Here is a 288,358-nt window from a genome sequence, read left to right as displayed (position 1 = left end):
TTTAAAAAAAAAAAAAAGAAAATAAATACTTCACAAAATGATGAGTGTCTGGGACCCCCCTCTCCATTCTATTTGCTCCTCACCCCTGAAGAGGCCCAGCTCAGCTTGGTTCTCTTTGGTTTGCCTGGAGCTTTCATGGGACCAAGAAACATTGATATAAAATCCCTTCACCAATGGTCAGGAGACTAGGTACTACCCTGGTTCCTTGTCACCTGACAGTGTAACTCTGAGCAAGTCACTGAAAAGCCCTGAGCCTTGGCCTCCTCATCAGGAAAGGGAGATACTCAGACTAGACCACTCACAGTGGAAAACTAGAAAGGACTGAACCCAGTGACACACGATCAGGGACAAACCAGCCAATGGTACTAAAAGCAGGGAGGGGTGGCAGGGTGTCAGGGAAGAAACACAATTGTTTTTTCCGCTGCAGGAGGGAGAAACTCAGACCACAGGTGTAGAGAGGTGTCCTTCCAGAAACACTGGGAATGATCAACAGGAGATGGATCAAATGAATTACAATGCAGCCACCCCAAGTTCCTTTAGGTATCAACTTGAAAAGAGCTCCCAGATAGATGGTTGGGTGAATAATCGAGGTACGTAACAGGGGCATGGTGTGCTTCCACTGAGTGAAAATGTGAGAAGGGACTACGTAATATACATTTTATTCTTTTTCTTCTTAATTTTTTGGAGGGATGCACACACAATTTATAACTTTGTTCATTCATGGGAGAGAAATTTAATGGCAGGCAGAAAGGGATAGAAGGAGATTTACTTTTGTTAATAAAATGATTTGGTTATTTTGAATTTTGAACCATACAAATATGTTCTACCTCCAAAACACTGAATAATAAAGAACAGAGCTGGGAAGCCGGGATTATTAGCACAGTGATCCCCAGTCTGATTGTCTTGTCTGCTGGGGATGACATTCATTGAAGACCCAGCCTGCCTCCTCTCTGGCCCCCACCTCGGTCAGCTAAGAGCTTTAGACTGGATCTGACCCATCTCCTACCAAGTAACAAAGAACGATGGATGGCGGTAATGCATCTGGTACAGTGGCCTTTTGGTAATGACCTGGGTTCTGTCCTTTTGTTCACCGGGAAACCACAGGAGAATAACCACCTGAGATATTCAGCCTTTGTCTTGTTCGGGCAATTGGCGGCCTTTGCCAGGTGGAAATGGAAGAAATTCTTCACCAGTCAGGTTAAGCAGACTCAAGATTCCCTCCTGATACATCTACAGGACAGAGAACCCCAGGTTGCCAAGGTAAGTTTGTGACTCTCACCCAGTGTGGGAGAGCTCAGTGCCATTCCTAAAGTGAGCTGTGGTGCTGCCCTGTTGTGTTGCAGTGCTCAACCCTCTCTATTGCTGCTGGCTCTGCTATGGACACTCAGCAGTGTAGCCTCATGAATCCTTGGAGGTGCCTGCCCAGTGTGTCATCTCTCTCTCTGCAAGTGTGCAAATTTCCATTTGCTCCTGCCCCACCTGCCCCATCCAGCACCTGCTACTGGAGAGTGGGGGCCGAGAAGCATGGGGTTAAGCTGTGGGGCAGTAGCCCACATAACGAGAACATTAATTCATGCCCATTAGCTTCTGTCACTGTAGATTTCCCACTCTTGGCTTCTCAATCCTCTAGAGAGATTTTGCCTTATTCTTAGAGGAAATATGTCCTAACGGGGTTGGATCGACGTCAGGCCTGCTTTGGAGTGGGTGAATATTTTTCAAAACCACTGTGAAGGGATCCCTGGGTGGCGCAGCGGTTTAGCGCCTGCCTTTGGCCCAGGGCGCGATCCTGAAGACCCAGGATCGAATCCCACGTCGGGCTCCCGGTGCATGGAGCCTGCTTCTCCATCTGCCTGTGTCTCTGCCTCTCTCTCTGTCTCTCTGTGACTATCGTAAATAAATAAAAAAAAAATTTAAAAAAAAAAAAAAAAAACCACTGTGAACAAAAAGGTTTCACCAAACCACTTGTCTTCTTTAAGTTATTGCACACAACAGAGAGAGACAGGGAGAGAAAGAGAATTTAGGAATTAAAGAATCCAGAACCCCTTTGATGGGACAATAACCGGGTAAACTCTAAAGTGATGCTCTCCCCACCAGCCCCAAGTTAGAGATGTGGTGATTTCAGAAGCAACATCCTTTAAGGTTGACATCTTCAAGCTTTCTGGAAGTTACTTTCATACCCTCCGTGGCCCCCAGGCCACATACTGGATGCAGTGCCCTTGCTTGGATTATAGAACTCTCTAATGCCTTTGACAGTAGGATGGAAATATTATTTTTCTCAGTCTTGCAAAACAACATTTCGAGCCTGTTCTCTGTATCTGAAAGGAAGAAAGGAAAACAGATTTCAGAGTGAAGAAGAATAAAGGAACCCTAAACTCTGCTGGCAGCTGGTGAGTAAGAGGGCAGGAGAGAATGCTCCCAGAGGTCCCTGCCCTCCTGGTGTCAACCCAGAAGGTGGCCAGCCACACAAGCAAGTTACTCCCCATAAAATGACTCAGGCCAATTATGTTTCGATTGTAACTGACCCATCTTGCAATGTAAATGACAAAACGTCCAGAGGATTATGCACAAAATCTATTGGCACATCCAGTGTAGATCATTAGATCTACGCAGACCCTGATCTCCACCTCTGAGGATCTGAAGATCGATTGTCCTCACACTCTGCGTTTGATATCTATTCATTGTAGTCAAGGAGGTTTACTGAATCCTCCCCTCATGTGCACTTTTGCTGATGTCTTTCAGAGTCACTATCATCCAGAGCTCCAGCATTTCCTCTATGCAAATAAGATTCTGTAAACACAGAGCAGCAGGGAAATTGTTCTAGTGAGAGCACCTTGCTGGGGGGCTGATATTGCCCCTCTTTTAACTCTTCACATGCTTCTGTTTGCTTCTCATGATTGTAACAGAAAACGGGATGCTGGAAGAACAATTGATGGCAATTGCATGGAATTGTATAAGTCTATCCACAGTGAATTCTAAATTGTTTTCATGTATCTCATTTCCTCTCCAGACAAATTTGTCAGAAGTTACATGCTTTGTTTAAAACATTTAAACTATATGTAGATTCGGGGCTTATTTCTCAACCTTTTCCTTCATAAGTTCATCTCTGTCACCTATCTTTTATTTTTTATTTTATTTTTAATTTCTGAGGCTAAGGAAAATATTACCTTAAGTTTTTTTGTAATCTGCTATTGATACTTTCAATTTGTTATTAATACCTTTTATTGGCGAGATCTATTTAAAGTTGGCCAAGGAATGTCCACAATAACCAAACTGTGGAAGGAGCTTCGGTGTCCATTGAAAGACGAATGGATAAAGAAGATGTGGTTTATATATACAATAGAATATTACTCAGCCATTAGAAACGACAAATACCCACCATTTGCTTCTAGGTGGATGGAACTGGAGGGTATTATGCTGAGTGAAATAAGTCAATTGGAGAAGGACAAACATTATATGTTCTCATTCATTTGGGGAATATAGAAAATAGTGAAAGGGAATAAAGGGGAAAGGAGAAAAAATGAGTGGGAAATATCAGAAAGGGAGACAGAACATGAGAGACTCCTAAGACTGGGAAACGAACTAGGGGTGGTGGAAGAGGAGGTGGGCAGGGGGTGGGGGTGAATGGGTGACGGGTACTGCGGGAGGCACTTGATGGGATGAGCACTGGGTGTTATTCTATATGTTGGCAAATTGAATACCAATAAAAAATAAATTTATAAAAAAATAAAATAAAATAAATTTGGTCAAGGGACTGAGAAGGTGCTTTGGAGGGTATCTTTAGCTTCTTGTAACTCTCAACAGTCATTGCCTCCAAGATCATAATACAAATATTAAAAGAGAAAAAAGTCTGTAAAGCATGTGTTGAAAAATCTCAGGCTAATAGTAACATATGGATTAAGAAGTAACATTTGTGGAGAATATTTATTGGACCCTAAGTATTATTTAATATTTACAACAACCCTATAAGAAGTGCTTTGCAAGTATTACTTAGTACTTACAATAACCCTATGAGAAAGGTACTATTATTACCCTCATGTTCCAGGTGAGAAAACTCAGGCACAGGGAAATTAAGGAGCTTACCCAATGATCTGGTGAATGATTGGAGCCAGAAGTCAAGACTGGACAATCTGCCTTCTGGAGCCTATATTCAATCACCATGTGATTCTGCCTCAATGTGGAATAATTGACCAATGGCTAGCAATGTAAAAAACCCCCAAAACCCAAAAACTAAACAAATTTAAAAGCCCCCTCAGCTCCTGCTCTATTTAACCCAGTTAAGTTTTGCTTTTATATGTAGTAAGTACACACTTTTATTAATTTAAGTTGTGATCTAAGTATATATTTTTACTTGTCATCTCTTGGCTAATTATGTCAATTTTTTGGAGCTCAATTCTAGTTCCATGAGGGATCACATGGCTCTTGTAAAAAGTTTCAAGAAAAATCTCTTTGACCCTCCCCCCTTCTCTCCAACCAGTTTGCCTCCCAAGCTTCTCCTATAGATATTCTCATATTATCACCAAACTTGGCATTCAAGCTCTACTGGACCACTGTGTCCAGATTGGGAAATGGAAAACACGGAGGGTCATAAATGCTGCAGAGAGATCTTAATGTCGTTCTGAAAACCAGGAGCTCAGTCTTCTGGTCTAGTGCTCCAGAGATAGGACTGTGCAACATGGATGAGGACTCAGGTGTCTCCTAGGGGAGACGAGCATATGGCAGATGGCAGAAGGGGGAGCAGGAGCCAGGCATGAGTGGGTTTTCTTTCTTCCTATTTTTGAAGCTGGGGCACAATGATCTAGGGGCTCTTGGGAGTGACACAGGCTCTGGAGCAGGTGGGACGGTTCTGAGATGAGACCTCTTTCCCTTCCCAGTTGTTTGCCTGTTTGAAATTATGCTGCAAGGTCCATTTAGAATCTGATGCAGTGATCAGTGATCAGTGAGTGGCCTGAGAAAAAACTGCATTTTGCTAGCATTCAAAAAGGCAGAGGTAGAGTGAGGCAGGCAGAGTATGTACTCTAGAATAGAAACATCTATGTACTTATGCCGTTAGTTGATTAAAATTGTGGAAGATGCTGTTGAATGGACTTTAAGATTTGTGGTAGACTGTTACTTTGGTGGCCTCCAGTGAATCATGCCTCCCCTGACACACATGCCCCAAATAGACATCTCCACTTGAATCTGGGCTGGCTTTGTGATCCACTTTATCTGTTAGAATGTGCTGAAAATACCACTATGTCAATTTTAGGCTAAATTTTAAGAGCCCTGGCAGCTTCCTTTTTTATGCTCCAGGTGAAGCCAGCTGCCACGTAAGAAGTCAGATAACCAGGATATCACCGTTTGGGAGGGAAGACCAAGCTCACTGCATGGAATGCCATGTTTCCACAAAGCTGAGGAACCCAATCCACCATGAAGTCTGAGGTCCAGACCTGTGACACAAGTTGGCCGTTCCAGCCAGACCCCAGCTGTGCAAGCCACCCCAGCTGATACCAAGTGGAAAAGAGACCTGCTGTCTCCGTGAAGCCCATCCCAAATTGTAAAATTGTAAGCAATTTGATCAAATGACTATGGTTTTAAATCACTCCTTTTTGGGATAGTTTGTCACTCAGCAATAAGTAACCTAAAGATTCCTTATCATTAATTTTGTCATTTGGCCAGGTTTGTTTTGCTCTCACGAAGTCCTCTTTGAGTTTAAACTCTGTTTCTAGAAATGTATGTTATCACAGCATTCTGTGGTGAGAGTGACGGATGCCTTTCCTTTCTTTTGTACCATAAAATGCCTTGTTTTCCTTTTTGTATCTCACCTTGTGTATCATAGCACCCAGCACATAGCAGATGATCCAGAAACATTTGCTGAATGACTAAATAGTTGCAAATTGTAGCAAGAACAGAGTCCAAACTAGTCTGCTACTCTGGGCTCTCAGCCATGGGCTGACACTCTTCCTTTCCAGCTTTTTCTTCTGTTACTCTCTTTGCTTTAGCCAAGTTTGGCTCCTCTCTTCTTTCAACACTTCTTGGTCTCTTATGCTCCTCTGCCTTTGCTCAGACTGTTCCTTCTGCTTCGAATTACCTCCCCTGCCTAGCCATGCACATTTACAGGCACACACACATCTCCTGTGTATATCTTATCTGTACTCTAAGACTGAATTCCCAGAACATTCTAACAGCTTTATGCCATTTAACATGTTTTATATCATTTGAAAGTTTTTACGTACATGTCTTTTGTCCCCTCCCCCACTCTGGTTCCAGTGAAGCTGCTGGAGGAAGGATCCTATCTTGTATAGTTTTTATCTGTCATGTGACCTCAAAGGTACTCAGTAGGTGTTTAGTAAATAAATGTGGATTGGGAGAAAAAAAGGTCAGGAAATCATCTGAAGCTACTTCTCCTTGGGAGAAGCCCATTTTGTCAAATGAGGGCCATCATTTCTCTCCTTATAACCAATCTGCAGGTGACTTTTATGCTTGTGGACTTAAAGTATCCTTTTCTCCATAAGACACCTGTTAACTTACTAATCTTTAGGTAATGCTTTGACATTTCTTACTTTTAAACACTAGACATGCAACAGGTGAGTGAATTAAAGAACGAAAAAGGTATGTTCAGGTGCTACTATGCTAAGTGCTCAGGGTAGAGATCTGCATAAAAATCTTGGTCTCTGCTTTCCAGTTGCCCACAAGATGGGCCTTTTTTTAAATAAATTTATTTTTTATTGGTGTTCAATTAGCCAACATATAGAATAACACCCAGTACTCATCCCGTCAAGTGCCCCCCTCAGTGCCCATCACCTATTCACCCCCACCCCCTGCCCACCTCCCCTTCCGCCACCCCTAGTTCATTTCCCAGAGTTAGGAGACTTTCATGTTCTGTCTCCCTTTCTGATATTTCCCACTCATTTTTTTCTCCTTCCCCCTTTATTCCCTTTCACTATTTTCTATATTCCCCCAAATGAATGAGAACATACAATGTTTGTCCTTCTCTGATTGACTTACTTCACTCAGCATAATACCCTCCAGGTCCATCCACGTGGAAGCAAATGGTGGGTATTTGTCGTTTCTAATGGCTGAGGAATATTCCATTGTATACATAGACCACATCTGCTTTATCCATTCATCTTTCGATGGACACCGAGGCTCCTTCCACAGTTTGGCTATTGTGGACATTGCTGCTGTAAACATCGGGGTGCAGGTGTCCCGGCGTTTCATTGCATCTGTATCTTTGGGGTAAATCCCCAGCAGTGCCATCGCTGGGTCATAGAACAGATCTATTTTGAACTCTTTGAGGAACCTCCACACAGTTTTCCAGAGTGGCTGCACCAGTTCACATTCCCACCAACAGTGCAGAGGGCTCCCCTTTCTCCACATCCTCTCCAACATTTGTGGTTTCCTGCCTTGTTAATTTTGCCCATTCTCACTGGTGTGAGGTGGGATCTCATTGTGGTTTGGATTTGTATTTCCCTGATGGCAAGTGATGCAGAGCATTTCCTCATGTGCATGTTGGCCATGTCTATGTCTTCCTCTGTGAGATTTCTCTTCATGTCTTTTTGCCCATTTCATGATTGGATTGTTTGTTTCTTTGGTGTTGAATTTAATAAGTTCTTCATAGATCTTGGAAACTAGCCCTTTATCTGATACATCATTTGCAAATATCTTCTCCCATTCTGTAGGTTGTCTTTGAGTTTTGTTGACTATTTCTTTTGCTTTGCAAAAGCTTCTTATCTTGATGAAGTCCCAGTAGTTCATTTTTGCTTTTGTTTCTCTTGCCTTCATGGATGTATCTTGCAAGAAGTTACTGTGGCCGAGTTCAAAAAGGGTGTTGCCTGTGTTCTCCTCTAGGATTTTGATGGAATCTTGTCTCACATTTAGATCTTTCATCCATTTTGAGTTTATCTTTGTGTATGGTGCAAGAGAGTGGTCTAGTTTCATTCTTCTGCATGTGGATGTCCAATTTTCCCAGCACCATTTATTGAAGAGACTGTCTTTCTTCCAGTGGAGAGTCTTTCCTGCTTTGTCGAATATTAGTTGACCATAAAGCTGAGGGTCCACTTCTGGATTCTCTATTCTGTTCCATTGATCTATGTGTCTGTTTTTGTGCCAGTACCACACTGTCTTGATGACCACAGCTTTGTAGTACAACCTGAAATCTGGCATTGTGATGCCCCCAGCTATGGTTTTCTTTTCTAAAATTCCCCTGGCTATTCGGGGTCTTTTCTGATTCCACACAAATCTTAAAATAATTTGTTCCAACTCTCCGAAGAAAGTCCATGGTATTTTTTTAATTTTTTTTTTATTTTTATTTATGATAGTCACAGAGAGAGAAAGAGAGAGAGGCAGAGACATAGGCAGAGGGAGAAGCAGGCTCCATGCACCGGGAGCCCGATGTGGGATTCGATCCCGGGTCTCCAGCATCGCGCCCTGGGCCAAAGGCAGGCGCCAAACCGCTGCGCCACCCAGGGATCCCAAGTCCATGGTATTTTGATAGGGATTGTATTAAACATGTAAATTGCCCCGGGTAACATTGACATTTTCACAATATTAATTCTGCCAATCCATGAGGATGGAATATTTTTCCATCTCTTTGTGTCTTCCTCCATTTCTTTCAGAAGTGTTCTGTAGTTTTTAGAGTATAGATCCTTTCCCTCTTTGGTTAGGTTTATTCCTAGGTATCTTATGCTTTTGGGTGCAATTGTAAATGGTTTTTTTTTAAGATTTTGTTTATTTATTTCACAGAGAGAGCACAAGCAGAGACGAGGGGCAGAGTGAGAGGGAGAAACAGCCTCCCCACACTGAGCAGGGAACCCAACACAGGGCTCCATCCCAAGACCCTGAGATCATGACCTGAGCCAAAGGCAGATGCCCCACTGACTGAGTCACCCAGTCACCCAAGATGGGCTTTTCTTTCTTCCTTTCTTTTTTTTTTTTTAAGATTTATCTATCCATTCATGAGAGAGAGAGAGAGAGAGAAAGAGAGAGAGAGAGAGAAAGAGAGAGAGGCAGAAACACAGGCAGAGGGAGAAGCAGGCTCCCTGTGGGGAACCCGATGCAGGACTGGATCCCGGGACCATGGGGTCTCGCCCTGAGCCAAAGGCACACACTCAAGTGCTGAACCAGCCAGGCGCCCCTAAGATGGGCCTTTCTTAAAGGGAAGGAGAAAAGAGAGAATGACAAAGAAGGGAATTGAGAATCTAAGAGGTAATCAGTCCTGGTACTTACTGTCAACAGAATCCAGTGGAATTCCAGTTCTTAGAGCAACTAATTGAGGGAGTGCTTCACAAGTTACAAAAAGCATGAGTGTGTTTTACAGAGAAATAGCAGCTATGTAGGACAGCCAGCAGCAAATAGTGCTAGAATTAGGCAAATGCATATTTGTGATTTTCTGCCTTTTCCAAGTTTTCTGCAATAAGTATGTATTACTTTTGTGATCATAGAACACATGCAAATACGCTCTTTAAAATAAAAATGAGGGCAGCCTGGGTGGCTCAGCGGTTTAGCGCCACCTTCAGCCCAGGGTGTGATCCTGGAGACCCAGCATCGAGTTCCACATCGGACTCCCTGCATGGAGCCTGCTTCTCCCTCTGCCTGTTGTCTCTGCCTCTCTCTCTCTCTCTCTCTCTCTCTCTCTCATGAATAAATATACAAAATCTTTTTAAAAATAAATAAATAATAAAATAAAATAAAAATACTTATTGATATGTGAAATGATATGCTTTGGAAAGCAGAGTGAGTAAAGTTATTACTCACTCTCGGTAGAGTGTGTGCCTTTGTCTTTTTGTGACATTCTTGTTTTAGCCTATTGATGACAAATAAAATGACTTATGTTGATTATCAATGAATATAAGTCACTGAATTTACATTCTTTCCATATGACCATAGCAGATAAGTCTTTTATTCCTGTATTTACTTACATGCTAAATGCTTTTAGAAAACCTTGGGTTTTAGAGAAACTCAATGCATCCCAGTTTATTGAAGAGAGATGGTTTGATATTGTAAACACCCCTTTAAATTATCAAGTTAAGCAGACTCCCAAGCTGGACATATAAGATTCTTCCTAATAGTCACCAACTTATGATTTCCCTTGGCTCTTCCTAAATTTCTATTACCTGGAATGCTTCATCCTCCATTTGCTTGTTTCTATCCATCATTGTCTGGGGTGATTCCAAATGCTCCTCTTTTTCAGAGGTAGAGCAGAGCAATTGGGAGGATGGGGCCGACAGTTAGGCCCTCGTTATTGTGAATCTGGCTTTGCCACTTACTAGTATAACCTTGGGTAAGTCAGCCTACCAAGCCTCAATCTGCTGATCAGTAAAATGGACATAATAACCCCACTCATAGAGTTGCTGTGCTACAAAGATTCAATTATATAACATCGAATACTTTGCATAGTGCTTGGCACATAGAAGATACTCAGGAAATGTTAATTTTGCTCCTCATCCCAAATCAGCTATCCTGGTCCTGTTTCTCCTCTTCTTCATGCTGCCCAGGTCTTCAGCGAAGTCCATGATGGCTTTCAGTGTGGGATTTGAGTGTCATCTTGATCCTCCCAATGAATGATTATAGTTCTAGGGTCAGCTCTGCCTCTTGTTCATCACCAGGTCTCCAGAACCATAGCTTTGAGCCTTGCCTGCCATGGGTGTTCAATAAAGAATGATCAAATTTGGGGCACCTGAGTGGCTCAATTGGTAAGCATCTGCCTTCAGCTCGGATCATGATCCCGGGATCTTGGGATCGAGCCTCATGTTGGGCTCCCTGACTGGCAGAGAGCCTGCTTCTCCCTCTCCTCGCCACCTGTGCTCTCTGTCGTTATCTCTGTCTCTCTGTCTCTCAAATAAATAAATAAAATCTTTAAAAAAGTAAATTAAAAAAACCGAATTATTGAATCTATGGAGTCAAAAATACTGGTGCCCTGACCAAGCATGATATTGGCACCTCGTAGTAGGCTTTAGAATGGCCTGGTATATTTTAAGGAGAAAGAGAATGATAACTGAATGAGAATAGCAAATTGTTCTTTCCCAGTGGGCTCCTGTAGGGGTGGCTGAGTGCTCAGAGCAGGAGCAGTAGCTTTTTATGCTCCAGAGCTGGCTTACATGGGCTCTGCTCATTCCATCTGAACAGCCCCAGGGGCTCTGTTAGTAATTCTGTGTTGTATTGTTTGGGCGACCTCTTGTTAATAATTAACACCCTACCTTCTGTTTCTGAGTATGATTACTGTACTCATGTTCCTTTCAAGCTAATGAATTTCCTGCAGCACTTTGCACATGTTAACCAGGTAATGGCCCAAACGTCTCCCCGCAAGAAGAAAATGTTTTTCAGAAATGTACATCAGGGATCCCTGGGTGGCACAGCGGTTTAGCCCCTGCCCTTTGGCCCAGGGCGCGATCCTGGAGACCCGGGATCGAATCCCGCGTCGGGCTCCCGGTGCATGGAGCCTGCTTCTCCCTCTGCCTGTGTCTCTGCCTCTCTCTCTCTCTGTGACTATCATAAATAAATTTAAAAAAATTTAAAAAAAAAGAAATGTAGATCAAAGAGTTAAAATGTCATTTCCTAAGCCATGCTGCTACAGGCATATGCCTTTGCCAGGCAAAAAATGCAATCGGAAATCCAAAGCTTTTCGAGATGCTCGTGTGGACCGCGTTGGAAGGTACAACTTCCTTGGAGAAGGAGGGAAACTCAGTCCCAAATGTGACATCACGTGTGCTGGAAGGAAGTTATGAACTGGTGTCAGAAGACCTGGCTTTGTGCCAGTTATCTTCATCAAGTCACATAACCTTCTCAGAGCCTCAGGGTTTTCTTTCTTTCTTTTCTTTTTTTTTTTTTTTAATTTATGATAGTCACACACACAGAGAGAGAGAGAGGCAGAGACATAGACAGAGGGAGAAGCAGGCTCCATGCACGGGGAACCCGACATGGGACTCGATCCCGGCGTCTCCAGGATCACGCCCTGGGCCAAAGGCAGGCGCCAAGCCGCTGCGCCACCCAGGGATCCCCAGGGTTTTCATCAGTAAAATGGGAAGAGGAACCTACCACACAAGATACTGCGATGGTCAAATGAAACAAGACAGTGTGTGTGACTGCAGAGCGCTACCCCACGACTGAGGTGTGCTTACTGTAAGCGGGAGCACACTTGCTCATGGAGCCTGTTTACACAAGCGAACGGATGGGAAGAAGGAAATGGTGTTACCACAGTATGAACACAGACCCTAACCTAAAAGTAATAGACAATTGATATTAAAAATCTTAAAATTATAAAAACAGTAAAGTTAGGTATAACACATTATTCTATATCAGGATGCTTCTCCAGGTAACATGTAACCTTGTTACAATGTGAAGTAGGATCAGTGTGCAAGTTTGACATGTACCTATTTAGTATGATTTAGTTACATCTAAACCTTTTTGATAAGATATGATGAGTGACACTCAAAAATCGTGGAAAAATTGGCCTTTTCCTTTGGACTATTCTAATATTGGGATCAAATTTAACTCCAAATACTTATGACTCTCTTAGGGAAAAGTGAAATTTTTGATCTGTTTGGATTTAAAACTGCCAGAGTGACAATTTATTTACTAGCCCTTTACAAGCCTGAGGAGAGTAAACCCAGGGATCTGAGATGTTTCTGAGCAGCAAGAAAATCTACACAATGTGCAGAGTCCTGGATTAAATTAATTCAAAGCTAATGAGCTCATTTTATGATTTAAGTGAGCAGGTTCAATTCCATAAACAAAAATTGTATGACTTAAGAGAGCAAACACCATTTCCTGTTTTATTATTTTTTTAAAGATTTTTTTTTTTTTTTTTTTACCTATTCATTCATGAAAGACAGAGAGAGAGAGAGGCAGGTAGAGACGCAGGCAGAGGAAGAAGCAGGCTCCATGCCGGGAGCCGGATGTGGGACTCCCATCTCTGGTCCCTAGGATAACACCCCCGGCCAAAGGCAGGCACTAAACTGCTGAGCCACCCTGGGATCTCCCCATTTCCTGTTTTAAACAGGGGTTACTTGTTTAGATGGCTAACCTATTTTATTTGTAAGTGTTGTTTCTCGGTAACTATCAGTAAACAAAGAAAGGATTTTATCAGGAAGATAAAGGAATATGCACAGATAAATCTGTTTAATCCTAAGAGAACTTTGCCCTACCAGGATCTGTTTATACTTCAACATAACTCTTGGTTAACCTCCTTGCTCTTACCTTTCCCAAGAAAAGGCAAGGCAAGCCCAGCATCTTGGATTGCACCCGACTTTTTATTAAATCTGATTTAAACTTATTTGTCAGTAAATGAAGTCTGCCTGAGAATCAAAGCCTGGTCACTTCTGGTTTCCCCAGTGTTGACTCAGGACTGTCCCCACCAGGCTTCAGGGAAGGCACTTCTCAGAGTAGAATGAGTAAGAGTCGGTAGATGGGTTATGTTCTCTCTAAGGGGCATCTAAATCTTACCCTCTCTGCTTCTAAGTGTTTCTAGAGCTGGAGCCTGTGCCAGGCAGCCCATGGCAGAGGGCTCAGCTTTGGGGCTTGTTTCCCTCTCAGAGTTCTTTAGTAAGAGATCTTTAATGCAGATCTCAATTCATTAAAGCAACAGTCAGTAGATTTTTTTTCATGAATGGGCATAAAACAATCATTAAAAATAAGCCCCTCCCCCATGGACAACCCCCTTGCCTCATTTCCGGCTCACTCAGCCGCTCTCCTTCTGGCCCTTCCCTGGCCCCACCAAGTGGAATACATACATTGTATTGATATGTGATGTCTTGTAGAGAAACACGGTGGCCAAGACATCATATGTAGTCTGTGCAAGGCAGGGGTTGGCTAGAATGGGATTTCCCTGCTGAATGTGTGTGGCGGGGTGGCAGGGATTATTTCTGGCCTCAAAGCTGAACTCCTCCCTCCTTGTTAGGAACATAGCCACACCCAGGGGCCCACCAGGCACCATTCTTTGTTCTTTTAAATGCAGCCCTTTCACCTAAGGTAAGCTCTGTCAGGAATATTAATTATTCAGCTGAGCCTTCATATTTTCCTGCTCAGTTATTAGCTGTTAGCAATTAGCCCATCACCTCTTACAACGGTCTTGAAGGCTGCCTCAAGCACTCCTGGCACTTCATGCTGCCCTCCCTGCCCTTTCAAAAATTATCTAACAGTGTGAAGTGGATGAGCCTGGGCCCAGAATCTGCAAGAAAGGCCAGTGTGGTCAATTAGGATCCTGGTCCCCGTCTCCCTCATGCCATCAGACTGTCGTTTCTAACCAGATTTAAGCATATTGCTTTGCTTGAGTTCTTTGACACTTCAACACTGCCAAATGCCATTAATCCCAAGAACTCATGGAGCGTGTGTGTATATGTGTGTGTGTATACAAAGTATGTTTGGGTGACTGCAGATAATAAAACTTCCAAGTATATACCATTTATCAAGGAACCTGTATTTCAAAGAGTGCTAGAAAATTCAGAACTGTTTTTTGGTTTTTAGATTTTATTAATTTATTCATGAAAGACACAGAAAGAGAGAGATTGAGAGAGAGAGAGGCAGAGACACAGGCAGAGGGAGAAGCAGGCTCTATGCAGGGAGCCCGACGCGGAACTCGATCCCAGGTCTTCAGGATCACATCCTGGGCCAAAGGCAGCATTAAATCCACCTGGGCTGCCCAGCAGAACTGTTTTTAAGCTATCTCCATACCATTACAACAGCCCAATATAGCCACAGTTCTTTTTTTCCTTTTTTAAATTTTTTCCCTCCAGGCACTTGAGATTTGACAACTAATCTTTGGGCTCTAGGGATGAATCCCTTCTCTGATCATCATTACAGTCTTAAGAATCCAGGGCCCTTAAAGACCAACCAGGTCCTTTGCATTCTCTTGATCTCTTTAAGAAAGTGTTCTCTGCTAAGATCTGCTCTTTTCCTGGGACCTATGCTTGGAAGTGCTGCCTGACAGATTCCGCTTACGTGGCATAATAATGGCTGCTGTGGAACGTTCCTGGGAGGAGAGGTGCTCTGTGGGGATTATGGCAAACAGAGGTGTCAGCAGGTAGCCTCAGCTGAGTGGGGAGGAAGGTGAGTGTGAAGCACTCCTCACTTCTCTGCATGGCTCATTTTGCTGATTTTAAACCAGGGAAGGTGTTAATAATACAGGATGCCCTTGGATCCCACACCCATTATTCTCTCACCTGTCACAGGTGCCCCACCTTGGTGGTATCCCCTCCAGGCAGAGTGACGAATCACCCCAGTTTGCCAGGTCAGAGGACTTTCAGGGCTAACTTGGGACAGTCCAGGTCTCCTGCCCTCCAGGGGTTGAGCTGGGACTAGAAAGTAAATAGCTGTTAAATGGCCAGTGGGGGATGGGGGATGGGACAGCCAGGTTGGCTCAGTGATTGAGCGTAGGCCTTCAGCTCAGGTCATGATCCTGGGGTCCTGCATGGAGCCTGCTTCTTCCTCTGCCTTTGTCTCTGCCTCTCTGTGTGTATCTCTCAGGTATAGGTAAGTAAAATCTTTATTTAAAAAAAAAAAAAAGGCCAGTGTGGGGGAGGTCGGCAAGGGGGCTGTGCCTGTTCATGGAGGAGTCAGAGCACGAGACCACAACACCCTCTTTTCTTCCCTTAGCTTCCCCTGGAGCAGTGACTGTCCCTGGAAGGGGCACAGGATGGGGGAGAGGTTGGACGGGTCGGTGTTCCGGACAATGCATTTATTCCCACGCCTCTCTCAGCCCTTGGGCAGGCGGAGGTCCTCACCCAGGCTGCTCACATCTGTCCCAGGCTCCCGCTCTGAGGAGGTTACAAGGAACAGAATGGCTGCTCCTATAACCTCCCTCCCCAAATAGGATCATTTTAGAATCTAGTCTATCAGCTTTCTCTCTTTAAATAGCACATTTTTCCCATTCTGTTTCCATAGTCCCCAGGGGGGACAGTCTCCATGCATGTGGTCCCTACAGGTGGGGTCAGGCTGCATGCTGAGTTCCCAGAATCCCCGGCAAGGGTGTGAGGTGCTGCAGTGCTTCCCAGAGGCTTCTCAGGGCCACGATGGCCACTTGGGGTCACTCAGAGTGTTGGTCAAAACAGCATATTCTTGAAAACTGAATGAGTAGGTCAGAGATGGGACGTGAAAGTCTGGGAGCATCTCAGGTGAGTCTGATGTGGTTTGGAGCATACTCACCCTGACCAGACATTAGAATCACCTGGAGTGTCTTAAAAACCCAGGTGACCCACTGCACCACAGACCTATGAAATCAGATGTTCTAGGAGGAAGACCTGGGAATCAGTATTTTTAAGAAGCTCTTCTCATGCTTTTAAAGATATAAAAAAGTACAGATGAAGACATTACACAAAGTGACATAAACCAGAAACAAAACAGACAAATACTACCTAATTCCACTCATGGGAGGTACCCAGAGTAGTTGATGTCATGAGGCCTACAGGGTCCGTGGAGGGGAGGGACATGGGGAGCCAGTGTTTAATGGGGAGAGAACTTCAGTTGGGGAAGATGGAAAAGTCTTGGAGATGGGTGGTGGTGATGTTGCTCAACAATGTGAATGTATTTAATGCCACTGAACTTTATGCTTAAAATGGCAAGTTTTTTATTAAGTGCATTTTACCACAATTTAGAAAAAGGAGTGTCGAGGAAAATGTGCCTTTTTTTCCTTATACCCTTGTTCCCTTTCCCATAAAAATCATATCACCAGTTTATTGAGTATCCTTCCAGGCATATTCTATGCATTTATAAACACATATGAATATATATCTCTATATCTCTATATACTTCCGTTCAAATGGAAACACTCCACTGTATGACACATACCTTTGTTTTAAAGATTTTATTTATTTATTCATGAGATACACAGAGAGAGGGAGAGAGAGGCAAGACACAGGCAGAGGGAGAAGCAGGCTCTATGCAGGGAGCCCGATGTGGGACTCGATCCCGGGTCTCCAGGATCACGCCCTGGGCCGGAGGCAGGTACTAAAACACTGAGCCACCCAGGGATCCCCCCCCCCCTTTTTTTTTTACCTAACAATAAACCTTGAAGATATTTTCCCATTAGAACATAGTAAACAGCCTCATTACCAAAAGAAATTCATGGTGTTCCTTTGGTGGTTGTACTATGATTTATGTAACCAGTCTCCTAATTACGAATATTGGGGATTGCCCTCCTCTTCTGTTATTACAAGCTATGTTGCAATACACATCCTTGGCATTTCATCCATGTGCAAGTGTACCTATAGAATAAATATTTGGAAGTTGAATTGTTGAGTGAAAGCATCTGTGCATTTAAATTTTTGGCAGGCATTACTGAGTGGCTCTTTGTAGAGGCTGTACCAATTTGTGCAATGGGTATGGAAGTGTCTGTGTGTGTCCACTTGCTCACTGGCATGGCGAATTATCACACTTTTAGATCTCTGCCAGTCTCGTAGTAAAAAAATGATATCTCTGTGTAGCTTTATTTTGCATTTCTCTCAGTTGTGAGATGGAGCACCTTTCTGATGGTTTATGGGCACATTGAAGTGAAGTGGTCGGCTGGTCAGGGAAATATCTCTGGGTGGGCAAAGTATTAAAGATGTCTCCAGGCTCCCCAGGCCTCATTATTTACACAAAGGCCAGGCCAGCTCCAATCCAGGAGGGAGGGTGGATGTCCTGGTGAGCTGGATCGCACCTCCTTAGGTCTTCATGGATGAAATTAGAGCACCACAGACAGAGGGACACCTTTTTCCCAGCCTGATCTTTATCCCTGGCCTAAGGAGAGAAACGTTCCTGGTAAGGAGTCCATCTGGCCCTGGCACGATTGTAGGACAGGGTGTTGGAGAGTTCTCTCCTCAGAACTGAAAGCTGGGATAGAAGCTCAGTTTAGGGCTTGCAGAGGGAGGCTGGCACTACACATTGGGAGCACTGCACCTTTGCAGTTTCCCCAGGTTCTCTGTGGGGGTCAGCAATGCATGTGGAAAAGGTCATGGACATGTCTTTCAAGCAGTGAGCAGCGGGATGGGGGTGTCTGCGGAGACCCATGGGGCAGGCTGAGCCCCTGGAGCCTGCTGCGGGGGAGGATGGAGGCCACAGGCCCCCGAGGGCCAGCAAGGGGCGTGCTACCTTCGGGACCCCTGCAAGTTCAGCAAGCACAGCAAGGGGAGGCTGCTCTGGCCCCTGGGCTCCAGCCACCCATGGCAGGTTCTCGCCTTGGGCAGAGGGCGTAAACCAAAGCTGCTCAGTGACCAGAAGGGGGCGACAACGTCCTGCTCTTGACCCCCTAACAGCCAGTCTTTGGTCAGGGCAAAGAATGGCTTAGGATCTCCAGGCCACTGGCAAGGTTCTGTTCTTCTGCTGAAGTGGGTGGGATGGGGGTACGGGGGGGGGGGGGTGTTGCTCTCTACAGCACAAGCAGGAAATGTCATTTACATCTCCAGACTTTCAAGAAGAATTTGTTGAAACTGTTTGATATCTTACCTGGTAACTGTCTGCAGGTCACTCTGCCCTGTTACGTGGGAGGTGGGAGCCACAGGTGCACCTCTGGGCTGTTGCGGTGCCCCTGTCCTGTGGACCCCCCCCCCCCCGCGCGCGCCTGGGCTTTCCCATGGAAAGCACCTCTCCCCGTTTTCTGAGGCTGGCTCATTCCCCTCCCTCTGCAGAGCCCCTTTCCCTTTGTGGGGTTTTTAGTGGTAATGCTCATATAATAGGAGACGCCATTGAGATCATTTTAGGGTACAGTCTAGCAGCATTAAGCAGGTTATGTAGTCATCACCACTATCTAGCTCCAGAACTTTGATCCCTAGGACAGAAAGCTGTATACCCTTTAAGCAGTCACTCCCATTCCCAGCACCCCCCCCCCCACCATCCCCAGCATTCTCTAATCCATGTGCTCTACAAATTCACCTATTCTGGATATTTTATTTAAATAGAATCATATATATATATATATATATATATATATATATATATATATATATAGTCTTTTGTGTCTGGCTTCTTTTGCTTAGTGTAGTATTTCTGAGGTTCCTCAATGTCATAGCATCATTATGAATTTATGAAATAACATTTGTTAAGTAGAGCACAGGGACCCAATGGTGAGCCCTAGTCCAACTGACCATGGGAGAAATTGAAATAGAGCCATTTATTTTTCCTGGGTCCTGGAGGAAGTACACAGCATACTCCCAGGGTGAAGAGGTCAAGGCAGAATGCAGAGAAGGACATGACCTGACCAACAGTAGGGTCTGTGGATAAAGTGCTTTGGGGTTCCTGAGCTAAGGCTGATGGCTTAATTTAAACTCCCAAAGCATGGTTTTTATAAACCCCAAGGGAATCTCATCTAAGGGCTACATAAAGCATACAGACACGGGGAGGCAGGAGAGAATGCTGACCCCAAAGGCTGTTGCGGAAGTCCTATCAGGAACTTACATTTGGCTATGACTCTGTGGGCTTCCATCACCTGTGTGAGTTCGCATGAGGATGCTAATGTCGGTCTGAGTCCCCAAAGGATGCCTGGCCAAACAAAATGTATGCCAAGGCTGCAATACCATGGCATAGTTTAGCTAAACTCTTGACAAGTGTGCATGAGGATTTCATTCCTTTTTAGGGCTGGATAGTATTCCACTGCATGGGTGCACCATAATTGGTTTATTTGTACTTTTGATCCATTTTAAGTTAACTTTTGTATATGGTGTGAGACAAGGGTCCACATTTATTCTTTTGTATGTGGATATCAAGTTGTCACAACACCATCTGTTGAAGAGACCATTCTTTCCCCCATTGAATGGTTTGACATCTTTATTGAAAATCCGTTGACTCTTAATTCTATACCATTCTCTTTGTTTTTAAGCCTGCCGGACTATTTGAGAATAAGGTGCTTTTCTTCTATTCTCCAACCCCTTGGAACCTGGTACCTTCTTTTATTTTTTATTTTTTTAATAATAAATTTATTTTTTATTGTGGCACCTTCTTTTAATTCACCTTAATTATGTGATCTCCTCCATATCTTAGCCTGAAATTCTGCAATGACAATGTTGATGTAGACAATGCTCTTTCTCACTTGATCTCTCCGTTCTCAAGCCTCCTCTTCTGCGGCAATCTTCTCCCACCCTACCACAGCCACCTGCCTCTGCTGGTATTCCCTTGACCTTGTCCTCACCAATAACTCCACTCTCCATAACCATAGTTTCAGAAAGCCTAGGTTCCAACCACCACCTCATATTTATTAGAGAATTGTAAATTAAAATAGTGAGGCATCACTACACACCTATTACAGTGGTGAAAATCCCAGACACTGACAATACCAAATGCCAACGAGGCTGTGGAGCAACAGGAGCTTTCAATCATTGATGATGGAAAGCGTGAAATGGTACAACCCCTTTGGAAGACAGTTTGGCAGTTTCTTAAAAAACTAAACATAGTCTTATCATATGACCCAGTAATCACACTCTTAGGTATTTATCCAAATAAGTTGAAAACTATGTCCACCCAAAAACATGCACACATATGTTTATAGAAGTTTTACTCATGATTGCCAAAAATTGGAAGGAAGCAAGCTGTCCTTTAACAGGAGAATAAATAAATAAACTGTGTTGCCTTCAGACGGCAGACTGTTAATCAGCAGTAAAAAGAAACGAGCTATCAAGCCACAGAAAGAGAGGAATCTTAAATGCATATTACTAAATTAAAGCAGCCAGTCTGAAAAGCCACATACTGCATGATTCCAAATATATGATGTTCTGAAAAAGGCAAAACTTTGGGGGATGCCTGGGTGGCTCGGCGGTTTAGCGCCTGCCTTTGGCCCAGGGCACAATCCTGGAGTCCCGAGATCGGGTCCCACGTCGGGCTCCCGGCATGGAGCCTGCTTCTCCCTCTTCTCTGACTCTCTCTCTCTCTCTCTCTATGATTATCATATATAAGTAAATAAATAAATAAATCTTTAAAAAAAACATTTTGGATCAGTAACTTGAGGGGAGGATGGGAGAACATGGGGGATTTTTAGGGCAGTGGAGCAATTCTGTATGACACTGTAATGGTGGATACATGTCACCCATTGGTACAAACCCAGAGAGCTGTACAAAACAAAGAATGAATCTAATGTACATTATGGGTCTCAGTTAATAATAATGTATCAATATTGGTTTTCATCAACTTTAACAAATGTGCCACATCAATGTAAGATGTTAATAATAGGAGAGACCAAAGGGGACAAAAGGGAGTTTGTGGGAACCTCAGTTCTTCTGTAAACTTAAAAATGCTCTAAGAAATAGTTCATTAATTTAAAAATATTTAAAAATCTCAACAGCAGGGGCACCTGGGTGTCTCAGTCGGTTAAGTGACAGACTCAGCTCAGGTCTTGATCTCAAGGTTGTGAGTTCAAGGTCTGCATTGGGTTCCACACCAGCCTACTTAAAAACTTTAAAACAAAATCTCGGGGCACCTGCATGGCTGGTTGAGCATCTGCCTTTGGCTCAGGTCATGATCCCAGGGTCCTGGGATCGAGTCCCATATTGGACTCCCTGCATGGAGCCTGCTTCTCCCTCTGTCTATGTCTCTGCCTCTCTCTGTGTGTCTTTCATGAATAAATAAATAAAATAAAAAAAAAACTCTCAACAGAAGAAAATGTTTGTCTGATGTTGCTGAAAGATTAACCCTGAAAGATTAATCCTGAAACTGCCTTGTTTCCAGAATTCTTATTGTAAGAATATAAATTGTTTTTTATTACTTTTAATTGGTCTTTACTTTCCTGCAGTTGAGAACACCCTAATTCATGTATGAATGTAATTAGCCCATTTTATACATAGATAAAGTGAGGTTAGAAGAGATTCAACTACTTGTTCAAGAACACACAGTAGAAAGTGGTATGGCTGGGTTTCACACCTGGTTTTCCTGACTCCTAATGCTCCATAGTCTTTCAATCTAATGTGTACTTTCCTTGAGTGTGAGTAGGACATGTGATCTGCTCTTAACCAATAGAATGTGGCAAAGGTGTTAGAGAGACTCTCGTTGCTGGCTTGATGAAGTATGTGGCCTTGTAGGAGAGACATGGGATTGCAGAGGGCCTCTAGAATGTGAGGGTGGCCTCCAGCAGACAGCGAGCAAGAATCCGGGACCTCAGTCAAATAGCTCAACAGCAGAATAAGCGTGGACACGAATTCTTCCCCCATTAAGCCTCTATGAGAATGCAACCCAGCTAAAGCATTGATTACAGCTTTGTGACCCAAGCAGAGGATCTCACTAAGCTGTGTCTAGACTCCTGACCCACAGAAACTGGGAGGTAATAAATGGATGATGTTTTAAATTATTAAGTTTGTAGTGTATTGTTGTGCAGCTATAGAAAGCATTAACACTATGCCTTGTGTGAGCTGTATTTTTGATTCTCCACAATTATCCAAATTGTGTTTTACAAATCCTGACATTGATGCAAATATTAGACTTATGTTTCAGATGGGTAAACAATGATCCTGGAATAAAACTATTTGCTAGCCAGAACAAAAAGTTTTGAATTGCAGGAAAACACAAAAAGAAATGTGTGTCATTTGAACAGAGCATAATTCAATTGTCTTTCTTGAGACCTTGTGTCAATCTGATTAGCAAGCAAATTGTTTTTTCTTCTGGCTCCCTGGGCCGTAAATATTCTTTATCTTCTAACTCCTTTTTCCAGAAGGGATTTATTAAATGAACTAACAAAGTACTTTCGAATTCAAATTATGTGTTTCACAGTTTCTCTTTTAATGAAAAGCTTATTCCATTTTACCCATACGTCTGATTTTATATTCCTCTTTCTAAAATAGAGACTTATTTATGCTAATTCCATAGACTTCATATAGGCAACTCCTGTTAATGACCCTCCACCAAACAAAGGGCAAAGTCTCCTTTATCATGAAAATATAAGCTGAGATGCAATTTGAAGGGAAGAATTATAATTTCCTAGCCTGATTGCCCCAGCAAACAGGTTTGACTTACATAAATGGACTGCTTTTATTTTTATCAATATATTTGTTTGTTTGTATTGAAGTATAGTTGACACGCAATGTTAGACTTGTTTCTGGAAAGGTGGGTTTTCTTTAAACCTGGACTGAAGAGGTGAGCAGAACTCCCAGGCCAACTCAAGGCCCAATTCTAGATCATAGTAGTAAAACTAACCAAGAACTCTGGTTTCAAATTATAAGCATGAGAGATTGACTAGAAACGGGCCAGAGGCCTATTATATTTTAAGGAAGTTTTATTACCAAATACTCCCAAAGCTGGCAGACAGTTGCTAGGTCAGTTGTGAAGTTGCTCACAGATAATAGGCTGTTGAACCTGAGAATCCTCAGAAAGGACTTCTTTTCTTTCTTTCTTTTTTATTTTTTTTTTTTAAAAATTTAAGGACTTCTTTTCAATGCCCACCTGAGAAGTGGTCATAGAAGATAAGCTTCAAGAGAAATCTTCAGGAAGCAGAATCAAGGGCAGAACCAGTCCCTGCTACCTCTATCCCATGGCCCCCATGTGTGGCTTACCCTTCTTCCTTTTTCCAAATGGGAATTTGTATGGCAGTTATTCTGTTCTCATTCGTCACTGGGTTTTGGCCATGCTGGGGTAGGTTGCTTATTCTTTAGCCTTTGGTCACTGACCTGCTCCTCCAAGGTCTCCCAGAGGATTGTTTATCTCTCAGAGATCCTGGATTTGGAGGTGGATGAAGCAACTCGCTCATTCTTTTGGGGAAAGACTGGGCATACAGCTTATGACCTGAGCTTATTAGAAAGTGTGCATATGAGAAGAACGACATAATTGGAGATCAGGTTGCCCAGGAGTGACCTATACTGGAAACTTTCTGCTTTTCTCTCTAGCTTTTAGATCCTCTTTCACTCTCCCCACAGTCTCAATCTCCACCAAAGATCCAGATGGTTCTGGGCTAAGATTTTCTGAATGTTCCTTCCCACAGGCCAGAGAAATTGGGTTTGACTGGGTAAGTCACTCTAATCAGAATGCTTCTCAGGATTTTTGTGGAGGCTCTGGACTTACATGATCTTTTTTGCTTGCCACAATGTGGTAAACAGATATGAAGGCCAAAAGGGTGACTGCCATCTTATTTTCAAGAAAGAAGCCAGTCTGCAATGAAATTGACACATCAAAAGGAACATGGCTAAGAGAAAAACGGGTAACTAGAGCCTAATCCTGATCAAACCATGCCTGAAATCCCTTCTACCTTGAGGTGTTCGAGTTACAGAAGTCTATAAATGCACCTAGACTTTGAGAGAGTGTGCTTTGCATTTTTATTTATTTGCAGCAAAAAGCATCCTAATTGTCAGGAGATGTCTGGCTGCTACCACAGATCTGGGAGGAAAGTCCAGGATTTCAGAAAACCTGCAACCTGGAAAGGCAATGTGACTGGTTTCATAGGCAACAGGTAAGTCTAAGGAAGTTAGCTGAAGCAGGCAAGTGATTGGTCAGAACTCCACTACAGAGAAGATAGTAAAGGTGAAATTTGCTCTATCTAAAGACATAGGTTCTACTTTTCTTTGTTAAAGATTTGTTTATTTATTTTAGAGAGAGTGAGAGAGCATGAATGGGGGAAGGGGCAGAGGGAGAAGGAGAGAATTTCAAGCAGACTGCCTGCTAAGTACAGAGCTCAGGGCTCCATCCCATGATCCTGAGATCATGACCTGAGCCAAAACCAAGAGTCAGATGCTTAATGGGCTGAGCCAGCCAAGCACCCCTAGTCAGACTCTACTTTAAGTGAGAACAAGCTGGTGAGAGTCTTAGTCAGACCCTTGGCTGAGGGGATGGAGCTCTCATTTCGGTTGTTGCAGATAGGTGAGAACATTTGAAGTGCCACTCATCTCCAAATTTCTCACAACCTTGTTTTTACAGTGGTTCTTCCGAATTCTTTACAACCTAGTCTTCATAAGTGCCATGTCAAGGCACTACCCTCACTGTCCCCAATTCTTCTCTTACCTCATCCTCCCCCTTCGTCTAAGATAACCTCTTTGGACTGAGAGGTGAGTTAATGGGAATCAAGGAATCATCTTGCCTCATCCTTTAGTTATTTATTTTTTTAATAATAAATTTATTTTTTATTGGTGTCCAATTTGCCAACATACAGAATAACACCCAGTGCTCATCCCGTCAAGTGCCCCCTCAGTGCCTGTCACCCATTCACCCCCACCCCCTGCCCTCCTCCCCTTCCACCACCCCTAGTTCGTTTCCCAGAGTTAGGAGTCTTCATGTTCTGTCTCCCTTTCTGATATTTCCTACCCATTTCTGCATCATCTTTTAGAGACTAAAAGTGTTCATGATTATTACAGCTAGAACTTGGTCTCTTTCAGTAACAGATAATTTGGCATGGCTGTCCAGAAACTGGAACACATCACTGGGCTTATAGAACTGCTGCGTGTCCTTGAGTACTTAGTGCACTGCCACCTTAGGGCTTTTGTACTTGTTGTCCTATCGGCCTGGAATACTGTGCTCCATCTGCCCTCAGGACTGTGCCTTCTCTTCCTCAAGATGACCTGAGGTGGAAGACCATTTCAAATAAAATAACACCTCCCGTCTCTGGTTGCCAGCACTTTCCAGACTCACTGTCTTCATTTTTGTCTAATATTTGCCACCTTCTGTATATTACAGTGTTTATTGTCTATCTCCCCTCATTAGAATGGAGGGCAGAGATTTTGTTACCTGTTTTTATTGCTGTATCTTTTGTACCCAACTAGGGCCTGATGTTCAATAAATACTTGAACAATTTAATCTTCTGCTAGGAAAATTGGATTTTTTTAAAGTTTTCTTTACTTAAGTAATCTCTACAGTCAACATGAGGCTTGAAATCATGACCCTGAGATTGAGTCACATGCTCTTCTGATGGAGCCATGGAGACACCCGAGGAATACTGAATTTTTTCAAGACACACAAGGAAAGAAAAAGAATGTACATTTTAAAAAGTTGTTTTTTGTTCTTTTTTTCTTTTTTTAATATTGATTGACTGATTACCCTTTCTGTTCTCAATTAGGTAATCAGGAATTTTGGCTGAGTGGAGTTCTGGCTCCAATTCTCTTGAATGTGAACAGCCTAAAAGCCTGGAATAATGGGGCATAAAAGACATGAGAAAAGATGCTGGAACTTTGTCCTGATTGGGAAAAGAAGAGAGGGGGAAGCGTAACCAATACCCAGGCACCCAATTCCCCTGGAGCACAATGGGAACATGGAGTTGTTGTGAGGTGATACTCCAAGACACAGTGGAGGGCGAGGAGCCAGAAACAAAAGAGAGAGGCTAAGGAAAAGTCTGCATACAGAATGGCACAGAAGGCAACATTACAAGAAGAATCAGTTAAGGAAAATATCTTGTAAATAAAACAAAAAATATATCAAATGATGGTATGATGAAGTTGGAAAGTGTCCTAGAAAGTCCAGTGACAAAAAGAACAATGAGGATGTAAAGATAAAATAAACAATCTTTCTAGGAAGCTGACATCTAATAGCTGCTCTAGAAAGATGGGAGAGAACAGGAAGACGGGGCTTACCCAATAGTGTGACAATATTGACCAGAAGGGACGTGTCAGATTAAAAGTGCTCAGCAGGAGCCTGATGAAAAATGGGGGGGAATCCATAAGAAAGCATGCCACTGTGAAATACTATAACAGGAGGGATAGAAGAAAATCCTAAAAACTACCAGGCAAAGAGGTAGAGAAAAAAATCCAGTCACAAGAGGCCTGCTGTGGAGCGTCAGCTCACAATCTAGCCTGAGACTTCCCTGCAGCTGGAAGCTGCAGAATACATGAGAACTTTCTCCTCAAAATTCTGAGAGAAAGTTGTTTCCAATGTTGAGGTCTGTTCCCAGACACTATTAATTGAGTATAAAATTCAAGAAAGACATTTTGTGGCATGCAGTTTGTTTTTAAAATTTTATCTCCTGCAAAAAGTCATTAGTACTATTCAACAAGTATTTTTCTCCTTTTGGGAATTCCTCTTTCCTCTTTGAGTTACTCTGGCCGTGAAATATTGCACCTTCCGTAGGTGTCCCACGGTTCTGGCATAATCTGTTCTGTTTTTTCTTTTCTTTCAGTCTTTGTTTTCTTTGCTTTTCAGTTTTGGAAGTTTCTGTTGAGATGTCCTCAAGCTGAGAGATTCTTTCCCAGGTTGTATCCAGTCTACTAACAAGCCCATCAAAGGCATTCTTTATTTCTGTTGCAATATTTTTTATCCTCTAGTATTTCTTTTCGGGTTCTTTCTTAGGATTTCCATCTCTCTGCTTACAATGCCTACCTGTTCTTGCATGCTGTCTACTTCATCCACTAGAGCCCTTGGCACATTCATTATAGTTGTTTCAAACTGATAAATCCCACATCCCTGCTGGATCTGGGAATCCAACTCCAGAGATAGGAGAAGGGTGATGTGTGAGAATGAGAGCTGTAGGCAGGCCTAGAGAGTCAGGAATGTTGGCGCAGAGTGAAGGAGGCAAGTGGAGAGCTCTAGGAGACACCCCAAGGAGAAAATGGAACCAACAAATTAACTGATAAAACGGTTTAACGGTATAGGAATTTTGGATAAGAGATGTTTTACAGAGCGGTTAGAGTGTGTGGGAAAACGTAGCCAAAGGGTTAAGAAAATGATTGAATTTTAAAAAGTTACAATTATTAACCCCAAGAGAAACAAAATATAAGAAGGAAGTATTATTGTAGAATACCATTTAGCTCAGCAATAAACACTGTCAGAGTAATAAAGTCTAAATACAAAACTTAATTTAAAATCATAATTTCATTGGGATGGGAGGAGCAGAAAGGGATGTGGTATAAGGTCTCAATTTTTTTTTAAGACTTTACTTATTTATTTGAGAGAGAGAGTATGAGCAGGGGTAGAGGCAGAGGGTGAAGAGAAAGGGACAAGTAGATTCTCCAAAGAGCATGGAGCCTGATGCGGGGTTTGATCACCAGACCCTAAGATGATGACCTGAACCAGAGTCAGATGCTTAACAACTAAGCCATCCAGGTGCCCTTCAAATTTTTATATACTATAATAGGAAGTGAATAGATGATGTTTAAGTGCTAAACCCAAAGAAAGCAGTAAGGCTGTATTAGACATAGTCAACAGACCATAAATATTGACTATAATCATTAGTATTTATACTACTAATAGATGTCTTTATTATAGAAGGTAGTGAAGGTGTTATCAAGTGGCTATCAATCACTGGTGCCACGTGGCCTCCTTAGTGCTCATGCCTTCCTGCTCCTTGTCCTAATGGTTGCTCAGTGGTTAGTGGTGGTGCTATTGTGATTATCTTCCCATTCACTGAGCATGGTTCACAGGAAGGGACCCGGGGACCCAGATAGTTCAGAAAAGATGTGTGTGAGTTCCTCCACATTGTCTCCACGCCTGGGTGACTTTTGAGGTGTTTTCCAAGGTGAAGGGGATGAAAACCCATTCTCCTATTTCAGAAACTTGAGCAGAATGAGACGCTTTGGGGCATCACATTTGCTGTGCAGAATTGAAACCAAGGGTTGAACTGAATGTCACCTTCTAGCGCCCCCATCTGACACTTGAAGCCACATCAGGAATGTGCATGCTGTAACCTAGATAATAGAACAGAAGCAGCACAGTGAGACTCCTGTAAAGAAGGCATGATTATTTTTTTTTGTTTTTGTTTTTAAAGATTTTTTTTGGAGGAGGGGCAAGATGGCGGAGGAGTAGGGTCCCCAAATCACCTGTCCCCAACAAATTACCTAGATAACCTTCAAACCATCCTGAAAATCTACGAATTCGGCCTGAGATTTAAAGAGAGACCAGCTGGAATGCTACAGTGAGAGGAGTTCACGCTTCTATCAAGGTAGGAAGACGGGGGAAAAGAAATAAAGAAACAAAAGGCCTCCGAGGGGGAGGGGCCCCGGAGGAGCCGGGCTGAGGCCGGGGCGAGTGTCCCCAGGACAGGAGAGCCCCGTCCCGGAGGAGCAGGAGCTGCACCAACCTTCCCGGGCGGGCGGAAAGGGGCTCGCAGGGAGTTGGAGCAGGACCCAGGAGGGCGGGGATGCCCTCGGGCTCCCGGGGACACTAACAGGCACCTGCAAGCGCAGGAGAGTGCTCCGAGCTCCCTAAGGGCTGCAGCACGCACCGGAGCAGTTCGGAGGGGCTCGGGAGCGGCTCCAGGGAGGGAGCTGCGGGGCGGGAGCGCAAATCCAACAACACAGGCCCCGGAGCACAGGGCGCCGGGACACAGCCCAGGATCCGGCCTCCCCCCGGGACAGGCAGAGGCCGGGAGGGCCCAGGACAGCAAGGACGCTCCTGCCCCGAGCTGAGCAGATCAGCGGCCCCGCCCCGGAGCCTCCAGGCCCTGCGGACGGAGAGCCGAGAGCCCCAAGCCCCGTAGTTCCTGCGGAGACTGAATCCAGGCTTCCAGAGTTGCCATAGCAACTGCCGCTGATCCTCCTGAGACCTCACGGGGTAAACAACCCCCGCTGAGCCCTGCAGCAGGCAGGGGCAGAGCAGCTCCCCCAAGTGCTAACACCTGAAAATCAGCGCAACAGGCCCCTCCCCCAGAAGACCAGCTGGACGGACCAGTTCCAGGGGAAGTCAAGGGACTTAAACTCTACAGAAATACTCCCCCGTGTTTTTTTTTTCTTTTCTTTTTTCTTTTCTTTTTGATTTCTGATTGCTTCCCCCACCCTCTTTTTTTTCACCTTTCTTTCTTTTTCTTTCCCTTTTTCTTCTCTTCTTTCCTTTTTCTTTTCTTTTTCTTTTTTCTTTTTCTCTTTTCTTTCCTTCTCTCTCTTTCTCTCATTCTCCCAATACAACTTGTTTTTGGCCACTCCGCACTGAGCAAAATGACTAGAAGGAAAACCTCACCTCAAAAGAAAGAATCAGAAACAGCCCTCTCTCCCACAGAGCTACAAAATCTGGATTACAATTCAATGTCAGAAAGCCAATTCAGAAGCACTATTATACAGCTACTGGTGGCTCTAGAAAAAAGCATTAAGGACTCACGAGACTTCATGACTGCAGAATTTAGATCCAATCAGGCAGAAATTAAAAATCAACTGAATGAGATGCAATCCAAACTAGAAGTCCTAACGACGAGGGTTAACGAGGTGGAAGAACGAGTGAGTGACATAGAAGACAAGTTAATGGCAAAGAGGGAAACTGAGGAAAAAAGAGATAAACAACTAAAGAACCATGAAGACAGATTAAGGGAAATAAATGACACTCTAAGGAAGAAAAATCTACGTTTAATTGGGGTTCCCGAGGGCGCCGAAAGGGACAGAGGGCCAGAATATGTATTTGAACAAATCCTAGCTGAAAACTTTCCCAATCTGGGAAGGGAAACAGGCATTCAGATCCAGGAAATAGAGAGATCCCCCCCTAAAATCAATAAAAACCGTTCAACACCTCGACATCTAATAGTGAAGCTTGCAAATTCCAAAGATAAAGAGAAGATCCTTAAAGCAGCAAGAGACAAGAAGTCCCTGACTTTCATGGGGAGGAATATTAGGGTAACAGCAGACCTCTCCACAGAGACCTGGCAGGCCAGAAAGGGCTGGCAGGATATATTCAGGGTCCTAAATGAGAAGAACATGCAACCAAGAATACTTTATCCAGCAAGGCTCTCATTCAAAATGGAAGGAGAGATAAAGAGCTTCCAAGACAGGCAGGAACTGAAAGAATATGTGACCTCCAAACCAGCTCTGCAAGAAATTTTAAGGGGGACTCTTAAAATTCCCCTTTAAGAAGAACTTCAGTGGAACAATCCACAAAAACAAGGACTAAATAGATATCATGATGACACTAAACTCATATCTGTCAATAGTAACTCTGAACGTGAACGGGCTTAATGACCCCATCAAAAGGCGCAGGGTTTCAGACTGGATAAAAAAGCAGGACCCATCTATTTGCTGTCTACAAGAGACTCATTTTAGACAGAAGGACACCTACAACCTGAAAATAAAAGGTTGGAGAACCATTTACCATTCAAATGGTTCTCAAAAGAAAGCAGGGGTAGCCATCCTTATATCAGATAAACTAAAATTCACTCCGAAGACAGTAGTGAGAGACGAAGAGGGACACTATATCATACTTAAAGGATCTATCCAACAAGAGGACTTAACAATCCTCAATATATATGCCCCGAATGTGGGAGCTGCCAAATACTTAAACGAATTATTAACCAAAGTAAAGAAATACTTAGATAATAATACACTTATACTTGGTGACTTCAATCTAGCTCTCTCTACCCTTGATAGGTCTTCTAAACACAACATCTCCAAAGAAACGAGAGCTTTAAATGATACACTGGACCAGATAGATTTCACAGATATCTACAGAACTTTACATCCAAACTCAACTGAATACACATTCTTCTCAAGTGCACATGGAACTTTTTCCAGAATAGACCACATACTGGGTCACAAATCGGGTCTGAACCGATACCAAAAGATTGGGATCGTCCCCTGCATATTCTCAGACCATAACGCCTTGAAATTAGAACTCAATCACAAGAAGAAGTTTGGAAGGACCTCAAACACGTGGAGGTTAAGGACCATCCTGCTAAAAGATAAAAGGGTCAACCAGGAAATTAAGGAAGAATTAAAAAGATTCATGGAAACTAATGACAATGAAGATACAACTGTTCAAAATCTTTGGGATGCAGCAAAAGCAGTCCTGAGGGGGAAATACATCGCAATACAAGCATCCATTCAAAAACTGGAAAGAACTCAAATACAAAAGCTAACCTTACACATAAAGGAGCTAGAGAAGAAGCAGCAAATCGACCCGACGCCCAGCAGAAGAAGAGAGTTAATTAAAATTCGAGCAGAACTCAACGAAATTGAGACCAGAAGAACTGTGGAACAGATCAATAGAACCAGGAGTTGGTTCTTTGAAAGAATTAATAAGATAGATAAACCATTAGCCAACCTTATTAAAAAGAAGAGAGAGAAGACTCAAATTAATAAAATCATGAATGAGAAAGGAGAGATCACTACCAACACCAAGGAAATACAAACGATTTTAAAAACATATTATGAACAGCTCTACGCCAATAAATTAGGCAATCTAGAAGAAATGGACGCATTCCTGGAAAGCCACAAACTACCAAAACTGGAGCAGGAAGAAATAGAAAACCTGAACAGGCCAATAACCAGGGAGGAAATTGAAGCAGTCATCAAAAACCTCCCAAGACACAAGAGTCCAGGGCCAGATGGCTTCCCAGGGGAATTCTATCAAACGTTTAAAGAAGAAATCATACCTATTCTACTAAAGCTGTTTGGAAAGATAGAAAGAGATGGAGTACTTCCAAACTCATTCTATGAGGCCAGCATCACCTTAATTCCAAAACCAGACAAAGACCCCACCAAAAAGGAGAATTACAGACCAATATCCCTGATGAACATGGATGCAAAAATTCTCACAAGATACTAGCCAATAGGATCCAACAACACATTAAGAAAATTATTCACCATGACCAAGTAGGATTTATCCCCGGGATGCAAGGCTGGTTCAACACTCGTAAAACAATCAATGTGATTCATCATATCAGCAAGAGAAAAACCAAGAACCATATGATCCTCTCATTAGATGCAGAGAAAGCATTTGACAAAATACAGCATCCATTCCTGATTAAAACTCTTCAGAGTGTAGGGATAGAGGGAACTTTCCTCGATATCTTAAAAGCCATCTACGAAAAGCCCACAGCAAATATCATTCTCAATGGGGAAGCACTGGGAGCCTTTCCCCTAAGATCAGGAACCAGACAGGGATGTCCACTCTCACCACTGCTATTCAACATAGTATTGGAAGTCCTAGCCTCAGCAATCAGACAACAAAAAGACATTAAAGGCATTCAAATTGGCAAAGAAGAAGTCAAACTCTCCCTCTTCGCCGATGACATGATACTCTACATAGAAAACCCAAAAGCCTCCACCCCAAGATTGCTAGAACTCATACAGCAATTTGGTAGCGTGGCAGGATACAAAATCAATGCCCAGAAATCAATGGCATTCCTATACACTAACAATGAGACTGAAGAAAGAGAAATTAAGGAGTCAATCCCATTTACAATTGCACCCAAAAGCATAAGATACCTAGGAATAAACCTAACCAAAGAGGTAAAGGATCTATACCCTAAAAACTATAGAACACTTCTGAAAGAAATTGAGGAAGACACAAAGAGATGGAAAAATATTCCATGCTCATGGATTGGCAGAATTAATATTGTGAAAATGTCAATGCTACCCAGGGCAATTTACACGTTCAATGCAATCCCTATCAAAATACCATGGACTTTTTTCAGAGACTTAGAACAAATTATTTTAAGATTTGTGTGGAATCAGAAAAGACCCCGAATAGCCAGGGGAATTTTAAAAAAGAAAACCATAGCTGGGGGCATCACAATGCCAGATTTCAGGTTGTACTACAAAGCTGTGGTCATCAAGACAGTGTGGTACTGGCACAAAAACAGACACATAGACCAATGGAACAGAATAGAGAATCCAGAAATGGACCCTGAACTTTATGGTCAACTAATATTTGACAAAGGAGGAAAGACGATCCACTGGAAGAAAGACAGTCTCTTCAATAAATGGTGCTGGGAAAATTGGTCATCCACATGCAGAAGAATGAAACTAGACCACTCTCTTGCACCATACACAAAGATAAACTCAAAATGGATGAAAGATTTAAATGTGAGACAAGACTCCATCAAAATCCTAGAGGAGAACACAGGCAACACCCTTTTTGAACTTGGCCACAGTAACTTCTTGCAAGATACATCCACGAAAACAAAAGAAACAAAAGCAAAAATGAACTATTGGGACTTCATCAAGATAAGAAGCTTTTGCACAGCAAAGGATACAGTCAACAAAACTCAAAGACAACCTACAGAATGGGAGAAGATATTTGCAAATAACATATCAGATAAAGGGCTAGTTTCCAAAATCTATAAAGAACTTATTAAACTCAACACCAAAGAAACAAACAATCCAATCATGAAATGGGCAAAAGACATGAAGAGAAATCTCACAGAGGAAGACATAGACATGGCCAACATGCACATGAGAAAATGCTCTGCATCACTTGCCATCAGGGAAATACAAATCAAAACCACAATGAGATACCACCTCACACCAGTGAGAATGGGGAAAAATAACAAGGCAGGAAACAACAAATGTTGGAGAGGATGCGGAGAAAAGGGAACCCTCTTACACTGTTGGTGGGAATGTGAACTGGTGCAGCCACTCTGGAAAACTGTGTGGAGGTTCCTCAAAGAATTAAAAATAGACCTGCCCTACGACCCAGCAATTGCACTGTTAGGGATTTACCCCGAAGATTCAGATGCAATGAAACGCCGGGGCACCTGCACCCCGATGTTTCTAGCAGCCATGTCCACAATAGCCAAACTGTGGAAGGAGCCTCGGTGCCCATCGAAAGATGAATGGATAAAGAAGATGTGGTTTATGTATACAATGGAATATTACTCAGCCATTAGAAACAACAAATACCCACCATTTGCTTCAACGTGGATGGAACTGGAGGGTATTATGCTGAGTGAAGTAAGTCAATCGGAGAAGGACAAACAGTGTATGTTCTCACTTATTTGGGGAATATGAATAATAGTGAAGGGGAATATAAGGGAAGGGAGAAGAAATGTGTGGGAGATATCAGAAAGGGACACAGAACATAAAGACTTCTAACTCTGGGAAATGAACTAGGGGTGGTGGAAGGGGAGGAGGGAGGGGGGTGGGGGTGAATGGGTGACGGGCACGGAGGGGGACACTTGACGGGATGAGCACTGGGTGTTATTCTGTATGTTGGTAAATTGAACACCAATAAAAATTAATTTATAAAAAAAAAAAAAAAAAAAAAGATTTTTTTTATTGATTCATGAAAGACACACACAGAGAGGCAGAGATATAGGCGGAGGGAGAAGCAGGCTCCCTATGGGCAGCCCAATGCTGGACTCAATCCCAGGATCACAGGATCACGACCTGAGCCAAAGGCAGATAGATGCTCAGCCACTGAGCAACCTGGGTGCGCCCCAAAGCACTTATTTTAAATATATTCAAGCAACAAAAGAAAATCATACTTTAACAAATGTTTGATTACAATGCTTCAGCAAATAATAGAATCTCAATAAAGAAAGCAGTGGAATAACATATTCAATATGATGAAAGAAAATAACAGTTAACCAACAATCTAATATCCAGCAAAACTATTTTTCAGAACTGAAACAAAAAAAAATCCCAGATAAACAAAAGCTGATAGAATTTATTGCTAGCAGAACCATTTTATAAAAACGCCAAGAAAAGTTTTTCAGGCTGAAAACAAATGACAGATAGTAATCTGAATCCAAATGAAAAAAAGTACACTGGTAAAAGTAATTATGTACTAATTATGTAATTAATTATAAAAGGGTATATAACTATATATCTTTCTTCTCTTCATTCTTTTATTTATTTATTTATTTTTATTATTGGAGTTCAATTTGCCAACCTAGCGTAACACCCAGTGCTCATCCCATCAAGTGCCACTGCCCAGGGCCCATCACCCAGTCACCCCCACTCCCCCCCACCTCTCTTCCACCACCCCTGTTCGTTTTCCAGATTTAGGAGTCTCTCATGTTCTTTTTTATTAATTTATTTTTATTCTTTTTATTACATATTTTTTAAATGGAGTTCAATTTGCCAACATATAGCATAACACCCAATACTCATCCTATCAATTGCCCCCCTCAGTGCCCGTCACCCAGTCACCCCCACCCCCCGCCCACCTCCCTTTCTACGACCCCTTGTTAGTTTCCCAGAGTTAGGAGTTTCTCATGTTCTGTCTCCCTTTCTGATATTACCCACTCATTTTTTTCTCCTTTCCCCTTTATTCCCTTTAACTATTTTTTATATTCTCCAAATGAATGAGAGCATATAATTTTTGTCCTTCTCCGATTGACTTACTTCACAGAGAAGAATACCCTCCAGTTCCATCCACGTCGAAGCAAATGGTGGGTATTTGTAATTTCTAATGGCTGAGGAATATTCCATTGTATACATAGACCACATCTTCTTTATCCATCATCTTTCGATGGACACTGAGGCTCCTTCCACAGTTTGGCTATTGTGGACATTGCTGCTAGAAACATCGGGGTGCAGGTGTCCCGGTGTTTCACTGCATCTGTATCTTTAGGGTAAATCCCCAGCAGTGCTGGGTCGTAGGGCAGGTCTATTTTTAACTCTTTGAGAAACTTCCACACAGTTTTCCAGAGTGGCTGCAGCAGTTCACATTCCCACCAACAGTGCAGGAGGGTTCCCTTTTCTCCGCATCCTCTCCAACATTTGTGCTTTCCTGCCTTGTTAATTTTCCCCATTCTCACTGGTGTGAGGTGGGATCTCATTGTGGTTTTGATTTGTATTTCCCTGATGGCAAGTGATGCGGAGCATTTCCTCATGTGCGTGTTGGCCATGTCTATGTCTTCCTCTGTGAGATTTCTCTTCATGTCTTTTGCCCATTTCATGATTGGAATGTTTGTTTCTTTGCTGTTGAGTTTAATGAGTTCTTTATAGATCTTGGAAACTAGCCCTTTATCTGATAGGTCCTTTGCAAATATCTTCTCCCATTCTGTAGGTTGTCTTTGAGTTTTGTTGACTGTTTCTTTTGCTGTGCAAAAGCTTCTTATCTTGATGAAGTCCCAATAGTTCATTTTTGCTTTTGTTTCTCTTGCCTTCATGGATGTATCTTGCAAGAAGTTACTGTGGCCAAGTTCAAAAAGGGTGTTGCCTGTGTTCTCCTCTAGGATTTTGATGGAATCTTGTCTCACATTTAGATCTTTCATCCATTTTGAGTTTATCTTTGTATATGGTGTAAGAGAATGGTCCAGTTTCATTCTTCCACATGTGGATGTCCAGTTTTCCCAGCACTATTTGTTGAAGAGACTGTCTTTCTTCCAGTGGATAGTCTTTCCTCCTTTATCGAATATTAGTTGACCATATAGTTCAGGGGCTACTTCTGGGTTCTCTATTCTGTTCCATTGATCTATGTGTCTGTTTTTGTGCCAGGACCACACTGTCTTGATGACCACAGCTTTGTAGTATGACCTGAAATCTGGCATTGTGATGCCCCCGATATGGTTTTCTTTTTTAAAATTCCCCTGGCTGCTCGGGGTCTTTTCTGATTCCACACAAATCTTAAAATAATTTGTTCTAAGTCTCTGAAGAAAGTCCATGGTATTTTGATAGGGATTGCATTAAATGTGTACATTGCCCTGGGTAACATTGACATTTTCACAATATTAATTCTGCCAATCCATGAGCATGGAATATTTTTCCATCTCTTTGTGTTTTCCTCCATTTCTTTCAGAAGTGTTCTATAGTTTTTAGGGTATAGATCCTTTACCTCTTTGGTTAGGTTTATTCCTAGGTATCTTATGCTTTGGGGTACAATTGTAAATGGGATTGACTCCTTAATTTCTCTATCTTCAGTCTCATTGTTAGTGTATAGAAATGCCACTGACTTCTGGGCATTGATTTTGTATCCTGCCACGCTACCAAATTGCTGTATGAGTTCTAGCAACCTTGGGGTGGAGGCTTTTGGGTTTTCTATGTAAAGCATCATGTCATCGGCGAAGAGGGAGAGTTTGACTCCTTCTTTGCCAATTTGAATGCCTTTAATGTCTTTTTGTTGTCTGATTGCTGAGGCTAGGACTTCCAGTACTATGTTGAATAGCAGTGGTGAGAGTGGACATCCCTGTCTTGTTCCTAATCTTAGGGGAAAGGCTCCCAGTGTTTCACTACTGAGAATGCTATTTGCTGTGGGCTTTTCGTAGATGGCTTTTAAGATGTTGAGGAATGTTCCCTCTATCCCTACACTCTGAAGAGTTTTGATCAGGAATGGATGCTGTACTTTGTCAAATATTTTCTTTGCATCTACTGAGAGGATCATATGGTTCTTGTTTTTTCTCTTTTGATATGATCAATCACATTGTTTTACAAGTGTTGAACCAGCCTTGCATCCCAGGAATAAATCCCACTTGTCATGGTGAATAATCTTCTTAATGTGTTGTTGGATCCTATTGGCTAGTATCTTGTTGAGAATTTTTGCATCCATGTTCATCAGGGATATTGGTCTATAATTCTCTTTTTTGGTGGAGTCTTTGTCTGGTTTTGGAATTAAGGTGATGCTGGCCTCATAGAATGAGTTTGGAGGGGATCCCTGGGTGGCCCAGCGGTTTGGCCCCTGCCTTTGGCCTAGGGCGTTATCCTGGAGACCCAGGATAGAATCCCACGTCGGGCTCCTGGTGCATGGAGTCTGCTTCTCCCTCTGCCTGTGTCTCTGCCTCTGTGTGTGTGTGTGTGAGAGTAACATAAAAAAAAAAAAAAAGAACGAACTTGGAATTACTCCATCTCTTTCTATCTTTCCAAAAAGCTTTAGTAGAATAGGTATGGTTTCTTCTTTAAACGTTTGATAGAATTCCCCTGGGAAGCCATGTGGCCCTGGACTTTTGTGTCTTGGGAGGCTTTTGATGACTGCTTCAATTTCCTCCCTGGTTATTGGCCTGTTCAGGGTTTCTACTTCTTCCAGTTCCAGTTTCAGTAGTTTGTGGTTTTCCAGAAATGCATCCATTTCTTCTAGATTGCCTAATTTATTGGCGTATAGCTGCTCATATTATGTTTTTAAAATCATTTGTATTTCCATGGTGTTGGTAGTGATCTCTCCTTTCTGATTCAGGATTTTATTAATTTGAGTCTTTTCTTTCTTCTTTTTAATAAGGCTGGCTAATGGTTTATCTATCTTATTAATTCTTTCAAAGAACCAACTCCTTGTTTTGTTGATCTGTTCCACAGTTTTTCTGGTCTCGATTTCGTTGAGTTCTGCTCGAATTTTTATTAACTCTCTTCTTCTGCTAGGTGTAGGATCTATTTGCTGGTTTTTCTCCAGCTCCTTTAGATGCAATTGAGTTCTTTCCAGTTTTTGGATGGATGCTTGTATTGCAATGTATTTCCCCCTCAGGACTGCTTTTGCTGTATCCCAAAGATTTTGAACGGTTGTATCTTCATTCTCATTAGTTTCCATGAATCTTTTTAATTCTTCTCTAATTTCCTGGTTGACCCTTTCATCTTTGAGCAATGGTCCTTAACCTCCACGTGTTTGAAATCTTTCCAAACTTCTTGTGATTGAGTTCTAATTTCAAAGCATTAATGGTGAAAATACGCAGCGGATAATCTCAATCTTCTGGTATCGGTTAAGACCTGATTTATGACCCAGTATGTGGTCTATTCTGGAGAAAGTTCCATGTGCACTTGAGAAGAATGTGTATTCAGTTGCATTTGGATGTAAAGTTCTGTAAATACCTGAGAAATCCACTTAGTCCAATGCATCATTTAAAGCTCTGGTTTCTTTGGAGATGTCGTGCTGAGAAAATCTGTTGATTGTAGAAAGCGCTAGATTGAACTCACCAAGTATAAGTGTATTATTATCTAAGTATGTCTTAACTTTGGTTATTAATTGAGTGATATACTTGGCAGCTCCCACATTCGGGGCATATATATTGATGTTTGTTAAATCCTCTTGTCGGATAGATCCTTTAAGTATGATATAATGTCTCTCTTCATCTCTTAGTACAGTCTTCGGGATAAACTTTACTTTATTTGATATAAGGATGGCTACCCCTGCTTTCTTTTGAGGATCATTTGCGTGGTAAATGGTTCTCCAACCTTTTATTTTCAGGCTGTAGGTGTCCTTATGTCTAAAATGAGTCTCTTGTAGACAGCAAATAGATGGGTCCTGCTTTTTTATCCAGTCTAACCTGCGCCTTTTGATGGGGTCATTAAGCCCGTTCACGTTCAGAGTTACTAATGAAAGATATGAATTTAGTGTCATCATGATACCTATTCAGTCCCTGTTTTTGTGGATTGTTCCGTTGAACTTCCTCTTTCTTTTACAGAGTACCCCTTAATATTTCTTGGAGAACTGGTTTGGTGGTCACATATGCTTTCAGTTCCTGACTATCTTGGAAGCTCTTTATCTCTCCTTCCATTCTGAATGAAAGCCTTGCTAGATAAAGTATTCTTGCCTGAATGTTTTTGTCATTTAGGACCCTGAATATACCCTGCCAGCCCTTTCTGGCCTTGCCAGGTCTCTGTGGAGAGGTCTGCTGTTAATCTAATATTTCTCCCCATAAAAGTTAGAGATTTCTTGTCTCTTGCTGCTTTAAGGATCTTCTCTTTATCTTTGGAATTTGCAAGCTTCACTATTAAATGTCGAGGTGTTGAGTGGTTTTTATTGATTTTAGGGGGGCATCTATTTCCTGGTTCTGAATGCCTGTTTCTCTTCCCAGATTAGGAAAGTTTTCAGCTATGACTTGTTCAAATATATATTCTGGACCTCTGTCCCTTTCGGCGCCCTTGGGAACCCCAATTAAATGTAGATTTTTCTTCCTCAGGCTGTCATTTATTTCCCTTAATCTATCCTCATGATCTTTTGTTTTTCTCTTTTTTCCTCAGTTTCCCTCTTTGCCATCAACTTGTTTTCTATGTCACTCACTCGTTCTTCTACCTCATTAACCCTCGTTAGGTCCTCATTAGGACCTCTAGTTTGGATTGCATCTCATTTCATTGATTTTTAATTTCTGCCTAATTAGGTCTAAATTCTGCAGTCATGAAGTCTCTTGAGTCCTTTATGCTTTTTTCTAGAGCCACCAGTAGCTTTATAATTGTGCTTCTGAATTGGCTTTCTGACATTGAATTGTAATCCAGATTTTGTAACTCTGTGGGAGAGAAGACTGTTTCTGATTCTTTCTTTTGAGGTGAGTTTTTCCTTCTAGTCATTTTGCTCAGTGCAGAGTGGCCAAAAACAAGCTGTATTGGGAAATGAAGAAAAAGAGAGAAGAGAAAAAAGAAAAGAAAAAGAAAAAAGAGAGAGAGAAAAAAGAGGGGGGGGGCATGCAGAAACCAAAAAACAAGGGAGTATTCTCTGATTCTGTATATTGTAAGTCCCTTGACTTTCCCTGGAACTTTCCAGTGCTGCTTGGTCAATAACTTGCTTTTCCACTGTCCGTCTAGCTGGTCTTCTGGGTGAGGGGGCCTGTTGTGCTGATTCCCAGGTGTGAGCACCTGGGGGAGCTGCTCAGCCCCCTGCTTGGTGCACAGCTCAGTGGGAGTTGTTTATCCTGTGAGGCCCCAGGAGGAACAACAACAGTGGTAGTGGCCAGCTCTCCAGCCTTGGATTCAGCTCCTGCAGTCACTACCGGAGCTCTCAGTCTGCAGGGGCCTGGATGCTCCAGGGCGGGGCCCCTGATCTGCACAGCTCGCCCCCTGCCCCCAGCAGCAGGAGCGTCCTCACTGTCCCGTGTCCTCCCGGCCTCCGCCTGTCCTGGGGGGAGCACAGGATCCGGGGCTGTGTCCCCTGGCGCCCTGGGCTCCGGGGCCTGCGGGGCCTGCGCTGCTGGAATCGGGCTTTTGCCCATTTCATGATTGGATTGTTTCTTTGCTGTTGAGTTTAATAATTTCTTTATAGATATTGGATAATAGTCCTTTATCTGATATGTCATTAAAAGGCATGATGATTTGTAACTCCCACGGTGCCTGGCGAGTACTTGAATGAGTCTTCAAAGTGAATAATGCGTCAGCCTTGAACCCATGTCCAGCTGTTCACAGTAGTAGATCTGAAAGACCAGAGGGAATTGTTAGTTGTTCTGGAAGGTGCAGAATGAGGATGTGATGGGAAGGGATAACGACAGTTCTGTTGGGTTCGGGATTGCCACCAGGAGCAGGAAAGCTTGGGAGTAGGAGAACTTGGGTAGCCTGAGAGATGGGTTTCCCTCCTGGGAGGTAAATGGCCAGGAGGGCCTCCAGTTGTTTGGAGGATGAAACCCAAGTGTTCAGAGAAGCCTCCAGAATCAACCAAACTGCCAGGTGGTGTGTGTCAAACTCAACGTTGTGGTTCCCAATCCAAGCCTAGAGCCACAGGAACCTCCCAGTCCAGACTACCCCTGGACAGCCCTTGCAGTGGGGAGCCATGGGCTCCATGCACTGAAGGCAGGTTGGGGAAAAGTGAGGGAAATGACTATATCATGAGTAGCAAAACCTTCAAGAGAGACATTGGCTCCCAGCATGGGCTCCCCACAACCTCCCTGTGCTTTCTCCACCCGTATTTGTTTGTTCAGAGCCTAGTTCCAAAGAAATCAAGGTGAACTAGCCATCTTAAATATACCTATTCAGCTGTCACCTTTCCTGCCACGGGCATCTATTTCTGTGTGGCATAGCTGCAGGTGTCTTTGAAGTGCCCTATTACCCCTGCTTGACCTTTTGACTAGTTTAGATTCATGTCAGTAACTAAGAGGTGTTTTACTATTGAAGAATGAGACACAGGCTGGGGGCTTTCTCTGCTGGTCAGAGGGCTGGGGGGACAGTCAAAGTAATTCCTGCTAACATAGCACTCTTTGCATTGCTGAGCAGGAATCTAACACACAGCTTCTTTGCTCCATGGCTTCCAAAGACCAGAGAAGAGAGTCTTTTGTTTCAAAGTGCTGTAGAAGAAGGGAGCACTCTGAAGCTTTTCATATAATGTATTCTGATATAATTTAATATATATAAAACCCAAATATACAATGTTTGCCAAAATTGTCCTGATTTTCTTTAAGAGGTTTTAACTATTCACTGTAAGGATCATGCTTCTCGATTCATGACTTATTTTTTCAACTGGAAGTTACTTATGGCAACAGTGAAAGTGGGTGCTCATCCGATAATATTTCTTCAACAAGTCAACCTCGGGTGCCTGGATGGCTCAGTCAGTTAAGCGTCTGACTCTATTTCTGCTCAGGTTGTCATCTTAGGGTCGTGGGTTAGAACCCCACATTGGGCTCTGCACTCAACGGGGAGTCTGCTTCTCTCCTTCTGCCTCTCCCTCTGCCCCCTCTGCACTCTCTCTCTCTAAAATAAATAAATAAATCTTTTAAAAATCTTAAAAAAAAAGAAGTCAACCTCCTTCCTGTCATTTGTATGACCTTGGAGATTATGACTGGTAAGCTAGATAAAGTCAGAGAGATGTGCAGAATGCAACCAAATGTCATTTTTTATGGGTTCAAATAGATCCATGGATTATAGGGAGACTATGAAAAGAATTCATTTTTTTTAAAGATTTTATTTATTTATTCATGAGAGACACACAGAGAGAGGGGCAGAGACACAGGCAGAGGGAGAAGCAGGCTCCATGCAGGGAGCCTGATGTGGGACTTGATCCCAGATCTCCAGGATCAGGCCCTGGGCTGAAGGTGGCACTAAACTGCTGAGCCACCCAGGCTGCCCAAAAGAATTCATAATAGAATCAAGTAAATAGTCAGTTGAATCCCATCAAGCAGCTACCAGCCTAGCTGTGAGTTAGGTACACAGTCATTCAACTTAAGAATGAATTCAAGCAACTTTGTAAGATCATCCTGTCAAGTTGTGGTAAATGTTAATGTTAGAACCACTTTACAAATAAATGCATATTGCAAGCAAAATTATCCCATTAGCTATGTTCCTAATGTTAGGAAAACTGGTTCAATCCTTTTGAGTTAATTTACACCAGACAGGTAATGTCATAGTGTATTGATTTGTCACCAAGATTGTTGGGAAATAGCAACTTCTTGTGACAAATGTTGCTTAAACTCCAAGTGAACAAACACAATTTTCTATAATAAACATCCTCTCAAACACATTAGTCTTAAGACTGTAAGTCAAAAAAACAAAAACAAAAACAAAACAAACAAACAAAAAAGATTGTAAGTCAAATCCTTGAACTGTAAGAATAAAACTTTCAATATTATAGCACTTTTTAGCAAACTAGACAGGATTTTACTCTGATGACAAGACGCAGGAAATGGAGACAATTAGGTTACATTATTTATTCACAGGTGTGTAAATACTCACTATTATTTCTCCTACCTAATAAGATTTAATGGTTACTTCAAGACTTGTTCTTTCAGAACACCTGTATCAACAATCTGCAATTTTCCCAGGATTCTTCTTTAGCAACAGCTAACTGGGTCTTAGAGATTCTGCTTCTTCCCACAAATTTTTTTCTTCCCACATTTTCAAGCCAAAGTGGAATAAAAGAAATTGTAGTGTACAATCTGTTTCATGATCCCATTCAAAATGTATGGGCTCAGACTCACATCGGCACCATGATTATAGAAGACGGCTCTGTTTCTCCTTGTCCTGAAGAACTGCAGTTCCTGTTCTTATATCCTGCCACAATCTCTGGTCAACTTGCAAAATGGCTAGCTTAAAGAAAACCTCAAAGTTTACTTGGAAATCTTCTAATTTATTAGAATTTCCCTTAGTGGATGTTATAGATTTAATTGCAAACTCCAAATAAAGATCAATTCAAGGCCCAATTTCTAGTACCTCAGAATGGGGTCTTATTTGGGATAAGGCTCTTTGCAGATTTGTCCACGTGAAGAGGAGGTCATTATGGTGTGCCCTAATCCAATATAAGTTGTGACCTTATAATAAGGGGAAATTTGGACACACATACACACAGAAAGAAGATGATGTGGAGACACAGGGAGAAGGCCATGTGAAGGTGGAGGCAAAGATAGACAAAGGCAGCTGCAAACCAAAGAGCTCTAGGATTGCTGGCTATCACCAGAGTCTAAGAAGAGGCAAGGAAGGGTTCCACCCAGACTCTCAGAGGAATGACGGCCTGGCCAACACCTTGATTCTAGACTTCTAGCCTCCAGAAATCTAAGGGGATAAATTTCAATTGTTTTAAGCCACCCAGTTTGTGAGACTTCATTATGGCAGCTCTAGTCCATCCTTTAAACTTGGGGATGATGCAGAATTGAAAGCAGAGATTGTGAAGTAAACCTAACTATTACTATTGTGTGAAATCTGGGAATAACATGTGCAGGTGGATATTTGTCTTGGCTGGATTCCTCCTTAGAAAGCAGAGCTACAATGATGGCTTTGGGGCTAGTAATTTCTTTTGACAAGGAATCTCAGGGAATAGGAGTAAAATGATATAACTGAATGCATAATCAAACTGGTCATTGCTGCAAGTAACTGAGTCTCCATCCTGCTGGCACGTTTGAGGAACATTTTGGAATGTTCCATGGAACACCATGGAACTGTCTGCCCAAGGAATGCTAGAGGAGTGCATTGAAAGAGGCACTGGTGTCTTTCTCCCACTGGACAGCCTCTCCATGGTGTCCCATCTCTTGTGCTCTAGGGTCTGTGCATGTGTGAATGCAGAGTGGTTCCCAGAGTGCTTTGCTATGGGTCTGAAACAAGGGTAAAAAGCAAGAGAGGTGGAGGTGAGGGGGGACTGTCAGGTCTCACCTGAGCAGAGCTGGGGTGGGCTACAGCAGTAGCTAGAGCACAGGCTGAGAGGTTGTGACTAGGACATGAGAATTATCCAAAAATATTTGTAGAATTTGCCTTATTAGGGTACTTAGATCTTAAGTTGAAAAGTGCAAGAGAATTTTAGCCTATAAACAGCACTGGAACATTTAGAGGAACTTACTAATCATATTTATAAATTTAATTTATTAGATTTGTAAGAATTGTTTAAGTACTTGCAAAAACTGTTTGGTTTGCCAGACAATTGAGTTAGTTCAGAAAGAAGATTGAGTATATTGGATTTATCAATACAGTTAAAATATTTAAAGGAATTTAATTAAGTTATAAAAGTCTCCTTAAAAACTATTACTCTGAATATTTGTGAAATTTATAAATAAAACTTGTCTCTAAATTGAACTTAAAAACTTAGGAGAAAAAAAAAAACTTAGGAGAAACCAGGCCTTTGAATGATTTGAATATTAATTTTTATTTTTTTAAAGGGAAGTTTTTTTTTTAATTTTTATTTATTTATGATAGTCACACACACAGAGAGAGAGAGAGGCAGAGACACAGGCAGAGGGAGAAGCAGGCTCCATGCACCGGGAGCCCGACATGGGATTCGATCCCGGGTCTCCAGGATCGCGCCCTGGGCCAAAGGCAGGCGCTAAATCGCTGCGCCACCCAGGGATCCCTATTTTTTATTTTTTAAAAGATTTTATTTATTTATTCATGAGAGACAGAAAGAGAGAGAGAGGCAGAGACACAGGCAGAGGGAGAAGTAGGTTCCAAGCAGGGAGCCCAATGAGGAACCTGATTCCAGGACCCTGGGGTCACACCCTGGGCTGAAGGCAGGCGCTCAACTGCCGAGCCACCAGGCATCCCTAAATGTTAATCTTTAAATTCCAAAGTAGCTCCTGAGTATTCCTTTCTATACAAAAAAGCTATTCTTAAAAACTAAAAAAAAAAAAAATCATAACTATATCTTCCAATGCTATGGAAATCGTTTTTCTCCTATCCTGTTCATTGGAAAATATGAGTGTTTAAAAGTGGGATAAATACAAGATACCCATTTAATTTGCAAGTTAAATTTTGTATCATTTAGGGTTCTCTGGCTGCAGACAAGGAAAATCTATTTTCAGCAAAACAAAGGGAATTTACGGAAGGATCCTGGGTAGCTCAGAGAATTAAATTCATTTGCAGGTGTCAGAGGCCACTCTGGCTCTTATCATTATAATAATGTCCTTATTATTAAGAGGACATAATACTGGGAGTTGGGTGCTTGCCAAATTCATGAAAGGCTGGAAGAGTGGGCCATAGAGCAAAACCACAGGCTGACCACTTCAGGAAGCACTCACTTTGCCACTCCCAAGAGATCTGAGGGTCCTCTACGCTGTCCTTCCTCCCCCAGGAGCCTCACTTTCAAAATACCAAAGCGTCTAAGTCTCCCATGGGTCTCTTGCTGCTAGGATGACCAGAGGTCAAGCCACTTTCTCCTGACATACGCTGGGGAGTCTTTCTTGCCACCTGGGGCCAGCCCAGCATCCTCGACCCTGGCCCTGACTTTGTTTTGCTTGTTGCATTACTGTAGAACAACTGTCTGATAACTAGTGGTATAAAACAATGAGCATGTCATTATGTCATTGATTCTGTGGGTCAAGAATACAGATAGGGCACAGGGGACAGGACTGTCTCTGCTCCGTGGGGTCTGGGAATACTTCAGCAGCTCGACTCTGGAGTCCCCGGAACACTTCTTTGCTCACATTTCAGGTGCCTGTCTGAAGGACAGCCCGGGAGGGGCTGTGGACCAGAGCATGTGCATGTGGTCTCTCTGGGACACCATCTTGGGTGGTGGAATTTCTCACATGGAGGCTCAGTTCTTCAAATGCTCAGGTTCCAATGAAGGAGATGGAAACAACTTGGCCTTTAATGACCCTGCCTTGGAAGTCATACAGCATAATTTCTGCTCTGGTCAAAATGATCACAAGCCTGCTTGTATTCAAGGGGAAGGATGCAGACCCTGCCTCTTCACTTGGAGGAGTGTCAAGAATTGGCAGCACTGCACTCTTCTGAGGCTACATTCATGGTCCTCCATAAAGTTCAACTCCCCACTTGCTATAGTCCTATAACTGGAGGTCCTAGCCAGTGTGCTACTGCACATGGGTTACTGTGACATTAATCCTCACAGCTTGGGGAGGGTGGAGAGAGGTTCTGGGTCAGCCAGAGAACCTGTAGCCAAAGCAACCTCATCACTCACCTCTATGTGCAATAAACATGTTATAATTTCCTATGGATACACGAGGTAGAAAAAGTTGAGGTGTACTGCACTACACATGAGCCCCTTGCAAGCAAGAGCTTTGTTTGCTTTCTTCATCACTGTATCCCCCATGGTGCTTGGCACATAGCAAGTGCTCAATAAATAGTTGTTGAATGAATTAATGCATGAATGAATGAATGAATGAATGAATGAATTTGCTCCAATGCTCAAAACATGAAAGCACCATTGCGGCTCAGCCAGACTTAGTTAGGGAAAGGCTATTCATAAGAGAATTACCAGGAATGTTCTTAGGTAATGGGGCCTCTCTCCCCTACCCGAGGGCTTTGATTCCAGGGGCAGGTCACCATTACCCCTTTCTCCAAGGGCTCTGCATTCTCCTTGTTGCTCCTTACTAGTAATTGGTGCCTCCTTAGGTCCCAATTAACTGAGAAAGCAGAAAAAAGCAAGTCTGAGGAGGAAGAGAGGCGAAGCAGAAGCACATCAGCCACAAAGGCATCTCGTCAGTTCTCCTCTTTCCTTCTGAGCCCTCCCTCACCAGGATAGCCCTTGACAGGCCCTTCACGACAACATAGGCTCTTCCTGGCAGGAACTCAAAGCCTTTCCAGCTTCTACCCAGCACTCAGATCCAAAGATGCTTCCACATTTCCGGGTATCAGTTGTAGCAGCACCACACTTCCTGGACCAATTTCTGTCCAGGCTGCTCTAATAGAAATCATAGACAAGGTGACTTATAAACAACAAATATTTATTTCTCACAGTTGTGGAGGCTACAAAGTCCAAGATCCAAGATCAGGGGCCAGAAGATTCAGTGTCTGGTAAGAACCTGCTTCCTTATAGACAGCTGTCTTCTCATTGTGTCCTCACATGGCAGAAGGTGTGAGGGAGCTCTGTGGGATCTCTCTCTAAGAGCACGGAGTCCCTGCACCCCCCCAGAACAGCACTGATCCCATGCCTGAGGATTCCAGCTTCATGACCTAATCACTTTACAAAGGCCTTATGTCCCAACACCATCACCTTGGGAGTTAGGATTTCAGTGTATGAATTTAGGGGGGGCACAAATATCTAGTCTATAGTACTCACCACCCCCCACCTCCCCATAGGCTACCCCTAAAGCTCTGGGCATCTGACCCTAAGGCCCAATTCCACAGCCCAGCCCAGCCATAGACCAGGTGTGAGGTCACGGACAGGGCATTGAAGCTCCCCTCCCTTGGTGTTCCCATCTGGAAACTTCCTGCTTTCCTCTGGGGTGGATTGAGGTCGTAAACAGATGCTTTCTGCAAGTTCTGAAGTCTTCTTATGGGGAGGGAGTGCATGTGTTTTTGGTCATTCAAGGGCTGTGGTATTTATCTGTTTTTCCAGCCCTTGCCCCAGTCCTTGGGATATAATAGATCCTCACCCCATATATGTTCATTGATGGAATAATTGAAATATTTATTTATTTTTCTTATTTATTTTTTCATTCATTCATGCATTTATTCATGCATTTATTTGAGAGAGAGAGCTCGAGTGAGGGAGCAAGAGTAGGAGAATGAGGAAGGGGAGGAGCAGAGGGAGAGGGAAATGCAGACTCCCCCCAGAGCAGGGAGCCTGACTCCACTGGGGGCTCAGTGCCAGGATCCCAGGATCATGACCCAAGTCAAAGGCGGATGCTTAGCAGACTGAGCCACCCAGATGCCCCCGAAGTAATTTTTAATTGTCTTGGTTTTGCAGGTCAAGAAACAGAGGCTCAGAGGATGACCTGAGCTCTGAGTGACAGGAAAACTTTCAGACTGACACTTGCCGAATTGCCAATTATCTCTCAGCCTCCACATGTCCTCATTTCCTAGTGCCCGTGTCTGTTGAAAGAACAAGGCCCAGGAATCAAATCCGAACCATGGCTGCAACAGAGCACAACCTTTATAAACTCAGTCTCTCTCTCTCTCTCTCTCTCCTAAACTCAATCAGTTCATGCTCATTTGATTTTTTCTCCGATTCTGATGGAGGTCTGGCTCCAGGTGCTGGGTCTGCAAGTCAGGGTCTAGGAGGCAGGGTGGCCATTTCGGGCCTAATTGTGCAGGGAAGAGCAGAGCCCGGCCTGCTGGAAGCGAGAGGATCAGGGCAGACTTCTCCCGCCTAGGCCCAGTTCCAACAGCATGAAGGGCCCAGGGCTTGCTCCTCATCTTGCCCGTATCTTCCCCGTCTTCCCACTCCATGGTGTTGAGCACCGGGCCAGATAGATCTATGTGGGCTCCTGGCCTCCGAGGGGCAGGTTGTGAGGTGGGGAGCTGGCAGGGAGTGCACTATAGACATTCCTTAGGACAAATAACTCATGGGGGTAAATACACAAAAACCAAACTGAGTAACATTCTAATTCATAGGAAAACAAGCCCCTGGGCAGCTTGTGCCTGATGAGGTAAGTGGAAAAACATGATGTCACTGTTAGACGGAGTCTCCCCAGCACCTCTCTTCCTCCCTCCCTCCCCTTCTCTGTGTCTCCTCCTTCAGTCATCCCTTACTGCCTCTCTCCCTCCCCCCTCCTTTCATCTCAAGATCAGCTTCCCTCCTTGCTCTCTTGGGGGCATCCTCTCTCCTTCCCCAGAGCCCTCTGACAGTAGGCTACTCCAGTTCTTTAAGAGAAACTCAACAACAGTGAGGGGCAAACCACTGAGAAGTCACCAAATCCCTTGGTTTCCAAGGGCACAATATTGGCCTTTTGGCAAGTGATAAGCATCTGAAAGCTCCTCCCCAAGATGCCTGGGGGGCTCAGGCGTTGGGCGTCTGCCTTCAGCTCAGGTCTTGATCCCGGAGTCCTGGGATCGAGTCCCACATCCTGCTCCCCACATGGAGCCTGCTTCTCTTTCTGCTTTTCTCTCTCTCTGTCTCTTATGAGTAAACAAATAAAATCTTAAAAACTTATTAAACTCAACAGCAAAGAAACAATCCAATCATGAAATGGGCAAAAGACATGAAGAGAAATCTCACAGAGGAAGACACAGACATGGCCAACATGCACATGAGAAAATGCTCTACATCACTTGCCGTCAGGGAAATACAAATCAAAACCACAATGAGATCCCACCTCACCCCAGTGAGAATGGGGAAAATTAACAAGGCAGGAAACCACAAATGTTGGAGAGGATGCGGAGAAAAGGGAACCCTCTTACACTGTTGGTGGGAATGTGAACTGGTGCAGCCACTCTGGAAAACTGTGTGGAGGTTCCTCAAAGAGTTAAAAATAGACCTGCCCTATGACCCAGCAATTGCACTGTTGGGGATTTACCCGAAAGATTCAGATGCAATGAAATGCCGGGACACCTGCACCCCGATGTTTCTAGCAGCCATGTCCACAATAGCCAAAGTGTGGAAGGAGCCTCGGTGTCCATCGAAAGATGAATGGATAAAGAAGATGTGGTCTATGTATACAATGGAATATTCCTCAGCCATTAGAAACGACAAATACCCACCATTTGCTTCAATGTGGATGGAACTGGAGGGTATTATGCTGAGTGAAGTAAGTCATCGGAGAAGGACAAACAGTGTATGTTCTCATTCATTTGGGGAATATAAATAATAGTGAAAGGGAATATAAGGGAAGGGAGAAGAAATGTGTGGGAAATATCAGAAAGGGAGACAGAACATAAAGACTCCTAACTCTGGGAAATGAACTAGGGGTGGTGGAGGGGGAGGAGGGCGGGGGGTGGGGATGAGTGGGTGACGGGCACTGAGGGGGACACTTGACGGGATGAGTACTGGGTGTTATTCTGTATGTTGGTAAATTGAACACCAATAAAAAATTAATTTATTAAAAAAAAAGCCTCCTCCCCAAGGGAGAAGGGCTCTCTAATAATGGTAGGACTCCCTTCTCCACCTTAAGAATGAGTGTGGTGTTTGGGGGCCCTATTCTGTTTTTTTTTAATTTTTTTTTTTTTTTGCCCACAAAATATACTAAAATTTATTCCGACCCCTGACTCCTGTTTTTTTTTAATTTATTTATGATAGTCACACACACAGAGAGAGAGAGAGAGAGAGAGAGAGAGAGAGAGAGGCAGAGACATAGGCAGAGGGAGAAGCAGGCTCCATGCACGGGGAGCCCGACGTGGGATTCAATCCCGGGTCTCCAGGATCGCGCCCTGGGCCAAGGGCAGGCGCCAAACCTCTGTGCCACCCAGGGATCCCTGGGGGCCCTATTCTGGTGTCCTTTCCTTGAAAGGTATCCTACGGATCTGAACTACTGAACTACCAGGCTGGCAAATTGCAAATTCTACTGAATAGAAGCATTTGCGGAGGTGAGAAGGAGGGGACAAAGCCAGCTTGACCACACATGCGGGCCTGTGGGACCGTTCACTGCCCCCTTCCAGACTGGAGCAGGTGCTCAGCAGACATGGACAGGATGCTTTGGCTTTGCTCGGTCGAGTCCGATCTCATTATCCTCTCTTGCAGCAGCTACTGGCTGCTCTCTCCTCAACTCTTCACCTCCCCTGCCTGCTGCCCCCCCTACTTCTCCCTACACCCCAAATCAGTATTCTTTGCACTTTTTGGTAATTCCATCACCAAGCATTTGACCTAATTTGGGGGGCATGGATTCCCAAGCATGGCAGATGGAAGGCATCAGAATCCCCAAATGAAGAGCTGGTGTGGGCCACTCACCTGCATCAGGCGGGTGATGCTCTGAGCATAAGGAACGGCCATGTGGGTAAGTCTTTGACTCCCCTTGCCCTGCTGCAAGGTCCTTTCAGGCAGGAGTGGGTCGGCTGTGTTCACTGGGGGCACTTTATCAGTCGTGTCGTTGCATTAACCGTATCTGGTCTTGTCTGGGGTTCCTGTTGCCTTACAGACTTGCTCAGAAGAAACCTCTTGCGGTTGCCAGAGTCACCTCTCCAGGTGTGTGTCCACCTGGAGTCCTCCTTTCTAAGTAATCCTTCCCATTAAACAGTGATACATGCATACAGGACCTCAGAGTACGTTGCATCTCTCACCCCATCAACTCATGGGGTCATCTCAATTATGTCATGGGGACAGAGCAAGGTCCACATTGCCCATGATGCAGGTAGGCAGCAGAAGGACCCAGAACTCCTGTCCCCTGGTCCGGAAGTCTGTTTGATACTACACATTCAGGTACCCCAAGCCTTTTCCCCACATTTTTGCTTCCCTACAGTGCACCTCACCAGGAAGGGGTCCTGACCAGCCTGTTGAGCTTCACCCTGGCCCCTCATCTGGTCCCACATCTCAACCAGAACCCTTGCTTCCCTCACCAGGGTTCTCAGATTCCACGAATGTGGACCAGCACCTTCTCAGCCTCAGCCAGGTTTCCCATTCCTGCTCTCATACCCCTCTCTCTGTGGCCCAGGCCACCCCTGTGGGTGTGGCTCTGGCCTGAGAATTGGCCCTACCCTAACCTCCACCCACCCACCCCTTCCTTCTAACACTGGTTTAGTGGCTGTTTTCCAGCAACCTCTTAGCTTCTTGAGACATCTAAAAATAATACACCTTCTCTGTTTTTTTTTAATAAATTAATTTTTTATTGGTGTTCAATTTACCAACATACAGAATAACATCCAGTGCTCATCCTGTCAAGTGCCCCCCTCAGTACCCGTCACCCATTCACCCCCACCCCCCGCCCTCTTCCCCCTCCACCACCCCTAGTTCCTTTCCCAGAGTTAGGAGTCTTTATGTTCTGTCTCCCTTTCTGATATTTCCCACACATTTCTTCTCCCTTCCCTTATATTCCCTTTCACTATTATTTATATACCTTCTCTGTTTTAAACATGATCCTCTCTGCTTAGTGTGTTAGCGTTTGCATTTCAAAGCCCTAATTAAAATGGCTTAACTTTCCTTCATAGTTCATACCATCCCCCTCTCCTCACTGGGAACAAAACAGCAGCAAAGATGGAGGCTTGTGGTTCCCTCAACAGTGGTCATGTGTCTTCCATGTCCCCTCTCTCATCGCTCACTGAGCAGAAGGGACCTAAGGGGGGGCGGAGCTGTGGGAGGCAATGTTGCAGGAAGGTCAAGGGTGCTCTGGGCAGGTGAGTGCTCCATGGGGGCAAAGTGCTCCCGGTGGAAATCTAGAGTGACTGACTGCTCTGTGGGGCTGCTTCATACAGGAAACCTTCCCCTCTCAGTGGTGAAGGAGAGAGGAATATGCCTCCCACAAAATATACTACTTGGGGAATAAAGATTATTTTAAGCTGAAGGCAATCTAGAATCAAAAGATGCAGAAAGAAACCTCAGAGCTTCCCTTTCTGACTCTAAAAGCAATAAAATCTGGGAATTAAGAGAGTGATAAATTCCTTCCTCAGGCCAGACCTACTCCCAGAGGGGAGAATGTAGATAAAATCCACCCCAAATCCCTTCTTCAGGGTGGTTTCAAGGTCTTGAAGGAGACAGAAATCTTACTCATAATTGTGTAGAAAAATGTATCACAAACTTTATCTCTTGAGTGTTCTCCTAAAAACCCATTTATTTTTTCCTAAAAGCCTTCTCTTCCCCACCCTCCTCCTAAGTTCGGCACATAATCTTCTAACTTCAACTATTTCATGAGCCACCTCCTTCTTTTGTCAGCTTTTGTGTCTATAGGAATAAACCTTTATCTCCCATTAATATGTCTTTTGTCAGTTGAATTCACAGACCCCAGAAACAGAACCCTAAGTAGGGAGAGGAAAAGTCTTTCCTCCCAACAGTTGTGTGTTGTGATGAGGAGGGTGACAGTGGCCGGGACTCCAGTCCCTGTTGTCGGGTGCTTGGTCTTCAGTGGGAGGCACCCAACCCACTGTCTGGGGACTCCTGCAGATGATTTTGACTTAGAAGAACACATTTTTCTTCTGCTCGTCATCTCAGTCCCCAGAGTGAATATAATTAGCCTAAATCTTAAGAGGTTTGCAGAGGTCAATCTATATATAGTTAAAAAAACCAACTCTGCTTTATAATCTTTCAGGCAACAGCCCTTGCTCATACTCATTATTGTTCACAGCATCCCTGAAGTAAGTAGAAGTACAGCTATTAAAATCCAGGTCTCTAACAAGCAAGGGTTTGTCACCGAATCCTAGTCTGATTGGTTTCAATTCGTCACTTGTTTGGTTCCATGAAGCCCCTGTAGTGCTCCAGTGACACGGACACCATTAACAGGAAGGGGTGGCGCTTCCCAGGGGAGGTCAAGAGCTGGCCCCGTGATGGTGGCCTCGGGGAGCAGGAAAAGCTGGCGCTCTCTGGAAGTCTCTTTGTCGCCATCCCTCTGACCTTCGGTCCAAGAATGGCACGGCCCGCTGCCGAAGGTACCGAAGGTACCAGTCGTGGGTTTGCCCCAGGGCCATTCGCAGGGACAAGGGCAAGTGAGCCTGAGCTCTCAAGCATCCCGTGGGGGTCCTCCCGGTCCTTCCTCCTGGTGACCTGTGGTGACGGGCGGGGCAGCCCTGGTGCTCCGGCGGGCCTCCTGGGGCACAGCCAAGAGCTGCCTGGGGCTGAGCCCACCGTGGAGGATGGAGCCGCCAAGCGCCAGGCGGGCCTCCTCGGCCTCCACCACCTGCAAGACCCGGGGTCTCCGCGGCTGGGGTGTCCGCGGCGGGGGTCCCCGCGGCTGGGGTTTCCGTGGCTGGGGTCCCCACAGCTGGGGTGTCCGCGCCTGGGGTGTCCGCAGCTGGGGTGTCCGCGCCTGGGGTCCCCGCGCCTGGGGTGTCCCCGCGGCTGGGGTGTCCGCGCCTGGGGTGTCCGCGCATAGGGTGTCCGCGGATGGGGTCCCCGCGCATAGGGTGTCCGCGGATGGGGTCCCCGCGCCTGGGGTGTCCCCGCGGCTGGGGTGTCCGCGCCTGGGGTGTCCGCGCCTGGGGTGTCCGCGCATAGGGTGTCCGCGGATGGGGTCCCCGCGCATAGGGTGTCCGCGGATGGGGTCCCCGCGCATAGGGTGTCCGCGGATGGGGTGTCCGCGGATGGGGTCCCCGCGCCTGGGGTCCTCGCCGCCCTGTGTCCCCCCAGGCTGCTCGGCGGGGGTAGGTGACCGGCCGAAGTGATGGACTCTCCACGGCCGTCAGAGACGGGTGTGGACCGAGTAGGGCAACAGGACCTGCACAGCGGCGATGCGAGGCTTTTCCGGACCGCCGGCGGCTGGCGTCGAGTCCGCCTGGAGGCCGGGCCGGTGCCGGGGAAGCAGCGAGGCCGGCGCGGGAGGGCGCGAGGCCGCGGGGTGAGCACGCCCGACAGCGCTCGCAGGCTCCCGCCTCCCTCTTCTAAGGCATAGCGAGGAGGGGTCCCGCCTGCTGGGGGGCCCTCCAGCCCCCTCGGCCTCACGGACCCGCCCCTCCTTCCCTCCGTCCAAGGGGGAGCCCGACACAGAAGAGGCGGGAAAGGCAGACCCGCTGTCCTGGGGATCCATGAGCGCCCTGGAAGTCCCGCAAGGGGCGCGGCGGCCACAGCCCCACAGCCCCGGCCTGGAGGCGGGTGACCCCGGAGCAGACGCGGCCTTCGGGAGCGCCAGCGGCGGGGGGCGGGGGGCGTCCCGGGGGCCGCGATGGCTCCTTTGGTGCCCAGCTGCGTCCTGGCGACCTCAGGAGCTGCTGCCGGCGGCCCGGGCTGAGGAAGCGGCAGGAACGCGCCCCTGCAGGGCTGCGGGCGGAGGGGCCCACGCGGCTCTGAGCAGTCGACCAGGCTCCACCTGCCGGGAGGGCCGCTGCGGGGCCTCAGTGAGCGGCCGGGCGACCGCGAGGACGTCCGAGCTGCCGAAGGCTCCTGGTGCGAGAAGCCGAGGTCCAGCTGCGGGCGGCTGGGTCCTGGGGCTCCCCAGCCCAAGGCTCCTCCTGCCCTGCCTTTACCCACCCGCATCGTGGGCTCCCGTCGGGCTGCACCTGGCGGCCTCCCCCACGAGGCATTTCAGATTCTCTGTCCAGAAAAAAAAAGCCTTCCCCGGGGGGGCCCTTGCCCACCTCTCCCCGCAGAACCCCCCTTCCTTCCCAAGCGGGGCCAAGCAGGGGAGGGTTCTCCCGTCTGGTCTTCTGTGTTGGAAGAGAGGTTCTCTCAGGGGTGGGGGGGCAGGTTACCGCCACCCACTTAGGTTTTCAGTCAGGACTCCAATGAAAAGACAGCTTAACAAGCGAGAGCAGGTCACCAACAGGTTACCAACAGGTGCAGGGCCCAGGAGAAACCTTAGGAGCCCCTTGAACGTGGTGACCCAGGGCCCCCAGCCTGTCCCACGAGGATGCAGGGCAGTAAAGACATGGCAGGATGGAGGAAGGGCCCTGGGGCTTCCCAGGCAGCAAAGTGTGGAAAGGTGAGAGCTGGGGAGGAAGCCGGTGCAGAAGCGGATTCCTCTGCGCCCTCTCTGGGCTGAGAAGCCTCAATCTGCAGACCCTGCCTTCAGACCTTTACACAGAAAGGAGGAGGGGCCCCCCACCCCCCTCACCCCTCCAAGGGGGATCGGCAGGTGAGCATCTGCCTTCACTCAGGGTGTGACTCCGGGGTCCCAGGATCAGGATGGAGTTCCGCATCGGGCTCCCCTCTCCTTCTGCCTTTGTCTCTGCCTCTCTCTGTGTCTCACGAATAAATAAGTAAAATCTTTAAAAAAAAAAAAAAAGAAAGAAAGAAAAGAAAAGACAGAAAGGAGCAAAGGTAGAGAGCATTGCTCCCCTGTGTTTGCTGCTTCCTAATTGCCTTCCACCCAGAGACCATGTCCTGGGGCCATCCTGGGGCAGTGGATCCTGCTACCCTGTCGCAGGCCACACTTCTCCTGCCTATCCCAGCCAGCCTGCACTGACCTGTGCTCCATCCTTCAGGCTTGCTCCAGGTGAGCTGGTGAAGGCTGTCTGGCTAGGGCAACATGTTCCTTCTAGGTAACGTGGTCGCAGGTGACAATGAAATGTGGTGGTGGGACAGACGTCGGTGCTCTGGGATGGACTTGGGGTGGGGGGGTGTCTGGAGTGTGGAGCTTTGTTCACCCCACCTGAGGGACATCGGCGACTCTCATGACAGGTCTCGCCCTGGCTACTTTTTAATCTGACCAGGTCCCATTAGGTTTTAAGGGATGCAGTTGTGCTTGTACAACCCTCCGCATAGGCAGGTCTTGGTAACTATGTGTTATCGTAAGGGGGTTCCATCCCTTTTGACCTAATTCTGCAAGCTAAGCTCCCTGAGAGTAAGAGGGCTTGCCCTTCGTTAGATCACTGGCCATCCCTGGCATAGCATATCCCACTTTCCAATTCGGACTGAAGTCTCTTCTGCATGCACAAGGCAGACTTATTGTCAGATCTAATAAATAAGTCACAGCTGTCTGTTAGTGTCCCAGGGAGCCTGAGGGTATTATGCTGAGTGAAGTAAGTCAATTGGAGAAGGACAAACAGTGTATGTTCTCATTCATTTGGGGAATATAAATAATAGTGAAAGGGAATATAAGGGAAGGGAGAAGAAATGTATGGGAAATAACAGAAAGGGAGACAGAACATAAAGACTCCTAACTCTGGGAAACGAACTAGGGGTGGTGGAGGGGGAGGAGGGCGGGGGGTGGGGGTGAATGGGTGACGGGCACTGAGGGGGGCACTTGACGGGATGAGCACTGGGTGTTATTATGTATGTTGGTAAATTGAACACCAATAAAAAATAAATTTATTATTAAAAAAATTAAGTCACAGCTCGGAGCTACAGGACCCAAAAGTAAAATGCAGTGTCTAGCTAGCATCATTAGAGATAAATAAATTACCTGTAATCTGGAAAGCAGGTCGTCTTGATCCTCCATTCTGCTTTAGTGACTTTAGTGATTGATTTTGCTAAAGTCAGATGAAGCAGAAAGATATTCAGGTTCACCGCTTCAAGTGAAACGGAAGTGCTTGAGCCAAGAGATGAGATAACGAAACCCTTTGTGAAAGGAGATGAACAGAGGAACCGTGACTCCTGATTCCCCAAGGGTGTAGGCTGAGTCCTTCATGAGGGTCCTTCCTGCTTCTTGCCTTCAGAATGTGAGAGAGACACTATTGTGTCTGTTCCATAAACACTACTTTTTCATTTAGGGCAATTTAAGTGGGTTTGCAAACCATCTTTGATTTGATTTGCTTTGAAAGTGACCTGCCGCACAAAGACTCCATGGGGCCTGGAGTTCTACTGTGAGGGCCAGTCCTTAAGGTTGAGAAGACGAAGACCTCACTGAAGTGAAATATTATTGTAAAAGGACGAAGGCCATCATCAACCCATAGCATTTTAGAACTGTGTTGTCCCACAGCATGGGGGTGGGGGGCAGGAGAAGTAGAATGCAGGGCACCCATGTAAATTTAAAAGTTGGTATTAGCTACATTTAAAAAGTAAAAGAGGGGCACCTGAGAGGCTCAGTGGCTGAGCATCTGCCTTCGGCTCAGGGCGTGACCCCAGGATCCTGGGATCGAGTCCCACATTTGGCTCCCCGCGGGGAGCCTGCTTCTCCCTCTGCCTGTGTCTCTGCCCCTCTCTGTGTGTCTCTCATGAATAAATAAAATCTTTAAAAGAAAAGTAAGAGGCAGCCCCGATGGTGCAGTGGTTTAGCGCTGCCTGCAGCCTGGGGTGTGATCCTGGAGACCCAGGATCGAGTCCCACGTCGGGCTTCCTGCATGGAGCCTGCTTCTCCCTCTGCCTGTGTCTCTGCCTCTCTCTCTGAATAAATAAATAAAAAATCTTTAAAAAAAATAAGAAAAGAAAAGTAAAAGGGATCAGGTAAAGTTATCCTAACATATTCAATTTAATATAGGATATAAAATATGATTTTAATATGCAGTCATTAAATATAAAAAATATGCAGTCAATATAACAAATGTAAATAGGGTGTCTTCCATTGCTTTCCCTGTTTTGGTCCTAAGTCTTTGACATCTGGTGTGTATTTGACACAGCACATCTCAAGCACTTTGCAGCCACATGTGGTCAGCGGTTACTAGATTGGACAGTGCAGGTTGGAAATGTCACCACCAGGATTTCAAAGGGGAGGGCAAGTACATGCGGATGGGAAGAGAAGCAGGTAGGAAAGACCTCACTGAAATGATGGCAGAGAAAGGGAGGCATCTTCCACAGTTCTGAGTCCTAAGCCATGTGTGTCCTAAAGGGGGTGTGGCTGAGGGCGGGAGTGCAGGACGGGGAGGGTGGTGCTCTGCGGGCTGCACCTGTAGCACATCCTCCTGGTCTCTTCTTTCACCAGAGCTGCTCCTGCCCTCCGCTGTGAAGGAGAAATATGACTGGAAATCACGGGGGAATGGGGCTTGCAGATGGGAGTTTCTCTGGATAAATGTCTTAATCTCCAGCAAATGCAGAAGGTGGGAGATAGGAGCAGGTAGGAAAGCCAGGGAGAAGGACTGGAAAAGAGGGAGTGTGCTAAATATCTAGCACCAATCTCAGAAAATAGGCTGAGGAGATGGGATGACAGGAGGACTGTAGGTTAAGGACACAAAACACAAAGCCAGAGGGTTCCCCTAAGCGGTAGGACGGGATGAGAGCTGGCGTCTGGCTGTATGTGGAGTCTACGGAAGAGCTCAGACACTCACAGTGGTTGGGTACTTTTTTTTTAAAACAGGAAAACTCACATTTTTGGAAAAGATTAATTTATTTTACAGGGGCAGAGAGGGCGGGGGGGGGGGGCGGCAAGAGAGAGAGACAAGCAGGGAATGGGGGGCCCAACACAGAGCTGGGTTCCAGGACCCTGAGACCATGACTCGAGCTGAAACCAAGAGTCGGATGTTTGACCACCTAAGTCACCCAGCACCCCTGGGTTGGAACTTCTGCTGCTCATCTGTTCTAGGAAATGCCAGGTTCTCTCAACAAAAGGCCTAAGGCTATGTAGAAACATACCCCTGGGGTCAGCCACTTGGTCGCTGGCGTGTGCGAACGCTTACCAACAGCAGGGGTTAGACAATAGGACAACAGCACCTCACCAAGGATGCGCCGAGCGTGGGAGCCTAGACTGCAGCTGTCGCAGGCCTGAGGCAGAGCAGAGCACCGTAGTGGAGGAACCCGGATCCCTCAAGTAATTCTCCATCCACTCCAAGGCGGGTAAAAGAGAATTGTAACTGAACACTAACTGGCTATATTTTTCTGAATGAAAATTCTGAATGTAGGGACACTTGGGTGGCTCAGTGGGTCAAGCATCTGCCTTGGGCTCAGACCATGATCTCAGGGTCCTGGGATTGCTCAGTGGGGCTCTGCTTCTCTCTCTGCTCCTCTCCTTCCACTGCTCATGAGCACACGAGCAAGAACTCTCTCTCTCTCTCAAGTAAACAAATAAAATCTAAAAAAAGTCTGAATGTAGGCAGTTCTAGGGCTGGTTCTGCAGCTGAATGACATCATCATGGACTTGAGCTCGTTTGATTCCTCTTCTTCACCTGCACAGTCGGTTTGACTTTTTGTCCTTTGGCTTGTTACCTCATGAGCTCAAGATGGCTGCTATATTCCAGCATTCCATCTTAATTCAAAAGTAGGAAGCAGAGGGTAAAAAGTTTTCTTCTCAAGATTCCCCTTTAACCTAAGTATTGAGAAGCTTCCCAGGAAATATCCCTTTATCTCTCACCAGCCAGAAATGGGTCACATGGCTGTGGGTCATTTCTAGAAAGGTTGGGAAAGCAATGTTTGCAGCCTCTGGGGAGGGAAATGGCTTTGGATTGCTAACTCTAGTGAATGCCTCAGGTCCCAAGAGAAGGCATCATGCTGTAGAAAGAGGAACTAGGAGCCACAGCCTGTATGTGACCTGCCCTTGTCACTTAGTCTCTCCGAACCTACAACCTTCTCGCCATGGTGAAGAATTGGATTCATTAGATGGTCTCTTTCTGCTACAACACTTCTGATTTTATTAAAACAACTCGAGGGTGTTGAATGAGCTGTCTAGGTAGGGGTAATGTAATTAATTTAATGAAAGCCATTTGGTAAAGAACAGCTGGGCTCTTCTCCTTCCTGTGGTCGGGGACATTTGTCAGCTGGATAGACTCTCCTGCCTGCAGGTTTTGATGGAAGTTTAATGAGACCAACACCTTGGTGTCCTTGGTCTCTGAATGTCTCTGTTCCCAGTAAGAGTGTCAGACCTTGTGTGTGTGCTATGCCAAAGGGACCTCTCTTGGCTGTAGCTGACCTCAGCCTGCCCAAGCCGGGTCAGCGGAGGAGAGGAGATTGCCTCCCCCCCCCCCCCCGCAACCCCCCCTCCCCCCCACACAGGCCCTTGAACATCTTCCCCTCCTACCTGGCATTCGTCACTCTCTCGAGTTTGGGTTTACCCAACTCTGGCCCAGGTGTGGGTTTTGTCTACGTCCTTTCCAAAGCCCTTCACATCTCCACAGTTGCAAGTAACCAGGTCCACCAGGGGAAGAGAGATACAAAGGGGCGTTATGTGGTCACAGGGGATCCGATGGAACCAGGCGCAGGCAGTGCGGCCAGGTCCCTACGAGGGATGGGGACAGGGAGAAACCCCAACAGCACGTGGGCACATCCCATCTCCTGCTTTCCTCCCCTCCCTCTGTAGTTAGGAATACGGATTGAACTGGGCGCCTCACAGTTCCCAAGTAGGCTCATCCTCAGTTCAAGCACCAGCAAGATCGACAGGCATCTCTGCATCTTAAATTAAATTCCCAGGAGGGAGAATATGATGGCTCAGCTTGGGTAAGGTGTGCACCCTGGTCTAGCCACTACGGCAGCAGTAGGGGGTTGCTCAGGGAAGAGAGTCATCACAGCACAAGCCTGCACACAGGAGTTTCTCCTGTAAGAGAGGCGCATACGCCTTACAGAAGGGAGAGTGTGCCCTGGGCAAGTACTCCAAGGGCTGGTGTTTTGTCGTTGATTTTCATTTTTAATGAGGAAGTGGACCTAGGGACCCTGGGGTCCCAGGATCGAGTCCCACACTGGGATCCCTGCATGGAGCCTGCTTCTCCCTCTGCCTGTGTCTCTGCCTCTCATGAATAAATAAATAAAATCTTTTTAAAAAAAGGAAAAAAGAAATCTACAGTACAGACACTAGAGCTGACCCAGGTGGTTCTGGAATCACTTCCCTGACTACCAATCTGTATAGATTCTCCACTCTCCTTCCTTCCAACTCCAGCCCCTCAAAACCCTGGCCTCAGGGACGCAGGGAGAAACCAACCAGGCTCCAACGAACCAGCCGCTGCCCAAGACAGGGTCAGGTGATGTGTAAATGAATGAGAGATATTAAATGAATACAGGAATCTGTGTTTCAATAAAACTTTATTTGGCCCGTCCTGATCAAGTTTAATAGATCTTCTTAAAACGTGAGTAGTTATAACAATTCCTCTATAATAACAGTTATATATGAATTCCTGGTTAAGGTCAGCAGCTTGTTCCTTTACCAAAAAAAGTAAAGCCGCCCTCTGAGGACAAATGGCATGTGAGGAGTGGTGTATATTTCCTTTTCTTAAAAAAAAAAAAAGAAAGAAAGAAAGAAAAAAAGAAATCCAAACACTTCGTATTTACATATTTTCCATTTAAAAATTGGTCAGTGTGATTAATTCTGTTTTTAAATATAAGTTTCTAACGTATTGCAGGTTTCAATGTACAACTCCTAGTTAGCGGATAGGTTTCAGGTGCTGTTGAGGGTGGGTGAGCACAGCCCAAGGCCAACGCTGGGAGTCCTCTGCTTATGGACTGGCTAGACCTCCCGAAGGTATCCTAGGGGTGCAGGGGGGAGCAGACTACCAGTGGCAGGACTGGCACAGCCTTCCAGAGATGGACTATGCTTCCGTGAGGGCCTGCCGTGGCCATCCACCAGCTTCCCAGGCTCTGGGTGTGAGTATACCTCCCAGGGTGCATGCTCTGAGCTCATCTTGGCCTGAGCCAGGGGGGCATGGCTGCTTTGACAGTGTCTTGGGGTCTCTGTCTTGGGGTCTCTATGCTGCTGCCTGACCCGTGAAGTCTTTGACCCGTGAGGACCCTGCCTTTCGCATCTTCCTACCTTTCTGGGTTACTTGCCTGCAAGGCCACTTGCTTTCAATGCATTTCTTCAGGGCCTGCTCTTTGCCAGGGCTAAGCAGATGATCAAAGTCAAGGTAAGTATTAACGAAGCATGATGGTCCCGTGTGAAATTTTCTCTCCTAACACATTTGCTCCATGGCAGGCACCTCATGGCCCTGCTTACTCCAAATGAGTAATTCACGCCGAGAACATTAGTTCCCGAGGTAGGCTGGGAGAGGAGTTCTGCACGTCTGCGGGTGGGCTCTGTGTGTGTGGCTGGGTGTGGGGCTGCAGGCATTACTAGAACTGCTGTTCTCAAACACTGCTGTGTAGGGCATCCCCTGGGGGAACTGGGGCTGAAAGCCTGCATCCGTGCATGTGTCAGGAAAGTGCATAAGGAGTTCTGGAGGAGGTGTGTGCACAGGTCCGGAAGAGGAGTTCTTGTACCCACAGCCCCCCAAACCGGTCTGACTTGAAACAGGGTTTTCAGACCACATGGGGGTGAAGCAAATACAAGGGTGCTGGGGAGGGGAATATTTAAGCACTTAAGGAACCAGAAAATAGATGGTTGGCCTCGAGGGTAAAACTGGCTTCCTATCCCATTTTGGAATACAAGAAACTTTGCTCTGAATAAAAGATGGAACAGCTCAGATGGTAATGGGCAGGGAAGAAACATCTTGGACCAAATTTTCTTGGACTGGAAAGCCACAGTGAGCCCAGCAGAGGAAGACATTTTAGAGCAGACAGACACTGGCCTGTGAGCTGGGGCTACAGGGTTCGCCTGAGGGTAAGTACATTACTTGGCTCGTCTTGGCCTCACTGTCCTTCTGCTGGGGGGGGGGGGGGGGGCTGCTCAGACCAGATGGCTTCGACACTGGGTCAGCAAGACCCACCTGCACCCGGCCAGGGGGTAGGGCTGGCAGGCTGCTGTCTAAGACACTGTTCTTCCCCACAGGCTGCCGCTTATAAAACCCAAGGGCCCCCTCTTCTCTGGCAAAGTGATCAACCCCCAAACTAGGCTCCTGTCCAAACCTGCTCCCAGAGGTTAAAGGCTAATTATTAAGGCAGTTTAAGAAATGGAACTTCTTCTCTCTCCTCGGATCCTTCCTGTGTTCTGCTAACCCCAAGGCAGCAAGCAGAGAGGGGTGGAAGGGGTGGTGGAGGTGCCGGGGCGGGGGTGGGGGGTGGGGGCCCTTCCTGCCAGGCCCAGCTTTCCCCGGGGCCTCCCCGGGCCACAGCTCCCCCTCTCCCTCACCACCTTTCTTTGGAGAAGGCCTCGGTCTGCACCAGGTCGCCGGGGTGCTCGGGGATGCACGCGCCGTTCAGGTCACCCAGCTTGCTGTCCGGCAGGTCCTCCGGCTTGGTGCAGAGCTTCAGGGCGCGGGAGATGAACACGTCCAGGTCGAACTGGGGGCTGGCGCCGTCCACCGGGGCTGCGCGGCTGGGCGGGGAGGCCGCGGGGCGGCGCTCGGGGCTGCCGGGGGGCGGGCTGGCAGGCTCGGGGCCGCCCCGCGTGCTCTGCACCCACTGCGCGATCTCCAGGAAGAGGCTGGCCGGCTCGTCCTCGCGCGGCCCAGGGTCCGCGGCCACCCTGGCGCTGGGGGGCGGCCCGGCCGCCTGCTTCCAGTGCGACAGGTCCAGGATGAGCTTGGGCTCCGAGTAGTGGTGTGGCTTGCTGTCGCGCCACAGCAGCTTGTCCAGGTAGGAGGGCGAGCCCACCTTGTAGTCGCAGGAGCGCCCGCAGTCGGCCTCGAAGGCGCGCTCCATGGACGAGGGCGAGCGCTCCAGGAAGCGCTCGGAGCTGCCCTGCGAGTCCTTGCGCGGGTCCACCTGCACGTCCTCCGCCAGCGCAGCCGAGCCCGCGCGGGGGTCGCGCTGCACCTCGCTGGCGTCCTGGCAGCGGTCCGGCCGCCAGTCCAGGTCGGATGACAGGCTCACGGGGTACCTATGGACAGAGGGGTGATTGGAGCCCCTGACTGGACCCCCGGGTGAGCTGGCTTCCGGGGCGGGCACGCCCCTGGTCCCTGCCTGCCCCCTCAGACTGCCTTTCCATTCCTTCCCAGCTGCTCAGGTCCTGGGACCCCTGCTTCCCAAGGGGGTTGGGTAATGGGGGTATTTTTCTTGGCTTAACCCTTGTAGTTATGCTGTAGTCATTCAACACCCTACAGCTACTGCTTCAACACCTTCCTGTGTGCCAGACACTGACACTCCAGACACAGCAGTGAACAAAACAACAAATCCCCTGTCCTCATGGAACCTCCTTTCAAGGGGATCCACCTATGCAGTACTCCTCAAACTCTGACATGCACACACATCGCCCACCACCCTTGTTAAATTGAGGCTCTTGATCCAGGAACTCCAAGAGGGGGCCTGAGAGTCTGTGGTTCTAACAAGGTCCCAGGTGAGGCTGATGCTGCTGGTCCAGGGACCACGCTTCAAGCAGCAGGGCCCTAATAAGTGCCTCTCAGCCCTGGCTCAGACTAGAGTCCTCCCACACCCTCAATTTGGATTTGTAGGTCTAGACTGAGGTTTTGTATCAGCGTGGTTTGAATATACCCCAGGTGATGCAAAGATGAGCCAGGGCTCAGAACTCTTGCCCTAGTGGACCTGGTGGGATGCCCCCAGCACCCTGCATCAGTGCAGTGCAGGTGGGGTCTGCGGAAAGATTACAGACACCCTCAGGAGAGGCCAAAGATCCTTGGAACTCTGCCTCCTGTCAGCTGCCCTGCAGCCACAGAGAGCAGTCAGCTACCCAAGAGCAAATGAAGGGCAGGCCAGGTGTGCAGGCTGCAGCTCGAGCTGGGCCTCCTCCTCCAGGTGCAGGGTGTTCTCTGCAGAACCATGTGGAGGGAGGCAGGGAGCACAGGGGAGGGGGAAGCCAGCAGCCAGCTGCTCATGGTATAGGGTACCTAGTGCTCACACAGGAAAACTAACACACCAAGGACGGGCAGGTTTGGCTGTGAGAGGGCAGGCACACAGCAGCAGTCTACACCATGTGGTTTGTGAGGCACAGCAAAGGGCCAAGACTGCCCGCGCTCTCTCCAAGTGACATCAGGAGGGCAGGAATCACCCCCAGAGGTGAAAACTGTTTCATACCATGAGGGTCCTTGAGATTACAGAAACTTCTAGGAGGAAGAACCTGTGAAGACCCTTAATCCTTGGCTGCTACACACCAGGGGCCAAATGCTGGTTCTCTGAGGTCCTCACAGAGACTCTGTGGAGTTAGTCTATCACGCTGCCTTACAGATGAGGACACTGCTGTTCAAAGGCTAAGCCATTTGCACAAAGCAGGAAGGCCTGTAGGGAGGAGCCTGCCATTGACTGACCATCTCCTGCATGCAGGTGTGATGGGAAAGTCAGGAACAGAGCTGTGTCAGGTTGAGAATTGGTCAGAGTTGGTCAGCAGTGGCCAAAGAAACCCTGTGATAGTTTTCTTGGCACCAACCCTGCACCACAGTCATGAGAAGCGTGGCATGGGCCTCTCTGGGCCAGTGCTCTGTGTCCTCAAATGCTATGGAGTGGAGGAGGCCGAGCTGCAGGGACTACAGTCTAAGGCGGGAAAAGCATAGGGGTGGCAGAAGAAAGAGTCTTCATTAATCTCTATCTGCTGGCAACTCTTGATGAAACAATTGACAACTACAAACCAACAAACCTCTCCAAAAATAGCAATGTTGCCCTGGCCCTCCCTCAGTGCCTCCTTCATCTGAAACACATCATCTGTCAAATGACTGAAAAGGAGAACTTGCTCATCTGTCACTTACATAACTAGTTGTCACCTTCTCACAACAGTGGAGCTCCCACATAGGGCCCCTCCAAGTCCTAGCTGCTAAGCCCCTGACTTCTATTTCTAAACTGAGCAGCTCTTGGCTCTCCCTCCCAGGATTAGCAGATAGTGACACCCAAATGTTTCGTTGCCTGATTGCAACGTCAGAGCAGGAAGGGTCCTGAGAAACCAACATGCCTACAGAGATTGTTAAAAAAATGTGTGTTCTATCCAATCCTGAGTCACTAGTAGTGACTTCCGGGCACACAGTGTTGAGAAGGATTGGAGGCCAAGCCCCGTGTGGCAGGCAAGAGTCCTGTGACTGCTCCACAGTGTCTGACATAGACACAGATCAAGGAGGCCCCACCCGAGGCAGGCATCAGCTGTGTGGCAAGACACCAGTGTCTCCCCTCTCTGGGTTGTGGCTTCGTCGTGTGTCACTGGGCAGTAATAATAATGGCACCCCCTTAACGGCACTCTTGGGAGGTGCCAACGATGTGGACCATGCAGAAGTGTTGTGCAGTAATCAATGTTGCATTGTCTCCTTGCTGTGCACTGGCCCAGTCTGCTTCTCTAAGGCAGAGTCCCAGTCTGCTAGAAGTGAGTTCCAGTGATGGGAACTCCTTAAGTGTTGCTGAACATTGTATTGAGCCCTGGCTCTAGTACACTCAGGCAGAGGGAAGAGGAGTGGTGTCTGTGTTACACAAAGGAAGGCCCCGGACCCACACATGCTCATTTGCCAGGAGTTCCTGGGGGCAGGAGAGAAAGGCAGTAAACTAATGGGGGAAAGCATCCCATAGGCTTTAGAGCTTGGGAGGCAGAGGGAAAGGTCAGGGAGGACCAAAGGCAAGACAGACATGGAAGGATGAGAACGTGGATTCTAGACTCCAGGGCTGGAGGCCCCTGGAACTGTACCTGTCCCAGTTGGAGAGCTGGCTCTGGTTGGCGGCCATCAGCAGGATGTCATCGATCTCATCTTCAATGCGGAAGGGGTGCTGCGAGGTGGGCTCATCCTCAGGGCACGAGTATGGGCTCATGTAGGGATGCTGCAGCCCCATCTCTGCTGTTAGGCGATCCATGGGGTTGAAGGTCAGGATCTTCTCTAGAAAGTCTATGGCTGCAAAACAAGACATGAAGGTCATTCATTGCCCTGCCTTGCAGAGAATGAGTCCTCAGCATGGTGACAGTTTTTTGTACTTTCCCGTTTGTAAAAAGGTTTTTGGCCATCTTCCTCCCTCGTGATCCTCACCACCATCCAGGGATGAATTCAGAGTAGATACTGCCTGTGGCTTCCAGGTGCCAGCAGTGATGAGCCTCTGAGAGAGAGGTCACAGAGAAGGTGAGGCTGGTGGGACAGGGCCTGACAGCGTGGAGCTCCTGAGTCCAGCCTTCCCACCATATGCTGTTTGCGCCTGGAGGTTTGACAAACAAGGCCAGGTGGGCTTGATACTAAGATACTTAGCCACCATGCTGAAGCCCTCCCAGGGACTAGGGTCTAGATCCAGGGAAAGTCCTAGGCAGCCGGAACCCGGGGACAGGAGGGGACACTGAGAAGCCTTGTTTGGTGGCTGGTTGCCAAGCAGCATGAAAGTATATCAAGATTTTGGCAGCACGTCGGGTGATGTGGGTGCACACTGGCCACACATCATCTCTGCATGCAGGATGGTGTCCTTCCTCCCAAGCAGGGGCAGGGGCAGGGGCAGGGACGGCTGTCTGCTTATGGGCTCTGCCCTGGGTCATCTCAGGGCAGCTCTGGACTGGAGGTTTATATTACCTCTCAGTGCTGGAGGCTCCATTTAAATCATGGCTTGGCTCATGCTGTTACCGGCCACATGGCAAGGGAGGAATGCCACTGAGCTCAGGAGCCTCAGCCAGCACCACGACCCTGCCCCTGACACCGGCCCCGGGTCTCTCTGCAGGAAAATCCATCAATGATTCAGGTAAGTGATGGATTCAGAAGGTCACTGGACTCCCAGGAGGACGTGGTAAGGCTCCATATGCCTAGACCGAAAGATCAAGAAAGGGGCAGTGACTCAGAGGCTGCCTCTGGGCCAGGGCTGCACACCTGCAGGAGCCCCACAGATCACCGGGCTGGAGAGAGCCGGGCTCTCGGGCGTGCGGCCCTGCTCTGGTGCTGCTGGGCTCCAGGCTGGCCAAGTCTCCCCCACGGGGCTACGCCCTCCCCGGCCGACCTAGCACCCTGGACCTTCTGACCAGGACGGGAGAGGACCGCGCCCTCCGCATAGGCAGGCATCATCAGCGCGATCATTATCATTTAAGAAGCCCCAGCAAACCCTGAAGTCGGGAAGTGCCAACCCAAAGTCCGCTCCCACCGACTAGTAAAAATGAGTCTCTTCTTTCCTCTCCCTGGCAGCTGGCCTTGGCAGGTGCCCAGACGCATCTGGATGCCCGAACATCAGCACATCCCTTCTGACACCTAAGTCTGCCCCCTCCACCTTCCCTGCCAGCCTCGCTCCACTCACTGCGTTCCCCCAAGGCAGCATGTTCTCTCTTCCCTGTGGCTGTGCAAGCTCCTTCGCCGGCACCCCCGGCCTGCACCTCCTAGCCTCCCCTGCAGTTCAGTGAGGCTGTGTGACTGGGCCCCGTGGGGGGGGGGGCATGATGTGTGCACTGCACCCCCAGGCCGGACACATAAAAATGTCCTGCAGGAGTCTCTGCGCTGTCTCCCCCTGGCTTCAGCTGGACATTGGTACCAGGGGACAGCGGTGTGTTGAGGTTGGCAGATACTGGGCCCTGGGGCGCCCAGGCTCCCCCGGTCTGTGCGGACTTGAGGTGAGCCCTGTGCATGCTGTGAGCAGGGTCCCCCTGAAGGTTCCACAGGGAGAACCACAGCACGAGCTTTGTTCTTCCTCAGTGTGGAGACCAGCTGCCACTGCCATCCCCCACCTCCCCTTTTCTGGGCCCTGGCTCCCCACATGTTCTGAAGGCACGCTGAACTCCAAACGGGACTTCTCAGATCCCTCGGGGTTCTGGAAGGATTCTCAGAGGCATCTCTGGAGATTGGGAGGCAGGGGGCTGGGCCCTGAGGCCTACAATCCTGCATCACCCAGAGAAATCCTGTTACTCATTTCCAGTTTTCCTCATCGGATTTGTCACTTGTGATACATTTACTTCTCAGAGTAAATGGAGTTCGGAACTCACACTTTGACCTGATGGTCCCGGGGCCCATCTTCATTCTCCTGCCATCCTCCTGCTGGGGGACCACAGCGTCATCCAGGCTGCCCTTCGAGCTCTGGGGGCTACAGCCAGAGACACACCCGGCCTTGAAGGTACAGCAAGGGAGGGGCCTCAGGCCAGCAGCTGGTGCCCCTGATAGGGGATTGGCGCCCTTTTCCCCACCTGTACTTTATTCTGGTGACCCCTCATTCTCCTAAAGCCAGGGGTGACCTTTTGTCAAGGCCAACTTTCCAAGGCCAGAGGCAGGCGAGAGAATTTTGGTTGGGGGTGAGTTTTGGCTCATTGGGAGGTGGAGCAAGCCTGGTGCTAGTGAACCCCTGTCCAGCTATCGGGTGGAGCCCAAACTCATCGGCTCTCAGCCCTTCTTGCCTCTGCAGCCTCACTTCCTGCCACCAGGTCTGTGACTCGTCTGGCTGACCCAGGCCCTCACCCTATGCCCCCAGCCAGCTGCTCTGTCCCTCTCAGTGTGCGTGATTCCCTTCCTCTCCCCAAATACCCAGAGCTCTCACTGGCCCCTTAGGACGTGTTCCTTAGACTTTTTCCCACCTCTGGCAGGTGTTCCCTGTCTTCCCAGCGAGAGCACCACTCGTGTCTCTAACTTCCAGCCCTAGCACTGTGGTGGCTTCATACATGTTGGAGGATCCTGCGGACAATGGTGAGGAGCTGAGACAAAGCCTAGCACTCTGAGCCTTGAGTCACCAAGGGGCTGCTGCATGTGTGTGCTGTTGCCTGGGGGAGGGGACATGGGTGACACATCTCTGATCCAGAATTTCTGAGAGGCAGATGCACCTCTCATCTCGTGGAGGGATTTCTACAGGGCCCTAGGACTCAAGTGTAGTAGGGCTGAGTCTTAATTTGTGGTGAAGGAAATGATCCCTCCTTTCCTTTAATGAAGAGAAAACTGAGGCTGTTATGACTGAGTGGGGGATCATGGCCAAGGACATTGTTAAAGACACTTCTAGTCTCTCTTGGTTTCCTGATGGTTCCATTCATAACAGTGGACACGAAGTGGCATGGAGTAAACACCCACTTCACAGCTTCCACTGCAGCGAGCTGGGGCCGTGGACCAAGTTCTGGCCCACAGAACCTGAGTGGAGGTGAGGTGTACAATTGTGCTTCATGCCCTTAAGGACAAAAGGACCTCCCCTCCTTCTCCCCCTTCCTCCAGGGTTTAGAGGTGATACCCTAAGAGGGCAGGCCCTGGACTGTCTGCTTTGTGATTATTATATAAGAGAGAAATAAACTTTTTTTTTAAAAAAAATAAGAAATAAATCATATTTAAGCCATTGAGAATTTGGGTCTCTCTTACAATTGGCTGAAACTGTAGCCTACCTAATATAGGTAGGGGTCTCCTAAGGAAGCCTCTGGCAGGCATGAGGCACAGTGATAATGTTGACATTCTTTAAAAAGATTTTATTCATTTATTTGAGAGAGAGACATAAAGAATAAGAGCAGGGGTGGGGCAAGCAGGCTCCCTGCTGAGCTCTGGGCTCGATCCAGGACCCTGAGCTCATGACCTGAGCCCAAGGCAAACACCTCACAGACTGAGCCCCCAGGCACCCCAATGTTAACATCTAAGATGATGGAGCCCAGGGTTTACACATTCTACTTTACTGACCTGTAATGCTGACCCCGTATAACATGGATTGCTGTGCCCATTTTACAGTTAAGGGAACTGAGGTGAGAGGTTAGAAACCTTACTCAAGGCCCAACAGCTACTGCCTGATGGACCAGGGAATTGAGTCTGGGTCTCAAGATCATAAAACTCGTGTTCTCTGCAACCACATCATCAAGAGGAGCAAGGAGAGAAAGATGAAGGAGGAGAGGGAGGAAGGCAAGGGAAAGACAACAAGGAAAAGGAAGCAAAGATGGGGAGTCTATGGAGGGCCACCAGTGGCTGCCTTGAGGGCTGCCTGAAGGCTCAACCCAGGGCCCAGGGACACTGTGTCTGGACGTAGTCAGGCAGATCCCGCCACACTGGAGTGGCCCTGGCCTCGTGTGTTTTCTCTGCGTCCTTCGGGAAGGGGACCACCTGCCCAGAGCCCCAGGTGAGGCCAGAGCGCAGCCTCCTGGGTGCTGGCTGGGCTGTCAGGTGGAGGTACCTTCACTGTTCACTTCGGGGAGCAGCTTGCGCAGTGGCCGTTTCACTTCCCAGGTGCTGCTGATGAAGGACGGCATCACCCTGAGCAGCTCGTCTTTGTCCTCCTCCCGGATCACAGGGATGGTCTCTAGGATCAGCTGCATCTGCTCCAGCTCGTGAGCCCCTGCAGAGCCAAACACCAGCCAGGTAAGTGTGTGGCCCATGCGCTGGGGCAGTGGGCAGCCCGGGAGGGGCAGCGCGGGGGTGGGCACACTGGGCCCCGGGCCGGGGACCTGGGTTCTGCTCTTCACTCTGCCACTGACTTGCTGTGCGAGTGTAGGCAGGGCGCTGGCCAACTCTGGGGCTTGGTGGGTCGAATGTCTTTGCCTCTGCGATGCTCGAGTCTGACACACATGGAGTCAGCCAGACCACGGGGACAGGGACACCTGGGCGCAAGGCTTCCCCCCCCTGCCTTCCCACATTCGTCCCTGCGTGTCCTCTAGCAGGTCGGGAAAGGAAGTGATTTTGAGGCCAGGGCCGAGCCTCACCTGCTGTTTCCAATCAGGAGGACCCAAATGAGGAGGCGGACAGTCAGAAATAACAAACTGGCTTTGGAATGCATCTTGTGCTCCTTCGGGCAGAGGGAGGAAGACAGGCTGTGCCAGGTGTGGGGGAGAAGAGTTTGGGACAGGACAGACTCAGGCATTCATTCAGTCCTCTGCTCCCTCACTCCTTCGCCAAGTAATGACTTACTGAGCACCTTCTGCATGCCAGGCATCGGGCTGGGTGCTGGTCTGTAAGCAGCTCAGTCCATGAGTCTCAGGAAGGCAACTCCCCTTTGCCACCCGAGCACTGAGGCTGGACCAGTGCTGCAGCACGGCGATGTGCTCGGGCCTCTCCTTGCTGTCCTCCCACCTTCAGGCTCTTCTTTCTCCCACTGCTTCCACTTCCCTCTGTGCTTGAGTAGCCTTCCCACTTACCTCTCCCAGTTTAAACCCTTAACCAAGACTTTCTATCTTCGAGAAGTCCCCAAATTCATCTGGCTGCTCAGAGTGCCCTGCCCTTACCACGGATTCCTATGGGATTCCGGCCTGCCCTCGGTGGTGCTCTTCTGTGTTCCCCATGATTTCGGGTGTAGCACTGAGCATATGTGAATGCTGGGATTCTGCCCCAGGAGTGCCTGCAGCTCAGGCCCCATCATGAGGAGGTCCCTCTGGCCTCCCCCGTGGGGAATCATGGAGGGTCGATTCGGGGACCGTGGGAGCCCCTTGTCAGGTCCCCTCTCCAGACGAACACTCCACACTGACTGCTCACAGTGGCAGGGAGAGAGGACGACGGGGCTGAGAATGGAGGATGGATGGTCCAGCAGTCCATCTCAGGTGTTTGAATATGTCATTACTTGATTCTGAAAGTTCCGCCCTCAAGAGGTTAAGGTGCCTCCAAGTAGGTGCATAAAGCCATAAAGGTCATTTTAAAGAGAAAGGATAGGATGTTTGGTGATTGGCATGGGTTTGGTTTGTTCGATTGGTTGGTTGCTGCAGTGAGCTCCCTCCCTTCTTACAGAACGACGGCAGAGGAGAAGGAAGATGGCACGGTTAGGGACTCACCAGCAAAGAGCATTCTGCCCGTGAGCATCTCGGCCAGGATGCAGCCGGCGGCCCACATGTCGATGGCTTTGGTGTAGTTGTTAGGGGACAGGAGCAGGCGGGGTGAGCGGTACCACTTAGTTACCAGCCCTTCCGACAGATAACCCTGGAAGACAAAACCCCAGGTTCCGGTGGTCAGCCACGTGCAGGTACCCTTTCTCCCAGGTGCCTTCTTATTTCTCTCCACCCAGAGATAGCTCCCCGTCCTTCCCTGAGGCTCAGGGATTCTCCTCTGTGGTAGGGAGGCCAGATACCAACATTCTGGGAGGAAGACTGTCTCACCCCAACTGGATGTAACCATGCACAACAAATGTGCCCTCACCCAGTCAGAGGCTGGATACAGAGGAGCCAAAATCAAGTGCATTACCACCATCAACAGAGTAGTGATGAGAACCTGGGCTTTCACTGACCGAGGGGTCAGTCTCAGCAACAGCTGTACATTTGAAATCGAGCCAGTTGCTTTGGTGCTGAGGACTCAATTTAATGTGACGACTGCCAGAGACGCCAAGCCCCTGCTAAAAATGGACAAGGCCAGCTTGGTAAGGGGTGCGGGTGAAGGGTATGGCAACAGCCCTGCGCAGCCCAGTGGGTGCAGTGTCGGCTGGCCCAGAGGGCTCAGGGAGCTCCACCTGTCCTGGATTGTGGGGCGATCGGCATCCTAGCTGATTTCAGCCCCTGCTCAGGGATCTATGGCCTGGGGTGGAATCCCGACAAGCTTTGGTGGTGATGGAAGCATTTAGCACAGAATGGAAAATACAGGCAGGCCAGCTGGTGACTGTTCTCTACATAATCAAGAGCGTGAGTCCAACAGTATAACCTGGGGGGTATCCACTTGGGTTCCTTGGAACTGTCTCTCTAGATTGAGAAGGTAGACCTGGTTGGAGGGTCAAGAGGGGACAATTCAGAGGGAGGGCATCCAGTGTCATATTCCAGATATGGTCCAGACACCAGCTGATGTAACTCCCCATTTGGCATCTGAAGTAAACACAGACCCAGGCTTAAGCAGATGACACGTTAAGAAGCCCAAATACCCAGGAGTTTTTGATCCATTGATCCAAAATCCCTTTCTTTGTTCAGCAAGGATTTATTAAGTGTTTCAAACCTTCTGAGAGCCCTGTGGTATGAAAGCAGTTCCCTCTCCTCTCTGGTACGTGTTTCTTCAGAGTAGGGCCTCACACTGGTGGAGGGAAGGGGGAAAGAGGAGGTGACCACAGCATATGCATTCCTGGCCTCAATGCTCCAACCCTACGAACTCCTATAGACTCCCTGATTTATTTTCAGGTCAGGGGCTGAGGTTGTCAGAGGAAGACACAAGCAGAGTCACACAGAGGGAGGCGAGAGGAGGGGAGGTGCTCTGATGGGAGTGAGCTGTCACCGGATGGCACTTCCTGTCATTAGTGCCTGCCTGCCTGCAGCATCTAGAACTGAAGTGGGGACACAGCGGCCCTCCTTCTCAAACACCTGTCTTGAAAGTAAAAGAAAGATATTTGCATGGATGAGGCTGCCCTGGGCCAGGTCACAATGTTGGCTGAGAAAGTTCACCGTAGCTCTTCCTTCCTCTAGAGTGAAAGCCCAGCACCAGCCGCTTCCCTATGGTCACTTGCCCCTCAAGCCCTTTTGAACACAGAGGACACACTGATGTGTTTCAGAAGCCACTGGGCAGAGGAAAACGTGGGAAGCTGCAGTGTCCCCTGGCAGGCTCCAGAGCCAGAGGAGCCTGGGGAAGTGGGGAGGGGACAGCTGTGGGATGGGGGTGGTGGCAGGGGTCCTGCCCTCAGCCCCAGGCATTCAAGCAGAAGATGCTCTGGGGCTTACAGCATGATCCTGGTGATCTGAGTTCAAGAAAGTTTCAGTGGATCCTGAGAGTCTTCTTTAGCAAATCAAGATCCTTTTGGACACCTCCCTTTTTGCTTTCCTCTTCCAACTCCCAGGTATATAACCTGTCTGTATCCCTTGACTATATTTCCTACCACTAAGTTGAGAATTCTTCTTATTTAAGCTGGAAAGCTAAACTACTTGTCTAAAGAATGCTGAAAATATTTAACTCAACTTTGCATTTTAAAATCTAGTTTTTTAAAAAAAATAAATAAAATCTAGTTTTTTTGGGGGGGAAGGGCAAGATGGCAGAAGAGAAGGGTCCCCAAGTCACCTGTCCCCACCAAATTACCTAGATAACCTTCAAATCATCCTGAAAATCTACGAATTCGGCCTGAGATTTAAAGAGAGACCAGCTGGAATGCTACAGTGAAAAGAGTTCGCGCTTCTATCAAGGTAGGAAGACGGGGAAAAAGAAATAAAGAAACCAAAGGCCTCCAAGGGGGAGGGGCCCGGCCAGGAGCCGGGCTGAGGCTGGGGTGAGTGTCCCCAGGACAGGAGAGCCCCGTCCCGGAGAAGCAGGAGCTGCACCAACCTTCCCGGGTGGAAAGGGCCTCGCAGGGAGTTGGAGCAGGACCCAGGAGGGCGGGGATGCCCTCGGGCTTCCTGGGACACTAACAGACACCTGCGCCCCAGGAGAGCGCCACAGCCACGGCCGAGCTCCTAAAGGCCACAGCCCCGGCGAGCTCCTTAAAGGGCTGCAGCACGCGCCCGGCTGAACCGGGAGCAGCTCGGAGGGGCTCGGGCAGCGGCTCCCGTGGAGGGGACTGCCTGGCCAGGAGCACAAATCCAACAGCGCAGGCCCGAGAGCACAGGGCGCCAGGGACACAGCCCAGGATCCGACCTCCCCCGGGACAGGCAGAGGCCGGGAGGGCCCAGGACAGCAAGGACGCTCCTGCCCCGAGCTGAGCAGATCAGCGGCCCCGCCCCGGAGCATCCAGGCCCTGCAGACCAAGAGCTCCATAGTTACTGCGGAGGCTGAATCCAGGCTCCCGACTGGCCATAGCCACTGCGGTTGTTCCTCCTGGGGCCTCACGGGGTAAACAACCCATGACCTCACAGGGCTCAGTAACAGGAACTACCACTGAGCCTGCACCAGGCAGGGGCAGAGCAGCTCCCCCAAGTGCTAACACCTGAAAATCAGCACAGCAGGCCCCTCCCCCAGAAGACCAGGGACATGAGACGGACCAAGTTCCAGGGGAAGTCAAGGGACTTACAGTCTACAGAATCAGAGGATACTCCCCCGTGTTTTTTTTTTTTTCTTTTTGCTTTCTTTTGATTTCTGATTGCTTCCCCCACCCCCTTTTTTTCACTTTCTTTTTTTTTCTTTTCTATTTTTCTTCTCTTTTTTTCTTCCTTTTTTCTTTTTTTCTTTTTCTCTTTTCTTTCTCTTCCTCTCTCTTTCTCCTTTTCCCAATACAACTTGTTTTTGGCCACTCTGCACTGAGCAAAATGACTAGAAGGAAAACCTCACCTCAAAAGAAAGAATCAGAAACAGCCTCTCTCCCACAGAGATACAAAATCTGGATTACAATTCAATGTCAGAAAGCCAATTCAGAAGCACTATTATACAGCTACTGGTGGCTCTAGAAAAAAGCATAAAGGACTCACGAGACTTCATGACTGCAGAATTTAGATCCAATCAGGCAGAAATTAAAAATCAATGAATGAGATGCAATCCAAACTAGAAGTCCTAACGACGAGGGTTAACGAGGTGGAAGAACGAGTGAGTGACATAGAAGACAAGTTGATGGCAAAGAGGGAAACTGAGGAAAAAAGAGAAAAACAATTAAAAGACCATGAAGACAGATTAAGGGAAATAAATGACAGCCTAAGGAAGAAAAATCTACATTTAATTGGGGTTCCCGAGGGCGCCGAAAGGGACAGAGGGCCAGAATATGTATTTGAACAAATCCTAGCTGAAAACTTTCCCAATCTGGGAAGGGAAACAGGCATTCAGATCCAGGAAATAGAGAGATCCCCCCTAAAATCAATAAAAACCGTTCAACACCTCGACATTTAATAGTGAAGCTTGCAAATTCCAAAGATAAAGAGAAGATCCTTAAAGCAGCAAGAGACAAGAAGTCCCTGACTTTCATGGGGAGGAATATTAGGGTAACAGCAGACCTCTCCACAGAGACCTGGCAGGCCAGAAAGGGCTGGCAGGATATATTCAGGGTCCTAAATGAGAAGAACATGCAACCAAGAATACTTTATCCAGCAAGGCTCTCATTCAAAATGGAAGGAGAGATAAAGAGCTTCCAAGACAGGCAGGAACTGAAAGAATATGTGACCTCCAAACCAGCTCTGCAAGAAATTTTAAGGGGGACTCTTAAAATTCCCCTTTAAGAAGAAGTTCAGTGGAACAATCCACAAAAACAAGGACTAAATAGATATCATGATGACACTAAACTCATATCTGTCAATAGTAACTCTGAACGTGAACGGGCTCAATGACCCCATCAAAAGGCGCAGGGTTTCAGACTGGATAAAAAAGCAGGACCCATCTATTTGCTGTCTACAAGAGACTCATTTTAGACAGAAGGACACCTACAACCTGAAAATAAAAGGTTGGAGAACCATTTACCATTCAAATGGTTCTCAAAAGAAAGCAGGGGTAGCCATCCTTATATCAGATAAACTAAAATTTACCCGAAGACTGTAGTGAGAGACGAAGAGGGACACTATATCATACTTAAAGGATCTATCCAACAAGAGGACTTAACAATCCTCAATATATATGCCCCGAATGTGGGAGCTGCCAAATACTTAAACGAATTATTAACCAAAGTGAAGAAATACTTAGATAATAATACACTTATACTTGGTGACTTCAATCTAGCTCTTTCTACCCTCGATAGGTCTTCTAAACACAACATCTCCAAAGAAACGAGAGCTTTAAATGATACACTGGACCAGATAGATTTCACAGATATCTACAGAACTTTACATCCAAACTCAACTGAATACACATTCTTCTCAAGTGCACATGGAACTTTCTCCAGAATAGACCACATACTGGGTCACAAATCGGGTCTGAACCGATACCAAAAGATTGGGATCGTCCCCTGCATATTCTCAGACCATAACGCCTTGAAATTAGAACTCAATCACAAGAAGAAGTTTGGAAGGACCTCAAACACGTGGAGGTTAAGGACCATCCTGCTAAAAGATAAAAGGGTCAACCAGGAAATTAAGGAAGAATTAAAAAGATTCATGGAAACTAATGAGAATGAAGATACAACCGTTCAAAATCTTTGGGATGCAGCAAAAGCAGTCCTGAGGGGGAAATACATCGCAATACAAGCATCCATTCAAAAACTGGAAAGAACTCAAATACAAAAGCTAACCTTACACATAAAGGAGCTAGAGAAGAAGCAGCAAATCGACCCTACACCCAGCAGAAGAAGAGAGTTAATTAAAATTCGAGCAGAACTCAACGAAATTGAGACCAGAAGAACTGTGGAACAGATCAATAGAACCAGGAGTTGGTTCTTTGAAAGAATTAATAAGATAGATAAACCATTAGCCAACCTTATTAAAAAGAAGAGAGAGAAGACTCAAATTAATAAAATCATGAATGAGAAAGGAGAGATCACTACCAACACCAAGGAAATACAAACGATTTTAAAAACATATTATGAACAGCTCTACGCCAATAAATTAGGCAATCTAGAAGAAATGGACGCATTCCTGGAAAGCCACAAACTACCAAAACTGGAGCAGGAAGAAATAGAAAACCTGAACAGGCCAATAACCAGGGAGGAAATTGAAGCAGTCATCAAAAACCTCCCAAGACACAAGAGTCCAGGGCCAGATGGCTTCCCAGGGAATTCTATCAAACGTTTAAAGAAGAAATCATACCTATTCTACTAAAGCTGTTTGGAAAGATAGAAAGAGATGGAGTACTTCCAAACTCATTCTATGAGGCCAGCATCACCTTAATTCCAAAACCAGACAAAGACCCCACCAAAAAGGAGAATTACAGACCAATATCCCTGATGAACATGGATGCAAAAATTCTCAACAAGATACTAGCCAATAGGATCCAACAACACATTAAGAAAATTATTCACCATGACCAAGTAGGATTTATCCCCGGGACACAAGGCTGGTTCAACACTCGTAAAACAATCAATGTGATTCATCATATCAGCAAGAGAAAAACCAAGAACCATATGATCCTCTCATTAGATGCAGAGAAAGCATTTGACAAAATACAGCATCCATTCCTGATCAAAACTCTTCAGAGTGTAGGGATAGAGGGAACTTTCCTCGACATCTTAAAAGCCATCTACGAAAAGCCCACAGCAAATATCATTCTCAATGGGGAAGCACTGGGAGCCTTTCCCCTAAGATCAGGAACAAGACAGGGATGTCCACTCTCACCACTGCTATTCAACATAGTATTGGAAGTCCTAGCCTCAGCAATCAGACAACAAAAAGACATTAAAGGCATTCAAATTGGCAAAGAAGAAGTCAAACTCTCCCTCTTCGCCGATGACATGATACTCTACATAGAAAACCCAAAAGCCTCCACCCCAAGATTGCTAGAACTCATACAGCAATTTGGTAGCGTGGCAGGATACAAAATCAATGCCCAGAAATCAATGGCATTTCCTATACACTAACAATGAGACTGAAGAAAGAGAAATTAAGGAGTCAATCCCATTTACAATTGCACCCAAAAGCATAAGATACCTAGGAATAAACCTAACCAAAGAGGTAAAGGATCTATACCCTAAAAACTATAGAACACTTCTGAAAGAAATTGAGGAAGACACAAAGAGATGGAAAAATATTCCATGCTCATGGATTGGCAGAATTAATATTGTGAAAATGTCAATGTTACCCAGGGCAATTTACACGTTTAATGCAATCCCTATCAAAATACCATGGACTTTCTTCAGAGAGTTAGAACAAATTATTTTAAGATTTGTGTGGAATCAGAAAAGACCCCGAATAGCCAGGGGAATTTTAAAAAAGAAAACCATATCTGGGGGCATCACAATGCCAGATTTCAGGTTGTACTACAAAGCTGTGGTCATCAAGACAGTGTGGTACTGGCACAAAAACAGACACATAGATCAATGGAACAGAATAGAGAATCCAGAAGTGGACCCTGAACTTTATGGTCAACTAATATTCGATAAAGGAGGAAAGACTATCCACTGGAAGAAAGACAGTCTCTTCAATAAATGGTGCTGGGAAAATTGGACATCCACATGCAGAAGAATGAAACTAGACCACTCTCTTGCACCATACACAAAGATAAACTCAAAATGGATGAAAGATCTAAATGTGAGACAAGATTCCATCAAAATCCTAGAGGAGAACACAGGCAACACCCTTTTTGAACTCGGCCACAGTAACTTCTTGCAAGATACATCCACGAAAGCAAAAGAAACAAAAGCAAAAATGAACTATTGGGACTTCATCAAGATAAGAAGCTTTTGCACAGCAAAGGATACAGTCAACAAAACTCAAAGACAACCTACAGAATGGGAGAAGATATTTGCAAATGACATATCAGATAAAGGGCTAGTTTCCAAGATCTATAAAGAACTTATTAAACTCAACAGCAAAGAAACAAACAATCCAATCATGAAATGGGCAAAAGACATGAAGAGAAATCTCACAGAGGAAGACATAGACATGGCCAACATGCACATGAGAAAATGCTCTGCATCACTTGCCATCAGGGAAATACAAATCAAAACCACAATGAGATACCACCTCACACCAGTGAGAATGGGGAAAATTAACAAGGCAGGAAACAACAAATGTTGGAGAGGATGCGGAGAAAAGGGAACCCTCTTACACTGTTGGTGGGAATGTGAACTGGTGCAGCCACTCTGGAAAACTGTGTGGAGGTTCCTCAAAGAGTTAAAAATAGACCTGCCCTACGACCCAGCAATTGCACTGTTAGGGATTTACCCCAAAGATTCAGATGCAATGAAACGCCGGGACACCTGCACCCCGATGTTTCTAGCAGCCATGTCCACAATAGCCAAACTGTGGAAGGAGCCTCGGTGTCCATCGAAAGATGAATGGATAAAGAAGATGTGGTTTATGTATACAATGGAATATTCCTCAGCCATTAAAAATGACAAATACCCACCATTTGCTTCAACGTGGATGGAACTGGAAGGTATTATGCTGAGTGAAGTAAGTCAATCGGAGAAGGACAAACAGTATGGTCTCATTCATTTGGGGAATATAAAAAATAGTGAAAGAGAATAAAGGGAAAGGAGAAAAAATGTGTGGGAAATAACAGAAAGGGAGACAGAACATGAGAGACTCTAACTGTGGGAAACGAACTAGGGGTGGTGGAAGGGGAGGAGGGTGGGGGTGGGGGTGAATGTGTGACAGGCACTGAGGTGGGCACTGCTGGATGAGCACTGGGTGTTATTCTGTATGTTGACAAATTGAACACCAATAAAAAATAAAGTTATTAAAAATAAAATAAAACAAAACTAAAAAAAAAGAAAGTTTCAGTGGAGTGCATGGGGGCAAAATTCAAATTTTTCTAGAATCTATCTATCATCTATCTATCTATCTATCTATCTATCTATCTATCTATCTATCTAATTTCTTTCTTTAAAGAATCCCCAGGTGGGGATCCCTGGGTGGCTCAGTGGTTTAGCGCCTGCCTTTGGCCCAGGGCACGATGCTGGAGTCCCGGGATCGAGTCCCACGTCGGGCTCCCGGCATGGAGCCTGCTTCTCCCCCCTCCTGTCTCTCTCTCTCTCTCTTTCATGAATCAATCAATAAATAAATCTTTAAAAAAAAAAAAAAGAATCCCCAGGTGTGGACACTCAGTTTTATCAGAGAGGCCCACGGATAAGTAAACATATCGGCTCAACAGCTATCTTTCCAAGGCTTTCCTGCCAGACCTGCAGGGTCAGGACAGTTCCAGTTCCATTTGTTGTGGAGGAGCCTGTCCTCAGTCACCAGCCCGTGTGCCCTTGTGGAGCACTGTCCTGTGAGAATCAACCACGATTCTCCATGGCCACCTCTCAGCACGGAACAGGCAAGCCTGGAACTGCCCTTTCCCGAGGCTCCCTCCCCACCCTGTCCCTGGTGTCCCTCGTAAGAAGCTGATTCTGTGGTGCTCCTGGGAGGCACTGGACAGGATTTCCTGTCTAGACCCTGTCAGGGGGCCTCCGGGCCTCACCCAGCTAGTGCTCCAACCAGCCCTTTTGCTTCCTTTTAGGGTACAGTGCAGCCAAAGGGAGGCTTTGATTTTAAAAGCATCATAGGTTTTTGGGGAATAATCTAGGAGCAGCTGGCCTCTGAGGAGAGTAATTAGGGGCCCCCAACAGATGCAGAGGGAAGGCATAATTAATGCTCTGAGCACCTGCTGTGCAGAGGGACAGGGGTGGAAGTCAGAAGAGCCTTGCTGAAACCCACTCCAGAAGGGTGGGCACCATCCACTGCTCAGAGAGCAAGCCTGGGGGCGCTCCAGGTCTGTGCAGCTTGCTCTGCCTCTGCCCCTAGCTGGATCTCATGTGCTGGAGATGTGAAGGCTGGGGGAGAAGCCATGGTGCAGCAGGGCTTCTACTTCACCCTCCTGACCCCTCAGGGAGATGGGGGGATTAAGTGAGTACACATTCTCCGAACAATAAAAGCCCAGTCAATTGTAGCTGAGTGTGTGGTGGGGGGATGAGAAGGTGGGAAGGCTCGCGTCTCCCCTCATAGCTGCTTAGGGCTGCCCCACTTCCAGGCCAGGATGGGGCCTCTCACAGCCTCACCTTCCCTACCAGGAGTCTCTGGCACATGTTGGCAGCATGGAGCCAGCGGGGTTTGATCTCATGACCTTGAGATCATGACCTGAGCTGAAAGTAAGATTTGGACACTCAACTGCCTGAGGCCCCCAGGCCCCCAGAGATCTGCCTTTAGATGTTTGCAAGGCTGTCACATGCATGAGGGGTTAGGCTTGTTCTCTGAGGCTCTGCGGACAGATGTGAGCCAGAGCATGAGACCGAAGTCTATGTAGTAAGATAATAACCGCTAACATTTACTGTGCTCCTCAAACTGCTCTCCTTTACATATGGATTAACTCACTTCATCCCCACAACAGCCCTGTGAGGCACGGCCTCTCAATACAACAATTTTTAAAAAAAGATTGTATTTATTTATTCATGAGAGACACAGAGAGGCAGAGACACAGGCAGAGGGAGAAGCAGGCTCTCCTTGCAGGGAGCCCCACGTGGGATTTGATCCCGGGACCCCGGGGTCACGCCCTGAGCTGAAGGCAGACGCTAAACCCCTGAGTCACCTGGGTGCCCCTTGATGTAGGCATTTTACAGGGAGGGATCGGAGACACAGAGAGGGTAAGCAATCTATCCATGGTCACACAGGCGCTAAGTGGCAAGCTGGCATTCCACCCCAGCCTGTGCGTACAGCCCCTTTCATCTGAACATGCAGCTCTGCTGCCTTTGCCATTAGAAAAGCCTCCAAAGCCATCAGGACTGTCAAAGGGAGGACTGGGCTTCTAACAGGCAGAGGGTCCAGGCACAGCATGGACAAGCTTGTGGAGAGATGTGCCAACACCAACCTCCGGGTGGACGTCCCGAGCACTGCTTCTCAGACTTTGGTGGGCACTCGAGTACTCAGGGACCCGGACTGATGCCATGCAGGCTCCCTGTCACCAGGCGGACAGGTGATGCTGGGGGTCAGAGGGCAGCCGGCTCCTTGCTGATCTCTCAGATCATGCCCTGCCCTGTGGATTTATGATGTGCCTTGCCCACAGGCCGGGCGGATTTCTCCATCAGAGCAGCAGGCTGACCCACAGCAGGGGTTAATTCTTTGTGTTATAGACACTCATCAAAAGATCATTTAGATAAAACAACACTCTCCCAGAGGCCCCTCTAAGCAAAGACATGGGGCCTTCCTCTCTAGTGTTTTCCCTCTGAAGCTATAATTTTTTAAAGATTTTATTTGAGAGTAAGAGAGTGAGAGAGAGCACAAGCAGGGGGGCATCAGAGGGAGAGGGAGCAGACTCCCTGCTGAGCAGGGAGCCCAGTGTGGGACCCGATCCCAGGACCCCAGGATCATGACCTGAGTCTAAAGTTTAACTGACTAAGCCCCCCCGGCGCCCTGAAGGTATAATTCTTATTTGTGCTGATATCCGTATCAGGCATGTTAGAAGCCTTTTTAAAAAGAAATAACACCACAGCCAAATCGCCTTTCTTATTGCTGACTCCAAACTCATTCTATTAAACTCATTTCCGTGAAAATATGCAGCAGGGAATCTCTCAAGCTGAAGAAAGAAACACGATCTTAAAAAGCCCAGTGTACAGCATAATCATTGGTAAGTCACTGGGGACGTTCTGTTTATGCAGCTAAAACACACATGGGGAAAGAAATACTCAGTCAAGTCAGCTGCACTGAGTCGTCATTAACTTCAAGATGCCTGAAGTGCTGAGCCGCTGTCCACTTTCGTCAGGGCTGCTCCATCCCCACGCTGTGCACTGGGGGATCCCGGCCAGTGAGGCTCACAATCTCTTCCTAAGTTTCCATGGAAATCAACCAAAGTCCAGTCAAGGTTCTATAGGCCTACAGATTCCATGTGGTTACTTCTCTTGATATTACACACACAAAAAAATTATGATAGATCATCACCCCCTTTTCCCCCCCGTTTTTTAAAATAGGCTCCATACCCAAAGTGGGGTTTGAACTCACGACCCTGAGATCAAGTCACATGCTCTACCGATTTGGGCTAGACAGGTGCCCTGATGGAACTGCATTTTTTTTTAAAGATTTTATTTATTCTTTAAATAAAGATAGAGAGACACACACAGAGAGAGGCAGAGACACAAGCAGAGGGAGAAGCAGGCTCCCTGTGGGGAGCCCGACGTGGGACTCGATCGCAGGACCCCAAGATCACGCCCTGAGCTGAAGGCAGACACTCAACCACTGAGCCACCCAGGTGTCCCTAGAATGGCTTTTTAAAAAATAATTTACTTTCAATTGTGGCAAAATATGCTTCACATAAAATTCTCCACCTTAACCATTTTTAAGCGTACGATTTAGTGGCACTGAGTACATTCACATCGTTGCCCAACCATCACCACCATCTGTTTCACAGAAGTGAGTCTGTACCCAGCAAACAAATCCCCAGCCCCTAACAACTCCACCCCCCTGTGCTTTCCCTTTCTGTGAGTCTGACCACCCAAACAAGTGGAGTCATGTCATCATGTCCTTTTGTGACTGGCTTATTTCACTCAGCACAATGTATTTCCTCCAACTTTTCTTTTTCTCTATTTATCTTTAAAAAGATTTTATTTATTTATTTATTTATTTATTTATTTATTTATGAGAGAGAGAAAGAGAAAGAGAGAGATCATGCATAGGGGGATGAGAAGAGGGGAGGGAGGGGGAGGGGGGAGAATTGGAAGCAGATTCCCTGATACTTGAGAGCGGGACATGGGGCTCAATCCCACAACCCCAAGATTATGACCTGAGCCAAGCCCAAGCTTAACTGACTGAGCCACCCAGGCACCCCCTTCCTCTCACTTTAAACAGCAGGAAAGTGGGAGCAATGGGATGAGCTGCTTCTTAAAAGGCATTTTCTAGAAACGTGGTTGTCATCCAATTCAACGAGAGCTCACATCACAGATAAAAGCTTTGGACATTATCGACACAGGGTCCAAACTATGAACTCTGAATTCTATCACAGTTCTTAAAGACATGACCAAATGTTTTGCTTGTTTGGAGCTATACCAGAAAGGAAGGCTTGTTTGCTGCTTCAGCCTCAGTTTCCCCATCTGCTCGTGCTCCCGGTCTCCCAGCACCCCTCTGTAGGGCACTAGAGTCCTAGAATGCTGCACCACAACATCCTGCTGGGCCAAAGTGATTCACTTTTAATGCGCTGGTCTGAGAGCAAAGACCCCTTTCAGGAAGACGTACTAAGGGCCTTCCAGAAAGCGCCTGCCACTGTGTGTCTCTCATGAATAGATTTTTTTCTTGAATCTTTATTTTTTATTTTTTTATCGTTTCTTTTTTTTTGTAATAATAAATTTATTTTTTATTGGTGTTCATTTTGCCAACATACAGAATAACACCCAGTGCTCATCCCGTCAAGTGCCCTCCTCAGTGCCCGCCACCCAGTCACCCCCCCACCCTCCTCCCCTTCCACCACCCCTAGTTCATTCCTGAATCTTTAAAAAAAAAGGTAGGCAATATTTTTGAGGTCTCCCAATTAGTATAGCTTCTATTTCTAGCTCCACTTGGGATGAGATGGATCCTGGAATAGCCACAGAGGTCTTCTCCAGATGGCTGACCCATGGGAAGTAAAAATTTACTGGAAAGCAATCAATAATAACAATGGCTACCATTTATTGAAAACTTACATGATATGCCGAGGCACTATGCCAAGTGTGGCTTTATTATTAGTGCATTTCATTATCAAAATGACTCTATGAGAAAACTACAGAGCAGTGAACAATTTTTTTTAAAGATTGTATTTATTTATTCATGAGAGACACACAGAGAGAGGCAGAGACACAGGCAGAGGGAGAAGCAGCCTCCATGCAGGAAGCCTGATGCGGAACTCGATCCCAGGACCCCGGGGTCATGCCCTAGGGCAAAGGGAGACGCTCAACCACAGAGCCACCCCTCAACCACAGAGCCACTCGGGCGTCCCTAGAGCAGTGAATACCATGACCAAGGCCAGATTCGCTATAAATGGGCAGTGCTGAGACTCAGTCCCAGCAAGTGGACAGAACGAACTCCCTGTACACTCATGGAACATACTTGTTAGTCGGAAAGATAACTGAACAAGTGAATGTTTCTGTCTGATGAAAATGGTGCAGGGAGTAAAAAGGAAGCAGGTAAGGGGACAGAGTGATGGACTGGGTGATGGTCCGGGAAGGCCTCTGTGATAAGGGGACATTAGTGACCCTGTGGGGAACAGCAAAGATGATGCTCTCTGAGCCCCAAGTCTTCCCTTTCTGTCCCCACCTCACCCCAAACGAGGGCAGCAGTCCTAACCTTCTCCCCCCACCTCACACACTCTCCTCTTAGGTCTGCCGTTAGCATCCAGGTATGAATGGCCAAGAACGTCTATGAGTAGAGAAGGACTAATGTCTGTTGACCGCCTATGATGTACCCAGGGATCTTTTTTTTTTTTTTTTTTTTTTTAGCATTAGCTCAGCTGACCTCATGACAGCCCTGTGAGGTGTTTATTTTTTCATTTTACATCTGGGAAATTTATTGCAGCCCTACCCTCTCTGCCCGGCTTGCTGGGAAGCCTCTATGCTCCTGTCTCTAAATTCACAAGAACTCTGTAGTAGGGGAGGCCCCAAGGCAGGGACCAGCCACCCCATTCTCCGCGGCATTGCTCAGGATAGGTGCTCATTTTAAATGTGGCAGATGAATGGAATGAACAACGTGAGCTAGAGGAATGACGGATACGCCCAGAGCGGACGTCCACGCCATGACTGCCAGTCAATAAAGTATTCTGAAGTTTGTTGGCCATGGTAAAACCACAGGGCAAGGGTAGCAGCCCCGTCGAAGTCCAGCCCTCTGAGATCCAGGGTGCCCTGTGGTGTGGCAGTGGCTTTCTATGATGCCACCTAGGTGCTGCCGCCGGGCTGCTAATCTTGCTGGGGGTGAGGGGGCTGGAGGTCACCTCACTGCAACCCTTCCCCTCCCCCACCTCACTGCAACCCTCCCCCTCAAAGGGAAAGAGGATGCCCCCCCACGGGGCATTCAGAGCCAAGTGTATAATCCTGACACGCACTTGCCAGGGCCAACCTCACGGCAGGGGCCACCGGGCTGCTAATCTTGCTGGGGGTGAGGGGGCTGGAGGTCACCTCACTGCAACCCTTCCCCTCCCCCACCTCACTGCAACCCTCCCCCTCAAAGGGAAAGAGGATGCCCCCCCACGGGGCATTCAGAGCCAAGTGTATAATCCTGACACGCACTTGCCAGGGCCAACCTCACGGCAGGGGCCACCCGGGCCTCTGGGTTCCTCCATCTGATTATCGTGATGGTCTCCCAGGGGCGGGGGCACTGTCTCTGCTCTTTCACGACACAGTGCCAACGTCGAGTCCTGCAGCTGACAGTTCTGGCCCCCTTTCTGCCCTTCCCCCACAGCTGCCCATATACCATCCCTTTGCAGAGGATGACCCTCCACCCCCCGTCCATGTAGCTTGCAGAGCTCGTTCGGATGAACCTTCTTGGGCTCCCCGTTCTCAGCAGGCTCTAGGATAGACACCACCTTCTTTGTTAAAGAAGCTGGGATCGAGGCTAAGAGAAGTGAGGACAGGGTCAGGTGGAGCTTGGAGGCGCGCGGCACATCTTATGGCCCCAGGGTGGCTTGACCATACGCATGGCTATGGGGCTACGCGCCGGCCTCCAGCCCAGGCAGTGTACCTGCAGGGGTTCGAAACCCTTCTCTCGGGTGCCTGGGGGCTCAGTTGGCGAAGCATCTGCCTTGGGCTCAGGTCAGTTGGCGAAGCATCTGCCTTGGGCTCAGGTCCCAGGGTCCTTGGGGTCGAGACCCACGTTGGGCTCCCTGCTCGGCGGGGGCTCTGCTTCTCCCTCTCCCTGTGCCTGCTGCTGCCCCTGCTGTGCTAGTTCTCCCTCTCCCTCTCCCTCTTCCTCTCTCTGTCAAACAAATATATAAAAATCTTTTTAAAAAAAGCAAGAAATCCCTCTGTCAGGGGCCTCTGAAGGGCAGGAGCCTGGGAAGCTGGCCTTGGTTAGGGCAGGGCTCCTGCTGTGGGAAGGCCCCTGACAGGGTGCAGCCTGTTCATAGGAAAGGAAGTTGCTGTCTGCAGAGCGGGTCAGAATGAGCCAAAAAAGCCCTGCACCTTCTGAACTTGACAGCCTCCCTGGCCTGGGGTGGGAAAATCTCACCTTTGGGATGGGAGCCAGTCACTGCTTTTCATGAAGGCGGTGTTTCCAGAGACGGGCTCACATCCCAAAGATGCTGACAGGAGCAAACAGTGTGGGAACAGACACCCTTGGGGAGGCAGGCAGCAGACAGCACATTTAGTTACAGCCTCAGCATCTCTTAGATGGGGTTCGGGATGCACCTCCCGGCATACCTCCCTGTCCACATCAGCAGGACCAACCTTTCCCCCAACACGCCTTGGGAAATACTGGGCAAGGTCCCTGTTGACATGTTTCCCTGGGAGAGGACGCACCCACCTGCTGGCCCTTGTCTTGTGTCACATTAGCAGGGACTCAGGGCACCATGGCTCCTGCTGAACATGCTCTGTTGCAGATGGACACTCACACTGTGCCTCTCACGCATCTCTGGGGCCCTGAGGGCTGGGCCTGACTGCAACTGCTGTGCCAGGGATCTGCAGGTGCAGGTGCAGGAGGTTGGAGGCACAGGGGACCATAGGTTGCCAAAGCAATCAGAAATGTAGGCTACTCTGAATTCCCCACCCTTGAGGCTCGGCCTCAGAGGCCCGGGTGCAGGCCGCCCGGGATGGTGCAACCACCAAGGACGAAGTACAGGCCACCAGGTATGGGGGAGGGCAGAGGGAACAGAGAAGAAGGCAATAGAAGACCCTGACGCCAACTCCAGGTTCCCTCCAGTGTTGTCCGTCAAGGTCAGGGCTGAACTCTGGGCTCTGTAACCCTGTCTGACCCTGACATTCAGAAGGGTCTTCTCTGCTTTGTGGCCGGGCTGCCTGAGTCATATCCTCTCTCTGCAGAAACACTTCTCTTCCAAAAAGCCCTGCAGGTCCCCAGATGCATCCTCCTTCTGAAATGCCCCAGGCGTGTTGAGGGGCAGCTGGAATCACCTGCTTCAGGGAATTCAGAGGCTTTGTTGACAGGCACTTCTTCAGTTTTTCCTGTGGTTCTGGCAGTGTGTGAGCTACTCTGAGTGGGGGACGGTACTCAGGCAGCTTATAGGCCAATTCTGCGTAGTGAGTCTTCTGGTTTGACTACAAGGATCATCATTAAGCCAGGGATACCGAGCAGTGGGCGAGGGAGGGGATGGGCCCTTATTGTGTGAAGAATGAAGCAAAAAGGGGGCCAGGGAAAGCCTGGGGGGCCTCTTAAAAAGTACAAAATTATGAACACTAAACTAAATGTGAAAGCATTTATTTTTGAATCAGAGAACGGCAGCAAATTAAAAATTATAAAAAGCTAGCAACTACTATAAACATCACACGATCCCCCAAAATAGCATTTTTACTAATTAGCCAAACTGCAGGTAGCAAACACGGGAATGTACTGCTTCTTCTCTGATCATCTCTTCTACGGACGTTTTGTAATATGATTTTTCACAGTGAGAATTTAAAGATGATTCAGTCTTTGAAAAATAACTGAGAGGCTAAGTCAGTCTTTACTAGGGTTGCTACTGCAGGATGATTGGTATTTTATAAATTTCTCTCACTTCCAAAACTAGTTGGATACAGTCGTATAAATTTTTAGGATCACTGTCAAGCTTGGGGAAAATGCTACTAAGCCCTCCTTTGTGTACATGCTCTAAGATCGGGGGGCGTTTCCAGTTTGCTCAAGCGGTGACCGAACTCCCTCCCTTTGAACTGATGGCAGTCATTGGCCAGGCTGCTGTGCGCAGGGCTGGGCTGGGCGTGGCCACACATTAGGAGCTGGAGGTAGACCCTGTGTTTTGGTGTGATGTCACTCCAGGACTTGATTCAGGGGCCACAGAAGGGTTCCTGGGAGCGATCCCCACAGTAAGACGATCGCAACCACTGAAGGGCACATAGAAGTAACTGCAAACCATGTAAATACATCCCACTAAGCTCACCCGAGTGTACCCGTAGCCAGCCTCCTCCTGGTCAGAGGCCCTGCACGCTGAGCCATGCCAGCACCACCCAACATGAGCAGAGACATGCTACAGGGCAGCTCAGCACGGGAACAGACCACTTTTTGACCGACTGCTGCCAAATAGCTCAGCTTGCAAACATCACAAAACATGGAAATGTGTGGACACGCGGTGAGAGGTCCTGAGCTGGGCTTCACGAGCTCCATGGTGAACGCGGCTCTCACCAGGGGACAAAGGGCCAGAAAAGAGGACGTGGAGGATAGGGAGGCATGCCGTCAGGATTTTCGAGCTAGGAAAGCAGGTACATAGTCTAGAAACCTTCCTCAAGGTAAATCAGGGCAGGGCCTGTCTTCTCTCGTGGCCTGAGGCAGGCTGTCTTAGAGGGCAGGGCGCCCCGGAGCATCTGTGAAGAGGGAACGGCTACAGCGGAAGCCGGTGTGGTTCTCAAGGATGTTTCTTTCCCTCCTTACAAAACAAGCCGGTACAATCTTTGGCCATCAGGAAGGGCCTCTGACCTCCCCTTGCCACCTGACCGCCTTACATCCCTCTACCAAGAGCCACAACCCTTGGTTTCACTCTGAGAGGAGCAGCTAAAAGAGCAAATTCCTTGCCTCCCCCAAAGAGTCGGCAGGGATTTTATTCCCTGCACTCAGCCATGCATCGCGAAGGTGTTTGGGGAATGAAGGGAGGGAGGGCAGTGCAGGGGCCCTGGACACCTAGAGGCGGCCGGGCTCTGAGGAAGGAGGGTTGCCCAGGGGGTGGGGGTGGGCCTCAAAGATCAAGCCCACCCTCTACATGATTTTCCAGCAGCCCACCTGGCAGGTCCTGCAACCCGTGGCAGACGGTTACACGGTGAGGATCTCGGCTGCGCTCTTTACAACAAGGCACTGTGGGAGCGTGTGGTCTTCAAAACTGTAGTACAAGCACCTGTTGCCGGGTGGCCTGTGGGTCATTCATTCCCACTGCGGTAGTGAACTCCAGGGCAAGCGCTTACAGAGGGTGTGTGTGACGCGCAGGCCGTGTTCTGTGAGAGTCACTTTGGGTGCTGTTCTGTAATAGAGTCTGGCTGGTCTGTATCCCCAGGTCCTGGGAGGGAGCCTCTAAACCCTCTGGAATGTTCTGAGTGTCAGGAGGGCCCTTGTCACACACGGTGGGCCTGCAGACAGACCCAGCATAGGTCTGGCCATGTGACTAGAGGCTGGGATGGGCGACAGACTAGAGTGTGGGGGGCGCGTGGCTGGAGACTGAATTCGCTCAGATGGCCAAGGATTCACTCAACCACGCCCCTGTAGCAAAAGTCCAGTGAGAACTCTAGACACTGGAGGCTGAGGGACGTCCTTGGTTGGTGACACACACCTGTGTGCTGCGAGAGTGACAAAGTTTCACATGTGGGCCCCCCTGGGCTTTGCCTTCTAAATTTCTTCCTTTGCTCCTTGTGAGTTGTATCCTTCATAATAACACTGTCGTCATACGTACAGGGCTTCTTCTGAGTTCTGTGAATCATTTCAATGAGGGGATAGCAGAGCCCCCGAATTGGTAGCTGGTTGATCTGACGTGCAGGTGGCCTGGGAGCCCGGAGCTTGTGGCTGATGACTGAAGTGAGGGCGGTCCTCTGGAGACAGGCCCTTACCCTGACGTGTCCAACTCCAGGTTAGGGGTGGTTTGGAAACAGAGTCACTGCAGACGTGATTAGTTAAGACGACGTCACAGGATGGACCTGAACCCAGGATGACTGGTGTTCTTATCAAAACCGGAGATTTGGACGCAGTCGCCCTCTCGGGGAGAAGCCAGGTGAAGATGAAGGCACGGATGGAGCGTCTACAAGGCAAGGAATGCCAGAGGCTGCCAGCAGAGCAGCAGGAGTGGGGGCTGCCCTCACAGCGCCTGGGGGACCTGGCTTGGCCACAGCCTGGTCTCAGACTCAGCGTCCAGAAGTGAGAGGCGCAGGTCTCTGTCCTGCGTGCCACTGGACGTGGGGCATGTTACAGCCGCCTTCAAAGAGTGAAGTTTATTCCCACAGTAATGACTTGGACACATTTTTTAAATAGCAGACATCAAATTCCCCCCAGATCCTCCTGGGTGTCTCTTCTCTGCTCGGGCACTGGGGCACAGCGTGCTGAAGGGCTCTGGGGTCTCCCTGTGGCCCGCACCCCTGCCACACAGAGATACCTCGCACACCGTGGGCCTGAGTCGTGAACACGGGCATGGGATCCAGGTTCACGTCCTGCACCAGAGCTTCTGTGCTGGTGACGTAACCTTGCCGACATCTGCACAGCAGAGGGGACGCTTCCTAAGGGTGTTGCTAGGGCCGAACAGAAACACGTGGAGCACCTGCTCCAAACAGGGCCCTTTGCCCTTCCTCCCTCAGTCTATTTTTATTTTTAAGAAAGAAAGTGGGGGTTGGGGAGGGGGAGGCAGAGAGAATCTTAAGCAGGCTCTGTGCCCAGTGTGGGGCCCGATGGGGGCTCAATCTCACGGCCTCGAGAGCATCACCTGAGCCAAAATCAAGGTGGGACACATCACAACAGAAGCCACTGGGTGCTCCCAGCTCTGCCCTGAGGGCAGCCTCAGCCCCTGGCGGCGCCCAAGCCCTCAGCCGGGCTCCCCGGGTTCCTTCTGACCTGCCCCTTGTCCACGCTCCCAGCCTCTGCTCCCTGCTCCCCAGGGTCATGCCCTGCTCCCCGAGAGCTGTCTGCCACCTTGCGCTTGCTGTGGCCCTGCTGCAGTGCCTCCTCTCCTGTCCCACCTGGATCCTGACAGCCAGTGAGCCTACCTCATGCCCACATACTCTTTCCAAACAACCTCTAACTTAGAAGAAAACTGGGGCCGGAGCAGGGGGCATGGGAAAAGAAAGTTCTCACCGAAAGGCCTGTCTGCACTCACTTCACACCAGGTATGGCCTGCCGCCTGTCTGCTTGGCTAACACTTTAGTCCCTGTTCCATGTTTCCAGTTCCGTCCTCTGACGCAGGAGAGGGATCCATGATGTTTGTAACGAATGTTCAGTTCGGATCAGTCTCCTCGGGTGCCCGGCTGAGGGAGAAGTGTAACTGCCCTCCCCCAATACCCTGCACAGGTCTTCCATGCAGTATCTGGGGATGATGACAATGGTGGCCTGCTCACGACCAACACCTGGATGCCCTCTCACATCCTCTCCATGTCTCAGTGAGAGTGCTGCTGTGGGTGCAGAGTGAAGGCGGAGGGAGCACAGCCTGAGGTGGGCAAGGAGGTCAGGTCTCCCTGGATGATTGAGTGCCACCTACGCGGGTCACCGAAGCCCTCTCTATGCAAATGACTCTTCCAGGACGTCTTTTGTCGGGCCTGACAGTCCCACCTGCAGAACAGATTGTGTGAGGTTGTACTCGGGGTGTGCAGGGGGCCGCTGTTGACATGCAGGAGGACACCTGTCGCTCATCCAGTGAGTATCACATGTTCACAGCTGGGGGGATACTTGCAGCCAGGAACCCACTGGAAGACTTTACGACAGGGCTTTGTCAGATGGTGAGGATGCCAAAGGCACTGACTGACGGCCCCGGGCAGCCTGCCTGTATGGGGAGGTGGCTGCGGAGAAGGGAGGCCAGGAAGTGCCCCCTCTGGGGTATCCCCCGGAGAACCTGAGTCCCACAGGCCTGAGGCACCCCTGGGGGATGGCCTGCAGGCTGGCTGAGTGTGCCAAGAGCAGGTGTGCCCAGTGCACATGGTCCCGTGACAGTCTTTTGATTTCAATCATTTTGGGATGCAAACGGTCCCCAAATATTCAGGGCACCATTTCCAGGAGCTTCAAAGCTTTCTTTTTGTCTCATTCTTATCTTTTCTTCTAAGCAGGAGGACCTTTTGATTTTTTCCCACCCAAAGTCTCTTGCTGCTAAATACGTAGCACTTCTTGTTGGGTCAGAGGCAGGAAGTCACAGGCCCACTCGTGGGCCCCCCTGTACCCCTGCAGCAGCCCCCGGGGAGGAACCCGCAGGCTCCCTGGAAGTTTGGAAATATCTGCGTGGGAAAGAGCACTGGACCCTAAGTCGGAAGTCCTAGAGTGAAGCCACGGAAGCGCAGGCAGTCAGCCACCACCGGTCGTAGCTTCGTCATCTGTGAAACAGGAGGCAAAACCACAGCCCCGCCTCTACCGCAGGGTGACCATGGGAATCCCACGGTGACCGGGCGACGGGATGGGAGCCCATGCACATAGAAGGCCCCATCTGAGGTCCTGTCGCCACTCACATCATACACACAACTGGCTTCTTCAAATAGGCTATGATTTCACAGGCCTCTGCAGGGTCGGGACTCTGAAGAGCATGTTTGGAGCCCTCCCACGGCTCTCAGATACCAAAGGGAGGCAAAAGCCCACACCAGAGCCTGCTGGCTGCCATTTCCCGTCACTTCTGATGCCCACCCTTGGATTTTTTTCTGCCTCCTTACTTGTCAGACCACCAGCCGTCACTTCTCTCTGCTCTAAGGCGCCCGTCTGGTCCCTCGTCTGCTGCCTCCACGCCGTCGTGGATTCGACAACCAGATCATGTAGTTTCTTGGAATCGGGTGCAAAGTGAGGGCCGGCTGCTGGCTCGGGTGAGATGGAGACAGGCCCATGGGTGCGGGCTGTGCACCGTCTGGTCAGCAGCTGAGAACCCCACCACCTTCCATCTCGCCTGTGGCCCAGGCGAATGAGGCTGTAGACAACGGGCCCGAGGTCCTTACTCACAAGTCCAAAACGTATCCTGCACGTGGGAGTCGCCAGCCAGCCCCACCGGAGCTCGCCACACAGACAGCAGAGGAGACCGCCGCTCAAGCTGACAGAAACAGCTTGGCTCTGCCCAGCTGTCCTACCCCAGCTTCTAGGTTTCAGTCCTCGCTTCCCTCCTTCCCGCACGCCCTGGCTCTGCTCCACCCGGTAAGATGGGCTCATGTCCACGGAGCACTGCCTCCCTGCCAAGCACTGCGCTAACCACTTGGCATTCTTCATTCTATCCAATCCTCAGCACAACCCTGTGAAATGGGTTCTGTTATTTCCTTCTTACAGGTATGAAAATTGGCCTTAGAGGATAAATAACTTGCTCAGGGTCACACAATTTTTAAGGAATAGAATCAGGGCTCATACCCTGACTGCTACTCTGTAGAATCCCTTCTCTGGGGCATTATTACATACAGTGAATTCAAGGCCCTGCTGAATCCTGAAGGTCCAGATTCTCACCCACAGAAGCTGCGGTGGCCTGTACAAGACTTCACACGTGCCCAGTAGTCCACGGGGAATGACGTACAATCTTCTCCAGAGAGTCCAGGGGAAGCCAGCCAGCACTGGGTGGTGAGGGTACCCAAGACCTGGGCTACAGGCACTGAACAGGGAGGTGGTATGATTTCTGCAGCAGCAGGAAGCTTCCTTGAAAAATACTGCCTCCACCTGCTGGCTGATGCCTGAAAATCCCTTTCCCGGGGATTCAACTTTTGGATTCACAGCCAGGGGTCAAACTTCAAATACAAATGTCGCTGGGCTGGATGGCTGTGTGGATGGACCTGTAAATGACTGACCACGGCTTCCCCTTTAAGATCCATGGAGGATTTTGAGAAGAAGGAAGAAGCTCCTCGCAGTGCTCCTGTGGGGATGAGGAAGCACGGGAAGAGGGACGGGGGTGGGCAGCAGACTGTGGATGGAAGCTCTACTGAGGGCCGAGGGATGCAGACAGGAGACCATCAGACTCGACCCACTCCAGAATGCTGTCTGTCATCAGCCCCAGCTCCAGACATGCCCGCTCCCTTAAACCCCTGAAGTTGTTTCCTTCACAGAGGTGCACTGGGCCAGAACTTGCTGGAAACCCTTTAAGTAAAACCTGAGAAGATAGAAACCTATTTTGCAGAAGAATTCTCCAGGCCAGCTGCCTTCTCTTTTTGGACTCTGACTTGAGGATGATTGGCTCTGGGTAACTGCCTCTGCTTGGCCGCCACATGGGCACGTCAGTGACACTGCACAGTGTGTGGGAGGTCCCACACACACGTGGTAGGCTTGGCACACAGTACGCCCCGGTATTTGTTAAGTCCAGTGGCACAGGCTTTCCTAATTTTTTCCCATCACAAAGTAAAAAAATGTCAAATTTCAGCTGATCAGGAATCATTCTGTTATAGAATTAAGTCAAACCCCTGCTCCTTCCCTACCAACCTGGTGTCCTGCCCTTCTCAGGCTTGCCCTGCCCTCCTGCCTGACTCATCTCTGGTGCTCTCATTCTGCTGTCTTGCAGGACATATTTTTATGAAGAAAAAAAAAATATATATATATATAACTTAAGGATTTTATTTGTTTATTCCTGAGAGACACAGAGAGAGGCAGAGACACAGGCAAAGGGAGAAGCAGGCTCCATGCAGGGAGCCCGATGTGGGACTTGATCCCAGGACCTCGGGGTCATGCACTGAGCTGAGCCACCCAGGTGCCCCTATATTTTATTTTTTAACTGCAAAGTGGCACGGGTTCATTTTTTAAATGACTCCATCATTAAAGAAGTAAACTTTAAAGTGAAAATCATTTCTGATTCTGAGGATACCCTCAACCCCATGTCCTACAGGGGAATTACAACTTAGCCCCACTCCTGTTTTTCCTTCCCTCTCTCCTGACACATATGTATACTTTCTTTCCAAAAATAAAATGATTTTATTTTATTATACTTTACCTTAACTACTATCTTCACTTCATTGATCACAGAAAACTTCTCATTGGGATAAAATGAACTTTCTAAATAGTAGCCCAATGCAGAATCTCTGTTTCTTTGTTTATAATCTCTGTTTAAAGCTCTTTAAGTTTTTGTCCCAAATGCCCTGTTCTCTGTGTGAGTTCGGGTCATCTGAAACGTGTCAGGCTATGTTAGCTCACTTTGTCAAGCTGTTGATGGTAGTGAGATGCTCATCCAGAGGGTGATTAGTATAATTTGCTTATCAGCTCATACCTGGATCTAAAACACGTAGGCGTGGGGGGCTTAGAAAGTACAGGTACCCCTGTCCTTCTCTGCCATCAATAAAGAAAAGGCTGTCGAGAGAAGCCAGATCAGACTGTTGGCTGAGGATGTCACCCCGATGGTCTGAAACAGCAGAGACAGGTGGACTGATGTGCCAGCAAGCAGAAGAGCCTGCCTGGGACGGGGGCCTTCTGGGGCTCTCGCTCGCTCGGTTCGGGACCCCTCCCTTCCAGGCCATCCCTGCCAAGGGCTGTAGGGAAGACTTGGGGCAGAGTCCAAGGTGGACCATGGCTTCATGCTGTCTGGCTTTACTGGTCTCACTACTGAGAACCTGCAGCTTCGGTCTCAACTCTTCCCATCAGCCACAGGGGAGCAGAAGGACAAGTCACACTTTCTCAGATGGCTCCAGGCAGCCACGCAGCTGAATGAAGGGAGTAAAGTTCTTCTTATTTGCAATAACAGAAGCCACTCAATAGAGTTTAAGCAAAAACGATGGGTTCCTCCAGGAGTATTTGGCGCAGACAAGGGGCAAGAGCAGAGTCAAGCTCCCTAAGGACTGGAAACATTGACCAGAGAGCTCTCCAGCAACTGGACCAAGGCTTTCTCTCTCTCCACAGTTTATCCACCCCTGGCTCCCCATGTTTACGTGGCACCCTCTGTGTGCAAGTGTGGACCTGTCCAGCTCAGCAGCTGCATGCGCTCTGCCCTGCTAAGAGGGGCAGCACACCTGACCCACTTCCTGTTGGACAGGGTGGGAACACGGATAGTGAGTCTGCGGCTGAAGGGGGATGTCCAGAGAGGCAGAGGAGTGACCCAGCCCTTGTTCTGTGGCTGCTCCATCTCCACGCAGCCCCGCGTCCAGCAGCGCTGCCCCCCTTCCCACACATCTGGGAGGACGAGAACTCTCTGTCTGAGGCTGAAGGAGTTTTGTGGCAAACTCTGGGACTGTTAAGGATATCTAGTCTACAGAAGCTTCTCACCTAAATACAAACTCCATGAAGTCAGGGACCTCATCCGGAGTATTGAGCTTCAGTCCTCAGAAGCTAGATTGTAGTTGGCATTGAAATACTTGTTGATTGAATAATAGTTTTACCTTAAAACAGCTTTGTTGAGTGACACACAACTGCACACACTTAAAGTGTACAATTTTGATACATTCTGACATACATATGCACCTGTGAAATCATCACCAATCCAAGCAATCAACTCGTGTCACCCCTAGAAGTTTCCATGCCTCTTTGCCTCTCTCCATCCCTAGGCAACCATTAATCTTTTTACTCTTACTGTAGATGACATTTTCTAGAATTCTATATACATGGAATCTTACAGTATTTCATTATTCACTCATTCATTTAGGTCTGACTTCTTTCATTCAGCATAATTACTTTGAGATCCATCCACATTGTTGCAAATGGTTCATTCCTTGTTATTGCGAAGTAATAATTCCACTGTATGGATATACCACAGTTTGTGCATCTGAATGCTGAAAGCTACGTTTGGGTAGCTTCCAGTTTTTCCTCTATGAAACACAAAGCTACTATGAACATTTGTATACAAATCTTTGCATGGACATATACTTTCATTTCTTTTGGGTAAATAGAAGTGGAATGTCTGGATCATATGGTAGATGTAAATTTAACTTTTAAAGAAACTGCCAAAACATTTTTCAAAATGGTCATAACACTGATTTTAAGATATTAAGCCAAACTTGCATTCCTGAGATAAAACATATTTCGTCAATATGCATTTTTCTTCATATATATTGTTAAATTCAATGTCCTAAAATTTCATTTAGACATTTTGCACCTATCTTAATGGGAGACATTAATCTCTTGTCTTATTTCCTTGTAATGTTTTTGTCAGGCTTTGCTATCACTCTAATGCTTAGAATGAATTGGGAAGTATTCCTTTCTAATTTTTTGAAATAATTTATAAAATTAGTACTCTTTGTTCCTTAAACATTTGGTAGAATTCTCCTGTGAAGCTATTTAGGCCTGGAGTTTTCTTTGTGGAAGGGTTTCTAACTACACATTCATTTTCTATTTCTTATTTTTAAAATATATCGTTTATTAGTTCATGAGAGAGAGATACAGAGACAGAGAGACAGAGACAGAGAGGCAGAGACTCAGGCAGAGGGAGAAGCAGGCTCCACGAAGGGAGCCCGATGGGAACTCAAACCCGGGACTCCAGGATCATGCCCTGGGCGGAAGGCAGGTGCTAAACCTTAAGCCATTCAGGGATTCCCAAAATTCACCATTTTAAAACATACCATCCAGTGGTTTCTAGTGTAGTGGCAACATTGCAGGACCATCATTACTAATTCCAGAACATTTTCATCATCCCAACACAAAACCTCATATTCGTTGGAAGTCACACTATTTTTCCCCAACTCTCAGCCCCCAGTGCCACTAATTTATCTTCAGTCTCTATGAATTTGTCTATTTTGTACAGCTCACAGAAATGGAATCATACAACAGGTGGCCTTTTGTGACTGGCTACTGTCACTTAGCAAAATGATTTCAAGATTCATTCATGATGTAGCATGCATATCAGCACTTCATTCTGCTTCATGATGCAAAGAGCCAAAACCATCATGAAAAAGAACAATGTTGGAAGACCCACCTTCTGATTCTAAAAACTACAAAACTACAAAAATTAAATTATCAGGATAGTGTACTGACATAAGGAGAGACACAAATGAAGCTGGACCTCTCTCCCACACCATCTACAACAATGAATTCAACAGGGATCAAAGCCTCAAACATAAGACCTGAAACTATAAAACTTTCAGAAATCAGAGATGTAAATCTTCATGACCTTGGATTAGATCCCAATTGCAAAAACAACAAAAGAAAATATAAACTGGGTATCATACAAATTAAAAAAAATATGCTTCAAAGGACAACACTAAAAAAAAAAAAGCAAAAGATAACTCACAGTATAACAGAATTTTTTTTCTGCAAATTATATATCTGTAAGGGATTTATATCTAGAATATATAAAGAACTTTTACAATTCCATAATAAAAAACCCAATTAAAAACAGGCAAGCAATCTAAACAAACAGTTCTCCAGAGAAGGTCTATAAGTGGTCAATAAGCACACGAAAAGATGCTCAATGTCACTAGCCACCAGGGAAATGGAAATCAAAACCACAATGCCACACCACCTCATACCCACTAGGGAGCCAGAATCCATTTTATCCACTAGGGTGGCCAGAATAAAAACAAACAAAACAGAAATTGAGAAGTGTTACTAACAATCTGGAGAAACTGAACACTTGTTGCTGGTGAGAATGTAAAATGGTGCCACCAGGTTGGAAAACATTCTGGTAGTTCCTCAAACAGTAACACGTGACTCAATAATCTCACTCCTAGGTTTATATCAAAGACAAATGAAAATGGAAACCTATGGACCCACAAAAGTTGGTTCATGAACGTTCACAGCAGCATCATTTACTATAGCTGAGAAGTGGAAACAAACCCAATGTCCATCAACCAAGGAACAGATACAGAAAATGTGGTGTGTCCAAATATTTGGATGTCATTTGGCAATAAACAGAAATGAATCAGTGAGACCCGCTACCACGTGAATGAAGCTTGAAAACATAGTAGTGAAAGTGAAAAGAAAGAATCCAGTCACAGAGGTCCACATACCATACGATCCTATTTATATGAAATGCCAGGAATACGCAAATCCATAAAGAAAGACGGTAGATTTCTTGCCCAGGATTGAAGAAGGGGAGGATGGAGACCATAGGGAGTGATGACTCAAGGGGTTGAGGTTTTATGTGTGGAAGGGGGAATGAAGATGTTTTAAAATGGATTCTGGCTCCTAAATCTGGGAAACAAGCAAGGGGTAGTGGAAGGGGAGGTGGGCGGGGGGGATGGGGTGACTGGGTGATGGGCACTGAGGGGGGTACTTGATGGGATGAGCACTGGGTGTCATACTATATGCTGGCAAATTGAACTCCAATAAAAAAATATACATAAAAAAATTGATTCTAGGGGCACCTGGGTGGCTGTCGGTTGAGTGTCCGAACTCTTGGTTTCTGCTTAGGTCATGATCTCAGTCAGCACTGTGGGATTGAGCCTACACATCAGGCTTCCTGCTCAGCATGGAACCTGCTTGAGGTTCTCTTTCTCCCCCCACTCCTCCCACAACTCATGCATGCTCTCTCTTTCAAATAAATTAATTCTTTAAAAATAAAATAAAAATTGATTCTGGAGACAGATGCACAACTCTGAATTTACTAAAAGCCAGTGAAATGTACATTTTAAGTGGGTGAATTTTACAGTATGTTGATTACGTCTCCATAAAATTAGTTTGAAGGCCAAAAGAAACCACTGTTCTACTGAAATGAGCACCCTAGCTGGCAGCCTTCTCCCAAATAGCTGTGCACTGGGGCAGTGAAGCAGGCCCTGGCCCCAGTAAGTTTCCAGTGGGGAGAGATAGAAGGAAAAAGCTGTGCAGGAGCGCTGGGGAGGACAGCAGGTGGACATGGGAAGGTGCGAGCACTGTGAGAAGGTGGGAGAATGTGTGGGGCCCACAGAGAAAAGGAAGGACCCAGGACACAAGGATTGCAATTTCCTGTCCAGGCCTCACCACCTTTGCTTACTGTGGGCCCCAGGGAAGGTCACAAAGCTGCTCTGTTCTCTGGCTTTCTTCATGGGGAAAGCAGAAGCAAGTGCTCCCCACTTCATGAGTCTCCCCTCTTCTCATCACAGAAAGTACCTGTGAGACCTTGAATTCTGGAGCCGAGTCCAGTTGCATCTGATGTTGTCCAGGTCCCCAGAGGCAGGTCTGGTCCAGGCTCTGCTTCTCATTAGGGTCTTTGATGAGCCTCAGGGTTTCACTAGTCCTCACAGTTATCAACTAAGGACAATAATTAACCTGACCTGCCGCCCTCAGAGGGTTGGTATGAGGATCCAGAGTTATCACTGGTGGGAAAGAACTCCCAGAGTGCATTACTATGAATTCCAGGAAAAATTTCAGGGTAGATATGATGATATTGATCCTCCCGCTACAGGAGCCATCAGCTGTTTACGCTCTCTCATTAGCATTTGCAAATAGGTCAGGGTCAGGGTTGAGGGCAGCTGGTGACCATAGAATAGAGCTAAGACAAAAGGCCTATAGGGACCACTAGGAAAATGGGAAATGATAAAAATTCATCCCCAAGAACATGAGTCCTGCTTTTTCACAGCTGCCTAATTGAGCTCACTGCCAGGAGGACACGTGGTTTCTACAGATAGTCGTCATTTTGCATAGAAGATAGAGCAATACCATCTTCACGACCATACCCTAGGGTCTCCCACACCCTGGAAGCCAGCTGTCCAGGACATCTGGGGACACAGGAGAGACAAGCATGGTGCAGCAGGCAGAACAAGGAAAGACTCCTCCTTTCCTGCTGCCTCAGACAACACGGGGATCGTGTCAGGTGTGTGATGGACAGCATAGGCAAACAAGACATCATGGAGGAGAGGAGAAAGAAGCAAGAATGAGCATCAGTGGCACAAAGGCTTGCCCCTTCCCAAAACAGCTGTGCCAGGACATGCTTCCTGGTTGCTGCTCCACGTGCCTGGAATTGGAGCTGGTGGTGGACATCTAAAGGAGGACATCTGAGGAGGCCGGACCCTCCTCTCCAGTCTCCACAAGGGAAAGGGTGCAGGGGTAGGGACGACAGGCACTCACTGCTGGGATCCATTCTGAAGGGCCAACACCAACGTCTGTTCTGATTGGTTGTCCCCAGGCTTACCAATCATTAAAATATTCTGAATATCAAACATACTGTGTAACCTCAGTACTAGAATCGGTCCTTGGTTAGATTGCAAAAGTGCCAACATTTAGTGGTTTGGCCTCCTTGTGGGTCAAACACACTCCTCCAAGTGCAGTGCTTCTTCATCTGTCCATTCAGACAATTCATTCCAATAAAGGTTCTTTGACTTGCTCCCACTCTTCCTCACTCCCTCAATTTGTATCTTAGATGAGGAACTAAAGCAGGTCAGCTGCCTCAATAACATTCATCATTACTGGGAGAATTCTAGGTGTTGGAGAACACAGACACCCTCTCCAACTGTGATTAATAATCATTGTGAAAAAGAGCTAATATTGACCGAGTGTTTCCCAGACGCCTGACGTAGTGCCATGCACTTGTGAGAGGCAGGATCTAGTATTCTGAGGACGGAGCCAGCCCAAGGCAGGTGAAGCAACCTGTTCTGGGCCACACAGCACCAGTGAGGAGGCTGATCTTCCTTCCCAGGGGCACGGCACCCCAGAAGAGCCTGTCCCATGGTCTGTACAGAGGCAGCAGTGGAGGCAGGGCTGCCATCTGGGTGAGGAGGTAAGACACATAGACACGTCAGGCACTACACAATAGAATGCGGGATAGGGCCAGCGTGCACCTGCTTCTGGGCCAGATGCCCATGTGCTTCACCCTTGTCTCTCACAGATGGATCATTTGGACTTACCACTCTTTCGTAATAAATAAGTTCTTGGTAAATGGACTCTTGCAACAAACTTTTGTAACCTCCCACCTGAAAAGGTTACTGTGGTAAAAACCATGTCTGTTCCTGTTGCACATTTTTGGGAACTACAGAAAAATAAATATAAGTGAAAAAATCTTCTTTTTATTTATTATCTTGTCTAACCATTGTTGACATTTGGGAGTTTTTAACCTCTAGCCAATTCTAATGCGTCATTCTTTCCTTTGTATTTCAAACTGTTATGAATGATCACCATCTATACAATGCTGTATCTTGCTTTTTAAACCTAATCATTATTACATAAACATTTTCTATGCTATTGCAAACTCTTCAAAAAACACTATTGAAAATAGTCGTATCGTATTCTATTTAGTGGATAAGCCAGTTTACTTAAACACGCCCTAATCTCCAATATGATTTTAAGTTTAGATGCTCATGTGTGATTTCACTCTAAGTGGTGGTGTTTGCCAACATCTGAGTTCTATGTATCAAGGGATTAAAGTGTCACAGCTGGTCATGTAGTTTGAATTTGGCTTTTTTAAGCTTTAGGATGAGTTTTAAATTGTACTGAGGTGGAATGAGAGGATTCTGTAGACAATGTCCCTGAATCTCAACAAGGCACTTTGCTAAACCTGTTAGGATACCTTTGTGGACAGTGAAGAAACACAGATCAGATAACTCTACAATTATGTAAACTCACAACTGGCTGGACAACTAAATCCAAAGAATGCTAGCTTAGGGTCCGTGTCACCGTGGAGAGAAGTGTTGAGCGGCCAGGAGTCTAAGCTTTTCACCTAATCTTCTTTACACATTTTAAAATCAGTGATACAGGTGAAGTCCTAACAGAGAAGTTTATAAATTATGCCACTGTAAGGGATAAGATTATGTTGGAAAACAAAGATCCAAAAAGGTCTCATCATGTTGGAATATTTGCCTAAAGCCAACAAGATGAAAAACAACCATATAAAAGTAAAACAGATAATACAGAACTTAACTGAACTTGGTTGGCAACGAGCTCAGGATGAGACAATGGTTGACAGGCTGCCAAAAAAAGCCACTGTAGCACAAATAGTAAATTATTTATGGGGCAGAGATGTCACACTCTCACCGACTCTGCTGGTTCAATCCATAGTTCTGAAAGATAAATTTTAAGAAAGTTCATGAGAAGTTGCAGGAGGTCAAAGGAAAGACAGTCAAGGGTAGCATGAGCTCTGGCAACATTATCATCTGGACAGCCGATGAGGCAGTATAGCTCAGTGACTACAGCGTGGTCTCTGAAGCCACTGCGAGGCTGGGACACCTGACTCCACCATCTACTGGTTAGTGACCTTGGACAAGTCATTCTATGCGCCTCAGTGTCTTCATCTGTAAAATGGGGACAATAGTAGCACCTCTCATCATCACCATTATTACTATATTACTATTGCTAGGGTGTTATAAGGACTAACTAGGTTAACACCTGTCAAGCACCTAGAACAGCACCCAGATGTGACTGTACGAAAACAAAGGGTGTCTAGGCTGCAGAGATTTAGAGGGGCATGATGGATGAGTTCAAGTTTGGGAAGCTAAAAAATAAAAAATAAATTAAAAAAAAAAAAAGTTTGGGAAGCTGCCCTGAGGAGGATAAATCATGCTTTATTCTGAGAAGCTCTTGTGGATCATACTCAATTCAGTGGAAAGAAAGAGGCCTGGCTTCTTCATGAGTCAATAAGCAGTTAATGTGGACATACTCCCGGTCAGATACAGTGCCCGGCGCTAGGAATACGGAGATGAATGAGATACACACTCTTTCCTAAGGGCCCCGATGTCTACTGGGAAGAGGCATGTGAAGGGATAAGTATGGGAATAACTGCTTTGGACAACGGGAGGAGGTGTGATTAAGTCCCCGGGAAGCAGGGAGAAGTTCTGCAGAGGTGGGGCTCTCGAGCTGAGTCTGCAGGGATAGTAGGAGTTCAAGTGGGAGCAGAGGAACAGCATGTGGGACCAGAATTGTCACCGACTATGGGATTATCCAGTGAATGGTGACAAGCTGGTGAAGTTACAGCACCAGGTAGGTGGGGTGGTGAAGCTAGAGATGAAGCTCAAAGTAATATACTACTGATGCACAAGGTCGCCAAGAAGTCAGGATAACCCTAGCAATGACCCCACCCCAGGCCTCCTATTTCTATACTACTGTCTTCTCAAAAGGCAACCACAACCACGACTGGTTAAAGAGCTTACATGTTAGGTGAGAATCTAAAAGGATTTCATTCCATTTTCCAGTCATTCTTCTTCAGTATAAACAGAGGAATATCTGCCCATAGAGTAAGACAGTATCATGTTCCTGTGGCACTGACACCCTGGGAGTACCCCAGTGGAAGGACTAGAGCAGGGGCTGGAGCAGCTGGGATCCTCCCCATCAGGACTGAAGATACTGTGTGAAAGGGAGCCCTCTCCTGCACATCTACTCAGCTATAAAGAGAAGGAGGAGCAGTGCATCGTTCAATACTTAGCCCCCAAGCTGTCCACTTGATCCCACTGAATAGTATTGATAAGCGTGCTGACGCATATTATAATTTATATATATTATGCAATGAATACTAACATTCATTAAGCACGCTACTAGGATGCAGAGATAAGTAGGTCTCCAACACTTTCTGCAAGGTGCTTACAATCTAGCATTCAAGGGTGGTCAGCTACATGGAGCTCTACATCATTAAATGTGAGGGCTGGTTGCTTCTGGTCATGATGGAGTGACTGGTCCTGGGTTTGCCCTCCTATCATAAGCAATGACAAAACTGGACAAACATACATAGTAGATGTTTCTAGGCACTGGACAATGGGCTGAGCGGTATCCCTGAGAGGAGGGAAGGAAATACACAAGATGAACTTCATATTCACCCTGGCACGGTGCCTGGGTAGACTTCCCAACCACAGTGCAGGAGGTGGGGGGAAGCAGAACACGGCTGTCCTACTGATCTGGGGAAGTCAAAACTGGAGTTTGGGGCTGCTGAAGCATCTAGAGCTGTCAGGGCAGGACCCTGGAGAGCAGGGAGCTTCAGCAGGGTCGGGGCCCAGAAGTTGGTTGTGGGGTGGGGCTCGCATAGATCTCTGGCTGTGGGCTGTGTTGTACACACACAGAGTGAGACTCTGGTGTGGGCTGGCAGTGAGCAGCTACTTTGACACCAAGAGCAGAACAAGATTATCAGAGGTTGTAGAGACACAGGAATCACAGGAGTTCGGGTGTAGCTAGATGGGCATCACGAGGTATTCCAAGGAGACGACAGAGAGGCCAGGCCCTGGGAGCAAGGGCCATGCTCTAGAGCAGGAGTTACTTTCATCCTGCCCTATCAAAGGCTAAGAATAAGCCTTAACAAGATTTAGGAGAACCATCTGTAGGGGAACTGCCTGCCAGAACAAAAACCAAAACTGGGTTCCAGATTCATTAAAGGAAGACAATATAATTCAGGCTCCCTTTCAGAGTATCAATTATGATGTCCACAAAGCAGCAAAAATTACCAGAAATGTGGAGAAGAAAGAAAATGTGACCCAAATTCAGGAGAAAAAAGGAGTCAATATTAAACAATCTGGGGATTTCTGTTTTTGAACTGGCAAAGACTTTAAAGCAGCTATTTTAAATTTGAATTTAAAGGAAAAAATGATCTCAATGGATGAAGATGGCACATCTCAGCACATACAGGGAAACTATGAAAAAGGAACCAAATGGAAATTCTGGAATGGAAAAGCATGTTATTTAAAATGACAAATTCACCAAATGAGCTTAATGAGAAATTAGAGATAGCAGAAGAAAGGATTAGTGAAGTTGAAGACAGAACCACAAAACTTAGCCATTCTTTTTCTTTCTTTCTTTTTTAAGATTTAATTTATGTGAGAGAGAGAGAGAGAATGAGCATATGAGCAAGCAAGGGGAGAAAGGGGACAAGCAGACTCTACACTGAGCATGGAGCCCAACATGAGGATCAATTTCAGGACCCTGAGATCATGACCTGAGCTGAAACCAAGAGTTGGATTCTCAACCAGAACTTATCCATTCTTTAAAAAGGACGAAAAAAAAAAAAAAAAAAAAACCAGAACGCTGTACTATCTTTTGGGGTAGTACCAAGCTGATTAACATACATGTAATCAGAACCCAGGAAGAGAAGAGAGAAAAAATGAAGCAGAAAAAACAAAACAAGTGTTGAAATGTCCCAAATAAACCTACAGATCCAAGAAGCTCAGTGAATCCCAAATAAAATAAGCACCAAGAAAACCACCCCTGGGCACATCACAGTCAAGATGTTGAGAGTCCAAGGTCAAGAAAAAAAATCTTGATAACGAAAGAAAAAACCCCACATTACAGACAGGTAAAATGATGTGAATGAAGACCTGCTCTTCAAAAAGAATAGGAAAACAAACAAACAAACAAAAAACCCAAAAAGAAGAGGGACGGGATATAAGGCAATGGCATCTGTAAGTACTGAAAGACAAAAATATCACAGATTCAGAATTTCATGTCCAGGATGTGGCTCAGCGGTTGAGTGTCTGCCTTCGGCTCAGGGGGTGATCCCAGGGTCCTGGGATTGAGTCTAGCATTGCAATCCCTGCACACAGGAGGAGAGCATGCAGGTGGGGAGCCTGCAGGTTGGGACCTGCTTTTCCCTCTGCCTGTGTCTCTGCCTCTCTCTCTCTCTGTTTGTCTCTGAGGAATAAATTAATAAAATCTAAAAAAAAAAAAAAAAATTCATGTCCAGAGAAAACAAACTTCAAACAGGAGAGCAAAATAAAAACACTTTGTAGATAAAGCAAGACTGTCAGCAAAGCCCGCAGTGCATGGACTCCACCCCTCTCCAGTGTGGCTGGCAGGACGCCGGCTTCCTGTTGGTGAGCACCAGGTGAGCAGGAGGTTGGTGTTGAAAATAAGGAGGGAGCTCCTGATCCCTTTACACTTTTAATCAACAGCTCATACCCAGTGGAGATGCAGACCCACAGCAGTGAGAAGGGTGAGCATTGATAGGACGAGGAAGGCCAAGTGCGACTGGCATGCCCTGGTGCAGTGAAGTCAGCAGTAGAATAATGAAATGCTGTAAATTGGCTGGGAAATAGGCATTGCTCCAAGCCCTTGATTCCCTCTCTCATCACCGTGGCCTCACTCCCGGATGCTCCTCGATCTCGCTATGATCTGGCAATAAAGGGTCAATTCCTGGTGAGCAGGGCACCTCCAGGACACTGCCAGCTGTAGGCCTCTGGCTGGCTTCCTTTCCCATTGCTGGTGTGTGGGCCCTGCCCATTGTTAAAAGATTTTTAATATCGCCCTGGAGCTAAGTGGGGTTGCGTCTCAGGGCGGTTGCGTCTCAGGCATCTGGGTATGCTGTTCTAGCAGTATACAGAAGAGGACCCCAGAGGCCCAGGGACACAGTGAAGACCCCACTCCTGGGGCGTGGGGCTGCAGTGGGCAGCAGGTAGGGAGACACCGAAGGCCAACAAAATTAGCTTTCCAAATTGGCCTGAGTGTTCAGGGACACTTGTCCCTCTACTACAACCTCTGTTCTAATCCCCTAGGTCATGTTTTTCCCTTTTAAAAAGGGATATTTCTAGCCTTTCAAATAAATCTTTTCAGCTCCACTGATTTGGAATAACACGCTTAGCAGCTTAAGAACTTCTAGCTGGGCCTTCAGCAAGTTGTCTTTCCACAAGCCCATTTTCCCATGAAACGCTGGCCCTGGGGTATGGCTGGGCCTCTGCCAGGGCCAGCACTGAGGACCCCGGCCCTATTCTGGGATCTTGGGCAAGCCCTTCCTCGCTCCCTGCACACAGGGACCTGTACTTCATTCCCTCCAGGTGCAATATGGGGATCATTCGAACAAAATATGAGCTCAGAAGACACCAAATGGCCACTCTCTCAATCAGCAGCAAAGAGTCTATTTCAGATGCAAGAAATGAGCATTCCTCCTCTGAGGATGTTTCAAGGGAATCTGTGCTTTAGGGGGGCTTTTCTGTATGTCTGCCCAGGCAGATGGGGGAGGTTATGTTGGCCTAGACAGACAAGAAGCCTCGAGAGGAAAGCAGGGGCCAGGACAGGAGGGGGTGAGGCGGATCAACACAACACACCAGCACAAACGCTGCCGACTGAGGCACCGTGCAAAAAGCTTTTGGAAGCTGACTGCGCATGTTCAACGTCAGGCACCTTCCTGCCTCCTTTGGGACCTTGAACCACAAGCTTAATGAACTATGGTCGTCTGCCGAGCCCTCAATCAAACAGCCTCACTGAGCTGTGAAGGCAATGCCTGTTGTTAAAGAACACGGAGTGGAGCAGTTTATACCAGAACAAAAAGTATGCGTTTTCTCAAACTGTATTCATTATCACCTCACTATTGTGAGAATCACACCTAAATAGAACCAATGCTCCTTCAAAAACAAAACAAAACAAAACAAAAAACACTTGGACATTTTATTTTTTATTATTTCTTAAAGATTTTAAAAGACAGCATTAGTGGGATGGGGATAAGGGGAAGGGTAGAGGGAGAGGGAGAAGCAGAGTCCCCACCGAGCATGGAGCCTGATTTTAGGACCCTGAGACCTGACCCGAGCTGAAGGCAGACGCTTTACTGGCTGAGCCCCAGGCACCCCAGAACCAGTGCTCCTTTTGGTGTAGATCACTGGTTTGTGCAGCTTTCTAGCAAACCCGAGTGATGGCGGGCAGGCCAGGCAACTTCCAATGTGAGGTGATGGAGAACCCTAACAGTCATCCTGCCAACAACAATCGTCACTGTTCTTGTTGCCCCATCCCCACCATTAACGATCTCCTTTAGTTGAAAAGTGTCTGCTGCAAATACCGCCCTGTTATCTGGGCCTTGTTAGTGTTGGTGACACTGTAGTTTGAGAACCACGGTTGCAAGCGCCAGCAAACACGTCCAGGCATCTGCGTTCCATCCACAGACAAGCTATTCTGTGTCTTCAGATCAGTGGTTCTTGAAAGTTAATCCATCAGAAGCAGCTGGGGGCTTGTTAGGACGCAGCTGGCTGGGCCCCACCCTGAGCTTCTGGGTCCCAGGCCTGAGATGGAACCAGGACTTGGACCTCCGGCAGGCCCCCGGGGTGAAGCGCAGGCTCTGCTCCAGCGCCCACACTGAGAATCAGTCACTGTACCCTTTACCCCTAGGGCGCCTCAGTGAGCTACATACATAGGCAAAGTGTGAATGTGTTCTGAGAGGAAAGGAGGTCTGCAGACAGAGGGCTCTCAAGAGAATGGGGTCAGGGCCCAAAGATGGGCCAGCCTAACACAGCACTCGGGCCTTCTCAAGTGATTCCAGCAAACACAAGCGCCATCGTTGGCCATCCACATTCCGAGGGGCCTCTTACTCTGGCTCTGTCTCCTGGCTGCTTTCTGCCTGCTGCCCCCAGAGGAAAGGCAAGTCTGCTGGCAGGGCCCTGGCAGCCCTAGTGAGGATGCGAGGTGGCTTCTCCCCTCAGCAGGGGTGGCCCCTCCAGGAGGAAAGTGTGTGTACACAGCTAATCTGGTGGGCAGCGTGCCGCAGGCTCTCGGGAGTTCCTGACACCAGTCGGAATTCACACAAGACTCAGCGAAGTCTTAAACAACATATTCCCCCCTCTTTGGAAATCATTGACTTCCTAATGGGATAAATTCAAAGGAAAATGTGCCCCAACTCTCCGGCATCCTCTTGACACAAGAACTCCTTGGCAGGCGGGCTGGCTGAGGATGCAGGCAGAAAGGGCTTCATGACAGGAGCAGAGGCTGGGAGGCCCCATTCAGGGAGGGCTCATGACTCGCCCTGTGGCGTGTCAGGAGCCGGGTCTGTGTTCCAGCAGCGGGGGGTGGGGTGGGGGGCTGGGTGGGGACCGACACCTGAATGTCCACGTGGAATTATCATGGCCTCTACGGGGCAGATGGTTCTCAGTGATTCAGCCCTTTGTATATCTCAAAGCACCTGACATCTTCCTCTTTCACGTGACTCTAACAAGAATCCTAGGAAATAAGCAGAGCAGAACAGTGACCCTGTCAACAGAGAAGATGACTGACGAGAGAGGTGAGAAGAACCAGTGGGCAGGGAGTTGAAGCGCGTGGATTGGCCACTTTATTTTTTTTATTTTTTATTTTTTAAATTTTTATTTATTTATGATAGTCACACACACACACAGAGAGAGAGAGAGAGAGAGAGAGAGAGAGAGAGAGAGGCAGAGACACAGGCAGAGGGAGAAGCAGGCTCCATGCACCGGGAGCCGACGTGGGATTTGATCCCGGGTCTCCAGGATCGCGCCCTGGGCCAAAGGCAGGCGCTAAACCGCTGCGGGGTTGGCCACTTTAGTGAGACCCTGAGTGGGCCTCCTGCCCTTCTCAGGCCTGGGTTTTGTCATCTGTGAAGTGAAGGGGATGGACAAGATGGTGGTGAGGTCTTCTTACAGATCTCATTCAGGGATGAGATGCACGGAGCCAGGCCTGCCTGATGTCATGCCATCAGTGAGGTAAGTAACACAGAGACAAGTGCTCCCCATGCCACTGAGAAGCCCGCAGAGTACCCCCACGGCCACCTCCCTGACAGTGTGGGCTAACTGGGAGCTCCAGCTGCCCTCTGGACCTGGCAAAGACCCCCAGGGAGGGGTGGTAGGAGAGACCTAGAATATTCTCTGGCTGTGTGCTGACGTCCCAGCCACCAGCTGCTCACTGGAGAAGAGGAGGCCATTTCCTTTGGCACCTCCTTCGCCAGAAAAACTCAGTGGACACTGCCCCATGGCAGGCCCCATGCGAGATGAGGGATGTGGAAGTGAAGAAGACTCACTGTCCGCCCAGGAGGAAGTCACAGTGAGGAGAATGAGACTGGCTGCTGTGTCCCACTGGGCACAGCCAAGGGGCCACGTCCAGCTACCAATCAGAGCACAAAGCCTGTCCCTGGAACTGGGCTGAATCAGCCTCGAAAAAGGAGTGCCCTTTGATGACCTATGCAAAGGTGCTGGCTAGGGGCCAGTGAGCACTGTCTCCTTCCAGGTGAGTGCAGGATCCATAAAACTTTAGGGAGGGTCAGACTTAAAGACTTCTATTTTTTTTCTTTCTTTTTTTTTTTTTCTTTTTCTTTTTTCTTTTCTTTTCTTTTTTTTTTTTGGAGAGAAAGAGAAAAAGCACGAGCAGGGGCAGAGGCAGAGGGAGAAGCAGACTCCCCACAGAGCAAGCTATCTGATGTAGGGCTCGATCCCAGGACCCTGAGCCCCCTGGGTGCCCCAAGAAGGGTCAGACTGAGAGCAGCTCCCATGTAGACATCATCCTCCACACACGGAGGGGACAGCAGATGCACATGTCTGACCACATGAAATCAGTGAACCCCAGTAGCTTCCTATCTGTGATGTGCTGGTAAATGACGACTCTCCCATCTGTTCAAGATGGTCACCAAGGCCAACTGGGCCACATCTCAGGCACAGTGATCTGACTCTCTGGGGAAAATTAGATGAACACAACATGCCCTCAAGAACCAAGGGGCTCTCAGCCGAGGGGAGCGTGGGAGAGGCAGACACAAATACCCATGAGACATGGCAGGGGATAGCTGATGCTAGAAGATCCAGGTTATGGGCTGGGAAAGAACCGACAGGGCAATTGAGAGGAAGAAAAGGCCATTCCCAGCTGGGCACCAGTAGGTCCTCCTGGAGGACATGGTTAAGTCTCAAGAAGGCCCAGCTCTAGAGTGCCCCCCGCCACAGGCGCCAATCATCTCACTGTAGCCAGTTCTCTCCATTTTAGAACGGACCATTTGCCCCAAGTGCCTCTCAGCATCATGAGGATGAAAGGAGAACTGATTTAAATGCACCAAATACACAGTTTTGTCATCACTCAGAGAAGAGACTACACCTGAGGGAGAAGGGGTGCGGGGGCCACCTGCCCGATGCGGGGCCACAAGAACGCCTCCTGGGCTCCCACTGGCTGCCATTTTTTTTTTTTGACTTCCCACAGCTAATTTTATTGAAGAGACTCTGAGAAGAGTAAGTCAGAACTTCTAAGTCCTTCTGCATCAGGAAAATGGAAGTCCCCACCAGAGAGGTTTCTTCCCAGCCCTGAGTAACCGCAGCAGCGCCACATACAGCCGGTGGCCAGGGAACCTGGGCCCAGGCCCACTGTGCTCAGCAAACACTCCTTAACAGAAACCCATGGGCTCCCTCCTACTTCCAAGGGGCTCTGCATTCACGCTCCATTTTAATGTGTAACCACAAGCCAGTGGGGCAAACAACATCTGCTATCATCCCTGCCCAAGGTGGGGAGACCAAGGCTCCCAGAGGGCAGGTGAGGTCCACATCCCCAGCCAGCACTGTCAGAGAGAGCCTGGACCCTCCCTCCTCACCCCCTCACACCGGGGTTCTCAGATCACCCCCTCACACCGGGGTTCTCAGACTGTTCCACAGCCAGTCTTCACCCCAACAAATCACCTTTCCTAACCTGAGGGAAGAGCTACTATGTGCTGTTCAGGGTACCTTCCCGGGAATGTGTCACTTAGTCAAACCCTTTCATCCAGGGAGGTCCTAATTTTACTCCCAAATGGACTGGTTTATTCCAGTTCTGAAAGTGGTTTTGTGCATCCCAGAAATAAGTATCATGGGTTCTCTGGTACTTTTACCAAATAAGAAGTGACTTGGGTTCAAACCTTCAGTTTGGTTGTTTGGAGTCATTGCTTCTCAGAAGAAAGTGAAGGTACAAACAGCAAACGGTATTAGGAATAATAATAATAATAATAAAGGAATGATAATAATAACTATTATTATTACTTTTTTTTTCTACCATGGATACTTTTTTTCACCATGGATACATTTTTCTATTTTTTTTCATTTATTTTTTATTGGTGTTCAATTTGCCAACATATAGAATAACACCCAGTGTTCATCCCATCAAGTGTCCCTCTCAGTGCCCATCACCCAGTCACCCCCACCCCCCACCCACCTCCCTTTCTACCACCCCTAGTTCATTTCCCAGAGTTAGGAGTCTCTCATGTTCTGTCTCCCTTTCTGATATTTCCCACTTATTTTTTTCCCTTTCCCCTTTATTCCCTTTTGCTATTTTTTATGAATGAGTGAGACCATAATGAATGAGACCATATAATGTTTGTCCTTCTCCGATTGACTTACTTCACTCAGCATAATACCCTCCAGTTCCATCCACGTTGAAGCAAATGGTGGGTATCTGTTGTTTATAACACCATGGATACTCTTGCCCACAAAGTCAACTGTCAGTTTTGACAGCCAGCCTGGCTGCACGAGGGGGGACAGGGGGCAAGCTCTTAGCTATGGCCCCAAGGAGCTAGAGCTGGTTGTGCTGATTTGGGGTCTGAAATCTGGGCTGGAGTTCCAGTTCCAGCCAGGGAGCCCTACATCCCTGTCCCCCGGATGTCCTCCCACTATAGCCACACCAGACAGGTCAGTGCCTTTTGTATGAGCCTGTGACCTTCTGGCCGCGGGCAAGGAGAGCAGAGGAATGGGGCCCCAGAGAGAAAGCTGAAGCCCATTCAAGGTCAGAGCTACCCTCCCTTTTCATGACCCACCTCAGCGCCTTGGCTGACCTACTTTCTAGGGAATGTTTTCATTCTAATAAAAATTCATGGTTCAGAGGTTTTGGCAGAAGGCTAGAAATCACACCCCCCCCAGCTCTGTGGAGGGGTGCCTGGTGACATGTGCTCAGGCCAGATGCTCAGAGGCTCCCCCTAAAGTGGCAGGAACCAGGAGTGGGGGGAAGGGAATGTCAAAGGACTCCCAACTCCCGCAGGGAGCAGTGGGTTAGTGAAGAAGAGCCCTGGGGCCTTGAGCACGAGTGTCAGTGTAGTGGGGACAGCTGTGATCTCTGCGGCTGGGACAGTGGTTGGACACCCTGAGACACCTGTAGCCTTCCTAGGACACCAGGAGGTCAGGGCATCATGGGACCTCGGGTCCGAGCCACTAGCTGGACGGTGCATGCTGAGGATGGGTGTCCTCTGTCACCGGGAGGCCAGGACATCATGGGACCTGGGGGCCAAGGCACTAGCCGGATGGTGCATGCTGAGTATGAGTACCCTCTGTCCACACACAGGCAGAATGGGGCACGGGGCGGGGGAGGCGGCGAGCTGACCTGGAGCACAGGGCTTGTGCGGTGGGGAGCCAGCTGGGAGCCCCGAGAAGGCAGGAGAGGTGCTACCGGTGGACAGCGGATAAAGATGATGCCAGAGCAAGTTCTCCAAGAAGGGTTCTAAAGCCACGGGGTGCCGAGCTGGGAGAAATCCTGGTGGTCACCTCCTCCAGCCCCATCTCATACAGCTAGGAAGTCTGAGTCGGGTGGCTGTGGGGTGCAGCACGATTAAGAACCAGGCTACCACCCCCAACCCTGCCTGACCAGTGGTCTTTGTAGCACCGTGAGGCCTCCTCCAGTGCAGGACTCCAGCCCCGTGACTCCAGTGCAGCCAGGAAGATGCTCCCGAAGGACCGTGAGCACTCCTAGGGCTTCTGCAGCACCCACACCAGCCATCCCGGCCACACATACCTTGTGTGAATAATGCTGGTCAACGATGCGAGCCAACCCGAAATCCCCAATCTTGAGCACAAGATCCTCTGTGCTGATGAAGATGTTGGCGGGCTTCAGGTCCCTGTGCAACACATTGGCCGAGTGGATGTACTTGAGGCCGCGGAGCAGCTGGTACATGAACAGCTTGGCATGCTCCTCTGTCAGCGTGCCCTGCTCCAGTAGCCGTGCCAGGTCGGTCTCCATGTACTCCTGGACGATGTAGGCCACACTGAGCTTGAACAGCTCACCCTGCAGGTCCGCACCCTGGGGTCCCAGCACCTCGTACACCTTCACGATGTTGTCGTGGTCCAGGCGCCGGATGATCTTGATCTCTCGGAGCGCGTGCTTCATGCTGCGGGCATCACTCAGGATGATCTTCTTCACGGCCACCTTCCGGCGGGCCCTGCTGTCCACGGCCGACAGCACCAGCCCGTTGACGCCAAAGCCCAGGGGTTGGAAATCAACAAAGCGGCCACCGAGGTCATACCCGTAGACACTGGCAATGCAGTCCCCCTTCTCAGCCATGGTCACTCAGTGGTCAGGGGCTGCCCGTGCGAGGAAGGGGTGGTCGGCAGTAGCCAAGTCCCAGGGCGCGGCCTCCCTAGCACTCCTCATTCTGTCAAGTCCCAGAGCCGAGGGCTGTTTTCTCTCATGACGGTGTCATAGCTGCTGGCTCCCTGGGGACAAGAGCGGCATGCGTCCATGCCTGTTGAGCTGCGGAGAGCGAAGGCTCAGACCAGCCCCCTCACCTGCGCTGGGCGGGCTGTGCCCCCCCGAAGCCCAGGATGGCTCATGTTTCTTTCAAATGCAGCATCTTGGAAAGAAAAAACAGTCTCACGATCTACAGGAAGGTCAAGTTTTCTACCACGACGAACCTCAAGGTAAGAGATGCAGACGCTGTCCTCCCAGCGTCCCGCGTGGGCAGCTGCTCCTTCGGGTGGCCATGCAGGGTCTCGGCAGGCCGCACTCCTGAGCTCATGAAGGTCCAGACTCAGCTCAACACAGCCTCTGGCAGCTCGGGTGCCACTCTCCGTCCTGAGCAGGAGGAGGAGATCCCAAGCAATGGCTTCTGGAGGCTTCCGGGGGCTTCCATCTACTTCCTCCGGTCCCCTTGCTTCTGCGACCCAAACCAGGCTTCCAAGCACGGGCCAAGAAAGCCAAGAAACCCACCACCTGCCTGGAGCTCCTCACAATGAGCTGCGCCTGAGGCCTCAGAGCCGGGGGACTCCCCACGGCCACGCCAGGATCCTCCGGGGGCTTCAGCTCGAGCAGCGTCCTCCGTTGCCCCCGCCTTCAGGCCGCCTCAAGCAGGACTGGGTGCTGCTGGACTCGCAGAGGCTGCAGGAACGCGGCATCCTTCAGACCATGTCTCCTTTCCTGTCAGAGAAATAACACTGGGTAAATTTCCACTCCAGCTTCCAACACCTCCCCATGTGCGTGTCCTTTGTGAACCAGCCCGAGTGTCATCTGATCTGTCCAGCCAGCTGAAACACTGCTTGCTCAGGGGATTCCAGGCTTTGCTGCTCGGCCACCCCTGCATGTGCAGTGCTCCTCTGGAAGAGACAGAAGATGGGTTGATTTGATGGGATCGTCAAGTGGTGAGTGGGGTGCCGAGTATGCAAATGCCTCCCCAAAAAGGTTGACGCGCCCACGTGGTGGGTGGGAACAATCCACTCTGACTTGTAAGAAATCAACTTGTTATGCTCTCCTAACACCTACCTCATGACTAGCTGGGGGGGGGGGGGGGGGTTTGCCAGAACAAAGTTAATTAGTTGCAGGCAAAAATAAAAGGTCAATGACTTTGTTTCTGTACTTGGACCCCTTTTCTTCCCTCGTTTGCAAATGTGTTTGAATACCTTGAGAGAAAAAAAAAATGAATACCTTGAGAGAATCTGCTGCACGTGGGTATTTAATTACGTGTATCTCTTGCTTTTCATGGAGATGGCACGAGCACACACACTAAATAAGACGGCTCTCACTGCCGCCCTAACAGAGGGCCTCTGTGCTCTGGACTGGGCTGTGAGCTGTGCAGGGAGCTGGACACAGCAAGGACTAGAATCCTAGCCTGACTGCACCCTGGCGGCTGCTGATGCAAATTACAGGCAGAAGACCCAAGTGGGGAGAAGAAACCTGCCGAACAGACAATGTAAATTCAGGCCTCTCAGGTAAAGGCAAGGCCACAGCTTTAAAGGTGGGGGCGTTTTTTTATTTTATTGTTTTATTTGTTTAAAGATTTTATGCATTTATTTGAGAAAGTGAGTGTGTGCAAGTGTGCAAGAGCAGGGGGCAGGGCAGAGGGAGAAGCAGACTCCCCCCTGAGCAGGAAGCCCGACGGGGGCTCAAGCCCAGGACCCAGGATCACAACCCGAGCTGAAGACACATGCTTCACCAACTGAGCCCCCCGGGTTCTATAAGTTTGTTAAGTCCACAGACACTCGGAGAACCAGCCCTGTACCACTGGGTACCCTGCACCAAGGAGTGATGTAGCAGGGCTATTTCCTAATTCTCATCATCCTGAGGGGCCGTGTAGGGATGCTTTCCTATCTGAGCTTCGCACAATTCTGCACCTGATAGATGAGGTGAAACAACAGTCAACTCCATGTCTGAGATTCAGTGAGCAACCGAGGGGAAATAGATGATCTGAAATAGTCCCTAATCAAGACTCCTAACTCTGGGAAACGAACAAGGGGTGGTAGAAAGGGAGGTGGGCAAGGGGTGGGGGTGACTGGGTGACAGGCACTTGATGGGATGAGCACTGGGTGTTATTCTGTATGTTGGCAAATTGAACACCAATAAAAAATAAAAATAAATAAAAAGATTCAAGACACAATGGCGAGCAAAAAAAAAAAAAAAAGAGAGAGAGAGAAAGAAAGAAATAGTCCCTAATCAGACCCCTCTGAAGGCTGCTGATGAGAGACATTTACAAGGGCCTGGAATACAGTGACTACTCAACAGATGTTAGCCAGTGAGGACTTTGGTCAAAATTCCCTTGCACTTGAGTAAGACGTACCTACTACTCTAATGCTTTGTCAGGATCTTCAGCAGTTCTACTCTGCATGTTTTTATTGGTTCCAGCAGCAAAACAGCCTTGGTCTTACAAAAGTTCAGACTGGGGCCCATCACTGGGGCTGGGGCTGTCCTCCCTGGCTAATCCCACTAGGAGTCACCCCTGGCCATTCAGCGGCCAATCATCCTGCCGAGGAGGTCCACCAGTGAGTCATGGACACCCAATACAATGCCAGCACTTCTGCTGAGAGAGAAGGATTCTGGCCTAAGTCCTCACTTTGCAGATGAGGGCACGGAGGTGCTGAGGGACACCAGCTCGGTGCTTCGGGCACAGACAGCATTGACAAACGTTCGATGAATTGAGAAGTGAGCACCATTCACTCAGGATTCCCCGCCAGTTAGAGACGGCGCTGGGACCACCCTCTGAGCCCCACTCTGCAGCCCATGCGAGGTCCACCCCCTGGGTACCGAATGCCAGGGAACCAAAGGACCACCCAGTGCCCCATTCCACCTGACTCCACTGCCCGACAGCAACGGAAACCACGCCGGAGCTTCTTTCTCTCAATACCCACATGCCCGGCCCAGCTCCCAAGGGCACAGCAAACAGGCAGTTATATCATGTCACTTTATGAGAGGAGACACGTAAGCCTTCCTCCTTTGCCCACTCCCACTGGGTTGTAAACAGACAGGGCTGAGCACCTGAGCAGGGACGAGGTGACATCACCGGCAGCGAGAGCAGGATTTGTTCCAGATCAGCTGCAATGCAGATAATCTGTGAATAATTAAGAGGTGCTTTATTTATTTTTAAAACTCCTTCCTCTTCCTCTCACACGGGGGAGGGCCTGTCTCCCTGGTGCATGTGCATAAGCGTGCGTGTGGCAAGTGGTCTCCTGACGCACAGTCAGCTCTGTGGGCAGGTACCAGCCACCCTGACCCCTAAGTACACTCGTTCGATTCCTGCCTCCCAGTTGGTTCCACCTTCCCCCTTCCTGAAACGTCCTCTTGCTTCCCGCCCACTCGCCCATCACTCAGCACCCAGATGGCATCTCCCTTCCACTCTGGAGGACCCGTGCCTGGAGTGTCCCCCGTGGATCCTCGCGGCTCTGAAGCCCTGCAGGGCCCATGCGCACTGTCCTGACACCGTATGCTCACCTGGGCTGCTACTTAGCCCTCACACGTGTCCATGTCTCCGCTAGACTCTGGCCAAGTCCCAGGCACAAAGCGGTGCTTAGACAGTGACTGAGCTGGGAGGAGCCTGAGGGGCATCCGTTACGTCTGCGAGGTGGTCGTGCCCATACGTCCTATGCGGCCAGCCTCCCCTCCCGCGTCTGCTGCCTCCATACAATTTGCTCGGAGGGCTCCTCTCACGAGGAGCCCCAAATGCACCTCGACCCTCTCGGTAGGACCTTCTGCTCAGGGGCCGCCTCTCAGAATTCCAGCACCAAGCAGGAAGCCCTTGACTGATGGCTTCTCTGTGCCCCGAGTTCACAGTCACTCATCTCACCTCAGCCCTCTTGACTTTCCCAGTTTCTAGAATGCCTCTGTCATTTCCACTATGAACCTGTGCCTTTCTCCACAGGTGGACTGATCACCCAATACCTGGCATACCTAAGATGTCTTGGCCTTGTGATGCACTGTTTGCATGACACATGGGGGCGTGGGGTCGGCAGCCCTGAGAGGGGCAGACCTGGCACCTGGTGGTGCCCACTTGGGCAGAGCACTGCCTGGCAACTTCTCGGAGCAAAGTACAGCCACTCTCCATTTGAATTTGGTGGCTCCGAGCTGCTTTGAATCAGGACAGATTTCAAACTGGGAAGCGGCATCCACCTTGGAGGAAGGGAAGGTTGTGGTTTCAGGGGCACTGGAGCAAGAACTCATATAACTCCAAGGCTCCAGGGCTTCGTGGCCAATGTCGTAATAAGATGCAGGAGTACAATTATCTCCCCCGGGACCCCAGCATTGGCGTGTTACCTTCTCAATGACTTCACAGACTCTCCTACAACACTTCAGTTGAAGCCAGTTAATCATCCTCTCACGCATCCAGCCTTCTAACGTGTGGAGGCAAACCAGAGATGAGACGGTGCGTGCTCACTGTGCCTTGCTGGGGTTCTTTGGGATCTGGTTTACAAAGCAGCTTTGGAAAACCTAAATTTAGCCTCAACTCTGTAGGCTGAGAGCCTCCAAAACCTCGTGCTGCTGTTGACTTTCAGCACAAACGACAGCCCCCAATGAGGTGCTGGTATTTCACAGGCTGAGCCTCCTTTTCTCTCCTAAGCACCCAAAAACTTGCAGGAAATCCTTTCCAGGACAGGCTGATGTTTAGGCTTGAAGAGGCTGCACACTGCAAAATTCTAGGTGGCACCATTCCCATTACAGTCAAGACTGTGTGACCCTGATCACTATAGTCCATGTGCATCACATCCCCTAGACAAGAGATCAGCACATTTTTCCCATAAAGGGCCAGAGAGTGCACACCTAAAGCTCTGCAGGTCACACTGTCTCTGTTGCCACGACTCAACCCCACCATAGCACAAAAGCAGCCAGAGATGACACCCAAACGAGGGACATCGCTGCATTTAAAAAGAAAAATTTACAAAAATAGGAAGGAGATGGAGTTTGGTTAGGGGCTGTGGCCAGTTGAGCCCTTCTCCAGACTAGCTTATTCTGAGGCGGCATCAGTGAGCCATCACTCAGACTTCCTGACTCCTCCTGCGCAGTCTCCTCGTCCTGGATTCAGTCCTCCTGTTGCTCTGCGCGACGGTCCTGCCCCAGGCCTGCCTGCCCCCAGGGAGCCACCCCAGGCTGAGGTCGGCTCTGGTGTCCACACGCACTCGCCCTGAACAGAGGCTTCCTGGACAGGAGGAGATGGCGACACGATGGAGACTCGGACTGAAGGGTCACCACAGGCCAGGAGCCGCGCCAGGGATGGCGGCCTGAGTCAGACTCCCAGGAAGCTCCCAGAGGGACATCAGGCATTAGCAGGTGACAGCTCCAGAGGCGCACCTCTCAGCACCAACATCGGATCCGAGCCCAGGTGAGGCATTCTCAGCACAAGCACCTAGCCCCGTGCAGCCTCTGGGCGCAAGGAAGGGCCAACCTGTGACAGGCACACTCTGTGGCTCTTTGCCAACGACAGCAAGAGGCGGCCACCTCTTCAGCTATGCTCAGCCCCACACAGAGAGCATGTTCATGGCCCGCTTTGTGGAAATGGAAACTGAGAAACAGAACATTAGAACGAGATTAAGAGTCGGGAAAAAAAAACAAAGACCAGGAGACGGCACATTTACACGTCTGTGATGCTACCTTCCAAGCAGTTCTTGACCTCCTGTTACGTGACCCTCAGAAGCCAGAGCCCAGGTTGCGGGGACCAGCCGCCCAAGACGGGGACTGAACCAAGCGTTCTCACAGCTGCCTGACTCCTAAGGTCCTGGGGCCACCTGCCTGGGAACCGTTGCCACCTCCCCCGAATGGCCAGACAGCTGGTGCGGGACAGCCATGAGCAGCTCCGCCAGCCCAGGGGAGACTCGGGGCGGTTCTCAGGCGGGGGTCCTCGGCCGCAGACAGCCTGCGCCATGGGATCCGCAGCAGGTCCCCTCGTCTCCCCCAACTCCTGAGCAGCCCCAGTTGCCATGACCAAAATGTCTTTGACGTTGAGAGCTACCTGTGGTGGGGGAGGCACACGCTCACGCCGGCTGAGACCCCCGGGCCTAGGCAGCCGTTCCCAACAGGGGTGGTAGCTGTGTCCAGGGGTCTGCTCAGCACCCAGGGCTCCGCCACCAGCCTCTACTCACCAGATACCAACAGCATGTCTGCCTCCTGGGACACGTTTCCAAGACCTGTAGAGGCCGCGGCACAGCCCACACCCTGTCCATTGAGGGCCTGTGTCAGAATGTGGTCAGTGGCACCCCTTGGGCAGCACCCGGTTTTGGGGCAGTTTTAGGATCCAGTTCTGGATGGGGGGTCTCACGGAAACGCCTGCTGTGGGGAAGGGTGCTCAGGAAAAGTTCTACTTCCCAAGAAGAAAAGCCAGTCTGTCCTTGGATGCAGTTGTGGGAGCAAGTGATGTTGGTGCTACAGCAGCCACGTTGAGAGCACATGGGGACCGAGGCCGGCACGCGAGTGGGAGCTGGGGTCCTGCAATGCCCCGTAGCTGCACAGACTTGGACATGGCTGCCTGCAGCTTTCTCGCCAAGTGAGGCTGCAAAGCTCTGCTGTTGTCTGGCATGTTTACTTTTTTCTCTCACTTTTACTTGACTCTGAAATTATCTGCCTGGCAGTGCCCGGCAGGTACCTGTCGTCGGGGCGAGAGATGAAGAGGAGCAGAGCACAGGGCCCCCGACCTCGGGGAGCGCACAGTGCTTCTGGAAGAGGAAGCAGGCGATGACATCACAGACACTGAGGAGCCCTCGAGGTGACTTCACGATTCCCACACGAGTGCAGGACTTGGGACCTGACCCCAGTGACCCCCACCTCCCTGGCCCAGGTCATCGCCGCCTCTTCGGGCTGCACTTGGACTCACCTGCTCACTTCTGAGAAATGGGGCAGCAGACACATGAGACGTCCACTGTCAGATTGTTAGAAAACGGTTGTGGCTTCCACTGGGGGGACCTGGTCGGGGACGCCAGTGGGCACCTCACCAGATGGCCCCAGAGTGACACCCGTGGAAGCTGTTGCAAGGAGCCCTTCTGAGGCGCCCACAGCAGCAAGCTCAGGCGCAGGACCCTCCGAGGTCGGCTGGGACAAGCCCACTGCAGTAGGTCCGCGCTGGAGGGGACGGCCCTGGATCAAGCCCTTGGCACCTCCAAGGTGGCAAGACAGGAGCCCGGCCCTCGATGTTGACAGTTCTTGGGCCCGGGGTCCTGCGTCCTCGCTGGTCTGACCCTCAGCACGCAGAGCCTGATAGGGCCTCGCAGACGGCAGGAGCACCCTCTCTCCGTTCTCGCCTCGTAGCTCCAAAATCCCATCCCGCGTCTGACAGATGGGAGGGCCGCAGGGAGTCAACAGCAGGCGACGTGGGGTTACCCGTGCTGGCGCTGACTCGGGTCACGACAAAACAACCCAGTGGAAACTGAAACTGTCCCTGAAGCCCAGGACAGAGAAGGATCCCCCCAGGAGGAGTCGGCGTAAAGGTGGAGGTCAAGCCGGATGCCAGACGGGGCCCCAAACCACAGGGTGACTGGAAGGCACCTCCTCAGCAACGAGGAAGGGCTGGGCCTGAGGCAGTGAGCGCTGGGTTACCTGTGACCATGAGCACAGCCGGTGCCACTCTGCGGCAGTGGGGCTGCTCCTGGAATCAGGAGAAACAACTTGCCCCCACCTGCAGCTTTTTTTTTTTTTTTTAGACATTGTATTTATTTACTCATGAGAGACACAGGCAGAGGGAGAAGCAGACTCCCCACGGGGAGCCCGATGCGGGACTCTATCCAGGGACCCCGGGGTCACACCCTGGGCCGAGGGCAGATGCCCCACCACTGATCACCCAGAGCCCTGCCTTCTGGGTTTCAGAACACAGTGCCAGTCCGTGCCCCAGGAGGGGAGCCAGCCGAGGTCGTGCAGGGGTGTGGGCACTCTGCCGCAGACGCTACCGCCCCTGCTGCCACCTTAGGCCACATCTCCCAGGCCCAGCCTGTCCTGCAGCTGCCACTACCGCCGCCAAGCACCCGGGTCACCCTTCTGCACGCAGCCGGCAGGAAGCCACGGAGCCGAGCCAACGCGTGGTGACCCTGTGTGTCAGGCAGGGCAGCGGGCCCTCGGGCAGCCTCCCCGGGATGTGCACACACTTTCTGTCCTGCGACGCAGTGATGCCACCAGCCCAGCCTGCTTCCCTTTCACAGCCTCTCCAGAACACACTAGGGGACGCGAGAAGCAGGGGGGAACCTGTTTGTCTTCATCTCTGAGACGGAGTTGACGGTGGTGCTGCTGAGGGTTGGGAGACACAGCCGAGGACTTGGGGCTGTGACGTCACCTCTTCCCCCAGTGCCAAGGCCAGGAGCACCCCGTCCAGCTTCTGCTCTGCCCCTGCTCTTGAAATTCCATCAGCAGCAGGAGAACAAGACGCTCATGCTCTCAGGGAACTGACACTGTGGGCGAGGTGTGGGCACGGGTCCCCTCGGGTGAGGTGTGGGGTCCCCGTGGGTGAGGGGCGGGGTGAGGTCCCTGCGGGTGAGGTGTGGATGTGGGGTCCCCACGGGCGAGGTATGAGGTCCCCTCGGGTGAGGGGTGGATGTGGGGTCCCCGTGGGCCCAGCGGTGGCCGCAGTATGAGGTTAGCACAGGGTGGAAGAGGGGAACCAGGAAGGGGGAGAGGGAGAGAGGAGGAGGATGAGGAGAGAAGGAAGAAAAAGGGACCACATCCACCCCCAGAGGCGACCGCCTGCCTGCCTACCTTGCTGCTCGGTTGCCCTGAGCACTTAGCACGCACAGACCGTCCTCATTGCCTGGGAGCCTTAGACACACGTCCATAAAATCCTTAGTGCAGAAAATGCAGCACCAGTACCTTGACAACAGCGGCCGCGCGGCCAACACAGCACCACGTGGTGGCTGCGCACACATCACCCTGGGCGGTGGCCGAGGACCCACAGCCCCCAGGTGCAGGCCGCCCTTGGGACACCAGCTGGATTTCACCTGCCCCATGCAGTGGGCTGGAAGCCCGGGCCGGGGCGGGCGCTGGGCCAATGGCAGGCTGGAGCTGGACGGGTACACCCTCATGCCTTCTGCTTCTCCCTTGCCCTGCACACACCTACAAACGGACTTCAGGATTTACTGGGGTTCAAAAAGCAATAGCACAAACCAGGCTCCATCTCCTCGTTAGGCGCTCCCCCGTGCTGGGAAGGAGAACGCAGCTGAGGGTCCGGGCAGGGGGCTGCCCGCAGAGGCTCTCGGCCACCACCAGGCCTAAGGAGCACCCAGCCTCCCAGCCCTGCTGGGGGAGGCCCCTCGATAGCTCCTGCCTTCCTCCCCCTCAGGCCTGGTCCTCTCACCGGGCTCAGTGCGGTGACTGCCCACTGGGGGTGGGACGGGACAGGACTGCCAGCTTCCACGAGAACCTTCTGGATGGAGAAAGGTTGCTCTTAAACCAAAGCTTAATTTTACCAATGACAAAACCGTTTTCTTTTTTCAAGCTGCAATGTAAACTGGTCTCACTTCTGACTCATTTCAACCACCTAAACTGCAAATTAGAATCCCAAGCATAGGAGATGCAGTGCCTTGGGGCAAGGCAAGGCCGGGCCGGGCCTCAGGACGCAGGAGAAACACGTGGGGGTGGCAGGGGGAGCCAAGGGCTCAGGCAGGAGATTGGGTCCACGGTCAGCAGGGCCACCCAGGCCACCCGGCACGGAGAAGGAGTCTCCAGCCAGGGCCTGCCCCCACCCCGGCCTCTGTTTACTTCTACAACACTGACTATGAGGGTCCTCGGCTTCGAGGATCCACGTGCTGGTGTCTCCCTGACACGACTGCACTAAGGGACGAGCGCCAGCCTTACCCCGCCCCCAGGACCCAAGATCCGCCCCCGCCCTGCCGGAGAAGGTGCCGGCCGGGAGCCCCCGATGACCTGTCCGCCCCGTGCCTGCGCCCAGGGTGCCCCCTGCCCGTGCACGCGCTGCCACGTTCCACTCACTGCCAAGGCCCTGCCAGGAGCTGCGCGCGGGGCAGAAGTCGGTGAGGGCCATGACCGGGTGACAGCAATGATGAGGGCAGAAGTGGGGCCCTGAGAAATCTTACGGCCTACCCAGCTGTCTTCACCTCGACTGCCTCAGTGTAGGTTCTGGACATGCCTCCGTGTGCAGACCCGGTGCCCTCCCACCTCCAGCTCTGCCCCCGCCCCAGGGCAGGGCCTGAGAACCTTCCTCTGGCGCTTCCCTGAGGCGGGGAACAGGGCCCCCTCAAGGAGTGGAGGTAGAGTGGGCAAACGATGGGAGTCCCACAGCTCCCAGGTGCTCGTCCTGCCACCCTGTGCTGCCCCTTTTTTTAAGGATTTATGTATTTATCTGAAAGATAGTGTGCGTGCAAGCGGGGGAGGGGAACCGAGGGAGAGGAGAATCTCAAGCAGGCTCCTGCTGATTGTGGAGCCAGACATGGGGCTCAATCCCACAACCCCGAGATCATGACCCGAGCCAAAATCAAGACTTGGACGCTGGACCGACTGATTCACTAGGTGCCCCTACTTCCAAAATCTCCAAAACACATCTGATCACTTTTGTCTCCTGGTTAAAATATTTCTTAGCAGCGCTCCACTGCCCAGAGATGAAGCCTGAGCACCGTGCTCAGCCTCAGGTCAGACCTGCTCTGCCCTCCCACTTCCGCCTACCACTCTCCATGAGCTGTGCCCAGCTGCACGCTGCAGGTTGGGGTGAGCGCCCCCGAGTCAGCACGGCCCTGGCCCGGTGGCCTGCCTGCGGGTGACACCAACTCATTGTGCTCCTGGGACGGCCCAGCATGTGCCCAAGGCCACCCTCCCCCTTGGGAGTGACCCTTCCCCATGCTCGCAGGGCACACTGCAGTTGGTCGCCGTGTGTCTTGTGGGGCTCTATGTGTCCACCTTCCTCCCCATGGACTGGGAACCCTGAGGCAAGAACAGCACAGGGCCCCACAGGCCACCTGCCCATACAGCTCCCCGCCAACGGCAGGTGCGGAGTCAACAGCTGACAAACCAGCGACCAGACGGAGGGGAGGTAGAGTAAGGGACTGGGCAGCGGAAGGTGGGAGAGGTGCTGGGCAAAGGCGATCCTTAAAGAAGCACATGCCCCTGGAAAGAGTAACCTGCTGGTGCAAACAGGCAGCTCCTGGGACAAGAGCGGGGCGTTGGCGTGGCACGAGGCAAGCTTTACAGACCAGGCTGGGTTGACAGGCCTCAGGGGGTGCTCGGGACAGGGCCGGGGTGCAGGGGCGGGAGGCCGGGGGCAGCTGAGCGGAGGGGCAGACACAGGAAGCAGATTTCCCAGGAGTGTTGGCGTGAGTGCAGCACAACGGAGATAAAGTGCAAGCACGGGAAGGGTCCTACTGGTAGGGTCCCAGCAAGGGCATGCTCCCTCGGGCGTTGGCGAGGCCAGGGCACAGTCCACAGGGCAGGAACAGTCTAGCTTCCGCAAAATAAGCCCCGGGAGGAACCACACACCATTCCCTTGGGTGTTCACCTCTGTTGCTTTCCTCCCGGCTTTCCAGTCATAGCTGACAACTAGTGATGCTAAGCAGGGCATGTGTTCCACGTCTGGGCATGGGCCACCTCCTTGGCTCACTTGCTATGCTCCCTCTTTGATACTCTATGGCCTCACTGAAAAGATCTTGCAGCGGAGATGCCTCCACATAAGCAGTTCTGCCCACTTCTTCTGGAAGCCTCAGCTGCCACAGACAGCTCTTTCACTGCTCACCCATGGATAGCAATAAAATCAAGATGAAAACTCATCTGCAGAGCGACTCTCCACAGTCCAAGGCATTTGCATGTAGTATTTAATATTTAACACTTCCATGTAATATTTATCGAGCTGGCTGTGCACCACGCAGTGGGAACCCAGGGGTCCCGGCAATGCACAGTTCCGGGGCCAGTGGAAAGGATATGACACAGATGGTGGCACAAACAGCGCCTGTGTGTGATAATGACTGTGACGAGCATATGACAGGAAAGCGCAGGACGCTGTGGGCCTGAGTGACCAGGACACAACCCCTTTGGGGAAGCAATGTTTATGTTGCAACCTGCAGCATGAGCAGGGGCTTCCCAGAGGCGAAGTGGGGCACAGAGGGCGTCCCATGGCATCAGCGCCCTGAGGAGCCTCGTGAAGTCTGATGTCGCTGGAGAAGCGACAGTGGGAGAGGTCAGATCTGCACCCACAGGCGGCATGGAGGGGGCCGTGGCCAGGGTGGAAGATGAGTGGGTGGCACGTGAGGACAAGGAAGCTCCGGGCGTCACTGTCCTGGTCCAAAGCAACTGTGCACCCTGGGAGAGTCCCCTGCAGGTCCTCTGCAGCGGCTCACGCTTCCTGCTGTGTGCTCGGTGGTCACGCTGGGCCGGGCTCGGGCCTTGCTGGGGCAGCCCGCTCCACACCGTGCTCCGGGGAATCCCTTGCTCCAGCAGGCAGCTCCAGGGTTAGGGGTGCTCCCTGATGCTGAGGTCACAGGTACGGAGCCCCGTGAGGCCTCCCGACCAGTGGCAAACAGCCAGGGGCTAATGATCCTTGGAGCCATCTCATGGCTTGTCACAAAGAGCCATGTGAAACTCGTTAGAGACTCCCCACGAGGCAGAAGGTTCCGCGCAGGGAGGCCCGCCCGGGGGGTGAGAACACTGGGAGAAGGACCGGGAAAGGTGCCAGGACTCATGTCTGACCTCTGCCAGCTACAGACGATGTGGCCCTGAGCCTCAGGTGCCTACCGTGTATATCCCACAGGGTGTTTGAGAGAATCAAAGCCACAGTCATGAGGATAATGTAGAAGGTGAAAGCGGGACAGGAGAGACTGCTCAGAGAATGATCACAGAGGCCAGCCCTCCCCTGAATCACAGCGATGCTGAGTGACAACCCTACTGAATCATCCCAGCGCAGGTCCTAACCACGGCAGGTCCTGAGGGGCTGTGTGTCACCTGCCTTCAGGGAGCATCCCTGGGGACAACGTGGCACAGCTTGCAGCCCAGGAGGAAACATGCACTGGCAGCAAGGGAGCGAGCCCAGCATGCCCGGCTGGACGAGCAGACCGGCACTGAGCTCCGGGTCCAAGCTCTGACCACCAGGCCAGGCTGCCTGAGCCAATGAACCCCAGGACACTCTCCCAGAGCTGTCCTGGCAGCCAGATGACGGGGCTGTTGCGCCGGCAATGCCACTCTACGGCCATTAGCTTCCCTGTGCTCCTGGATGAGGGGTTGCCTTGGTCCTCCTTCTGTTCCCTTTTGGGATCAGAGACGGCAGTCAGATTAACGGATTTGTTGTAGGAAAACCCACAAAAGGTGACTGGCTGCCGCCACGGATGTCAAATGTCTCGATGCAGCTTGAATACTCACATGGAGTGGGATCCTGTGTGGATTCCTCAGGCCTGTCCCTCCTCCCTCACCACACCGCTCCCCCCTCTGGGGCCATCTAGGATCAGCATTCATCCCTTGTCTGAGCCCCATTCACCTGTCAATGTTCCACAGAGAGCTCCCTCACCTTCTGGCTTTCCGGTTTGGGACCTATCCCATCTTCCATCGGTCCTGCCTCCCACTCTCTCCTGGCCACCCCCTGCCTGCCCTCCCTCCTCTTTCCCCAGATGGCTCTCCTCTGACAACCCACCCCTGTCCCTTATTCTCCCCCATAACTCTGAGCAACATGCCCTCAGAAAGGGCCACATGGGAGTGGTGGGTGCAGGTGGGGGACAAGGGGGGAATAGCCAGGCTCAGGAAACGGTGAAGAACATCCATCTGGGCAGCTCAGAACTCACTCTTTGCTCCTTTTCTTTCTCTGCAATGTCCTCTCAACTATTCAGACACTCCTACTTTTCCCCACATGAGGATGCAGGTCCGGCCAGCTTCCCTCTCTCAGGAGCTCTATGGGGCTTTGAGGTTTTTGTTTTATTTTGTTTCTATAGGGTTTTTAAGATTTTACTTATTTATCTGAGAGAGAGAGAGAGAGAGAGAGAGAGAGAGAGAGAGAGAGAGAGAACACAGGGAGAGGGAGAAGCAGGCCTCCTACCGAGCAGGGAGCCCAATGCAGGACTCAGTCCCAGGACCCCAGGGTCACACCCTGAGCCCAGGGCAGGTGCTCTCCACTGGTACAGCCCAGGAGGTCTGTTTTTTTTTTTTTTTTTAAGATTTTATTTATTTATTCACGAGAGACACAGAGGGAGAGAGAGGCAGAGACACAGGGAGAGGGAGAAGCAGGCTCCATGCAGGGAGCCCGACATGGGACTTGATCCCGCGTCTCCAGAATCCTGTCCTGGGCTGAAGGCGGCACTAAACCGCTGAGCCACCTGGGCTGCCCAGGAGGTCCGTGTTTTAAGCCTTCTCTCTAACCATGGAATCTGAACTGGGGCCCTGGTTGGGAGAGGCCAGGCAACACCCTGATTATTTGGGGGAACTGTTCCTGGAACCTTAAAAATGACATCATGACCCAGGACAATTTACACGTTTAATGCAATCCCTATCAAAATACCATGGGCTTTTCTTCAGAGAGTTAGAACAAATTATTTTAAGATTTGTGTGGAATCAGAAAAGACCCCGAATAGCCAGGGGAATTTTAAAGAAGAAAACCATATCTGGGGGCCTCACAATGCCAGATTTCAGGTTGTACTACAAAGCTGTGGTCATCAAGACAGTGTGGTACTGGCACAAAAACAGACACATAGATCAATGGAACAGAATAGAGAACCCAGAAGTGGACCCTCAACTTTATGGTCAACCAATATTCGATAAAGGAGGAAAGACGATCCACTGGAAGAAAGACAGTCTCTTCAATAAATGGTGCTGGGAAAATTGGACATCCACATGCAGAAGAATGAAACTGGACCACTCTCTTGCACCAGACACAAAGAAAACTCAAAATGGATGAAAGATCTAAATGTGAGACAAGATTCTGTCAAAATCCTAGAAGGAGAACACAGGCAACACCCTTTTTGAACTCGGCCACGGTAACTTCTTGCAAGATACATCCATGAAGGCAAAAGAAACAAAAGCAAAAATGAACTATTGGGACTTCATCAAGATAAGAAGCTTTTGCACAGCAAAGGATACAGTCAACAAAACTAAAAGACAACCTACAGAATGGGAGAAGATATTTGCAAATGACGTATCAGAGAAAGGGCTAGTTTCCAAGATCTATAAAGAACTTATTCAACTCAACACCAAAGAAACAAACAATCCAATCATGAAATGGGCAAAAGCCATGAACAGAAATCTCACAGAGGAAGACACAGACATGGACAACACGTACATGAGAAAATGCTCCGCATCACTTGCCATCAGGGAAATACAAATCCAAACCACAATGAGATCCCACCTCACACCAGTGAGAATGGGGAAAATTAACAAGGCAGGAAACCACAAATGTTGGAGAGGATGCGGAGAAAAGGGAACCCTCTTGCACTGTTGGTGGGAATGTGAACTGGTGCAGCCACTCTGGAAAACTGTGGAGGTTCCTCAAAGAGTTAAAAATAGACCTGCCCTACGACCCAGCAATTGCACTGTTGGGGATTTACCCCAAAGATACAGATGCAGTGAAACTCCGGGACACCTGCACCCCGATGTTTCTGGCAGCAATGTCCACAATAGGGAAACAATAGCCAAACTGTCCATCGAATGATGAATGGATCAAGAAGATGTGGTTTATATATACAATGGAATATTCCTCAGCCATTAGAAACGACAAATACCCACCATTTGCTTCAACGTGGATGGACCTGGAGGGTATTATGCTGAGTGAAGTAAGTCAATCGGAGAAGGACAAACAGTGTATGTTCTCATTCATTTGGAGAATATGAATAATAGTGAAAGGGAATAGAAGGGAAGGGAGAAGAAATGTGTGGGAAGTATCAGAAAGGGAGACAGAACATGAGAGACTCGTAACTCTGGGAAACGAACTAGGGATGGTGGAAAGGGAGGAGGGCGGGGGGTGGGGGTGACTGGGTGGCGGGCACTGAGGGGGGCACTTGCTGGGATGAGCACTCAGTGTTCTTCTGTATGTTGGCAAATTGAACACCAATAAAAAATAAATTTATTATTAAAAAAAATAAAAATGACATCATGGAGGTCATTTCCTGGGCTGCTGAGAGAAAGGAGATGGTCGGGGCCCCTCTGAGCAGGGGTAAAAGACAAGGGGACTACAGCAGTGCACCCCCCCAAAAAAAGCGCTGCATCTGCTCTCCCCGCCCAGACAACTCCCGAGTCCTTTGCCCGCATGACCGAGCAAGTGTGGGGCCCCGTGGACGGCAGTGGTGGCATGACTTGGCTCCTGGCCGTCCGGCTAAGCCGAGCCGCGGGGCGCTGCCAACCTGGCGACTACCTTTTCCGCCCGACCCCATCACTCCCCCAGCATCGCAGCTCCCCTCTTCTCCCTCAACCTCCCCAAGTGGAACTTGTGAGGGAGGGTCACCAAGGCAACCAACCAAGCAGGTGGCTTCACACTATCCTAGTTCGCTCTTCCCCCACCCAAGTGGCAAGTTATTTAGGCAAAGTCTCCAGCCCAGCGCAGAAGTCCCAGTGCTTCCAGGGCTCACATCCCACGGAGGTGGCTGCAGAGACGTGTCCCAAGGTGTGGCCTAGCCAGCGTTCACCGCCACCCCCACTGAGGTGGCACTGAGATGATAGCAAGGGGGTCTCCGCCTAGAAGGCACGGACGGCGGGAACCAGGAGGGGGCAGATGAGGAGGCCCCCAGACCCCAGATGAGGCCCCAGCTGGTCGACAAGCCAGGATGGAGAAACCCAAACTGTGAATTACTAGGAAGTTTGCGTAAGAAACAGGAGCCCGTCGGTGTGGAGAAAAGCGGGCAGTTAGTTCCTGCCTCCCTGCCCTCCCACCCTCCTCTGCTGGCCCTATGCTTGTGAGCCCAAGTTCCGATGGGGCTGCAGTGGAGAATAAAGGATGGGATGAGTTGGCCAGGACAGGAGTTTTGCTCTGGTTTGGTTTGGTTTCGGTTTGTTTGTTCTTACAAATTCATCATGTAAATGCTACTTACTAGTTTTTAACTCTTAGAATCAACCTACAAGGAAACACGCTGCAAACAAAACAGAGGTCATCAACTTGGATACATAAGAAAAGATTCAGTAGGAGGATGTTGGGACATGGATGCAGAGAAGGAAGAAGAAACTAAATATTCTCCTCCTAAGTTGAGAGATCTTGCTGAAGTCAAAGGGAAGAGAAAGGACAGGTGATGAACACAAGCACTTGAAGCTAAAGGATAATGAATATGAGCTCCTTTAAAAATGATGATTCTTGTCAAAATCAAATACAGATGCTGACCCAATGCTTCTTTCTAGTAAGGAAGGTATTAAGGGTTCATAAAAAAATAAATATATACCATATCAGATGGTTTTAATGGGCAGGCAAGCAGATTTGCCTTCCCTGTTTACATCACTCTTTTCTCTCTCTCTTGTTCACTTTTTCCTAAACAACCAAGTGAGCCACAATAACAACAAACCACCGAAAACATGGGTAAAGTATATTATTTAGCAATACAGAACTAATCAACATGACAAATAAAAAGAGAACTGTTTGAAAGTTTGGGATCAGGAATGAGACAGAAGAGAACAGCTTTTCATTGTCCCTTTTGAACTTTTTTAAAAAAGATTTATGGACTTATTTATTCATGAGAGACACAGAGAGAGACGCAGAGACACAGGCAGAGGGAGAAGCAGGCTCCATGCAGGGAGCCCAAGTGGGACTCGATCTCGGGACCCCAGGGTCACGCCCTGAGCTGAAGGCAGGTGCTCAACCACTGAGCTACCAGGTGCCCATCTTTTGAACTTTTTTTTTTTAGAAAGACTTTATTTATTCATGAGAGACAGGGAGACACAGGCAAAGGGAGGAGCAGGCTCCATGCAGGGAGCCGGATGTGGGACTCGATCATGGGGCTCAATCCTGGGGCTACAGGAACACAACCTGGCCCGAAGGCGGACACTAAACCGCTGAGCTACCCACGCATCCCCATCTATGAAAATTTTATTTTATTTTATTTATTTTATTATTTATTTATTTAATAAATTTATTTTTTATTGGTGTTCAATTTACCAACATACAGAATAACACCCAGTGCTCATCCGTCAAGTGCCCCCCCTCAGTGCCCATCACCCATTCACCCCCACCCCCCGCGCTCCTCCCCTTCCACCACCCCTAGTTCATTTCCCAGAGTTAGGAGTCTTTACGTTCTGTCTCCCTTTCTAATATTTCCTACCCATTTCTTCTCTCTTCCCTTATATTCCCTTTCACTATTATTTGTATTCCCCAAATGAATGAGAACATACACTGTTTGTCCTTCTCCGATTGACTCACTTCACTCAGCATAATACCCTCCAGGTCCATCCACGTCGAAGCACATGGTGGGTATTTGTCGTTTCTAATGGCTGAGGAATATTCCATTGTATACATAAACCACATCTTTATCCATCATCTTTCGATGGACACCGAGGCTCCTTCCACACTTTGGCTACTGTGGACATTGCTGCTAGAAACATCGGGGTGCAGGTGTCCCGGCATTTCATTGCATCTGAATCTTTCGGGTAAATCCCCAGCAGTGCAATTGCTGGGTCGTAGGGCAGGTCTATTTTTAACTCTTTGAGGAACCTCCACACAGTTTTCCAGAGTGGCTGCACCAGTTCACATTCCCACCAACAGTGCAAGAGGGTTCCCTTTTCTCCGCATCCTCTCCAACATTTGTGGTTTCCTGCCTTGTTAATTTTCCCCATTCTCACTGGTGTGAGGTGGGATCTCATTGTGGTTTGGATTTGTATTTCCCTGATGGCAAGTGATGCGGAGCATTTTCTCATGTACGTGTTGTCCATGTCTGTGTCTTCCTCTGTGAGATTTCTGTTCATGGCTTTTGCCCATTTCATGATTGGATTGTTTGTTTCTTTGGTGTTGAGTTGAATAAGTTCTTTATAGATCTTGGAAACTAGCCCTTTCTCTGATATGTCCTTTGCAAATATCTTCTCCCATTCTGTAGGTTGTCTTTTAGTTTTGTGGACTGTATCCTTTGCTGTGCAAAAGCTTCTTATCTTGATGAAGTCCCAATAGCTCATTTTTGCTTTTGTTTCTTTTGCCTTCATAGACGTATCTTGACAGAAGTTGCTGTGGCCGAATTTAAAAAGGGTGCTGCCTGTGTTCTCCTCTAGGATTTTGATGGATTCTTGTCTCACATTTAGAGCTTTCATCCATTTTGAGTTTATATTTTGTCTGGTGCAAGAGAGTGGTCTAGTTTCATTCTTCTGCATGTGGATGTCCAATTTTCCCAGCACCATTTATTGAAGAGACTGTCTTTCTTCCAGTGGATCGTCTTTCCTCCTTTATCGAATATTGGTTGACCATAAAGTTGAGGGTCCACTTCTGGGTTCTCTATTCTGTTCCATTGATCTATGTGTCTGTTTTTGTGCCAGTACCACACTGTCTTGATGACCACAGCTTTGTAGTACAACCTGAAATCTGGCATTGTGAGGCCCCCAGATATGGTTTTCTTTTTTAAAATTCCCCTGGTTATTCGAGATCTTTTCTAATTCCGCACAAATCTTGAAAAATTTGTTCTAACTCTCCGAAGAAAGTCCATGGTATTTGATAGGGATTGCATTAAACATGTACATTGCCCTGGGTAACATTGACATTTTCACAATATTAATTCTGCCAATCCATGAGCATGGAATATTTTTCCATCTCTTTGTGTCTTCCTCAATTTCTTTCAGAAGTGTTCTATAGTTTTTAGGGTATAGGTCCTTTACCTCTTTGGTTAGGTTTATTCCTAGGTATCTTATACTTTTGGGTGCAATTGTAAATGGGATTGACTCCTTAATTTCTCTATCTTCAGTCTCATTGTTAGTGTATAGAAATGCCACTGACTTCTGGGCATTGATTTTGTATCCTGCCATGCTACCAAATTGCTGTATGAGTTCTAGCAATCTTGGGGTGGAGGCTTTTGGGTTTTCTATGTAAAGTATCATGTCATCGGCGAAGAGGGAGAGTTTGACTCCTTCTTTGCCAATTTGAATGCCTTTAATGTCTTTTTGTTGTCTGATTGCTGAGGCTAGGACTTCCAGTACTATGTTGAATAGCAGTGGTGAGAGTGGACATCCCTGTCTTGTTCCAGATCTTAGGGGAAAGGCTCCCAGTGCTTCCCCATTGAGAATGATATTTGCTGTGGGCTTTTCGTAGATGGCTTTTCAGATGTTGAGGAATGTTCCCTCTATCCCTACACTCTGAAGAGTTCTGATCAGGAATGGATGCTGTATTTTGTCAAATGCTTTCTCTGCATCTAATGAGAGGATCATATAGTTCTTGGTTTTTCTCTTGCTGATATGATCAATCACACTGATTGTTTTACGAGTATTGAACCAGCCTTGTGTCCCGGGGATAAATCCTACTTGGTCATGGTGAATAATTTTCTTAATGTACTATTGGATCCTATTGGCTAGAATCTTGTTGAGAATTTTTGCATCCATGTTCATCAGGGATATTGGTCTGTAATTCTCCTTTTTGGTGGGGTCTTTGTCTGGTTTTGGAATTAAGGTGATGCTGGCCTCATAGAATGAATTTGGAAGTACTCCATCTCTTTCTTTCTTTCCAAACAGCTTTAGTAGAATAGGTATGATTTCTTCTTTAAATGTCTGATAGAATTCCCCTGGGAAACCATCTGGCCCTGGACTTTTGTGTCTTGGGAGGTTTTTGATGACTGCTTCAATTTCCTCCCTGGTTATTGGCCTGTTCAGGTTTTCTATTTCTTTCTGTTCCAGTTTTGGTAGTTTGTGGCTTTCCAGGAATGCGTCCATTTCTTCTAGATTGCCTTAAATTTACTGGTGTATAGCTGTTCATAATATGTTTTTAAAATCGTTTGTATTTCCTTGGTGTTGGTAGTGATCTCTCCTTTCTCATTCATGATTTTATTAATTTGAGTCTTCTCTCTCTTCTTTTTAATAAGGCTGGCTAATGGTTTATCTATCTTATTAATTCTTTCAAAGAACCAACTCCTGGTTTTGTTGATCTGTTCCACAGTTCTTCTGGTCTCGATTTCATTGAGTTCTGCTCAAATCTTTATTAACTCTCTTCTTCTGCTGGGTGTAGGATCTATTTGCTGTTTTTTCTCTAGCTCCTTTATGTGTAAGGTTAGCTTTTGTATTTGAGTTCTTTCCAGTTTTTGGAGGGAAGCTTGTATTGTGATGTATTTCCCCCTCAGGACTGCTTTTGCTGCATCCCAAAGATTTTGAAGGGTTGTATCTTCATTCTCATTAGTTTCCATGAATCTTATTAATTCTTCCTTAATTTCCTGGTTGACCCTTTCATCTTTTAGCAGGATGGTCCTTAACCTCCACGTGTTTGAGGTCCTTCCAAACTGCTTGTTGTGATTTAGTTCTAATTTCAAGGCGTTATGGTCTGAGAATATGCAGGGGACGATCCCAATTTTTTGGAATCCGTTCACACCCGATTTGTGACCCAGTATGTGGTCTATTCTGGAGAAAGTTCCATGTGCACTTGAGAAGAATGTGTATTCAGTTGAGTTTGGATGTAAAGTTCTGTAGATATCTGTGAAATCCATCTGGTCCAGTGTATCATTTAAAGCTCTCGTTTCTTTGGAGATGTTGTGCTTAGAAGACCTATCGAGTATAGAAAGAGCTAGATTGAAGTCACCAAGTATAAGTGTATTATTATCTAAGTATTTCTTCACTTTAGTTATTAATTGATTGATATATTTGGCAGCTCCCACATTCGGGGCATATATATTGATGATTGTTAAGTCCTCTTGCTGGATAGATCCATTAAGTATGATATAGTGTCCCTCTTCATCTCTCACTACAGTCTTTGGGGTAAATTTTAGTTTATCTGATATAAGGATGGCTACCCCTGCTTTCTTTTGAGGACCATTTGAACGGTAAATGGTTCTCCAACCTTTTATTTTCAGGCTGTAGGTGTCCTTCTGTCTAAAATGAGTCTCTTGTAGACAGCAAATAGATGGGTCCTGCTTTTTTATCTAGTCTGAAACCCTGCGCCTTTTGATGGGGTCATTAAGCCCATTCACGTTCAGAGTTACTATTGACAGATATGAGTTTAGTGTCATCATGAGATCTATTCAGTCCCTGTTTTGGTGGATTGTGGAAGTCCATTGGACTTCTTAAAGAGGAATTTTGAGAGTCCCCCTTAAAATTTCTTGCAGAGCTGGTTTGGAGGTCACATATTCTTTCAGTTCCTGCCTGTCTTGGAAGCTCTTTATCTCTCCTTCCATTCTGAATGAGAGCCTTGCTGGATAAAGTATTCTTGGTTGCATGTTCTTCTCATTTAAGACCCTGAATATATCCTGCCAGTCCTTTCTGGCCTGCCAGGTCTCTGTGGAGAGGTCTGCTGTTACCCTAATACTCCTCCCCATGAAAGTCAGGGATTTCTTGTCTCTTGCTGCTTTAAGGATTTTCTCTTTATCTTTGGAATTTGCAAGCTTAACTATTAAATGTCGAGGTGTTGAACGGTTTTTATTGATTTTAGGGGGGATCTCTCTATTTCCTGGATCTGAATGCCTGTTTCCCTTCCCAGATTAGGAAAGTTTTCAGCTATGATTTTTCAAATACATATTCTGGCCCTCTGTCCCTTTCGGCGCCCTCGGGAACCCCAATTAAACGTAGGTTTTTCTTCCTCAGGCTGTCACTTATTTCCCTTAATCTATCTTCATGGTCTTTTAATTGTTTGTCTCTTTTTTCCTCAGTTTCCCTCTTTGCCATCAACTTGTCTTCTATGTCACTCACTCGTTCTTCCACCTCCTTAACCCTCATTGTTAGGACTTCTAGTTTGGATTGCATCTCATTCTTTTGAACCTTTTAAAGAAGCCATAGCTCATATAGATTAAAAGGAGGAATACCAAGGGGCAATTGGGTGGCTTAGTGGTTGAGCTGCTGCTTTCTGGTCCATTTTTAAATCAGGTCATTTATCAATATAGCTTTTGCAAATATTTTCTCCCAGTCTGTGGCTTATCTCATTCTCTTGAGGCATCAAGATTTTAAAGTGGTTCCAATGTGCAACTGAGTTTGAGAATCAATGGGTTAAAATGTCAAGGGCATCTGAAGAGGGTGAGGATGACACTGGGGTGGGAGGTGAGGGAAAAGCCGAGTCACTGATCAGGGGCACACACTCTCCAAAGCTGGTTCCCAGGCTGCTGGCACAGAGGTTCCCTCTGTCCTTCCCAATAGCCAGACTTGAGACTGGGTCTGTCCCAGCATCTCTGGCGCATCTGGTGACCCTGGGGCTGCAAATAAGTAGATGACTCCTTGGCCCTTCTTTTTTAAAAGGATTATTTATTTATTTATTTATTCATTTGATAGAGAGAGAGAGAGCAAGCAGGGGGAGGAGCAGAGGCAGAGAGAGAGGGAGAAGCAGGCTCCCACCCCCGAGCAGGGAGCCAATGTGGGACTCGATCCCGGGACCCTGAGATCATGACTTGAGCCGGAGGCAGATGCTCAACCACTGAGCCCCACAGGCATCCCTTAATTGTATGTTATTGAGAAAATCCGAGTCTCAGAGGTTAAGTTACGGCAAATGTGTTAACAGCTTTTTTTTTAAAGTTCACATTGACAATCTCAGGTTATTTTTAAGTTAAAAAAAAAAGATGTCAGAATAAACTTTGAGATAAGCTAAAAATAAGATGAACACATTGAGAGTTTCAATATGTTAAGATTTGAGAAACAACCCATTTGAGAGTGAGGGGGGACGTTGGTTATAATTCTTAGAAGTTAAAAATATACTTTCAGTTCAAATCAAGTATCTATGGGACAGCAAAGCACCTTCCAAACACAAGTTAAAAATTACAAATCAACATGAACTTCTTTTTCTACAGATGAGGGAATCAAGGTCCAAAAAAGGTAGGGAGACTTATCCAAATTCCATAGATGATTGTGATGACAGAGTGAGATTACAAACAATTTCTCCTGATAGAATGTCCCCACCACTTTTCTGTTCCCATGTTTCAGAGACAGATTACTTTAAGGGGATTTTTTAATGGAAAGTGGCTCCTCAGGGGTCTTCAGTAAACTCGTGACTAGTGAAAGATGAGGAACAGAGTGTGATTTTGTGTGTCACACACTGGACTTCCCACTCAACCAACGTTTTTTTCAGGTAGGAGCTCATATCATTCTCCTGAAATTGACAAATAATAATTTGAGGCAATAGCAAAGTTAAAAAAACAACACACTGTTTTGTGAATTTGCAAGTAATTTTTGTTTGCTACAGGACATTTGCTTTTTTTTTTTTTTTAAGATTTTATTTATTTATTCATGAGAGACACAGAGAGAGCCAGAGACATTGGCAGAGGGAGAAGCAGGCTCCATGCAGGGAGCCCAATGCAGGACTCAATCCCAGGCCCCGGGGTCACACCCTGAGCCGAAGGCAGGGGCTCAACTACTGATCCACCTTGGGGCCCCATTGTGTGTAGCTCTCTATCAATTTCCTTCAAAACATCTTATTGCTGCAGGAATTTTTATATCCCTGGTGTGGTGTACTTTGGGGCCCTTCTGCTCCGACACATGTGCTTGCATAGAGATCACGTATGGACACGGGTGTAAATAACTAACACTGGGCTGCACCCACCATTCCCAAGATGAATCATCTTTCTCTAATATTCATTTCCAGAACAAAAGGCTTCTGACACATGTGAACTGCTTCTGTTGGGAGGACAAAAGGATGGAGGTGCTATGAATGCTGACGTGACACTGTTCAGACCACTGCTAGTTGACATCAGATATATCTAAGACTGATATTCGATAGAGTCGGTTATTATTAGAAATAATAATTAACAGAGTGAGCGGTACATAAATAGCATCAATGCCCCGAACTAGATACCCTGTTCTGCTGTTGAAGGATCCTGATGGGATATCCTAACAGGTGAGATAATCCAGGGAAGGACCCCTCAGCCATCCTGATGCCCAAAGGGGAAAGGCCTAATTAGATTATGGTTCATCACTCAGTGGGGGAGAAGGCGGGGAGGACCTTTAAAGATACTGGAAAATGCGCATGATATAGCAGCAAGAGATGAAAGGTTACTAATGATGCCAGGTATGATCCCTTTTTATCTTAAAATTGTACAGGAAAGATACTGGAAGGGTAGGGATTCAACATTTTGATGGTTATCTGCACGTGGTAGATTACAGACATGATAGGGACGCCCAGGTGGCTCAGCAGTGGGGTGTCTGCCTTCAGCTCAGGGCATAATCCCAGGGTCCCAGGATCTAGTCCTGCATCGGGCTCCCCACATGGAGCCTGCTTCTCCCTCCGCCTGTGTCTCTGCCTCTCTGTGTCTCATGGGTAAACAAATTTAAAAAAAATTTTTTTTAAAGATTACACTTTTATCCTTTATAATTTTCTCTGTTTTCTGTGACCACGATTTTGTAACCAGAAAGAAAAGTAATAAAGGGAGGGTGCTCTGACACTAGATCACATTCTCCCCCCATCTCCCCCTGCCTCCCTTAACAGCGCAGCAAACGAGCCCACTCAAGGGAACAACAAGGTATCAGTCCGCTTTCCAGCTTGCTTCCCTTTGCAGCCTTCAGGCCGGCTCCCGGAGAAGGACTCCCCCGTCTCCAGGGCGCCTGCTGCCGGCATCCCAGGGTGGAGCTGTGCTTCCCTCCGTCCTCTGGATGTCTGAAGGGGCGAGGTCACCTCAGGTCTGACCTAGGAGGCGGCGCCCCTACCTGCCCGGTGCCACCAGGGGGTGTCCTCGGCCACGTGGGCTGCAGGCTCTGTGGCTACAGGCCGGTTGTTGAGCGTCAGAGCCTAGGCTGCGGGTCTGAAGGGCAGGGACCCTGAAGGCCTCTGGGGTGGTGTGCAGGTGGGAGGTGGTGCGCCAAGGAGCTTCCCGTAGCACCGGGCACCTGACAGGCACTTGTCAGCAGCAGCTACTATGACCCTGGTGACAGTCTGGGGGTCCTCGGTGTGTCTTCCCAGGACTCAGTCTGTCCCTAAAAAGGCTCCGACATTTCTTTTCATGTTCGCCACCCCATGCCAGAATCTGCACAAACTCAATGGCTCTAAGGTGGTGTCTCCACGCTCTGGGCTCCTGCAAGCAGCTCACCTCTACCCTGTGACTTTGGAAAGCTGGGCTCCCAGGAAGAGGCAGGAGGCCCGAAGTAAACACAGGACGCTTGGGGACGCGGCAGCAGGGTGCCTGCTGTCATCTGAATGAAGAGCGCTGGTGCATCGGCTGTCCCATCACCAGGGGAACAGGCTGCTGCCTTACTTGGGGCAGGAGGATAAACTCACATTTGAAAGGCACTAACATCCTTGGATAAAATATGTCGTGCGAGTTTGAAGGATTGTGATTTATCATAATTTATTTTTCTAATACTTCAAGGCCTCCAGTGTTAACTCAATGACTATAAACCCTGCCACAAGTGATCTAAAATGAGGGAGAGATTTTTTTTTTCCAGTCTAGAAATAGCTGCCAAACAGACAGATTCCACCCAGTGCTCACTCGCCTGCTGCCAACAGCATCGCATCTCGTCATTACCCAGGAATAAAGGGGTGGATGTGAAGTCAGAACTGTCAGGGAGGGGAAGGACCCCAAATTAATGGAGTGCCTACACTAGGTGAGGCTCTCCACACAAGACGATGCCCTTGAAGATGCACAAAACTCTCTTGTTATGGCTGAATTGTGTTCCTCTCCATTCGTTAAGTTCAGGTCCTAAACCCTCCAGTACCTCAGAATGTGACTGTTTGGACACAGGGTCTTTAAAGAAGTGATTAAGTCCTCCTGGGCAGGTCCTAACCCAGTATCATCTGCATCCTTATAAAAACAGGAGGTTGGGACACAGACATGCGTGAGCACACAGGAAAGATCACATGAGGATGGGGCAAGGGGCCGTGCGAAGCCCAGGGGAGAGGCTTTGGGAGAAACAACCCTGCCGACATCTTGGCCTTGAACGTGTAGCCTCCAGGACGCTGAGAAAGTAAGTGGTAACTGGTATTGCATTATGGCGGCCCAGGCCGACTGACGACCTTGTGCAGTCATCACTCCTATTCTACGTGTGGGAAAACAGGTGCCTGAAAGTAGCTGGCGGGGTCACACAGCCAGTAAACAACACAGTCAGTCCTCAGACTAGATCTGCTTGACTCCAAAGCCGGGTCTCTGTCTTCTCCTCTAGCTGGTGAAGAGCAGGGACTTTGGAGCCGGTGTTCTTGGGTTTGAACCCTAGCTCTGTCATTTCCAGGCTCTGTGGCTTTGAGCGAGTTTTGGGGGTTTTGTGTGTGTTTTTTTTTAATTTTCATTTAAATTCAATTTGCCAACATATAGTCTAACACCCAGTGCTCATCCCGTCAAGTGCCCCCCTCAGTATCCATCACCCAGTCACCCCATCGTCCACTCTCCTCCCTTTGAGCGAGTTGCTTAACTTGAGAAATCCTTACTTTATGTTTGTAGAGGGGATTAAAGAATCTTTAAAATGAGATATAGACATATGTGAAATAATAGGAGTTATATACACTGGGCTCTGCACCCAGTTCCTGCTAATATTTAGTCTTTGATCTTAATTCCTGATGTAGAACTCTTAAAACCCTTGTAATCTCCTGAGTAATAGGAGCATCTTTTGTTCTAAAGAGACACCTTTTGGTGGGCTCCTGAATGGGAGCTGGTCACCAGCAAAGCCAAACCATGATTAGAGGCTTGGTTGGGACCTTTAGCCCCTGCCCCAACCCTCCATCCCCATTCTCCAGAGAGGGCAGGGGAGCTAGAAGTGGGGTTAATGATGGATCATGGCTATCTGATGAAGGCTCTATAAAAATCCCACAAGGATGGGATTTGAAGAGCCTCCAGGTTGGTGAACAAGAGCACGTCCATGTGTCAGGAGGGTGGCACACCGCAACCTCCACAGGAACAGAGTTCCTGTGTTCAGGACTCTTCCAGACTTCATCCTACATACCTTTTCATCGGTCTGTTCATTCATACCCTTTGATACACTTTGTAATAGCAGAAATCTAGAATTGGTTTCCTGAGTTGTGTGAGCTGCTCTAGAGAATTAATGGAAGCCATGCAGTGAGACTTGGAACTTCTGATTGACGGCCAGTGGATCAGAAGCACAGATGACAACCTGGACTTGTGGGGGGTCTGGTGTGGGGGTGGTCTTGTGTGACTGGGCCCTCAACCTGCAGAACCTGACCCTACCTCTGGGTGGATGGTGTCAGAATTGAACTGAATTGTAAGATGCCCCACCAGTGTTACAGAGTCAGTCAGAGAACTCCCCACTGCCGCCACATGTGGCATCACAAGTGTTGAGTGACAATAAAACAGAAACACTGCATTTTCGTCAGACAACGTAAAATACTTAGCATTGACACATGGCAAGTGCCCAATAAACGTCAGCTACTATTATTACTACTGTCGTTATTACAATTACTTTTACTACCATCGTAATTATTACTGAAGGATCCTTAATAATCTCATCCAAACTTCTCATTTTACATCATCAGGAAAGTGAGGCCGCTCATGGGGAATGTCCTAGAAGATCACAAAACCAGATCACAGTGGTCTTACTCAATGTTCTGCCCACGGTTTGGTGGAGGCTCACTGAAACAAATGTTTGGCTGTGAGGTTTAGTTTCCAGTGACTTTTGCGGTGAGAGCAGGGTGTGCAGTGGAGTAAAGGCAGTCAGGAGGCCACGGTGGGCACAGGGACTCTGATTCTGGGCCTCAGATTCTCATCCGCACCCCGAGACACTCACGCACTGTGCCCAGCCACCCCCGAGCATCACGGCGAGCACACAAACACTTTGTGAAAGCAACAAAGTGACACAGGACACTAAGGCATAGGATTCAAAACAAAAAAGAACAACTCCTGAAAATCCTTGAAAGCCAAAGGGCAGGACAGAGGATACACCTTAGGTCAAGACCTGAAAAATTAAAGAGATTAAGAAACATCAAAAGATTCTCACAGAAAAGCAACTGGTGGATGTGGGTATGAATAGATCTTTAGGAGTTTGATGAAAACAGGGCAAAGCAGACACGCCCTGAGGGACGGTGTGACCGTGCTATGAGGAACAATTGTCAGGGGCTCAGCAGGAGGGGCAGCCCCGACCCAGCAGAAGAGGGGACAAGAGAAGCCAGCAGTGACACCTGCTCATGGAGCTCCAGGATCAAAGGGGTCTGGAGCTGTTCTGCAAAAGCACCCAGGCGTCCAGGCACAGCGACCAGACCACGGGGCCTGACAACCAGACAGGGGAGTGTGGTCTCCTAACAGCAGTGGGAGGTCACAGAAGACTTTTAAAGAAGAGACAATGAGATTGCATTTGTATTTTATGAAGATGACAACTGTGTGGAGAATGAGTGGACTGGTGGGGAGGGGCCGCTCATAGGCAGCCTGGCTGGGGAGCTCTGGAAGGAGCTGGGGCCCTGATGACAGTATGTGGGATCAGGATGTGCACAGATACGAGAGGTACTCAGTATGCAGAGTCACCAAGCACAGTGAAGATCTGCAAGTGTGGGGAGGGAAGGAGGCGGGACCACAGATAAAACCCTAGTTTCTGGCTTGGGCTACCAGACGGGCAGGCGTGGAGATCCCGAGACAGGGGTCGCTGGATGAGGGATGGGCTCCGGGCTCCATCTCAGAATCACACCGTTTGAAGCTATGTGGCATCTACGAGGAGATGCGGATGGGAGGCACCGCCGACATGCGTGGGGTACTCCCCCCATGCCAAGCACCCCAGGGGGCCCAGCAATAAAACAGTTAACAGAACAGACTCCCCTGCCCTCAGACGGCTGGTGGTCGGCCTCAGCCGCACACCGGAGTCCCCTGGGAGTCTAATGACCACGATGCCTGGATCCTATCTGCAGGAGTCATAGTTAATCGGATGTCAGGGTATGGGAGGGCTCCCCTGGTGATTCCAGGGTGCAGTCAGGGCTGAGACCCTGGAGCGTGCAAGACCCAGGGTGGCCTGTGTCTGATCACAATGGAAGCGGAAGCAGCAAGACTCTTGACTTTAGGACTTTGGGATTTAGGACAGGAAAAACTAAAGCAGGTGATAAAACAGGAATACTATTATCCAGATATTGAATCAAAATATATCCATCCTTAGTAAGTCCTGACTCCTGCCTGTTCCGCAGCTCTCTTATTAAGCACTGAGCCTCTGACCATAGTTTCTTCCACAACACGGAGGAATGCCTCTCCCACCTGTGGGAGAATGAGAACTGGACGACCGACGGTCCCTTCCCGACGAGCAGATGCTCTAATACAAGACAGGACGCGAAAACAACACAGGCAAGATGTGATACAAGCTAATAACCATGGGACAGAATAAATGCCAAGACACTTCAGGGAAGCAAGAGAGGTCTTGTGTCTTAACTCTCTCTGACCGCTCCTCCTGGAATTGAACTCATCTTGCCCCTGAGCTCAGTCTGAGAGCACAGGTTCCTTAGTTTTCCTGGAAAGAAAAAAAAAACCTGATAGGCTGGAAAAGAGCTGTTGTGCCAGGCAAACAACACCGCAACAAGTGTGCCAGGTGCACACACCACGCCCTCCTCGGGAGCGGCGCCAGCTCCACACGGAACCTTCCAGCTCGCCGCTGCAGGCTGCGGACGGAGGCGGGCCCCATTGAGCCTCCCTGGGAAAGAAGTGCATCTGGAGATAGAAAGGGCGGCCCGTCAGGGAGCAGCAGGCATCTGACAAAAACAAACCCTTCAGCCTCGAAGGGCACTCTCCCCCACCCCTGCCCCATGCCAAGAGCGTGGTTAGCCCAGCGCTCTGCGCCCTGCCCCATGCCCGCGGGCGTCCTTAGCACAGGGCAGCCCACCGTGCGCAGGGTGGGCTGAGCTCCTTCGGGACGGACACTGGTGACCGATGGCCATCCTCGTCCCCGAGGCTCCAAAAGTGACCGTCAATGCAATCAAATCCACTCACCATCTTTGCCGGCAGATCACCCATCCCGAGGAGACTTGTGAGGGCTACCAGATGCGGTCCCTGGCCTCAAGGGTTTCAGGGTAAGATCAAAGGTTTTAGATTTTAGCCCTTGGTAGTCGGTGTGAAGCCTCTTGGGGTTTCTGAGGGACAGGATCACGGAATTTTGGCAAGACTCATCCGGCTGCCTTGCATCAAGTATCTTGGATGGCAAGACAATAAACAAAGGAACCAAGCCCTCAGAAGCCAACGTGTTACCAAGTGCCCAGAGAGGCCCTGGAACATTCTCTAGGCAACATGTGTCATGCTATCTAAGTCACGAGGTACTTACTTGTTCAGTGCTCAGTGCTCTTCAGGCCCCTGTGCCTCAGGAGCTTGGTTCAGACCCTGAGCGCAGCCATCCAATCCCAGGCACCCGTTTCCAAGCAGCAATCTAGACACATGCATGTCGCCGTTCCCTCAAGAGTCCCAGTGCCTGAGAGGGGGAGGACTTCCTTGTGCCTTCCCACCCCTCTGTGTCGATGGCCTCTTCCCTCAGCACTGAGAAGAGCCGAGCTGATGGATTCCTCTCTGCCACAGAAATACCTCCTGGGAGAGGTGACAGTGTGACACAGACACATCCACTCTCTTACTGCCCCAGGGACCCAGGTGTGGAATCATAACCTGCTAACCAGTTCAATAGGTAAGAATAATACTAGTAATGAATCTATCACACCCTGGGCAGGGTCTTAGGCACACGGTACATAGGAGACACCAAACCAAGCCCAGTCCCTGTGCTCAGGTGATGATGAAAGTCCAGAAGATGCTTAATGCTATTCACAAACATCCATGGCGAGAGACCGACTATGACAGGATGTGAAAGAATTCCAGAGAAGCAGCTGAGGAAACACCACAGGCATGGGGGACACCCAAGTGACTTGTTCCGCAGGCACGTATCAGGATGGTAGATGCTGACAGACCAGAAGAAGCTCTGCAGATCTGATTAGGTGGAGATCAAACAACAGCAAGAAAAATGTACGTCTCCTGAATGAACAACAGAAGAACACCGGCGCACGTGCTCTGCAGCCCGCCCAGGCAGCCCTGGACTCCCTACAGTCGCTGGGCAAGGATGTCCCCAGCCCTCACTACTCTTCCCCGCAATTGGCGGGGAAGCACATGGCCTGTGCCAGGAGGAGATGCAGTCCCAGGAGGCTCTAGGACATCTACTCCAGGACTGTCTGAAACCTTCCTTTCTCCCCTCAGCAACATGAAATACTTGGCAGGTTTGACACAGTGGGTCCTGGTTGGAAAGGTGACAAGCAAGCCCCTCTAAGCCACAGCAGGCCCCACTGGCTTGGCGATGACCGGCAGCCCTCTGACCATCCCCTCCTCACAAGGCCACCCACAGATGCCAACAGTCATGATGTACATGTAACATGTACACAGCACCTTCAAAGTTCACTGGGTCCTTCTGCAGACATTGCTGAGTCTCACAGCATCCCTGGGGGGGGAGGCACTCAGAAGCCCGGGCTGCTGATAAAAGGTCTGCTGTACTGTTTCCTACTGTGTCTAGGATGCATCTGCAGGCACATTCCACTCCAATGATTTCTTTGGCTTCACTGTCTCTTCATAGCCTCCCTCCCAGGAAGGACACCGTGACAGCCACTGGTTCTTCACTCTGAGACGACTTCCTGCCCATCTAGGGGCTACAGGAGAGTCAAAATAATAATTAAAGGGCATCAGAAGGCAGGTTTGGTTCATTATCAAATAAAACAGGCAGACACTGATGCAAAATGGGCTCATGGGACAGAGAAAGCATCAGCCTGGCTGCAGTAGGAAGCCACAGAGTACCAGGGGGTTGGAATGATGCCTGGCAGTTAGCAGAAACTAACTAATGCTAAATGCTTTTTTTTTTTTTTTTTTGTATAGTTGATCCTTAGTATTCACGTAGTCATATTCTACAAAGTCTCCATGACCACTGAATTAGCGGTTACTGGATCATCGCCCCCAGGGGAAACAGAAGGTCACGTGACTCTGAGCCACTGGTCAAAACCACAGAGCAGCCCACAAACATTTGGGTGAATCTCCCCTTCCTGTTTCTGGATTGCTGAGTTGTGAACGCTGAACCCAGTCAACAGCACTACAAGGCCCGAAGGATGCTTGTGTAACACACGGACTGTCTCCATTGGGCACGTCCCAGCCGTCTCATGTGCAGGGACCCCAGGGGCTGGAACTGAGGGCAGCATGTCGGCTCCAAGCTTATGGCCATTGTAAACAGTGAGGTCATCAAGAAAAAGTACAGAAATGCATAAAAGTGGCATTAAGTAAACCACAGAAGGAATGCCTGCCTATTCACAGTACGAGAGCTGCACCAGGGGGCAGGGCGTGGTCTTACAGGCTCCCAGTGGGCACATGGCATTGGGTACCGATGACTGCCCCCTTGGTGCTCTGAGCAGGTCCACAAACAGCTGCGGGGGCACAGCGAGCACTGACTCTGGGTCACGAATCAGTACTAGCGGGTGGGTCAGCTGCAAACCCAGACCCATGAATCATGAGGAGCCGTCCTTTGTTGCAGAAGGGATGTGAAGAGAGGCACTCAGTCTGTGTCTGCAGAATGGGATCAGAGCTGGGAAGACAAACGAGTTCTCAGGGCAACAGACATGGAGGCCAATGAAGTGGGAGAGGGCAGCCGGCCCTGCTCAGGCAGTGGCAGGAGGGGGCACGGCCCAGGGGCGGTGTGACCAGGCGGGGAGGGCTGTGGATATTACCCGCAATCTCGGAGAACCTGGCCAGGTGCAGGACCAGAGAGGTGCAGAATTTCAGGACCTCAGAGGGTGGCCCAGGAGAGGGCCCAGATCAGGTTGGCACCGCCCAGCACCCTTCAGAATCCCCAGGATGGAGAGGACTGGCTGGTCCGGGGGAGCAGGAGGAGCAAAGGGCTCCAGAGTGCCAGGCCTCCAAGTCTCGGGATCCAGTATCTGTACAAAAAGACATGGAGGGGGGTGCGCTGAGGGTAGGGGGGGCCAGAGCTGGGACTGGGGACCAGAGCTGGGAACCAGGCGCCAGAGCTGTGGGCCAGGGGCTGGAACTGGGAGTCGGGTGCCAGGGGCTGGAGCTGGGGGCCAGGAGCTGGGGGCCGGGGACCAGGGACCAGAGCTGGAAGCCAGGGTTTGGAGCTGGGGGCCGGGGCCAAAGCTGGAGGCAGGGGCCGGGAGCTGGGGGCCGGGAGCTGGGGGCCAGGGGCTGGAGCCAGGGGCTAGAGCTGGGTGCTGGGGGCCGGGCAGGTCTTCCCCAACCCCACCTTCTGGCTCCCTCCTGTGCACCCCTTCACCTTCCAATGGTGCATCACTGCTGACCCGTCTCCTTCACAAATGTTGGTCAAGGCCCTTGACATGCCTGGACACCTACACGTGCCTGATAAAAGGCTTTGTCCTTAGGCCAGAGCTGGGCACTCTGATCATTCAGCTCATGTACAGACAGGAAACAGACACAGTTAGGGGGAGCTCTTGGAGCTTTTTCATTTGATCCCATTCCTTTATTTTCCCTTGTGTTGTCCTCACTTGAAGAGACTGATCCAAAACTACTGTTTGAAATAATGTCAAAGAACTTACTGCATATGTTTTCCTCTAGGAGTTTCATGGTCTCAGCGCTTCAGCCATCTAATGCATTTGGGTTTATTTTTCTGTTTTTCTGTTTGGTGTAAGAGAGTGGTCCAGTCTCATTCTTTTGCATGTGGTGGTTCAGTTTCCCCAACACCATTTGTGAAGAGACTGTCTTTTCCTCATTGCATATTCTTGCCTCCTTTGTTGTAGCTTAATTGACCATCGGATGTGGGTTTATTTCTGGGCTCTCCATTCTGTCCCATTGATCTATGGGTCAATTTTTGTGCCAACACCATACAGTTTTCATTATGATAGCTTTATAGTAAATCATGTGGATATCTAGGACTGTGATGCCTCCAGCTCTGTTCTTCTTTCTCAAGATTGCTTTGGCTATTGGGGGTCTTTTCTGATTCCATAAAGACTTTAGGATTCCTTGTTCCAGTTCTGTGAAAAATGTCATTGTTACTTTGATGGGAATTGTACTGAATCTGTAGATGGCACAAGGGAAACCATCAACAAAACCAAAAGGCAACCTACCTAATGGGAGGAGATATTTGCAAATCATACACCCAACTAGGGGTTAATATACAAAATACATAAAGAACTTACACAACTGAACATAAAAAACCAAATACCTCAATTAAAAACTGGGCAGAAGACTGGAATAGATCTTTCTCCAAAGAAGACCTACAGATGGGAAACAGGCACACGAAGAGATAGATGCTCAGAGTCACTCAAGAGGGAAATGTAAATCCAAACCATAGTGAGACATCCCCTCACACCTGTAAGACCAGCTATCACCACAAAGACAAAAAAAAAAAAAAAAAAAAAAAAAAACCACAGGTGTGGAGAAAAGGAACCCCTGGTACCACTGTTGGTGGGAATGTAAGTGGTGCAGCCACTGTCAAAAACAGTAGGGAGGTTCCTCAAAAACGAAACAGAACTACCTGGTAGTCCAGTGCTTCTACTTCTGGGTATTATCTGAGGACATGAAAACACCAACTGGAAGAGAATGCACTCTTATGTTCACTGTGGCATTATTGATAACACCCAAGATACAGAAGCAACCTAAGTGTCCGACAGACAGATAAAGAAGATGTGATACACACAGACATGCACCATGGAATATTATTCAGTCATAAAAAAGAATGAAATCTTGCCATTCATGACAACATGGATGGACCTAGAAGGTATTATGCTAAATGAAATGAGTTGGGCAGAGGGAGACACGTACTGTATGACTCCACTTACATACGGAATCTAAACAACAAAACAAACAAAGCAAAACAGAAATAGGCTCATAGATACAGGAAACAAACCCCTGGTCACTAGAAAGGGGAGGGCTTCTGGGGATGAAACAGGTGAAGGGGATCAGATGTACAAACCTCTAGTAAAAAATAAATAAATAAGAAGATGCAATGTACACACAGGGAACACAGCCAATAATACTGTAATAACCCTGTACAGTGACAGATGGCAATTAGACTTTCCACGGGGATCATTCTGTGATGTATATCAGATCTCTATGATTTATGCCTGGAACTCATAGGATATTGTACGTCAATTATACTTCAATTAAAAAAACAAACAGAGTCTCTGAGCTGACAGTCTGACGCCAGAGCCCTCAGCTTTAAGCAGGGGCCTAGCAGCTCCTGCATGCTCACTGCTGAGTCCCCGCAGCTTGGGGTAGAGCTGGGGCGTCCCAGGGACCGCAGAAATAGAAGCTGGATCATGCTCACCTCTGACCTTCCAGGGGAGCGCCTTGAAGCCCCAGGCTCAGTCCTTCCTTCTCCAGCAGCTTCCATCAGGCACAAGGGTGTCTGCCCCGTGCCGCCCCCGGTCCTGCTCCAGGACGTGGGCCAACACTCTGCTGTGCTGAGACTCTTCATACTTCTCCAACAAGGGGCCCGAATCTTCACCAGGCACCAGGCTCCGGCTCCTGACCCTGCAGGCTCCCCTCCCACGGAGAGCTCTGTGGTGGGCCAGCCCTGAGGACCAGAGACAAGTCTGTGCAAGCAGCCACCGCCCTGCTGAGAACTTTCCATCCCAAATTAACACATATGTTCTATTCCGGCCACAGAGCCCACTAATGCGAGTAACTTAATCACACTGTTGTTTGCTCAGTCTGGCCATAAAGCCCGTAAACCTCATCCTCCCGGGGGCTTTCGCCACTGGCTGGGGAATGAACGACACACGTCAAGCTCGTTACATGGCTCCCTCAGGACTGTGCTCGCATTTCTGCTCTCGGGCCCTCCAACCCTGAGCCACTGCATGTCAGCCCCGAGCAATGCCCTCCCTTGAATCGCTGAATGCCAGCACCTAACCTTTAAAAAGTCCCGACAGGTCAGAGAGCAAGGCGGAACAAGGAAACTCTAATCAGGCATTGCTTCTATCTGCACATGCTCCTCATAAATTCTGAAATCTCTTCTCACCAAGTGTCTCCCAAAAAAGACAAAGAAAATGGATCTTTTTCTGCTCCCCAATCTAATCTGGGTATAAAGTGAAATTAAAATCAACAAACAGCTAAGTGTGCCTAACCCTTAGTCTATTAATCCAACAAATGGGAGGAACAATGCATCTAAATTTAATAGCACAGGCAAATAGAACAGCGGTTGGCTGCTAGCCTGGCAACGATGAAACATGGACACGCAGCGTGGCTGAGAGGCAGCAGGACGTGGGTGGGAGAAGCAGGGGCCGGAGGGGCTGCAGGAGGCCCTGCTGTGTCACTGAGTAGCTCATGGAGTTGGGTGTATATCACTTCACTCTCCAGGCCTGGGTTTCCTCCCCTGGAAAACACTCACATAAAGATAATTTGGTCACCGTGAGGGGTGCCCAGATGGCTCCGTCGGTTGGGCCGCTGCCTCTTAATTCCCACTCCAGTCAGGGCCGCGGGGTCCTGGGGTCAGGCTCCGTGTCGGGCTCCACATTGGGCCTGGAGTCTGCCTGGGGTCCTCTCCCTCTGCCCCTCCCTCCCCACCTCTCTCAGAATAAATAAATACATCTGTAAAAAGGTTTATTTGGTGACAGATCAAATAAGGTCCCGGGCCCAGAAAGCCCTTGTGAGACCCTTTGGTCCTGCTCTGAGGCAGACGAGGCCCCTGGGCGCAGGTGTCCCATGCGCTGAAGGGCCTTTGGAAGGTCTACCCTGGATTCCAGCAGAGCCCAAGGAAACTGCGCCGAGAGGATTTCTAGAAATCCCAGCCGGGGGAGGCAAGCTCAAACTGGATGGAAAGAATTCGTACTCCCCGTGGCCCGCCAGCCCTTGGCCTCCTGACGTGATCAGATGCTGGATTTGGAAGCAGCTAACACGATCAAATTCTTCACACTTCTAATTACTTCATGGTTTGTACACACATTTTGGCGGTTGCGTCAAGGCTGTTTTATTAATTCACAGATTTTCACTATTTTTGCTTCTCCTTTTCTTGCCAATTAGCTGCCCGATGGCATCTGGGGAGAGCTACAGTGGGCACCGGCCCTCCCTGCCCCCCTGGCCCCCACCCAGGGTGAGAGTCAGCAGCCAGCATGGTGGGGGGGGGGTGGCCTGGTGGGGCCATCCCCCAAGGATGCCCTCACTGCTTCCTCTGCTCGAGAGACCAGCCTGTAGGCCCCCCATGGCTTCAGGCTGATCCTACACACGCTCCAGGCCCGGGCTCACACCTCAGGGAAAAGCCTGCCATTGCTATCCCCGTGAACATTCTTCCATTAGTCCCCCCAGGAAATTGGGAGAGAGCACCCGAGGCACCCAGGTCACCGGTGTGGCCAGTAAATACCACCCAAACTCACAGCTGCGTGAAACCCTGCCCGTCTGTCAGCCCTCGGCAGGCAGAACAGGGCAAGGATCTGGTTCGAGTCCTGCCACTCGCGGGCTCACCTCACCTCCCCAGGGTCACACCATACGTGCTATGTGCAGAGGACGGAGGTCCCAGGACTGCCACAAGCAGCCAGCTGAGGGACGCAGTACCTAGTGGCAGGGCATGTGGGCCTGACTGTCAATCAGAAGGACCTCAAGACTGGGTTCCGACATGGAGCCAGGGCCTTGCCCTTGTCCAGGGCCCAGGCTGCCTGATGCTGGAGGCAGGAAGCGGGAGGGGGAGCCTGTGGCTTTACGGGGCCATAGGCCCCTGCCCTGCCCTCTTCAAATGATTTCCTCAACCCCCTTCTTTTGGAATGACCCCCCCGGGGGAGGGCCAGGCAAGACCCAGCTGAGGAAATGCAGAGGGAGTGGAGATGGAAGCCGTGTGGCAGGGCTGGGGGGCCAGAGCGTGGGGCTGGGAAGACGAGGCAGCCCCCTTGGCCACAGGGCCTGAGAACATACCTACTCGTGTCAGGGTGCCGGGCGCCAGGGGCAGCCCGCATGTGAAAAACGGCACACACTGATGGACGCCAGCAAGGCCCTGACACCTGCCATCGGGCCTGGGGCTGACACGGGGCGTCCCTGACGGCGGGCAGGAGGGGTGCAGGAGTGACCCTCTGAGCGCTGCTGCCCGCCTGACACGCCCACACCTGCACTGTCCCCCCGTCGGCCGCCAGGCTTCCCGCGCCCGAGGTGGGCTCCCGAGGTTGCAGGCCAGCTGCTCCTGGGCACACCACGTGTCTCCCGAGGCCAGCCCTGTCCTCGTGCCCATCAGCACAGGGAGGCACGGCACTGGTGGAGCCCTGGGCAGCCTGAGCGGCAGCTCCTTACAAGCAGCAGCTCCTTGCACATGGCCCGGGCTGTTTCCAGACACTTCTCACCCTCCGGGTCCCCGAGGCTGAATCAGGTTGGAATTCGGTGCCACAGGCCGAGGGGAAAAACAGGGCATCACACTGGCTGCTCTCCAGTGTCGTGTCCTGAACACACCGTCCTCCAGGCCCCAAGACAGCCAAGGCTCCCCAGGAGGCCGCACCAGAAGAGCAGTCCAGACCCAGCCCTCAGCAAGGACACCGCACAGATTAAAAGGGATGTTTCTCATTGTTATATTTTCTTAAATATTTTATTTTTTTGAGACACAAAGAGAGAGATCATGAGCAGGGGGAGGAAGAGGGAGAAGCAGGTTCCCCCCCACCGAGCAGGGAGCCAGACGCAGGACTGGACTCGACCCCAGGACGCTGGGATCATGACCGGAGCTGGGGGCGGGCGCTTCACCAGCTGAGCTCCCCGGGCGCCCGATGCTCTTGTTCTAAAGCCCTAAACCCATATACCTGGCAGTTTGTGGTGGCTGCTACTCGATCATCCATAAAAGTCTTTCCTTGCCTGAAATAAATCACTGTTTCTCAGATGCTGCATTTCCAAACCTCCGGGCCTGTCACAGCCGCAGGGCAAGGCCCAGTGCCACCCAGGGCGACCGTTCCCACCAAGTGTCTAGCACTGGCGCCATGGACCCACACACCCCCAGGGCCCTCCCCAGGTAAACCGCATCCGAGGACACACGGCAGGAGCGCGTAAGGGCCTCCGACCCCGCAGCTCTGAAGGGCCACTCCAGCTGTGGGAGGCCCTTGGCTAGAGGGGCAGGACAGCAGGACAGCCTGGTGCTTGTCCTCAGGGGTCCTCGCAAACGCCCTCCACACTGAGCCCTCTTCCACAGCCTGCCTCCCTGGGACAAGGGCAGGGCACGGGCAGCCCCCGGGAGATGGGCGTGGGCTCCCCGTCCTCCAAAGCCCTGGGGCCAGCAGGGGACAGACCTGCGGGTGCACCCTTGCTGTCATGAAACACCGGGTCTCCCGGCAGAAGACTCCCCCAAGCCCGCCTGGCTGGAAGGCAAGGCCTTCCTTCTGCTCTTTGGCCCACTTCTGCTGTTCCTTGTGTTTGTGGCCACCGTCGTGCCTCTGCTTATACTAAAGTCCCCCGAGGCCACTGTGAACTCCAAGGTTAACTGGTACTATGCGCACATCCTGTCTCCCCAGAGGCCCTGAACGGCCCACAGCGGGGACTCAGAGCCGGACACGGGCAGTAAGTGTCGGTGGACATCGGGCGGGAAGGAGTGCTCTTCGAATGATGGCATCTCTAACGTTGTGCCACATGGACACCACAGACATAAAGTCTTGTGCATACTTGGTGAACAAAGAAACTGAAGAAACTCCAGGGAAATCTTAAGAAAGGTGTTGGCAAGAACCAGCCTACCGGGGACAATGCAGGTTTCACTTCCAGGGAAAACTCTGCTCCTGGCGGCATCTGTACCTGAATTATCAAGAGCTCAATTCTCCAGCTCGCCATCCCTCTCTGCCACTGTGTGGGCTCCTGGTGGCGCTGACCACCAGCTCTGGATGGAGACAAGAGTCAAACCTCAAACCTTTAGCGGCTAAAGCAAATGGTCAGCGTGGGGGGTCGGCCAAAATCGACGTCTTTGTGGTGGACTGAGGCTCTCGTGACTTTTCAGTCACTTGCCCCCAGACCTGTAAGCACCTCTCTGCCACAAGGACCAGGTCCATTTCCCTCCCTGGGATCCAAAGGCCCTCAGGGGCAGGCATCTTCTCTCTCTGCCTGCAGGTTTGGAAGGCCCCACAGTGAAGAAGTCAGAGGGTCTGAATCTCAGCTTTATTGCCAACTACCCAGAAAACTAGGTGCGAGCTACTTAGCCCTTCCAAGGCTTGGTTTGCCCATCTGGAAAATGGTGATCATAGGGCCTCCGTGATGTGCTTAAGTGAGTGAACACATGCAAAAGCACTGAACACAGGCTCCAGTCATGTAACGAGTGGTCAATAAAATTAAATACTGCTCTTCCTCTTTAATAGCCTCCCAGGACCCTGTTTCCTAGCAAGTCCCATAACAAAAAGGCTACTTGGCTCAAAAGAAGTAAAAATAAGATAGCATAATGATTAAGTTGACAGTTACCTAACTACACAGATAACATCTCCAAAGGGGGAAGGAAAGTAGATGGGGGGGGGCCCTACAGGTGGATTTTTCTTCTTCCTTTAAGTTATGTTAATGTCGTTAAGGTTCTTTGTGCTGATTCTGAAAAATGAGTAGGGATGTAGAGTGATCTTCATAGTGAACTATGTAGCCCCACTTCCCGCCCCGTGTGCAAACAAACAAAGTAAATGCTGAGAAGCTAGTTTCATCTTAGTGCACGCAGGGCACCTCGGATTGTAAAGAGGTGCATTCCACAGGCAGATTGCACGCCAGAATTTCCAAAGAGGGGACCTAAGAGTCTGCATCTTATTAAATAAGTTCCTCAGGGGATTATACGCCCAAAAGTCTGAGAGAGATTCTAGAAAGAACTCTGGGTTTGCAATCAGAAGATCCAAGTTCTAGTCTTAGCTCTGCGGCTGTCTTTTAGCAAAAGTCCCACATCCTCCTGGGTTCCCTTTTGCTTTCTGCTTGTAATGCTTCCAATTGGATGATCACTGAGATCCGTCCTAAAAGAGAAGGGGTCAGTCACATTCCCCATCGGGAACCCAGGACAAAGGAGAAAAGCTGGCTAGAGAGCCCAGATTCCTGAGGATAACTAAATAATCCTCAGGACAAATAAATATTCAGCAAGTGATCAGGCCTCAGCAAAAGTGAGATGCATGGTGACGTCTGCCAAGCCAAATAACGCCGCCGAACAGCCTGCATTCCCCGGGAGAGCCAGGACCCAGCTCTGCTTCACAGCCGGCAGCTGGCGGCAGGGCCCAGCCTCCTCTCCTGCCAGGCCCCCATGGCTCCAGCCGAGGCAGAGAGAAAGGACTGTGGGAGGAGAGAGGGAGCTCACATTCCCGGCTCTGGGAAAAGGCCACCATGGCTACAAACGGGAAATTTCCCTGAGGGCGAGTGTGTTGGCTGCACCGAGGGAGAAAGAACCACTGGCAAGACTGGAGAGGAGGGCAGCCACCAGAGACCCCCGAGCTGTACTCACCTCCCTGGGGCAGTCGGAGCCCACGTCCAGCGTCATGTGAACGCCCGGGACCTGATGAGGCCGTTCACCTGCTGAGTAGACATCATGATTCACAGAAAAACAGACCATGGCTGATCATTTCATTCCTTCTAATGAAGGAGTAACAAATATCCTATTTGCAGACTGCCTGGTACAGCATGTAGGAGCTCGTACCCCTTAGTCCAGGATGCTCTGCCTGGATGTTAACCCAGGTTCACAGATGGTCGAGTTTTTATGTCGACTCGAAAGATCCTTCAAATACCTCTTTCTCTTTGCGGGGGGGGGGGGGGTATCCTCATTAGGATAAGACATTTTGCACTTACATTCACCTGCTTGCAGTGGTAACGTGCAGACTTTAGCTTCCTTGGGGCGCAGAAAGACATGCTGTAGGGAGGCAGTTACCCCGCCCGGAGCCTGAGACGGCAAGTGTCCAGCACACCGACTTTCTCTTTTTGGGGGGCGTGGGGCAAAGGGGGAGGGAGAGAGACAATCTCGAGCAGGCTGCATAACCAGTGCAGAGCCAGAAGCGGGGCACGAGCTCATGACCCCGAGATCATGACCTGAGGTGACACCGAGAGTCAGATGCTGAACCACTGAGCCAGGCGCCCCTGCACCTGAAAGCATTGGCTTTCCGACAGTATTTTGTAGGCCACAGTCTTTGTATTTTTTCTCCAGGTTTGGGATTTTTTAAATCCTAATCCATCTCTTCAAGCACCTGTCCCACATGGGCTCACCCCAGTACGATGATGACGCTCTTATAAACCGAGCAAATGCTTCCTTGTCAGGCTTGTAAATGGTTCCTCGTTGCTTGTGGTCTCTAACACCTCTACAGATAGAGATTTTAAAAGCACCTCGATACATTTTAGAGATAATTCAAAAACACAAGCGTCCTCCAAGACAAGGGAAATTAGCAGGAATAAATAAAAGACACAGCCTTTACCCTCAGTTTTATTATGAGATACAAAGGACAGGCATAACCACCGGAAAAGGCCTGAGGGTCTTAGAGGACCCCAGATTAACATCAGAATCATCATGGCAAAAGCCATCTTACCACAGACATATATGAAGAAAAATATGACTTCAGAGCCTGTGTATCTTCCTCCTCTTATTTTCCCCCACATCAGTCAAGTCCTTTTTCAGGGTATCCTGTTCAGTTTTAAAAGTGAAACGAGGGATAAAGGGGGGTGGGGGGAGTATAGTGAGAGCAGGTGCAGGGTACTGTAACTAGTTTGGTTTACTCACTTGGGTAAGTATACCTTCCTTAAACCAAAGAAGCTCAGACAATGATGACCAGCAGAACAGGGGTGTCACCACGCGAAGGGTCAGGGGAGCTGAACATGTTAATGCTAGAGATACAGGTGGATTTGGTGCAGGGGGTAAAAAGGGCTGCAGGGAGCACACATGCACACACCTTACTTACAGATCAAAAAAAAAGAAAGTATCAGGGGACTCCTGGGTGGCTCAGCAGTGGAGCATCTGCCTTTGGCTCAGGGCATGACCCCAGGGCCCGGGGATTGAGTTCCACATCAGGTTCCCTCCATGGAGCCTGCTTTTCTCTCTGCCTGTATCTCTGCCTCTCTCTCTCTCTATGTCTCTCAGGAATAAATAAAAATGAAAGGAAAGAAAGAAACGAAGAAAGAAAGAAAAAGAAAGAAGAAAGAAAGGAAAGAAAGAAAGGAAGGAAGGAAGGAAGGAAGGAAGGAAGGAAGGAAGGAAGGAAGGAAGAAAAGAAAAAAGAAAAGAAGGAAGGAAGAAAAGAAAAAAGAAGGAAGAAGGAAGGAAGGAAGGAAGGAAGGAAGGAAGGAAGGGAGGGAGGGAGGGAGGGAGGGAGGGAGGAAGGAAGGAAGGAAGGAAGGAAGGAAGGAAGGAAGGAAGGAAGGAAGAAAGTAAGTTAGTTAGTTTCAGGCTCAAAGAAGAAAGTTTGCAAGTAAGTGCATGCTCTCGTCCAAAGGAATGGCTGGCTCCTCACAAAGCAGTGAGCTCCCTGTTGTGGGACATGTTCCAGGAGAGGCAACAATCTGTCACAGATGGTATGACGGCTCTGGCACTCGGTGCTACAATGTCAGGAGCATCTAAACAAGGGTAGTCACGGAGCTGGAGCACAAGATGGATGGGCGGTAGGTAAACGTCTGTGGTCACAAGTCTGAGTATGATTTCACAGGAATGTTCTAGAGAGGATTTTAAATCCTAAGATGGGCAGGTGGATCCGAAGGCCTATGACATTTCTTCCACTGGATTCCTGGTGTAACATCGGACTGATCCACGAGGACAGGTGCAATCACCAACCTCTGGGCCTTCTCTGCTCCAGGATCCAGTTCTGCGTGACTGCGTCCTCAGCTCTGTGACAGAGCTGGAAAAGGGGCCCCTTGTGGGAGCAACAGACTGGAGTTTGTCAGGGGTTTAACCAAATGGAATAAAAAGGGGTCACAACTCTAAGGAGGGTCTAATCCCTGGAAAGTCAAGTTTGACAAAAAGTAATTATCATGAGGTTTCCCATGGGCTTACCATTAACTATTGAAAGTGCTTTTAAAACGAAACAAATGAGCAAAGGGGGGAAAAGGAGAGGGAGACAAACCAAGAAACAGACTTCACTGGAGAAACTGAGGGTCTCTGGGGGGAGGGGGGGATGGGGATGCAGAGGGCTCCTGTGATGTCCTGTAGGTGTCCTATGGAGGTGCTGAATCTCTATACTGTACACCCAAAACCAATGTCATGCTGTATGCTAACTGAAACTTAAATAAAAGCTTTGAAAAAGGACATTAAAATGGAGAAAATTGAAAAAGTTAAAAAATAAAGTGCTTTTTAAACCCTACACTTTAGTTCCTGCCATGTACCACTTTTTAAAAAATGGAATCATTTTTCTCTTTGATTTAAAAGATCAAAATTGTTTTCTCTGTAAAAAAAAAAGGGGGGGGGCTATCTCAGTATTGCCTCTGAAGTTACAGAACCCTACATGTTACTTAGTTGAAACTACTTTAGCCAGAACGGGCCAACTCTGCCCTCATTTTGAGAAAATCTGCAAAAATCCAAGAGGAAAGCGTCCTTCACTTTATAAAAGCATCCTTCGTTTTGCACACCAGCTCACAGAGACATGTAGAGCACGAAGCTGAGCCTCAGAGAGGAGGATGACAATGATGGTGACAATTATCCCCACATATTAAACACTCCCTTTATGCCAGACCCTTACCTATATGCCCTCTCAAATACGTTCACTCACTTAAGACTCAAGACACCCAGTGCAAGACCTCATTTGTCAGCCATCTGCACACAGTGGGAGGCGTGCAGACTAATGTGTGCAAACCCAGGGAGGGATCCCTAAAAAGAGAGGAATGCCCTGCTTTTCATCCTTTTCCCTTCCTTCTGGCTGAGTTGCACACATGGTGACCCCTCCTGACCCATTCAGATGAGGGCACTATCGGAGGGAAAGGGGCACAGCTAGATGGAGAAAGCCTGGGCCCCGACTCTCGGGAGCTGCCGCAGCCCCATGGGCAGAGAAATAGACTGCTGGGCATTTCGGTGATGAGAGCATGGAGACTCAGCCCTGGACTCGTGCAAGAAGGCCGTGTGCACCAGGCCCACACTTTAGAGAGCTCACAGTATCGCAACACATGCACACGCACACATACTGGTCACTCGAGACCACGGACACTGTGCAACCAGTACCTAGAACATCCTCCGGCATGACTAACATCACTCAAGCCCCAGGAACACATTTCTCCCCGTCTCTTGCCTTTGTCTTCAAAACAAAAGGCCACTGTGTCCACTTGTCCTGAGTGACTGGGGCCTGGCCGCAACCAACGTCAGGAACAGAGGCAACAAGGGTACAAGGAGAACCTGAGCAGCGCCAGCACTCGGGCCTCAGCTCATCACATGCTCCTCTCAGCGTCAGCGCAGCAGGTTTCTGCATAATGAAAAAGTACTGCTTCCCAGCGGGACAGATTATCTACTTTTTTTTTTTTTTTTTTTTGTTCCTCTTCATCTTCCAATTCTTGGTTCCAGCAGCACCACTGGGTTAAGCATGGTATTTGCGAGTTGCATACGAAAGTGGAGCAGTAGTGCTCAGTATTAGACAATTTATGTGACTCTTAAATCTACACACATCTATGTAGGTCTGAAGTCAATGTATGTGAGATGTGACCCTGTGTCTCTACACCAGCAACCAGATAGACTTTGAAAGTTACAACTACAAGTAGTTTTAATTTTTTAAAAGACTTTTATGTTGGTTTTTTTTTTTAAGATTTTGTTTTTAAGTAATCTCTACACCCAATATGAGGCTCAAACCCACAACAACCCTAAGATCAGGAGTCACATACTCTGGGGCACCCGGGGGGCTCAGGGGCTGAGCATCTGCCTTCGGCTCAGAGCGTGACCCCGGGGTCCTGGGATCGAGTCCCACATTGGGCTCCCTGGGGGGAGCCTGCTTCTCCCTCTGACTGTGTCTCTGCCTCTCTCTGTGTGTCTCTCATGAATAAATAAAACGTTAAAAAAAAAAAAAGACACATACTCTACTGACTGAGCCAGCCAGGCGTGCCTATTTTTATTAAAATATTTAATAATTGAACTAAGGTTCAAGGAATTAAATAACAATTCAGCCTAAATTATTTTAATTTAAAATGTAATACTTATTATTTGATTTGTATTGCCTTTTAACAGATTTTTTTAATATTTTAGTAATCTTTTGAAGACTTTCATTTAAAATGATTTTTGATGACTTTAAATTTATATTTTGATGAAAATACATCCAAATTTCGATGTTTATAGCAACAATGTCCACAATAGCCAAACTGTGGAAGGAGCCTCGGTGTCCATCGAAAGATGAATGGATAAAGAAGATGTGGTCTATGTATACAATGGAATATTCCTCAGCCATTAGAAATGACAAATACCCACCATTTGCTTCAACGTGGATGGAACTGGAGGGTATTATGCTGAGTGAAGTAAGTCAATCAGAGAAGGACAAACATTATATGTTCTCATTCATTTGGGGAATACAAATAATAGTGAAAGGGAATAGAAGGGAAGGGAGAGGAAATGGGTAGGAAATATCAGAAAGGGAGACAGAACATAAAGACTCCTAACTCTGGGAAACGAACTAGGGGTGGTGGAAGGGGAGGAGGCGGGGGTGGGGGTGAATGGGTGACGGGCACTGAGGGGGGCACTTGATGGGATGAGCACTGGGTGTTATTCTGTATGTTGGCAAATTGAACACCAATAAAAAATAAATTTATTATTATTAAAAAAACAAATCTGACATGCATTTTTTAATACTTTAGATTTTTTAAAAAGTTATTTATTTATTTGTGAGAGAGAGAGAGAGAGAGAGAGAGAGAGCACGCACAAGTGGGAGGAAGGAAACAGAAGGAGAGGGAGAAGCAGACTCCCTGCTGAGCGTGGAGCCCAACCCTAGCTTGGTCCCAGGGTTGACCTGAGCTGAAGGCAGACACATAACTGACTGAGCCACCCAGATGCCCCTAATCCTTTAGATTCTTATTGTCAGTTGAAAACCAGGTATGGTAAACAACATAATTAGTGATTTTTTTAATGAAGGTAAAAAATGTATCTTATGAAACATTTAATAATGTTTGAATTAAATGTCTATTTTTTAAAAATTTTATTCATTTGATAGTGAAAGGGAATAAAGGGGAAAGGAGAAAAAAATGAGTGGGAAATATCAGAAAGGGAGACAGAACATGAGAGGCTCCTAACTCTGGGAAATGAACTAAGGGTGGTAGAAAGGGAGGTGGGCAGGGGTTGGGGGTGACTAGGTGACAGGCACTGAGGGGTCACTTGGTGGGATGAGCACTGGGTGTTATTCTGTATGTTGGCAAATTGAACACCAATAAAACATAAATTTATTTAAAAATTGTATTCATTTGAGAGAGAAAGACAGAGATAGTGAAACAGGGCACAAGAGGGGAGGAGAGGGAGAAACAGGCTCCCCGCTAAGCAGGGAGCCCGACGTGGGGCTCTATCCCAGGACCCTGAGCGGAAGGCAGATGCTTCACTGACTAAACCACCCAGGGACCCCTAAATGTCTACTTTATTACCCCATCCAAACATTTCCCATCAGCATAATACCAAAGCATGCAAAGTAATCATTATATTCCATTATCAGGAATATTTTGCCAACTTTCAATGACATAAAGACCATGGCTTTATCTATATTCTGTTATTATAAAAGCACATTTGTCAAAGCAGCAGAACATAGCATATGTAACACTGAGTTATAACTCTCATTCTTTAGACATATGGTATGTCATCCATTTGCAGCCTTGCCTGAGGTCTGACGGATATTAGAAAAGGGGTCTTTCTTCAAGCAATTCAACTTATGTCCCACACAATGTGGTGCCTTTGTTTATTTCTCAGATAAGTCAGAACCCACAAGAGTGAGAAATAAGATGCTGAGTGGCAATCACTGAAGGAATTTGTTGGCTATCTCTACATCCTGTATGTGGTACAGCAGACCCAATGTCTGTAGAGCCGTGCGTCAGTCACTAAGGGACTATTCTGACACAACCAACGTTTGTAGACAGTGTGTGTGTTAGTCATCTACTGCCGTGTAACCAATCCCCACAAACTTAGCAGCTTAAAATACACGGTTTCTGTGGGTCAAGAATCCAGACACAATTTAGCTGGATCCTGTGCTCAGAGCCTCAAGCTTGTAATCAAAGTGTCAGATGGGCTGCATTCTCATCTGCAGGCTTGACTGGGAAAGAATCCAAGCTCATTTGGGTTGTTGGCAAAATTCATTTCCTTGCAGCTAAAGGACTTAGGGCCCAACCTCTTACCAGCTATTGGCTGGAAGCCACTCAGATCCTAGAAGCCACCCAGAGTTTCTTGCCACATGGCTCTTTTACAATATGCCCATAAGCTTTTTCAAGGCCAACAGCTGACCCTGTATGTCCAACCTGCCAAGGCAGAGACTTATATAACACAATTAAAGAAAGGAATGACATCCTATCACTTTGCCATATTCTATTGGTTAGAAGCCAAGTTACACATTCTGCCATGTTCAAGAGAAGGGGATGACAAAGAGGTTATCCTCCTTGGGGGGGGTCACCTTAGGATATGTCTGCTAATGTGTATATCTGTATGTTCTGGCAGAATGGTGAGATCCTGAGAAAATTCCCACGTAGGGGCACCTGGGTGGTTCAGCTGGTTAAGCCTCTCACTCTTGGTTTTGGCTCAGAGTCCTGAGACTGAGCCTGGTGTTGGGCTCCATACTCAGTGTAGAGCTGCTTGAGATTCTCTCCCTCTCCCTCCTCTACTGTCCCGACCCCCCCACACACTGTCTCCCTCTCTCTCCCCCCCTTCTCAAATAAATACATAAATAAAATATTTTTTTAAAAAAAATTCCCATCTACCTAGAGAAGAAAGGTGAGGGACACAATTTTCAGAAATTCATACGGGTCGTATATTTGTCCCAGCTGGAAGGTTCCACACCATGAATTGTACTAAAACTGCTGTTGTTTGCCCTAGATCTTTCTAGGTGTCTAATCAAAGTAGCAACCAGTCATTTTCTGCTCTCTGCCTAGTTACAAAGTTCTAGGTATACTATACATACTCTTAGAGAAGACATTTCTGGTCATGAATTCAGAAATTCCAGAATTTCCTGATAGATCCAAACTGCAAGGTCCTATAAGATATACACAGAAGATGAACCCAACCCTGTTTTATTATCATTTGCAGCCCTGTTGGTAAGGAAAGACAAGACGCACATCCAAGAATGAAATTTCATTCTAATATCATCTTCTCCCTGAGGCCTCCAGTGAAAGCCTCCCCCCCCTTCCTCCTTATCCTCTATTAATCCACATACAAACACAGCTTCTTGTACAGAGTCCTGCACCCTCTACACCTTGACTATCCCCCTATAATCTCTCTCCCATTACACTGGGATATCTTTGAGGGCAGGGCAATTTACTCATATCTACATGTCCAGCCCCTGGAACCACCCCTGACATGGAGCCATCTCTCCACATGATTCAGATGGATGGACAGATTGATAATAGATGAGCTGTATGACGGTAAACAGTATAGGACTGCAGGGGTGAAACCCTTGTTCAAGCCATGCCACTTCTCTGAAGTTATTTCTAATTTTCCCATTAGTAAAAAATGGAATTGTACAATATTCAGCAAAGGAACTGGACATAATAAAATTCTTTTTATTCCTGTGATTCCATCTAATAGGAAGTTCAAAACCAGGCAAAACTAATTCTTAGTCAGAATGGGAGGGTGGAAGAACTGCCTGGGAGTGACATGAAGAAAACTTTTGCTAGAAATAATCTAAAGCCTGGTCTGTAGACAAGTGTAGGCATATGTAAAATATCCATCAAGCTGTTCATGTAAGATCTGTGAGCTGTACGCTATGTAGCATACTGAAATCTTTAAAAATCTAAATTAGGGCCCCCGGGTGTCTCAGTGGTTGAACATCTGGCTCCGGCCAAGGCCGTGACCCTGGAGTCCCGGGATCGAGTCCTGCATCGGGCTCCCCAAGGGAGCCTACTTCTCCCTCTGCCTGTGTCTCTGCCTCTCTCTCTTTTGTGTCTCTCACGAATAGGTGGATAAAATCTTTTTTTTTTTTTTTTTTTTGGATAAAATCTTTAAAAAAAAAAATCTAAACTAAAAAGAGGCTGAGGGGACTGTGTCTGGGGGCTCTGTGTAGAGCACAGTGCCATTACTTCACTAGGAGTCCTATCAGGGAAGGTGGTGTTGGCAGTGTGATCATCTTGAAGGGATCAGCATGAGAGTCCTCCTCAGTTGTTTAACCCAGGGTTCGCATGACTTGCTGACGTGGGCAGGTGCCGCTGGAGGAATGCTACCATTTCCTCTGGGTCACGTTATCCTCCTCTGTGGCCCTTGAAGATCAGGTGCTGCTTCATTAAATGATTCCCTGAAGTCTACCTTAAAGCCAGGGAACATCATCCCAGCTGTCAGAGAGACATGCACCTGTCTCTGGGGCGACATCCGCCAGGTTATACTCTGGTCCAAGGCTGCACAAGGAGCTCTGTGACGCCTTCCGGCACAAAGACCACAGGCTCGTTTGCTAGAGGTATGTGAGGACACGTCCAGGGCTGCTCCCAATGGGACTCCTCTGTTACAGATTTTCTGCAGCTGCAAACAGGTAACTGTGCTGGCTGTTCTCTTGTATCTCCACATTCATTTGAAAAAGCAGTTAATTGTACACTACTGGGGTCATGATGCAGGGGAGAAAGCACGACATCAGATGCCAGATGACAAAGATTGCAGATTACATGGCTCCTCCCAAAGCACATGTGTTTGGAGAAATTGTGTCTCCAGGTTAGTACGGGAGGCTGGTGAGAAACCAGGCCCTCTTGAAAATGACTTCCAGCAATGTGGACCTATCTCCCTTCTGTGAATTCAAATGGCACCTGAGCCTAGCCCAAAAGCTGCTGTGTGCTCATCAGGTCTATCTCACTCCTACAAGACTGTAAGTTCCCTCATAGCCAAGCCACGCCTTGTGTGTGTCCTGCTTCCCCAGAGTCCCTGGCCTAGGGCTGGGCACCGTCTGGTCACTGAACACTTGGTGGCTTACATACGTGTCAAAATCCAATAATTAAACAATTCAAACATGTAACCAATGCCCTTCAAGCACTGTCCTTGGCCTAGACAAGGAAAAAGGACATGTAAGGTCTCAAGATGTCCACTACTAAGAAGGGAGAGGTCAGGAGAGGATGCATCTTTCTGCCATGACAGAAGCCTAGTAGAGAGGTAAGTGGGGTGCCATTCACTCCCTGCACATCACTTTACAAATGAAGTGTACCTACTACGAAGCCCTTGTCTATCAGCTCTGAACCACCTCTTTGTACCTTGCTCAGCAATGCTGGGCTGGAAATTAGCAAAATGCAAGTCACATTGTCCTTTGACATTGGTGCCCTGTCTGTTTCCACCACCAGGGGGCTTTAGACCGAGACTGCAAGTGGAAGGAGGGGGTTCTTGACTGTGATCCCCACACTGGCTCTGCACACCTGCCCAAGCTACGAGCGGCATCTGGGCAGGGCCCACCTCTCCAAGGTCAGAGCCTCCGTTCTGAGAGGCCTTCCTCCAATGCCCCACGATATCCACACCAGGCCAGCGACAGTCCCTCCTCTGCACTCTGAGCCATGGCTTGGCAAGCCTCCTTCTCCAGGCTTATTTCCTTGTTCCCTCAACCCTGTGGGGCAGTGGCTGCCTCTGCAGTTACCTCTTCTGTTTTGTGCAAGTTCCCTTCACCTTTGCAGGCCTCTCACACCTATTTAACCAATTTCCTCCATTCAACTGTATTAATATTAACTAGTATGTTCTGCTTTCCTAACCATGGTCCTGGTCAGAAGGGAGGTGACCTGCCGAACACCTCTCGGGTACTCTGGGGCACAGCTGGCACCAGGAACCAAGCTCCCTGATCCCAAATCCTAATTTTTTATCCACATTTGCAGACTGGAATGGTCAAAGGCAGTACAGCAAAACGATCAACTGGGTTTTAAAGCCAAACTACCCAGATTCCAATCTTGCATCCAGCAAGGTCTAGCTCTAGAACCTACAGCAAGTTACTTCTCTGTGTTTCAAGTTTTCCCATCAGTAAAATACAAATGGCAACAGAACCCATCATACGGATGTTGTGAGGTGTTAACACATGTCAAGCACTGAGAACAGGACTGGTATAAGGAATAGTCCTGGCTCCATAATCACCATCATCATCACCAAGAAGCAGCATGGCAGAAAGAGTATAGTCCTCAGTCACAAAGATCAGTGTTTAAATCTCAGTTCTGTCTCCTACTGGCTGTGTGTCCTCAGCAAGCCACGTCACCTATCTGAGCTTGGTGGCCTGTCCCTATCGTGAGGCAGATCTCACAGAGGAAGAATCAAGACAAACACATGAAACTCTCAAGGTTCAGCAACCAAGTACTTAATGAAAGGTTATCTCTGCTGTTACTAATTTTATCAAAATTTTGGTCTAATGGACCAAAAATCTAGATCACTGGGACAGGCATGTAATGAGTTTAGAACAAAGATGCCCTGGGTTGTCATCATGGAAAAGGAAGTGAGTCTGTCCTCTCAAGACACCTCAAACTCTCGCCACACTCCTAGATGACACACAAGGATGTGGTCCAACCAGGACGACACAGTCAGCGGCTCCCAGTCTGAGCTCCGCAGTACTCACTGACTTGCTATAACATGGCCATGGGAAGTTTAACTGTGATTTACATCTTCTCTACTTCCAAGAAGGATTTTCAGTACCTATAATAGAATGTTATAAGATGGAAACTTAAGGTCAGAAACAGAGATCTGAACCCAGAGGTGAAGGGGGAGAAGGATATGGATAAAGATAATCTACTCTGATCCTGTGTCAAAATGGGTATTTTCTCTAAGTATTAAAGAAATCCTGTCTCCCAACAGCCAAAGTAAAAAGGGAATCATAATCGTTTATGTAATTCTCATTTTTCATTAGGGGAAGGTATTGTTTTAATGGCAGAACATTTTCCATGACACTAAATAAGGAAATTTAATTAAGTGAGACTTTACGTAGGGAATATTGCATTAACACAGTGAATCGTCCCTTCAGTGGTCACTCTTCAGAAGGTATGAGAACTCAATTTGGGGCTTACTACTTGAGCAAACAGAGTCAGGTCATTGCAACATGAGACTGGTAGTTATCTGTAGGAGAGATCAAAGATGACAGTTCTAGCTTGCTCCATCCTCCGCCAGGCCAGGAATGGGAGTCACACAGTTTCTTGAAACACTTCCAGGATATAGATTATTTTTTTCCCTTCAAAGAAAGGCAAGAACATGATTGAGAACAGAACAGAGTCTGTGACCGCTTCCCAACCAGGACAGCAGAGCCAAGTTACAGCAGAGCCCCAGGGCCCAAAAGCTTAAAATATCTACTGTGTAGTCCTTTAAGAAAAATCTTGGGACCCCCCAGGTGGCTCAGTGGGTGAGTGTCTGCCTTCGGCTCAGGGCGTGATCCTGGGGCCCCAGGAGTCCCGTACTGGGCTCCCGGTGCAGGGAGCCTGCTTCTCCCTCTGCCTGTGTCTCTGCCTCTCTGTGTCTCTCATGAATAAATAAAATCTTAAAAAAAAAAAAAAAAGGCAGAAAGAAAGAAATCTTCCTGACCCCTGCAGTGGTCTGAGGGAGTCAGCCACCCAACCTTGAGGCAGATGGGCAATGCAAATCCCACCGTGCCACACTAGAAGTCCGTGACGGACAAGCCCAAAGACCGCATGCGGCTCGTACCAGGCTACGGACAGGGCAGCTTGCTGGAAAGCTCCTTCCCCGGGAGCAGACACGGATTTCGGCGGAACGAGGTATTGCCGGGCTAACCTCACCTGAGCACCCCCCGGTGACATCCCTGCTTGGGAACCTTAAATGGATCCCTAGGGTAGAAAAGATGAAACTTTAACCCCTCTGCTTGACGCCTACAGCCTCACATGGCCCCTTTCAGCGAACCTGTAAAGTACCCACAGCGTTCCTGGCCGGGATTCCCTTGCGTCTTCCTGTCTAATGTCCCTCAAACATGGAGGAAACGACCACGGCTACGCAGTGGCAGGTGGCACTCTCCCGGCTGTGCCTGCCTTCCGGACGGACCGGCTCTTAGCAGTGCTCTCGGTGATCCCACAATACCTGCTACTTCCCCTTTCTTCCTCCTTTCTTGATCCCAAGGGAAACACAAGCGTCACTCGTGGCACAGCCCAGAGTTCCCATCAGTGGCTCAAGATGCCTTCAGCGCATCTCTCCGCCTGCACCCTCTACCCTTCAAGATCTCAGTCCAACCCCCCACCCCCGCCCGACCTTCCGCAATGGCTGCTTACCTAACAGACAAGCTCTGGAGGAGCTGGGACCAGGCAAGGGCAATGCTCGAAGGCTGCTGCGCTCCCGGGAGCCGGGAAGAAGCGGGGGAACAGAGGCCAGGGTCTCCCCGGACTGTGGCACCTGCTACGGAATTCTGGCCTGGGGAAGGCAGCCCATTCTCCCCTCTCCTCCTCCTGGGACGAATCAGCTCGGTGGCCCCAAGAGACATATCCCCAAACAGAAACCCTTCACACTTGAACTGAATCTCTAAGAAGATCAGCAAACTGCTTGGTCAGAAGTGACCCTGGAAAAAACCCTGAGTGCGCACAGTTGGCCAGGGTAGCGGGGATGCAGAGAGCATCCCTTCATGGTGGGGGCACTCCTGCTGTGGCTGCATTCTGCTCTGGCATCTAGGGCAGCCCCCCCCGCAGGAGAAGCCTTCTGACCTGGCGGCCTCAGAGCAGTACCTGCCTTCTCCTGGGGGCCCTCTCTTGGCTTTTTCCTCCACACAAAGGCCAGGCTGCTCTGCAGGGAAGGAGATGGTCCCTGGCACATGACCACTGGGGACAAGACAGATCCGGGTTCGACGTCAGCTCCTTTCAGGTTAGCTACATGCCCATGGATGGACACTAACCTCTCTGAGCCTCGATCTTCTTATTAAACAAGGTATGTGCTGGGTCAGATTGCTGGTCTCCAAGCCGGAGCACTGACATGTGCTCAGGGCCTGGCAGAGAGGAGAGTCTGACAACTGGCGGTGATGATGTCAGCTGCCATGGCCATCCTCCTCTCAGATGGGCAAGCAGGGCCAGCACCTAGGGCTCTGTTTCTTGCCGTATCATTCATGACAGACCCTCAACTCCCTGACCTGTTTACCAGCTTAGGTATCTCCTTGTAAGATGCAAGTCAGAACCCACATGGGGTCATGCCTGGGTCCCCGGTAGGGCAAACCAGGACCCTGCTCAGGCCACCCGTCCTCAGGACTGGCCTCAGATGAAAAACCAAGCAAGCTCTGGTCCAGGGGTCTTCTGACAATCGACAGCCTGAAGCAAAATGTTCCACAGGCTTCCCCTCGTGTGTCTAAAGTGTATCTGCTTCCAGCTCAGCAAAACATAACCAGGCAAGGCCTTATACGGCAAGACAAAAAGCAGATGGCGAAAACAGGACTCAGAAGACAACTGCCCTATTTACAGGCGTGGGTCCCTCCCTCCGGTCTGGACCCCATCCCCGGGCCTTCTCATGGGCGTCTGTGAAATGCCAACAAGCGTCAGGTGTGGGGCTGCGATTGCACATCTCCCAGGGGAGTGTCTGTTGCGGCCCCATGAAGGAACACCCACTCATCCAGACCCCTGGGCCCAGTTGTGCTGCATCCATCCTTTGAGAGTAACCATTTTCAGCATCGAAACTTTGACATTTACCACTTTGTTGGAAGTTCTAAAGCTTATCACATACTTTCCCGCCTCATTTAGCAGAGTGTGCTAACGATCACCTCCTCTCTTCTCAGCCGTTGGCGGCCATGGTTACAGGGCTTCAGCACAATGGCAGTATTCACAAGCCTTGAGGAATGGGGCTATTTTGTCTTTATTTCTACCCAAAGGATCCCAGAATTCAGAAGTGATTTTGTCTGATTTTCATATTTATGTGACTGACTATTCCTTCACTGGCCACTAGTCATCTCTTGTCTGACACAAATTCCTCCTAATTCACTGTTTCTAATCTTCTGTGAGTAGGAAAGCAAATTGTGCTTATTAGAAGTCCATGGAGAGGCACCTGGAACCTCAGTCGGTCACGGGTCTACCTTCGAAATGTCATGATCTCCAGGTTCTGGGATCAAGCCCCACCCTGGGCTTCCTGTTCAGCAGGGAGTCAGCTTCTCTCTCTCTCTCTCTCTCTCTCTCTCTCTCTCTCTGCCCCTCTCACCACTCGTTCTCTTTCTCAAATAAAATCTTGAAAAAAGAAAAAAGCATGTAACCCAAAAGCAAGTAAGCTCTAAGTAAGGGCCAACAGGACTCTTCTGAGCAAGCAAGTGAATGCTAGCACCAGGTCCACACACCGTCTGTCGTGCTTCCCAGAAGCCTGTTAAAACCTCGATGGAGGAATGAGTTCATTCATTCCTCACGCTGTAGTGAGCCTGCCTGTGAGGGTAAAGCTTTGATAATCAGAGACAGAGACAGAGACAGAGGGAGGGGAAATGGACACATGTAGAGGTTCACAAGCCGCTGGGCAGCGTTCTGGGGGCTTTGTCCCTATGAGCTGGTTCCCCCACAACAGGCCACAAGGACGACCCTATTACTATACACCCATCCTGCAGATGCAGACTCTGAGGCACAGAGAAGGGGAGACTAACCACAGGGGCTGGAAGACTGGGCTCTGGAAGGGGGACAGTGTGGCATGTGCTGCTACAGGGACAGATCCTGCAAGAGCTCCAAGGACGTGGGGCCAGGTGGAGAAGAGGAGGAGGGCAGCACACTCCAGAAACACCTGTGTGTGCAGCTCATAAGGGAGGAGGAGATGTGGGTGTCCCTTGGCAGAGGGCCTCAGTGGCTGGGGGGGGGGGTATGCAGCCACTTGAGCCCCTGGGGCAGGGAGGGGGACAGGGAAGCCCACAGCGCTGGCAGAGCTCCGGGGCAGCTGACCACTCTCTGCCCTGCTCAGCACCAGCCTGAGCATCAGCGGGGACAGGCTCAGGGGTTAAGGCCGCTGTCACCCCCCGCGGGGAACTGACCCCCTCTGCTGACAGACCAAAGCATCTGCCAAGTTTTCGGGGAACTTTCTCTGTGACCACCTTGCCTACTCGATTTAAGCAAGTCTTAGATAAAATTCAGCCGGCTGTTGAATATTCATTAGCAGGCCTGCAAACAGTCATGGGAGCAGCTCCTGCAGCTCAGGAAAGTCCCCACCTTGGCCCTCGGCCAGCACCTCACTTCTTGGAAGGCTGCACAAACCAGGCCTGTTTCTGGATGCCACAGCAGGAGGCCTCCAAGGGGTGGAGCCTTCAGGACCCCAGGTGCCCAACGTTGTCTGGGCCTGTGGGATTCATCAACTTCATCCTGCAGGAGGCACAGCCCCATGACCTTCCCCAAGGATCACTGACCTCAGACACCCCTCATTACACAGGGGACAAATGGTTCCTTACATACCTTATGCTAATGAAGCCTCAGGTGTTGCTCTCAAGGGTACCTGGAAGCTGAGTAGCTACCTCTGGAATGCTGATTCCTGATCAGGATATGTTTCAAATGCTAAGCACTTACCCTGAGGTGTGGAATGAAGTTAAATTGCATCCTGGCTTCTTGCTGCAACTTTCATATGGAGATGTTTTAAAGTGAACAATGAGGAGGACGCTCCACTGCTCTAGGCTGGGGGGGGGGGGGTGGCCAGAATGGCTGGCCATTCTGTTATAAAGACAGGCAGCGAGGGTGTCCAGGTAAGAAACCTCCCCCCAAAGTGGAGGCTTAGAGGTAGCAAAGCTCAAACAAGCTCGGGAGATTCTAAATTATACTCCATGGGTTCTGCAAGGTACTAAACAGAGCCTGGGGCTGGGACAGGGGGGAAGGGGAGCAGGGGAGCAGTGGTGGGGCAAGCTGAGACCCAAATAAGTGACCCAGTTGTCCTGTGTCTTTGCACAGGATTCTGGACCCTATAATGTACTAATAGGCGTGGCAAGTCGGGAAGGTCTGCAACATTTCTCAAGTGACTTAGTCTATGGCATCTTTTGTCTACAGAGCACTTTAATTTTTTAAAAAAGATTTTATTTATTTGAGAGAGAGAGCAAGAGAGAGCATGACAAGCAGGGTGAGGGGCACAGGGAGAAGCAGGCTCCCCGCTGAGTTGGGAGCGTGATGCCGGGGCTCGATCCCCAGATGCTGGGATCATGACCTGAGCTGAAAGCACAGCCCAACCCACTGAGCCAACCAGGCGTCCCTACAAAGCACTTTAAAGGAACTAGAGTCTGAAAATGATAATTTGAAAAACGCAGTGTAAAAAAGTAAGAGGATAAAGCTGGATCACACCAAGCTGGGAAGATACGGGACTGTGGACTGCAAAGAAAAAAGAAATGCACTTACTGGGTTAAGATTTTGTTTAGGATGGAGAGAAAACAAACTGAAGTGTCCCTGGGGGTGGAGAGAATCTTCCCCATAACCCTCCATAACGAGCACCTGTGGGGGCAGTAACTACGGCAAAGGAAGGTGAGCAGAGTGTAGACAGTATCTGGTGACCCCGCAAATCACTGGAAAAGGTGAGAAACAAGGTTCTGGGGCTTGGAGTTGGGGAAGCGTCAGCATGCAGAGCCCTGATAAGAAACAAGACAATCCTGAGTTGATGCCATAAAGTAGCAAACAGGATCTCTGAGAAACAGTCGGGGGAAGCTGGAGGGCGGGTGCTGGGGAAGGGGGACATCCTACCACCAAGACCCGGGTGGGCTAGCCCCGCATGTGGAGACAGCCGCCCACAGAGGATGGCCCGGACAAAGGGAAAGAGGGGATGCCTCAGAGGAAGGGTGCAAGGACGGAAAGAGATCTGTGGAAGAGAGAACTGCATGTGTTTCAGGGGAGGCTACAATCTAGACCATTTTGTGAACCTAGAACCCATGCCGCGGACATTCTAGAACAAAACAGACCAGGGCGCCAAGGTGGCTCAGTTGGTAGGGCATTCAGCTCTTGATCTCAGCTCAGGTCTTGATCTCAGAGTCATGAGTTCAAGCCCCTGCTGGATGTGGAATCTACTGTAAAAATAACAACAACAAACAAAAGAAAAAAACAAAAAGATCCCAAAACCGCCCAACCTCCTGCACTCTGTTTTACTTTATAGCTTTGAGCCATTAACAGTACATAACATTTAATGAACAAGTTTATGAAAAAGGAATAAGAATAAAAACCACATATTTAAAAAATTTTTCTAACTGGTATGAAATTACCTTCCTAAAGGGACTTCGTGCTTCTTGTTCAACTTTCATCTCTTCTTCCAAAGAGGCCAAAGACTCCCTTTGGCACTAAAACCCACCAAATAAAAATATTTATTGACAATTCTGCATCATTCAGGCTGCCTTTGGCTGCAAGTGACAAGACCCTTGTCTCAAAGTGGCTTCAGCAGTAAGTACACTTATTGTTTCACAAAACTGGCAGCACAGCACGGCCCGGCCCCAACCAGTCCCCCGACACTGTCCTGGTGTCATGCTTCCCCAGAGGTGACTGCTCCTGAGCTCCAGTGGTCATAGTTACACAGGACAATGTCCCAGGCACAGGAACCACCTCACTTCCTCTTGTAGTTTTCCTCAAATTGGAGGAAACGTTTATGAGAAGCCCCCGTAAGCTGTCTCAGCCTGTGTGGGGCCGGATGCACCTCCTAAATTAATCCTGAGAGCGTGGAGAATGAACGCCCTCAAAGCAATCAGACCCACCAATGGAGCAAGGGTGGGCCAGTTTCTCCTGAGATAGGTGGTTGAGAAGGAAGACGGCGTTCAAATAACCGGGGATTCTTGACTAGGAGGAGAAAGGCAAACGGAAGTCGAACAGACAACCCGCAATGTGTACTACAAATGCCACATGCCGGTCACCACTGCAGACAAGCTGGAAGTCACGGGCTGTTCTCTGAAGATGTCTCATTGCGCAGTTGGGGCGAAGCACAGATGCACATAAGTGGAGAATAATCATACTGCATGAGGCAATGTATGCTAAGTACCAAATACAATGCATTTCTACCAGACAGGGACCCAAGGCGGATTCATCTTAAACCAAACCCATCCTACTGGAGACCAAGTCATAGGAGACTGGAGCTGTAGGAAAACGGAGAAGGCAGACACCGCCTAATTAGGTGTCATGATTGGCTTTGCGCTCCTTCGAGAAAGGAGTTCCGTTACAGGTTGTGATATAATAAATAGATTAAAATCCAAGGCTCCTTCCACAAACATTTTCTTTTAAATGACTTAGGATAATGCTCCACAGGAAAGTAGAAAACACAAAGTAAAATATTTGCAGAAAGTCACCCACGCGCGGAGGCTCTGTAGATAAGCTCCTTAGGAATAGGCTCACAGATACAGCCCAGCCTGCTGACACCCGCTTTTGGCTATGTAAATCTCCGCTTAGCAGGGAACTGAAGACTGACGGGGTTGTAGAGAAGCTTCTATTTACAGATCAGTAAAGTGAGAATTAGTGAGATTCTGCTATAATGTCTAATTAGGATTAATTAGCTAATGTTCTCAAAGCACAGAGCACGGATGAAATTTAGCACAAGGCTGACTGGTGCTGTAGCAGAGAGGCTGAATATCCTGCTAAAAACATCCAAACAAGTTATATACATAGACGCTGCTTCAGGAGCTGACGCTTAGCTGACACTGTCCTGGACTTGGCGGCCCACTTCCAAAGCAGAGAGAACAGAATGGGAGAAAGGGCACCTTTATGGGGAAAAGCCTGGGAAACACCTCTTCCACCAAATGATCAAGGTCAACGTCATCAGCGATGTCTGTAGACGTCACACGTCCCCTGAGACGCTGTTTTGGGAGGGGTGTTTCACTGCTGTGAGGTTCTCTCCAAAAACCCACAACCCCAGGCTGATCATGAGAAAAACAGCAGGCAAACCCAAACTGGCAAACAGGCCACATGGTACTGAGCCAGCAGCACTCCTCGAAACGGCCAAGAAACAAGGAAAGGCTGAAACTGTCACAGACCAGAAGAGACTGGGGAGGCATGACAACTAAGTAGGGTCTGGATCCTGGAACGGAAAGCGGATGTTAATGGAGAAGCTGGTGAAATTCAAAAGAAAGTGTCATGTTTAGTTTAAAAAAAAAAATTAAAATAGCTTAAGGCATAAATTCCGAAGATGAAGGTGTATGGAAATTTTTTAAACAAAAGCAATGCATGAACTGGTACCACAGTAATATCAAGTCTACTTATAACTCTGTCAAAACACACAGTAATTATTGATTTTTTTTTTTTTTTTTTTGGTCTTGTCTTCGAAGTTCATGAGAGGATTTGTTCTTGATGAGGCCACTGCTCACTGTGGAGAGGAAGCCCAGGAATTACAGGATGTGTGAAAAAGCAAAGACTTGGGCAAAGAGTGACGAACTAGTAGGAAGTGCTGGTTAGTGAATGAAACAGGGCACAACATGTCTGGGACTCTCCTGATATGAGTGATGTGATGGGGCTGTGAATTCCTGGAGGGCAGGAGCTCCTTTTATAACCTTCACAGTGCTTGGCGCGCAGGAGATGTTTAATATTAAAGTCAGCTGACTCGGTTTAGAAGATCAAGTTTCAAAGTCTAACGTTTCTCAGAGGTTTCAGCCTGGGGGGCGGGGGAGGATGGGAGGTGACGAATGAGGGAGGAGGTCTTGTAGGATGAAGGGCTAAAGGTGAATTTTCAAGCAGAGAGGGACTAGAAAAGCTTTTCTTTGGTCCCAAACTGTACTACTGGGTTTTCTCCCCCACCAGCTCACCTCTTCAAGGAGCTGAAGCCACAGCTTCACCAGGCAATGCTCCCTAATGTCACATTAGTTTTAGAGCCCTAACTACTTCCTATCCCATTAACCACTAATCTTGAGATAGAGACACAGCATTAATCCCAACTTTTAGATGAGGACTTGGCAGACCAAAGAAGTTAAGAGTATATACAATACTGACCCCTGGACGGAGCTGCAGGGAAACCCAGATATGCCTTCTGAGAACGAGTATCTGGCTCAGGCACCTCCCCGATATGCAGCACACCCCATGTCCTGAGGGTGCCTCCCGATCCGACTTGTTCTCATGTCTTTTTGTTTGACTTTAAGGCCAATCTGACATAGACTATTTAAAAAGTAGATCATCAAAAGTTCTAAATAAGAATCCTAACTCACCACCTGGACCTTTTGAGTTAATTAAATGCTCGTGACAGGTCCCCGTGGATGAGAAACCAGAAACCTATGCTTCGATCTAGTAAGACTCCTTGGGACCACAGGTCTAGAAAGAAGATGAGCAGGACAGAGTCATGATTCCGGTGCAGGTGAGCATTATCCAGGGTTAGCCAGGCTTTTAGTGTTTCCACCTGGTAAGACTGGATCTGCCTCAGAGGTGAGTTACCTCCAGCCTACGCCACCCACTTCTAGAGGACTCTTCCCCTGCGTCTGCGATGTGTACAAAGTGCCTGGTAAAAGTTAGTAAAGAAGAATCCCAATCTGGTCCAGAAGACATCTTCTTTCTGGATCAAAATATGCCCTGGTGAGGGCGAATGGAAACTGGCTAGGAAAGGACAAGAGGAAACTTTCCAGGGTAATTGGAAACAGTCTTCAGTGTCTTGATTGAAGTGACATGGGTGGACACGGCTATCAAAACCCAGTGACCTTGGGGCAGCCCTGGTGGCGCAGCGGTTTAGCGCCGCCTGCAGCCTGGGGTGTGATCCTGGAGACCTGGGATCGAGTCCAACGTCGTGCTTCCTGCATGGAGCCTGCTTCTCCCTCTGCCTGTGTCTCTGCCTCTCTCTCGCTCTCTCTGAATGAATAAATAAATCTTAAAAAAACAAAAAACAAAAACAAAAAACCCAGTGACCTAAACATTCCAGATCTGTGTAAATTCTACCCAAATGTTAAAATAATAACGATGACATCTGAAATTGAGCATGCTGAGATTTACTCTAAAGAGTGATAAGTGCTCCTCATGTCTGAACCTTCTACTTCCATTAATGTGGCTTGAGACTGAGGCCACATTTCTGTTTTGATGATGTTTTCAGCAGCATCACACTCTTTGCCATTTATGGAATTTGCAGCAAATGAGAACTGTCAAATCTCTCTTCCTTTAGGCACCAAGTGGTGCCTCCCCAGTCTGACCTGCTGCCACTGATGGCTATTCTGGTGGACACACGGGACAGAAGCAAGCACCTCAGGGATGACAGCTGCTACTGAAAGAACTCTTTGAGCTGTAGTGTATGGAAAGAGGCCGGGAAGGCTGGAGGTAGAATGAGACCTGGAGATCATGAGGGCCATTCCCTAACCGGGCCCCGTTGCTCCTTCATATCAGGTTCTCCCACGAGAGTCCTGCAAAAAATTTCTGCTCTGGTATGATCCTCCTCAGGGGTGCTACCTGGGGTGAGTTATTCTAAGCAGATTAACCAGAGACGAGACAGATCAAGCCAATTAGAGTCAAAGCGTCACGCAGAAGCAGCAAACCGGAGATGAGGCACCGGGTATCCCGGGAGCTAACTGCGCAGATCTTGGCATCGATAAGCCCTGGATTTGAGTTCCAGCTCCATCCCTTACTGACCACACAGCCTTGGACAAGTCACCTGACCTCGCTGTGCCTCAGATCAGTTCATGTATAAAATGGGGGTGATGACAGATCCCCTCCCCTGGAGTTACTCTGAGAATTACCTCAGTGAGCATGTGTAAAGCTCTAGAGGAGTGCTTGGCATTAAGTACTATCCAGTCACAAGCTATTATTATTATTTACAGCACCACTCTCCTGAAATATCACCTTTGTTTATCTAAGTTCTATTCATTCCTTCCAGGGCTACCTATAGATCCACCTGGACAAAGGATGTATTTCAGAAAGAAGCACCGCTGGTAGCAATTCACGCTTAAAAGGAAGACAGTCTTGGCAGTTTTCTTTAGCCACAAATTCCATAAATGTCAAGAATGTAATGGAAATTCCCACTAAAAAAAAAAAAAAAAAAAAAAAGCCAATGCAACTTCAAACCACATTAGTAGAACTAGAAAGTTTATATCATAGGAATAAGAGCCTAAACACTTCACAGTATTTAGAGTAAATTACAACATATTCCATTTCAGATATCACTATTATTTTTAAATATTGAGGTGGAATTCACCTAGATGTTAAGTATTTAAGGTAATGAGTTCTGGTGACCACGTCCGCACATATCACCATCACCCCAATCAAAATACGGAATGTTCCTGTTATCCTTGGAGGTCTCTTCATGCCTCCTTCCAGTCAATTCCCATCCCTTTCCCGGAGGTGACCAATGTCATGATTTCTCTCACCCTTAGTTTTGTCTGCTCTTGAACTTCATTTAAATAGAATCATTTATGAAGTACCTTATTTGCTGGCTTTTCCCCCACTATTATGTTTTCGAGATTCTGTCTCATGTATCTGTATATCGTTCATATTGCCCATCCCCCGCTGATGGCTCTTGGGTTGATTCCAGATTGGGACTATCATGAACAAAGCTGCTGGGAACATTCTAATGGGTGTTTCTACAGATACCTGTTTCCATTTCTCTCACATAAGGATCTAAGAGCAAAATAGGTGGACCATGCAGTAGATGCAGGTCTAACTTTATGGGAACTGCCAAACCAGTTCTCCAAGATAGCTCTATCATCTTACACTCCCACCAGCATTGTTCAAACATCCTAGTTGTTCCATATTCTTGCCAACATTGGATATTGCCAGTCTTTCTGATTTAGCTATTCTAGCAGTTATGAATAGTATCACATTGTGGCTTTTCTTTCTGTTGTTGTTGTTATTTTAAAGATTTTATTTATTTATCCATGAGACACACAGAGAGAGGGGCAGACACAGGCAGAGAGAGAAACAGGCTCCCCGTGGGGAACCCGAAGCGGGCCTCGATCCCAGGATCCGAGGGTCACGTCCTGAGCCGAAGGTAGACACTCAACCCCTGAGCCACCCAGGCGTCCCATCTCATTGTGGTTTTAATTTCCATTTCCCTTACAACAAATGATGTAACCTCCTTACTGGCCATGTGTATATCTTCTTTTGTCAAATATCTGTTCAAGTCTTTTGCCCATGTTTTCCATTGGGTGATTGGTCTTTTATTATTGACTTATAGGAGTTCAGTAACTATTACATATTAAGTCTTACTTATTTCTATGTGTTGCAAAATTTCCTTCCAATCTATATATTCCCTATTCATATTCTTAGTAACAACTCTTCATGAAAGGAAATATCTCACTTTGATAAAGTCCAGTATAGTTTTTGTCTTATGATTAGTGTTTTGGGGGCAGCCCCGGTGGCGCAGCGGTTTAGTACCGCCTGCAGCCCAGGGCGTGATCCTGGAGACCCTGGATCGAGTCCCACGTCGGGCTCTCTGCATGGAACCTGCTTCTCCCTCTGTCTGTGTCTCTGCCTCTCATTCTCTGTCTCTATGAATAAATAAATAAATAATCTTTAAAAAAAATGATTAGTGTTTTGGGGTTCTAATCTCCAACTAATCCACAATTACAAAGATATTTTCCTATCTTTTCTTTCTTTATTTTTTTAAGGTGGGGGGTAGGGAGAAAAAGAGACAGAATTCCAAGCAGGCTCCATGCTCAGTGCTGAGCCTGATGCAGGGCTCAATCTCACAACCCTGAGATCATGACCTAAGCCAAAATCAAGAATCGGATGCTGAAAAACTGAGCCACCCAGGTGCTCCTCCCATATTTTCTTCTTCAAGTTTTCTGTTTAGCTTCCACATTAATTCTACCATCTAACTCATTAGTTCTGATATGTCCAATGGAGTCAGGTAGATGACCTTATTAACAGGTAGATGTTTTTTCCGGCACCATCTGTTAAAAAGTCCTTCTTATTGAACTGACTTCTTATCATTGTCAAAAAATCAATTAATTATAGATGTGTGGGTCTATTTGTAGATTCTATTCTATTTCATTGATCTATTTGTCTTTCTCTACACTGGTATCTTACTATGCTACTCTAGCTTTACAGGAAGTCTTGTAATCAGGTTGAATCCTCTTTGTTCTCCTTTTTAAATATTGTTTTACCATTTTAGATCTTTTGCATTTTCATATGCGCTTTGAATTAGCTTATCAATTTCTTCAAATTAGCCTGCAAAAGTTTTAATTGGGATTGTATGAACCTACAGATTAATTTTTGTGTGTGGGGGGGGAATGAATATAGTGTCACTGCAGCTGTATAGTTACAACAGTGAGTCAGGGAGTTTAGAATTAGTCCCATTTCACAAATGGAGGACCCTCTGCTCAGAAAGATCGATAAAGTATCTGCTCAAGCATATATAGCTGGTAAGCAGCGAGGCGGAGATCTCAGTGCAGGTAGGTCCAACCTTAAATCTCAGGTGCTCTTTACCAAGCTGTCCAAATTTGGCATGCAACCAGAGGTAGCACCTGGAGCACAGAAATCATGCCACATGAGAAACTGCTGGAAGAACTGGAGAAGAAAAGATAATGAGAAGAAATGACAGCTTGTCTGAAAATAATTCGATGAATCATCATGTTGAAAGACCCTGGGGTAGAAACTCCAAGGGACCAACTTTGGTTCAGAAAAACTTAATGACCAGACATGTCTTAAAGAGGCAGCAAAGCTGGCAGTTAAGTGCACAGACTGAGGAGACAGGCTGCCTGGGTTCCAGTCCCATCTCTGTCACTTACTAGCTGTGTGGCCTTGGGCATGTCACTTAACCTCCCTGTGTCTCAGTTTCTTCATCTGTAACATAAGGATAAAAATTGTCTTGGATCAATGGCCTAATAATCATAAAGGACTCACGCCAGCATGGTGTACAGAGCAGGTACTATGTAAGGGTTAGTGGGTAAAAAAAAAATGGAGAATGGATGGAACAATCTCAACAGCCAGTATATTCTAACTTTCTCAAAGTGTCCCAAAAATATCTGAAATGACATCTATTCTGGTAGCTATAGAAAAGGTACCTGCATTATATGAAAAGTTGGACTACACAGTCTCTGGGATTCCCCCCCCTCCATTTTTTTTTTTTTTCAGTTTGAAGATCCAATGACTCTAAGTCAATTCCTTCAAAAGTCATGAAGACTACAACAGGCATGACTCTCCTCTTGCCTCTGTCAATCAATACATTCTCTCTTCATTCAATCAGGAAGAGCCGACTTCCTGGAAACAAAAGCCTCTAACTGATGGAAGGAATTCTAGATCATGCCGTGCCCTCCGTCACACACGCACATGATAGAAAACAAAACAGAATGGAAGAGGAGGAGTGAGGATCAATTTGCTCACAATGTGAGTTGGTAGCTTCTGCATTTCTGAGGGCCTGCGTCTTTGGTTCACCTGTAGAGATCTCTCAAAGCCCATGGTGAGGCCGACGGCAGTCTTCTGACTCAGAGAGTGGGTATCTGACTATCCTCAGCTCCACATGGGGGACTGTTCATCTACAGCCCCAGTCTTCAGAGATTTTTATATGCCAAAAACGTGTTGCTTCTCGAGTACTCCCTGCTCCAAATAAGGAGCCAAGCAGTTGGGTCATCTGGCATGTCCTAGAACTCTTTCCTGGGCCTTTCTTCATCTTCAACTCTTGTGGACCTCTAGCATTTTCCCAGCCCGATTTCTTACTCCTGACAAGCCAGTGGCGGCAAGCTTGGAAAACACTCTCATTCCTGAGCCCCTTCCTGTCTCTCATCGCCCCCTGTCCACAGGCTCCAGTTAAAAACGAGCGGCTTAATTAGCTTCCCAGGCCATTTTGTCAGATTAAAACTGTCCCTGCTCTGGAAGAGGCTGTTGCATTCCTCATGACTCTGGCAGACAGTGACCATGTTTGTCCCTCTTCACAGAGGATAATCAATCTTGGCGTTTTATGAGGTACTCATTATGAGCCCTATGGCCTTAGAATCAAACCATCTCTCCCAAGTTTGATGACCTACCGGAGAAGCTCCTGGAAATGAGGAATCAGGGGCCAGTGGAGAACCAGGTATCAGAAATATTTGATATTTCTGAAATATCCAAACTATGTGCTGCCATTTACCAGACACATCCTCTAGAGCAACTCAATCTCTCTGAGCCTCTTTCCTCTTTGGTTAGGGAAAAAGTGAGAGCAAGACCTTTAACATTTATCTGTGCCTTATGCTTCCTCTTATGATGCATCAAAGAGATACTGTAGATAAAATGTTTTGTAACCATGAATGCCCTAAACAAATACAAGGCTCATTTAATGATGCTGCCCTTGGCCACACTGGAAGAATAAACCAGCAGCAGTGCATATTCTGGAGTCATCAAATTCCGCATGATCACCTAGGTCAGTGTGATACATCTACAATTTCACTAAATCCTATTTTATTAGGTGTTTGGGGTGCCTGGGTGGCTCCATGTTGAGCATCTGCCTTCGGCTCAGGATGATCTCAGGGTCCTGGGATCCAGTCCTGAGTTGGGCTCCCTGCTCAGCAGGGACTCTGCTTCTCCCTCACCCTCTGCCCCCAGCTAGTACTCTCTGATGCATGAGCTCTCTCTGGTAGGTAGGTAGATAGATAGATAGATAGATAGATAGATAGATAGATAGATATCTTAAGTCAACATGACTGTGGCCAGATACAGGAACATCCACAACAGGTAGGATTAAAGGAAGGACACAGAATCAAAAGGTTCCAGTTTTTGCAGTATTATTCATTAGTTGTGGGATCTTCTCTGTATCTCTAGTTCTCCAGACTCTCCCACTGAAGAGGCTTGCTATGAGATCAAATCCTACATGACAAATAATTTACTAAGTTAGAAATACAGTGGGGAAAATATTATCAGGATGGTTTTACTGATTCATTCACAAATAACCAGAGATTCATTTCCCTGTGGTTCAACCAATCCAAAGCCAGCAGAAGTCAAGCCCTTTAGGGTACCAGTAAGAGTTTGAATAAGCATTATCCGTTTTATTTATTTTTTAATTCCAGTACAGTACAGTTAACATACAGTGTTCTATCAGTATCAGGTATACAATACTGTGATTCAACAATTCTATACCTCATTCAGTGCTCATCATGAGAAGTATACTTATTCTTCATCTCCTTCACCTGTTTCAGCATTATCACTTTTATTTTTTTTAAAGATTTTATTTATTCATGAGAGAGACAAAGAGAGGCAGAGACACGGGCAGAGGGAGAAGCAGGCTCCCTGCAGGGAGCCCGATGCAGGACTCGATCCCAGAACCCTGAGATCATGCCCTGGGCCAAAGGCAGATGCTCAACCACTAAGCTGCCCAGGCGTCCCTGCATTATCACTTTTTAAAAGGAAAAACTTAATCAAGGAAATAGCCCTGATTTTGACCTCTAGTGTCAAGAAGAATAGCTTCATTAAAAGCACAAAATATACACTGCTTGTATGGTTACTCCTGTGCAGATATTACTGGCTTGTCATGGGAGGGAACTGATCCTTCCTGAGTGCCCATGATATGTGGAGCTCCATGCTTTGGGGGACCAAACGTACCACCCAAACCTGAACACTTATGGGAGTAAAGGAGACACATTAATTATGCAAGGACAACAAAGTGCACCAGCCGCACTGTCACTCATCCCCACATAGCTCATAGCACAGCTGTGAAGAACTCCAAGGACAAGAGAATCACTAATCCACACTAGAATTTTCCCATATGGTATGACATTATTATTCCATTCCAACACTATTTCTGTTTACCTTTCAGCTCTAATTTTAGCATAGTGGTGAAGCCTATTAGTTGCTATTGAGCAAGTTTCTTCATTACCTCGTGTGATGCGTTCTGGGCAGGGCCCACAGGACTGCTGATGGAGCCCTGAACTCACTGTTCTGGGATTTCAAATTTCCTATCTTCTACAAGAGAGTAACCTTACTCAGTGTTATCTTACAGAGTTGCCACGAAAATGTAATGTAATAATCCATATGAAAACTCTTTGAAAAATAACAAAAAGTTCTCCAAATATATTGGCAATGCAAATTTGCGGGTGAGAGGACAACCACACAGAACAATAGAAGCACCAGTTGTGAATCCTCTGTTAGCTGCAATTTGAGGTCTTATACCCAATGCTCTCAATGCAATTAGGGGCCAAGAAAAGCTTGCTCAGGAAGTAAGAATGGGGTCAGATGGATGGATTGGAACAAAAAGAGAGGACGATTTTCCAGCTACGAGCAGTTGGAGAAGTGCACTGACCATGTTATTATGATTTGAATGGTCATTTGGGTCCAAAAGGCTCTGGATGCACCACTATTATGACATTAGGGTTCTTATTTCTCTACCAGCTTTTTGGTCATTTCTCCAAACTTTTACTCTATCCATAAATGTCTGTCTGAATTGAGTTTGGGTTAGGTGCATCAAGTAATTTTTAGGACCAAGGCCATGATTCCTGAAACTATGGGCAGGCCCATAGAGGAGCCCAGTGGAGGGCCTGGATGGGCAACCAGCCAGAGGACTCATGTTCTAGGGCTGCTCCTTAACCATATGTCGGGCTGAACTAACCATATTTTCATGTCAGGCTCAACTTGCTATTCCTGAACACTTCATGCAGGCGTGGTGTCCTTAACAGATAGTCTTCGTTGTATTTAGCGACAGTACATAGTAGCAAAAACGTTTGTTTCTCTTAGCAAGTGGACATATGAATGTCACTGTGTTGAGAGACTCCTGATTAGGCCACCAACAACCTCTCCCAACACTGCATGTGCTTGCCATTCACCCAGCAAGAGGTTGTCTCTAATTCTCTTCCCTGTGAGTCTAGGCTGACCTTTTGACTTCCCTGACCAAGAGACAGTGGTAGAAATAGTGTTTATTCCAGGACTTTTGAGCCTGGGTCATAAGAGAACTGGCAACTTCTGTTTACTCCTATGAGGAAGTGTCTGGCTACCCTGAAACCACCATGCTATGAGCAAGCCCATGCTAGACACAGAAAGAGATTTCATGGAGGAGTATGGAGCCATGAGACATGTGAGGGAGGCCTTGTTGGGCCTCCTGGCCCAGCCCCACATAGCCAGCAGCTGAGAGCACCCAAATGAGCAGTCCCATTTGATGCCACAAGGAGCAGGAAAATCATCCAGCCAAGCACTGCTCAAGTTACACAATTATGAGAAATAGTAAGTCATTGTTAAGACGTCAAGTTTTCAGGTGGTTTGATACACAGCAGTAAATAAATGAAATAGCAGTGTCTCTTCATTCTACCACACAGAGCACCCAGAAATACTGACATAAATGACATCATCAGCTCTCTAGACAGAGAATGCCAAACCCTTCTATGTAGCAAATAGCTAAAATCTTTTCTTCAGCAGCAGTCTTGAGAAGTTACATGGCCTTTCAAGTGCTCCAACTTCCCACTTGGCTTGATAAACACTCTCTGGAAGTCCTCTATCATGCCTCATGCAGGGGCTACACCTAATGGGAGCTGGAAGGTGCTCATGATAGAGACCTGAGAAGCCTGAGTTCCAGCACTCACTGTGACCTTTTGAATTAATCCAAATTTTGGGCAAGGTATTCATTCTCTGCTGCCTGTTTCCCACCTAAGACAGGGAGATGATAATACCTCTCCTGGAGTGCTGGGTGGCACAGTTGGTGAAGCATCTGACTCTCGGGTTCAGCTCAGGTTGTGATCTCACGGTCCTGAGATCGAACCCCAAGTAAGGCTCTGTGCTCAGCGTGGGGTCTGTTTGATTTTCTCTCTCTTTCTCCCTCGACCCACCCCCGTGTATGTTCTCTCTCTTTCTCTCTCTCTCTCTCTCTGTCAATCTCTGGCTAAAATAAACAAACAAATCTTTTTAAAAAATAATAGCACCTTGCCTATTTACTCTACAGACTTGTAGTAACCAAACGAGGTGGTGTATGTTAAAAGAGCTTTAAAAATATGGTGCTGTTTTCCTACCAGCTGACATTTCGTAACTATTTCTTCAGATTGAAATTTTTACAGTAAACATCACAAAAAAGAGAAAGAGAAGGCACAGCCCCCATGAAATGACCTGAAAACAGACTTCCAAGATGGTACCTAACGCACGGCAAACTTCCTTCAGGGACAAACAGCAGATGGGATCAGGAGAAAAGCAGCTTTGCGTTAGCTAACTAATGATCAAGGAAAGTCCCCTTGGACATTTGACCAAACATCTTCAGCGAGTCTGTAGCAAAAGAGTCCCATTTGGGCATGTCACTCAGCAAAATGTTTAGGGCAGCAATCAGCAAAGCATTTAGACCACGTGTCTGGCATTTCTCTTGCCCTGACCAGCCACGACAGCAAACACGGACAGCGGGTCAGGCCTGCTACTCTCTGCTCTTACCGCCCCCCAAGCTGAGGCAGTCTCCCCGTCCTGCACTCTGTTCTCCTATCTACCTCGTCTCCTACCTCCTCTGAGCAGCAAGAGCCACCTTGACGTGGGTGACCTATAAACCTTGAGACATTACGTCAGAGCACAGACTGCTTGCTGACACTGGTCAAGTGGGTAGACCCCTGCCTTCCCCACAGCAGCCCTCTCAAGGCTTCTGGGGCAGCCTGGAATTCCGCCAATGATGAAACCCCACCGCCTGAGAAAAAGGAGACAACTAGGAGACAGCCCGCAGAAACGTCCAGGCATGTGTCTGGGTCGTGGTGAGATGGGCAGTATCGCTTTCCCACGAGCCAAGCGTTGGGGATCTATCAGTTACGGGTGATGAGAGCCCCAGAGAGGAAACCATGAATCAAATTTTCATTACCACGAAGGGACAAGGAGCACAAGTGGAATCCATCAGCATGGATTCTTCTCTGCTGCGGCCACCACTCGGCCACCGTGGGCAGAGGGCTCTGGCCTGGGGCAGAGACGGGACACTGCCCGGGGAAGTGGCCCCTGAGGGCGGGGAGGTGGGCCCCTCTGAGCAGGTCTGTAATCTGTCCTCATGGGGCCCCACAGGGAAGGGAAACGTGGCTCCCACGCAGACCCCAGGGCTCCCCAGAAGACATGCTGCCCGCCGCAGGGCCCTACCAGGCGCAGCAGGGGCGGCCCGCGCGGCTCCCCCGTGCCAAGGCCGCCCCCACATTTGTTTTAACTTACTTTTCCTGGAGAAACAAGTTGTGCAGGAGGAGCAGAGAACAATGGCCTGGTTCCACATAAAAGCACACGCAGGAGAAGCCAGGCAAGGCACCTAGCAGCCATGGCTCCGGAAGCCCGGAATAGCCAGCAGAGGCAGAGCGCGAAGCAAGGACAAGATGACATACGGGTTGTGCTTCTGGGGCCGCGTCACCTCCCAGGGGTCGCCCACACCGGCCTCCGTGTCTCCTGCAGCCACATGCTCTTCCAAGCCGCGCAGCAGCTTGTAGGGCATCTGACCACATGGCTCACCACCTGGAACCCCCCAGGGAGGCCCCGACTCCGCCCCGTGGAGGACCTGCACCAAGATCCTGGCCCTCGCCTGCCTGTTCACGTAGAGCTCCCTCCCCAGCAGTCCCCCCACACCATGTGTGCCCCCACCCAGCCTCACTCACACTCCCTCAGCTGCCTGCTCTGCTCCTGGAACATGGCCCCATGCTCCTCACCTGGCGCACCCTGACTCATCCTCAAGGTTCCACCCCATCACTACCTGCTCCTGGAGCCACCTCGGAGCCCCGCCACCCCCTGCCCATGTACAAGCCATGGGAGCCCCGGGCTGGCATCACTGTAACTCCTGATCTTGTGACCATCAGGTAGATGTGCAGCAACCCAGTAACGTCCTTTCCCTAAACGCATGGGTCCCTTCCAGGTCCTTCCATCAAAGGGCGGTCCCCAGAGCTGCCTCAGAAAGTGTTAGACATGCAAATTCTTAGGCCCCACCCGAGTCCCGGTGAATCAGAGTCTGCAGGTTGACACTTCTCTAGGGACTCCGATGCGCCTGCACAATGGAAAGCCAGTACCCCAAGAGCCTTCGGAGACCCTGTAGGAGCAGCTCAGATCCCGCTCAACAAGCAGCTGCGCTGAGCCCTCTGCCCGGCCAGCTCCCCTCCTCTGGGACGGGAGCCTCTCCACACCGAAAGCAGCTGCACTACTGGGGCCAGATGCGGAAATACCTCCCCGCCCTGTCCCCCTCGGACTAAACAAGAATCACCTAGGGAACAAAGGAAACCAGGCAACTGGCTCTGGGCTTCAGGGAGCTCTCACTAACCCTGAGCAGAAGCCTGCTGCGCTGGCCAGAGTTCATCTCAGGCTAACTCCATGGCTGGAGCACCTTTTTTTTTTTTTTTTTTTAAATTTATGATAGTCACACAGAATGAGAGAGAGAGAGGCAGAGACACAGGCAGAGGGAGAAGGAGGCTCCATGCACCGGGAGCCTGACGTGGGATTCGATCCTGGGTCTCCAGGATCGCGCCCTGGGCCAAAGGCAGGCGCTAAACCGCTGCGCCACCCAGGGATCCCCATGGCTGGAGCACCTTGCTCTCAGAGAAGCCAGTTTCTGCTTGTTTTTCTCCAAAGGACACTGGTTAGACACCGTGGGAGGGTGACAGGCGGACCTGCCACTCCTGCAACACACAGATACAACACAACAGAGCAATGAGAAGACCCTGGTGGTTGGTTTCAGCCACAAGTTCCATGGGTCATCACAACAAAGGCTATGGTTGTGAGCTGAACGCATGAGGTTTTACAGCCCACTCCCCCTCCAATCATCACGAACACATTCAAGCCTACAGAAAGGCCCAAAGACCCAGATACTGACTTCCCTTGTAGACCCTTCAATCTAGCCTTATCTCACACTTTACTTTTATTGGACACCTGCTATGCACAGGGTTAGCCAGGTCTCCTTCACCCGTGCATTACAACCTTGGCCTCATATAAGAATCATACAAGGAGCTGTGAGAAAGTTCTGATGTCCAGTCCAGAGCCCTGACCAATTCAACCAGAATCCCTGGAGTCAGACCCAGGCATCAGCATTTTATTTTTTATTATTATTTTTTTATTTTTAAAGATTTTATTTATTTATGATAGACAGAGAGAAAGAGAGAGAGAGAGAGAGAGAGAGAGAGAGGCAGAGACACAGGCAGAGGGAGAAGCAGGTTCCATACCGGGAGCCCGACGTGGGACTTGATCCTGGGACTCCAGGATTGCGCCCTGGGCTGAAGGCAGGCGCTAAACTGCTGAGCCACCCAGGGATCCCGGCATCAGCATTTTAAAAACTCCCCAGGAGTGATTCCATTGGGCAGCCAATCTGGGGAACCACAGTTTTGAATGTTGACATCTGGATCCTACCCAAACCACAGAAATCAGGTCTGAAGGCTGGAGCCTGGGCATGTATGTATAACACACACATGAAAATGGAATGTTCAGAGGCATCCATTCCCACAACAGTCTTTACAGCCCTGCCTATAGGGTTAGTGCCCTCCAGGGCTGTATGAACCTGACAGGGGAGGCACAAATGGCACATGATTCATGAAAATGGCATTCTCACCAGTGAATCCTGCCCTCAGGGCTCCCACAGTCCTCACACTCTGGGTACTGTCTCCCTCTCCGGAATTTCTCTTGCTGTTTTTCCTTTGGGTGCCTTCAGACAAAAGAAAAATCTTTCCAGCTCCCTTCTCACCATGTTTGAAAATTGGGAATGGCTTTTGGTCACTCAGTGTCCCAGGTTAAATTTAAGAATTGGAGGGCTCTCTGCTCCCTACTGAGGAAGAAGATAGGTGGCCCATTCACCAGGCCTGAAATGGCCAACAGGTAAGATAGAAAATACTCTTGATTCCTCATTTTACAGGAGTGCCTGGGTGGCTCAGGTGATTAAGTGTCTGCCTTCAGCTCAGGTGGCAATCTCAGGGTCCTGGGATGGAGTCCTATGGGTTCCCTGCTCAGTGGGGACCCTGTTTCTCCCTCTATCTCTGCCCCTTCCCCTGGCTTGTGCTCACACTAATAAATAAAAGTATTTTTAAAAACCCTTATTTCATAATTTTGATGCTGTGTGCTGTGATTTATCCAACAAGTGGGAAAAAGAATGTGGTTGGGATACCTATCATCTAAAGGATTCCTAATACAAATCCTCTTGTGGAAATGCTGATGTTTATATGACAAGTGAGCACTTTAAAAGATGTAAGCCTGCAAAATCACTCATTAAAACTTGGAAAAATAAGCTCAACACCTCCTCTTCTTTTCCAGATTACCTCTGCACAGTTGCCATTTTAATTTAGCGTGACCTACTTTTTTGCCAGCACTGACCATTCATCTACATGCCTAATGACCAAGAGAAATATTCTCTGTAATTTCTGTTGCATCAGGAACAGAGCTGGGCTGCAAGTTAAGAGAAGTGGGCTCTGGGTCCCACATCACCACTAAGCCCCTGTGTGACCCAGAACAAGTTATTTGATCTTCAAGTTCTTCATGTATAAAACAAGAGAATAAATCCTCACAGGGATGGTTTTCTTCCAGCTCAAACATCATGTGGTTCTCATTTGCTTGTGGACAATGACATTAGCCTGGTGGAAAAGGCTAATAAGCTTATTACTTTGTTTCCCTAAAAATGGATAATTGAGAGAAAGTACCTTGAGTAACCAATCTCATAAAACAAAGATTAAGTAACTAATAAATACACCATAACATCCCAGATGTCACAAGCCTACAGAAAACAGAGAGACAGCGTATGCTGATAATATTAATGAGGAAAACAATCACACATCTAACCATGATTTCAGAGAAGGAAACAGATGTTGTGGCAGGAACATACAAGGAGGCAGCTTGGGGCATTTAGGAAAGAATGTCCAGAAGCAACAGTAAAGTTCTTTCTACTACAGTTTCTAGGGAACTTAGGGTTAAAGGAACAAGGAACGTGACTTCTAGTTTTTGGACTTTCCAGGTAGTGACCGTGTTGCCTAAGACGAGCCACTCGTCTTCCCCAGGCTCAAGGCTTCCCGTCTGTCAAGTGGGAATCATATAATACAGACCCAAGGAAGGCACCCCGGTTACAGAGATGGCTTGATTTAATACGGCCTCATAGAGGCTATGCAAAGCTGAGGAAGATGTACGTGAGTGTGTGTCCCTATTGGTCTTGACCTGGCCCACTGAGAAAGCACCTCGAGATAACACTCAGAGCTGATGGGCTCTCCTATGATGGCTTCTTTCCTTTCTCTCATCTTCTTCATTTTCCCCTTATTTACTTAATAAACCCAAATCTGTGCTTATTTTTAAAATTAAATAGTACAAGAGGGTATAAAACAAAAATAAAAAGTCCTTGCCCTCACCCCCTCAACCCCCAGTTGCTTCTTGCTCCTTACCACTAGTAACAATGACTTCTGTGTCCTTCCAGAAAAAAACTTGCGAGTAGCTCATAATCATAACTGTACATGAACATGTTCCTATACCTGCCCCCTCTCTCTAGAGCGAGACACCTTCTTTTCCAGGTATCTATTACTGGAGAGGAAAGATCTTATTTCACATAATCTCAGTTTAAGGCAACACAGTTTTAGATTACTGAAATCTGACATTGCTTTTAGTGGTGATAATTAAATAATGGTGCTATCGTTATTTCTTAGCAATAGGAAAGGGGGAAGAACAGAACAAGAAGGTTATTTAATACGTTATGAAAGCCAATTCCTGAATTCAGGAGTGTCGAGCAAAACACTGTATTGTTTGTTGGTTAAATAAGAGAAAAGTCGGCTGTGAAAGGACAGATAAATAAACCTTTGGTTCTGTGGATCTACTTTTGAATAAGCTGAATAGAGAAGTCAATGGGGTTTTTTACCTCCTCTTGTTCCATAAATGTATTTCAGGTTCACTTTCAAAGACGGCTCACCGAAAAAAAAGGGGGTGGATTAACAAATTCACTGAATAACTTTTGAAGAATGAAGGCATACACAAAAATTTAAAAACAAGACTTTAAGCTTTTACCTAAAGTAGTTTAATAAACCAAAAGCATTTTCACATTGGATCGCATACTCCCTGTCATCCTTCATCCAACGAAATTAATAAGGACCAAGTCTTTTTATTTGTCTTTAATCTCAATTCAGCTCAAGAATATGGTAAAGTAGAGAAAGAATGAATAGTTATTTAGGCCGTGACATGCCCAGGACTATTCACCAGACATATTCTCACCCATGCTGTTAACCAATGGTCTCTCTCCTTACTCTGCACATCCTGAGGTTCTGTCATTTTGATGGGACATATGTCACTGGCTTTATTACACAGCAGATGGGTGGGTTGCTCAAGCCCTCTTTGGCGCCCTTTTAATGGGCATTAAAACTCTATAATAATTGGTCAAGACATTGTTCCTTTTCTCTCCTCCAATCTGGAAAGCTCAAAGCAAGCCAGTGTAGTTACTGTATTATATATATCTCACCTCCTCTCCTCAAGGGGTTACTGCAATCCTCTTCCTGATTCTCCTCTTACAAATATAATCATTTCAGATTTCTGAATCTCTTTGTCCCTTTTTTCCTGTTGAAAGTGGCATAAACACTTTACTGTCCTGAGTCCTCTTCAAAAGTTCTGAGTATCTGGTAAAAAGTGCCATTGCCACCATATGAGAAGGCAAAGTCCTAGTCTCTGTGACAAGTACAAAGATTTGCTCATCTAACTTTGTCTGAACTCCCTGTGGTTCTCAACGTATGTTACTGAAATCGTAGCATATTATATCTTATTAACAGACAAAATGGTCTCAAAATGACTGGAAAAAACTCAAATTCAAATAAATAATAAATTGACAATAGAAATATAGAAATGGCCTTGATGGATCTCAAAATAACTGTACCTCTTTAGAAAAGACTTTAAGAGCCCTACTTACTGATTAAATAAAAGTAATGTGGACTTGTCCCTAAAGTGAATCATGCTGCAGGAATTAATTTACTTCATTTAGGCTGAAGACTTTTCAGACATCATGGTTCATAAATTCTTATAGCTGGTAAGGCTTTCTAGTAATTCCACCTCTAAAAATAATCATGGAAGGGTCATTTTCTGGGAGAATAGAAAATTTGCTTCTTCACAATTAAGTCATTTATCCTTTCTTCCAAAGACATCAGTCACAATCTAGAACTACCTGGGAGTGGAGTGACAGTTTTGTTCCTTTAAGGACAGTTATTAAAGCCTAATTAAAGGATTTCTATTTCTAGCTAAGGGTAGACTATGTTATATATAATCTTTCCTATGTGTGAAATATTTTAAGATAAAAATAAAAATAAGCTGGATAAGTCATAATGGAATACAAAAATAGCTCCCTGGTATAAAATGGTCTCCAAAAAGTTGGTGGGAATAGTCTCCCAGAAATCAAGTCCTTTCCAGAGGGGCAGATCCCTGCTGGCCACACCTGCCTTTGTTTTACCCAACAGCTCCACATCTCAAGAGTGAGAGCAGATTGTGTTTTCCCGGGCTGATAGCCACTTCCTGAGAGGACAGCTCTTGAGGTTCCCGGGGACAAAGTACCCCAAAATAAAAATAAGAGCCTCCCTCAAAAAAAAAAGCAATGGATGCTCTGATAAGGTAAGTGGAGGAAGCTGGTGGAGAGGGGCTTCCCGCCATTTGGTGCCTCTATGCCCAAGCTTTTCAAACTCAGCAAATGCATTTTTTTCATTGTAAAATTCTCTGGCTTCAGGAAGATTGGGGAAAACCTCTATGCACAGAGCTGGAGCAAGGTAGGGGGAAAATACATTTGGCTAGTGATCCTGAGAACACACGGATAAGCATGTGACTTCTAAAAGCCAGACAGGATTACATAAGCTTCTTTGGAAACATTAGATTCAACAAGAGTCCCCTGGAAAGGCCACCCTGACTCCTCAGCCTGGACACAAATAGTTCAGTCTCCACAAGGACTAGACTTGGCCATGGGTGAAAAATTCTGCTTTCCATGGAAAAATGCTGGGACCAGGTTAAAGGGAAGAAATCTTACCCAGCTAAAATCCAGGCTACTCATTTTCCTTCTTAACAGTTTCTGGCATAGAAAGCATCTTCTTATCACGTCCCTTGGTCCTAAATTTGCATCTCTCTGCCAGGCCAGTATGGATAAGAAGGAAGAAACCAGATGGAGACTTATGACTGACAGGGCTCCAGGTGCCACTCCTGCAACTGCTTACCCAGCCAGCTCACCTGCCTTATTAGGAAAAGCCTAAGGGATTAGTCTTTTCTATGTAGGGAAATATATCTACATTTAGCTGGATCCAGTTTGCAGGGACGTATTCGTCCCAGCCTTGGCTTTCCAGCTGTCACCAGGTTGATATATCGGGAGTAGTGAAGAAAGTTCTCTGGGCACGGGCAGGCAAAGGGCAGCAGGTGTTCTGTGCTCCTCTCCTGTCTGTCTCTAGGGTAGACACTGACTTGTCTCCACTAGAGTGGTGAACTGGGTAATTCGAACCAAACTTCCCAAAGAACACAACAAAGAAACCTAGATGAAGTATTTGTTGAAATTCGTCCTAAAAGCACAGAAGAACTAACAAGATTGGGAGGGACTTCAGACTTAAGATCTGGAAGACAGAGGTCCAGAGACCTGGACCTAAGCAGCGGGGGCCACTTTTACCCAGTCAGATGGACTGTGAATCCAAATGAGGAAGTTAGGAGGCTGAGCAGCACTTTCGGCAGCCTCTAGAGCCTGGGGGCCAGCACATTCCTAGACTAAGGCCCAGTAAACCACTTCATGTTTACATTTGGGACCCTAGGAGTAAGAGAAAACAAAAAATAAACTGGTCTGACTTCACATCATGTGGGTGGCCTAAAAAATTTCAAGTCCCCAGACCGTCCCAGGATTGCTAGTCCCCCAAGAAGCCTGAAGAAGCTATTTAAAATCTCTGAAATTCCTGTCATTTTTTTCCCATCATTTTTATCAGCATCACTCAAAGCCTCAGATTACTGCATTTCATCAATCTTAAATATCACTAATTATATGATTGCACTACTATTTTAGGTACCAGTGAAGAAGAAAAAAAAAAGTCAGGTACCTACTATTTTAGGTAGAACTATAAATTTAAGACTCCATCAACTATAAACCACATCTGAATTTGACATTAAAGTGTGGGGGGGAAAGTACATCTTAAAATTGATGAGATGACATTTATGCAAATATTTTTTCAAAACAATATCTAGCACACATTCAAGATAATCAGGCACATAAGGAGATATAAATAGGAATCAGCATGATAATGAGAAAAACAGAAGAAACACAGAATGTGAAACAACTATACTTACTATGCTCATGGAGATACAAAGTTGGCTTAAACATTTCAAAACAAGGAAACAGGACTATATAAATGTAACATTAAAGATTTGAAAAAGAACTAAGAAACTTTAGAATTGAAATTCAGTAACTAAAATTAAGAATGCAACAGATGGATGTATCTCAGATTAGATACAGCTGAAGAGACACCGTGTGATTTAGAAGACAGATCAGAAGAACTATTGGAATGTAGCCAAGAGATATAAAAAAGATTGAAAATACAGAAAAGAGCGAAAGAGATAAAGAAGATACAGTAAGGAAAATTAAGAGAGTAAAACAACCTTACAACCCAAAGCTCTCCCAGAAATAGGCAAGAGAATTCAGAGGACATCACTAATAACCCTAATAACCCTCAGCTTTTTCAACGACCAACTGCAGCACAGTAGTAGGTCACCCTAGTGAAGACCCGGAGATGGTATAACCCTGGTTACAAGTTGCAATGTTGCATTTTATAAGAAATAAGTATTTGGCCAATCAGATGACCAAAAGCCATTTCTCACATATATTTGGTCTTTGTCCCTGTCCCTAGTTCCTGGCTCACAACTCCCCAAACCTTAGGAAATTTCCTGAGCAAGAAGAACAATGGGAACATCTTTTGGCATAATATGTAGTCTCTGTCCTTTGTTCCTGAAATCACTTCAGAGCCAACAGGTAAGATGGGTATCTTGCCATTCATAAAAAGCCCCACTCCTTACAGTGACTGTGTTTATGTTAATCAGGTGACTCTTGGAAAGCACCGAAGGTTAGTTGCCAGGGGAACTAACCATGAACAGAGTGATGGAACTTTCAGTTCCATCCCCTGACTTAACGAGTAGGAGAGGGGGCCAGAGGCTGCATCAGCCACGCATGGCAATGATTTAATCACTTATGCCTATGTAATGCAATCTCCATAAAAATCCAAAAGGAAAAGGGTTCAGAGAGCCTCTGTTTGGGAAACCTGAATGCTTCCGCATACCACGGGCGCCTGGCCCCAAACTCCATGTGGACAGAAACTCCTTTGTTTGTTTGGGACCTCACCCTATGTATCTCTTCATCTGGCTGTTGATTCATACTCTTTAATACCCTTTGTAATAAACCAGTAATCTAATGAGTCAACAGGTTTCCTGAGCTCTGAGCCACTTCAGCAAATTTACTGAACCCAAGGAGTGGGGAATGGGAACCTCTGATTTACAGCCAGTCAGTCAGAAGCAAAGAGAACCAGTGGGGCTTGCAACTGGCTTGGGGGTGGGGGGTGGGGGAGGGAGTCTTGTGAGACTGAGCCCTTAACCTGTGGAATCTGATGCTCTGTCCCAGGATACAGAGGCAGAATCGAGTTGAACTGCAGGACAGCCAACTGGTGTCCAAGAACTGCTTGAATGTGTGGAGAGAGCAGCCCTGTGCCCCGGAACTGATGACGGAACTCTTTTGAAAGAAGAGACAGAACATGAAGACTCCTAACTCTGGGAAACGAACTAGGGGTGGTGGAAGGGGAGGAGGGTGGGGGGTGGGGGTGAATGGGTGACGGGCACTGAGGGGGGCACTTGACGGGATGAGCACTGGGTGTTATTCTGTATGTTTGTAAATTGAACACCAATAAAAAATAAATTTATTAAAAAAAAAACTTTCAAGTACAAATACATAATGAATATTAACATACCAAAAAAAAAAAAAAGAAAAAAAAAGAAAGAAGAGGCGAATATGGTGATTTTACCTTTCTGTGTATCACTCTCCTTGTAGGTGAGTGGACACCACAAAATAGCTCCCACCTCACAAGCTGTTGGAAGACTTGAGAAGTAACACTTGAGAAGTCCGAGCAAGGGCTCCCCGCATGCGGCTCCATACCGACGCGCTGGGGCTCCCATCCACCTAGCCTTGCTACAGGAACTGAACACGCAGCTCCACACTATGAACAAAAGGAGTTTAGCCTAAAACATGGCACCTGATGTGTCAGAACTGTGGAATGTTAGGATCGCACGAGATTCTTCGTAGAATATCCAGGCGATCGGAAGTTCATTGCCTTTCCTTTTAAAAACTACACTTAGATCAATTTTTTAGACCCCTAACCCAAATAGAAAACTAGATGATTAACAAAAGATACAAACAGGGTAACAGTCCTATAGAGAAATGTTTAGCTGTACTGGTAACCAAAATGGAAATGAAAGCAATAGTGGCATATTTCCCATTTATCAAATTAATAATTCTTTAGAAATAAGCTACCCAAGGGGCACCTGGGTAGCACAGTCAGTTAAGCGTCTGATTCTTGGTTTCAGCGGGATCGTGGTCTTGGGATCAAGCCCCGAGTGGGGTTCCACGCTGAGCACAGGGTCGCCTTGGGAATCTCTCTGCCCCTCCTCTCTATTCTTGCATGCTCACTCTCTTTCTAAAATAAATAAATCTTTAAAAATAAAATAAAATACCCTGTACTATCAATGATACGAAAAAATCATTTCCATTTATAGAATGCAACTAGTTAGCATGGTACATTTCCATTCCTGGTTGAATAATTTCACTACTGGAAATATATGCCAAGAAAACAACCCAAATTATAGGAAAAGTATGAACACAAAGTTGCTCACTGAAGTCATACAGCAGTGAGAAACTGGGAGCAAACAATGTTTGCTAATAACAAAATATTGCAATAAATTAACAGGCTTCCAAAGTATTGAGTGAATTGTGTAGCCACTAAAAGTCATGTTTACCAAGAGCGTGGAAAAACATAGAAATTGGAGCATCCAGATGGCCCAGCAGTTGAGTGTCTGCCTTGGGCTCAGGGCGTGATCCCGGGGTCCTGGGATTGAGTCCGGCATTGGGCTCCCCACAGGGAGCCTGCTTCTCCCTCTGTCTATGTCTCTGCCTCTCTCTGTGTGTCTCTCATGAATAAATAAATAAAATCTTTAAAATTAAAAATTTTATGGAGATATAATTGACATATAACATTATATTAGGTTCAGGGGTACAATGTAATGGCTTAATATTTGTATGTACTGTGAAATGATCACCACAGTAAGTCTAGTTAACATCCATCACCACACATAGTTAGAATTTTTTTTCTTGTGACGAGACTTTTAAGATCTACTCTCTCAACAACTTTCAAGTATACAATACAGTATTATTACTGCAGTCACCACTCCTCACATAGGAAGTTTTGTGAAATAATCTCATTCCACTAATCCAATTGTTTTTCAATTTTTTCCTGGTTCCGTTTGGTACTACTCATATGCATACATCTTTGGCACAGGTGTAATCAGTGTGAATTAATGATTACTTCTACCCAGATTAGAAGACCTGGAAACTCTTCTCTTGCCTGGATTCCCACCCACCCACCCCCCAACATGCTCTTAGGAACCAGGAAGTCAGAACAGTGTTCCAGTGACCGTGAATGTCAAAGGGTATGGGACAAACTCCTGACCCTGAGTCCAGCACTGGCACTAACCTCTGTGTAACCTCGGCAAGCCACCTAACTTCTTTCAGTCTCAGTTTCTCCATTAATACAATGGGCCAAGGAGAGCTGGGCTCATGATCCCAAAAATCCCTTGCAGGTTTAATCTCTGTGCTGGCATATAAATTTGATCTAAAATCTCCAAACAGATCTTGACTTTTGAAAAACTCTATAAAAATCAGATCTGTTTAAACACAAATGGAAAACTAGCTATTTTTTTAAATCCCTCCTACAATACATCTTCTAGTAGACAGTCTTTATTTTTGTTAAATCTAGACATTGACATATTGACAGTTCAGTGTCACATACAGTCAGGCACATTTAAACACCAAAGCAATAATCATAGTACTTTCTCTTCCTCACTGAAGGTAGATTGATTTAGATTAAGGAAAAATACGTGCACGAATGAAAAGTCTAAAATACAGAGATTTTTTTGTTTGTTTTATTATCTTCAGTTTTCAAATGCTTCGACTATTTGCCTACCCCCATCCCCAAAAAGTATTTCCTACCCAGCTTGTTGCAATTCAAGGAAAAGTCTCGTCCCAGTCTTGGGTATTCCAAAATGGAAGCTGGAATCAATGAAATCTTACTGTAAACTTTCTACACACCATTACAATACGCCAAAAAAGAGCTTCCTCCACTTTCTGAATCAATAACTTGGGCACCAGGCCAACCCCACTGCTATCGCCTGGGAGAACTCACGAAGCCTCCTGCTAAACTTGAACTAACCTTGCCCCGAGTTGCATCCTACAAGATGCTGCTGGTGCTGATGCAGACCTGGAATTGCTGAAGCTGTGGCAGTCTATTTCTGAGGACAGATGGCAAGAGGAGTACAGGCCACCCTGCACTTACCATATTCTATTTCGGTCCACGCTCTCTATGTCAGTCAGGTCTTTGAGGAGCTTCTCTTAACCCTGCCTGTCATGGGTAGAGGTAAATCTCTACTTTCCAATTCCTACAGCCACAGTTTCCTGTCACTCCGCAGTTCATTCCCGGAGGAGGCTTTACTTGCAGCTAAGGAAACTGAAACCCCTCTTGCAGGACCCTTCCAATGCCCTACAACTTCTTCATCTGGTCATTCTGTCCTTGTCTGAAAGAGAATCCCTCTTACACAAGCATCTTGTCCCACCAGCACTAGATCCTCTCCCCACTTCCCTCCACACTCCTGTCCCCCCGCCATGGCCCAAGCAGCAGTTAGGATGACCCTGTGGGCAACGGTGGTTCTGCGGCCCACACTTCCGGTATATTAGTCAGCCACACACTAGGGGAAGAATTTGAGATTTAATTTTTTGGGGGGTGGGGGGGGCTCAAAAGATTGACTTAACATCATGAGCAGATTAGGCTATGTGGGATGACAAAGGACACTTGCTGATTTATGAAATTATCCATATGGAAAGTTCCACAAAGTTAATTTCACATTTACTAAGTCGCCATTATTGAAAAGAACCAAGTTACGTTAAATAAGGCCTCTCCCAGAAAAGTGGGAAGTCATACAGAATGGCACATATTCACCAATAGCCCTTAAGAGAGTGTGATTCTCAGTCAGGGGTGGTTTTGCTACAACTGGAGACATTTCGGATTGTCAGGACTTGGGAGGGGGGAGTACGTTACCGGCACTGACGGGACAGAAACCGGCAGACTGATAAACATTCTACAATGCACAGGACGGTTCCCCATAACAAAATATTGTTCAGCCCACAACAACAATAGCGTTCAGGCTGAGAATCCCTGCCCTATGATGATGGGCAGGTACAGACAGGTAAGGAAGCAAGGATTCTGTTTGGAAAACGATTAACCTTTAAACACGAGAGCAGGTGAAGACCAGGTCGACAGGCAGCTCAGGCACAGCTGCTACCTGACTTTAGCTGTCACACGAAGGTCAAAGCATGGAAGGCTCTAGACTTTGAAGGATCACAAGACCCTTGCCAAGAGTGGCTACATGAAGAGGTAGTGGCATAGTTTCAGGAGCACCAGAAAGGGCACTTTGCCTCCCCTATTACCTCCAACACGCCCTTGTCTGTGCTTGAATTCCTCTCATGATGGACAAAACCTTTCATTCCATGATGAGGCTTAAAGTGCAAAGACCCCTGGAAGAGGGAACAGTGACCTACATTCAGACTCAAGAGAAAGTGACTGATGACAGATTGTTTTTCCCCTGAGTTTTCATACAGTGAAAGGCTCTGAGCAGCTCCAAGTGGCGCACGCAGAGAAAGAGAGAACAGGCCCTACTGGGAGGGAAAAGGGTGAAGAAATGGGCAATCCGTCGTTCAGACACAAACGTCACCTACAGACCGTGCCTGAGCCTGCAGGGAGGCAGGGATGCAGAGAGGGAAAAAAGAAGGCACATTCTTGGCCTTGAAGAAGATTACAATCAAGTTCAGCTCAGGTGAAAAAACTCCAGGAATGCTGGAAAGAATGGCAGAGATGCAGTGCTATCCCTGCAGCAGACAGCAGACAAAGGTCCTCACCAGCCCCGGGATCACAGTGAACCCCAAACGGGGCCCACCGGGTGAAGCCCCCACCCCAGACACCAAACCAGGTCATGGACGCAGAGTAAAATGCTCAGGCAGCACGTCTTTGAATGAACGGGAACTAAGCTAGATGAAGAACTATTAAATCCCTGGTTTGTGTTCCTTCACACCTTTGCTTACCACCCTTTTTCTCAATTTGGGAGGAAGCTTTGGTCGAAGTCTTCTCTGCCCCTGAGGATCCTATTCCATCTCACAAGGCCAGTTTATGGTATTCTGTACATTCCTGATTTCAGCCTCTGTGAGGTTTTCCTCTGCTCTTCCCTTAAGGACAGAGCCTCCAAGCCACTCACCTAAAGCTTACCATATTTCCTTTGTATCTTTTATAATGGGCCTAATTCCAGAAAGGATTTGAGAGGGGCTTTCAAGTTCATATCCAAAGAAATCAGACAACGTAGCTTAAAAAGAATTTAAGTGGGAAACTGGACATAATTTGGGAAGAAAAAGATCACTGTACCATGAAGCTGGAATGAAGCAGTTACCATGAATCACTGGAGGCCAAGGTAAAAAGATGAACACACTAGACATATGGAAGGTTCTCACTAAGAAGAGGAAGGCCACAATTCCCTGACAATTCCCTCACAATTTTCTTTGACATTAAATTCTAGGAGGAATTGGCTCCTGGCTTTTCAAGTTTGCTGCACAAACTGTCATTTTATGTGTTTATCTCAAGAACTGTTAGGTCCTTTAGGACAGAATACATCTTAGATTATATCTCCCCGGTAACAGCCTATATTAAATGTAAGTACTCAAATATTTGCCAAGAGACTGATGAACCACAGTTTGCTTGGCAATCTGGATATTCCAGTGTGTCTCAGGCTCCTAAGATGATCACAGTAATAAGAGGCATCAAATCCCTTAGCAGAAAGGACTACTTCATTCTTCCACTTAGTCCCCAAGCCACCCAAGCGATGGGATTTAAAGACATGCTCACCCCACCTGCCATCACCAGTTTGAAATCAGGGGCTGGAAGGTCCAAGCTGGCCCTATCTTTCTGTCTCCCCCCACACCCCCTTCATGGTTTAGTCGATTGTCCTTTTGTCTGTCTTTCTGTCCACACCACAGATTCTCCGATCTTTCTGAGTGTCAGGGCTTTGCCCTATTAACCCTTCCATTCACTGCAGTAACTAGCATGGCACTTTGCACAAAGGAACTGCCTCCTTCTTGCTATTTTTTTTTTTTTTCGGTGTAAGGAAAGTGAATTGGGAAGGGGTCCCAGAACAGGCTTTTTCATTCTTCTGCCCGGCTCCCCTCTAACCCCCTCAAGCTGTGGTGTAGAAGCCCAGCTCCACATGGACAAGCAGTCCAGAAAGGTTAAAAAGCAAGTTACTAAAGGAAGTGAAGACTCAAGGGTCCAAAGACACATTCTCTCTTCCTTGTTTCCACGTGGCCCCCAAAAGTGGGCTGGACAATCCTGCAGAAATACACACATATGCAGTAACAAAAAAACCTTTGTACATAGAAGGTGCTCAGTAAATACTTGTTAAAATAAGGTCAGAGCACAACTAACCAGAACACAGAAAGCTAAATTAATTATAGCAGGTATCATTAATACCTGCTAAATTGAAAAGTCTGTAACACGTCTGCCTTGTACCTAGTAGATGCTTAATAAGTACCTTTTAAAGTAAGATGATCCTGATTTTTGCCGCGCACGTAGTAGGTCCCCTGTAAGTGGCTATTAAATCGAACAGCAGTAACCGCTCGCTCAGAGAAGCGGGGCAGGGCTCACGTTACTCAAATCCCAGGCAGAGATCCATGAATGGAAGGAAATGCGCGTCTCGAGGCAGCGCTTCCGAGGGTGCCCGGGAGGCGCGTGACAGCGCGCGGCCGCCGCGCACATCGCGCTTCCCCGGGAGCCGCGGACTCACCGCCCGCCCCGGGCGTTGGCGAGCGATCGCGACTCGCTCCCCACCCAGGCGCGGCCGACCCCCCCCCCCCAAATATCACCTCGGGGCTGCACCTGGAGCTCCCGCAATACCCGCCCCCCACCGGGGCGTCCGCCCACCCTGGCTCCTCCGATTCTGGAGAGTTGTGGGCAGAACAAAAGCAAATCCGATTGCTTTTCCGAAGGAGGGCAGCCCAGGAGGGGGCTGGGGCAGCCGGCCCCGGGCCGGGCTGCGGGGTTAAACCCGATCCGCGGCCCGCGGCCACCCGCCCTCCCGGCAGGTCCAGACTCCAGATTGCAGCGCCGGGGACAGCGGCGGGGCTCGCTCCTCCCCTCCCTCCGCGTCCTCTCGGGCGCCCGAGCCCCCGCCCTGGGGTCGCAGGGGCGGAGATGGGCACCTGGATCGGTGGGGCGGGCGACATATTAACCCTTGAATGTGGCGCGAAGGAGGCCGGAGGGGAAGATGCTGCGGACTGGGGCAGACCCACCACCGAGCTCCGAATTTGAACTCGCCTGCGAGCCACCCCTAGGCGCCCCCAAACGCGCCAAGCTGCCCGCGGGGGTGGGGTCCCCTCAACGGCGCCCGGTCCCTAAATCCTCCTCCCCTGTGCACCCCTCGGGGATGCCCAACTGCAACCTTCCCGTCGGGACCGCAGATCCAGGGGCAGCCCCGCGCGCGGGGGGCGGAGGACCGGGTCCCGGAGGGCGGCGACGTCGGTCCCGCGGGAGGCACCCCCCGCGCGCAAACTCGCCAGTTTGGTATTCGCTTGCTTTCCCGTTCGGGGTTTTTTTCCTCCAGGTGAGGCGGGGGTGCAGAGAGAGCGGGGAAGGAGCGTTTCTGCTTTTCGCTCGGCTTCTCCGGGGCCCCCGAACTCCGAGAGGGGCAGGCACCGGGAGAAGAAAGAAAGCGGAGGGGGAGCCACTTACCAGAGCAGAGCCCGAGAGCGCGGCGGCCCGGGCGCAAGCGGCGCCTTTGTCTGAGGTCGCGGCGCCGGCGCGCTCGGCCAGGCAGGTCCCAGCCCCGGCGCGCGGCAAGCTCCCGCGGGCGTCCGGACAGCCCGGCTCGCGGCTCCCGCCCCGGCTCCCGCGGCGGCTCCGGCTCCGCTCCCGCCCCCGCCCCCGCCCGCACCGCCCCGCGCTCGCCGCAGCCGCCGCCGCGGCCGCCGGCTCCGCCCCGCGCCGGCCCCGCCCCCGGGCCGCCGGGCCCCCACCTGCTGCGGCTGCCGGGGAGCGGAGCGTGGGGAGCGGAGCGTGGGGGGCCGCGCGTGGGGAGAGGAGCGTGGGGAGCGGAGCGTGGGGAGCCGGCCTCGGGGAGCCGCGCGTGGGGAGCCGAGCGTGGGGTACCGTGCGTGGGGGGCCGTGCGTGGGGGGCCGAGCGTGGGGGGCCGAGCGTGGGGAGCGGAGCGTGGGGAGCCGAGCGTGGGGAGCGGAGCGTGGGGAGCGGAGCGTGGGGGGGCCGAGCGTGGGGAGCCGCGCGTGGGGTACCGTGCGTGGGGGGCCGTGCGTGGGGAGCCGAGCGTGGGGGGCCGAGCGTGGGGAGCGGAGCGTGGAGAGCCTAGCGTGGGGAGCGGAGCGTGGGGAGCCGAGCGTGGGGGGCTGAGCGTGGGGAGCGGAGCGTGGGGAGCCGAGCGTGGGGAGCCGAGCATGAGGGGCCGAGCGTGGGGAGCCGGCCTGGGAGCCGCGCGTGGGGGGCCGGCCTGGGGAGCCGAGCGTGGGGAGCGGAGCGTGGGGGGCCGAGCGTGAGGGGCCGAGCGTGGGGAGCCGGCCTCGGGGAGCCGCGCGTGGGGAGCCGCGCGTGGGGAGCCGGCCTCGGGGAGCCGCGCGTGGGGAGCGGAGCGTGGGGAGCCGGCCTCGGGGAGCCGCGCGTGGGGAGCGGAGCGTGGGGAGCCGGCCTCGGGGAGCCGAGCGTGGGGAGCCGAGCGTGGGGGGCCGAGCGTGGGGAGCGGAGCGTGGGGAGCAGAGCGTGGGGGGCCGGCCTCGGGGAGCCCCGCGTGGGGAGACGAACGCGGGGGGCTGAGCATGGGGAGCCCAGCGTGGGGAGCCGCGCGTGCGGAGCGGAGCGTGGGGAGCCGCGCGTGGGGAGAGGAGCGCGGGGGGCCGAGCATGGGGAGCCCAGCATGGGGAGCCGCGCGTGGGGGGTCGGTCTGGGGAGCCTGCCGCCTCCCCGCGCACCCGGCTCCCGCCTCCCCGCCGCCCGCGCAGCCCCCTACAGAGACGACCTCACCTGAGCGCCCGGCGCCCGCAAGCCACAAGCAGGGGAGCCGCCGTCGGGGGGGGGCGGGGGGGGGGCGGGGCGGGGGGCTGGCCTCCCTGCCGGTGCGCACAGTCGTCGAGGGCCCCTCACCTTGGAAGGCGGCCCTCACTTTGCCCGGGAGAGGGGAGCCGTCGGGCTCCGCCAGGAGGGAGGGGGCTGCGGGAAGCAGGGTCTCCCTAACCCCGGCTGAAGCCCGGCCTCCCAGCCGGGTCAGCCCCTGGCCCGTGAGGGCGCAGGGGAGGGGGGGAAAGGGGGGGCGACCGGGGCCAGTTTGGGGACACTGCCCGGCCGCGGGAGCGGGACCGGGGGCCTTGGAAGGGGCGCTGGGAGGGAGGGGCGGGCTCAGGTGCAGAGCCGGCCCCCTGGGCTGTGAGCTGTGCCGGCTCGTCCATAGGGCGGGGGGCGGGGGGGGGGGAGGTGAGTAGCAGGGGGGGGGGGAACCTGACTTTGGAAGCCGCCAGCCCCGCAGGAACACTGGTTGTAACTGGAGTTTAGATAGATGGCACCTTCCAGCAAATCCAAAGTGGTCCACGCGGATTAGGTGCGTCACTTCATGGGTTCGCCCCAGTGGAATGACTGAGGAGCCGCTTTCCTAGGCAGAGAAAAATATCCAAATAGTGTGTAATGAGGTCACTAGCGGCTTTGGCTGCCTGTGGCCCTCCCTCCTCCCAACTCCCAAAGCATTCTGAGCAAGAATCTTACCTCCAGGCTTCACAGAGTCAGCTGTAGCCTACGGTTGCTTCTGCTTCACACCCCATTTCTGCCTCCAGGGCGTGCGGCCGTTCCAGGTGTGTAATAACTGTGGAAAATACTGATGTGTGATTCATGCAACTGTGCTGACTGTAACATGCGCAAAACGTAAAGATTTTAAATTGTGGAATCATGTAGGGAAATGCATCAAGTGGGGGGAACAATAATGGCCTTGTGAAAAGTGACAATGCCAGCTCTAAGTAGTCTGTAGATAGAAATGCTGCTTATTGTATGTGTGCAGGTAATAGGTTAAGGTTACATACTGACTTAAAGACAGCGGTTATCTGAACCTTCATTAACCTATTATAACAGGTAAGGATAAGGAGAAAGTGTGTGACAAGCAAATGTGTGTGCATCTGCGGTAAGACTTTCCTGTGTATCTTTCCCAAAGAGAACATTTTAACATTTGCTTCTTTAATTTTCATTACAAATAAGTATTATCAATTCAGTGGGTATGCATAAATATGAAATACTCTGTTAATTTATTCATTTTTATAACATCTTTTCTAGAAAGAGGGAACAAGAGGCCCCAAGGATTCTCGTTTTGTCAAAAAGAAAAAAAAAGGCAGAAACAAAAATGTCCTGCCACAGCACGCCCACTGAGCTGAGAGTCTGGTAGGTCTGAATAAAGAGACTGACTCAGAACAGCACCACCAAAGTCCCAGTCTCCCTCCTGGGTGTTTTAGATCAGTGTCTTGGGTCTGTGAAACTGCTCTTGGGAACAATGTGCATGTCCACGTGAGATAATTTATCTCTTCCGTTTGGCAACTGGGAAAATGTAATTTTCTCCGTGTGATGAGCATGAGTGAATGGCTCATGCATAGTGAATGGCTGTCCTCCAAATTGTGGGATGAGGGTGTGAAATATGCATTTTAATATCAGAGTCCATTACCACACAATGCCAGTAGAATGAATAGGAACTGGGATATTTTATCCTGGCCCCTTCCGTCTCATCAGCATCACATGGGTTCTTCTCCTATGGATGCTGTTGTTAGGAAATGGTTTTTTCCTTATTTTTACCCCAACCAGAAGACTGCCAAAGAAACAGCTGGCCTAGATGGGGTAAGTAGAAAATAACCACACAGAACCCACAGGGTGGCAAGGTTTCCAGGTTGTTTTAGAACTTCTGTTTTCCAGGGGGAAATGTACCATGACTACATACCTATAAACTATACCTCAGTGACTGAGTCACAGGTTCTTTTTTTTTTTTCTTTTTTAAGCTTTCATTTATTTATTGACACAGAGAGAGGGGCAGAGACACAAGCAGAGGAAGAGGGAGAAGCAGGCTTCAGGCAGGGAGCCCAATGTGGGACCCGATCCCGGGTCTCCAGGATCACACCCCAGGCTGTAGGCGGTGCCAAACTGCTGCACCACTGGGGCTGCCCGAGTCACAGGTTCTGATGCTGTGCACAGTGATCCTGGAGGACACAGGAGTGGGGAGCGGCTGCATGGAGCAGGAAATGCCCTGCCACCTGCTTTAGGGTGTTTAGATATGATGTTTTTGAAATAGTGTTTCCGTAGATGGAAGATTGTATATTCCCCCCCACTGGTCATTAAACTTAATCCCTGCAAAGTGTTAGTGTTTGGAGATGGAGCCTTGGGGAGGTAAGGAAATCAGGACAGTGGAGCCCTCAGGAATGGGATTACTTACTGTCTTGATAAAAGAGACGGCACAGAACTCCCTTCACCCCTTCTGCCACGTGAGGACTCAGTGGGAAGACAGGCATCTTTGAACCAGGAGGTACGTGTAGGCCCTCACCAGATACCAGATCTGCCACCACCTTGATCTTGGACTTCCTAGCCTCCAGGACTGAGAGAAGTTTCGTGGTTTATAAGCCACTCAGTCTCTGCTATTCTGTTAAAGCAGCTGGAATTGACTAAGACAGCAAAGTAACCTTCTCAGGAAAGGCTGGGATCTAAAATGAGGTAACAAATAACCATCTTTCTCCCTAGGACTACAAATAGGGGGGGCACCAGGGTGGCTCGACGGTTGAGCATCTGCCTTTGGCTCAGGCTATGGCCCCAGGGTCCCCAAATCGAGCCTGCTTCTCCCTCTGCCTGTGTCTCTGCCTCTCTCTCTGCATCTCTCAGGAATAAATAAATAAAATCTTAAAAAAAAAAAAGAACTACAAATAGGACTTATATATTGTGATATAATAAGAAATACATCTGCTCTTTGCCCCTCAGTTCCCGGCACAGAACTCCTCAACCCCTTGGAATTTCCTGAGTGATTGGAGTGTCTTTTGTCATTCATAAGGATGCCCTAATAAGATGACTTAGGGTGGGCCCCACCTGTAGCCTCAGGATGGGAGCTGGTCATCCACTAGAAAGACCCTAGTAGGTTAGAGGTTTGGAACTTTCAGCCCCACGTGCCAACCTCTGGAAAGATTAAACTCTATAAATATGCTGGAACAGCAGGATTAGATCAGGTGCCAGATTAGAGAACACATCCATTTGCCAGGGGGATGAGGAACACCAGTTCCCTGGAGACAGAAGCACCTGCGTTGGGACCTTCTGGACCTAGCTCTATGGATCGCTTCATCTGTTCATCTGTGACCTTTCTAGTATTTTTAATGTTTTTTAAAGATTGATTTATTTATTTTAGAGAAAGCGTGATCTGTGACCTTTCTAGTATTTTTAATATTTTTTAAAGATTGATTTATTTATTTTAGAGAAAGCGTGAGTGCATGTAAGTTGGGAGGGGGTAGGAGCAGAGGGAGAGAAGCGGACTCCCCACAGAGCCTGGCACAGGGCTGGATCTCACCACCCTGAGATCAGGACCTGGGCCCAAATCAGCGCTATATCTTTTGCAATAAACTGCTAAACATAAATAAATGTTTCTTGGAATTCTGTGAGCCAGTCTAGCAAATTAATTGAACCTGGGGCGGGGGTGGGGGAGGGGGCATGGAAATCTGAAGTGAGCATGGGGGTACAGTGTTGTGTGACTAAGCCTTTAACCTGTGGCTCCTGATACTATCTCTAGATAGTGTTGGAACTGAATTATTAAATTGTAGAGAAACCAGTCAGAGTCCACTGAGAGTTGACTTGCTTGGTGGGTTTGGAAAAAAACCCATAGTGGATTTATGAATTGCACCTATCTGTTTCCCACTATGGGTTTCGTTTTCCAGAAGAAAATCTATTTATGATTACTATAGTTATTCCCGATTTATACCCTGTCGATTACAGAAAGGGATGTGACGAGCTTTGGAATATTAAAAACCATGTGAAACTATAAAGCGCTCTTCTAAGTTTTGGTGCATCTGTCTTAGTTTACAGTTATTACTGGTATTTTATTCAATCAGGATGGCCGTGATCCAATTCTGGCCCAACCTGTGGACAGCCCCTGCCTATTATTGGCAGATGCAGTGGGTAATAATAGACTTCCACTTAGCTTTCACAGGGCTGCCCTGGCCCCCAGCTATGAAGGAACCTGGCTGACAAAAAATCATCATCATAATAATGTTCTGATTAAGATGTGCACAGAGTCTATGATGGATGAAGTTGGCGCTGAAGCCAGTCAGGAAATTCAGTTGAGAAGGGTCAGAGTTCTGATTATGCTTTCTTAAGTAGTCAAGAGGGAGGAGCAGCCAAGAGGCCCGGGGGATGATGTCCCGTAAGATAGAGGAGCCGTGAGCTGAGCTCGATCCCCTCAATCCTCCCGGTGTCTGGCTCTACCCAGGGACTCTGCAGGCAGGGCCTAGGGTAGTGCCTCGCCTGGTCATGCTTTGCACCTCTCGCTTCCTGCCGTTCCCCGTTGCCTCTGAGCTCTGAGATGCTGCAAGACCCAGGAGGGCCCTAAATGAACAGGGGAGTTAAGGCCCCGGTGACATAGTAATACGTGGGGTGGGGTTGTTCACCTCCTCCGGAATGCAGAAGCTCACGTGGCCACTCAAGAGGATCCAGCAAGACCAGGCCATCAGTCGCACCAGATCTCGAAAGTGCATATTTTTTCCCTCTTTGCTTCTTGCACCTGCTCCCTGGCAGGACTGCAGTCCCTTCTGGGGGGTGGGGGGTGTTGGACTTCTTCACAAATAGTAACACGGGGGCCTTTATCTTGGGATCTGCTCTGGGAATCCCAGGGTGGCACCAAGACACGCTCTGCTTCTCAGGGTCCTGAACATTCCCCCAGGGGCCGGGCCTGACGCCCACCCCCTCAGTGAAGGAAGAGCAGGACCACAAGGCAAGCAAGTGGTTTTATGGGACATCTTTCTATGTAAAGTTCATTCAAGACAGAAGAGTTCTGATATGAAAACATGATTGAAAGCCCTTGGCCTGTTTAATATTGGGACAAGTTTGGGAGAGGCCATCACGGACGGGAAGGTGGGTTTCAGGGGGAGGGCTCTGAGTGCGTGTGTGGGGGAGCTGCTGCCTGAGGAGTCTAAGGAGAAAGTCCGGGGGAGGCTGGCTGTGGTTGGAGACCCAAGAGGTGAAGGCATCACTACATTGGGGTTAGGAGGAGAGCCTGCGCTCAAGGTTCCCAGGGAAGCAAGTCCAGGGGGCACAGGGTTGAGGACACAACCTGAAACCACCAACTCCAGCAACTCTCTCTCTCTCTCTCTCTCTTGCTTGCTCGCTCCTGCCAAGCCTTTCTCCGCTTCTTGCCCTTCCCCTTTGTCCTACTAAAACAACACTGATGTGTTCCAATTGCAGGTTGAGATTCCTTGATCTCAGGAGGTGAACACCTTCTCAGGCCTCCAGATGATGCATCATGGTTGACTTAGACACCAACATGTAACCCAGTTCTGGCTAATAAAGCATGTCAGGAAGTCTGCAAAAGAGAGATCCCTCCCTAAATTAAAAGATCACAAGGAAAAAATAAAATAAAATAAAAAATAAAACAATAAAAGATCGCAAGGAGGCGGAGGTTGTTGCCTTGTTCTTCCTGCCTTGAATGTAGAGGTGATGGCTGGTGCTACAGCAATCCCATTGTGATATTGAAGCAACAAGCATGAGAAGAAGGCTAAGAGAATCTTGGGGATGCTGGCCCTAGATCAGTGAGCTAATAAGCCAATTTTAGCAGCTATACAGAATCTTCTAGCATGTAGGAAAAATAAATCATTTGTATCAGTCACTGTCAGTAAAGGGTTTTCTGTTACTTGGAGCCACAATCATTCTCAAGCCCAGGAAGATGGTGATAACAAAGCAACAGGAGAACCAAAGACAGAGATTCAGAAGTCAAGGAAATAGAATTTTGAGGAGGTGGGAGTGGCTGACAGTGCAAATGCTGCAGAGGAGTCAGAAAAGATGACACTGAAAACATGAATGGAATTGTTCAGTAAGAGGCCGTTGGTGATCTCAGTGAGGGCCATTCCAGGCTCACTGATGGGACCAAAGCCAGCTGTCAGTGGGCTGAGGACAAGGGGCATTGAATACAGACAGCACTTTCAAGAACTTTCCCTCTGCATGTATCAAGAGCCTTCAAATGTTGCTGAGCTTTGACCTACATTCTTCACTTGTTGAGATCTATCCAAAGGGAATGACCAGAGACTCTTGACAAAGATTTAGGCCCAAGGGCAATAACCGCAGCTTCATCTGTGGTAGAGAAATGTTGGCAACAATGCACACACCAAACAATAAGGAAGCTGTTAAATAAATTATGATCTGTCTCCATGATGGAATATTCCTCCAGCCAATATATAGGAGGTCTTGAAGGAATTTTTTTAATAGGATGGAGGAATATTCATAATGGATTGGTTAAAAACCCAAGGTATAGAAAATATGGCTATAAATTCGTTATACACATTATTTATATGCAAAGAAAAAGGCAGGAAAGGAATACATGAAAATATTTAATGTTAGGGACACCCGAGTGGCTCAGTGGTTGAGTGTCTGCCTCCGGCTCAGGTCGTGACCCCAGGGTCCTGGGATTGAGTCCTGCATCAGGCTCTCTGCTCTGTGGAGACCTGCCTCTTGCCCTCCCTCTGCCCCTCCCCCTGCTCGTGCTTGCGTGCTTCCTCTGTCTCTCACTCTCTCTCTCTACTAGATAAATAAAATCTTTTTAAAAATATCCAGTTATGGGAAAACTTCTTAAATTTCTATTTTCCCCATGTTTCAAAACTTTTATTATTTTTATAATCAGAAAACTTTATTTTTTAAAAACTGCGAAATTTGCTATGAAGAAAAAGAAATAGAGTAGTGACCATGGGCCTGGCCCTAGTAGGACACATTCCTGAAGATGAACACGTAGGTGTTTTGATTTCCAAGAACACAGTTTGTACAACACGTCATGATATCTTTGTTGACCAGGCTGCCAGGAACCTCACAAGCAAACCTGATGTTCACTTAAAAGTATGTTATCCTCCTTTCTTTTGTTTTATCTCTTCTAGGGCCGCAGGTCCCATGTTTGCAAAGATAGGAAGAGGCATCTGAGTAATGTAGCCCAGTGGGAAGGGCCAAGGCCTCCCAACACGGCCAGAGCCCCTGCGGCCCGCGAGACAGGGGTAGGAGACAGCAAACACCCCTCAGGGCAAGACGCAAGTCAGAACCTTTATGAGGACGGAAAACAATACACAGCAGATGGACAATCCCCATGTACCCAGAGCACATTATATGATATCAGTTCGACAGGAGAGGCAAGCCCCTCCCACACGGGGTACCCAGGTGGCTCTTCCTGGTGCCCATCTGGAGGGATCATGACAGCCGGCCATGGAGGAGCCTAATCTCCCACTGTGCGCACAGAACGTAGGGGGCAGCACTCCATCACACCTGGCGAGGTGCGTGTGGCCCCTGTCCGCCCTCCTCCCCGCTGCCCCCTCAGGTTCAGGCTCTAATGCCTCAGGTTGGGTTACTGGGGCCTTATGATGGCCTCAAGACTCAAGGCCAGTGACCAAAGTTCTTTTTCTCTGGAGAGATTTCATTTTAGAGCAATGTCTGGCTCTCGTTAAGAACAAACAAGGAACGCACTTATTAGGCTGTCAGCCATCCTATATTTAAATCTGAATCTCCTAGAGGGGCACGCGGGGAACACGGTTTGGGGAAGGAGCCTGGCGCCCAAGCCTGGATGGAAGTCCTTGCTTCCTCCTAGGGCAGACCTTCCCACGGGGTGGTTATGAGGGTCAAATGAAGGTATTAATATGCAAACACTTCATAAACAATGAGAAGCCGTATAAATGTAAGTCACTGTTAATTATTACCACTCTACTGGAGCCAAAGTCTAAAATGGATGTTGTGTCCTATTTCACTCTTCTTGACGCCAAGCCACTGAGAAAATCCTCAGGCAAAGAGCTGAGCCTAAAACCTGAGTAACTGCTTCCAATTTATTTCAGCAAACAGCGTGCCCCAAGATTACCACTTAGAATGGAAATCTCTTATTTGGTCCCCCAAAATCCCTGCTGTAGGCCTGAAGAAAGACTAGGTGATTGTCTCGTACAAAGGAAAGGGAGGTGGCAAGTGGAAACCCTCAGAGGGACTATCTCTGGCCACAGTTAAGCAGAAGGCCCTCAAAATATTTGTTGAAATCACCGCTCAGATCCTATGCTGTCATAGCGATACCATGAGCTCAAGGGTGGTGACAGCCGCAGCTGTCGCCCCAGACGGGCAAGTGCTGGAGAGGGGCCCACCCCACGGCAGCCCGGTCCCAGCAGCTCCCGGGGGACAAGCAGCAAGCCGGCCTGGACCACGGAGCTCAGTGCAGCTGCTGGGGGCAGCGGCCGCGGCCTGGGGGCATTTAATGAAAGAGCAGAGGCAGGTGGCAAGTGCTGGCTGGACCTGAGTGAGCCAGGGAAGGCCCGGGCCCACTGGGGAGCGAGAGCGAACGGCGCAGACAAGCCTCACTCGGAGTCAAAATTAACATGTGTTCCCTGCAGTAGTCATCAAGTTTTGGTTTTTTGGGTTTTTTTTTTTTTTTAAAGATTTTTATATTTATTTATTTGACAGAGATAGAGAGCACAAGCAGGGGAGCTACAGAGGGAGAGGGTGTAGCAGGCTCTCCCTGAGCAGGAAGTCTGACATGGGCCTCATCCCAGGACCCCAGGGCCGGGACCTGAGCAGAAGGCAGCTGCTCAGGAGCCCCCCAGGCCCTGATAGCCATCAGGTCTTAAGAGGAGCAGGAATTAGTTGCTCCTGGGCTCACATGATTTCACGGGACCCTCCCGGGCCCAGAGCATAGTGTGGCCACAAGAGTAAAAACAATACAGTGCTATTCCTTTCATGGCTTTCACTCCCAGAAGGGAGAAGCTACACTGTTTGTAGCAGAATGAGGTCACAAGGGAGTAGGAGGCAGGTGACCAGTGAGGCCCCAAAACGATTGGAAGGTGAAAGAGGGGATGACGACTTGGGACTAGAGCTCAGGGGAGGCTTTCGTTCAGGATGTAAAGCAGATCTTGAGCTTCAAGGAAGCACAGAATTGACCCGTCTGAAGAGGAATGCTCCAGGTTGGGGCTTGTGTGTGTGTGTGTGGGTGGGGGGGGTGATGAGGGTGGGAGGAGCAGCAGGAGTAAAGGCAAGGAGGCAGGAAGGAGCAGTGCTTGTACTGGCAGCAGAGTGTCAGCCCTTCTCTGGTGAAGGCTTTGTGAGGGCCACGGTGGGGATCAAGGTTCGGGGGTAACTTCGGTCTCCATCGCTCCATGAAAGGGGCCTGAAATGCAGCCGAGGCCAGTGCTGTGCATTCCCACGAGTGGGGCATGGGGCAGCACCACACCTGCCTCAGGGGCCCAGGGACCCCACCAGACCCACCTCTGGGCCCGCTTTGGCCCCGCAGACCCCAACCAGACTTGCCTCTAGGCCTGCAGACCCCACCAGACCCGCCTCTGGGCCCCGCAGACCCCACCAGACCCATCTCTGGGCCCTGCAGACCCCATCAGACCCACCTCTGGGCCGCATCACACCCCTAGACCCCACCAGAGCCCCCACTGAGGCAGCCCCAGGAGCCCCAGCTGTGTCGGAGCAGCAGGGATAGTAAATGCCACTGGAACTACAGTGGGCGGGAAACAGGGCGGGAAGGGGCTCACAGGCACCAGATCGGTGCTTTCCAGGAGCGGGTTGAGTAGGCAGCAGGGAAATCAGAGATGTGAGGAAATTCTCTCAGGGACTTTGTTCCTGCAAATGCAGCAGAGTGGAAAATAACTGCAGGTTGACAGGAATTGAGGGCTTTCCCTGGAAGTCCTGCTGGGCGATGCCCCGGGGGAGAGGTTGATTGGGGTGCCACTAATTCTTTTTTTTTCTGAGAGTTTTTTTTTCCTTTTTTTAAGATTTTATTTATTTATTCCTGAGAAATACACAGAGAGAGGCAGAGACACAGGCAGAGGGTGAAGCAGGCTCCATGCAGGGAGACCGATGCGGGACTCGATCCTGGGACCCCGGGGGTCACACCCTGAGCTGAAGGCAGACACTCAGCCACTGAGCCACCCAGGTGCCCCTCAGAGATAGTTTAATAGGCCTCTGTTTGGGACAGGTCCTTGGTCCTCAGTTTACCGCTTACATCTGATCTCCTTTGGGCAATAACAGGGCTGTTCTATTGTTCTTCTGGCCCAGAGGAGATTTCAAGTGGGTTCTATTTAGCCCTTCATGAATGCAGGCATCTTTCTCCTCCACCCCACCCCACCTCTTTCTTGGCAACCGATTGAAAAGTTTGGGGAAGTGAGAGGTAAGTAAACCAGGACCCGGCAGGTCCCAGAGCTCATGGCGTTGGCGAACCCCCTCAGGCAGTCCGAGAGGTGGGAAGCAGGGCATCCCTGCGGCAGTGGGCAGAGGGGAGCCCCGAGCCCCCAAGAGGCCAGCCTGGCCCCGGGGCTGTGGACTAGGAGCAGCCCATGCCGAGATACCACCTCTCACATCGCCCAAGCGTCTGACGGGCCCCCCTGGCAGGGCTGCAAGGAAGCGAAGTGGTACCAGCTGCGGAAGAAGACAAGGCAATATCGGCCAAAATCACAGCTGCGTATACGCTTTGCCCCAGTAATTCCACTTCTAGGAACTTAGCTCCATCTTCTGCGCACGAGAGACTGTGGTTCTCAGAGGTGCTCGCTGCAGCCAAGCGTGTGATAGTGAAAGGTCGGAAACAACACGACCTCTCAGGAGGCATTAGCTAAATCAGCTGTGATACGTCTTTCTAATGGAGAAGCACAAAACTTTAAAAAAAGGAAATAGAGGAAGTTCTATAGACTATCATGGAAATATTTTCAAGATGTGTTTATTAAATAATAATAATAAAAAAGAATGAGGTGCAGAATAGGGTAGAGCTTCTCTGTTTCCAAGAATAATCTTATAGAAACATAACTCCCTGTTTTAGTATCAGAGACACGACCAGAAGCAAAAGGCATTTTTTGATCAACACGTACGATTGTGTAGATGGAGGATCCAAAAGCATCTGTAAAACCTGCGAGAAACAGGAGGAGTTAGTTATGAAGCTTGCAGAAGACAAGATTCATAGGAAAACTCAGTTATATTTCCAGACAGCAGCCACAAAGAGCTGGAGGAAAAAATGGCTAAGTCCTACCAGGTACAATATCATAGAAACAGAGAACAGGAATAAGCCTAACAAATGATTTGTTAGAAATTAAAATTATAGAATATTGCCAAATAAACGGAGAGACACACCATCTTAATTGACTGGAAGACTCGAGGTTGCTAAGATGCAGGTTCTCACTGTTTCGTATCCCAGGATATTACCACGATGCGAGTGAAAAGGCTTGTCTTCATTTTACCCCCATGTATGAGCCTCTCTCCACAGCTTGCCGTGAATTTATGAGATGCAGGGGGACAAATGTGAGGACGGCCTCCTGGAAGACCCAGAGTCATCCCTCCCCTTCCACACCTGACCTGCACCCTTTCCCAGGTGGCACTTCCATCTCTCAGGGAAAACCTGAGGAAGACCTTGGTGGGGGCCATTCACTAAGGGGTGAAGACATAACCTCGATCCCAGTGAGCATGCATTTGATGCCAGTAGCCCTTTCTTCTTCAGTATATGATTTGGTTGGAGAAGTTTTAAGTCTCTCAAAAGCAGTAAAGAGCATTGTAGGTCGGTCTTGCACACCCCAGCCTGGCACTGCCCAGGGGACCCTCTGCTGTCCATACAGCAGCCACGCATTGAAGGTAGTAACTGAGCACTTGAAATGTGGCTAGAATGACTGGAAAACTAAGTTTTAGATTTTATTTCATTTTCACTGTTCAAAGTTTAAATTTAAAAAGCCACACGTGGCTAGTATCTCCCATAAAACACAGTGCAAGTCTAGTCCTTGCACATCCTGAAGAAATCCCTACAAGTCCTGATGTTAATCCTGTTCCAGCAACCTATCCCCACTTCCCTGGGTTAATTCCAGAACTGCTTAAGGATACTAAATGCCACCTGATCAGCAGAATTAAACATTTGTCATGGGCGCAGATGTACGTTGCTCTTTCTTTTGTCCCCTGAATAGTGCCTAGCCCAGAGTCAGCCACATAGTATTTCAGAGTCATTATTTACTAAGATAGACAGCGTGAAAGAGGAGAGAGGGAAGTACACAAAGTCACCTCTATCTTCACCTCCTTCACCCAGGAAGATGTACCACCTTACCCAGGAGCTCTACCACCATGGTGCCCTGGTCACACCCCAGGCCTGAATCTCTGTTTCTCATCAACCCCCACAAACTGCAGACACGCAGAGCCTGTGATCCTTTCAGGCAAAGACAGTGTTAAGATGCTTGTGAAGTGGGGGTGGGGTGGGGAGGAACTCCAAGAGACCATGCCTCTACAAAAACAGTGAGCAAACTGGCAAAAGCTGTCAAAATCAATTTTATTGGAACACTGGAAGCTAGTCCAAGATTCACAGCAACCAGATGAATGTTTAATCAAGAAAAAGGAGACCGATTCTCAGGAGGAAAGCTTTATGGCATTTAGCTTCTCCTGGCCCCATCCCCGCCTCCCTGGATCAGCAACAATCTTGAAGATGGAGCCCACGTCATGGTCCATGTGGGTTCCTGGGGCCAGAGGAAACAGAGCAGATCCTGTTCTCAAAGAATTGTGGCTGATCTATTCAACTTGTCTGGTGCCTTCCTGAAGAACCTGCACAAGGGGCTTCTTTTGTGTTGCCTCAACCAGAGTGGAACAGCGGCAACCTGAGGGGCATTTGTCAGAAACACTTGAGGCACACAACAGACATACTGAAAAGCTCGAGAGGAAGGGATAGGAGTGAGATACTTTAGGAACAAGGACTTTGAAGAGCGCCCACATATTCGCAGGAATCTAGAAGACCATGCACATGCCCACGTATGGTGTATGCTCAGAGAAGACCTGAGAAGACCTGAGCTCTCACCTCTGGCTGACCTTCAGACTCTGCATGAGCAGGAAGTAAAGGCTAAGGCAGAGCTGCAAACTGCTCGGCGGAGTGTTGAAGGCACAGGCACGCGCCAACACACACCCTCATCAGTAACAACATGGGCAGTGTTCTGTATTTGGTTCCAGGCACTTCAGGAAATCTGGATCAAATTACTAGCTGGCCTGTTAGTCAAACAGAGCCTTTGGTGGCCACACACGACAGAGAATATCTATTTTTTTAAATACTTTATTTATTTATTCATCAGAGAGAGAGAGAGAGAGAGAGAGGCAGAGACACAGGCAGAGGGAGAAGCAGGCTCCATGCAGGGTGCCTGATGTGGGACTCGATCCGGAGTCTCCAGGATCACACCCTGGGCCGAAGATGGCACTAAACCGCTGAGCCACCCAGGGATCCCCAAGAATATCTATTTTTAAGCACAGTTCAGAAAAGTGGCTAAACAAACAGCAACCACAAGTATCAATAACAAACACCGAGGAGGGAAGGGAATCTGATTTCCAGGACATTATAACATTCAAAACATCTAGTTTTCAACAAAAATTCTGAAGCAAGCAAACAAACATGGGAGAAAAGGAAATAAGGAGTGACTGCTTAATGGGTACAGGGTTTCTTTTAGGGATGATGGAATGTTCTGGAATTAGTGCTGATGGCACAGTCTTGTATCTATACTGGAAAACACTATATTGTAGACTCTGAAATCATGATTTTTATCTCAAAAACAAAGACTCATTACAAAATGGAGTTTTAAGCAGCATGCCAGGGCTTTGCTCATTTCCCAACCCTTCCAGAAATCCCTCTTTTGCTCTTAGACACACATCTCAGGAACCCCAGGTCTTCCAGGATCACCATATAGGCTGGTCTCTAAGCAGGGGCCTATTTCTGGGTGGCATTCACCTTGGGCCTTGACAGTAGCTTCAGATTGTCACAGGAAGTATGTGGTTTTCACAATCTCCCAAATGCAGTATTTCCAAAACACCCCCGCCCCGACTTCTTGTTCAGAAGCATTTGCGAGGGCCTCCCCTCATGCCATTCTGGACATCTCCTTACACCCACTCCAGTTAATCCCTGTGTCTGGATACTTAACTCCTACCTGCCTTTTGAATCTACCCTCTTCTCTGTATCAACACTGCGGCGACCCCCATTCCTGTGACAACAGAACCAGATGGTCTCTCCTCATGCTCTCTTGACCCCTTTCAGGCTATTTGCCACACTCTTCACTTGCATTTTTAAAATGCAAATCTAGGAACGCCTGGGTTGCTTAGTTGACTGAGCATACTACTCTTGGCTCAGGTCAGGATCTTGGGGTGGCAGGATGGAGGATCTGCATGAGGCCCCCCGCTCAGTGGGGCATCTGCTTGTCCCCCGCCCTCTGCCCCTCCCTTACTGTCTCTCTCATGAATGAATAAAATCTTTAATAATAAAAATCAAATGAAAATTCAATTATTTCTCTCCCATTTAAAGTCTTTAATTGGCTTCACATTTATTCTCTTAGAATAAAATTCACAAGCATTGAAATGTCTGCAAGGCCCTGTATGACCTGGCCTCTGCCCAACTCTCCAGCCTCCCCACTGAGTCACTACACTCCCAGCACAGAAACAACGTTTTCTGTTTCTACTTCAGGGCAGTCATCTACATGCTCATTTTTCTAGAACACTCTATGTTCTCTCCTCTCTGCGCTTACCCAGTCCTAGTAATTTTCGGAGCTCAGATGAAAGATCACTTCCCAGGGGTGTCTGTGTGGCTCAGTTAGTTGAGCATCTGACTCAATTTCAGCTCAGGTCACCATCTCAGGGTCCTAGGACCAAGGACTGCGTCAGGCTCTGAGCTCAGTAGGAAGTCTGCTTGGGATTCTCTCCCTCCATCTCCTTCTGCGCCTCCCCCTACTTTCTAGAATAAATTAACAATTTTTTTTTTTTTTTTTTAAAGAGAGGTCACTTCCTAAAGGAAAATCTTCCTGGCCCTGCTAGGCTTGGGTAAGTTCCCACGTGTAGATTAAGTGCCAGGGCCCCTCTTTTATGGTCCATAGGATTCTTATAACTTCTGGGATCAATTGCTCAATGTCTGATTCCCCGACTAAAGTGTGAGACCTACAAGGGCAGGTACCGTCGTGTTCAGTGCTGTAGCCCTGGCACCAATCACAGCGCCATGCGTACTGCAGAAAGTCTACGCGTATTTATAAACTCATATAATAGAACGCAGTCAGGTGTCAGAGACAGCGCCGTACTAATCAGCTGGCCCCATCATGAAGTGACAACCTGTTGGAGAGAGAATGCGGCCCTGTTTGCTGCCGGCTAATATTCTCTTCACCGTAGGAGTGGGGTAGGTGATTGGAATCGAGATGGTGCTCCCACCACCAAGGAGCCCTAGTCTGAACCAGTCAGGCATACCCACTCCTCATTGCAGGTCCGGTTACAACACACACTCTCCCAGAAGAGTGGAATCTATGGAGGGAATTATCCAATCTGTTCAACCCGACCGCCCAGACTGTTGATCAATTCAGTGTCTTTTCTCCAGACTCTCAGGTGCTCCTGATGGCCAGGGGGGAAAGAAACATCTGGTTCTGGAGTCCTCTTTCTCTCTTAGCTCCTTTCCTATAGCCTCTGAGTTATTTTTAATTCCTGTGTTCCTCCCACAGCCTCCATCCATCCCGGTGCTCCCGGGAGCCCCGTGTCTTCTAGGAGGAGGCTGCCAGCATCAGCTGTCCCTCATTCCCTTTACCCAGCCTCACTGCTAGGGGCGACCCTACAGTGTGAGAGGTGAGGAGGGGAGGGAAGGTGCCAGACCCTCAGCAGGTCCTAACGTCTGGAGAGGTGTGGGTACAGGATCACATCTTTCATCTGGTGGATATTAACCTCCTGCCAGCTTACCTCCTGGACATTATAATGCCAAAGAGAATGGCTGCTTCCTACTGTGCCTCTCAGCTTCAGTGTGTGTCGGCAGGATCACCAAACGTGGGAGAAAAAACCTGCTGAGACGTGACACCAGAAGGAGTGGCACCAGTGGGGCAGAGTGGGAGCTGATGGAGGTGATGGAAGGAGGGCTGAAGGCAGCCTTCCTCCGGCTCACAGTTTCTGAGAGTCGGAATGATTTCTGTATTTTTTGCATAAAACAGGTATGAGGGAGGAGCAGTGCAGAATCATTTCCAAAGAATGTCTGAAACTAAAAATGATGCGTTGGAAATGACATTGAGCAGATGGACTCCCAACTCCTTCCTCATGCACTGCAATTTTCCCCACCGGAGAGAAAAAGCCTTGGACTGCAACGGGCGGCCCGAACATGGTGCGCTGGGTGGTCAGAGCTGACTGAAGAGGAGCAGTCTGAAGGAAGACGAGCTGGCCCGAGTGCCTTGAGCCTCCCTGCCGTTGCGGGGGGGGGGGGGGGTGTGTGAAAGGGCCCACACGTAACACTCATCAGCCCATGTCGTGACTTCTGAGGACCTCAGAGAAGGAGAGACTCTCGTGCCAGGAGACTTGATGGTGGCAGATTTGATGTCAGTTCAGATGGTAGAAGTCATGGTCTGTGGGCATTGAGTGGAAGGAAGAGGCAGTCATGGAATCTGCACGGAAACTCTGATCTTGTTCCCTTGGAACAGAGATCCAAGGGAAACAGGATTACATACCAAGTGGTGCATCTGGGTGTCTACAAGGTGTTGGACACTATGGACACCTAAGAGCGTCCATTCAAAAACATCTGTACTGTCACCACCTGAAGACAGCTCTGGAGACATCCTCAGAGCTCCTGCTTCAGCCTGTCCTGTCCCCACACTGTCACCATTAAATTTAGTTGTCCTTGCATTGTGTATATTTCCCAAAGGACAGGACTTAATAAAACTAAATAGTGATGAATATAAGGTCCTGTCCTTTAGTCTGAAAAATCAGCTGCACACTTCTAATGCAAGAGAGACATGGTTTACCTGGAATGGCATTTAAACCTCTTGAGGGGTAATAATTTGCCTCGTTCTGAAAGGATCCTCGTAGCAAGTGCTACGAGTCCATTCATTTTATCATCCGATATCAGCGATCTACAGCCTGATCTCAGCTCACACATAGGCTAACTGTCTTCCTGAAGGGCTTTACAGTGAGCTGATTCCCTTTCTGGACGACAGGGCGGGAGTATCTCTGTTTGTCCTCCAGTAGCTGGGTCGAAGAAGCTGACCGGCCAAGAATTCACACCCAGGGAACAATGGAGAGAGGCCCCGCCTCAAGAAGCCCATTGTATCCACAGCATTCCCTAGACTTTAAAAGCGCTTTTCACCCACTCACGTGATCCTACGAGATAAGCCAAGCAGGCATCCCTGGTTCACCGGCCAGGGATCATGTAACCTGAGAGAGGTGAGGGCTCCCCAGCTTCTCAGTGTCACAGCTGAGCCCGGAAGCCAAGCTGTGACTTCCAAGTCCAGCCTGCTACACTCGAAACTGGACAGCATGGATGTGCCCATAAAATCAATAATTTAAAACCGGGTTGTCTCACAAGAAAGCGTGCTCTGTATCTTTGCTTAATTCGACAACTATTAATGTTTAACGACCGTTAACTATTTAAAAGAATCTCTTATGTGTAAATGACTGCTGTCATTGAAGGGGGATGAGTGGGTTGTGCAGAGAGCAGGGCAAGACGTAGAAACCCTGTCAGCCCCCAGGGCTGTCACGGAAGTTGGGATGTCTGACCCAGACAGCGAGGGTGTGGGCGGGAGGGGATCGGAACCTGCAGGTGCGCAGCAGAGCTGGGGTTGGACACGAGCGGGCCTCTAACGGATCTGCTCTGGTTGAATCCATGACATGTTCAGAAGGAAGCACCCAAGGATCTGTCGTTTCAGATGGAGCCCCGACCCCCTTGACAGGGCAAAGGAAGAGCTGCCTGGCTTTGGGGCCCTTCCTCGAGTGTCCTTCAATTCCCAACGTGCAGGGAGACCCTCCGCATCTGCCTGGTCTTCCGGGCTGACCAAGACGCAGACCTTTCTGGTCCTCCTCCCTCTGCTTCTCCAGTTCGTTTGGGGTTTGGGTTCCTTGGCTCCTTCCTCCCCCAGCATTGTATTGGTTTGTGACCTTTTATTTTTCCCGTCCCTGACCAAGGCTAATTCTGGTCTTTTTGTTGGGAACTAATGTGCCAAGTTTGCAAAATAAAATTTCAAATTTCCTCACCATTGTTTTACATCAGTGGTCCTCAGAGTGTAGTCCCAGCCCAGCCATGACCTTGCCACCAGGAACGTGCCAGAAGGGCAAACTCTCGGGCCTCACCTCAGATCTCCTGAATCAGACATTCTGGGGCTGGAGATCAGAAACCTGTGGTTAACGAGTCCTCCTGGTGATTCTAAATGCATGTTCAAATTTGAGACCCTCTGGCTTAGAGAATTGGAACATTAAGCAAAGTGATGTTCTTTTCTTTGCCCATTTCCTGCCCCTTCCTTCAACATCCAGGTCGCACACCACATCCCCTTGCCACTTGTCCCGACTTGCTCTGTTTGGCCTCACCCTCCTTGCACCACCGACCACATTCGATCTGGCTTCGTATTGCCTTTTCTCCCTTATCTATATGTTTCTCCATCTTGGCTGCTGTGGCCAAACCTACTGGCTGGGCACTGGGCCTTCAGTGGAAAAACCCAATGTCCGCTTTGCCCCCAGAACGTCTAAGAGGAACATCCATCTCTCTCTCTCACACACGCGTGCACACACACACACACATGACTCCTCCTGTGATGTCACCTTGTCTCAATGCCTGCTGGGCTTTGCTGCAACCCGGGACATAGTGTCTGCCCACGACTGCTCTTATCCTACTGCAGAGGCTTCCAGAAGTCCTTGCTCTGCTCCTCCTCCGACTCAACCACCTTTCTCCCAAGGACAGGTTTGTCAGTCTCCTGTGCATCACAGCCTTGGCAGGAAGCCTGTCTTCCTATTCCACTTAAGACGCAGATTATTCCTGAGATCCTGCTGGAAGCCTCTTCTCCGTGTATCACCTGACCACCCTGACCACAGTCCCCAACCACGCGTTCTAGCGACTTCTCCAATACCATCCGTCTCCAGTCTAGCTCACAGGATGGTAGTGTTTTATTCTCCCTCCTGCCTCTGCCAGAATTCAGGATATGCATCCTGAACAGACCCCATTATCTGCACCGGAATCCTTCCCTTTCCCTCAGCTCCTAGCCTTTTGACAGCACTTCCTTGACACAATGTCCTCCTTCAGGGATTTCACTGGGCTCTCCCTTTCTGACCACCCTAGCCAGCAACCGTTAACTACAAAGATGTGTAATTTGCTATGGTTAGTCTACCCAGTTTCCCTTTGTAATCTCTGACCAGCCAGATACAGTATCTGTAGACTTAGGGTACTTAAGAAATAATGCTGCTTGAGAGACTTACTTGTAGAAAGTACCTATTCTGGACAAAACACTATTATAAGAATTTTGCATAGAATATTTTGGTGCTATTTGATAACATTACATAAATAAATCTTACCAATGTAGGATTTTTAAGGGATGCCACTTATCTATTTTATCCACTCCAGGCACAGAGTGTGACTGTAATAGGGTTCACCAAGTCTAGACAGCTACAAACAACATTCCTGGCTGGTTTCTTGAACTGGAGGGCTGACATCAAAAGGACTGAGCATCATGCTCTTTCAGGGGCATATGTTTATGGGGAGACTGATATATAGATTTTGATGTGACTATATTGAGGCAACTATGAAGAGGACCATGAGTTCCATACCACCCTCCAGCTCTTTTTCCCAAGGAACTGTTGATAAGGCTTGATCAGTATAGCCAAGAGCATGTCCTATGGGGTCCAATCTGGGGCTCTCCACCATGTCTGACATGATGTGTGTCTATTCAATTCCTATATTGAGATGCCTATTTCATGCTTTAGGCTGAGCCCTCAGTAGTAAGTTTCCCACCAAAATATGTAAGGAAACTTCCCTAGAAGCTCAGCTCTTATTCCTAAGTGGTTTCTACAAAAACTGTCCCACCAATTCCTTCTAGGAGAAGCCGGCTGCCTATGATAAAGTAGTGAATCTGACTGTGTAGCATGGATTATTTGTGTTCCTGTGTTCTTTGTTAGCTGCTAACACAGCTCTCTGCACAGCCAGCATTATTCTGTATGTGGCAGCAATAGAATGAATGGTTTAAATCTCTGTTAGGGATAAGAATAATTTTCTGGGTTGGAGAGGAATCTAAAACCTGATCCCTAATTAACCAATTTTGTTAGGCTTTCTGGGAAATACTGTTAAATATCCTGAGGGGCAGCAACAGGGCAATATTGTTTAATCACTACATTAGGGATTATAAGGATCCTATCAGATTCCTCACCAAGCATTGCCCAGGAATATAAGAGCATAATAAGGATCTATTGGATCCTACTGGTATTTTATGGATCCGGTATAACAAGGATCCTATCAGATTCCTCACTAAGAGGTTCTATTACTTAGATCAAAATGTTATGTGACTTGTCCAAGATGACCCAGCTCATGTGAGGCAGAGCAGGGTCCAAAGTCATGCTCCTTCCACTCCGACACACTTGCTCCGAACCTTGGTTAAGGGGAGGCGTCACTCTGCTCTTCCACCAACTGAACCTCTTTGACGGTCAGCTCCCCCGGGCCTTCTTTACCTGGACCTCATACACTTGAGTGTTCCTTCCACATCTGTGGTATTCTCAGAGCTGCCTTACTCATCAGCAGGGCTGGAGTAGCCCGAAGACTAAATGTACAGAGAGTAGAACCAAGATCCACAGGCTCCAGTCCAAACTATTCACTGGCAGTGTGAACAAGCCGTGTGACCTTAGGACAAGCCTTCCCTGGGTTTTGATTTTCTCATTTGTCAAATGATGACAATTGACCACCTACCTACCTCCCAGGCTTGTGAAGTGTTTTCACACAGGTAAAGCACTAATAAGAGTCTCTGTCACCTAGCCAACATACATACGTTTGCTATTATTTTTATGTATCATTTTCACCATTTCTCCCCCTCACCCTCCTACCCTCTGTGCCTTCTCTTCTGTTCTGTTTCCTCCTTCTTGTCATCTCTCATTCACCTGCTCTGTTTCTAGTATCCTCAGCCCATTTGCTCTTGGAAGGACCTGATTCCAATCCTTTTCATTAACTGTGAACCCAAGGATCAACTCCTTTCTCTTGTCTCTTTTTTTTTTTCTGTTCCAAAATTCTCTTTGCTATATGACAGGGGCCTGTTGGGGACCACAGATGGGTTGGGAAGACAGAAGACCTTGGCTCAGGTCTGAGCTCTGCCTCTTAGAGCTGCTGGATCTTGGGTAAGATATTTCATTTCCTCAGCCTCTTACCTCAGGAAGAGGTGGAAGTGTCTCATGACCTTGTTGCTTAGCTGCTCTGCTCCAAAGCAGTGCATTGCTGCAGGTGAGCATGACCCACAGTTCATAGCGGTCCTCTGAATAGCATGCCTCTGCCCAGCCCCTCCCTAGGAGTGTATGTGGCAGCTCTTGGGAGGCCAAGACATGGCAGCAAGAGAATCTGGGGCCTTGCATCTCACTGCTGCAATCCTGCACACCAGCGTGGCTTCTCGTTATGGTTTCATTTATTAGGAGTACATCCCAATTCTCTATTTCTGATCTCCACTGGGCTCCCTGCAGGGAGTCACAGGCATGCTATTTGAGAGGTAGAAAGGAAACCAGAGCCCCATATTAAATTCTCTGCCACACTGGTTATCCCTGAAGGAGTTCATTCTAATTTCCAGTTAAAATTTGAAATCCACTTTTACTGCAGTTTCCATGGAGGTAAGGTGCCATTCTTGTAATCAGGGCGGGCTTCTGGGCTGCAGTTAAATTTAGGGAAAGCATTTACCTTTGTTTTTATTTCCCTGACTCCATAGGGCCACTTGTCTCTGCCCCCAGGCAGGTAAGAATGGGCTCCTGGGGATGATGCATAAGCTTGGAGCACAGCTACTCTCCACCTCAGCTGCTGGCTTTTCCCTCTTTGTTATTTATTTATTGCTCTGGATATTTCCTTATTTATTTATTTATTTATTTATTTATTTATTTATTTATTTATTTATTATTTTTTAATAAATTTATTTTTTATTGGTGCTCGATTTACCAACATACAGAATAACACCCAGTGCTCATCCCGTCAAGTGCCCCCCTCAGTGCCCGTCACCCATTCACCCCCACCCCCCCTCCCCTTCCACCATCCCTAGTTCGTTTCCCAGAGTTAGGAGTCTTTATGTTCTGTCTCCCTTTCTGATATTTCCCACACATTTCTTCTCCCTTCCCTTATATTCCCTTTCACTATTATTTATATTCCCCAAATGAATGAGAACATATAATATTTGTCCTTCTCCGATTGACTCATTTCACTCAGCATAATACCCTCCAGTTCCATCCACGTCGAAGCAAATGGTGGGTATTTGTCGTTTCTAATGGCTGAGGAATATTCCATTGTATACATAGACCACATCTTCTTTATCCATTCATCTTTCTTTTTTAAAAAAAATTTTTTTAATTTATTTATGAGAGAGAGAGAGAGAGAAGCAGGCTCCATGCACCGGGAGCCCGATGTGGGATTCGATCCCGGGTCTCCAGGATCACGCCCTGGGCCAAAAGCAGGCGCTAAACCACTGCGCCACCCAGGGATCCCCTCCATTCATCTTTCGATGGACACCGAGGCTCCTTCCACAGTTTGGCTATTGTGGACATTGCTACTGTAAACATCGGGGTACAGGTGTCCTGGCGTTCCATTGCATCTGTATCTTTGGGGTAAATCCCCAACAGTGCAATTGCTGGGTCGTAGGGCAGGTGTATTTTTTAACTCTTTGAGGAACCTCCACACAGAATAGAGAGCTCTGGATATTTTCCAATCAAGCTTCATCCATGGAATTACACCATGGCCACCTGAGTTTCTTGGAAAAGACTGCTCTTTCCATGGGAATGTGTCTATCAGACCCTCTGTTTGGAGATGTAATTTGATTTGTTACAGCATTTTCTTGTGATTTTAAAATTGAGCCATGCCATTTGGTGCAAAGTCAAATATTCCTCGCCTATGTGCATCACTACCTGCAGAGCGTGAGGTAAGACGCTGCCACGTGGACAGAATGCTCAGCCTGGGAGCTCTGGGCTGCAGCGAGACTGCTGAGGGAGGACGAAGTGTAGAAGGGGAGGTGTGAAAACTCCCATTTGGTGGCTTCCTTCAGTAGCCAAGGGACATGTGGCAATGTGGTTGTTGTTCAGGGAGCAGTACAGGAGGCCACGGTAATGGGTGAAGAGGAGGAACAGGGAGTAGGAAAACCGGATTGGAGCCTCCAGCTCTGATGAGTAGAAATAGGGTTTTGAGTTCCCATAAAAGTGTTTGAACAAAGGCCTCAAAACTTCACCTCTTGGCCTTAATAATCTCGACAAAACCTCTCATTCAGCTCTAATTAGCCACAAAATTGGATAGCTAAGTTTGGGGGGAAAAATAAAAGGTATGAAATAGTCACAGAACATTTTGACTGTAGTACATTTTTAAATTGTTCATGTGATTTCCCATTCCTGAAACTAATTATTGTTCCTTATTCTCTCTTTCCTTTCCGAGCTAAATTTGTCAAATAATCATGTCATTCATTGTTGTAGCCCAATGTCAATGTTTTTGCCTCAGCAAACTTATTTAGCCTGGATTTGCCCCTAAAAACAATGTCTTTAATAATGGACAGGAAATTTTTTTATATGGTCATAATATAACATTACCCAATACTAGGATCTTTTTTTCTTGTTTAAGCAAGGAACTCACATAGAAGAGGCAAGACTGCATCAACTAAACCAGTGGTTCTCGGTGTGGTTCCTGGACCAGCAGCACCCAGAAGCCCATTGGAAATGCAAAGTCCAGGGCTCAAGCCCAGATCTCCAGCATCAGAAACACCAAGGTAGGGATGCAGTCACAATCTGTGAAGCCTTCCTGCTGATTCCCTTGCACCTCAAAGTCTGAAAACCACTGCTCTGGAAGGCCCTCCAAGTGTGCTCTGCTGCACTGAAGTTGTTTTGGCAACATGGAAGCTCACTGGGATGCTTAGCCTGAGAGACGTGTGGGGGCAAGTGGGGTGGGGAGTAGGGGTTACTGACTAAATCTGAGACTATCGATCTCCTTAGAATTTCATTCTTATGACTCGAAACTTGGAATTTTCTGCCTAATGTCATGAGGGGAGGCACATACACTGTGGTGTGTTAAAAGGGGCTCTCGGAATCATTTGCTCCGAGTTCTAGTCTCCGTTTGGTCATCCAACTGCAATGCAACCCTGAGAAAGTCACAGTTTCTATTTACCATTGTTTTCATCTGTAAAAATCAGGACAATGAAATGGATTACTTCTTATGCTAACATTCCTTATGTTATTCTTTCTTATGCTAGCAACTTTTTACTCCTATCTCTTTTTGAATGTAGAATCATCAGATTTAGCTAATAAAAATACAACCAGTTTTTTAAATATCTGCCTATGGAACACCTGAGTGGCTCAGTCAGTGGAGTTTCTAACTCTTGGCTTTGGCCCATGTCATGATCCGTCATGATCCGGGGTCCTGGGATGGAGCCCTGTGTCACGCTCCATGCTGTCCTTCTCCCTCCCCTTCTGTCCTCCTCCAGCTCATGAGTGCTCATGTGCTCCCTCTTTCTCAAATAAATAGCATCTTTAAAAAAATGCCTAGTAAGATGTGGCATTAAATTATGTATTACATATATGTATATAAACTTATATACTAGCAAATATGTTTATAAATATATATAAACATTTAAAATAAATATATAAATATATATAAATACATCTTTAGTATATATATATATATATATATATATATATATATATATATGCATGGGACATACTTATACTAACAAGTGTGTTGCTTTTCTGATCACTGCATTTCACTGGTGTCCTGTATTCATATTTGCTGAACTGAGCCAGTCTATTTGAATGCCAGTCTGAACCAGAGATTACGTCAATCGATCCACATCTCTCCCAGGGTGTGAAGGACCCTGCAGCTACTGGAAGGGGCCTGGTAAGAGTCAGAGAAACCAGATTTTGGCCCCCACCCAATCTTGGGTAAGTCACTTCCACTCACTGGGGTTCAGTTCTATTACCTGTACAATGAGAGGTGTTGGGCTACCTTACCTCTAAATTCCTATCCAGCTCCACCTATCTGGAGGATTGTTTAGGTTTTTCACTACTCTTTGGGTCCGTGAAAGGTATTTCATCCACTTCTTTTTGATGTTTAACTTGTGGGAAAAGTGGATTCATCATGTGAAATTTGGAAAAATATCTATTCTTGAACTAGGAGCTGAACTCCTTGAAAATGACTTTGCCATCAGAAAACAGCTTTGATAGGGTGATGGACTTCAGTATGTGGTGTTTGCCTTTAAAAGCTTCATAATTGGGAAGCCTGGGTTGCCCAGTGGTTAAGCACATCTGCCTTTGGCTCAGGGCGTGATCCTGGAATATTGGGATCGAGTCCTGCATCGGGCTCCCTGCATGGAGCCTGCTTCACCCTCTACCTGTGTCTCGGCCTCTCTTTCTTTCTGTGTCTCTCATGATAAATAAATAAAATATTTAAAAAAAAAGCTTCATAATTTGTTTAACACTTAACATCTGAGTTGTATTAAATATGATGAGTAATGCTATAATGACCATTCCTGTAGGCAAGGCTTTTCACATGTACCCGATTATTCCCTTACATAAAATTCTTGGAGTAGGATTATAGGGTCAAGAATGACCTTATCTTCCCACCCCTCCCTCCACCGTACTCCCCTTATTCCATCCTAAGGAAGTCAAGGGCAATCTGTGCCTGTCAGATCCCAGGTCACCAATGGGCCTTGTTTTCTGGGTCAATATGTATGGATGAGGTAAGGACTTAAGTCCCCTTCTTTCTCTCTCCAGAATTGCTGTCTCCATCTTCAGCTGGGCCCAGGGATACCGCCCACCAGAGAAGGGCTAAGCAGGGCCTGGATGACCTTTGTTCTGACTCCTCTTTTCCATTGGCTTCAGTAGGGGGTGGCTATCACTCCCCTTGGACTCAGGATTAGAGACCCCAGACAGAGTGACTTAAAGTCCGCTTTGGCTCAAGGGCATTTAAGCCCAATTATTTTCAGAAAAAGGAGCACTCCATGGGATCCAGCAGAGGTATGGGAGTTCTAATAGTACATATTAAACTTGGACCCAGAGCCCCACCCCATAGAAGGGGTTACCTTGCCTTGCTTTGCTCCTGTGTACATTTGCCTCCTACGGGTGCCATGTGAAGAAGCAGGTGCCCTGGGTGAGGCAATATTTGCTCACATCCGGGTCCCAAAATTAATGTATACTCAGACATCCCCAGCAAAAGAGTTTTAAGGGTAGTCCTATTTTTGGTTATGTTCTATAATGAACATTTATTCTCTTATAAAAATTTAAAAGTCATTGTTTTAGAAAGCCTTGTCATTATTTCCAACTGTTCATTTTCCTAACTATACATTTTTTGTAGTAACCAGAATGCCATCCATTGCCTGTTGATTGACTAGCTTTGGGAAAGAGATTGAGTATATGATTAATAATTAAGCTGATGATATTTAGACAATAAGATAAAGAAATGTATAAATAGGTCATACTCAGTCTTCATTTAAATAGAAAGAGGAGAAGAAAAGAGATGAGCCTGAGGAAAGGACATATCTAAGGGGGAAAAGAGGAAGGAAGAACAAAGAGAAGGCTCCTGCTTTCAGGGAGTGCATGGCCGTAACTGTCACACAATAAGTGCTGGATGTTTGAGAATAAGAGACTGGGAAACCACAGTGGAACCAAGAGCCATGATGTGTTCCTACACTCAGCCTTTCGCCTGGAACCAGTAAGAGCCTTGGGAGTAGGTGAGGAGCTTGCTCTGAAATCATTCTGCCTGTGTGTGTGTGTGCATGTGCGCGCGTGTGTGTGTGTGTGTGTGTGTGTGCATGGCATACCAAGAACTTTAATGTAAGGCTTAGGTTGTGAAAGAGTATATTAAAACCAGCACAGAGTATGTTTATTTTATTATTATTATTTTTTACAGAGTATGTTTAGATTATTTGAATTTTGTTGGAGTTTTTTTTGTAGAGACCTTATTTTTTAGAGCAGTTTCAGGTTCACAGCAAAATTGAGAACAAGATAGAGAAAATTCCCATAGAGCCCCCTCTCCCACCCATGCATAGACCCCTCACTACCAACATCCACCGACCCTTTCCAGGGTAGTATACTTGTTACAATTGATAAACCCATCTTGACTCATCATGATCACCCAAAGCCCATAGTCTACCTTAAGGTCCACTCATTCTATGGGTTTGGACAAATGTATAATGTCATGTATCCACTACTGCCAGTGACCCCTTGCTCAGTTATAGACCCCAATAGTTATGACCAAAAATAGGCAAGACCACTTAACTCATGCTCTAACTGAACCCCGTTGTTCTTATTTTTTATCCCACTTTCTGCAGGCATTGACAATGATTGGAACATTCCAACCGCCAGACTAGAGAAGCCCTGATAGCCACAGAATGCCTGGATGACCACACCCCACATATTTCCTTCCCTGCCCCTGACCACGTGCAGAACGCATACAGACCCTCACCTATGACCATGTGCTCTCTGTTTGCTTTCTTAAACACAACCCCCAGAACAACTTGAGGTGTCCGTCCTACCTGCAGAGAGGTCGGTTGTTAAGGCTTGAGCCTGCCACCTCTGCCAGCTGCCATCACCCAAAATGTTTCTCCCTTTCTCTTTCCCAAACCCTCCTCTCCTGAGTTATTGGCTTCTCTTGAGATGAATTTACCCAAGTCTGTTCGGCAACAGTGTCGGTCAATTCAGCCAGAAGCTGTGCCCTGCATTCGTCCAGCCCTCCAATCCCCCCAGATGGAGCAGGGAGCTCACCCATTCCTTTCCTGAGTGAGCTGCGGTGACAGGTCAGTGACATCATGATCATATCATGCCCTATTTTCACTGCCCTAATTACTTTGCATTTTTACTGGGTCAAAACAGTGACTTTTATCCCGTTCTACCATAAGAGGATTGCCCTGGTATGCAAACCACATGCATAGTTGAGTTCTGGAGGTCTTGCTCCCTGGAACAAGAATTTAAGAGTGATGACAGCAGAGAAGGCAACTGCGGTGCCAAGAGGGGGAAGACACTGTTGGGTGAGGTGTTTCTCTCTCCACCGCCAAAGCACTACAGCCTGGGGCTACTTAATAAGATTGGCTTTCTCTAAAGATCTGCCTCCTGGCTCCCAGAGGAAGGCCTCTGTAAGTCAAGAGCCCCAGGGCAGTAACGGCTGAATTTCTCTGGGCAGTTTGCTCAGAGGAGAGAATTTGGAAATTACTTGGGTTGTTGGCCCCTTTGCATGTTTGAAGGACAACTGACAACTGGAAAGGCTTAAAGGGGTGCCCAATTTTGTGTTTGTTTGGACGGTTGCCAGGTCACCCACTGAGAAATAAAGAACACTTTATTTCTTTTCTCAAGTACAGTGCTAAATCAAATAGTCCTTAACAAAAGAAGTGCATTTCTTTATCTTTTTTTTTTTCAGTTTTTGTTTGTTTGTTTTTAGTAATCTCTATACCCAACATGGGGCTTGAGCCCAAGACTCTGAGATCAAGAGTCACATGCTCTTTGGAATGATCCAGTCTGGTGCGTTTCCTTATCCTTATTGTCTGCATATCATCAGCCCAATTACATATTTTTTAAGATTTTATTTATTTATTCATGACAGACACACAGAAAGAGGCAGAGACACAGGCAAAGGGAGAAGCAGGCTCCCTATGGGGATCCTGATGCAGGACTTGATCCCGGACCCCAGGATAATGATCTGAGCTGAAGGCTCAACCACTGAGCCACCGAGGTGTCCCCATCAATCCAATTATTAAGCCTTAATTGGCATAAGCTGTACTTGGAATAAGATCATTGATAGAAATTATCTCTTTTAATCTTCTCAAGGTTCTTATCAGGTGAGCAGTGAAGTTCCCAGGCCTACGGTGCAGATAAGGAAATTAAGGCCTCAAATGAAGTGGCAGGGCTGAGACCCAGACATGGAATGCCACACTCCCAGACTGGTATCATTATGATGGCCAACCCAAGGCACACACTTGACTCTCTTGATGCAGTTAGAAGCACTGCACTTGGGTAGTATTTGCCTTAAACACAGCCTTACACAAGAAATAAGTGAAAGGAGTAGTGATTCAGTGCAGTTCAACTAAAATGCTTGAGCTAAAGTGACTGTCATATGCAGATAGATAGTAAAGATTGTAACTACTTAGGTTCAAAGGGAACAGATTGAAGGGAACCGATGAAAGGAACTTGACTTTCAACATTAGAAACTAGAGATGACCTCCTTGAGGTTTGGGCAATGTCGCTTTAGGACAGACACACAACAGGGTCATGTGACTAGCAGCCAAGGTAGCCCTGCCTCTTAAGAGGTAGAGAAGGCTTTCTTGAACACCTACCTACTCCAAAACGTGCAGAGTCCAAGCTCTCACTCCAAAGTTTGGAAACTCCCAGAGGCCTGAGTTTTCATGATTGCCTCTGGCTGTAATTCCTTTCTTCTGATGAATTAAGTTTATGAACTTCACACTATTCCATACTGGATCCACCTGATAGGGAACTTAACCTGTTTCTTTGCTTCTCTTAACCCTTCTACCAAGAAAATGACAAGATATACATGTAGTCTGATCATAAAGGCCTTTGTTCGTATAGCAGCATCTGGGGAAGAAAAGGTATTTCCGCTACAGAAACACAAACAATTCTAAGGGTCATTGGGGCCATGGTGGCATGAAACTGGTGTTTCTCTGGCCAGTCTTCCTTACATAGAAGTCCTCATCCCAACTAGCTGGCTCCCTCTTTCTCCTTCAGTGTCCGCTCCTGTCCATAGGAACTACAAATTCTTATTATTTATTAAGACCTGCACTTCAATTCTCTTTAACCCCTATTCCTCAACCCAACACCAGGCCTATATCAAAAGTCATCATGCTGCTCAGTTGAAAAAATAGAGTTCATTAGCATACCAGTACAGAAGCCTAACAAAGACTGTGCCATGTCTGGTGTTCAGAGCATCTATGTTCCTTGAAGGCAGGGTGATGTTGGAAAGCATTTCCCTCCTTCCTTACTTTTTTTTTTTTTTTTTTTGAGAGTGAGAGTTGTGAGGAGAGGCAGGGAGAGAATTTTATGCAGGCTTCATGCCTACTGCAGAGCCCTACAGGAGGCTCAATCCTGTGATTCTGAGATCATGACCTGAGCCAAAATCAAGAGTTGGATGCCCAACCAACTGAGCCACCCAGACACCACCGTCCATTCCTTACAATTTTATCTTCACATAATATCAAGGGTTTCAGGCCAGAAGATTTTAGACTCAAAAGGTGGAAATTAATGATTACCTTGAGCTCCTCTAAGGTTGCCAGGTTCACATATGGCCCCCAGGACGATGGCCCACGGAAGGTATTTCCAACGACTATATCAAGGATCAGGGGGCCATAGAGTTATCTCAATATGTCTTCTTTACCCCTACCCTGTTATAGGACCTATATGTGAGGCTGAAGAATACAGGGAGGTTTCTTTCTGCCTTGTTTGGCAAATAGTCCTCAAAATTAAGAAACCCTCCTAACCTGTTAGGGACTAATCAGAAGTTAATCAAGTTAATTGTACATTGAGAGAGTGGTGTGCAACAAGCCCAAAAAAGAGAGAAAAAGACTTCATATCTGGGGGGCCTGGATGGCTCAGTTGGTTAGATGTCTGACTCTTGATTTTGGCTGAGGTCATGATCTCTCAGGGTCATGAGACTGAGCCTCAGATTGGGCTCTGTGCTCAGTGCAGAGTCTACTTGATATTCTCTCTTTCTCCCTCTGCCTCTCCCCCTGCTCATACTCTTTGTCTCTAAAATAAATATATGAATTTAAAGAAAATACCTCATATCCATTTATTGTGTGAGATGCTGCTTTTTATCTCGTAATGGTAATTTGAAAAGAAAATTCCTGTTTATTTAATTTTCTTTCTTTATGCTGTTCAAAAGTGTGAGAACATTAAGAAAAAAGGAAGGTTATTTGAGCAGGAAATGTCAGAAATAAACTGTCATCTAGAAATATTAAACCAAGAAAATTAAAATGGCTAACTTGAGAATTCTATTCTTTAAATTTTCTTAATCACAGTCCAAGAACTAATTTATATGCAATATTTAAGACATTAAGTAAATATGTTAAATCAGGAGCTGGAACCTTTACTTTATCTGGTCTAGTTCTCCTGGTTAAGGTATATGTTGGCACACATCATGTCATTACTAACCTCAATGTCTTTTGTCAGTAAAAATTAATAGAATGGTTTTCTAACATTCTACATTTGTGATTATTCTAATTATAGCTCATATGTTCAAAAGCTTCCTAGGAGCACAGAGGGACAGCATAGACTGTCTGTTTTCATGTTTTAACTTCTTAATATGGAAAATTTTAAGCACACAGGTAGAAGTTCCCCTTGTATGAAAATATCAAATTTCTGTTATTCTATTTTCATGCATTTCCCCCAACATTTTTAATGAATGATTTTGAAGCAGATCCCAGACATTGTATCATTTCATCAGTAAATACATAAGTGTGTACCTCTAAGAGGTAAGGACTTTTTTAAAAACCACAAAGGCATGTCACAACCAATGACATTCATAATGATTCTTCAATATTGTCAATTTATGTATTCTTGGTTGTGGCAGAAACGTCTTTCACAGGTGATTTGTTCAATGTGGGATCCAAATGAAGTCCCTACTTTACATTTTGCTATTATGCCAAAAGTCTCTTTCATCTACAGTAGTTTCCTCTCTTTTTGTGTGTGTTCCACATAATCTCTAATAAAGTAGGCAATTTGGGGTAGAATTTAGGATTTCCCATTTCTGGCCTTGATCAATCTCTAATAGGTCTAGAGTGTGACTGGATTTAGGCTCAGTGTTGGAGGGACAAGTGTATTTCTTATGATACCGAATTAGGAAATACGTACGGACGAGATGCCCCACTTTTACTGATGCTAGGATTGATGACTAGGTTCAGGTGAGGCCAACCTGATTTCATCCTTCTGGATACTTCGATCTTGGATTCATTTGAAAATTATTTAACTGTAAGGCATGAAGTAGAGATCTAATTTTAAATCATCATTGGTTAATAATCCATCTTTTTTTCTGTGATATGAAATGACACCTCATATTATTATGTATTATTTTCATGAAATTAAGACGTTTCAAGACTTAGAAAGTTTACCACCCACTCTCCCAAAGATTGTCCTCCATTAAGAAGGAAAGTGAGCCCAGAAAGAAGGGATGGAATAAACAATAACACACAGACAAAAAGTAAAATATACAATAAGTATCACTCATGAAAGTATTATTTTATTTTTTTTAAAAAAGATTTTATTTATTTATTCACAAGAGGCACAGAGAGAGAGAGAGAGAGAGAGAGAGACAAGCAGAGAGAGAAACAGGCTCCATGCAGGGAGCCCAATGTGGGACTCGATCCCAGGACTCCAGGATCATGCCCTGGGCTGAAGGCAGGCTCTAAACCATTGAGCCACCCAGGGATCCCCGAAAATATTATTTTCAAAAATAATTGCCCATGGACACCTGGGTGGCTCACTGGTTGAGCATCTGCCTTCAGCTCAGGTTGTGATCTCGGGGTCCCAGGATCAAGTCCTGCATCAGGGTCTCCGCAGGGAGCCTGCTTCTCCCTCTGCCTGTGTCTCTGCCTCTCTCTGTATGTCCCTCATGAATAAATAAATAAAATCTTTTTTAAAAAATTGCCTAGAATTCTAATTAATAACAACATGAGTGGACATGTGTAAGGTTGCTGGGGCAGCAAGGGAATGGTAGAAAGTAAAAAGATATTAATGTTTGTGTCGTGACCCAGGGGAAAATATATACTGATTAATTTGAAAGTTTTAAAAAATAAACTTTTTTTGTAAATTAATTTTTTATTGGTGTTCAATTTGCCAACATATAGAATAACACCCAGTGCTCATCCCGTCAAGTGCCCACCTCAGTGCCCGTCACCCAGTCACCCCCACCCCCAGAGGTGCCCAAATACACCTCCTCCCCTTCCACCACCCCTAGCTCGTTTCCCAGAGTTAGGAATCTTTCATGTTCTGTCTCCCTTTCCGATATTTCCCACTCATTGAAAGTTTTAAAAAATAAATGTATATGTGTGACAACTCTAAGGATAACCATACCTACCACATTAGCTAACATTTGCAAGTCTGACAAAACCAAGAGCTGGAAATTATATGAAGGAACAAGAATGCTCAGACACTTTTAAAGGTAGTATTACAATCACTTTGAAAAAGCAGTTTGGTTTTACCTACTAAAGTTGAAGATTCTTACACTCCGTATCTGAGCACCGATACTCCTAGGTACACGTGCAAGAGAAACTCAAGCACATTTGCACAAAGACGCATATACAAGAGGGTTCATAGTAGCAATATTAATATTCAAAAGCTAGACAGACCAAAGTAACCAAGAGTAAAACAGAAAATACATTTCATTATATTTAAACAATGTAATTTTCAAGAGCAATAAAGGTGAACCATAGCTTGGATGAATCTTTTTTTTTTTTTTTAGCTTGGATGAATCTTAAAAAGAATTTTGAGCAATAGAAGCAAAACATTAAAGAATATGTACGATTTTATCCCTAAAGTTCAAAAATAGGCAGAATTAAATTTTGTTCAGATATACAAACTAAGTGCTAGGAATTGATTACTATGAAAGCTTGGGTGATGACTGCATCTGGGGAGAGAAAAGAAATTGTGATTGGAAGAGCATAAAACAAATGTAAAACATAATGCATTATTATAATGCAATGTGCAGAATAATAGAAAATATATATACTAGTCTCCGCCTCTAGCTCCTGGCACAGACTTCCTAAAATTTTATAATTTCCTAAGTGCTAAGAACATAGGAGCATCTCTTGTTCTAATATCTGGTCTTTGACCCCAGTTCCTGACAAAGAGCTCCTAAATCCCTAGTAGTTTTCTGAGTGGTATTGAACCCAAGGAGGGAGTCGTGGGAACCTTGATTTATAGGCAGTTGTACAGAGAGGTACAGGTGACAAGCTGGGACTTGTGATTGGCATCTGAAGGTGGGGGTCAATCTTGTGGGACAGAGCCCTGACCTGTAGGATCTGACATTACGTCACCTCCAGGTCATAGTATCTGAATTGATTTAAACTGTGGGACACCCAGCTAGTGTTGGAGAATTGGTTCATGTGAACAAACCCCACAGATCTGGTGCAGTGAAGTGTGGCAGTCATGTGAGGGGAAGGAGAAGCACAGGCAAGTCTCCCCTTTACACCACACCATCCAAGTCCACAGATAGAACATTGCCAGGACCCTGGAAGCCCCCACATCCTCCCTCCTAATTAAAAGAACCGGGAATAAGGATTCCAAATATATCAGTAGTTCCCCCAAATCTGAACGAGGTAAGCTCATTCATTAAAATATATATCAATTGAGAGAGTAGTGACATCTTTATAACACTTGAGTCTTCTTGGATATGATATACATTTTCCCTCTGATCAAGTCTTCCTTTTTGATCCCAAGTAGAGTTTCAAACTTTTCTTCATTCACTCATTTTATTCTCATGGGGTTCTTCTCCTGTATTCAATTTTTGTTTGCTTGGTGTTTCTTTTTTTTGGGGGGGGTTGTTTTTGTATGGTGTTTTTAAAAATATCTGAGTAAAATTGGGGGATCCCTGGGTGGCGCAGCGGTTTGGCGCCTGCCTTTGGCCCAGGGCGCGATCCTGGAGACCTGGGATCGAATCCCACATCGGGCTCCCGGTGCATGGAGCCTGCTTCTCCCTCTGCCTATGTCTCTGCCTCTCTCTCTCTCTCTCTGTGTGACTATCATAAATAAATAAAAAAAATTTAAAAATACTGAGTAAAATAGTTGGCGTTTATTTCTGTTAAATTTCAAACTTCTGGTTTTTATCTGTAAATGCAGATAAAATGCTTGTTTCACTTACATCTCTGTCCTCACACAAATCGCTGATATAAAATGGCAGTCAGGACAAGACTCCAGTTCTGTAACATGCTGCACAAGATTCCCTTCCAAAATGACACAAGACTTAAAAGTATCTGAGAATAGTTGTATAAACCTCTGTAGCTTTATCTGACTATACTGTTATATGATCTATATTTTTCTATTTTGTCTTCAAGAATAACATGTGAAAAATGTAAGTGCCTTTTCTAGAATCCAAAAAAGTCTGACTGCCATTTTCCCTTGATTTAGTTATAAAACAAATCCAAGAAAAAAGCTCTGCAATTAGTCTGACCTGACTTAATTCTTAGTGAAGTTCTGCTGGCTCTTCATAGACATCACTTTCTTTTCCAAATACAGTCTTTGTGAACCATCCACATTACTGGAATTTACTGGGGATCCACATTAAGATCTGGAATTTACTGGGGATCCACATTAAGATCACTCCTCAATATTTTCCATAATCAAAAAAAATATTTTCCATAATCAACTCTCTGTGGTAGATTGGATTATTGCTATTAGTTGTTCACTCACTTACATAATACGTCCGTGTCTTTTTAATGTTGCCAGATTCCCATTGGAGCTGGCAGTAGGAAAATTCTACTCCCAGAGTTATTGATGGTGGATGTGGCCACGTTGTTGCTCCAGCCAACGAGAAGACGAGAAGCAGAAGGGACTGTGGATGATGCAGGCCCTGGCCCCAGGAGGCATTAAATGCCCATTCACTCCTCAGCATCTGCCCATTCTCCACAAACATCACCTATCCCAGGGATTGTTCGTCCAAAGAGAATGAGAGAAACATGGAACTGGCATGAAGCAGAATCACAGCCTGAAGCAGAGCTGCCCCAGCTGACCTGCACATCTGGGAGTGACAAAAATAAATGTTTGTTGTTGCAAGCCACTCAGCTTTTGAGGTTACTGCTGTGCAACAAAAACTAATATGCTCTTCTCTTTGAAAACTGGACAACGCTAGTCCATTTGTAGCCTTTTGGTGTTTCCAGTGTTGTCCCTGAATTCTTAAAAATTACAAATAGTAGGGGTATCTGGGTGGCTCAGTCAGTAAAGCCTGAACCTTTGACTCAGGTCATTATCTCAGGGTCCTGTGATCGAGCCCCATGTTGGGCTCTGCAGTCAGCAGGGAGTCTGTTTCTCCCTCTCCCTCTGCTCCTCCTCCCCCAACTCGTTCTCTCTCTCTCACACACACACATAAATAAATAAACTCTTTTTAAAAAATTATAAGTAGTATATACAGCAGAATGTTAATCATTCTTTTAAAAAATTATTATTATTTTTTAATAATAGCCATCCTAATATGTGTCAGATGATAGCTCCTTATGGTTTTGATCAGCATCTCCCTGATGACTAGAGGTATGGAGGATTTTTTTCATGTGTCTGTTTGCCATTTGAACACAGTGGGACTTTCTTAGGTAATGGAAATGTTCTATATCTTGATTTATGGTGGCAGTTCCAGAACTGTGTCTATTTGTCAAACCCATTGAACTGTATACCTCAAAAGAGTGAGTGTTATTATACCCAAATTGTACCTCAAACAATCTGGATTTTAAAAAAGAGAAGACGATTCTGACACATACTACAACACAGATGAACCTTGAAGGCATTGTGTTAAGTAAAATGAGCCAGACGCAGAAGGACAAATACTACAGGACACCACTTAGATTCACAGAGATGGAACATGGGACAGCGACCGCCAGAGTCTCAGAGGAACAGGGCATGGGGACTCATGGTTAAGGTTCTCCCACTATTCTCCCTCTAACTCATGCTAGGCAGTTCAAGATGCTTCATAGTTTTGTGGCTTTTCTTATTCCTCCTGATTTTACCACCGCACTCCTGCCAGCTGTTTCTATAAGCAAGAGAGACCGTTTAGAAAGTCTGAGTAGCTACTTCCAGTCTGTTTGGACAGCAGTGGTCAAAACCTGTTTTGCATGTGCCAGAATATACTGAAAGTTCCTGAGAATCTTCAACTCATGTCATTAAATAGACTTGGCTTCAGAGGCTTTTAAAATTTTGAACTTGGTTTCACGGATCTGGTGGCTGAAGGCAAAGTCCTCGCTTTGGAAGACTGTTCTGAGTTTGCACACTCTTCTGGGGATTCATTTTGTGCATTGGTCACTCATGGGGAAGGGGGTGGATTGAACATTTTATAATTAACCTTCCACAAGAACAACTTGTTCTTTAAATTCAGAAGCCAAGAAATTTTGAATAGAATCAGTTGAGAGAGACTGGGTTGTTTTTTTTAAAAAATTCAAGTGGAGCAATTCTTATTCAGTCAGAACCAAAATCCTGTCTAACTTTATTTGTATCACACTTGTTGGCACAAATAGCCTGGTGATGAAAATAAAAGAGCCAGTGTAAAGGTCTGGGAATAAAAACAACAGACATAAGAGAAAGAGAAGAGTGAAAGGAGACAGCAAGGGGAAAGAGGACGAGAAATGGAGGAGGAAGGGGAGAGGGAGAGGGAGAGAGTATGGTTAGAGAAGGTTTGCTTGGGAAGTCATCTTCAGAATGGCTGATTTAACCCCTACTCTAGTGGTGAGATCACTGAGACACAGAGAACTTAACCTGTACTGCGTCACTCAAATAGTTAATGACAAAGCCTGTAGCCGTGGCCTTTCCAGCCCTATTCAGTTTTCTTTCCTTCCATCCTCCCCCCCATCCCTCCTTGCAGGCTCATTCATTAATTTTGTTAACATTCATTAATTTTTTAATTGGGCCGACTCATTGTGAGAATAGGAACCAATGCCTCCTTGAAAAGTTCTAGGAGGGTTTGGATGTATTTAGAAGACTAGGCAAAAGGCCAGGAAATTTGCAGTCAAGCATCTGACTGTCATGGTTATTTGTCCAAACAGAGTTATTTGCCTACCTGAACACTGAACTTTGAATTTTCTTCTGACTGGAGGCTAGTCTCCTACTACTGCCTCTGTGTCCAGCACAGAAACTCGTTCAGGGCATAATCCAAAACTCTATCCAGTCGCTCTGGAAAGTGGTTCCTGTCTCAGCCATCCTTGCTGTGATCATTCCCCAACCTGGACCACCAATATGTGCTGGGATTTCCAGAAGGCAAAAGAGTGAAGCTGGCAGGGACTTCCAGTGTAATCCTAAAATCTTGCACTATGCGGGTAATCCTGGTCTATGTGGGTCAACATAATCACACAGACACAGTCACACAGAACAACGTGCTCAAGGATTTTAGCCCTCTTCTCCCATATACCTCTTGCACCAGTAATAACATGGCTGGGGTGGGGGCGGGAGGGAGCGCCATTCTAAGTCAAAAAGTTTGGAGATCTCTGCCTCGAAGTAAAGGTCCATTCCCCATAATTACTGTAATGGGATTTTCTGAGTGTCTCTGACATTCTATGATGGGAATTCAAAATCTGGTTGTATCTAACAGACTGGTGGGGCAGTGATGCTACCAACATCCTATTGCACCAGTTGGTATGTTTGGAGGATGGTTAGTCTGCGGAGAGGAAGTTGGAAGTACAAGTCTAAGAGAGGGAATGATTAGAGAGGGAAGATCTTGAGGTGCTGTTCTCATGAGGGGAGAGCATGAAGTTCGGCCCACGAGCATTGTTGCTGAAGCACTGAGAGCCAGAGCCAGGGAAGATCTGGGTTGGAATTCCCAGCAGGGAGGCAATGTGGCTGTTGCCATGCATGGGCAGAGAGGGAAGAGAACAGACAGCAGTGTTGGCATCTGAAGGGCTTTGCCCAGGCGGAGGGAAGGAGGCATTGCTCTTACAGACCTGACCTGGTCGCAGATGCAGTGGGGAGACACTGCCCTCAAGTGGTTCGTGGGCCGGAGAGCTCAATGAGGAGGCACCAACCAACATGGTCTGGGACATACCTGAGACCAGAATTCATTGGGAGACTAAAAATTCTGTGGTCATGTGGCTGGCAACCGTGAGTGGGCAACCCCATGTGTTAATGTTAGCATGGTGTGTTCACGTGGTGGAGAGGCCTGGGAAGGGACCATCCTTGTATTCATCCTCCTATGCCCCCATTCTGTCTTTCTCCAGCATCCCCAGATTCCAGCATCACAGACCAAGCAGATCATTTCCCCATAGTGTTCCTGCTCCCAATAGTCGTACCAGGTGTATACCATTTACAGTTGTGCAAGGGTGTATAACACAACTTCAGGGAGTCATTCCCCTCACAGAACATCTTAGGGTTGTATCATTGTTGTGAATTTTTTTTATTGTGAATATTTTGTGACTAATGGCTGTGAAGTGACTTGAGGCTCAGGAGCTTTTGTCTAACTTGCACAAAGTTGCCATGTTAGCTAGTAGAGGGCTTCCGTAGAATTCCTGTAAGGCCAGCCTCTGTTCCAGGTGTGGTAGCTCAGGCAATACTCAGATGGATGGCCTCAGAAGTGACCTATCACCAGGACTGAAGTGAAAATGGAAGGGCTATTAGATTTCTTGACATACTAAGCAGTCTGGGCTGGGGGAGATGTGGAGAATAAATCAATGGATTCTTAACTGGTGGGCTTCAAATCATTAGATGATCTATAAAGACAAACTTACTCTAATTGGATGCTAATTCCAGAATGACAGCTCTGAGGACAGAGATGGCATTCTATCCATTTCTGTGCAACCCCAACATAATGCCATCACCCAGCTGAGTGTCAAGTTGAATTTTGTTGAATTCCTCTTCCATTAAAGGTTATCAGTAAGCACATAAATAGCAGACAAATTAGGGGCTTTTCTACCTCCAATTAGAACATGGTTCCAGAGTATAGAGCAAGCAGTGTCTTTCCTCTATGTCACAGCTTGAGAGATTGGAAGACTGTGTAGGATAGAGGAACATGATAGGAAGAAAAATTAACATTTCTTGAGGACCTACCATGGACCTAATGCTCTGATCTCTGTTTAGGGTTTTTAATCTATCTTCCATTCCCCTTCCTCCCTTAAGGTTATAAACAATCTACTTACCAGAGACAACAACCACGTAGTAAACAAAGAAACATTTTAGAAATAGCACCTTCTATTCTACTCCAGTCCTGAATGGGAAGATAAAGAATTGAACTTAAGGAGAAGCCTTTGGTTCTTCTATCATGAATTCAGGGTGGTCAGTTCCTCACAGCAGATCCAACCTGATTTGCAACTCAGTTTCTATCAGAGAGAAGCTGGAACATAGAGAGAACGTGTGGGGTAGGGTCCTCTATAGGCCTTGTAACTCATGGAGACAGGAAATAAAAAGAAAGAAATGGCTAGCCCATCCAAAGGACCCAGGCCTTCCTTCTGAATCAACCTTATCATAATAGTTATGTATTGCTCTGCAACAAATTCTAAAATGTAATGGCTTAAGACAACAAGCATTTATTATCTCACAATTTCTGTAGGTCAGAATCTGGGCATGCTTTGGCTAGGTCCTCTGGCTCAGGTTCTCTCACATGGCTGCAATTCAGTGCCTTATAGGCTATTGATTAGAAGGTCTTTGTCTCTTGCTGTCTTATTGGTCAGAGGCTGTTGTGAATTCTTGACACATGGGTCTCTATATAGGGCATATAACACAGCAACTTGTTTCATTGGACAAAGTAAGCAGAAAGAATCAAAGACGTGTGCAAACAAGATGCAAGTCACAGTTTTTTAAAAATCTAATCTCAGCAGTGATATTGTCTTAATTTTGCCGTGTTCTGTTCATTAAAATATGAAAGACATTTAGGAAATTAAAAAATATATGGAAAAAACAGCACACTCATAAATAAACAATGGGGAAAGAAGCAATCAAAAGGGAAATCAGGAAATATTTTGAGAGGATTAAAAATAAAGATATGACAATACCAAAACTTAGAGGATGCAGCTAAAGCAGTGCTTAGAGGAAAATTATAGCTCTAAAATGCCCATCTCAAATCAATAATGTAACTTTTCACCTTAACATCCTGGAGAAAGACCTAAAGCCAGGATAAGACTGAAATTATAAAAACTAGAATGTAAATTAATGATCTAGGAAACATAAAAACAATAAACAAAATCAGTGAAACCAAAAGTGGGGTTTTTTTTTGGGGGGGGGAAATCAATAAAATTAACAAATCTTTAGCTAGATTGACCAAGGGGAAAAAAAGAGAAAACTCAAATTACTAGAATTACAAATGAAAGAGGGGACAGTGTTACCAACCTTACAAAAGTAATATAGATGGGATGCCTGGGTGGCTCAGCAGTTTAGTGCCTGCCTTTGGCTGAGCATGTGATCCTGGAGTCCCAGGATCGAGTCCTGCATCGGGCTCCCAGCATGGAGCCTGCTTTTCTCTCTGCCAGTATCTCTGCCTCTCCCTCTCTCTCTGTGTCTCATGAATAAATAAATAAAGTCTTTTAAAAAAACAAAAGTAATATAGATTACAAAGGAAATGTATGCAAAATGTATGGAATTATATGCAAAAAAAAATGAGATAACCTAGATAAAATGGACAAATTCCTAAAAAGACAAAAACTAAAAAAGCCAACTCAAGATGAAATAGACAATCTGAATAGACTACTAACAAGAGAAGAAATTTAATAAGAATTAATATATTTTTTAAAACACCCTCCAAAAAACACTTCTCGAATGAATTTCCAAACATTTAAAGAATACCAATTCTTGACACACTCTTCAAAAAAGTAGGAGACGATGCATCTCAACTCATTCTATGAGGCTAATATAACTCTGATATCAAAACAAGAGAAAGGGGGATCCTTGGGTGGCGCAGCGGTTTGGCGCCTGCCTTTGGCCCAGGGCGCGATCCTGGAGACCCGGGATCGAATCCCACGTCGGGCTCCCGGTGCATGGAGCCTGCTTCTCCCTCTGCCTGTGTCTCTCTCTCTCTCTCTCTCTCTCTCTCTCTCTCTCTGTGTGACTATCATAAAAAAAAAATTAAAAAAAAACAAGAGAAAGATATTACAAGAAAACTACAGATCAATAACTACTATGAATACTCATGCAAAAATCATGAACAAAATACTAACAAACCAAATCTGACAAGATATGAAAAGAAGTGTAAACTGTGACCAAGTGCAATTTGTCCCAGGAATGTAAGGATGGTTCACAAAAAAAGCAATCAATGTAATACATAGGTAGAATGAAAAGGAAAGAAAGTCACATGATCATCTAAACTGATGCAATAAAAGCATTTAACAAAGTCCAGCACTCTTTCATAAGAGAAACATCTTTTTTTTTCATTTTTCTGACATAGATTTTATTTTAATTCCAGTATAATTCATAACAGAAACATCTAACAAACTAGGAACAGAAAGGAATTTCTTCAACTTGATAAAGGACATCTATGAAAAACCCACAGCCAGTACCATATTTAATGATGAAGGACTGGATGCTTTCCTTCTAAGATCAAATGAAAGACAAGATGCCCACTTTGACCACATCTACTCCATATGGTACTTGAGGATCTAGCCAGGGCAGTGAGGCCAGAAACTCCCCTTTAGTCTCATTGAGTCACAAGATTACCACTAGCTACAGAGAGTCTGGGAAAGCACCTGGGAAGAGATACAGGATTGCTATATCTATTTTAGACCAATAATGAGTCATCCCCAGGGGCTGGAAGAGGGAACCTTCTTGAGTTCACCAGCCATACAATTGAGTGAATCAGGGATCTATCATCAGGAAAAATGTAGGCAGAACAGGTGTTGAGTGGGCAACCAACCATGTTCACCAGGCTGTGCTACGCCTAGGGGGATGACATGTGGCCTCACATGCCCCACTGCAGACCTTCCTTTCATGTGGTTGTAAGCCCTCCCCTCTGCTTGGGTAGAACAGAATAAGACAAACAGCACAACCTTGAACAGTTCCACCATTGGCCACTACCAGTTTCCAAAAGGGAAGCTACTTGGAAGTGGGCAAGGGTTCTACTGATATGGTAATATGGATCCTCTCCTTTCATATCCACTCTTCCACATCCATGTTCTGCGCTGACCTTTCAGAGAGGTCTCTCCAAACATAACCATGGGAGGGTAATAATGTCACCCCATACCCTACTTAAAACCCTTCGATGGTTGACCTTTGTTTTGTGCGTGTATTTGTTTTAGGATAAACATCAAAATCTTTGACATAGACAGCAAAGCCCTACATTGCTGACCTCTGCCTACTTCTCCAGTCCCATTATACACTTCCTCGGAGAAGGCTTCTTCCAAGGGTAGGTCAGGTTTTCCAAGTATACATCTCCAGAACTCAGTGAACTTTTTATTTACCTCACTTACTACAGTGGGCAATTTAATAGTTATTTGCATGATTGTTTGATTAATGTCTAATTTACCCACAACATTTCAGTATCATAAGGGCAGGAGCTCTGTTTTGGCTCCTATGTGTAGTAAAGGTTCGTATTGACCTCTCCATACCTAGTCTCCACTTTTTGATTAGTAAAAGAATCCTAGATTTACTGGGGGCAGCAATACACCCAGCTAAAATATTATATGTCCCAGCTTCCCTACAGGTCCCAGCTTCCCTTGCAGCTAGATGTGACCATCTGACTAAGTTCTGGCCGATTAAATTTAAACAGAGTGTAGTGTGGTAGTTCTGGGGTGTCTCCCAGAAAAGGGAGCACATGAGCCCTTCTTGATTCCTCCTTTCTGCTCACTGCAATTTGAACATCAGGGCTGTAGCTGGAGCAGCCCTCTAAGATCCTGGGTTGCCATGCCAATCAAGGTAGACTAGGACGTGAGAAGAAGCCTGGGTTCCTGATGATCTGGAGCTGCCTTAGGAGCCCTGGGCTGCTTATCTCTTGACTACTTTTAATGTGTGAGAGAAATAAGCTTATATTTATTTAAGTCACTCCTTTAGTTTTTTTTTCTTTCTGTCACACGCAGCCAAACTTGATTATAATACAATGTTTTTCTTAAAGATTTACTTATTTATTCATGAGAGACCCAGACTTAGAGAGAGAGGCAGAGACACAAGCCGAGGGAGAAGCAGGCTCCTTGCAGGGAGCCCGATGTGGGACTTGATCCCAGATCCCGGGATCACGACCTGAGCTGAAGGCAGGTGCTCAGCCACCCAGGTGTCCCAGATTATAATACAATATTGAATCATCTGCCTTATGCAAAGTAGAATCTCAACAAACATTTGTAGAAAGAAGGATTGAAGGAAGGAAGGAAGAAGGAAGGAAAAGGAAGAAAGGAAAGGAGCAATGAGAAGGAAGGAAGGAGGGTAGGAAGAATGGATGGGACAGGAAGGGAGAGAGGCAGGGGTCCAACAGGCATTGACTGAGCATTACTGATAAATGCCATAAATGGTAAATCTGTAAGCAAAAACCTATGAGAGTCCAGAAGACAGAAAAAAAACATGTGACTAAAGTAATCTGGAACATTCCCAAATTTGGACCTGGGCCTTTGTTTTGTCGCTCCCATAACGGGCTGTGTATGTCTCCTTGACGGCACCGCCACGCTGCTTTGTTGTCGTATTATATAAGTAATGTGTGTTTATCGTGAAAAGAATGGTTTAGTAGCATATGGAGCAGTAGGGCGTCGAAAGTAAAGATCTCCCTCCATGCCTGTTTCCCCAAAGCTGAGACTCCAGAAATAACCAGCTGTCCTGTGTGTTTCCAGAAATGCTCTCTGCATATGTGAGGGTGTGTGTGCCTTCCATCTCTGTATAAATAGCTCTTGTTACTTGGATGGGAGCTCAGGCTGCACGGCTGCAGCCTCTCCTCTCCTCTCGCCGACCCCCTGCCCTGCACTCACCAGCAGGCCTCGTTAAAGGCGAATATTCTCGTTGTTCATCTTTGAAGCTCTGAATCCAAGCACAGGTGCCTAATAAAAATAAACACCTAATAATGGTGTTGCTGAGCACTACTGGGGAAGTCCTTGAACCAGGCTGTGAAGCTGACTCAGGCCAAGGGGCAGAGTAGAATGTTCCTTGCTGATCTATAATGGCTGTTTTTCTTTAAAGGCAGCCATATGGTCACTGGACACATCATTTGCAGGCCCCCCAATCTCCTCAGGCCTTTTCAACAAGCCGTCAGCAGCAATGCTCCCACAGGGAGCACGGGGGCGTTGAATGAGCCAAACCCCTGAGCCCGAGCTCCTGGAGCTGCCTGAGGCCCAGTAGGGAAAAATAAAAGAAGCTGGTTCTTAAACTAAACTGGAGTTGCTGACTTTCCGTTTCCCTCACAGCCGTCCCTTGGGGTCTTACTAAAATGTAGCTCATGGAAGGAAGAAGGGGAAGCTCCCCCTAGGCCAGGCTGAGGAAACGATGGGGTTTGAGATTTTTGCTTGTTTTTTGTTTGTTTGTTTGTTTGTTTGTTTGCTTGTTTGTTTCCTGGAAAAAGAGCACTGAAAAGAGGTTCATGGAAGTTCTGAGACCTTTTCTCTGTGGGCATCTCCACTGAGAGTCTGTGTCCAGGAACCAAACTGGGACGGCGTACAAGGGAAGACAGCTACTTCTGGCCCCCTTTCCCAAAATTGTCTTCCATTTTTAGGTTTTTCCCACTTTTAATTTTCGCTTATTAAGTCCCAATTCTAACAAATATGGTGAGGCAGCAGGTTTGCTTCATGAAATTTAAATAGGTTTGGAGAGAAGTCCGTTAGCGTGTATGGCAAGAGTGCGTGTAACGACCTCTGTGGGTCTCCGAAATCTCACCCACCCCTCCTCGGTGACTCCTGGCTCTGAAATCAGTCCCACTCTTGGAGAGACCTGAAAGCAGCCTTGCCCTTTGATATTTTCCAGGTTTTCCCTCAAATCTGGGAGCTACCCTCTGACAGAGGCAACTGGAGTTTGCTGTTTGCTGAGCGCTGTAGGGAAAAACATGCTTCCATGAAAACCTGTGTGTTCTCCAGACTCCAGAAGACACCCCTGGGGTTATCTGAGTCTATGGAAGAGATTTTACTTCTTGAAAATTTGCAGATAACTGACAGCCGTGCAAAATCTTTCCTGTCTGCAGACATGGAAATTCTGTCCTGATAGAGGCTCAACTGGTATTCAGTTGAACCCAGCATTTTGTTGTCAGCAGTAAGCAAGCCTGCCCTTTGTCCACAAGGACAATATCCTCAGGGCTGCTTGCCGCAAACTCATCCTGAGAAATGGCCTCATGTTTGTGACATACCCAGAAAGATGTGTCAGAGCCCAGAGGCCGGTGGAGAAGTCTCCCTCCCAGTAAAGATAATACGGTTGAGGGGAAAAGCAGGTCACAAAACTGCATGTATGGGAAATCCCATTTTTATAAAACTATATAAAGTTTTGAAAAGTTGTGTTTATAGAATTTTATAAAATGCGTGTTTATAAAAATGCTATTGCATAAAATTGGGTGTGTACATATCTATAGACACACACGCAATTTTATATGTTATATAACGTGTGCTTTATGCCTGCAAAGATGTTTCCCAACAAATTAACAGCAGACATCCCTGAGCGGTAGAGTGTCAGCTGACTTTTATACTTTTATCTCAATACCTTCTGTGTTAAATTAATTTCAAGGAGAATGTATAATTTTCACAAAATTGCAGTTATTCTTTAAAAAATACTGGGTGGGGCCACAGTTCAGAGTGAACTGCACGCTTAGGAACTTAGGCTGATAATGTCCAGAAGCAAACCGTTGAGAAGAGATTGGACATTCATCAGAAATGTGGGCATGAGAAGCAACCAGGAAGCCGGCAGCCTACACACGTTTGCCGGTCGTTACACCAAAGACCAGGGAGCAGCCAAAGCCACGGTCAGATTTATTTCGACACTTGGGAAGTTTGACTCCATGGTGAAAATCCCGGAGTAACCGGGTCCCTGTGGACCGTGATTCTGACATCATGACATCATCCTAGCAGATCCCATCCCTTTGAAATGACAAGTCCAAATGAAGCAGAGACAGAAGGGAAGACCAGGATTTTCCCCATTAAATCGGTGTCTTTCTATATCTCTGGGCTAAGTGAAGTCACTTTTCAAATATAGCACCGCGCTGTTACAATGCAGCTTGTTAGGATTTGCAATGAGTTAAAACATGAGCTGTAAATATAACGGCAAAAGCATTATGGTTCTGGACAGATTTAGGAGTTTCACTATATTGGATGCCTTTAAAATGATATCTAGCAGGTTTACTAGCAAAAAGGAATCTGAACTGTGAAAATCGTGACCCCTCGTGAGTCCTGCTTGGAAATGTCAGATTGAGTCAGTGGCATTATCTTCTGGGGGTCCTGGGTATTCTAGGGTATTAAAGCTGTTTTTGCCTATTGTTCTTTAGTGTGGCAGTTAATACAGAGTTACCAGAAGGCTTGATTCCAGCCTCGCCCCAGAAAAGCGATTGCTAATCACTCTGGGTCGGGACACAAATGGAACCATTTGCGGAATCCGTGGGGCTGGAGCCGGAGTCCTCTGCCCACGATGCTTCCCAGTTACCAGTTTTAGAAAAAAAGAAACTGGAGCCAGAGTTGTCAGGACGGGCTGTTTGCAGAGAGCTGAAAGGCAATGCAGCAGATGAGGGAGCAGAGAAGGGAACCCCAAACCTGCAGAGGGTAAGAAACAGGGGCGGACTCGGGCAGCCAAGGGACAGGTGCAGGTGCAGAGGGCCGTCCGCCCACTCCTGGGCTCTGGCCTGGCCTCTGGCTCTGCCAACGGCTGCAGGCCGTGCTGGCTCTGGGGCCCCCGGACATGTGCAGCAGCTCGGAGAGATGCATCCAGGCGCGGTCGTGAGACCCCTTCCAGCTCCCAATGGGCCAGTTGGTAGTCTGGTCCCTGAGCGGCACCCAGGAGCACCCTCAGGCCAGGGGCTGGGAGCGGGGCAGACTCCTGGCAGTGGGAACAGACAGGACACCCCCAGTGCCCCGGGGAGATAACCTGGGGCTGCGGCTCCACCACGGCCTCTGCGCTGCTGCCGCCTTAGGGGAAGGCTGGCGGTTTCACGTCGAGGCTAACCAGAAAGGGAAACCGGTCCAGTGAAAATCAAGGGAGTCTTAATCTACTGTCTTCATAGCTCTGGGTTTCTGTTTTTATCGTGATGGCAGTATGTATGCATTTATTCTATTCTTCTGTTCTTGGAGGCGTTTGACAGATGTCTTCTGTATGGAGAATCTCCCCTCAGCAAGAACCCATCCTGGAGCGGCAGCACTTTCCACAGAGGAAACACTCCCCATCCATTCTGTGGGGTGAAGAGCTGAAGCCCCAGAGTGTAGCCATCTGAGCCTGCCCGTTCTCCCTTAGTGGAGGAGTCCAGAGGATTCTAAATCTGTGGACCCTCCTTCTTCTGAAAGGAGGATACCCAGCCCCACAAATCATCCTTCCCGGAAAGAGAAATTTCTGTTTCAAGAGGAAGGAAAGGACACATTGGAAATGCGTGTATGTGTTTTAAGTCAACTACAGACATCCAGCAGGACCGTGGGGGTCCAGCTGGCCAGACGTTCCGGGGTGGCCCTCGTTTCCTAGTCACCGAGGGACCTCTGGGCATGTCTGTCGGCAGGAATGAAAGCATCGAAATTGCTCTGCATCCTGAGAGAATGGCATTCTGGGAAGGAGGGATTGGGAGAGACTGTGCGATACTCAGGAAACATCAATTTCTCCCGAAGTGCCTTAACACTACACTGTCTCTAATAATAATTCTTGTTTGCTCACTGGGAGAGGGTATGTGCGTGCACAGTGTGAGCACATGCATTTTTCTTACTACATTAAACCAGATTCTGCACTTTATTTAACTTCCCTTTTTTAAGATTTTATTTATTCATGAGAGACGAGAGAGAGAGAGAGAGAGAGAGAGAGAGGCAGAGACGCAGGCAGAGGGAGAAGCAGGTTCTTGCAGGGAGCCCGATGCGGGACACAATCCCAGGACCCCGGGGTCACGCCCTGAGCTGAAGGCAGACGCCCAACCTCTGAGCCACCCAGGCGACCCCCCCATAACGATTTTCTGTCAGCAAAGCTTAGGGTGCTACTGAGAGTAACTAATCATCGAAAGCTTCTGAGGTGGAATGCCGCGTGAGAAGAGCATGTCACCCCAAGAGCTGAGGGGCTTCCTCCCTCAGGAACCCGCTCTCCATGGCCCGGCTGGGCGGGCGTGGACACCTGGCTGCGGCGCTGAGCTGCCCTCATTTAGTCCGGAAACTTCAGCGGGGCGGAGGGGCAGCAGTGCGAGTGGCCTTGCCCGCCGCCCTGCATTTCCTTCTTGTTTTATTTCTCTGGATTTGAAGAAGTCAAGTGCCATGATAACGTGGCAGCAGGACAGCAAGCGTGCAAGGCTTCTTCGTCTGTAGGACCTGAAATAGTTGGAAAAGGTTTCTTCCCTGTTTTTTTTTTTTTTTTTTTTTTTTTTTAGTTATTTCTCTTCTTGTGGACTAATCATGACAAAACTTTATTACAGAGCAGGAAAAGGACAAGGTTCATCCCTCCTTCTGGGGGGGCCTCCATCGCCAGCCGGCCCACCTGACCCTGCAGGGGTGGTATTTGCACGCAGGGCCCCCCTGATGACGTGATTAAGAAACCAAAGTCGAATCAACACAACCCTGCGATCCCAGCGGGCCTCCCACTGAGGAAGTGCTGGGGCCCTCTCCTGGGGAGGAGCCAAGGGGGCTGCCTGGGTTTTGGGGAGACGCTGGGGACCCTGCATCGGGTGGAGGCAGCTTTCGTCCCAGGAGGCTGTTGAGGAGGGAAGAAACCAGGAAAGAAGGAGGCCAAGAGGAAGGAGAGGCCTTGGAATGGTTCCATGTTCAATCCTCTGTCCTCAGAGAAGAGAAACTAGAGCCCTGGGAGGCTGCGTGACCGGCTCAGGGTCACACGTTTGGGAAAGAGCAGAGCCAGGGTACAATCCAAGGTCTCACTTTCTGGGCCGTGCCCCTTCCAGTGGCTCACACCATCAGCAGCCATTTGTGACAGGTCACCTTGGACCAGGAATGGCGGCGGTTCCTGGTCATGGAGTCAGACACTGGCCCTGAGCACATGGGCCTTGGGTGTCGCATCACCAAGATCTTAGATGAATAGGGAAAAAGTGGGATGAGGAAAAATTGGGATAAGTGCTATGAGGAGAGTGAGTAAGACACAATGACAGACAATGACATGGAAAATCTACTTGCCACAGTTTGTTAATTTTAGACCTGTGTTCTTTTAGGGACACATGCCTGGGGACTCAGCAGTGGAGCATCTGCCTTTGGCTCAGGTCATGATCCTGGGGTCCCAGGATCGGGCTCCCTGCATGGAGCCTGCTTCTCTCTCTGCCTGTGTCTCTGCCTGTGTCTCTGCTTCTCTCTATATATCTCTCAGGAATAAATAAATAAAATTAAAAAAATTTTTAGACATGCATTTTTTTATTTCTTTTTTTTTTTTAATTTTTATTTATTTATGACAGTCACACAGATATAGAGAGAGGGGCAGAGACACAGGCAGAGGGAGAAGCAGGCTCCATGCACCGGGAGCCTGATGTGGGATTTGATCCCGGGTCTCCAGGATCACGCCCTGGGCCAAAGGCAGGCGCTAAACCGCTGCGCCACCCAGGGATCCCTTTATTTCTTTTTTTTAATTGGAGTTCAATTTGCCAACATATATCATAACACCCAGTGCTCATCCCATCAAGTGTCCCCCTCAGTGCCCGTCACCCAGTCACCCCCACCCCCCGCCCTCCTCCCCTTCCACCCCTCCTAGTTCATTTCCCAGAGTTAGGAGTCTCTCATGTTCTGTCTCCCTCTCTGATATTTCCCACTCATTTTTTCTCCATTCCCCTTTATTCCCTTTCACTATTTTTTATATTCCCCAAATGTATGAGACTATATAAGATTTGTCCTTCTCCGATTGACTTACTTCACTCAGCATAATACCCTCCAGTTCCATCCACGTTGAAGCAAATGGTGGGTATTTGTCGTTTCTAATGGCTGAGTAATATTCCATTGTATACATAAACCACATCTTCTTTATCCATCATCTTTCGATGGGCACCGAGGCTCCTTCCACAGTTTGGCTATTGTGGACATTGCTGCTAGAAACATCGGGGTGCAGGTGTCCCGGCGTTTCATTGCATCTGAGTCTTTGGGGTAAATCCCCAGCAGTGCAATTGCTGGGTCGTAGGGCAGGTCTATTTTTAACTCTTTGAGGAACCTCCACACAGTTTTCCAGAGTGGCTGCACCAGTTCACATTCCCACCAACAGTGCAAGAGGGTTCCCCTTTCTCCGCATCCTCTCCAACATTTGTTGTTTCCTGTCTTGTTAATTTTCCCCATTCTCACTGGTGTGAGGTGGGATCTCATTGTGGTTTTGATTTGTATTTCCCTGATGGCAAGTGATGCGGAGCATTTCCTCATGTGCTTGTTGGCCATGTCTATGTCTTCCTTTGTGAGATTTCTGTTCAAGACATGCATTTTATGCTGAGTGAAGTGAGTCAATCGGAGAAGGACAAACATTATATGTTCTCATTCATTTGGGGAATATAAATAATAGTGAAAGGGAATAGAAGGGAAGGGAGAAGAAATGGGTGGGAAATATCAGAAAGGGAGACAGAACATAAAGACTCCTAACTCTGGGAAATGAACTAGGGGGGGTGAAAGGGGAGGAGGGCGGGGGCGGGGGGGACTGGCTGGCGGGCACTGAGGGGGGCACTTGACGGGATGAGCACTGGGTGTTATTCTGAATGTTGGCAAATTGAACACCAATAAAAAATAAATTTATTATTAAAAAAATAAAACAAATTTAAAAAAAGGACATGCATTTTTTAAAAGATTTATTCACTTATTTTAGAGGGATAGAGAGCACAAGCAGGAGGGACAGAGGGAGAAGGGGAGAAAATCCCAAGCAGACTTCACACTGAGCACAGAGGCCCACCAGGGTCTTGACCTCACCACTTGAGTGAAAACCAAGAGTCCATCACTCAACCGACTGTGCCACCCAGGTGCCCTAGACATGCATTAAAAAAAATGCTTCAATATTTTGGAAATCAAGATGCAGTTTATCATAGATGAGGCCTTGGGTGGTGACGAGTGGCATTTTAACCTCCTGAGTGGTGCATACAGTAATGGTATGTCCCACAGCTGATGGTATCTCAGGTCAATGATACAGAGTGAATATGGAATCAAAGTCCTGAAGGCTGAGAAAGGGCTGGCTATGCCGAGGACAAGGGAGGAACATTCCAGACAATGGGATTAACCTGTGCAAAATCCCAAAGGCAGAAAGAAGTGAGGGCCTTGAGGAACTGAATGAAGGCCAGTGTGGCCGTTGCAGGGATGTTCCAGGAAGGCCTCGGATGGTGCACCAAGTCATTGAGAGGTTGGGGGCCGCCATCAGGAGAGAGTCACACCCAGCTTTGCATTTTCAACAGCTTTGCCTTTCCAGAAGGGAAAGGTAAGGTCCAGGCTATTTGTTTATGCGGCAAGATTAGAACCAGGACGGCCAGGTAGGGGGCAGTGTAGCAGGACAGGTCGGGGAAGGCCATGGCCTCTATCGGGAGGGGCCAGTAGGGCTGGAGAAGAGGCGAATTTGCAGGATGCTTGGAAGGTGCCCCAGACAGGCCCTCCCTCATGACCTGGCCACAGGCTGTGGAGGTGAGTGCGTCGGGGGAGAGGGGTGGAGAGCACACGCCTTTCTCTAGGCTTGCTCCCATGGGGCATCTGGCCTTCCTGCCTTCCAAGCCCAGCACTGTGGAGCCCTCTTGAGGGTGGAGGGGATTCCCCGGGGAAGAGGTGGGATCGCCTTGTTCCCCTTCTCAGCATGTCGTCCTCGGCCCATCTCTCCTTCTGCCCAGACCTGCCTGATTAACCACTGGATGCAAATGCCGTGGGGATGCACAATGGTCCATACTGTGACCCACCGCAGGCTCCTTCCCTGCTAAGTGGTCCTGCCCAAGCTGCTCAGTGGCAAACCCTTAGGGGTCCTGGCATTCACGAACAACCAGACCCCATTTGCCTGAAAGCCCTGCTGGACAGTTTTCCAGAAGCATAAGGGGGTGATGTGCCTTCGCTCGGGCCCCCGAGCCCCAGGGCATGGAAGGGACCAGTGTACAGGAAGCAGACTCCCTGCTCCTGCTGCCACGGCCCCCCACGCTCCCCTTCTCTCAGCCCACCTGCATCAGCTGCTCTGAAACCAGCCAGAAACCTCACAGAGGCGGGTCAGTCTCCCTCCTCCACTGCCCGGAATGGCTCCTCTATCTGCTGCCTCCTTGGGGACCTCGGGGCTCTGTGGGTATAGATGGCTTTAAGCTCAGATAACGACAGGGGATGGTGTGAATGTCCTGGGTGGCAGCGTTCCTGCTGCTCACCCACTCCTGCAGCCTCAGCCCTACCAGGAGGCAGCACCACCCAAGGCCCAGCTGGCCTGCCGGGCCCCACCTCCCCTGCCTGTGCACCCGCAGCACCTGGCTTTGCCTCCCCGTCATCTGGCACTTGCGGGACCAGTGCCAGGGATGCGGAGCCGGATGGGGGGGTGGAGCCCTGTTTGCTGCTTCCCAAAATATCTGCTCCTGTGTTTTGAATTCCTCTGGCATTTGGCATCCTCTTCTTGCTCATTTAGCATTTAGCTTATGACGCCGGGAGGTTTAGGTCTGTTTCACAGCACAACGTCCTGTCTCCCCAGGTAGACATTCAGCTCCTGGGGAGCCATGCCTCTGCCCAGCTCATTTTTCTCCCACGAAGCACCACCTCAGGGCTGTGAGAAGAGCAGCATGAGCAACACGGGAGAAGAGCACATATTGGCTGACCGGAGTCTTGGTTGGGTCACCAAAGATTTCAATATTCCTGGAAGGGTTCTCCCAGCATATCTTAATTATTGGGTCTCAGGCAGACGTGGTCTCAAGAGACCCTCAAATTGAGCAGAGAAAACCTAGAAGTGAGCAGGTCCAAGGCCAGATGAGGCCCCAGGCATGTCAGCAAGTGCAGTTGGAAGACCGTGGGGAGGCAGAAGGCCTCCTGGGTGGTACTGACACCCGGGGGCACAGCCCTCCAGCAAACGGTGACAGACGGCTTCCACCCTGACGGCTGCTGCTAACCCACTGCTAACCCGTGCGAGTGGCTGCCGGGAGTGCTCGGGAGGAGAAGAGGCTGCAGCCCTGACCAGTGGGGAAGATTACCAGGCTCACGGGCACAGATTGCGTGGGCCCAGGGGACGGAGGCAGAGCGTGCACACGCCGTTCTCTTCTGGGCAGTGCTGGGAGTTGGAGTTGGGTGGAGGGCAGAGTGCGTGCTTCCAGGAGCTCTTTCTGTGAGGAGCAGAAACATGTCCAGAAATGAAGATGAGGAGGGATGATCTGAGTTTCATGCCGGAGCGAGCTGGCTTGGTGCAGGCAGCGGGCCCCTTGGACAGCTCAGGACAGCTGTCCTCTGGGAGAGCTGGACCATATAACATACAGAGACAGAGGGACGCGCAGTCATGGGTACAAGGTGAAGGGGCTGCGCCAGGGAAGGCTCAGGTGCTCTGGGTTCATCTCACATTCCCCAGATACTACTCTCTTGGCAGTCAGACCAATTCTAGACCCTGCTCGTTAGTGGAGATAAGCAGTTTAATGCAACGGCAGCTGGTTCAAATCTGCATGTGAGGTTGGGCCTCAGTAGGAAGTGGGCTGCCAGGGACAGGAGCAAACAAGCATGGAGAGCCCACTTGCAACTTTAACCGAGATGAGTATAACAGCCTCCAGCCCCCAGGTTTATTCCACTCCAGTTCATCATCGCTAACGATGCCAGAATCTTTTGTCTAAAGCACAAGTCTTTTCCTGGTAGCCTCTTGTTAAGATTCTTCCATGGATTTCCACCACTTACAGAATAAAATCTAAGCTCCCTGGAGTGGCATGGTGGGCCCTCCATTATAGACACCTGTACCTTTCCACCCTGATAAGAGTGTCCCTGTTTATCTGGGGGCCCTGGACCAGGTAGGGTAGTCTCGCAGACAGTGTGCTCTATGGCTGGGGCAGGGGGAGGCTTGGTTTGTACAGCATCAGGCATCCTCTGGAGGGGCTGGAGACTAAAGTCAGCCATGCAGGTGGCCGGCCATGTCCATGTGACTAAGCCCCAATACGAAAAAACTCTGGATACCAAGGTTCAGGTGAGCTTCGTTGGTTGGCAATGCTTCATACATAATGTCACATGTTGTTGCTGGTAGACATCGGTGCTGTCTGCTGGCCCGAGGAGTAGGGGGAAACATCTGGAAACTGCTTGATGTCTCCTGGCCCTGCTGTGTGTCCCTCTCCCCTTGGCTGACTTTCACCTGTATCCTTCTGCTATGAGAAATATAACTGGGAGTATAATGACTTGGCTGAGGTCTATGAGTCCTAGAGAATTACTGAAACTAAAGGTGGTCTTGGACCACCACCTCCTCCTCAAACCTGCAGTTGGTCTCAGAATAGTGCGTGTGCTTGGGGGCACTTGAGTTTGCAATTTTGCACTCTAATATTGGACACTGTAGCAAGGAACAGCCTGATTCATACATATTTAGACCGTGGTAAGTTTTTTTAGGGTAAATTCCTAGAAGTTAGTCGCTAAGTCAATGTTTTTGAACATTTCAAGTATAATAAATAACACGCCCATGTCCCTGTGCCCCCCAAATAGTCTACCCAGTTGAGACTTCCTCCTGTAGATTGAGTCTGTTTTCTCATATTATCAGTCTTTTTCCCTCCAGTCTCACAGGTCTTTTTTTTTTTTTTCTTTTTAAGGTAAGCCACAAACAACAACTATTGTGTTTGTGTTTTAAAATTGTGGGTGAAGTTGAATTTTTTTTCATCGATTATTGATTCTTCCTTTCCCTGTTTTTCTACTGCATTTCCACTTTTATCTTGTAAGACTCTACGTATCACAGGACTTTCCATCTTTGACCAGAAATGTTTAAAATCAGAAATCATACTTTCCTTTGGAGCATTGTTCCTTCCAAATGTCAAACAGCCCTTTGACATTCTGCATGGGGGAAAATTGCTAACACATTTCCTCAAAGGTAAAACTGCATTTCTGTTAAGTCTTGTAGTTCAAACCTATGTTGCCTAATAGAGTTTAAATATACTGACAAGAAAAGTCAGCCGTTCTGCTCAAGTTTAGGGATAAGTAATTTCATGCCAAATGGTAATTTATTTTTATTTTTTATTTTTTTTGCCAAATGGTAATTTAAAAACTGAATTGTTACAACAAAAATGAGGTCAAGCCAAAGAGCTAGGTTTAAAGCTTTACTGTGGCTCCATCTGAATTCATCATGTCTCTTCTGTTTGAATCTTGTTATCTGTCATAGAGTTAGACAATCCCCAATGTCCCTTAGGCCAGTACCACCCTTGGACCTGGGCAGGTGGTCCCCTAGCCCTGGGCTGTGCTTCCAAGGCCCACAGATCACGGACACAGTCAAAACTGTGCACCTCTGTCACTCAACCTATTGTCCTGTAAAGGATGTAACTTTATAGTTTATTGGCGGGGCAGGGTACGGGGGTGGATTCTGATGCCACTCCTGATACCAAATGTGATTGATGTTTTCTGACACCAACAACGAATCCCCCAATTCTTCAAAATCAACAGGATGTCCAACAATGACACTAACTATCCTGAGTTTGTGCAGACCCCACAGATGAGGGGCCCTGTTCCACAAGACTGCCCCTACTTCAGACACCAGTTACCAGTCCTAGGGGCCACCTGGACTTCTGATTGGCAGGCTTTAATTCTGGGGTTCCCACAATCCCTTCCTCAGTTTATATAATTAATTATAATGACTCATAGAACTCAGAAAAACACTTTACTTACTATTAAGGGTTTATTTTAAAGGATACAACTCAGAAACTGCCGAATGCTTAATGCAAAGGGTGGAGGGTTGATGTGTGCAGAGCTTCCATGCCCTCTCCGGGACATCACCCTCCCAACATCTCGATGTGCTCACCAACCCAGAAGTGTGGATGTTCACCAACCTGAACTCTGTTACTTAGGGATTTTTATGGAAGTTTCATTACACAGGTATAGTTGATTAAATCATTGGGCGCTGACGACTGAACTCCAGCTCCAGCTCCCTTCCATTCCCTGGAAGTCGGGGGATGGAGTTGAGTGTCAGCTCTCAAACTTTGGCTTGGTCTTTCTGACAACCAGCCCCCATCCTGGAGATACCTAGCCCCTCCCCCAACCCCATCTCATCAGCATAGAGACTGTGAAATCCAGAAGTTTTAGGAGCTTTGTGCCAGGAACTGAGGACAAAGACCAGATATTTATTCTTTATTATACCACATACATGTTAATCAGTTTCAGGCTTATGAAGATACATATGTCGAGGCAGACACAGAATACATATTAGTTAACTCGTTAGCTGGATTTATAACTAAAATATTTAGACATTTGGTCATGTGGGCTACTGTTTGAAACTCTGTCCTGGGCCCCACAAATGCTAGGAGCAGGCCGGCCTGAGGCCCTAGGCCTCACCTTGTGGGCCGGGTTAAGGGAGAGACAGTTTAGGTCTCTCCCATGACTTCCCAGGATGATGTTTGAATCTCTAAAACAGAACACTGTGCAGAGAGCAGCAGTGGTGTCCAAGTAGCTTCAGAGTCAGACGGTCTGGTTTCTGCCTAGCTTTGCCACTTGCACGCTGTATCAGCCTGGGCAAATGATTTCACCTCTCTGAGTTTCAAGTACCTTACCTGTAAAATGGGGACAATACCCACCTCACTGGGTTATTACAAGAATTAAGGGGCACCCAGTTGGCTCTGTCAGTTGAGCATCCAACTCTTGATTTCAGTTCAGGTCATGATTTCTGGGTCCTGGGATGGAGCTCTGAGTGGGGCTCTGCACTGAGCAGAGCCTGCTTGAGATTCTCTCCCTCTCACTCTCCCTCTGCCCCTTCCCTCACTCCTCGTGTAGGCAGGTAAGTGAGTAATGCAGTTCAAGCACTTAGAAAAGACTCAATAAATGGCTTCTGTGGTGTTGTTGGTATTCCTACCACCACTCACTCTGATCTAACCAGCCCACATCACTTTGAGGGCTTTTAGAGTGCTGGGCCATGGGAGTTACACAGTTCCAACTGAATACAATCCCAGAAACCTTCCACCAAAAAGACCCACTCACAAAGGTGGACCCCGGGAGTCAGTCCCCTACTTTCAGATCCCAAGGACTCTCTTATCGTTTTGAAGTCAGTGCCAGATGGCTGGGAGCAGGGAGATAGAGAATTCTATGTAGGCCTGGAGACCTGGCTACAGGATTCCCAGGAAATGAGGCTAGAGTCTGGTGGACGGAGACAGCAGGATTCTGAGGGTGCTAAAGGTGTTCTAAGGTAGTCTTTGGTCTGACCTCATCAAGGGCACTCAGCTGGGCCCAGATGGTTGAGAAACCTTGGGGAGAGTCGGAAAGTCTCTGAACTCCTTTGTAGGTCTCAGTTTTATTATTTGTTTGTTTAGCCAAGAATGCATCTCATTGCCAGAAGCATTTTGCACTGTTACCACTTTGGCCTCAAACTCAAGAATAGTGTAAAAAGCACAGTGATGCCCCTGTCTGCTATGGTTTGTCTTCCCTCTTAAATTCCTATGTTGAAATCCTAAGGCCCACTGTGATGGTTCTACAAGGTGGGGCCTTTTGAGATGCTTAGATGACAAGGGTGGAGCCCTCGGCAAAGGGATTAGTGCCTTATGAAAGAGACCCCCAGACCTTCCTAGGCCCTCCACCATGAGAGGATGCAAAGAGAAGTCTGTGACTCCAAAGATCTCAAATTCTAGCCACTAGAACCACAAGAAATGAATCTCTGCTATTTATAAGCCACCCCATCTGCAATATTGTGCAATTGGAGTCTAAACAGACCAAGATACTACTATGATTAGGGGATACAAAGATGGACCCTACATGATGGTGATGATGAAGATGATGATATTAACAATAATAAAACTTGAAATTTAAGAAGCATTTGGAGAAAATTCAAACCATTACTACCTTTCTCAATAATACTACAATTTTTATAGGATAATATTCTACAATATATGGTCATTATCTGTCTTGAAGACAGAGCTTAATCTTGGGAATGCGAAAGGGTCTGGAGCATCTTCTCCAACAAAGCTTCTTGACTTCGTTCTTTCTTCCACCCTCAGTGAATGAATGTTACTTATGTTTCCTCTCGCTGCAGAGTAAGAAATCGTAGGCAACTGGTTTGTCTGTGTTCTACCTATTTTAAGTTGTCCTCACTCCCATCTTCCTGGATGAGTGACTTTTGCTTTTGCTGACATATGAGTCCACATAATTTCTTCCCAGTTTAATTTCTAACGTATATAATAGGGAATAATTTCCACCACTAAAGTAATCAGCCTTTAGAGGAAAGATGACCGTGAGTCTTGTATAATTTGTGAATGGAAAAAAAAAAAAAACATCGATTTCACATTTCATTCAGCTGTGCAATCTATCTCACACCAACCAGTTTGGTCAGTTTACAGGAGCAGAACCTGCCTTCTAAAAAAAGGTGAATGCAGGACGACCGTTGTGAGGCTAGAATGGGGCTTGGCCTTCAGCCTGCCCAACTCTGTTTTTACAAAGGGGGAAACATGGAGGCCCATGGGCATGACATGAACTACCCGGCAGAGCAGAGCCGTCTGATACCAGGGTAACCAGCCCAGTGTGTCCTGCAGCGGGAGGAAGGACACTCACAGACCAGAGGTTCTGGCTTAGAGGCCCCAGCAGGTCTGACAGAATGTGGAAACCTGACGTGTCCTCTAGTGAGAACATCTACCTTCCTAGGTAAACATCTATCCAGAATACTGCACAGAGAAGACTCGGAGGAAAAAAGGGCCATTATTTCCTATGATGGAAGATCATTTTATTATACAGAAATGTTCAAGGCACAAGAAAGCTCCAGAAATATAATGAGCATATCAAACATTCTCTGCATTTGAAAAATCTCTCCTTTTAAGACTGGAAATAGAAAGGAACTGAGATGGAAGGAACCAACGCTGATTTATTTTATTTTTTTCCTTTTTTTAAATAATAAATTTATTTTTTATTGGTGTTCAATTTGTCAACATACAGAATAACACCCAGTGCTCATCCTGTCAAGGGCCCACCTCAGTGCCCACCACCCAGTCACCCCCACCCCCCCGCTCTCCTCCCCTTCCACCACCCCTTGTTCGTTTCCCAGAGTTAGGAGTCTTTATGTTCTGTCTCCCTTTCTGATATTTCCCACTCATTACCAACGCTGATTTAGACAAGGTTTCTTAAAATCATGTAAGTGAGGGGAGGGCCTGGATGGAGGCTGGCAGGGCTGAGCTCTGTCACTAACTGACTGTGTAGGATGTGGGCAAGTCATGACACCTCCCTAGACTTCAGTTTCCTTTCTTGTAAAATAATGCTTTTAAACAAAATAATTTCTAAGGACTCCTACCATCATGGAAAGTTCCATGCAAAGGTATTCCAATCACCTGCAAATCCTCACCAGCTTCTTTCAACCCTATGATCGCCTTGTTGATAATGATCACCTGAGAGAGTGCAGCGAGTATTTTTCCATTTTAATTAAAATCCTAGCCTGCCGAGGACCCAGAAGCCTGTGAAAATTAACATGGATTGGTTGGCATTGTCAACATTCACCATCAAATCATATTTTATTTTTCATCTTGGAGGCAAATATTTTTCAATTTGTTATTTCTGAGTTGTGTTTAATGCTTGAGGTACTTGCGTGTGATCCTTCCAGCACTCTGCCAGATGCCACCAACCAAGCCACCATCTGGTCTTTTGCCCTGAGTATGGCCTTGTAGGCAGAGGCATTCTGTTTGGAATGAACAGGTTCTGGATGTCAAATCTCAGTGTATGGACACTTGTATTTTCCTGACCTCTTTCCTGTTTTAACTAGAAACTACAATTTATATCTTCAGTCTACATCCCAGCAAACCTGCCCAATTGCAAGACAGTAGGCTTGGTCCTGCCGATGTTGGTGGCAATGACTTAACATTTACTGAGGGCTTATGACAACCCAGGCACTACACTAAGTATCACTGTGGCTTATTAAGAAACATATTTGGCTTTAGCCGCAGTTCCTGGCATTGAGCAGCTAAAGCTCTAGAATTTTCTGAGGGATATTAGTGTCTTTTATCATTTGTAATGAGCCCCTTTCATTGCACCTCAGCTTATGCTAAGGAGGTAACTTGGGGGGTGGGCCAGATCACCTCCAGGTGAGGCTGGTCACCAGAAAGACCCAGTGATTGGAGAGTGGGAACTTTCAGCCCCTCCCACTGAACCTCTGAGAAGCATAGGGGGGTGGTGGAGAGGAAGTGGTTGGACAGCTCCATGAAAACTACTGAACAAGGAGATTGGGAGAGCTTCCAGTTTGGTGAACACATCAAGGTTCTGTAAGGGAGGTGCATCCAGGGAGGGCAAAGGAGCTCCACTTCCCTTCCCTATACCTGCCCCAGGCTCTCATCCATTCACTCTTCAGGAGTTGCATCCTTTATAATAAACCCGTAAACATAAGTAATTTGTCTGAAAGCAAGTGATCTAACTGGAGGTTGGGATTGTGAGGTCTCCTGATTTGTAGCCATTTGGTCGAAAGAACAGGTGGCCTGGGACTTATTACAACCAGTGTGTGAGGTGAACGCAATCTTCTGGGGCTAAACTCCTGAATCTGTTGTGGTTACAGTCAGGATTGAATCAGATGGTTGTGTACCCAGTTGGTGTCCCGGAAAATTGGTTGTTTGTGTTGGAAAACACGCATATCCCAACCTCAGGAGGTAAATACTAGTATTACGCTCACTGTACAGATGGGGACCGCGATGCTCAAAGAGGTTATGTTGCTGCGTCAGGGTCACCCTGTAAGTGCAGTGGGCAGGATTCAAGCTCCAGCCATCGGAGCTCAGATTTATCTGACACCTTAAAGGTTGAGAAGAGAATGAAGTGATCCCCATGCCTTCGAGTGACTTGGCGTAACCGCAGCCTGAGAACAAAGACAGGGCTGTTGTCAATTGCGCCTGCACTCGCTTGCACAAGCATTTATGAAAAAACTGCTGTGTGCTTAACTGTGTGGGGCACCGTGAGAGCCCATGGTGACTAACAGTCCCTGCACGTGAGGAGCTTGCACAGTAACAGCAAGAGCAACAACATGTGCATAAATTAGCATATGCGAGCAACAGAAGGCGTTACATGCCTTGGAAGTACAGGGGATGGAGGGCAGGCCCAGCATTTCAAGCATTTCAAGCTGGAGTGATCAACAAAATAACTGTAGGCTCTGTAAGTAACTTTCCTTCTCCAGTTCATCTGAAAAACTGACCCCATCCCACGTCTACATATCATTTCCTTGTTTTTGCCTGTGTGTTTTATTTTTTTATTTTTATTTTTTAAAGATTTTATTTATTTATCCATGAGAGACACACAGAGAGAGGCAGAGACATAGGCAGAGGGAGAAGCAGGCTCCATGCAGGGAGCCCGATGCAGGACTCGATCCTGGGACCCCAGGGTCACACCCTGAACCAGGGGCAGATGCTCAACTGCTGAGCCACCCAGGCTTCCCCTGTGTGTTAAACATTAAAATGAGAATGTACTTAAAAAGTCGAATATCAATTGTCTAGTGAGAGTGAACCAGCTGGTTTATGCACTGTCCATTAGGATGGAGCCTAGCAAGTTCTCCCTCAAAGAAGGGCCGATGTTTCTGCTGCTGGGGTGTGTAGCCAGCTCAATGCCTAGCCCAGGTGACCTGGAGCGACGGCCTGTCCTCCTCCTGGTGATAAAGCAGTTTCTGCATCACTAGCACTCAACTTTGCAGGCCAGACTCCTGAGCACTCCTAACTTTAATTTTATGAAAAGGGGTCACTGGAAACATAAGGAGGGTTACTCTGAAGGAGGAGTCAGGAATCCTGGTTCTAGCCCCAGCTCCAGGACTAATGTGGATAATCTTGGGCAAAAGACTTCATATCCTGGAGCCTCAGCTTTCTCATTTGTAAAATGTTGCAACTGGTCTAAATTAGTATTTTCCATAGTACCACTGACTTTCCAGTTGGGATGATTCTCCTCAGGGTGAATTGCTCATGTGCGGTCATATGTTCATTGCTCCTGAGCCCCTGGGCTCTCAGTTACAGAAGCCCCCACCCCCAGTTATTATGAAAACCCAACCTCCAAATATTTCCAAACGTGAGGAGGAGAATAGGGCATGGGAGAGGGATGGGGATACACCAGCCCTGCTTAGGGGTCACTGAACTAAATGATCTCTAAAAGGGCCTTCCAGCCACATGATTCCAGTCGGTAAGTGTTAGGATAAAGGGTTGTCTCCAAGCTTCTTCTTGAAGTATTTGAGGTATGCTGTCTCCACTGGGGCTTGCAAGAGTCTTGCCAGTAAGGACCCATTTGGAAGGGTCTAGGTTTCAGCGTGGGTGTTCTGTTTCATTAGAATCCTACAGCTGTATGGACTATTGAATCCAAGCCACTTAGGCTCCGGTAAAAGGTTATGGTGACAGCCAGCTCTTTATTCTGCTCAGACCAGACATCCATTTGTGAGGTAATGAACTTGTTACTTCTTCGCCTTCCTTAACAGGTTTGCTACTTCCAGCATGTGCTGTACCTCCTCTTAGCTATCACGTAAAGCTCAGATACTAAGACTTTCTGGTTCATTCCTGGAGCACCTGGGGGACTCAGTCAGTCAAGTGTCTGACTCTTGGGTTCAGCTCAGGTCATGATCTCAGGGTCATGAAGTCAAGCCCCACTTCGGGCTCCCCACTCAGTGAGGAGTCTGTTTGACGATTCTCTCCCTCTGACCCTCCCCCTATTCACTTCTCTTTCTCTCTCTCAAATAAATAAATCTAAAAAGAAAAAAAAAGAAGACATTCATTTATTACTATAAATTAATAAGAATCCAGAAATGGCCAGAGTATCCTCCCTGTGGCCCAGGAAGCCAGTGTTTCCTGTGTTCGTGTTGGTCACCACAGTGCTGGCCGGACAGCTCGCTGCTCCTTGTAGGAGCTCTGTGTCTACACCAGCATCTGGCACAATTCGGGTTGCAAATGGCACCACTTTGCTGTTAATTGGAGTGAAGTGGCATACGGTGTTTAAGGGACTTGAATGCCTGTGTGTGTTTATGAATCATGAATAAGTTATGACTTTCTGTCTGAGAATCTCCTTTGAAAGCAGCTGCTCTGTTCTCCCAACCTGGGCCTCGGCTTTGTGGCTGCTCCTGGGCCGTGGCTTTGCGTACTCAACACCTGTGACGCACGGCTAATTGTTTTGTCTTTTGAAATCTCATCTTCCAGGGCAGCCTTCAGAGAGCATCCTGTGAGATGAGACGCTTGCCACCATTGGCTCTGCAGCCTCTCCCCCGACCATCTCATGTGGGATCTAGTGGCCAGAATTAACCTGCATCATAGGGACCTGACCCAGCATTGCAGGGAGCAGGGAGTTCAGCTTGGCTTCCCTGTGCCTTGGGTCACCTCTGCTCAGACCTGCAGGCCCAGGGGGCTGCCCTCCACAGGGGTAGCTGAGATGACCAGCTCAGAGATGAGTGCTGGGCCAGGCGCTGGGCCCTCCAGTGCTCCCCAGGCTGTGGAGCACGGGCCAGGCACGGAGGCGCTAACCTGGCAGAGGCCAGAGCTCCCCTGCTTCATGGCATGTAGGAAAGCAGCGCTTGTTTTTGACTGCTCTTGATGATATTACTCTAAGTTGAAATAGTAAATGCACTCTGGAGAATCAATCTTAAAATATGCCTCCCCTGAGGATGTCCACCATGCGGAAGACAACAGCAGGTCTCATGTCTTGTTACCTTGCAACGTCACTATGTTCTGTTCCTCAGTGCTTCAGAGGTCTCCCATCTCACCTTTCTTCCCTCATTTCTGGCCAACACTCAATCGAGATCCTCATTGTTGCACATTTCAATTACTATCACAAGCTCTTTAAAGAGGGCAGGAGGGGATCCCTGGGTGGCGCAGCGGTTTGGCGCCTGCCTTTGGCCCAGGGCGCGATCCTGGAGACCCGGGATCGAATCCCACGTCGGGCTCCCGGTGCATGGAGCCTGCTTCTCCCTCTGCCTGTGTCTCTGCCTCTCCCTCTCTCTCTGTGACTATCATAAATAAATAAATAAATAAATAAATAAATAAATAAATAAATAAAAAAAATTAAAGAGGGCAGGAAATGTGCCTCTTTCCGTAGATCACAAACCTTTCAAGCTCCCATAGAGCATTTAACTTGCCGATAATTGCTGTGGACCAAGTGTAAAGTTGTGGTTGTCTAGGATAAGTGGGACATTCTCTGCGGAAAAGACAAGAGAGGTATCCCCATCCCTAACCCCCACCCTCCGCTCGAAATAAATGCTCCTAGATGGAGAGTATCTGTCAGCACCCTGATAGAGGGGCTTCGGGAGGAAGCAGCCTCACCTCCCAGAATCTGAGGCAGGTACACATCCAGTCAGCCTCCCATGGCTGTCTTTGCAGATACCCCAGTGCACTTGTTCATAACCCTTGATTTGGGAACCATTCTTACACAGTATTTATAGAAATCAACCCAGATGCTGCCATTGAAGGACATAGATAAAAATCTTTCCAAAATGCAATGTGGGACTTGACTGTGTGTTGAAATTTCACATTTTGACACTGATACTTGTCTGACTCAGTCGATATTTCGTATAGAAACACTTGTAATTAAAACATGGGATCTAGGGTCACCTGGGTGGAACAGTGGGCTGGGCATCTGTCGTCAGCTCGGGACATGGTCCTGGGGTCCTGGGATAGAGCCCCACATAGGGCTCCCCCCTCAGCAGGGAGTCTGCTTCTCCTCCCTCTGCACTCCCCACCACCCCATCCCCACTCAGGCTCTCTCTCTCAAATAAATAAATAAAATCTTTTAAAAAATAATAAAATAAAAATAAAACTCGGGATCTAATCTAATTCCAGAACTTCTTTTGTCAATCTTTTACTCTAGAAGAGGGGCAACAAACTACAACCCCAGAAGCCCATGGCCTGTTCTGGTAAATAAAGTTTTATTGGAGCACAGCCACACTCACTCATTCACATTTTCTCTACAGCTACTTTTGCTACAATGGCAGAATCGAGCAGAGACCTTCTGGCCCACAAAACCTACAATATTTACTATCAGGCTCTTGCCATCCTCTGTCCTAGAACTACCAAGACAGTACTTGTAAAATCCTAAATGTTCCTTCTACATGCAGGGCCACAGCCCTAGAACATGGGCTTGGCCTTCAGACCAACGTAAATCCTGCATCTGTTGCTTAACAGCCGTGGAATCTGGCATTAATGAGCAGGCTTGTCCTCTCTGCCCATATTCCAGTCATAAGTAACATACATCCCACTAGAATAGGCTAAAAAGCTTATAAAAGATGTCATCTCACGTAAAAGGAAGTACAGAAGTAAAACAGCCCTCCAGAGTTAGTGGATTCAAAGACTCAGCAATGTATTGGAGGCCCAGGTCTCTCGCATCTCTCTCAGTGATGTCTGCACACTCAAGCTCACAGGAGGATTGGGGCGGTAGTGCCAGGCAACAACCTAGAATAATATTTCTGAAAGAAATGAAGCCATCTTTCCCTTCGGTTCTCTCTTAGGAACAAGAACACACACCCCTAAAGCCCAAAAGCTGGTTTTTCCTCATCTCTCATTGGTAGACATCAGGTCACACGGCAGTGGCTATGGGCTATGCTATGGCTCCAGCATGAGTTTAACTCACAGCCTCATTTGTCCTTATGTAAAAGTTTGGGTATCAGTCTGGAAACAGTGGATCAGGGTGGAAGGGGATGGAATAGGAAGATCCGAAAGCATTCTGGATTCAGAAACATCTGAACCCAGCAGAAGGAGCCTTTCCTCTCCCTTCTGATGAGATTATGTCCACCTTGCCTGAGGAACCCTAAATATAATGGGTAACTTGCCAAGTGAGTCCATTATCCTCATGATTTAGCTCAGCCACCTCTATTTCTTTCTAGGCTTTTGACTAGACCAGTTTCCAGTATCAGCACAGCCTGAGATGTAACTACAAAGACAAACCCAAGGAAGAGAAGTACACACTGAAAGATTTGCAAGATATTGCCAATGCTTACTTTAAAAAACTCACAGAATATGGGTCTAGACCAAGGAAAGAGAAACTTAATTTTAGATCAGGCCAAATTTATTGCTATTTGTGTGCACTAGAAACTCTGAATTCAATATTCCAGGCTGAGCATCTGGAAGTGATTTTTAGTTGTGCTTTCAATCAGTTGACTGATACCTGGGCTCAGGGGTGGCCTAACTGCAAGGTACTGAGATGCCAGAAATTTGCTGGCAAAACTGTAGGTTAGTGCCTCTCAAGCTTTACTGTGCATATGAATAGCATGGAGGTCTTGTTAAATTCTAATTCAGTAGGTCTGGGATAAAGGCCAAGATTCTGAATTTCTAACAAGATCCCAGGTAGGTGATGCCAGTATTCTTGGTCCTCACACACTTTGAATAGTAATGATAGAATGATCCAATGCCTTGGGGGATATAGGAATATTGAAGTGGATTTATCACAAGCATCCCACTCACCCATCTTCTATATGCCTTATGAGAACCCAAAATATACTCTCTTAACCAAATTCTTAAGAATCACATTGGTGGAGTATTGCCATCATCCTCAAAAGTAATGGTAGGTCCCATTCTCTATAGGCAGAGGTTGCTGGGGGGAGAACCTAAAACGGAAATGACTTTCCTGATTTTCATGACCATATTGGAATTCCAGGGTAGACAAAAACTAGGAACAGTGTTTAAGTCCGAGAGATAAAGTGGAGGTAGTTGCTCAATAGGATATGGCACCAAATAATAGAACAGTCTCACTTATGGGGATCTTTGGCAATGCTCATTGACTATGAGCAACTTAGAACTTGGCCAGTCTACTTAGTTCCTTATTGGTCAGTAGAACAAACAAACAAAATCTAAGTCTTATGCACAGAGACCCTGAGTCACCACAATAGTTATGGCTCCTGTCTTAGGCCAAGTTCTTTGGAAGCAGATCCTGAGTGAGGATTTTTATGCAAGTTATTCGCTAAGGAAATGCTCACAGGAGAAACTGGTAAGGAAAGAGGAAGGAAGCATGATAGGCAAGGGAAATAAGACAAAACAAGGTGCCTGATCCCACAGGGAATGTCTGGGTTTAAATTCTCTCAGAGTTCATCCCAGCTCAGGCAGGAAGCTGGGCTTTCACACTCTTGCTACAATCAGTCACTGACTGGAAGTCCCTTGAGGGAGCAGGTCAAAGCTTCCTAGCACTCCAGCTCTCTGTGCATGTGGCTAGAGCGGCTTGATAGTTGAAGGGCAAGTGTCTGAAGACAGTTGCAGGTATAGGACATTAGTAGCAGAAGAACCCAGAAACCAGGGGAGGGGTACACAAAGATTGTAAAAAGGGTCCAAGAAGATATGGGTGGACACAATGTCTACTGTAGCTCCTCATCCCAAACTTAGGTAATTCACAGACCTAGAGTACACTGAAGGAAGGAGCATTGTAAGGGAAAGCTTCCACAGACCAACAAAGTACACACTTAAGGTGTTTCCTTTTAGTCTTATTTATTTATTTATTTATTTATTTATTTATTTATTTATTTATTTAATTTTTATTTATTTATGATAGAGAGAGAGAGAGAGAGAGAGAGAGAGGCAGAGACCCAGGCAGAGGGAGAAGCAGGCTCCATGCACCGGGAGCCTGATGTGGGATTCGATCCCGGGTCTCCAGGATCGTGCCCTGGGCCAAAGGCAGGCGCTAAACCGCTGTGCCACCCAGGGATCCCTCCTTTTAGTCTTATTTAAAGGAAACTCCGGTGACTTACTAGGGCACATGGACTTTGGGGGATGGTCATTCTCTAGAATGGTCTGCTTGGAGATTATCAGACACAGGTTCTGTATTAATGTTATTTCTAGGGTCCCAAAACAGTAGAGTGAGTTATCAATCACAGAAGGAATGTGGGATGGTCAGATGATGGGTGAGCTTTGCCCTGGGTCCATCCCCTGGTAGCCCTAGTGGGACCCTAATACTGATCACAGTGACTTCCCCATTCCTGAGGGTAGGGTTAGAGTAAATCACCTCTACAGTGGGCAGGTTCCACAAGGGCTTCCTGATCTGAGGAAGAGGGGCTGTGATGGCAGAAGGAAGTGAAAGGAAGCCCCGGAGCCCTCTCCTCCTCCCCAAGCTGTAAACCAAGACCAATATGGCACCCCTGGAACAACTGAAGATCTATTGATATATTGAAAGATGAAGAGATAGTGATTCCTATTGTCGCACCTTCTTAGCCAGGTACTTGGTTGATATAAACCACAGCTAGGGATTGGAAAATGAGGCTCGCTGACTCAAGGGAGACAGTAAAATTATGGCTGGTGTTCCCAAGGCTGTTTCTATCAGAACAGATGAACACAGTCCCCGTAACCCAGTGTACAGCCCCTGAAGGGCTGCTATGTGACTCCTGAAGCTAGGTTATCAAACACATTGTGGTCGTGCCTCTTTTCCTCTCACATCAACCATTCTAGAACAAGCCACCTGCCACATAATGAAGAGCCTCACGCAGCCTGTGGAGAAGTCCACATGACAAGCAACAGAGGCCTCCTGCCACCAGCAAGGGAGGACCTGAAATTTCTTGCCCTCAGCCCTGTGAGGAGCCATCATGGAAGTGGGTCCTCCAGCCCCAGTTAAGCTTCTGGACGGCTGCAGTCCCAGTGGACATCTTGATGACAGCTTTGCAAGATCCTGAGCCAGAACCAGCCACCTGAGCTGCTCCCATATTCCTGGCCCTCAACAACGATGTGAGACCAGAAATGTCTGTTGTTTCAAGCCATGTTTTGGTGTAGTTTGTTATGCAGCAATAACTGCCACACACCACAGTGTATTCGAACAGACACCCTAAATCACACATCATCATCTCCAGGAAGCTCGCATTCCCATGTGCCAACATCTGCCACAACGACACCCCTCCATCAACCTATGGGGAGCTTCCTAGAGAGCCTGAGTTTCCAGAACACTCTGTGTGTTATGCAGGTACCAGTGGAATGACATAACAGGCTTTAGGGTCAATGCAGAGGGGACTTCCTCGTAATGGGCAGCACTCGATGCTGTGCACCTCATTGTCTGCCTTCCAAGCCTGTGGAGCTAGGATGCAGACATGTCAACAAGGCTCTGCCTTTAACCACAGTGTCTATTGCTCAGCAACCAGTGACAGAGAAGCAGAAATCCATTCTCATGAGGGTGGCAGCAACGGGAGTAGCTATGTTGTCTCCAGTGGGTACAACAATGTCCAGTGTCCAGCAGTGATGGGACCAGTGACACCAATGTAAGGGGGTGTATTTATAGAACTGGCTCCAGGGAATCAGTTTGGACCTTGCTACTGGACCTGCTTGTGTAGTATTCTGGGACTTTCCGTAAACTACTCAAGCCTTTAATAAATTCTTTTTCAGCAAAAATTGGTCAGAATTGGGGCACCTGGTGGCTCAGTCAGTTAAGTATTGGCTCAGGTCATGATCCCCCACATTGGGCTCCTGCTCAGTGAGGGTCTGCTTCTCCCTTTCCTCCTCCCCCCGCCTGCCCGCTTGTGATCTCTCTCTCTTTCACTCTCAAATGAATAAATAAAATATATTTTAAAAAATTGGTCAGAATTGGTCTCTCTTCTTTTCAGTTAAGAACATTATATAACAGGGACGCCCGGGGGGGCTCAATGGTTGAGGGTCTGCCTTCGGCTCAGGGCGTGACCCCAGGGTCCTGGGATCGAGTCCCACATTGGGGCCCCTGCAGGGAGCCTGCTTTTCCCTCTGCATTTGTCTCTGTGTTTCTCATGAATAAATAAATAAAATCTTAAAAACAAACCCCTATGTAATAGATTGGCTATAATTCATTTACTCACATTACGCCAACTGTTGTCACAGGGCCTTTTGCACATGCTTCCTTCCAACTGCCTAGAACGCGCCTTCCCACCTCATCTGGTTATTTCTCACTCATCCGTGGGCTCTCCGCTGAGTTGGGCTCCTGGAGGAGGCCTTCTCGGGCCCACTGGCAGCCCTCCCTCAGAGCCACCCAGCTCTCCCTCCCGTTAGCTCTCCCCTCCCGTGCTGTGTGACTGACGGGCACATCCCACCCTGAGCATAAGGACCACATCTGTTTGGGTGGACGTTTTATTTCCATGGACTAGTCCTGTGGCCCGAGCGTAGTAAGTGCACAATAAGCATGCATTGAATGAAAGAAAGCGGTTGAAATTGTTCCTCAAACAGTCAAAGGGTCACCACGAAGGACTGAGGAGCTGAGGCGTCCAGCAGACACCAGGGCCTTGCGCAGGGCAGCAGTGGGTGGCCGTGGGCGGCCTTCCTACCTGCAGGCCTTCCGCTGGCCCCTCCCTCCTCAGGCTGCAGCCCTGTTACCTCAGCGGGTAGAGAACTTTCAGGAGCCTCAGGGCACAGGAGGCAGCAGGTGCCCAGACAACTGCGAGCAAAGACCTCAGCTGCTCTCAGCAACACCAAGTCATTCCGTTGAAAAAGACTCTCAGTGTTGCTCTGCCTGCAGAGAGAATCCAAACTGCTCACAACTCCAGCTCCTTCCAGCTCCAGCTGTTCTGGATCCATCCACGGAGACCACGGAGACCAGCGAGCTCTCTAAGCTAAGCAGGGCCTTTTGGTTCTCAGTTTCATTCACGTGGCCGTGGCGTATGTGCAGGCACTTCCCGCCCCACACCGAGGAGTGCACTCGGCTCCACGGCCTGTTCTTGGCGTGACATTCCAGTTAGAAGCTGCTGGGGGTGGCCCAGGATACAAGGGTGTGTGACTAAATACACCCGGTTGCCTGAGGGCTGGCCAGGGAGGCTGAGCCATGTTAAATGCTACAGCGCCCCCAGGACCGGGCGGGGGTGGGGGGAGCCTGCACTTTAGCAAGGGCCCCGGGGGGTGGGGGGCTAGACCTTAGCAAGGGCCACAGGGGGATCTGCACATCAGCACGGGCCGTGGGGAGAGGGGGCGCTGCACCTCAGCACAGGCTGTGGAGGGGCCTGTACCTTACCAAGGGTTTGGGGGGGCCTGCACATCAGCAGGGACCGCACCCACACAGTCTCTGGGGATGTTGCTATGGTATCTCTTTGACAATTGGAGAGACTCCTGGGGTGCCTGCTATTGTTCTTCTAGAGATTCTCCTGCACCTGTAAGGTCTGTTTAAATGTCACACCCCAAAACAAAGCCTCTAATTACTTCATTATTCTATTTGGCCTAACTGAGCACAAAGCCACCCCTGAAGTCTGGGAGCTCATCAAAGGCCGTGGGGAGGAGAGGCTTCCCATCCAGAGGACTCTAATGGGGGAGTTTTGTTCATTCACTTAATCCTGTATTAATTAAAAAATGGCAGGAAGCTTTTTTTTTTTTTTTATCATCGGCTAATTTCTAGTTCTCTATTCAGCTTCATTGTGGAGGCTCAGAGGAGGCGGAAAGTGTGAGTTACCTTTGCAGGAAGGCAGCTCAGTCCAAATTGCATTTTATGTAACTCACCCTAATTATCCCGCAAAGGTGCTCAGCAAGGAATCCAGCTGTTTCGCCAGAGCAAACCTTCCCCAGTCTTCTCTTCCTGGCCTGCTGAAATTAGAGCAGCCATTCATTTTTCTGTCACAAAAACCAGACATGTAACATTCTGTAAATTGCTCTTCCTACCAGTGTAGGAGGGAAACATCACAAAAGGAAGTCATTTATGCAGTGAAGAACAATCCAGCAGCACTGCGGATTCAAGTTCTTTATTCCAGAAAATCAGTGAGCAATATCAGGATCCGACCCCACACCCTTACGGGGTCAGGGAGTTCCTAGCGACAGATGGAGGGCCTGCCCCAGGGACGGCATCGTAAAATTGTCGGGTACCAGCTTGTCTGAGATGCTGTCCTGAAGTTTCATGAGGTGTGTGGGTTTTCTTTTTTTATCCACTTCATCGGTGGCATTGATTTGCTGCTGCTCCTGGGCCAAGCCAGGGCCTTGCTTGAACCGAGACTGGAAGACAGCAATCTCATCAGCCTGGCTTCTGGGAACACAACACACTTTGCTTTTTTTGAGGGGGTGCGGGGGAGAATTTATTTTCATTAAAACAGGAGAGTGAATTGACTCTGAACAGGTCAACCTGAGCTCCAGTCACAGTCACGCCCACTGTCTGGTTGGGGACTTTAGCCAAGTTTCTTTTCCCCTCATTTGCAAAGTCAGAGTCGGATGAGATGTTCTTCAAACACTGGGACTCAGAATGAATGGAGGCCCCTGAGCCACAGCTGATCAGCCTGATGTGTCCCAGTGAAACAGGCGAGTGTCAGACGCACGACTCCAGAAAAGAAGTAAATGACGACGGCCACAGTGTCCTGGGCCCGCAGGAGGTGGGCAGATACCTAGTGAAGGTGGCTTTGTGCTCAGGACTTTCATGAGAGACGTTGGTGCCCCTCTTTCCCTGCTGACCCCCAGGGAGGGGCTCCGAGGATGCTGGTTTTGCCCAGGACCCTTGTGAGTGTTCATCCCTGCAGGGCTGGCCTCTCTCGGAAGTCTTAGGGTGGAGTGGCTTCCAGGCAGGCCGCGTGCACTTCACGACATGACTCTCTGGGTTCAAGTGCTTTTCCTTTGGGCTTCTGGGTGGGCTCAAGGGTGCAGCAGCCCCCTGCCTGAGGCTAGCTGGCCTTCCAGCACATTCAGTGGGAACAACGGGTAAGGCCCACACTGTCACCAGTCAGAACGAATGCTGGGCACGGTGATGGTCTGATCCTGAGTTGATGCCGGTCAGGTTTAATACAATCGGTAGTGAAATGAAATAGAGAGGCCGGGCAAAAGTGGGTCGATACAGGCTTTTAATGGGACGTGCTCCCAGGCGAGGTTCTATGGCCTGCAGGGGAGTGAAGCCGGGGAAGTCATGGGCCGGGGGAAGTCAGGCCCAGGGGAGCGAAATCAGGCTTTCTAAGGAGGAGGGGGAAGGGGTTGGGTGTCTCTACGGGGTGATGGGTATTAGGGCAGGTTACTGGTGGAATTGGCCTGAGGCAATAACTGCTTATGCCTTTGTATGGGGTCTGGGTAAGGTGTGGTTCAGGTTTCCTGCATAGGTCCAGGCTCCCCCTGATGACGCGTCCTTGGGCGGTCTGCTGGTGGTGGGAAAGTTCTGAGGTGGGGGCCACAAGGTGGGGGTCCGCTGCCATTTTGTTGGTGCCTCCTGATCCCCCTTGATCCCACCGGCCCAACACTCCAATCCTTTTGTTATAGGGTGTTGGTTCAGATCTGGCTACTTCCTGCTGAGTAGGGGGCGTCGTGGGGTCCCTTGGAAGTGGGCAAGCGGGAGTAGGGGTGTAGGGGGAGTTGGTTGACAAATACTCGAGACATTTCACAAACTTGTTCCCGGATGAATCGGAGAACACAAGGGGCCACCATTAATATGCCGATGATTAGGAGTGGGCTTAGAAGTAGGGGAGCCATGTGGTTAGTGGGGGCTGCCACCATCGGGGTGTAGTTGGGCCGCCGGGGTGGTACCGGGCCTGACGAGACTCACAAACTCTGGCGAGGGTGTGGAGATTGGTCTCAACTGCACCTGTTTCATTGCTAATGACAGCATCGGTCGCTGAGAAACATGCAGGCTCTGCCCTTGTCTGCGGTAGGAGGTCCCAGGTGCGTCAGTTCTGGAGGGCCATCCAGGCCACTGAGGTTACTTGGCATTGGAGGGAAGCCGGAGACTCTGCCGAGGCCTCGATGGCCACTTGAAGCCTCTCAGATAGGTCCCTGGTGGAATCTACAGAGTGGATTAAGGCCCCGTCCCCAATCCCGAGGCCACCAGGGTTGAGGCCAGGGAGACCCTGACAACCAGTGGGAGAAAGATCACTCGTTTCTGCTTTTCCAGGGGGCTGGTGAGGAGGGCTACTTCTGCCCGACTGTAGATGGTTAATCACAGAACCAGGGAGACAGGCAGAGTTGGGAGGCAGAGGTACTGAGAGATTTAGAAAGGGCGCGGTTGCACCAAAAGAAACCGCCAATAGGGGCATGATGAGAGGTAACATTTGACGGGGTGACCTTGCAGAGGGAAGTTAAGGCTGGAATAACACAGGGAATTGGTGGTTGAGAGGGTTAATGAATAAGGGAATGTCATGGAGAGAGGGAGAAGTTCCCGGAGGTGTGGGTGTGGGGTTGGTGCAGTTAAATGCATTAGGGAGGGGAATGGCCCCCAGGGGGGGCTTTGCCCAAGGCGGCACAGATAAAACAGTAGGACAGATTGCCCATGCAGCCGGAAAGGCTGGCGAGGGTAGTGCCTTGTTGGAGAAGTTTTATCCAGGAGGGGGGGCCCTGGTCCTGAGCTGGGTTAGTCTGTAGGTGGGTTTGGAGAAGTTGTTCTAGGCATGTATGGTGTGAGCTTGGTTACTTGGGGCAGATTGGATTTGTGGAAGGGAGACCTGCACGTATGTTCTATAGATTCGGAGAGAGGCAGTGGGGTAGGAGGAAAAAGGCCAGGGGTATAGTTTTGCAGTTACCTTGGTCACCCAGCGGGAATCCCAAGGGCCCAGAATAGTTAGGATATACTTATTGTGTTGTCTGTAGAAGCAGCATCGTGCCCGTGGAAGAGTCCCGACAGAAGTGGCCAAGGCGATGAACGTTACAGTAGCGATGATAAGGACAGCCTCCGGAGGTTTCAACCCAGTTATTTTGGCAGGTAGGATGGGTCTGATCATAGGTGAAACAGATTATAGGATCAGAGCTGGATACAGGAACCGACTGGAAATTTGGGATGGAGAAATCGATGAGAGCCTGGCAACCCAGTGGTTGACAATCAGTAGTGGAGATAAGGTGAGACTGGATTCCCCGGTTCCAGGTTTCTGTCATGTGAAACCTCCACCTAAACCCAAGGCCAGTGGTGGAGTGACTAGGAAGTAGGACCAGGAGGAGGAGGATGGCACAAAAGCTGTATTTGAGTAGGTCCCAAAGGTTGTGCCATCCATACATCTTGTGAGGGGGCTCGCTTTAATTTAGAGATGTGTAGGGCAGCCTGGGTGGCTCAGTGGTTTAGTGCCGCCTTCAGCCCAGGGCGTGATCCTGGAGACCCAGGATCAGGTCCCACGTCGGGCCCCTGCATGGAGCCTGCTTCTCCCTCTGCCTGTGTCTCTGCCTCTCTCTCTGTGTCTTTCATGAATAAATAAAATTTTAAAAAAATTTAGAGATGTGTACCCACGGGTGGTGTCCTATGAATTTGGCGGCTGTGGGGGTTGTAAGGACCACTGTATAGGGACCAGTCCACTTAGGCTGTAAAGGTTTTGGGTGTAGTTCTTTTAGCAGGACACTATCCCCTGGGGCCAGGGCTTAGGGAGTATCTGGTGTGGGTTCTCCTTGAGTAGGGGTGACTGAATCTGCATGGGCCCACAGGAGGGCTCTTAGAAGGGTTAGGTAAGGTAGGTAAGATAGGAAAGGAGGAGGCCATGATGGAAGATTTTGAGTGAGCTGCCCCTAGAGAAGCTCAAAGGACTTAGGCCGGATGGCCCTCTAGAGGTAGCTCTGAGCCTTGTTAAAACCAGTGGGAGGAGGGTTGGCCAGGACAGGAGGGTTTCAAGGGTAAGTTTGGTGAGATATTCCTTGAGAAGGCCGTTGGCCCGCTCTACCTTACTCGAAGACTGGTAGTGATATGGGATATGGAGTTTCCAGGTAATATTTAGGCTCTCGGAGACTTGCTGGGTGATGCTGGAGATTAAAGCTGGGCCATTTTCAGACTGTAGGGACCACGGGAGGGCCGAATCTCAGAATGATGTGTTCGATGAGTATGGTGGCCACAACATCCACCGTCTCCCGAGCTGTGGGGAAAGCCTCTATCCACCCTGTAAAGGTGTCCACTAAGGTTAATAGGTAGTGAGGGATTTATGGTGTGGCATGTGGGAAAAGTCAAGCTGCCAGTCCTCACCAGGTTGGTGGCCATGGAGCTGGTGATTGGGTCCCGGCCTCTGAATTCCCCCTTGAGTGTTTACAGTGGGGCAGGTTTTGCAAGACTGATGCACCTCTCCGATTACCTTTTGGAGATGTGGATAGTGGAAAAGGGGTTCTAGGAACTGGTGTAAGGCCTTAGGAACAATGTGCAGGGATTGACGTATGTCTGAAATGATCATGGGACCTAAATGGTTTGGAAGAGCAAGTTTCTTTTGAATGAAGATCCAGCCTTTTTCCCTGGCTATTCCTCCCATCTTTTTGAGTGTCTGAGTTTCTTCGTCTGTGTAAGAGGGGGAATGTGGTGTGTTGAGGAAGAGGAGGGGAGCTGGTGAGGAGCCTAAGGCAGTGGCTTGGGCAGTGGAGTCGGCTTTGTTGTTGCTTTGGGACACCAGGTCCTTGGAGAGTTGGTGTCCATGGCAGTGGACAATGGCTACTTCAGTGGGAAGGCTGAGGGCCTCTAGTAGTTTTGAAATGAGGGGCCCATTGATTATGGGGTTCCCTTCGTGGTAAGACACCCTCGCTCTTGCCAGAGGACAGAATGTGTGTGTGTGTGATGAGGGAGGCATATTTGGAGTCAGTGTATATGGTAACTTGTTGCCCCTTGGACAGGTGAAGAGCTGTGGTGAGAGCTCTAAGTTCTGCCTTCTGACAGCTTGTCCGGAGGGGGAGGGGAACTGCCTCTAGGATGGCGTCTAGGGTAACAACAGCGACGGCGTATGCCGCGTGTCTCTGGCCGTCTGGGCTGATGAGAGAACTACCATCCACAGAGAGGATTCGGTCAGGGTTAGGGAGGGGTTGATCGGAAAGTCCCGGATGTGGAGGAGTCAGCTCTTCCAGGAGTTGAGGGCAGGAATGGGAGGGTTCTGGGTTAGTAGAGGGGGTAGGTAGGAAGATAGCAGGATTTAGATGAGGAGAAGTTAATAAATAGATGTCAGGATTTTCGGTGAAGAGAAGATGATAAAATTGGAGTCTAGAAAGGGCCAGATGAGAAATAGGTTTCTGGCTCAGTAGATCTCCCAGGCGGTGAGGGGCCGTCCCAGAGTGAGTTTAAGGGAGGCAGCCGCAGCCAGGGCTCTGAGACATGGTTGCCAACCCTGAGCAGTGACATCTAGCTGTTTAGAGAGATATGCCAGTGTCCAGTACGTTGGTCCCATTGGCTGTACCAGGAGGCCAGTGGCCAAGCCGGAACGTTCATCAGTAAATAAGTAGAAAGGTTTTGAGGCATCTAGAAGAGCTAAAATGGGCCCTGAAGTAAGGCAGTCTCATAATTTGGAAAAAAGATGTTTTACAGTGGAGGCGTCTGTCAATGGTCCCTGTGGGGTTTGTTTGGCTGCCGTAAGGAGGGGTCATGCCAGGAGAGCGAAGTCAGGAATCCAGTGTCGGAAGAAACCCACAAGACCCAAGAAAGAGAGAATGCCATTGGCATTATGGCAGGGGTGGGGTCGTGGAGATCCTGGGGTGCAGAGATCCCAGATGCGGTTTCCAGTGAGTGTTTTAGAGGTAGGGGTTAAGGATATACCCAGATAGGTAACCGTGGGGGTGCAAAGTTGCACTTTGGAGGGAGTAACCCAGTACCCTTTAGAGTCAAGGAAGTTAAGGAGGAGAGCAGTGTCTTCCTGTGAAGAAGGTAGGGAGGGGCTACAAAGGAGCAGGTCATCGACATATTGGAGGAGTGTGCTCCAATATTGAAAGAGCATTGTTAGAGATCCCTAGAAAGGACCTGAC

At 47.9% G+C, this 288,358-nt stretch overlaps 1 protein-coding gene and 1 pseudogene across 6 annotated transcripts; one reads left to right on the top strand and one right to left on the bottom strand.

Moving 5' to 3' along the window:
* LOC129508679 (protein maestro-like) overlaps positions 1-2,793 on the top strand; it is a 16,506-nt pseudogene extending 13,713 nt beyond the window's left edge.
* A 59,776-nt stretch (positions 2,794-62,569) lies between these two features.
* Positions 62,570-208,882, bottom strand: MAPK4 (mitogen-activated protein kinase 4). Of its 6 annotated transcripts, XM_055324293.1 has the most exons (6): positions 208,728-208,882; positions 117,518-118,915; positions 73,952-74,096; positions 72,367-72,528; positions 67,982-68,183; positions 62,570-65,248 (listed from the first exon to the last, which is right to left on the bottom strand). In XM_055324293.1, exons 2-6 carry the CDS (start codon positions 118,061-118,063, stop codon positions 64,555-64,557), a joined length of 1,749 nt encoding a protein of 582 aa, XP_055180268.1. In that variant the 5' UTR covers positions 118,064-118,915; positions 208,728-208,882; the 3' UTR covers positions 62,570-64,554. The 6 variants fall into 6 exon arrangements, with proteins under 6 accessions (XP_055180268.1, XP_055180270.1, XP_055180269.1 ...); XM_055324295.1 differs by lacking the exon at positions 72,367-72,528; XM_055324294.1 differs by lacking the exon at positions 208,728-208,882 and having other exon boundaries at positions 117,518-119,076.
* Positions 208,883-288,358: the final 79,476 nt, after the last annotated feature.

This window comes from Nyctereutes procyonoides, unplaced genomic scaffold, assembly GCF_905146905.1.
Source record: "Nyctereutes procyonoides isolate TBG_1078 unplaced genomic scaffold, NYPRO_anot_genome, whole genome shotgun sequence".
NCBI lineage: Eukaryota > Metazoa > Chordata > Mammalia > Carnivora > Canidae > Nyctereutes > Nyctereutes procyonoides.
This window is presented reverse-complemented; position numbering and strand designations above follow the sequence as displayed.

What these genes read in the sequence shown, in the direction of transcription:
- MAPK4 (XM_055324293.1), bottom strand. Translation starts at nt 118,063, where the DNA reads ATGGCTGAGAAGGGGGACTGCATTGCCAGTGTCTACGGGTATGACCTC. An exon ending in GGGCAGAATGCTCTTTGCTG is followed by an intron (nt 72,529 to 73,951) that starts GTGAGTCCCTAA and finishes TTGGCTCTGCAG; the next exon opens with GGGCTCACGAGCTGGAGCAG. An exon ending in CAGCTCTCCAACTGGGACAG is followed by an intron (nt 65,249 to 67,981) that starts GTACAGTTCCAG and finishes CTCTGTCCATAG; the next exon opens with GTACCCCGTGAGCCTGTCAT.